Below are 227,704 nucleotides of genomic sequence, written 5' to 3'. Positions count from 1 at the left end.
AGATGTCTCCCTGCAAGATTTCCACCCTGCTAAGTGTCTCACAAAGGGTGAGAAAATGTTGGACACACACAGGGAACACGATTGCTTACAGCCTGTGGGAGAGTCAGAACTGTTCTTGCTCAAGCCTGGATTTGTTGCTGCAGGAGACTTTGTATTATCTGGTCTTTGATATCTGATAGCTCGAGAGTTTTGTAACAAAAACCCCTTCAGTGCTAGGTTCTCCTGTCTGTATTGATGGCCCACTTTTCAATGCCACAGCACATAATCAGTGTGGCTGGGATGACCCTGTTTGCATCCAGGCAGGAGGCTACAGGCAACCACTGCTGTGGCTCAGCTGTGCCTCCTTGCTTATGCAAGTGATCATCCCATGGGCATCCCTGAGACTACCCCAGCCTCAGGGAAAGCGATGTGGGATCCTGCACCCCCCATCTAACTGAGCATTCTACTGCCTTTTCTCTCCATGGAATAAATCAGAGGGCTCTCTGTCCTGTCTGGGGGTTCTAAAATATGTTTTGAATAGCTTAATAACTTCCCCTGGTTCCTCTCTCCTGGATGATCATTAACATATGCAATCTCTTTGGCTGAATTTGGAGTGTTCCTCCTGCAGGGCAGAGGGGCCCAGAGCTGGCCTCCTTCTCAGTCCCCCTAAATAATTTTGCATTGCAGACCAGCACAGAGGTCTGTGTGAAGCAGCTCTGATGGTTCCTCTCTTCTTTAGAAAGGTCCCTTAAATAAACCTGCTTTTTCAGCTTTCCAGATGCCCAGGAAAGTAGATGTAGGAAGAGGAGGGGTTGAGAGAGGAGAAACAGCATTTGAGATTGTCTGGGAATATGACTGAGTAGTTTTCTCTCAGTAAATCCAGTGGTGTGACTACATATCCTGAGTCTGGGGAAGATAATGTTCCAAACCATTGGCAGAGCCAAGTGCAGCCACAGTACTTGCCACAGTCAGTACCTGGGTGCTTGCCAGGCTTTGAGGTTATTCACCCTGACATTATCCCTGTTTTACTGTCCCCATGTGGCAGCTGAGACACAAATCACTATGCAATGAAATTAGAGAGTGGGAAATTAAAAAAGGGTAAAAGGAGATTTGTTCTCGTGGCAAGTTAATTAAACTAGAGCCTACAGCCAAAGGCAGATGTTGTGGCAAAGTAGTGCTGAAAGGAATTGCTCAGAGTTCTCCTAATTGCAAATGTTAAAAGGGACATAAAACAGTGAGCTTTAGAGATAAAGTCCCTACCTAATTTATGATGACAGTGAGGAGTCATAACCTGGGGAAGAGATGATCTTCAGCCTCACCATGGCTCCTTCACTTGAAATGCTCAGCCCAGCCAGCTGGAGACAGAGGAGCACTTGCTGCATGGTCAGCTGTAGTCCATTCTTGATTTCTGCTACCTGCCAACAAGAATAAGAAATCACACCCAAGGAAAAAGCAGAGTCTCCAAAACCCTGAGCTAATCCCCCAGCCATTCAGTCAGCCTTTGGCAGAGCTTGTGAGAAATGATGGCAAACCCCCTCATGGGCTACCTGGCTACCTTTTTTGTGTGGATGCAGCCCCTTAGCTTGTTCTCCCACCTGTGTTCCCAAGCACCATCTTTCCCCTTTGTGGTGCAGTTAATCCTCCTGCCTGTGTGCCTGCCACTTGTAAAAGACTCTGCTGCCAAAGGAAGGAGGCACCAGCTGCAGCACTGAAAATGTTCAAGAGCAGAAACAAGGGGAGAGATTTGGAAAGTTCATGCTCAGAGATCTGTGTGTGCCAATGCCAAGCTGCAGCCTTATGGAGGAGTTTAATTAGGGATGGCAGCTTCCCCTGCTGAAGCTGTAATCCCAAACACATGTTGTCCCCACATGGGCTCAAAGCCAAGCTCTGACTCCTGACTAGAGCACCCCAGGGCAGATGGCCACACCGCTGGGATGGCAGATCCCTGCCCTACCTGTGCCATCAGTCTGGGTATCCTCTGGCCCAGGAGAGCTGCCAAAATACATGTTGGGCAGCACAAGATACCACCTGGAGGGTCTGCGTGTGGTTCCCAGTTTGGGTCCTAGAAAATGGATAAAGAAAAGCAAAACAGAAGAGCCAGAGGGCTAAAAGGGACAGAGTAGCCAATGAAACTCTCAGTAGCATTGTGCTATTGGGGTAAAGAAGAAAATGACATTTCTGCAGTCCTGTGTGTGCTCTGTGGTAGATTGAGGCTGCACAGGCTCTTTGCAGAAATACCACAGCCTCTGAAACAAATCCACCTTTGAAATGGGGATTTCTGACAGCATTCTATTAAAGAGCAGTGAAACTGCACAGGGAACTGAAACATGTCCAATTAGTGACCCACCAGTCCCCATAATTTATCCAAAATCTAAATCCCATCTGATTTTGATGGAGACAGACAGCTGAGACTTGGCTTTCCCAGTGCAGCTGAAAACAGACTTGACTTTGCTTGTACCCACACTGGCTCCTTTTGTCAGGCAAAGGCCCTGAGGCATTTGTTTGGGTCCTCTGCAGCTCTGCCCAGGTGAGCAGCAGGAGGTTTTTTCTGGTCTTTGAGCATCCATTATGTGACTGATTCCAGTCATTCATTAAGTGCAACAAATGAGTGGTGACAGTGGAGGCTGCACTACCCCATAATTCATCTCCCTTGCCTCTTGCTGAGGAGGTTTCCTGTTACACCAGGCAGAGCTGTCATCATCACTCTCCTTCCAGGCTCTCTCTCATTCTCAGCTGCCTTCAGACACAAATGTGTTCCAGTCCCAGAAGCTGTGAATGCCTTCTTTCCTCAATTGCCAAAAAATCTGCATGGTACACCTTGCCTATAGACCCCTGGGTTTAGCCAAGAGCTCAGCAGTGGTTACAATATTTGGAAGTGCTAAATATTTCTACCTGAGTCATAACTTGCAAGAAAGTCAATCTAGTTCCTCTGTAACCCATTGCTTTCAGAAAACTCTGAACTGCTTGTAAATGCCACAATAAGGAGCACTGACCACTTACCTAATAAAATTTGCTTTCTGAAGTATTTCTCAGCTCTATTACAATCATCCAGCTTCATGACAAGAAGTATCTCTGAGTGTGGATTTAATATTGGCAATCTTCTTTTGAATTGTATATTCATGGTGGGGAATCTCAGTTCTCCTTTGTGACTAATTACTGCTAGGGGATATCCTGATTAAATGATAATTGGTTTCTTTGTCCTAATGAAAATACACTTTCTAAGTGCATCTGATGCATTCACAAACATGCAAAATACTCAGTCCCCAATCCAGGTAGCTCTCATTTATTCAGGTTTCTAATTCTGAAGACAAATGGTTGGCACAGAGAGGGATGGCACAGAGAGGGAAGGCTGGCAGCAGAGCCCAGGAGCCCTGAGTCTGCTCTCCTCATCCTGGAGAACAATGTCAACACTGAGGAACCATGCTCCAGTGTTGCTCTAATTAGAGCAAACAAGCTACAATCAGATGCACTTTATTTGCACTATACAAATAAAACTATGACTAAAACACACCACAGAGCAAAAGCACACAGGGCACTGGTAATAGATGGCATAAAATAAAGCAAGCAATGATAAAAGCTGCTTGATAAACACATCAGCCTGGCCAAAGGCAACACATTTCAGAGGAAGATGTTTGTTTTCAGTAAAGCTGCAGCAATCTCTCCAGCTACCAAGTGAACTTTACAGAGGATTAGCAGTGCTGGAAAACTGAGTCCTCTTTTCACCCAGAGAAAAGCTGCTGCACAAGGGCATTACAAGGCCAGAATTGCCACTGATAAATCTTATTTCTGGGCACACTGACCTCTTGGTGGGGGTAGGAGGGGATGCCCCTCTTTGCTGAGGTCCCAGGCAGGCAGAGCTGGGCATGCTGAGAGGGGGAACGTCCCTGCCTGTGGGAGAGCTGAGACCGGGCACCCACCTGGGGAGGGCCTGGCACACATTCAGCTGCTGGCAGCTGATTTTAGCTACAATCAACTTTCAATTACCTACAGGGAGCTTAGATGTCCCTGACTTCCCCCAGCACTGCTGGCCATGGTCCAGTGCTGTGGAGGGTGATGCAGGGGATGAGCAGCTCTTGCCCTCCTTGATGTGCTGGCGGCTGCTGCTGCAGAGGAATCACCTTTGGCATTTCCCAAAGTTTGCTCAGCAGGTCTTGCCTACAGGTGCTGTCTCATCCCTGCTTTAGCTCTGCCTGGATATGGGAGCCATTCTCACCTGCCCCAGGGTCAGCTTTGGCAGAGGCCTCGTTGCTATTCTCAGCCTCCTCTGCTGATGCCACGCTCTACAGTTACACTTCACAAGCTGCCTTTGGAAAGAGCTGCCCTCCTTTGCAGTGCCAGCTAACTGCAGGGACCAGCAATCATCAATTTCACTGAAGAACCAGCAAATCAATGGCCTCTGGGAGAGATCCTGGAGCCCTGTGGTCTTCCTTCTACCAAGGCTGCAAGTGTAGCTGCTAATTTGTTGTTCTGTGCATGCCTATCCCAGTGGCTGCTCATTAAGTGAGACCCACCATCGTTACTGCTGATGGCAAGAAATGCTCAGACCCCCCACTGAACTGAGAGTCTCTAGGAATAAATGGGATGGGATAATTTTCATTATCTGCTTTTCAAACACCAAGAATTCAGTGACCAAAACCAGCAGGGGATGTGGATCAAGGAACTTGCATTTCCTAGCCAAGGGAAAGCATATCAAAATCAATTAACTGGGGCATGAAATAGTTGTGGCTCTCTCAAAGGAAAATACTGTTTAGCTTAATTGTTCTACAACTAGTGTTAATGAGTTATCATGACTCATATTTCTATTTACATCCCCAGGAATCAAAGTGGGCCAGAGTGTGCTACTGTATGCTTCTCAGGATAAAGCAGAAAAAAGGAAAATAAATGTACAGGAGCACTTGGATTTCTACCAGCTTTCATGTGGCACAGATTTCATACTGCTTCTCAATTTTTGGCCTCCTGACACCTCAGAGGTCAGAGCTTCTGGGGTGTCAGGAAAGCTCTGAGTGAACTTTCAGCTGCTGAAACAGGCCCTAGTCCTGATGCAGCAATATTTCTGAGCTTGCTCAAGTGCACCAGTCTGCTCTGCCTGTCTGGAGTCAAACATACACTTAACAAGTCTGTTGGCTCCTTAAACCTGACACCCAGCACATATTTCCTTCCCAGCTGTGCATTACACACCATTTATCAAGGTAACTGCAGCACCCAAAAGTGTGAGCATCAGCAGGAGAACAGACTGGCTGCAGCTCTTCAGATACTCGAGAGTACAGTTCCCAAGAGACCCCTTAATCACAGCTCCTTAAGGTCTCCTGTTTCATGGACATCGCTCTCATGATCCCACATTGCTGCCACTGCCAGCAGGTGACCAAAGCAGGCAGCCAAATCCAGAGCTGCCCTTGAGATCTGAGCACAGTGACAGAATTGCAGCCTTTATTCTGGATTTGGCTTTGATTTATCACACCTGCCAGTCCTAAAGGGGATCTGCATTCCTCAGGGGATCAGCACTTAACATCACATATCAAATCCACCGGGAAGGACAAAGGGACATCTCAGTCATGACCACCACAAAGTGTTGGGGCACTTACAGAGTTTTTCAAAAGGAATTTGGACAATTGATTTGGAAACCTGTCTGGAGAGGTTTCCTTTGGCTCCTCCCAGTGACAAACCTGGTATGAATTCACTGATCTGTGCAAAGCTGTGAGCCATGTTTGACTCTCAGATCAAACGTGATTTTTGTACATTTTTGATCCTCAGTGAACCAATGATCTGAGCCAGTAGCTCAGACTCACTCAGCTGGAGTCACAATATCTGAAGTCTCAGTCTGGATATGCATCCTGCAACTCTGCCCATCTTTTTTTCTTCATGTGACACAAACTGTTAATGGGGAGTGTTTAGAGAAGATGGAGCCAGACCCTTTAGAGAAGTGTACAGCAGAAGGATGAACGGTGATAGATTTGAAACAAAAAAAGAGGTTGTGGTTTTGATAGGAGGAAAGAAAGGATTATCATGAGTTTGATGAAGCAATTGAACAGAGAGGCCGTGGGATCTCCATCCTTGGAGATAATTCAAAATTCAGCTGAATGAGGCCCTAAGCATCCTGCTGCTGCTGGACTAGATTTGAGCAGAGGCCAGCAGCAGTCCCTTTCCATTCAGCCTAGCCTGTGACTCTGTTATGAAGCCTCTTAGCAGCACATGGAAAAAAATGTAGTCATTTTCACTTTTTTTTCTTTTTTTTTTTTTTTAATGGAGCAGTAGCAATTCTTGTGTTCCTGGTGAAGAACTGAGGGGGCAATATGGCATTTGATATGCCACCAAGGAGAAAGAGACATAAACCATAATATAAGCCTAGAGATCAAATCCTATCAGTAGCTGAGCACATGTATTGAGCTTAATGGAATTTGAGGCTGTCTGTCATTTTTTAATATCAGTTTTTAGGAAAGAGAACCAACATGAGATCCTCTTCACACTAATGTGCATGGCAAAATGTCCAGCAGGCTCAGTGAATGCCAGCAGGGGTGGATGCCTCAATTTTCAAGCTCAGCACATGCAGTGTGGTGGAGTCTGACAAAGATGTGTGCAAAGTCCTTCACCCCATCCCTTTTTGTAGCTAAAACCAGAAAGCCCAAAGGTGCACAAAGGTGGCATTTCCTGAAGGGAAGCTGAAATTGCATCCATTTCCCTTCACTTCTCTCCCTGGTGGCCTCAGCTGCTCTGGGTGGCTTTCTGACTTCCAGTAACTTTTGCAGCAAAACCTATTTTCACTCTGGGCTTCAAAACCTGCTCAAACTTTTCTTCTTCATGGAGAAAGACACAAACACCAGCTTGTCTCTCTTCTTTCAAGGAACATGCAGTGCCAGACATGAAGCATCAGATTCTGTATTCTCAATTGAGGCTAATTAGTGTAGTTAGAAAAGAAAATCCACTGGGTATTTGAAACAGAAATTGCCTGAACTGAGAATCAGAGCAGCATTCCATGAAGGAACTGGACTGCCTGATACAATCCCAGAAGTTCCCAGATGCTTCTTTGGACATCTCCTCCTTGGGTGAGGAGGAGAGCCCATTGAAAGCAGCTTCTTTAGCTTGCTTTACAAGCAGCAGAACTCTGATCTTTTAAGAACTTCCAAAAAAACCCCCACACTTGCAGAAAGCATGGTTCTGCCCTTCTGAGCCTGACCCCTGCCCTGATGCTCTTGTGAAAAACGCCAATCACTTGTTTTAAAATTTTAAAAGTTTAACAGTAATAAAATGGTTATAAAAATAGTAATACAAATTAGAGCAATAAGAATTTGGACAATCAGAGTTGGGATAATAAAAAAGTAAAGAATGATGAACGTTTGGATACTTTCCTCTTGAAAGCATGGCTCACTAACAAAGGATTAACTCTTGAAAGCAATAGCCTGTTGCATATTCAAATATCTCATACATGATTCAAAAATCCTTTTCAAACAAAGGGTGTTTTCTGGTTATTGTCAACTTCCCCCCCTTCATCTTGTAAATCATGGCCAGATTCCATGGAGTCTGCAAGGAGACTGGGTCTTCCCAATAAGGAGGCAATAATTCTTCTCTTTGAGATCTCAGTGTCTTGTTGCTGTTATGTCTGTGCAAAGAATTTCTTGATTATCTCCTCTCTTTCTTGAGCTCGTTAAAAAGTATCTTACATAGCATAGTTTCTATTTTAACATTATGTTATAACCTAAAACTATATTTAACAAACTACATAAGATAATTAATACAGCATAACTTTCTAACATAACACATATAATATTAATTTTAATATTTGCAAAAAAAGCCAATCATATAATACACATTTTTCACACTCTACCTGTGGATGCTGTGCTCTGTGGGTAATCAAAGCACCACTGGATGCATCAAAAGAAGAGCTCCTACTTCTCCAGCTGGTGAATCTTGTCCACAAAACTGAGTTCCAGTGCAGCATTCCTCCTATGGTAGATGCAGTGCTTTTGGGAGTAAGAAATTATCACCGCTGGCTTTTAGAACCAGGGGTTTTGGTGCTGGTCATATGAAGAGCAAGATGCTGCAGAGAAACAAAGCAGCAGATAAGGAAGAGGATAAATAGGAGGAGGGTGAAAAAGAACAGAAGAGAAACACAGAAAAAAGAGAAGCATGAAGGACCATGTAAGATCCAGAGCTCGGCTGCAGAGCAGCACTTCCCCACATCCTAGAAATAAATTTGAGTCTGGAGCTCAGGCTCTAGTACTTCCTTGAGTTCTGAGAAATCCTCAAGATCTGAGACCTACATTTATGGCTAGTGCCTCGTTTTACAGCAGGCCAAAACAAGCTCCACATCTCACTGCAACTTGACTGTGGAGAAAGATGCCTGTAAGACCAGTGTCCTGGATTGCCAAGCAAACTGTATTCTATTTGCCATCTTATTGAATGTCACTGCATGACTGGTGAGAACTACAGCATCCCATTGGGAGATGCTCCGCCCAGGGGGAGGAGCCAAGCATTCCTACCTGGATATAATCTGGAGATTCTGGAACACCAGCACAGCTTCTCCACTGCATTTCCCAGAGGAACTGCAGCTGCCTCTTCCACTGGATCCTCAGAGGAAGACTGCACTCATTTCTACAGGACCCCTTCTCCAGCAGAACCATACCTGACACTCCAGGAGGGCTGGAGTCACAATTCCAATGGCACTGCCACCAACACCCTGACCCACAGGGTGTCAGGTTGTGTTCTGACTCTGTCAGTGTTGCTTTGATTTACTGCATTGTTTAATTTTCTTTTTTTTTCTTCCCTAATAAAGAACTGTGATTCCTGCTCCTAGATCTTTGCCTGAGAGTCCCTTAATTTCAAATTTATGACAATTCAGAGGGAGGGGGTTTACATTTTCCATTTCAGGGGAGGCTCCTGCCTTCTTGAGCAGACACCTGTCTTTCCAAACCAAGACACTCAGACAGAAAGCTTTTGGCCTGGACACAATTCTTCTCTTCTACTCTCAGATATTCTTTGTTTTTTGTGACATGAAACTAAATTCCCTTGCTTAATGGTAAAGATCAAATGGATTTGTACTGAACAGAAGGGAGAGGTATTGCATAAGGACTTGTTCCTGTGTTCTTTGATTAGCCTGCCTATTAGCCTTTATCTCAGACTCTTGGAAACACCAGCTTTCTATCAAAAGGAAATGTCACTACTTTAACTAATATACATTTTTATTTCCTTTGCAAGAAGGTCTAATTAACTTTTCTTTTTTTTTTTCTCAGTTCAGCACAGCTTTAAAAAGAATATTTAATGTCAGGCATTAAAGTTTCCATATTGGCTTGCAAAGGAAATCTTGACTCACAGAGATTCTCATCAGGAGAAATAAAAGGCAGACTATACCTCCCTTTCCTGCCCTGCAGAAGAAAGGATTTGAACCTATTCCACAGGTGATTTTATAACTGAAGGGGGCTTTTTCCATCCAATCCTTCCTGAAAAAGTCTAAGTGATGGGAGAGCTGCCTCCAGCACCCACTACCTCCAGCATCCTCATGCTCTACTCAAAGAAATGCTGAATCTGCCAGGCCTGTGGCTTTCCCCTGTCCAAAGTCAGGAAAAGCTGCCAAATGCATGCAATCAATGTTTTACATTTCCCCCCAGCTAAATAATTCTCCAGCTTTGCAGATCAAGCAAAAGGCATTAAAATTGCATTGCAGTACTGAATGCCAGGCCCTCTGAAACAGAGGGCTTAAAATTATAACAAATCTGTTGAACACTTGTTTAATTTTGTGTCTCTGCTTAAACTCCTCGACTGCAGACTTCAAGTGTAAGCACATGCTTTGAGAAAAAGCAATTCCAGTATTTGCAGAATCAGGGCCCATCTGAGGCACTGTTCCTATTCCATAACAGTCCATGTAATCTCCTGATCTGAGCCACCTCCTGCCACCCCATGGGCAGCCTGATGGCTGATGCAAGACCTGTTTGAGAAACATTCTTCTTAACCACTATTAGGGTTATTATTAACATCACAATACCGTTTATAGGAAGGCACAGACCACCACATACCAGGAAAGTCAAAAGGATTTTTTTGAGGACTACATTCAACAGCAAGAGTTTGCCAGATGGGAATAGATCCCACTCACCTACTGATTATCTTGTCCACCTCCACCTTATTGAGGGAAAGGTCTGAGGTTGTGAGCTGAAAGAAGCTATAGCAATGCAAAGCACTACCAGGAGCCAGGCAGCGTAGCTGAATAGTCAAGTTTTTCTCAGAATGGGGGCACACAAATGTTAACAGGAATCCCCAAGGTCATATCCCTTTCCCAACCCTGCCTCAGTGTGAACTGGTACTGTGAAGTGTTAAGATTTCCATCTGAGTTAACTTTTTTTTTTTTAACACAGCAAACACTGCTTTTATCTAGGGGAATATCTGGTAATCTACTAAACCATTTTACTGCCTGTGCAGATCGTGGAAGGAACATTTGAATACAGTTAATTGCTAAAAATAGCCCCATTTGCAGCAGCAGAGGAGCTGGCAGTTCTTTCAAGCCACATTAAAAATACTGCCTGAGTGTGACTTCAGCAGACATGCTGCTGCCAGAGTGAGTGGGACTGCCTTGTCCCTGCTTGGGATTTCCTCCAACACATCACACAGCTCGTGGGTCCCAGGGTGAGCTACCAGGTCTAAAAACATGACTGCAGTGGCAGCCATGTACCTCATCATGCCTGTGGCTTCCTCTGTGCAGATCTGTATGTTTCCCACTTTCAGGATGTGAAAAATGAATATTTTATGATTGGCTTTTTGCAAATATTGAAATGAATATTATATGTGTTGTGTTAGAATCAGTGCCAGGCTGTGTTGGGACTCTGGAAGGGGTCACGAGTTTTCATTAGTATCTTGTTAAGCCTTCTGTCTGTATCCTTTAGTATAATATAATATAATATAATATAATATAATATAATATAATATAATATAATATAATATAATATAATATAATATAATATAATAGCCTTCTAAGAACATGGAGTCAGATTCATCATTCCTTCCTGCCCCAAAGAACCCTGGAAATACCACACCAGGGACCAAAGCCTCCCCTGTGACCCTGCACAAAGGATGAACTCCAGTGTTGTAGGCACATCACACCATGAAGATAAGCCTGGCCTAGCAACAGTATCTGCTTATTGAAATATTCTTGAAATATTCTTATTCCTTGCATTGTTTCCAGAAAATCCAATACAGCCTGCCTGGTAAACTTTCTCACATTAGTTGAAATGACATATTGATCACTAATTAAACCTAATGATGGTTGTTGCTGCTGGCTGAATGCAGCAGCTGCCCAGCCTGGGTGCTGCAGGAGCACAGACAATCCCTGCTCCTGCCTCAAGGACTGCTTCTCCTGATTTAATATGCAAAAATACCAGGATTCAAATATTAAAGCTCAGCAGATCAATTCGGTGGTGTTACACTGAGACTGTATAGCAGGTAAAAATCACCTCTGCCTCCCCATTGTTGCACAGTGGCTGCTCACACAGTCTCCCTTCCACACTCTGGCAGGGCAGCAGCCTTTCCTTTTCTGGTCATATCCCAGACACATGGCAGTGGTGCCAGGAATGTGACATTCCCATTGCTGCCACATGGATGCAAAACGTTTTGTAAAGGGGTTTGGGCTGACCAACTCCCTTAGCCCCCTTGAGCCAAGAGTACAGGCACATCTGTGGTGTTTGGGACTGAATAAAAGTGTCCCAACTCAGCTGGGGGCTGGCAGAGCTCAGGGGCACTGCCATGTGCTTCAGGGCACAGGCAGATGAGCTTTTTCCCAAAATAACACACATGCATCACTCATGCACACGTTGAGCAGCTCTCAGTGTTTCCCCTCAGCTGAGATTTGTTTTGTCCACGTTGCCAAAATTCCTTCTCCCTAAAAATACCCACCCTTTCCAAGCCCATCCCACGAGCTGTCCCGGGCACCAGGGCAGCCTGGCAGGGCGCAGCACCAGCAGAGCTCTACTCCTGCCACTCCAGCATTGCCTCTCTGCACACATCTGGGGGGGTTGAGGGTCAGGGTTTGCTTGCTGAACTCCACACTGCACCCTCACAAAGCATTTTTGTTAGTTAATGCAAAGAAATGTGACGATTAGAGAAGATTCCATTAATAAATTAACACATTCCGTCAAAGGATCCCAAAGCATTTCTGTCAACACACGCTTCACCCCCCCTCAGCTGAGCGAGGCAGAAACCAGCAGGATCTCCTTTGCAAAGAGGAAAACTGGAGCCAAGAGCCCCCTGCATGCCAGGGACAGAAGTCAGGACCCTCCAAGCTTCTGTCCCTTGCTCCAGCTCCTGGGCTCAGCTTCCTCCTGGTGACAAATCAGCTGCACCCGTGCTATGGGAGATGACAAAGTTATATAAGTAGGAAGGAGCAGGATTCTGGGTGTGGGGGAGAAAGATCTCCTGGGGAGAGGGGACATTTTGCATCAATCACTCCCTCCCCCACAGCCACCCACCAGCTGCAGGGATTTTTCAAAGCACTAAAGATGATACTGTTTGGTACATTTTAATCAGTTTCTTACCTCGTGGAATTATGGTAGAAGCGTTGCTTAAAAAAAAAATAAATAAATAAATGTAGAGGCACAGCAATTAGGGGCTCTGTAACCTGCAAAGGGGCTTTGTAACCTGCAATGGAGCAACACTTGTGTGCAGCCTGGCCACTTCAGACACCTGGTGCTGCCTGATACCTCATCTCACCCTGCTAGACAATAGCTGAGTCAAGCACTGGGGCTGCACTTGAAGAGTGCAAAGTAAATCAGAAAAGCCTGGGAAAGAGCCCTGGCAAGGAGAGATGGGGTGCTGAAATACACACTTTGCTAAAAGAAGGGAGGGAAACCAAACTCTGCCCAAGAAGGAAGAGAGCATGCTGGAAATGGGCAATAGGAATGGTGTTCTGATCCCAGTTTGACACTCTAGAAAAACCCTTGGTGCTAAAGGTCAATTTGTCTCCTTTAAAAGAACACTGGAGATCTTTATCCCTGTCCTCATTTCCCTCTCAAACCTTCAAATAGTTGTTCTGAGCCACAAACATGGAGAAAAGGGAAGGTGCTGAGGCAGCTCTCTGGGCCAGAAGGGAGCAGCACGCAGGGACTGCTGCTGTCACAGTGGCCATGGTCAATTCTGCACAAAACAGCAGCCTTTGTGCTACTGCTCCCCTTTGTTTGTGTTAGAGTTGTGCCTGAAAAGCCCTAGAAGGGAGAACACCAAGGGAGTAGAAGAGAAGCTGAAATCACAGAGGGAAGTCTGGCCTGCTGCAGCAATCCCTTCTGGGCCATAAATCTATCATCTCTAATTTTAACAAAATGCCTGAATCTGACAGGCATGAAACACAATATCATCCAGGCTAGCTGTGGAGACACAAAAATGCATTTCATTTCTCTCATTCCTTGGACAACCATAAGAATAAAAGAAATACCCAAACAGGCATCCAGACCCTCCACCCTGTCTCAGATCACCTGAGCCTGGACACTTTTGCTGCAGCCTCCTCAACTCCCTGCTCAGTCCATCAGGATGCAGAGCTGCTGTTTAGGGATGCTAAACATCTAAAAAAATCTGCAGAAGTTGTAAATCTGCAGAAGTTCACTCCTCACCGTCTGGAGAAGTGCACATTATTTCTCTATGAAATTCATCCCCTAAGCCAGGTGCCTTGTGAAGGGCACCTTAGCTACAGTGCTGTGCAAATTGGTGCTTATTTTACCCCCTTGTCTCCATGCTGGCCCACAGGAATGGTACAATGCCCAGGGAGAGCTCCTACAAGCTGGAGCACACACTCCTTAAACAGCAGAGTGAACACTGTAGGGTCAGATAAACCTTGGGAACAAGGATGCTGTGGGGAGGGCAAACCAAGCATGTGCAGGGTGCTCACCATAAAAAACACTGCCAGGGAAAGGTGCTTTGGAAAACACTGCCAGGGAAAGGTGCTTTGGAAAATACATGCTTGGTGTAAGGGTCTCCATGGGATTCATCCCATCCAAGACATCCAACTGAGGTATTTCAGGTGAAGACTGACATCACCAGGCTCCTCCTCTTGTCATTGAAAGGCTCAACTTAGCCCTGAGAGCAATTTTGTCCATGTGTGTCACAGACATGTTTTATGAAAAATCCTTTAGTTAGGATCTTTTCTCCTGAGAAGCTGAGAGGTCTCAAAAACAAAATGTAAGCAATGGTTATCTGCTGCTGTGGAATGCAACAGGTGGATCTTTGATTGGTCTCTTGTGGTTGTTTCTAATTAATGGCCATCAAAGTCCAGCTGTCTTAGACTGTGCCAGTCAGTCACAAGCCTTTATCATTCTTTTTCTATTCTTAGCCAGCCTTCTGATGAAATCCTTTCTTCTATTCTTTTAGTATAGTTTTAATATAATATATATCATAAAATAATAAATCAAGCCTTCTGAAACATGGAGTCAGATCCTGGTCTCTTCCCTCATCCTGGGACCCCTGTGAACACCAGCACTATGGTGGGACCACCTCAGGGTACCTCAAAGTTCTGCTTGCCCACCTGAGCTGCTGTAGCATGGCTGGTTGATGCCCACAACCCCTTGTGGGCAGTGGTGTGAGCAAGAGAGGAGGGATCTCACCCTGACCCTCACCTCTCTGGGAGCCAGAACCAGGTCTGTGTAACTCTTCAGGCTCTCATGCTGTGCCTCAGTGGGACCCATGGGGCTGAGCCCACCCTGCAGGCTCAGCTGGGGACCTGCAGCAAGCACCAACCTGATGCCAGGCTCTGGCCCCAACACAAGTCCAAGCTTCCAGCATCTCCTCCCCTTTGCCAAATATGCTGAGAGGGGAGGAAGCAGACTCAGCAACAGGCTCAGCCCATCTGCTCCTTGTGCTTTGGTGCTGCAAAATTAGAAAAACATCCTCCCAGCCCCTGCCAGCAGCACAGAGCAAAGGGGAGGCAGTGAGGGATGGAACACGTGGGTGCCAGCCCTGCTAATGCAGAGGGGAGGCTTCCTGACCCATGGAAGAGTCAGCCAGAAAGACACCAGAAAGTCTTCTCAGATTCCTCTGACAACACAAACACCGCAGCAAGAGGCAGGCACAGACCTCATGATTGAAGCTCTGTGACAGAACTGGTGGCTTGAGAGCAGCAGCTGACGGGAGTGGGAGCTGCAAGGACCAGTCCCTGCCTCTTGCGCCAGGACACAGGAATGGAGAGGAGCTTCTCTTCCTGCCATTCCCAGACAGAAATGTGCCATTAATAGGTCAGGAAACCTCTCCCAAGGAGCCCTCAGCAGCAGCATGTACCTCTCCTCCTGGCACAGGCACCTCTTGATCCCCCAGCCAGGTGTGGGGAGAGAAGCAAAGGTCCAAGTGCCCTGTTCCTCTGAGAGGCAGCAAAGAGAACATAGAAACAGTGCAGGAAAACCTCCCAGCCCATGCTAAGGCAGAGTGAGGAGCCAGGGCAGCAAGGAGGGAGCAGAGCTGTGCAGGAGAGGGGCTCCTGGGGCAGCTCCCTGCTGTCATCCCTGGGGCTGGACACAGCACAGGACTAATTTCATCCTCCTCCAGTGGCTGCTGGGGTTTGCCAGTGTGGGAGCTGGACTGCTCTGCCCTCTCAGCCATCACAGAGCAGCACAGCACTCCAGCCAGCAGCTCAGCTCTTCCGCCTTTACCCCCACATCTGCTCTGCTCCCCCACCCTGCCAGGGACTGAGCTGTTATTAATGGACTTGAAAATCCGCCAAGAAAATCTCCCAGCCCAGATTTTGCCTGCCCTTTGCCCTTTTGCTGATTAACTCCAAAAAGCCTTCTGAGAAACCTGCAGCTGCTGAAAGGCACATCTTGCACGGCAACATGAAATCTGTCTTTCCTTTTATACTTTTTTTTTTAGCAGCAATTGCTTGCTTTTAGTAAATGGAAGAGTAATCTAGAAAATGCTTGACACTTAGGCCCACTCTTCTTTAGCATATCAGTTTACACTGCACAGAAAGCTGTTATTAACTGATAATAATTCAGTTAACATCAAGTGCCTGAGATCTTGCAGTACAGTTGCCAGCAAATGGGCAAAAGCAAGTCTAATTTATCCATCTGGTGTAGGGAGCATAAAAGGGAAAGTTGCCTTTGGTACAAGACAGAGGAGGCTGCAAGCCAGACAGAAAAAAAGAAAGAAAATATCCTGACACTTCTGTCCAGCTGGAGAGACCTTTTGTGCTTGGGCTGCTTAGAAAATGGCTGAAAGGAACACATAACTTGGGAAAGGATGCTTAAAGGTCAAATAAAACTTAAGCATGACCAGGCATAGCCTAAAAAAAATCTTGAACCTTAAATCAGATTCTGATTAGCACTGGCTGAAGGCTGACATGAAGCTCTAACATGGGGATTCTCAAATGCCCGTGGCTCATCACCACTCCTGCACTAATCAATCTCTCCTTGATATGAAGCCAAGGCCAGGCCACTGGATATTTGGTATTCTGTTCCAAAGTATCCCCTGGATCAGAAGGAAGCCCTGGAGGCCCTTTAATTGCACTGCTAGTGCTGTGTGCTCTGTTTTATGGGCAGGCCTCACCTCCCTGCTCTGCCTGCACTTGGATTTTATTTCTTTTCCCCTTCCAGGCTTATGGGACCACAGAGTTTATAACACAGAGCTGTTCTGCTCCTGGCCAAAGCCAGCAGCACAGAAGGCAGCTGTAGGCTGCTCTGTCTTTAGGCTGTATTGATTAAGCTACAATCTGTGTGGAAAGGGGAAGAATATCATTTGGTGAAAGCACCTGAAGGGCTCCTGGAAGGCTCTGATGGGGTCAGAGCTCCAGCATTGCAGGGAAAAGCTGGAGCAGTGCTACCCTTCACTCTCTACAGGGCTAAGTTGAGCCTTTCAAGTGACAAGAGGAGGAGCCTGGTGATGTCAGTCTTCACCTGAAATACCTCAGTTGGATGTCTTGGATGTGCTGGATCCCCATGGAGACCCTTACACCAAGCATGTGTTTTCCAAAGCACCTTTCCCTGGCAGTGTTTTCCAAAGCACCTTTCCCTGGCAGTGTTTTCCAAAGCACCTTCTCCTGGCAGTGTTTTCCAAAGCACCTTTCCCTGGCAGTGCTTTCCAAGGCATCTTCTCCTGGCAGTGCTTTCCAAAGCACCTTTCCCTGGCAGTGTTTTCCAAGGCACCTTTCCCTGGCAGCGTTTTCCAAGGCACCTTCTCCTGGCAGCGTTTTCCAAGGCCTTTCCCTGGCAGTGTTTTCCATGGTGAGCACCCTGCACGTGCTTGGTTTGCCCTCCCCACAGCATCCTTGTTCCCAAGGTTTGTCTGAGCCTACAGTGTTCCCTCTGCCTGCTGCCCAAGGAGAGTGTCCCCTCAGCAGTGACATGTCAGCCTGGTGCCCAGATGATGAGCCCCCACATCAGGAGGCTGCTGGGGTAAAACAGGGGGGTGCTGGGTGAGGCAGTGGGGAAGACAGACAGACAGCAGCCAGCTCTCCCAGTCCTAATCCTCTTGTGTCCTGGATTGCAAGGCAACGTGTATTTTATTTGCCATCTCCTATCCTAGAGGTGGGGCAGGTATCTTCTGTTAATTGGACAGTTTTCCTTATCTCTTCCATAAACAAATCCTCCCTCCAGGGAGATATCTGCTGCCAAAGGGCCATTGAGTGTCCCTGCATGGCTGATAAAATTACATCATCTCATTGTGAGAATCTCCACCCAGGGGGAGGAGCCAAGCATTCCTACCTGGATATAATCTGGAGATTCTGGAACACCAGCACAGCTTCTCCACTGCATTTCCCAGAGGAACTGCAGCTGCCTCTTCCACTGGATCCTCAGAGGAAGACTACAACCTTTTCTACAGGATCCCTGCTCCAGCAGAACCATACCTGACACTCCAGGAGGGCTGGAGTAACAATTCCAATGGCACTGCCACCAACACCCTGACCCACAGGGTGTCAGGTTGTGTTCTGACTCTGTCAGTGTTATTGTTTTGGTTTTTTTACAATTTTCTTCCCTAATAAAGAACTGTGATTCCTGCTCCCATATTTTTGCCTGAGAGCCCCTTAATTTCAAATTTATAGCAATTCGGAGGGAGGGGGTTTACATTTTCCATTTCAGGGGAGGCTCCTGCCTTCTTTAGCAGACTCCTGTCTTTCCAAACCAAGACATCATGCTGTGAAGGTGCTCTTACAGGACAAATGTTTTGCATTTGCTGCCTCTCTATGTCTGACTCGCTTTTTCTTCCAATTTCCAGCAACCCTGGCTATTGTTCTACCCCAGAATGACCCCCTTTACCCCCACCAGAGGACAAATTTAGTGCATATTTCTTAAAACAGGAGACCTCCACCGAGGGCTGTCTGCTCAGCCCTGGCTGGGCTGGCCCCATCCCCACCCCTCAGGCACCTCCAGTGCTTGCTCCCCAGCAGCTGGGGCACCTCCTCAAAGCCACCACTGCCACTTACCATGGCCCAAGTGCCACTCCATTGCCTCAGATCCACCCAGATATCCATCTACATTCTCTAGGAAGGAGTCCACGTGAAATTCATCAGAGATTTTGCCATTCAAAAATCAACAACAGACAAGCCCAAACCAACAAACAAAATCCTCAATCTCCCATTTAGCCTTTTTTAGGGTCCCTTGCAGTGCAGCATCAGGCTGGAGCTTTGTCAGCCTGTTTCCTTTCACTAGCTGACAAAACGCCCCAAACCTCCCCGTACCTGAAAAGACCTGCCCTTGTAAATGATTTCCCACCACTTGTCAATAGATAGTGACAAATCTTCCTTCCCCCAGGGCTTCTCTCACAGCTGCCAGCTGCTCTTTTTCCTGGCTGAACACTGAATTTACCCACTTAGGTACTGCTGTTCACAGGTATGACAGGAATTCATCAAGTCCCACCAGGGCTGAAGGAGCCTCTGGGAATTCAGCTCCTGTTTCTCACCTCTTCCCTCTCTCTCATCCCTGTTAAGGAAAGCTTTCTTTGGCAGTGGCATGGAGAACATAACATTAAATCTGAGCCCAAGGGGATGAGGTGGGCAAGAGGAAAATGGGGGCCAGAACTGCCTTTGCTGGGGCCTGAGGCTCAAAGGTGGCACCACTGGAGAACTGCTAATAGAAGGGTCTGGACACACGGATTTTAGGCTAATGCTGCAATCAAGGGGATTTAATAATCCCCTTGATTATTAATATTTAATAATTTATCACAAGGGAAAGGAAAAGCCCTTTGAGGCTTCAGTTTCCATCTCCTCCACCTTTGTGCTTCCCAGGAGAATCAGTATTTGTGGTTTTTTAGTGCTCATTGCACTGGCCCTGTCTTCTTTTGCAGTGAGCTGGGAAGGTTTTCCTAGCTCCTTGCAGGTGGGGATGGTCATTTGTGGAGGGTGAAAAGATGTTTATAGTCTTTGATAAGGGATAAACCCCCTCCCCTAGACAGCAGTAACAGCACTCTCCTAATTGTCAAAGCAGCCATCTGATACCAGCTGGCTCTCCCAGGCACAAACCAGCCACCCTCTGCAAATGACTGAGCAAATAAAACAGTTTCATATGGTTGGTCCCCAGAGAGTGACAAATCTGCCCCTTTGTGCCATCACACAGCAGGAGGAGCTGGAAGCTCCAAACATGTAGGTGGCTTCCACCCATGCCAAGAGAGAAGGGGAAATGCCAGTCTGCCCCTGGAGTGATTAATCCTGCAAATGAACCAGCATTTGCTTCAAATGGGGATGAGTTTTCTTTAATTAACAATGATTTCCATTAAAGCTGATGGCTCAGATTAAATCTGAGAGCTCATTCACCAGCTCCCCTGTTTCTGTGGAAGGGACCAGGTGGAATGTTTGTGCCACTCTGAAGGACTGAAGAGGCCTCAAAGGGCTGGCACATGGAATAAAGGCTGCATAAATAGTTTCTACACAGATTTTTAGGTTCTTACCTAGCTAAAGTCTTCCTGTGAACCACACAGCAACTACTAAAATCATCCCAGGCAGCTGAGGTTTGAGAATCACAAAGCTGTCTAGCCTTTCAGTCTGGATCCAGCTCAGTGTTCTTGTAGTGCCCTCTCACATCACTGATGCAAGTGTGACAAAACACATCTGGCTCAAGGGGAGTGCTGTCATCCAGCCTTCTTTGGTCCCAAATCCTGTAACTGCTATGGATCCCAGGAGTAGCCATAAAACACAGAAAAGAATCAGAAGTGATTGGAGTTGCAGAGGAATTGAGGGGATGGAAGGAGGTGTGTATGCATGGGGGGAAAAAAAGCAGTAGGAATTGCAATAGGTAAAGAAAGACCCACCTTTGATTAGCAGGCACACTCCCAGGGAAGGGATTTGGAATGAATCTGGGCCACATCTTCACCCTTGATCTTGCAAAAGAGAAGGAGAATGAAGTTTGAATTGAAAGAAAAAAAAAAAAAAGCCACCACAAAAAACCCTACAGCAGCATTTGATCACACTTTGGATGCTTGGTGAAAATATTTCCTTCTGAATTATCAAAACAAGAGCACAGAGCAGCAAGAAATAATCCCAAAATGAAATGAGACTGAAGATTAGAGTGGTGTCTCTGGGAGGCAACGTTCTCATCTGGCCGAGCCACTGTAGCCCAGCTCACAGTGACAGAGTTTAACTAAGAGAAAGCCCTGTCAGGGCAGAACATCTTGTTTTGTTAGAAAATGTGGTCTTTACAAAGTATGAGGAAAAGAAAGCACAAGATTTGATGGAGTTTCAGATGTCTCATCTTACAGAAGGCTGGGCACAGTGAACAGGCTCCATCTCTGCTCTAGCATGTGCTCGTGGGGACAAATATCTGGGGCAGTAAATTGCTCTGATATCCTCCTGGATGTCTGTTTGTCACAGACATCTTTTATGAAAAATCCTTTCCTTAGGATTTTTCCTCCTGAGAAGCTGAGAGGCCTCAGGAACAAAATGTAAATATTGATTATCTGCTGCTGTGGAATGCAACAGGTGCATCTGTGATTGGCCCATGTTGGTTGTTTGTAATTAATGGCCAATCACAGCCCAGCTGGCTCAGACAGAGAGCTGAGCCACAAGCCTTTGTTATCATTCTTTGCTATTCTATTCTTAGCTGGCCTTCTGAGGAAACCTTTTCTTCTATTCTAGTTTTAATGTAATATATATGATAAAAGAATAAATCAAGCCTTCTGAAACATGGAGTCAGATCCTCATCTCTTCCCTCATCCTCAGACCCCTGTGAACACTGTCACATCTGTTTACTGCAGCATGTCTAGCAAACCAATATCTGACTGAAAAAGCATTGGATTCAAGGAAATCAGCAGGAATTAATGGGAAAAAGTCTGTATTTCTTGCCAAATAACACACAGACACACCAAAAAAAAGGACCAAACTTTACTTCAGCAGCCTGTTGCTGTGGTAGCTTTTCTGTCACTTTCTACTGACAAATTATATTCCAGTGTAAGACACAGAATAGTAAAGTTCTCTCAAATGCTTCGTGTAGCTAGGAGAGATGAGACAAAAGGAAGCTCTATTTTGATATCTGTCTCAGGCAACTGTCACCAATTAACTTAGTCCCTTCATGACTTAATTCCCTTATCCTCACAACTTCTCAGTGAGGGCAGACTGTGCTGCTCTCCATTCCATGGGCCCCCAAGGAGCCATGGCACAGAGAAACAAGGGGGGCTCTTGGCTTTTCCCATTCTAATTCTCACCAGGTTAAAGTCATGGCAAAGTAGTAGTCAGAACTCTAAAAAAAAACACAAAAAACCCCCTCAAAACCCCAAACAAACAAGCAAAAATCTCTTCATCCCTGTAAGGAAACAGGGTCCAGTCTGCATTCTACTGTAATAGCTCAGTGCTGAACTCCCCTGCTCTCCATGTCAGTGACTTTATGCTGGCTTGCTTAACCAAGCCAGGTCCAAGGTCAGGGTCATGTGTGAACCCAAACATAGAATTTCAAGCCTGCTTTAGTTTCTTTGAACTGGCTGCTCTATTTCAGTGTTTCAGAAAAGAGCTGGCCCTCTCAGTTCTGGCAGGAAAGGAAATAGTTTCCAAAAGTTCCCTCCCTTTATGTAAATAAGCTGCAGCTGCCGCAGCTGATGGAAGCAGCATGATTGCAACTCTATTTAATTTCAGTACATGTAATACATGTCCCTGTTGGTTATTCAGAGTATACATAGTGCTCTATGCACCTGGCAGAGTAAGAGCAGGATCTATGATTATTAGTCCCCAGATATGTGCTTAGTTCAGTCATTTCCCCAATTCTATTACCTGGGTAATTTGCTTGAATGAGGAGGTGAATGGCTTTGGCTTTGTTCATTCATTCTTCATTCACTTCTTGGTGTTCAAGCAAATTAAATCCTTGGTATATGCTTGCACAGGCACAGTATGTTTTTAATTAACTCATCCAAGTGAATCAGACCCAGGCCAAATACATTAATTTCATAATCAACAAAATGGAGCAGAAGTGTTCAGTGTTCAGTGCTGGTGAGGCCACACCAGAACACTGGGCTCAGTTTTGGACCCTTCACTACAAGAAAGCCATTGAGACACTGGAGCATGTCCAGGGAAGGGCAACAAAGCTGATGAAAGAGAACAAGTCTTAAGAGGAGTGTCTGAAGGAGCTGAGGATGTTTAGCCTGGAGAAAAGGGGGCTCAGGGAACACCTTATCACTCGGCACAGCTGCCTGGAAGGAGGCTGCAACCAGGTGGGGTCAGTCTCTTCTCTCAGGAAACAAGGGACAGATGAGTGGACATGGCCTCAAATTGTGCCAGGGGAGGTTTAGATTGGATATTAAGAGAAAAATGTTCACAGGAAGCATTGAAAGAGGCTACCCAGAGAAGCAGTGGAGATCACCATGTTCACCACCATGCCATTTTCTCAAGTGCCATAGCCACTTCTTTAGAAGTGTTCAAAAAACATGTGGCTATGGCACTTGAGAAAATGGTTTGGTGGTGAACATGATGGTGGTGCTGGGTTAACAGTTGGGACTTGATGATCCTTGAGGTCTTTTCCAACCTTTACAATTCTGTGATTCTGCCCTTTGGCCACCATGTTCTGTTAATTCTGGCCCTCTGAAATTCAGAGCTGACAAATCACCTGGTGATCAAGAATCATACTAGGAGAATATTCACACACATAATATATACAAATAATAAAGAAATTAATAAAATCAATAAATCAATCATAGGCAGGAAGAAAAATCTAGTCTTATGTAGAAGGTGAGATTTGCCTGAAGAAACCAATTGTATGATGACACCAAACTACATAAAGAAATCTTTCCTGATTTGTACAGCTTTTACCTCAACTTCCCAGAAGTTAATAAATCTTTCCAGAAATATGTGTTACCACTGCATTCAAGTGCAGTTTGCATTATTTATTTTAATTATATATCCAATTAAAAAAAAAAGTAAATGAATGCCTCATTTCACTTGCTCACAGAGCACCTATGAAGAGGGTGAACATTTCCATATTTATGTCTCCTTTTTCTCCAGTCAGCAAGAGAACTCAAGTCCCATTGGCAGTCACACATAACAGTTGCTTTAATTAGTTTCTCCCCTATTAGAATAATACCCCTTTCCCTAAGAATTGTCCAGCTCATTCAGAAAAGGCCATTTTGCTTGTGACAACCTCATGCAAACAATTTCAGCTTCCACAGCATCATTTCTCCCTCACTCCTGGGAAAAGGTCAGGGTAGGAAATATAACAGGGAAACTGTTCCCAGCACATTCCCACTGCTGGGCCTCTGAGTTTCATAGTCCCTGCTAAGTGACTTCTCCTGTGCTGAGTAATTGTTTGGAGATGTCACTACAACCACGATCCACACTTAAGGCATGGCTTGCTGCAGACATGATTTATTCTTCCAGAATCACCTTGTTATTATTGCAATTAAATTGTTCCTTCCCCACAAACACAGTGGTAGTTGAAGATTTTCTTTGAGCGTTTCTGCAGGCAATCTTAGCATGACAAAAGGACATTCATTCAAGAGCTGCATGTTTCCATCAGACTTTAATCTCCTGAAAACAAAATTTCAAAGCATATTTCCAGCAGAGCTCTCTTTAACCAGGGAGCTGCTAGGGGAAATAAAAGGCCTTCACAGGTAAGTCAGGAGTTACTCACAGGACCTGACATTCACTTCTGTTACAGCAAAGCGTTTGACTCTCTGAGTCATATAAAATATTTTTGATTAGAAAAAGAAATTAAGGAAAAAAAAACCCAAAAAAACCAACAAACTCCAAAAGCAAAATAAAGTAAAATCCAAAGAGAATCCCATGGGGAACTGAAATCATAGTCTCTCTCACAACTGGTCTCAGCTCAGAGCTAGCCTTGCTCCATTCCTTTTCCTGGCCTGTTGCCACTGCAGATCAGTGAAAATCTCTCCCTCCTCTTCCATGGTGCTGGTCTCTGCCAGCTCTGCTACCTGAACTCAATTTCTCTGTGGCCAAATAAATGCCAGAGCCAGTAGAGGAAAGCCACAGAACTATGCAGGGGTTGAGGGGAGAACATTCCCTTCCCTGCCTGGCAGCTGTTGGATCATTGATGGGAAGCTGCACCCCAAAGTGCCCTCCACTTGTTCCCAACCTTCTCTCTCTCTCTCCAGGGCCCTACTCAACCACCTTAGCCAGGAAATGGGCTCAGCTGACTCCAAGCATCTCCCCAGCTGAAAAAACCAGTTACCTGCAGAGGTCCTTAATGATGCTCTTCCAAGTCCATCTCCCTGTGTTCCTCACATGCTCAGCCCTAATAATGAATTTATGCCCTTGTACCTCATGACATTTTCTCTTTTCTTCTTGTTAATATTAAAAGGCCACTTGTTCATGGACATTTCCTCACATGATGATGAGCATATTCCAGTGTCTGAAAGAAATAATGAAGTGTTTCCACAGCAAGTTCTGCTGCAGGAGCAGCCAACACCCTGAGCTACCTGCCAGGCTCCTCACCCAGAGGCCAGGCACCCATCCCTTGTTCCAGGGACACCCACAGCCTGCCAGGGGCTGCACTGCCTGGCTCCTCTCTGGAAACCCAGGGCACTGGGAATATTTCTCTGTCTGCTCTGGGGTGCCCTGACCCCCAGGGCAGCACTGACTTTGACCCTCACTCATGGAGAAAGTTTCCTAAACTCCAGAATAGACCAGAATCCACAGAAATGTGAAATAGGTTCTAGAGAGCAGTGTAGGTGTATCACTTGGTGAGAAATTTAAGTTTTGGGGTTTTTAGTATGTTGTGGATGGGAGCAAGATGGAGGGCACAGGGTGTCATCCTGGGTTTCTTCTTCATGCTTCTTCTTCCTTCTTCTTCATGGGTTTGGGTGGCATTTTGTAATTGGGCAGAAAAGTTCCCATTGTGGGCTCTTTGGGATCAGTTATTGGGTTGAAAAGGAAAATAATCTAGGTGTCAGTTCTTAATTGGATAGTTCAGCTTTAAAAGACCTTGTAACAAGAGATTGTTGGCCATTTTGTGCCTTCTAATGAACTCATGGTTGTGAGACTGTTTTACTGATAATAAACAATAAACACCTGAGCCTGAACATGAACTGCTGTCTCCAGTGCCTTCAATCCAGACCCAGAGAAACCCACAACTGGTACCCCCACACTGCTCCTTTTCTTGGGAAAGGAGAATTTCCCAGCAATGTCTATTGGTTCTCTGTGATGGTTATGGGATGTAGCTGGAGTAAGAACAACACTTGTTGCAGAGCTGCTGTGATAGGGACCTTTCTATCTGATTTCCCTACTTGAGTAAATGGAGTAACAAAGGAGTCCTAACCTTTTCCAGCAGGACAAAGGTTCACCAAGGCTCCAGGGTCACAGCCAGCTCCTTGCTGCTTTCTGAATGTGTGAGCTCTTCCTTGGAAGTCTGACACAGCCCTGTAAAACAGAGGAATTGGTGTTATACTATTGTATTTTCTGGGTTCCCCGTTGTTGGGAGGAAAGATGAATCTGACTCCATGTTCTTAGAAGGCTAATTTATTATTTTATGTTACTATGTTATATTAAAGAATACTATACTAAACTATACTAAAGAATAGAGAAAGGATACTTAGAGAAGGCTTCACAAGATAATAATGAAAAACTCCTGACTCCTTTCAGAGTCCCGACACAGCCTGACTGTGATTGGTCATTAAGTTAGAACAACTCACATCTTGGATAAACAATCTCCAACCACATTCCAAAGCAGCAAAACACAGGAGAAGCAAATGAGATAATATTGTTTTCCCTTTTTCTCTGAGTTTTTCAACTTCCCAGGAGAAGAATCCTGGGCTGGGGGATTTTTTAGAAAATATGACAGTGACACTATACTTCCATAGCACAAGAGGATAACTAATGTTTATGAGGTGCTTTGAGACTAAACATGATAGATGTGTAAATTTTGTTATTTTAATAGACCTTCCTATAGTACTTCACATTGCTATTTACTGGCATTATTTTTCCTAGGCTATTTTCAGCATCATTTCCCATACATAACTTGAATTTATTCTCCCTTTGCCTATTTAAATTATTCCTACAGAAAAGGCTGAGAGCTTAATAAGAAATTTGAATGGTACCTGTGTATTTTATCTCAGGTGGCAGATCTGACACCTCTAAATTAGTGCAGTGCTTTGTATTACATTCTGCTAGTGAGAGCTGGGAGGTCTTGTCAGAGCTCATAAACCAAACAAGGTGGATCCTTGAATGGAAACCTCAGAAGAACACCCACATGCCACGTGAAGTCACATTTCACCTTCTGAATCATCAGTTTTGCCCCTGAGTCATTTCTACAGCAGGGGTTCAGCTAGGTGGCTGAGGTTTTTTGCTGAGGAGAATTATTATAGTTACATATTGTTTTTAGAGTTTTAATTTTTATCTTTTTTAGAGTTTTATTTTTTTATATATTTTTTAAGAGTTATTATAGTTACTACCATTCAAAATGCATTCAGAGGGAGTCCTTACCATTAAATAGCTCAGAATTATTACCCCACAAAGAACAAAACTATGTATATAGGGATTTTTCACAGGTAGCAGGCAGTACTTTATCTTAGAACAACCTGCCAGCAATTTCACTTGGATTCAGTAGTTTTGTCCTTTTGTCTGCCTGCAGCAATGCCAAACCCACAAGGTTTTATTTTTTTTCCCAGGCACTTGGGAATAACCACTATTACAGGAGAACCAATTGCTGACCCATGCAGCATTCTCCTGGAATTTCTGGACACAGCCCTGACTCTGGCCCCACAGGAGTGTGAGCTCTGGAAGCAGCTGAGCCCTGCAGAACACTCTGAGCTCCTTTTGAGAGCAATTAAAGACCAGGAGAAGGAGCCTCCAGAAAGAAACCCACACTTGCACGCCCAAAGGGGTGCTGATGCATCCAGTGCTCAGGCTCTGCACACACTCCTGCCATTTCCAGGGTTTGATGAAATGAAGGCTTTCTGAAAATGGGCTGACTCCCTGCTCTCAGCACAGAGAAGTGCTTGAGCTGCCAAATTCCAGCACGTACAATTTCATGTCTGGGTCTCAAAAATGCCCACGTTTATATATATATTATATATATATATATAACATATTTTATTATATTTATAGTATATTTATTAGCTTAAATCCTAGTTGTCTAGCCCTAGTTGCATTTGTTGCTCTGTAAAATCAATGCAAAATTCAGCCACAAATATTGATTTTTTTACTGCTTTAGAACAAAAAACAGCTGCCTTCTCCAAGTGTTTCTATAAGTCCTAAGAGACATGATCTCTCTGGTCCATTCAATGGGAAGAGTTATATATTCCTGTAAAGAGCCATTCATAATTTATTTTTAATTTGTAAGTATGGCACAGTTTTGTCTAGAGATCTTGCTTCTGCAGCTCACATAATTTAATATTTCAGGAAGATTAGGATAAAAAATGGCTTGTAGAAACTCTATGACAGCTTCATTACTTAGTTCTCTTTCTAACCATGAAAGTTAACCCAGGCTTTTTGTTTCCCTCCTATAGGCACAATGGCTTTTCTGTTTTGGTTTGGTTTTGATTCCATTAGGGATCTTCCCTTGTTGACTTGTGACTTCCCTCAGTGACAGCTACGTGACCTTTTTGACACATGAGAATGTATCAGCCTAGATGTAAAATGTAAAATATTTCTTCAGTAAAAATCGGTGATCAAAACCAAGCTGGGAACAGTGACTGCTTATTTATCACATTTCCCCTGAAGAGCCTCAAAGTGTTATCAGTGAAAAGCCTGAGAAAGCTGTGTTGTCAAAAAACTTGTGAGACTGAGAAAACATAATTGCTTTGTTATGTAAGAGAGCTTTGTTGTAGCTCCTGTTGCCTTGCTGTCTAACAGAGACAATGCTTGTGGTTTCAGCTTCTCAGCTCAGCTTTGGCACTAGGGATTGTTCACCAAAACATTTTTATTTACTTTTGTACCCATCTGACTTGAATGGTGTTGTCAGATGAATGCTTGATATCACACTAAGGGGTTTAAAAGTAACAAGAGATCCCCACAGTAAACAGTGACCACCTGCATGCACACACAAACATGACAGAAAATGAGAACTACCCACTTCCAGCAGGTCAGGAGCACAAAAATCAGGAGTCTGTCACGAGCAGTTATTGCCAGAAGAAGCTGGGAGCAGGGATAGCAGCTTTTTCATCCACATGATCACATCCAATCAATGCCCCTTACAGCAAAACATGGGAATGGCATAAAGGAAATTTAGATATAACTTGTAGGTTTATGCCAAAATTAGATCCATACTGACCTGAACTGTTTGGGAACTGTTACTAGCCTGCATCAAGTCTATGTACTTAGAATGAGGCACCCAAATCTCAATGGTTCCCAAGAGATTAATAGGATAATAACAATGTTTTGACTTCTAAAGATCTGTTGGTCCCAAGCTGAGAACAAGAAGTTGCCAGCCCACATCTCTCCATGAGTCTGGAACAGAAAAATAACAAGGATGATGGCTCACCATCTGTTCAGCAGCTGATATGGAGAGGTTGCAGGATCTCAGCCCAGTTCTTAGCAGAGGTCCATGGGCAGCATCCCTGCCCACCGAGGGGGTGCTCACCCCTGTGCACTCAGCTGTGAGGAGAAGCAGCACAACACCAGCCCTGCCTACACACTGCTGCTGCACAGGCACATCCAAGATCCTCTTTGGGGTGGCAAATTCCATTTCAAGCTGCCTGAACCCCCCTGTCCTGCTGCCACAAGGAAGAGCATGGCAGTGGTTTGGATCAAGCTGCACACAGCAGATTGCTCCAGGCTCCCACTGATGTGTGTCACACCCCTTCAATTATCCCCACGACAAGGCACCAACAGGGAAAGCTCTCTAATATATTATTCCCATTCTAACAACCTATTAACACCACAGTTGAGAGTTTTTCTGCTGGATACATTCTCTCACTCCAGTTACATGTTCCTTTGCTGCATCTGTAAGCTGTAACAAATTTTGAAACGTTTCAATTTCACTTTAGAAAGCGCACCTGCAAATCTTAGATCACACAGGGGTCTGCATTCAGAGCTTCACCAGTCTGCTGTCTACAGCAAATTGAAAAAAAGGCTGTTAATTTAAAACTGCACCACAGGATATGCCTTCCAGATGAGTTACTTCATATTTGAATGAGCACTTGCTTGTCTCACCTACAAGGTTTTGATTGTCACTAATCTTGCTAGATGTAGAGTCCTGGATCAAACTCCAGCACAGACTTTGTGCAGTCAAAAAGGCTTTACAGGAAAGCTGTGTGCTCACAAACACAGATACTTTTCCCTGGACTAATTTAATGGGCAGATGAAGCTCCCAGCTTCAGTCTTCCAGCCTTGCAGAGGTCCCTGGGGAATCTGCTCCTGTTCTTGCTGGAAAGATTGGGATGGGAGCTGGCTTTACCCTCCCTTGTCACATATTACAGCCAGCCCAGAGGTGTGTGCAGTGGGGAAATGGCTCATCTTTGGCTGGTGAGGGAACAGGGGAGAGCCAAGGGATGGGGAGGGAAAAATAGAAAAATGCTATATTATTCTCTACTATATTACACTGGATCTAAACTGAAACTGAGCAAGAACTCAACAAAATCTCGTGTCTGTCTCCTGACCCACCATCAGGACACAGCTGGCAGAGACTGGGCAAGAAAACAAAACACTCACACCAGAATGCAAGCACCAAACCCCTTCAGGTAAAACAATCTTCCACAATGCATTCCACTGGTGCACAAACACAGGAGCAGCAAATGAGATAAGAATTGGTTTGATCATTCTCTTCCCTGCTTCTCTCAGGTTCAGAGAATGCGAATCCCACAAGCCATCACCTTGCCAAGCAGGCAGTTCTGAGTCTGTTCTGAACTTGGGTAGCTGTCCTTGTGAGGTGCCTGTCATTCATTACTGATTTCCTTTCAAAGCAATAATGAAGATGGAACTTTGGATGTTTTTCCTCAAAAAAAAAAAATCCACAAAGATCTTGCAAAAGTTGTCATCAAGATTGAAACTACCAGTGTTCAAGTGGCAGCTTTTTAATTGTACAGGACTATTCTAGGAATAAAAGGATCTACCAGTATTGTTCAACCATTGTAGACATACTCCTCTGTGGTTTGATACCCTCATGCAGCTCTCAGAGGAAGACAAACTCTCCACTTTCCTGTTTCTGAACAGAGAGACTGTTCAAATATGACCAGGAAACTGTGGAAAGAGATAAGATGGAGAATGAATGGGAACCACTGCTGTCCTTGAGTTACACAAACTGGCTGGGGAACACAAGCAGCTCCTCTTCTTTGAGCACCCCATGGGCATCACTAACAACAGACATCCTTTTGTAGACAGGATTTACAGAAATCTACCCTTTTCTTTCCCTCAGATACAAAATTGGATTCTGTTAGTATTGGAAAATGCACTGAGCAAAGCTGGAAGTTCATGGCTGGAGCTGGGAGCTCATGGCTGGAGACACAACCTGAAGAATCACTGTTGATTTTCTGTGCTCTCATGCTCACCCCCAGGCATCATTTCTTGGCCACTCCCCAGGGACAGGATGCTGAGCCAGATGGACCTTTACTCTGAGCAATGTGGCCTTTCTGATGTTCCCATGTGAAGTATGACAAACTGGTACTTACAGAAAGCAGTAAATTTTTTAATTTACTGCTGACAAAAACAGCAGTTCAATATCCATTATCTCCACCCTTGAAAGTCCTGGTACATGCTACTTGTTTTGTAATGAAAACCATACTCAATAAAAGCAAAAATACTCAGGCTATTCACTAGCTCCTTCATCAGATGTTGCTTCTACATGTTCTGATTCTCTAAGTTTTGACATTAAAACCACAAGGAAAGGTAAACTGATATTGCAATGAAGAGCCACCAGAAGAACAATTCCTGCAAACGTCTGAAAAGTTTGGAGAACAGCCTGGTCTGTTGAAAAGGATGAAAGTTTGACAAGAAAGTCTCACAGATATGTATGCTTGGCAGAAAGACTTTTGAATGTAGAGTCTGATGAAGGAATAGAGATGGAAGCAAGTTTTGATATAGCAGAAAAGAACTGCTGAGCCAGTCTTAATGGATAACCAAGAAGGCAAAGGGTGTGTTAGTTAGAAGGGGTTTGTATGGCTTAGAGCAAAGGATAAACCCACCTCAAACAAGAAGATGTTTTTACCAAGCAGAAAGAGAGCACAGGCAAACAAGGCAGCAAATGCTGCAAGTAGAAAAAAGGTCTCAGAATTTTCCACTGCAAGAAAACTGAAAAACAACTTCCAGCTTAAACTGTAATGTACTAACTTTTAGTGATTGGAGAATAGTAACATGAATATGGTAATTACAGTAGTTATGGTAGGCTATAGATAAAAGTTAAGGTATAGATTGGTTCCACTGTATGAAGATGCTCAACAAAGAAAAGTCTATAATGCATTGTAACCTAAACTCAGGGTCTCCAGGCCTGCCTGCAGCTGGAGCTGACAGCTGTAGGCACAGGCTCTGTCACCCACCACCCTGGGCTGCTGTAACCTCTTGGATGGAATAAACTGCATTTTGGAGAGCCCCTGGAGTCCCACATCCCTCATTCAGGCTCTTACACTGGTCAGCTGCTTTCCTTGCACATTTTACAATCTTATTGGGAGCATGGAGAGTTTGTCTTCCTCTGAGAACTGCATGAGGGCGTCAAACCACAGAGGAGTATGTCTACAATGGTTGAACAATACTGGTAGATCCTTTTATTCCTAGAATAGTCCTGTACAATTAAAAAGCTGCCACTTGAACACTGGTAGTTTCAATCTTGATGACAACTTTCGCAAGATCTTTGTGGATCTTTTAAGTTACTTTTTTTGAGGAAAAACATCCAAAGTTCCATCTTCATTATTGCTTTGAAAGGAAATCAGTAATGAATGACAGGCACCTCACAAGGACAGCTACCCAAGTTCAGAACAGACTCAGAATTGCCTGCTTGGCAAGGTGATGGCTTGTGGGATTCACATTCTCTGAACCTGAGAGAAGCAGGGAAGAGAATGATCAAACCAATTCTTATCTCATTTGCTGCTCCTGTGTTTGTGCACCAGTGGAATGCATTGTGGAAGATTGTTTTACCTGAAGGGGTTTGGTGCTTGCATTCTGGTGTGAGTGTTTTGTTTTCTTGCCCAGTCTCTGCCAGCTGTGTCCTGATGGTGGGTCAGGAGACAGTCATGAGATTTTGTTGAGTTCTTGCTCAGTTTCATTTCAGATCCAGTGTAATATAGTATAGAATAATATAGTATAATAAAGTAATTAATTAGCCTTCTGAATCAATGGAGTCAGATGCACCATTCTTCCCAGACATTGGGGTCACCTGCTTTTCCAATAATGGCTCACAGCACAGGATATACAGGGCAGACAGCAGCCTGTCCACTTGAAGGAACACTAAAATTGTGTCCTCCCTCTCATCTCTGGGTTCATGGATTTCATAAGCAGGTGGGACAACATTAAATTACAGCTCCAGCACTGACATTTGCTAGAAGTGAGCACAGAGGCTGTGGGGCACTGAGCTCCCACTGGTGGCTGTGACCAAATGGATCTTCTGTGGTGACACTGAGAGCAAGCCCAGAAGCAAGTTTGGTTTCTAAGTCACAGCAGTGATTATTGGGTGTCAAAACCTTGGGGCTGGCCCTCAGCTCCATGCAATGCACCAGTGCTCTGCCCTTTCAGCTGAAAATGCATCACTGAAATCACATTTATTGCACTGAATGATTCAATAGCTGCTGGTCCCTTGGCCTCAGATCAGCTGGTGAGAAATCCAGGCTGGAACTCCCTGAGTGAGCTCCTGGAGCTGTGTGTTGGGAATGCTCAAAGAACACCTAATCTGAGGGATAAATGACTAATTTGTTTGTGTTTGTGTATATAGATCCTTCAAGGAGAACTGGTTGCATGACTTTTGATTGAAATGTCTCCTTACATTTGATGTTTTACAACTTGGGCGCTTTTCAGTGACATGGACCCATCCTTCCTATGTTGGCCAAGTCTGGATTAGTTTTGAAGGCTCATCCAAAATGGAAGGCTATTAAAATATATATATTTAGCCCAAATTACTGGACCCTTCTTTTGCCTCTGAAAAGTTCTTGCACATGCCTCTGACCTCTTAAAAATAATACTGGATTTACTGCAGTAGGAGCAAACCCATCATTAGCTCCAAAGAGAATAACATTTCATTGTCCAAGTAACAGGTACCGTTTTATAATACTGCAGTTTTGCTTTCCTTAACAAAGATGCAGGTACTAAATTATTGAATTCAGCTCTGCTTTTTTTCACCTAAACACAGATACTCCTCAAGTATTTCCTCAGGACTGTGCAGTAGAGTTAATTCATGAAAAACAGAATGTAAAACTTCTCACAGGGTTGCAACCTGGAGGAAGCTTTTGTAAAGATACTTTTAGAAAAGCATTTGATTTTCTAACTCCAAAATATAAGCTAATAGTGATCATTTTAAAAATTAAAACCCAGTTGATAATGTTAAAAATTAACTATTGCCACACTTTTCCAAAACAATTCTTGATAACATGAAAATGCCACAAGGCAGTTTTCATTTTGAAGCTGCTCAATTTCTTCTTTCTTCCTTGCTTTAAAAACACTAATTTTTCAGTTTTATTCTGCTTCTGTGTAAGGTCCTCCCCACAGAAAGCCACATCATTTCCCAAGTTTACCCAGATGAAGATTTAAGCAGAGCTTTTTTTTTTTCCCCTTCCATTAGGAGAGCAAACCTGATCCTGCAAAAACAAGCATAATCCTCTCTGCATTACTACTAACTGCACTTTAGAGTCCTTGTAAAACCACTTTCTCCCAGCCAGGCAGTCCCATTAGAAACAGCTGTGGGTCATGCAAGTACTGCCAGAGAGATCAATTAATCTTCTCTTGTAAAATTTCTCAGAAGACAATCACAACCCCCAACTGAAAAATAAAAAAAAATTAGCACTTTTGGTTTTGGGGACTGAGCCAATTAATATTTAAAAAGCAGATGGGTCTCAGCTTGGTCCTTTTAATGTAAATTGGATGTACTCTGTTGAGCAAATGCCTAATTACTTTGGGGGTGTTTGCTTAGAAATGGCATTTAGTTTAAACACTGATTCAGTATCTGTACTTTTAAGGGTCAAGTGGAGCTGCTGAATTTGAAAGAGAAGGAAATTCAAGTTCTTCAGTTGGTCATTTAGAAAAGGTGGAGCTCTGAGTAAGACCAGAGCAGTAAATAAAACTCAGGGACGTGGCAGAGACAGCACAGCTTGTGCACTGATGCAAACAAAGAGGCACCTGATGTGCCAAGGATTGCTCACATTTCTGAGTCATATTAGAATGGGACCTGCTGGGAGATGTCTGTAAGGACAAGGTGAAGAGCATTTCACAGAATCAGTAGGGTTGGAAAACTTCTGAGGCTGAGTCCAGCCTATGACCAAACACCCCCTGGTCAGCTCGAACATGGCTCTGACTCCTTTTGTTAAAGGCTGCAGGGACAGTGGCTGCACCCCCTGTGCTGCTGAGGAAATCCTCTCCTGAACCCTGTGAAGTTCACTTGGTGCCATTAATTACTGAATGAATTCAGTAAATAATGAATCTGCCCTAGAGGAGGCTCCTGGATGGAGAGGTCACTCTCAGGTTCAGCCTTTAGGGGCACATAGCCACGATCCAGAGTTCCAGCTCAATCTCAAACCTAGTTTAGATCACAGTGGGCAAAACCCTTCAATGGTTTCAGAGCATCCAAGTGAGAAAACCAAACCCCTGAGAGTGAAGCAGAAGTGGTCAATACACAGAGGCCTTGCACACAGACCCTGGTGTTCCTTGCAGTGAGCCTCCTTTACACTGTCCAGGGATTTCTGGCTGACTCCAGGTCTCAGAACACCACTTTATGTGAAAAGAAACGGGAGGATAATTTCCATACCGATACCAATACCAGCTGCAAGTCAGTTTTCACCCTCCCTGAGACCAACCTCACTGAGAGATTCAGTGATGATGCTGCAGCTCCCCTTTGCTCATGACAAAGCTGTGGAAATCACTGGCCTCACCTTCTCCACACTGCCTGAGCAATACAACAAACACAAAATGTTTTGACAGAATCTCTTCTGGACTCTGGAAACAGAGTTTGCTGGAAACACCTTAAAAAGCAAGTGGGAATTCTGAGTTTACAGAAGGGATTCTTACTCAGTTTATCTGTTCTAGGTGCTTTTGTAAATCTTATCTTTCCTAATGAAGCAGCAAGCACAGAGGAATGAGCTGGGTTTTGTTCTGTCTCTGGCACAGGTAGCAGAACTGTCAGCTCAGCACTGTCTGTAGATTTTCCCTTGCTTGGCTGATGTGAGAGACAGAACACATTTCTCAGGCAGAGGATGAGTCTCTGGGTCAGATTCTCTGCTGCAATGCAGACTCAGGGATTTCAAAGCCAATGTTATGGCACAGCCATGCTTCAAAAGTAATGGTGAGCTTCTATAATCTTCCTACTCAATGTTTTTCAGAGTAAGTCCTCAATTTTTCAATCTTAAAAGACAAATGCCAGGGCTATGGAGCCAAATTTCTCACTAATGTAGTTTGAAGCAGCATCAGTTTATGTATATTACAGGAGCTCAACCTCTTTTTAAAGAATCCTGCTGATTTTTAGCTATTATTTTCTTTTAGGCTTCTTACAGAATTCTCTTTAGTTAGCATTTAAACAGAATTTCCTGCTCTCTGGAGGAAACCCCAGCCTGACAAAAGGCTGTCAGGATTCCTACCTAGCACCTTTCAGTCTGGGAATCAAGCTGGCTGCATTTTGGAAGTAGTTACTGATTTTATTAAAGAAGCTTATGGAGCCCTAGCAGGTCTGCCAGTTGACTACATGCTTTCAGACATTTTTGACAAATACAGTTTGATTTTTAGTTCCTTTACCGGATAGTTCCATTATCTCCCTTGAAACATCAGCTTCTCACCACTCACAGATCACTACTGATGACAGATGAGGAGCTTTTCTTTTGCAGGTTCATACCCAGACATCCCTTCTCTCCTTTCCAGTACATTCATTTTTGTTAATTTCTCCTTTGAACCCTGATGGGCAAATGGCACCAGCTCTGTTTTGCTCTCTCTCTCTCTCTCTCACTGCCTGATTCACAGCACAGTCAGACATGGCAGCAGTGCAACACAGGACAATTTACATCCAATATTGGAACAGGAGATATTTTACAATATTTTACAGCCTAAAGAGAGCTGTAAAAGACCTCTCACCTGTAGCTATTACACAGATCAATTTACACAGGAACGCATCCTGAAGCCAAGCACAGAACAGCCTAAATTAGAGATGCCAAGGGCCAGGTCCCAATTCAGTGCACCCTCAGTTCCATCCAGAACCAGTGGTAGCTGCAGATATGCTGTAGATGCATAAGTCTCCCTCAAGAGAAATCAGATGTGGAAGACAGTCTCTCAGGCTGCCAGCAATGAAGAATTTCCCCTTACAAAATAATACCAGTCACCTTAAAAACTTACATTTTGGGGATATTTTGGAAGGAGAGTGAAGGCAGATGCACCTTCTGCAGTCATAAGTAAATGCCAACATGTTGAACAGGAGATCTGATGTTTGTCATAGTGCTCAGAGCTGATTCTGGATCAGTTTTGAAGAGAATTCAGGGTCTGTGTTTGCAGAGAAGCTGAGGCTGAGCTATAACAGCCAGTACCAGGATAAACAGCTGAGACTATAACTCTGACTTTCAGTTCTGATTTTGCCTTATGGAATACTTTGCATGTCATCATTCCCTCTGCCATTAACAGCCACAAAGAGAGGGTTTACAGCAAAAGAGAGAATACTTTTTCCTTTTCTATTTTATGTGTTAATGTGGCATTAAAAAAGGAAAAAAAAAACAAGGAAAGATGTAAAGGTAAGAAAGAAATAATACTGCCATTCTGAAGACACTTGAACTCAGCATCAACCTGTCAGCTATGAAAAATAGGGTCTCTGGAAGCTGCCATTATGCTGCCACCACCACCTGTAATGCTTCATAATGGATTTAACACAATGCCTCTCCAGGCATAAAGAAGCAAACTGCACCATTCCTGACAAAAAAAAAAAAAAAGTATTGATATTTTTTCACAAGGTTAAGCAGAACATTGGTATTCATGTCCCATTCTCCTTTCTCCATCTCTCCCTTCCCATGATGACTTAGGGTATTGTATATACAGAAAGCCCACTGTTTACACTAAGGAAAAAAACACAGCCTACCTGCTAAGATAGCAAACATACCACATATCTCAGAAGAGCAATAATGTGGGAAATGACTGATCATGTGTGATTCAGTCTTGTGTTCCAATATGCATATTGGCATCACCACAGTCATCCCTGCAGTGAGCACAGCACAGAGGATCACAGATTTAGCTGCAAAACACAGTGTTCACACTGAACACCTCAGGCCCAAGAAATACACTGGGACAGACCCTCAGAAAACAGCTCTGCAAGAGTTTATAATGAAAAGGGAAAATCTGAGTGGCAGATGCACCAAAGCTCAGCATCGGCCTGGGCTCTTGCAGTCTCCCAAGCTCTGGTGCAGCAGCAGGATGGGCTGGGAGGAGCTCCTCAGGTCACCCTGCTCTGCTGCAGGCACGTTCTGGGGGCAGGCAAAGGCAGCAGAGCTGTGAAAAGTGCATATCCTATGGCTCTACACAGATAGTGACTCTATTTATTTTGTTGTATTGATTAGTAGTGCTGTATGAACATTTTAATGATATCATAAATGTAGTTTTGTAGTTAAAAGGTAACTTTTGTAGTCAAAATAGGAACTGTCTAAGTGGGATATTTTTAAAGAAAGGAATGAGGTACTCACACCAGATAGCAGCCACAGGACACCTAAATCTTTCAGAGAAAAGGAATTTATTGTTCTCTTATCAGAAGAAATGAACTTCTTCCTGCCTGGCTAAGGATTGAAGGTGCTTTAGGATTAGGAGGAAGAAGTTGACACTGACCAGACAGAATCCTGTGTTTGAATGGAATTTATGCATCCTGTATGAGGTGTATGAATATGCAACAGGCTGTTGCTTTTAAGGGTTAATCCTCTGTTAACGTGGGTCCTTTTTTGGGGTAATGCTGCCCAGAAAGAGGTACCCAGACTGTCCATAACTCTTTGTTTTTATTGTCTCATATTGTCCTAATCCAAATTGTCCAAATTTTTATTACTCTAATTAGATTACTATTTTTATAACCATTTTATTACTATTAAACTTTAAAAATTTTAAAAACAAGTGACTGGCATTTTTCACAACAGGGAAGCCAGGCACGTTCTGGGGGCAGGCAAAGGCAGCAGGAGAACTGCCCAGCTCAGCTGTCACTGTCACATTTTCTGAAAAATCCTCTTTGCCCAGGATTTTTCTCCTGGGAAGCTGAGAAGCCTCAGAGAAAAATGAAAACAATAATTATCTCATTTGCTTCTCCTGTGTTTTGCTGCTTTGGAATGTGGTTTGGAGACTGTTTATCCAACAGGTGAATTGTTTTTACTTAATGAGCAAGCACAGCCAGCTGTGTTGGGACTTTGGAAGAGAGAGTCACAGGTTTTTAAGTAGTATCTTGTTAAGCCTTCTGTAAGTATCCTTTCTCTATTCCTTAGTGTAGTTTTAGTATAGCATTCTATAATTCTAATATAATATAATTATAATAAAACATAATATAATCAAAATATAATATAATTAAAATATATTAAAATATAACATGATATAATTAAAATATAATATAATAATGATATAATTAAAATATAATAAAATAATAAAATATATTAATAAAATATAATGAAATAAAATTAATAAAATAAAAATTAAAAATAAAAGAAAAAATGAAATAAAAATAAAATAAAATTTTAAAAAATTATAAAAATAAAAATTTTAAAATAACTTTAAAATAAAAATAATAAGAATTAAAAAACAAATAATTAAATAATAAATTAGTTTTTATTAATTAATTTCAATTAAAATTAATTTATTTTAATTAAATAAAATTTAATTTTAAAAATTAAAAATTAAAATTAAATAATAAACTAAAATAAAATTTAAAAATAAAATAAAATAAAATTGTAAAAAAGAAAATAAAAATAAGAATAAAAAAGAAAAAATTAAATAGTAAAAATAAAATAAAATAAATAAAATACAACACAGCACAATATAGCACAACACCATATAATATAATAAAATAATAAATTAGCCTTCTAAGAACATGGAGTCAGATTCTGAATTTCTCCTTGGTCCTGGGGCCCCAGCAAACACCACACTCAGCCATTCAGTAATGCCACCTGCCCATGCCAGAAGCCCCTGTGGGGAGCATTAAGGGGAAGGGATAGAAATGAAGCCCAAGACTGCACACACCATGCTTTGGGAGAGCCTGGGACACCTTTTCCCCACTGCCACCCCATTGCTGCTAAGAGAACAAGCTGCTCACTGGTGGCTGGGTGCCAGGTAAGCTGCCTTTCACCCTTTCTCCCCCAGGGTGATCCAGTTCATCTCTTACTTCCTCCCCTCCTTTCCCCATCCCCTGAAGTGCTGAAGTTCTGCTCTTCTCCTCTGCCAGAGGGGACTGCACACCCCCAACAAGCAGTGCCATACCCTGCTGGGCTTGCTGTTGCTAAGAGACTGAGAGAGATCCTACCCACTCCAATTCCCCTACAAATCCCAATATTCCTCCTGTTGCTACTCTCCAGCCCTACTGAGATACCATTGGTGCAACCTTGCTATCCAACAGACCCATATGGGTTTTATGGGATGTTCTCTGCCACTGACTACTGAGAAAGTCACAAAATGTGATACAACAGTAGATAACATGGAATTAGCACAGATACAGGTGAAATCTACTCTTGTGGAAAACCACCGAGGCCACAGGAGGTCAGAGATCTTGTCTGGATCTAAAAGATCAAGACAGGTTCACAAAAATATCCTTGGAAAGCCAAGCTAAAGTAGGCCATTAGAGGTTCCAGCACAGCACTGGGCTGCTCTACTGCATAAAGTCCCTCCAAATGCTACTAATTATGATTTTATTTCAGTGTTCAGATCGATTTTCCCCCTCCCCCCGAGAATGCAGGGGAGTTTACTCTGACAACACTTCTGGCAGGAGTCTCTCTCAAGCTTTCAGAAAGGCTGGCAAACACCAAATAACAACACATCTTATTGACAAGGGAAAAACATGGAGTAAGTTTTTAAAACTCTGCTGAAGTATTGTTGTGTTGCTAGGCTGACAGAATTATCAAATCCCTTCAGTCCCTGACAGCAGTGACAGACTTCTGCAGACTCACAACAGTCCACAATTTCAAGGGCTGTTTGCTGCCTGTGTCTGTCAGGCACCTGCAACTTGAGGGATTCTTAATTCTCCATTAAATTGGAGACACTGATGAGTATGCATGGGGAGAGTTCAACCATCACACCAAAACCATGGAAATACGCCAGTGGGTGATGTCATGATACCTTTGTACAGAAATCACTCAGGTTGGAAAGCTTCCCCAGATGAACAGGAGGCATAAGGACAACAGATTATGGAGATAGAGAGAAGACTATCTCAATACCTCAAAAAAAAATTAAAATTCAAGGTTTGAACAGGCCGAAGAGCTCCAGATTAATTTTACAGAGAGACTAGAGCTTGGGGTACAGCAGCAAACAACTTCAGAACTACCCATGGGAATGCTGTTAATTAATAAAAGGGGAGCAAAGAGACTTGGGACAGACAGACATCAAACAGGTCACCCTAAGAAATGTCTAGATAGCAAACTAGCCATCTGCTTGTGTCTTTGTCAACAGGGCTGAAAAGCCTTACCCACTCTCAGATCACCTCTCTTCATACATGTATTTTTGCAAAGTGATCAAATCTTCTGCTGATCTTCCCATGGAGGAATGTTTTCCACACTGAAATAATTTGAAAGCAGTTCTAAGGATTTCTGGTATTAAATAAATTTGTTTTGGAAATAAAAACAAACCTCAAAGTTTACGTGAGGGTCTTAGTTGTTGGTTTCCCTGGGTCTGGATTGAAAGCACTTGAGACAGTAATTTGTGTTCAGACTCAAGTGTTTGTTATTTATTATCAGTAAAACAGTCTCATTACTGTGAGTTTGGCAGCTTTTCATTAGAAGGCACAAAACGGCCAACAATCTCTTGTTACAAGGTCTTTTAAGACTAAACTGTCCAATTAAGAACTGACACCTAGATTATTTCCTTTTCAACCCAATAACTGATCCCAAAGAGCCCACAATGGGAACTTTTCTGCCCAATTACAAAATGCCACCCAAACCCATGAAGAAGGAGGAAGAAGAAGCATGAAGAAGAAACCCAGGATGACACCTGTGCCCTCCATCTTGCTTCCATCCACAATATACTAAAAACCCCAAAACCTAAATTCCTCACCCAAGTGATACACCCACACTGCTCTCTAGAATCTATTTCACACTTTTGTGGATTCCAGTCTATCTTGAAGTCTGGGAAACTTTCTCCATGAGTGAGGGTCAAAGTCAGTGCTGCCCTGGGGGTCAGGGCACCCCAGAGCAGACAGAGAAATAGTCCCAGTGCCCTGGGTTTCCCCAGTTTACAATAACAAGTATTCCTTTTCTGTGTGCTGCAAGGCAGTTTGGGATCAAAATCCCATGCAGAAACCTCCAAAGAGAGACAAAAATCAGAAGTGTACAGGAAGCAAAGTGGAGGCTGACAGAACTACTGCTCCCTCTGACAAGGGAGAATTACAGATGGCTGAGAACGTGGCATGTTTGAGGGCACAGCTCTTCTGCAGAGTAGAAAGGTAAATTATACACAGAAGAAGCAGACATGGACAAAACAAGTTTTCTGTGCAATGTTTATAAGGAATGGGGAATGTGGAGAAGATGCCAAGAACAGCCATACATTTTTGGGAAGAAAGCAGAAATAGTCAGAAATTGAGATAATGCCAGAAATAGTTATAAAATTTTTTAGAATGTCACAAGGCTGACAAAACATCAGGGCCAGGTGGGATCTGTCTCAGAAAATCAAGCCATTAGCCAAAAAAAAAAAAAAAAAGAAAAAGGGGGGAAAAAACCAAACCAAAAATACAAAAAAACCACAGCAGCATAGGAATCAAAGGAGTGAGGTCCATCATGCTTCACCCCTGCCACTTTCACATGGACAGCTGAGTGAAATAAGCCCTGCCTGAGCTCAGTAAAAGCTGTGCTGAATGTGCCACAGCAAGGCTGAAATCCAGAAGATACAGCATCTTACAGGGAAAAATTCCACAGAGTTCCAGCCCTTGGCAAGGTGTCCATCTCAAAAGACAGCAAACACCTTTGGGGAAAGCTGCTGTCCACAGCACTTGGTGTTGCTGCTGAGTACCAGGGATGTGGGCATTCTTTTTGGGGGTGAGAGTGTTAAAAAAAACAACCAGAGAGACCAGAAGTGACCAGGACCTGGTGGGATGGGGAGGTGCTGGTGCATATTGAGGTCTGTGAGGGATCCAAAAACCAGGAAAAACCCCACAGCTTCATCTGGGGGTGGACACAGAACAGAGGTGCTCATTCAGGTCACATAGGAACAACTCAGGAAATGATGACTTTACCAACAATCATGACTAAATGGAGAACCATACTTTAATCTGTTGAACATGGATTTTCCAGTTTTGCTGGACATTTGAAATGCTCTCTTGGAAATCTAACAGAGAAGTCTGTTCAATGCAGAAGCACACTGGGGCAAAGTTTCCCAAGCAACCAGAGCAAGGGTTTCCCAAGAGGAACATGCCCTGGCCTTGCAGGTAAGGCACTAGACTGCCTAGGCTGGGATCATGTAATTGAATCTCTCAGTCTCTGACATGGCTGGACACTTCCCTACAGCCATATCAATAATAAGCATTCCAGCTGCCTCAGCCAGCATTCCTATAGAGCCCAGGAGAATCAGACAGGGAAGATTTTTGCCCAGTACAGATTTCCTCAGCCAAGAGCCCTAGGCCTCCACTAGCACAGAAAATCACTACTGAAAACTGCAATCTCCCTGAAAGAAGGTGGTTCAGATTGAATTAAGCACTTTTATTCAAAGGTAGAAAACTGCAGGCTGTCCTCAAGCCTTTGAAAACCAAAAGCAGCCATGGTAGTCCTCCCCTGAGCTCACCACAGTCCTCTATCCAGCATCTATCTAGCTGCTACCCCTTTTTGCCTAAGAAATCCAGAAACAGAATAATTTCCACCATAACCACCCCTTCCAGGGTTTTGGGAATACTTCCTACCCAGTCCCCATTGCACTTGACTCATCTCTTTAAATCAATGTACCAGGTACAGGCTTCCTGTGGGAGAGAATAACTCAAGGTCTGCAAATGCAACATTAATCCCATTCTAGATTAAAAGGAATTTAAGCAGGTGCTCTTCCACACCAAAAAGCAATTTAAAGTAATCTTCCAGCTCTGGCAGGAGAAATAAAAAAGAAGTAGATGGACCACAGGAAGAAAATAAATATAGCTTAGCAGGCAGTGGTTTAGACTGATAGCACCAGAAGTCTTTTGCAGGTGGATGAATTGCTAAAACAAATGAGCCAGCCTTCCTTCCCACATGTCCTTCCTTGAGTCCACTTACAGCAGGACTTTCAGCCCCCATGCACACTGCTAATGTCAGCTCCCAGTGCCTGAGCAGCAGCTTCTGTCATCACTGCCTTCCTGGTTATGACAACCTTCACTTCTACACTCACAGCCCTTGCCAACATCAGTTGGGTGCATTAAGCTTCGAGTGAAGATTTGCAATTTCTCCTTTTGCTGAACAAGCTTAAAAATACAATTTTTCTCCTATTTTAATTCCTAATAGCTACAGAACATTGCCACAATCTGTTGTATGTCAGTGCAGCATTTGCAAAACGAGTGAGCACAGTCTCAGAAAATTAAGTCCCCTACTTGCTCACAAGGAGGAGAAAGAATTGGCAGCAGAGGAAGTTCATGTTGCAGTGAATACTTGACAGTGCATATCTAAAACTTCCCCCTCTTGAATATAACAAGAGGCCTCCCCTTTGGATCACTGGATGCCCTCTGAGTCCAATCCCCACTGGAAAGCATGGAGTCCAGTGGGTGATACCATAAAAACCCTGGAAATTCTGACACATCACTGACCATCAGTGATCTCAAGAAAGCATTCCTCAGGTGTGGAAACCCAGAACACTGGGAATATTTCTCTGTCTGCTCTGGGGTGCCCTGACCCCCAGGGCAGCACTGACTTTGACCCTCACTCATGGAGAAAGTTTCCCAGACTTCAAGATAGACTGGAATCCACAAAAGTGTGAAATAGATTCTAGAGAGCAGTGTAGGTGTATCACTTGGGTGAGGAATTTAGGTTTTGGGGTTTTTAGTATGTTGTGGATGGAAGAAGATGGAGGGCACAGGGTGTCATCCTGGGTTTCTTCTTCATGAGTTTGGGTGGCATTTTGTAATTGGGCAGAAAAGTCACATTGCTGGCTTCCAGGGATCAGTTGTTGGGTTAAAAGGGAAAATAATCTAGGTGTCAGTTCTTAATTGGACAGTTTAGTCTTAAAAGACCTTGTAACAAGAGATTGTTGGCCATTTTGTGCCTTGCTACTGAAAAGCTGCTGAGCTCATGGTTGTGAGAATTTTGCTGATAAGAAATAATAAACACCTGAGTCAGAACATGAACTACCATCTCCAGTGCCTTCAATCCAGACCCAGAGAAACCAATTCTCAGGCAAAACCCTTTATCTGTTCTCAGCAAGTCTGCTTGAAACCATTAAACCCCTGCTGAAGGTATCTACACCTTAGAACAGGCCCAAGATCTACTGCTGTCCCACCAAGGGCTGGACAAAACCTCCAGCATGGAGCAGAGCCCAGGTAGCTGTGCTCAAGAGAACACAAAACATCTCCTATCCCATGTCTAACATTCCCCATCCTGCTGGAAACCCCTGGGCTATCCAGCAGTGCTTACAGCTCACACCTCATCTGATGTGGCCTGTGGCACAAGAGCTGCTGATTTCCATCCAGCTGAGGCTGTAAAGTTGTGGGCAACTGCAGCAGAAAGACAAAGGCTGAATGAGTCACTCTTTGGATCTTTAACTAATTTTTATTATTGGTCCCTCCAGATAAGAGGCAGAACACTACAAGAGAACTCTTTTCCCACTGTTCCTGTGTTGGTAAATTTGATTCCTCACAGCTGTCAAATAGATGGGTACCTTTCCCCAGGATTAAAATTTATTTGTGCTGGTAAACCAGCCTCTGTCACCACCACGTTTCAAGCAAATCCCAAAAAAAAGGGGAGCAGCATATGCTTTTCTGTTTCTCAGCTTTCTGAAAGGGCTGCCTCACAATACATAGCATTTATGAACCTGCCTGCACCAGCTTTTATTGAGAAGTAAAAAGTACTATGTAAGAGGCAAAGAATTTGATCTAAGGAGCAATTTCATTTAAGGCAGAGCGTGACAGCTTTGCAGTAGTTCACCTGATAGACTGCTGTGCTTCCCAAGCCACAGAACATCATTTGCCTCCCTCAGACTTAATCTGAGAGAAACAGACTGTGTGCAAAAAGCTCCCATCTCATCTCACACTCCTACTAAAAAACATGTCCAAGAATGACCTTAAAGGGGGCCAATCCAAGTGTAAAATGAAGGGAATCTCATCTGTCCAAACACTGCTTTAAGTTGTAACTCAGACATCCTAGAGCCACTAAATCCACTCAGAAATCCATTCCCACTTTACCTTTCAGCATTGTTTAATCTTCCAGGCGCCTGAATTTAAAGGTTCTTCATTACACAGACAAATTATTTCCCTGTCACATAATTTCAGTTGCCTCCTGCTGCTCATTAGTGCTCCTCTATGAAAAGTGGTATTTCTCTATCACCTGCAGCTCTGCTGTGATTTACTTCAGGCTTTTGAATCCTTCCTATGTCCTTCAGAGTAGCCCTGACCAGAGCACGATGGTAACAGCACTCAGCTTTTAAATTATAGTCCCTGGCAAAACACACTCACTCAGAAACCAAACGCACAGATGCTTGGTTCTGCTTTGCACAAAGTGTTCTAAACCATTAGATGCTTGTCCTCCAAAGAGGAAAAAGCAGAAAGGATGCCAAAGGGATGAAGATACCTCATTTTTCCTACAGATTTCACCTAAACTTAACCATAGAAACAAATGCTCAGCTTAAGCAGACTTGATCATTCCTGGAAGATTGAAGAATCTGCCTCTCCACCAGCTGCAAGGCAGAACTTCCATAGCTGTGTAAGAAAATTGGATTTTTTTGGGTGAGGCTAAAAGTTCTTGAAGGAAAAAGGTCTCCTCTTGGCCTTCAGCAGCAATTTGGCTGTGTTGGAATAAGGCTGGTACCAGAAGGACAAGGCTGAAAGGGAAAATGGATCAGCACATGGAGACACTGGTTTTGGCAAGGAGATTCCCCTCAGCAGAAAAGGAGTGGGGGGAAAAGGAGACTGTATTTTGTGAGGTGTAGGAATAAATGTGGAAAACACAAACCTCCTAAGCCAGAAAGCCTTGGGCATTTCCAAGCACTGTAACTGATCTACTGAACCATGGTATGAGAAGACTGAATAATCCCAAGTACTAAATGTCGCAAGAGCTGACACCTAGAAACTTTGTACTGCCCACACTTACAAAAAGCAAGCACCCAGGAGCATCCCATAATGCCTGGGATCAATAATTAGTTCATGCTGGGGAGGATTGCTGTAATCAAAGAGCAGAATGGAAGTGCACAGAATGCTAAATCAGTACCAAAGTGTTATGCTATGTTGCAAGGTAGAAAGATTCACAGAGAAAGGTGCTGTACAAGGGGGTAATGAGGTTACATCAAGGAAAAGAAGAAAAGGGAACTTGTAAATAGTATAAGAGAGAGTCCATAAGGTCAAATGGGAATAGAGACATTATTAAAAAATAATCTGCAGCGAAACAAATAGCCAGTGCCACAAGATCAGCCCCTGTGACACTGCAGCTGGTGCTTACAGTGTTCCTGATGTGTTCATAGCCTTCCTCATGTTCTCCATTATTGTATTTGCTGGGACCCTCATGGCAGGGAGGAAAGATGAATCTGACTCCATGTTCTCAGAAGGTTAATTTATTATTTTATGATACTATATTATACTAAAGAATACTAAACTAAACTATACTAAAGACTACAGAGAGGATACTTACAGAAGGCTAAAAAGATAATAATGAAAACTCGTGACTCTTTCCAGAGTCCCAACACAGCTTGGCCCCAATTGGCCAAAGAGTCAAAACAACTCACACCAGAATCCAGTGAAACAATCACCTGTGGGTAAACAATCTCCAAACACCTTCCACATGAGCACAACACCGGAGAAGCAAATGATATAATTATTGCTTTCCTTTCAGGCTTCTCAGTTTCCCAGGAGAAAAATCCTGGGCGAATGGATTTTTCAGAAAATGTGAATGCCACACTCCGTAAGTATGTTTGCTCCAATGACAGAAGGGAAACAAGGGAAAAAATACAGGTAGCATAGAATTAATAGAGCAAGGGCCTCCTTTCCTTTCTTATAGTTTTTTGTGAGTGTTTGAAAATAAATTAAGATCTGCCTCTAAGTTTTGCAATTTTTGTCCATCCCCACCCAAAAGACTTAATGACAGGGAAGAACAAACGAAAGATTAAGACAAAGAACATTATTTCAGTGGCAGAAAATGATCAGGATTACAACAGGATACAATTCAGAGCAAAGGACTTCCACTGGACAAGCAGTTGGTGCCAGTGGACAAGCAGGGTACAAATTGATTCTAGTCAGGTTGCTTTCTTTATCTTACATGATGCAGCTGCCTGACACTATTGATGGTTTCAGTAAAGGCTAACATCTTTGTTAACTTGTAACAGTCACAGGTAAATCCCAGAATAAACCTCTGAATCTTTAAAGATTATTCTAGAGGTGCTGCCAAATCATCTGCACAAATGAAGATTAAACATTAAACTTAAGTCATATGAGTTTAAACTGAACTGCAGGCAGACACAAATCCAAAGCTGTGGTGCAATAATAAAGAGATTGAGCTCCAGATTTTCATTAATATCTCACGTTTCCTGGAAAACTCTGAATGCAGGAAGACAAACCAGAGACTGGGGTGTCTGCTCTATTTTCAGGGCAAGCATGAATGGCTCAGAAGGGGGCAAGGGAATGTTTGTGCTTGCAGTATTGCTTTGGGCCTGTCCACAGTGTTTCTCTAGTGCCTCTAGTTCCTCTCTCCTCACCTCCCTTGTCATTGGTGTGATAAGTACAGATTTTCCAGTCTATTTTCCCAGTTTCTCTGTTGGGAGAATTCACTTACTGGGGATTTTCTCTCTCTGAACACCACAGCTCATACTGGGTGAATTTAGGCGATGTTACAGAGCCTGGCACAGACACATGAGGCAACATGGAACAGTCCAAAGCTGTTTGGAGGGAGAACAACTGCATGAGCACTGAGCTGAAAAGAAAGAAAAGCAGCTACAGGCATTAAAACATGAAGACTCTTGTGATGAGATCCTTGTGTTTCCCAGAAATTACTGCAATTCATTTTGCACAGGCTGTAAGGACAAAGGGATGCTTTAATTGAAGCTGGAAAGGAAGGCAGGAGCCAGGAGATTGGTCCTGGAGTCCTAAGCACTTCTTGGTGATCCTGGTACCATCACATGTTTTCAAGACATAGCAGGACACAGCTTTTAATATGCCAATATTAAAAGTCTTAAGCTAATAGAAATTTATGGAAACTAAAAATTCCTGTTGTTTTGGCTCCCATGGAACAGAAGTATAATTAATAAATATGAAGCTACTATTGTTCCCCATGGAATCAATGCAGGATTTCCACCAGACTAGACACAAACCCTTTTTTTTTAACTAGTGGGAAGTCTTGTGTGTGCAGGATATACTCAGGCACTATGTCAGCAACAAGTGTAGTTCTCATTTGCACCAGGAAAAGCTCACTGAGTCACAAACACAGCCTCATGACTGTCTGACATTTGTCAGAGGGAAGCAATTTATGAGGTCTCAGGTTCATGACAGTCTCAAGACTCTGCTCTGACATAGGCCACAAGTGGCACTTGAGTGAGTGACTCCTCTGCTCAGAGCTGCATTTGTCTCTGTGAGGACACAGGGCTGTGCCAGCCCCAATTTCAGCTGCTGCAATGGATTTTCTAGTGGCAGACAACTCAAACCTCCTGCACTTGAATGAAATTAATTGATCTTTTCTGCTAGGAGGGTGCTGCACTCCTTGAGCCAAGCTCTGCTTTAAGTCACAGCCTGTGGAGCCGTGCTGGATTTACTCTGGTGCTCTGGAGTGCAGACTGCAGGGCTCCTCCTGGCCCCCAGGGATTGTGAGTGAGCAGCAGCTCTGCTTGGCTCCTTATTGTCTCTGTTAATAACACTTCTAATGATTTGTGTTTGCATCTATTTTTGTATCTCTTAACATACTTGTAAGGTACTCAAGGCTGCCTTGGAAAGAACCCAAGCTCAGGGTTGTGGGGTGTATTTAAAACAGACGAACCCCTGGTTGCTGTAGGTATGTCTTTGCTGTTCATTCAGCTTGCAGGAGTGTTTTTTCCCTCCTTTTCCAAAGTCAGAGGCAGCCTGTGGTGTGCCCAGTTCTCAGAGCCCTGTGACAGAGAAGCACCATCCATTCCTTTTGCAGAATCTCCAATTCTCCACAAGAGCATCGCCAATACCAGGGCAAGCAGGGAAAGAAGAAAAGATCATTCTACAGCTGCAGGGTAAACTAAAACAACTATCTGATCCTAAGTTCCCTTTAGCCTGACAACACTGCCCCCATTGTTGAGTGTACAACTCAAAATGTGCCTACCTGCAAAATGTTTGAGATGCAGCTTATTTAGACTCTGTGGGAAACAAAGGGAAAAATTCCCATCATAAAATTTCCTGTGACAGCTCCTTGAAAATCAGCTAGTGACCATAACAAATCCCTTCTCCTGGGATATTACTCTCCTCTGACTGGGTGTTTGGTGGCCATGAGCCACTCTGGAGCCCCTGAGGCCTGATGGGTGTGGAATTCTCAGGACACTGGCCAAAGCCCCAGCACCCACTCGCCACAGCAGCATCCCCATGCAGTGTAACTCAGCACAAAGCCTTGGCAGCCAGGCCACCACCATCCACCAGAAAGAGCAGCCCAAGCCTGCTCAGCACTGAGGCAAGGCTGAATCACACACAGCTTCTCTGTCCATGCCTACTTATCAAGGAACACACAACTAGAAAACAACTACACTCGACTCTTTGCCACACTGGAGGGAGTCAGAGGCCAGGCTCCTCTGGTTTTAAGGGCTACAAGAATGTGGAAGGCCCAGCCATCTGCAGGATGGCCTTGCTGCCACCTGGGCCAGCACCACCTACTCTTCCACCAGACACCCAGGAGATTCAGCTGTCTCAGCTTCCTTTGGGACTACCCTTGACACAGCAGCACTGCTTGTCTTCAGCTTTAGTGCATCCTGCAGCACTTCTCCAGAGAGAAATCTGGGGACCGTGTGCTCCCAACCCTGTGTGGCAGCATACTGGGGCTATACTGGTGTGCCAGGGGAGTTCCATGGTCTGAAACACCCCTTGGAATTCAGGTTGGGTTTGTCTTTTTTTTTTTTTTTTAAACAATTTTTTGTCTCAACTGCAGAAAAATAATGTTATATATATAAATTCATAGCAGTTCTGTGAGCTGTTTTCATGCTGAGAAGCAAAATGAACATTTTAAAAGATCAGATCTGAGGAAATCTGGGTATTCTTAGCATGCACAAATATCACCGCTTTTTATAAACTGTAACCTTATTTTCATTAAAAAAAAAATTTTAAAAATCAGCCCTGGGCCACATTTCCTTGCTCAGGTCCCAGCACACCTTTCCATGGGTTCCTGCCTTCCCTGGTTGAAGCTCTCCAGCACAGCCCTGTCTCCTGGGCCAGAGGGAAGACCTAAAATGTAACAGCACACAGCTCGAGGGTGCTCAGCACGGGATGCTCAGCCTGGCTGCCACCCAGCGCCCAGGGAGCCTCAGCAGAATAATGCTGCCACCAACTCCCTTGTTTAGGAAAGCCTGGGAATATCACAACTTGTTACACCCTTAAAACCCTCGGGAGGCAGTCATAACTTCTGCCTGAGGCACCCAAGAGCTTCCAGCAGTGCAAAATGAACGCTGCAGCTCAGCCTGGGAGCGGTGGCATTTGAACAGTGGGGAGAGGAAGCCCCACATGCTGCCAGCCAGTCTTGGAAAAGTTAATGAACCAGCTCACATTTGTCACAGGCTCTGAGATATTCCAGGGAAATGTTCCATGAAAGCCAGCTTCTGACAAAATATTGTTTTAATTAATCCCCATCTTTGATTTTTTATTTGGGCTGCTCTCACAATGGCCCTTTGCTGGCTTTCACTGGAGGTTATGTGGGCTCACACCCACACACAATTCCCAGGATCTATGGAGAATTATATCACTGCAAGTTATTGATTGTGTTCCAGCTTGGATTCTGCTGTGTACAGGCTCTAATTAATCCATATTCATACCATAAGGATTTCTCATCTGACTGTGATTTGATCAACCAGCAGAGAAATACAGAGTTCATATCAGTTACATTGGATCTTTTCAAGAGAAAGTGCAGCTCTCCAATAGCTTTGTGTCTAGGCTGTCATGAACTTTTTAGATGGAAATAAATGTCACCATTAAAAAAAAAAAAATCAAACAAAATAAAAAATCCAAAACAAAACACCCAAACCAACCAAAAAAAACCCCCAACAAACCCCAAAAAACCCTCCCCAAAAAGCCAGATTAGTTAATGTATTTCAGAAACATGTCTAAACTTTGTGCTTAATCAAAAAAAAGTCCGAAGATTTTTTTTTGGATGAAATGCACTCAGAAGACAAGCCAAAAGATAAGCAAAGAAAATAAAGAGATAAGATAAGCAATGAAAACCTGTTGTTAAAGATGAGAGAATTTACATGGCTTGTCTATGTTTTTGTGGTTTCAAGCCCAGTTAGTAGAAAAATAAAATGATGTAACTAGGAGGAGTCTGCATTTCCCACATTTAGTTTACCCAACCTTTTAGTTGTGCTAATTCGTACTTTAATCAATTAGATTGTTGAAAAAGGCATTTGTCAGGTGGCATAAATAAAGTAGTTCAAGGTTTCTCTTGGAATATAATTCCATGCAGGAATTATATTAAATTCCTTGCAGGAATTTTTTGGGCAAAACTACAGCTTTAAAATACACAGTAAGACACAGACTATCCTCTGTCTCATGGAAAGACCCTGTGTATGTGTCACACTTACATTCCATATCAGGATTAATGCCTTTAATATTTTCCCCGTTTTCTCTGCTGAATCCCATCTACAGGGACAATTACTGTGGTTTTTGGGTTTTTATTAACCTAGACACGCTCAAGTTTTGCTCCCATTTCACCCACTCAATTCTGTGCTGCACAATAATCACCAGCCCTACAAAGCCGTGTTTTGTCTCTTGGCTCCGAGGAATGAAGCCACATTTCCACACCAAGCTGCCATTAGCTCTCCGGGGCCACAGTTTTTCTTTGCCTTCCAATTCCCGTGGCTCCCCTCCCTCTTCCTCCTCACCGCAGCGATTTTCAAACGCTACACGCGTGTGGGTTTAATTTACACCTTTTCTTACACCTTCTCTTTTTAAGGGCGCACAGGGTATGCTCTTCCACCGCTCCTGCGCTCCCTCGTATGGAGTTCTCTCCCTGTTCCGGGGAAAGAACGGGACAGCGCCTCGCCCCTCTCTGGCTGCCCAGGCGGGACGGGGCGAGGGGCGCACGGCTCCGAGCCGGGCTGGGGAAGAGCTCCGGGATCCAGGGCTGCCCAGGGGCTCGGGATAAGCCGGGATCCAGGGAAACGACTGCCGACGGGCTCGGGATAAACCGGGATGAGGGCGGGATGCAGGGAAACACTACGGGCAGCGGCTGCCCAGGGGCCCGGCATATACCGGGATGCGGGTGGGATGCAGGGAAGCGCTCCGGGCAGCGGCTGCCGAGGGGCTCGGGATAAACCGGGATGAGGGCGGGATGCAGGGAAGCGCTCCGGGCAGCAGCTACCGAGGGGCTCGGGATGAGGTGGGATGCAGGGAAGCGGCTGCCGAGGGGCTCGGGGTAAGGCGGGATGCAGGGAAGCGCTCCAGCAGCGGCGCGGCTGCCGAGGGGCCATAAGGAATAAACCGGGATACGGCGGGATGCGAGCGGGATGCGGCGCCGCGAGGGGCGGGCGGAGGGCGGGGAGGGGTCGGCGCGGGGGGCGCGCCCGGCGGGGCCGCGCCTGGCGGCGGGAGCGCGCTCGGCGGCGGGAGCTGCGATCCCATCGGGGCACGGCCGCGCCGGCCATGGAGCCCTCGCCCAAGGACGGCGAGAGCGCGGCGGCCGCCGAGCCCGGCCGGGGCGGAACGGCCCCGTCCAGCGGCGTGGTGGTGCAGGTCCGGGAGAAGAAGGGCCCCCTGCGCGCCGCCATCCCCTACATGCCCTTCCCCGTGGCCGTCATCTGCCTCTTCCTCAACACCTTCGTGCCGGGGCTGGGTAAGGATGTGCTGGAGGCACCGAGGGAGGACGGCCGGGCTCGGGGTCTCTCTCTGCCCACCTGCGGCTGCTTCGCCCCGGCGGGGCCGCTCGGGCTGCCGGAGGTGCCCGCGGCCGCAACTTTCCCTTTTCCCGACGGCACCGCGGGAGGGATGGAGGGACGGAGGGAGGGAGGGAGGGAGGCAGGAGCCCCTGCGCCAAGTTTCGCGTCGGGGGCCGGGGCAGCGCCCTGCGGGGTCCCCAGGGATCCCCAGCGGGCAAATCGCGTTTCCCTCGGGGCGAGCAGGGCTGGGGCAGCCCGGGGTCCCCGGCGGTCCCCGGCCCCGGGACAGACCGGACACATCCCCCGCGCCCGCCGGGCGGTGCCGAAGGGATGCAGCCGCTTGGGCTCTCGCGAACTGGGATTGTGGTCGGAGGACCAAAGCTCACGGTGGCCACATCGCTCGCTAGCTAGAGATGAGCTTTCGGAGCCCCCCGTGCCGGGTTTTCTAAGGAGAGCCCTAGAAAATGTTAGAACCATTGTCCAGAGGAGCTGGAGATTCACAGTTCCTCAGCGTAAAGTCTCTGGTGTGCTCAGGTCCCCAAGATGTGGCTGCATCCTTTCTGTATTTCCTTTTCCTACGCTCGAATTAGGAATTGCTTGTTGCAAGAGGAGCTTAGAGTTTGAACACTACAAAAGCCCCTGGAACACAAGGCTAAACACAAACATTCCAGCTGAAAGCAAAATAACCACAATAATAAAAAAATCAAAACCAAACCAAATAATCCATGACTCATTAACCCATACCTCAGGTCTCTCATGGTCCATTTCTGGCTGTTATTTCTGCTACTGTGGCCACCACAGAAGCCTTCCTTATGATACAGGGGTATCCTTCACCTAGCCCTGCTTTTAAAGAGCTACTGCCTGCCTTTAATTGCTTCATGTGCTTCAGGTGGCTTCATTCTTTAACAAATCTGAAACTCTTAAAGTTCTGATTAAAGTACTACCCATGTGTGGGTGGGATAGTGTGTGCCACATGTAGAAGCCATTGCTATTCCAGCGTGCTTGCTCTGAAACCTGTGGATGTATTCCAGAGGAAAACTTGCACCTTTTGCAACACCTCTGAGTTTTCCTGTGGAAGGACTTGTGGAAGGTGTGTGTGCTTCCAGATGCAATCCAGTGCACTCAGGTGCGTTGTTTGCACAGCCCTTGTGTGCAGCCACCTGAAGAACCTTGAGTGATGAATCAAAGACAATCTCTGGAGCTGAGTTCTCTCATGGGGCTTTAGGTTTCCTGGGGCTCAGTTTCCCACTTTGGAGAGACAAGTTCAAAACCCGAGTTTTCAAAGCGAGTGTTGTTTTCTGCTGGCATTGAAGACACCACATCTTCACTGTGGACATACAGAAAAAAAAGCCTGACTTAACCACCCCTTTTTCCTTATCCAAATTATCTGACACTTCACAAAGCACACTAGAAAACCCTCTGTCCTTCATCCCAGAAGGACAGATTCCCATGAGACATCCTTATGTTGAAATTGGCTTGAAGTGTGGTTCTCTGCTGGAGTTCTCCTCTGGATGCTGCTGGGGGTAGCCAGAGTTGTGCCTTCCTTCATGCAGGAGGTGTCTAGGAAGGAAGGGGAGCAGATAGCCCTCCCTTCCTGGAGGTGAGTGTTCAGGGCTCACAGTCCATGCTAGTTAAAAGCTTTGGAGTTGAATCTGGACTGTGCAGCTGTGTTGGTTATGTAACCACTGACAGGCTGGACCAGCACGAAATGGTTTTTAATTTTATTTTTAATTCTATTTGGGTTTTTTTTAAAAAAAACTCCTCCTTTTTGGTGGGGGTTTTTTAAAATTTGTTTGCCCTTTGCTGCAGTGATTTCAGCGGTACGGTCTGGCCGGCTGTGCTGCTGTTTCTCCTGGTACTCTGTTGCAAAAGTAGCAAACCAAACAAGCTACAGATGAAAAGGAATCCTTCCCTGTGGCATCCCCACAGCATGGTGAAATGCAGTGTTTTGGAGATGCATCCCAAGCTCAGTATGCAAAGCATGGCATTTCGTTTGTACATAAATTAACCATTCTGTTAATGAAGCTGCTAATACCACGTGCATTTTGACAGAAAACTCAGTCTGAGATGACACACCTGACTAGAATACAGCTATTTACAATCTCAGCCAAATCCTGTCATGTATCACATAGCCCACACAGGAGGGGAAACAGGAGGATCACGAATCTACTGACAGGAATGTTCAAGGTAAAAAGAGATTTTCTGTCATTGTTGTGCTTCAGCCATCTCAACGAGCTGAGCAACGATTGTAAAACAGATAAGATTTGCAATGGTGTGAAGTGTTCACATCAAGGATGGCAGCCTGTTCCCTGCAAAGTAAATGGCAAAATTCCCATCAGTTCTTGTAGTCCAGATTTATAACATGTTAAAGTGATGTTTCACAGGCTCGCCAAGTGTATTTCTTCCTGCTTAGCTGGAGAGTGTGACTGTGTTTAGGTGTTAATGGAAGTCCTCTATTTCTCAGTCCCTAAATTCATCTCTCATCTTATTGCATGTAGTTGTCATTTGAGTGTAGACTCTGCAGTGCAATTGCAAAGAAGGGTCAGAGACCACCAGAGTAGACAAGAAAATGGGCAACATTGAATAAATCAAGATTTCCACTGCTTGGAGACTGGTGCATTTGAGGTTTTCATTAGTGCCCCGTGCCTCAGAGTAGTGATATCCAAATAGAAATTGTACTCTGATGCAGGCTTCCAAATCTTTGGGCAGTCTCTCACCATCTGAAAGCCTCTTTTTTCTAAGTTAAATTATCTTTCCTCTGTTATGCAAGTCACCTTTGACGGTGACATCGGAAAATTTTAAATATCTGTTTTATTTTTCCTTTGTGCTATTTATGTTTTGCAGTACTACTCTATTTGGACACTAGAAGTAACACTTTCTCTTTGTTTACAGTCAGTTTATTATCTTCACTTGGTTACTTTTCAGAGTTTTATGTAATAACCCAGAACTGCAGGTTTTAAGGTGCATTGTAAACTGGGTTTGAACTACTCATTCCACACATGCTACAAAAGATGTTGTTCATAGGAATTTTTTCATACATACGGGATATGTTGACTTTTCTCTTGCCAAAAATTAAAATTCAGACCAAATACAGTGTAAAAAATCTTGATTAGCCCATCTACTTGTAATCCATCTTGCTGAATAGCCTTGAAATCACACATTCCTTCCAGTCGCTTTGATGTGCCACTTAGAAATGTTCTGGATCACTTTCCTATTGTATTTGTAGGGAAGCCCCAATGAAGGCAGGAATGATGAGGAGGACTCTATGTTCTCAGAAGGTTAATTTATTATTTTATGATACTATATTATACTAAAGAATACTATACTAAACTATACTAAAGAATACAGAAAAGATACTTACTGAATGCTAAAAAGATAATAATGAAAACTCGTGACTCTTTCCAGAGTCCTGACACAGCTTGGCCCCAATTGGCCAAAGAGTCAAAAGAACTCACACCAGAATCCAATGAAACAATCACCTGTGGGTAAACAATCTCCAAACACATTCCACATGTGAGCACAACACAGGAGAAGCCAATGAGATAAGAATTGTTTTCCTTTTCTCTGAGGCTTTTCAGCTTCCCAGGAGAAAAATCCTGGGTGAAGGGATTTTTTTCAGAGAACGTGAATGCCACAGGGAATGTTCTGGATCAGTTTCCCATGGCCCATAGTGCAGTCTTTCTCATCTGTGCCTAACAGGGCTGTAGGGCTGAGCTGCAATGAAGGTGTCCCAAGCTCAGGCTCATAAAAAGAGTGGGTAGGGAGAAGAGGGAGGAGTCAGCAGGTGCTGTGGCAAAAGCCATTGTGCCTTGACTGCAGCCCTGCCACAGGCATTGCAACCTCTGCTCTGGTTTGGATTTCTGGAGCAGGCTCTGAGGCATCAAAGCATGCAGTGATGAGCTCTGGAGGATGGGAGATGCAGCTGTCAGCAGAGCTGAGGGTGCCCAGTGGTGCCATTCCCACAGGATTGGGCGCTGTGTCCCTGCAGCCCGTCCGCGCCATCCCGCAGATGGGAGAAGGGCTGGCCGTGCCCTTTAGCTGGCAGACTGTGTTCTCCTGGAGCTGAGTGTGCCAGTCAGCGTGGGAGGAGATCTGGCTCCTTGTCATCATTCCCAGAGCTGATCCATGGGAATCTTGCCCTCCTTCCTCTCTGCTCTTCCTTCTCTCGACATCACGTGTGTGGGAGGGGGTAAACGAAGGGGGGGAACTTGAGGAAAATGTGAGAAATGAGGGAAACGATCTGAAAGTCTGAGGTATTCTCCAAGATTAATCCCTCCTGTCAGGAAGGGGGTGGACTTTTGGATCCCAGCCTGTGTGATATGTGAATAACTATTTTTATGCAGGGAGTAATTGAAATACGCAGCATAAAATGATGTTGGTGCAGGATAGGAGAGCAGCCACTCATGTTCCATGAAGTAGCCCGTGGAGGAGTTCAGGAGTGCCAGCCTCTCACAGCAGCTACAGAAAGAAGGGGTGATTCCCAGCCCACTCAGCTTTTTGCTTCCAGGGCTCCACAGTGCAGCTCTCCTGTTCCTGGGTGTGTCAGCTCCATATCACGAGTCTTCTGCCATCTGTTTATTCGCTCCTGATAAAGTTCAAGCACTGCACCTTCAGCTGTGGGAATGTGGCTTTGCCATTGGATTCACAGAAGCCAAGCATCTTCTCATCAGAGACCAAGGCTCTCCTGAGCAGAATGAGCTCTCCAAAGAGCTGAATAGAAGTACAAAACACAACACTCGAGAAAGGCGATGGGATAAGTTCTGCATAAAATTACCAGTACTCATTTTATTTTTGTGGTTGGAATGGTAAATAGATGCCTCAAGCAAACATCCATTGCCTTCATTATTGAAAGAAAGAATTTCAAGGAAAAACCACATTTTCTTATCCATGGTAGAGCAAACAGTGCAATAAAGAAATTTGGGGATTTCAGACATATAAAATCTCAAACTCCCTTTGGTATTTATGATCCTTTTAATTTTCGTTTTCTTTTAAACATACAAACCAAAGTATCTGTGTGATTTACAAGCTCATTTGTGGAAAACAAAGATTTTCTCGAGTGTTTGTGTGAATTTGTGCTTGTGAACTTTAGTGCTGCAGTTTTTTAGCTAACATTGCCTTTCAGCCTGAGATGCTGGTAGTGTGCACAAACAAGCTGTTTGTTCATGGGAGCATAATTAAACAAAGCAAACCTATTGCCAGTAGAATTCACTCTGTCAGGTTTTGTATTTTGCACTGAAATGGTCAAGAAGTTCTTTATGGTGATTTGTGCTTGTGCAAGGTGGGAAATGAGACCTGCAATAAAATGTGTGCACCCAGGTTTTACTGCTCCATTACTGGTACCAGTGGTATCAGCTGTAGATTATCCTCACAGTGTGGTAAAATTCAGCACAAAAACAGCTGAATCTGAGGTTTCTGCACCTGCAGGTCTTTGTTCTTTTCTGTATGTAGAAGGCCATTAAATTCCTCTTTTATTTTCTTTTATTTTTACTACAGAGGTTTAAGTGAGAAATATAATAGTATCATATAACTTACCTGGCAGATGGTGTTGAACAGTCATTCCACAATCTTACCACCACTGGATAGTCTGGAATATTTTTGTTCCATGAAGTGTCTGGACCACTTAGAATGACAATCAATCCTGGAAACCTCAGAGAGGTTCACAGGTAATTAGTGATCTGAAGAAATGCCAAAGTGTTTCAACTTTGTAGCTGCTTGGTTGAGACAGCTCCACCTAGTGTAACTGATCAGAAAAAAAGGGAAAAAAGGTATTTTATCTGCTGAAGGACCTGATGTGACCATTCAGTTTAATCCAGTGTTGAACAGCACACTTTGCTGTATTTTAAGCAGAAAGCTGCAGCGCCTTGTTCATGCCCACAGCCTCAAGTCACACTCCAAATATTTAGAATTGTTTCTGTCCTTTGGTTAGTTTTTGCTCTTCCCTTGCCACAGTTGGTAGAAGTCAGCTGTTGAGCTGCACTTGCATTCAAAATGACTTTTTGGTTCATTTTGCTGTCAAGCTGTGCACTCACCCAGTGCTGCAGCCTTGGAATTGGTGTCCGTGCCAGACCAGCTAAAATGCAAACAAGTTTCTCTGCCTCCCTCGTGCCTTCTGTTTCCACCAAAATAGAAGACAAAAGAAATGGCCAGGGACGTTTTTGTTCAGTGGTTTTTGTTGAAGCAGCTCAGTGGAGATATTAATTTCTTAATGAACACATAAGGAAGGAGGCAGGGTTTGCTCAGCATATTGTAATCTTGTTTGTCATTTAATGCAGTTTGGACAGATGTACTTGAAGATTAAGAGTGAAGGTGGGAGCAGACAGCTGAGAAGAGCTGTTAAATGGCCAAGTAAAACAGCTGAATTTTAAGGTGGATTCAAGGCTGTTCCAAACAAAGGGTATGATGCAGAGAGAAACAGAGAATCAAGTGCAGAGGAGAAAAGTACATGTGCAGAGGTTCAGTGAAAAGGCAAAAGAACTGAAACTTCTTGCAGCAAGGGAGAAAATGAGTGAAAGGATTTGAAGATTAAAGTAACTTGGATGAGGAGAGTGCTTTTGATAGGTGAATTTTTCCCAGTCTGGGTAGCAGGAAGGAAGTGAATTTCCTCCTGCTCTGAAACAGTGGATGTTGGAGAGATTTACAAAGCCTGATAAAGCACCATTGCCTGCAGCAGCTCCCTGCCATTTAATCTCTCCACCATGAAAAGAACTTTGAGAGCTTCTGAACTGTTCAGGATCACAAGGAGAGGAGCAGGAAGCAGAAACCAGGTTCTTCAGGCTCTTCCCTACCCATGAAACTGTGTGCAGGAGCCTGAACACAAATATACCTGCAGTGTCTGGCACAAAAGCAAATTTTAGAACCTTTGCCCAGTTTTGAATTTTCTGGAGAAACAGTGATTGGATGGCAAAGGAATTCTAAGATTGTCCTAAGGTTTGTAATGAGATAAAGTCAGTCTGACATATGACATCCTTTCTCCTGTCTTAGGACTTGTCTTCATTGCAGAGATTTGAAGTGACACAGTGGCAGCCCCACAGTGGATGAGCACAAACTTGGTTGTGGCACTGTGCAAAGATGCTGCAAAGACAGCTGTGCAAAGACAAAACAGAATAGATTATTTCATTTGGAATGAAATAATCATCATTAATAATTGTTATTGATGTTATTAATAGCAATTATCACCTTGTCCAGCTGCCTGCCCAGGTCAGGGCTGATTAACATTAACATCAATATTAATATTAATATTAATATTAATATTAATATTAATATTAATATTAATATTAATATTAATATTAATATTAATATTAATATTATTAAGGCCATTGTCCAAATGGCTTTTAAACACTGACAGGCTTAGGGCCTAGCCTCACACAAAAAAGAAAAGTTTGTGTCATTGACCTTGCTTTAGAGACTACAGGAAGGTGAAACCTGAGTTTTCCTGGTTCTGCTGAAGATAAGGAGTTTTTTTTCATTAAGGGAAGAAGTTAATCCCTATTCCACTTCCCAGGGATTTTGAGCATTTATGTTATCTAGTGAAGCCCAAAGTGAAAATACTGTAAGAACTTGAGAAAAAAAATCACATGCCATTCTATCTAGTTATATTTCATTTGTTGATTTCTGATATTATAAACTTCATTCTGTGGAGAGTCATGTAAAAAATAAATGGAACTCAAATATTTGATTTAAAAAACTCATTTCCACAGTTTGTTCTCTCTCCATCTCACCACTTAGAAGCTGCTCTCAACCCTCTTTCCTTCAGCAATGCAGACCTTGTAATAAAGGCAGTTCAAACTCAGTGTTTCCATTCCAAAGGAGTTACAGACCAAACAATTTCTCTCTAACTACTTGACAGCTCCTCTAAAGGCCCAGCAATGCAACCCTGACTCACACAATATTTGGTGTTTCCTTCGAACCTATTCCCCTGAGGCTCTTGATTAGATGAGAATCTTTGCTTTCAGGAAAAGAAAAAAATGTAATTCTTATGGCTGTGAAGCAGGATTTGAAGATAATGATCCTGTCTCAAAAGAAAAAAAAAAAAAAAAGGAGATTGTGGGAAGAAAGAATGAATTGCCTTTTTTTTTCAATTCTCAGTTTTGGAGAATCTGAGTCATGATTTTTCAGCACTGGAAAATGGCAATATTACTGAGCTTTTAAATTTTAAAAAGAGGATACATTACTAACTAATTTACAGTTCTGCCATATTAGACAAAACCATGGACATCCATGTCTTTGAGCACAGCATCATGAAATATAAATCCTTAAATATAAATTAGGTAGCTGATGAAAACTGATGGGCAATAGACCAACTCAAATTAAAAATCCCAATATAAACATGCCCAAAGGATATGCCTGGAGTGGATCATGGTCAAATCTTGTTAGAGGAAATGATGACTACAATCAATAGAGGAACTCTTGGAAGCATAATCACATTGTCTGCAGGGGTTCATCCTGTACTACATTTCCAACTTCAGAAATAATGCTTATAATATATGTGTAATGCTTGTACAAGGAATTGTGCAGGGGACCAAGGGCATCTTTGGGAATGTGAATTTAAACATGACAGATCATTAGATCATCATCCAGCCTCTCACCAGGCTGTTGTTTGTCTGTGCTGAACTCTCAGCTGGCCACAAGCATTGGTGAATATCCACACAAAACTTTAAAATGCTTTGAAATTGGGGGTAATCATTTTGTTTCAGTTAAAACACAAACAAGTTTGTAAAGAATGCAAAAAAAAGAGCTAAATGGTCAAATTAATGTCATGATTGTGTTGGGGAAAAAATTCAATTGGACCAAATAAGACTGCTGCTTTAAAAAAGTGTTTGTACATTTTTACTGTTTTGTAGACTAAGAAATAGATTATAATGTGCCACAAGTTCATTATGTTAAAAAATTCAGTAATTTCACAAAGTATGAATCATGATGTTTTTGTGAAAATATTTTACCTGAAATAAGCGAAATGATCACATTAGTAGGACACTGTCCATCAAAAATAGCTTTGCTGCTTTAAGTTTAAAATTTGTATTTATTTGCATGCATATCTACTACATATGGCACTATGGTGAAATGAGATCATGGCATTAAAGGAGTCTCCTGCAGGCAGAAACCCATTTGTTGTATCTCTTTAAGAGCATTCATGAAAGAATGGATTTTAGACTTCATAAATTGGTTTTGTTAATCTGCTATTTTTAAAATACTTGCAAGACCTCTTCTGTTGCCATGACAATTTGATTTCCATAAACATGATATTTTGGATGTGACTGTCCAACAGTGTGTTTGCTGTGCTGTGTGGGGAAAGGAGATGGCAACTTGGCACCACAGAAATTACAATGCACAGAGGCCCACAGAGTCAGACCTCTCACTGAGAGTGGTCAGGACAAGTTCATTATAGTAAGAAAACATATCAGGTCATTAAAAAATATCAAAAATATCAAGCATATATTTATCAAGTTAAAATATCAAGGATCAAGTTATATGTATTTATATTCCCTGTAAATTAGAAAATTTTTTTCGTATCTTCTTGTGAACACTTTTTTGGAGTGAGGAAACTTCAAGTTTCCACTGAAAATTGGTTCCAAGAATGTGAAGACTTAATTCTGGCTAAAAGTATAGCTGGACCTTTGTGGATCTACACACACAAAGCAGCTGTAAGGACACACAGCTCTCATTGCCCTGCAACACACTCTGGAATTGCTGTCTTAGTGGAAGGGGTTCCCAGAGGATTTAGGATGGTGAGAAAGGAGTGGTCATCATTTCAGACTTTTGTGAGGTGTAGGCAGAGGAAAATCCCTCCCTGGCTGAGAGATCAGCATGATTTCCCCATGTTCTCCTTCTGTCTTTTTGAAATTATTGCAACAAATCAGACCCCTTTCAAAACTCATTCGCAGCAGATGAGTTACTCAGTAATCCACTGAAAGATTTGGAATGTTTTTCCCAGTGTAGTTAGCCAATTGGATGAGTGTGGATTCTCTGGATTGGGCCATTAAATTACCTCTCTTGATCTATTTAATTGTCAAAGCATTGCCAAATCTTCCTGTCTGTAGTGCAAATCTGATAATGCTTTTTCTGCTGCATGTCTTTCTGCTTTGGCTCTGCATCCAACAAGCTGATCAATGCCAGGGAAGGCTTAGCGAGTTTTTTACAGAACAAGAACTAAACTTTTTTAAAAACAATATTTTAGACTCAGCATCACGGGATTTTTTTCCCCTCCTACTGAAATTTCATTGTGGCTGCAGAAAGCTGGTGGGAAATTTCACTGTGGCTGCAGGGAGCATGGTTTTACATGAAAAAAGCTGGTTTCTTGTCTCATGTGAAATAGCAAAAAGAGCACAGGGACTACAATCATAGTCAGTTGAGAGTGTAAAAACCATCTCTTGTTTTCTCTTTTACAAGTCAGAATGTAATCTTATACACTGACTTGCATCTGAGTACTCATTTCACTCAGTCCCCCACACATCCCACAGAAACAATGTGGAAGTGGTGTCCTGACGCCCCTTTGGAGCCGACTCCCTGAGGTGATCTAGCTTGGTTCTTGTTTTCTTGGTCAGAAAGAAAACGTGGGGAGCAGATTTGAGTGCCTGGAGAGCCGACCCCTTCCATGGCACATCCCACAGAGCATCCGTGTGTCTTTCCGCCCCCACTGCAGAGCTGGGGACAGCTGCACACACCCAGGGCAGAGCTTGAACCAAGCCAGGGGTGTGGAGAGCAGCATGGGGGCACTCTGGGCTCAGCCAGCCCATTCTGACCCAAATAAATGACCAGCCCATCCCAACCCAAATAACACAACAATGAGCGAGAGCTCATTTCCACCCAAGCTAAGCCTCAGCATTTCCACTCTGGATGGGAAATTCAAGGCAGTGCAGCTGAAAGTAGGATCTGTCTCCTTGTGCTGTGTGCAGCTGACACTTAGAAGAAGCCTGTGGTGGAGCTGGGGATGGATTTTAGACTGAGCATATGTTCCTGGGAACCACTCTTGCTCAGTAATTACACAGGGAGCCCTTCTTCTCCTGAGGCTGTGGTGATTAAATTATAATAGTCCACCCTTAGCTGTACCAACACAAAGAATAAAAGATTTCTGTTCTGTGTATTAACTAAACCATGTTATTTTTGCTGCAATACATGTGTGTCTGTGTTCTGGTCTCATATCAGTGCTTTCAATCCCCCAGATGTTCTTTCAGTGCTCGTTTATTCATTTGGTGCCCAGGCAGAACTGCACAGGGAGGGTGTCCCCTCCCCAGGTGCTCTGCAGATTCCAGGTCACACTGCTTGGAACACCATGAACCAGTGCAGAACAGGTACTAAATGTTCCCACTGCAAGCTCAGCTCCTTTGTCAGAACTGAGAACCCACAATTTACAGAGCAACGTGGTGTTGAGCCTTAGAACTATTTTGTCTCACCTCTGCTCACCTCTTTGGCTCGAGTAACATTGAGCTAGAAGTTGTTCATGAGGTTGCTCCTGGGAATAAGTATTATTTACTGTAAAGAAGCATTGCAGAGCTGAGCTCTTTGCCCTTTCAGCCAGGGAAGACTCTTCCCAAGTTGCAGTACCAAGCTGGACACTCACTAAGAATTGTATTTCCCAAATTAGCCAGCAGCCAAAGCTAAAAATCTGGTTCATGCTGCATCATAAAACTTAATGTGCTTTCTCCCTTACAAATGTGGGTTTGTTTTAAATATTTATGACAATCCATCACACACTAGTAAATGTTCTTCAGTACATTTTGTAAGAGGAATGATACCTAAATGATACCTAGCTTACTCCAGTGACTGTGATTTAAGTCTTTCCTGAGACGTTCACAATTTACTGGTGTGAGAAGTGCCAAGCAGCTAGTCAAGCAGTGTTTTCACAAAATCATAGTATCATTTAGGCTGAAAAAGACCTTTAAGTTCATCAAGTCCAATCATTAACCCATCACAGCCAGCCCTAAACAACAAGTGCCACATACACACAGCATCATTATTTCAGCAGCACTGTGAGGTGTAGACTACACTCAAGCCCTATAATGATCCAGAAGGGAATGTTATGATATGAAGGAAAAGTGTATTTCATACACTTAATACTATCTGTAATCTGAGTGTTGAATTCAGGGCAAATATCCAGATTGTCCAGGAAATTGGTGGCAAAATTGCTGAGAGAATCTACACAGATTTCTTGCAATTCAGCACCTCAAATAGTGCAGCCACACTTTAGTTCCATTAATCTCTTCCAGGAAAACTGTTATTAATGAACTACTTCCATCACTCTTGGACTTGGTGTTCATTGAGAAGAGAGGTGTGTTGTCTGTGACATGCAATAATGAAAGCACAGTGAATAGGCAGGGTGGACAAAGCAGTTTTTAGTTTGGATGTGCTGGTTACTCCCTCCCATGTTTCTATGATCTGCTTTATGCCTGTGAGAGCCACAAACTCTCTTGCACACACACGAGGAGCTTCAGCCTGTTTTAGTCAGTATATGGCAAAAGAAAACCCACAACAAAATCCAAAGCCAGGCAAGCACAGATGAGCACAAGTGCTCTTGCAAGAGCACTGATTTATACTGTGCTTTGTAGTTTAGTATTAACCAATATTTGCAGTAAGTAGGCTCTGTATTCCTTCCACAATTGTGCACAAAATGGGGCCTTACTGTGATCCTTTAAATGATACTATTTTAAAATATATTATTTATGCAACTATGTAGGTGACCATGGCACTGTACAGACAATGGAAAAAGAAAAGGTCCTCTTCCAGAAGATGGTGTGATAGGAATGTAACCTCAAGAGTCAGATCCAAGTTAAAAGAAGTCCTAATAAAAACACACAATACAGTGTAATGAAAAGAAAAACATTTTCTTGAGTTGTATGTTTAAAGACAGAGTTTTAAAGGCACAGTTGGGACTTGTTTCTTAGCAACAGGGCTCATCTGAGCCCTGCAAACACTGTCATGTTGGAAAAAGATACCCTCCAGAAGAAAAGCAATATGAAAAGAGCTAGAAACATCAAATTTAGATGTCTTCCTGCTGTTGCAAGAGCATTTCATCAGCATTGCAAAGCCTTCAGGCAGCAACAAGGTCATTTTGATAAACTGTAATGATCAGAACAAAGAACTCCTCTTTACTTCTCTTCATCAACAGGGATGAGCAGTAAAAATATTATTTAAAAATAGGTGCATTGGTATTACCATAAAGCAGAGTTTAGGTTCTGCCATCCTCCTGTAGCCATAGTAACAGGGCTGTTTTCTGCACTGAGGGCACAGGAGTCCTGCAGAACAAACTCCTGGCCCTGTTGTGCCTCACTCTGTCAGCACCAGCAGTTTCAGAGGAAGATCTGTAGTGCACAGAGTAAAATCCTACTGGCCTGTAGGAAGAGCTCCTCCCAAAGGTGCTGATAAGCTGGCTGATACACCAGAGCAGGAGAATTTTTATTAGTAAAATTTAATCAAAACAGATTAATGGCAAAGGTATTTATTGGGCAGATGAGATGGGGTTCATGTAACCTGTGCACCTACCTGAGCTGGTTGCCTTGATAAAGTGAGAGGAGGAATGAGGCACTACCAGCATGTGACTCATCTCCTTAAACTAGGTTAAGTCAATCACACCCTCTGGGGGCCTCCATCTCTTTTTATTTATTTATTTATTTGCCTCCAGAGGGTAAGTGGCTCAGATCAAGACACCTCCCTTGCAGATATCAGAAGTTAGGTCAGATGAAAGCTACCCATTATCTGGTTTGCAAAATCAGGCATTTGCTTCAATAGTTTCAAAACACTTCAGGCATTGCCCACACATCTTTCTGGATCTCATCTCATCCTCACAAGAACTGAAGTAGTTCTGACCTCAATGCTGTCTCCTAATGCATACACATCTGCTGTGTCTCATGGAATTGCTGCATTTTTGAAACTCAGACTTTCTCTCTTTCTTATGAGCGCTCAACACAAACCCCTGCAATTTCTCTAATTTCCATCATGACAGAGTGCAGCTCGTTGGCAGCTCTTTCCCAAAGTGTGTCATATTGAGAGGGAGGGGGATACATCTGTGAGAACATCCCAGAGAGATGTGCATGGAGAATCCATGCTGGAACAGGAACTCCTGGCAGGAATGGAGCTTGTGGAGAGCTCCTGCTGGGGCAGATTTCCCCCAAAGTTTGTGCTAGGGCACAATTTCCCCCAATTGTGGAACAACTGGCTGAACCAGAACAGGGGGAAAGCATCAAAAGGGAAGAGTGGCAGAGAGGAACTTTATGAACTGACCACAAATCCTCCCAGTCACTCCCCCATCCATCCTGCACTGTTCAGAGTGGGGCAGAGGAAGAGAAATCAGGAATGAAAGAGTGAAGTGAAAGGTGAAGAAGAACTCTACCTGGGAGCGGAGAGAAAATTAAGGGACAAGGGTCATGTTTTGTTTCTCACTATCCAAACTTTAATTGGCAATAAATTGGTTTTCCCCAAGTGCAGTCTGTTTCACCTTTGACAATAATTGCTGAGTGATCCTGCTGTCCTTTATCTTGACCCACAAACTTTTTTAGTCTTATTTTCCCCCTCTGCCCTTTGGAAGGGAAGGGGAGTGAGAGAGTGGCTGGGTGGGTGTGTGGCAGCCAGCCATGGGCAGCTCACCACAGCACATCACCAGTTTCTGTCCTGCTCTGTCACCATCATATTTTCTGGAAAAATCCCTTAGCCAGGATTCTTCTCCTGGGAAGCTGAGAGGCCTCAGAGAAAAATGAAAACTAATTATCTGATTTGCTTCTCCTGGGTTTTGCTGCTTTGGAATGTGGTTTGGACATTGTTTACCAACAGGTGATTGTTTCATTGGTTTCTGCTGTGAATTGTTTTGACTTATTGGCCAATTGGGTCCAAGCTGTGTTGGACTCTGGAACGAGTCTTTAGTTTAGCATTTAGTATCTTTTAGCCTTCTGTAAGTATCCTTTCTGTATTCTTTAGTATAGTTTTAGCATAGCATTCTTTAATATAATATAGATCATAAAATAATAAATTTGCCTTCTGAGAACATGGAGTCAGATTCATCATTCTTTCCTTCCAATGATGGGGGTCTCAGAAAATACCACACTGCTCTCCTTGGCATTCCTCCTTAGCCCAGCCTGCAAATCCTGAGCAAGGCTTTGCTGACCCTGGAACACCTTGAGCATGTGTTCTCTCAGCACTGCTCATGGTGATGTTTAGATCCCTTCCTTGGGGAATGTGCTGGGTGCTCACAGTGTTTCTTTCCTTCATGCATTATCTAAGGGATGGAAAACATGAGAGAGGTCCTTGCATGCTCTGTATCAGTAGCATTGAGAGCTGCTCACTTTACCAGTGGGGCTCTCAGGTGATCCCAGGGGACTCTTGAGAATTGCTACTGCCTCTCCTCACATCAGCCCAGCCAGCCAGGATGGTGCCTGGCTCTAATCCCTGGGTGGGATGACTGATGTAGAAACGTTTCCCTTCTCACTCTTCTGACTCCTGGGACACTGACATATCCATCAGATACTTGATTGTGGCAATTCTACAAACAGTGTTTTGTCCCTTGATCTTGGCTGGAGATGACAGCACCTCACATCAAGAAAAAGCAGAGAAAACCATCTACCAAAAACTCAGTGCAAAGCCAAGGTTAAAGCCAAGTTTAAGTTTAGGACAGCTCTGGAAGGACTTTGCACTGAACCTGCTGTGACAGAGATAAGGGCTCCCTTCTGTTGACTCTGATACAGGTTTATTGCCTATCCTAAGAGACTGATTGCATGGCCACTGTTCCTCTTCAGCCTATGAAGTTCTAATAGAGCTGCACAGCATAAACACCTGACAGGACACTATTGGATCAGTTCTGCTCTCCTCAAGTCATAAAAATCCTTATGAGATGTCATTAGCATTGCTAAAGCAGGAAGAAATATGACAGGATGGGAAAGATTTCAGATGAACATTCTTTAAGTCCTGTAACACTTATTTTCTGGTCCATATTTGTAATCCTAATCCATATATTTCATTATAGCCAAAACCCATGGAGGGCAGCAAGGCTTAACTAGGAAGCAAGATTTTGATTGAGCAACCTGAAGGCTCTTTCACTATGGCCTGAGGCATGATTTAGCCTGGAACTCCTTGATTTCAGTAGGAATTTGGTGCCAAAGTGTTTTCAAAGGTCCATGCTCTAGTTTCTCTGCCTTCCTTCTATTCTTCAACAGAAGGAAGGGAACATTGCCATGTGTAATTACACAGACATACACTGGGGTATCATTAATACTTATGAGATGCTAAAATAAAGGGAACTAGGTGAAGTGCTGCTCTTGGTCAGTATGGACATTATGAGAGAAGAGACAGTATGTTTAAAACAGAATAAGTAGAAAAATAGATGCAGTTACTTGCATATGTTAAAAAACATTTTGAAGGATTATAAATAGTTTAGGGCCAGACATTTGAGAAGGGTAAGAATGTTATGTTTGTGTTCTCTCCCTGCTGAACAGTTTGGCTCAGCTGTTAATTTCCACTAACAGGAAAATAAAAAGCACTTTTCTGATAGACTTGTATTGCCTTATTGCCAGATCCAGAAATGGGATGTTTCCCATGGATCCCATGGATGGTGCACACTGTGCCTGCCTTGTATGATTTGTGACTTGTCTGGGAATGATGAGGCTGAACTTCCCCACAGCTCCACACAGGTTCTGCCTTGTGCAGCCAGCCAACATGTCAGCAAGTGCACCTGCACCTTCTCCAGGTACTCCTTTCTTCCTCGGGGTAGTCTAAGATTCAGGGAATTATCGTAACTGCAGGGCCACAGACGAAGGCAGGAATGATGAGGAGCACTCCATCTTATCAGAGGGCTAGTTTATTACTTTATGATACTATATTATATTAAAGAATACTATACTAAAACTATACTAGAGAATACAGAAAGGATACTTACTGAATGCTAAAAAGATAATAATGAAAACTCGTGACTCTTTCCAGAGTCCCAACACAGCTTGGCCCCAATCGGCCAAAGAGTCAAAACAACTCACACCAGAATCCAATGAAACAATCACCTGTGGGTAAACAATCTCCAAACACATTCCACATGAGCACAACACAGGAGAAGCAAATGAGACAAGAATTGTTTTCCTTTTCTCTGAGGCTTTTCAGCTTCCCAGGCGAAAAACCCTGGGCAAAGGAGTTTTTTCAGAGAATGTGAATGCCGCAGGGAATTTCCTACCCCACCAGTGGTACTTGCACCTCTGTATTGTTCTTTTCTTTGATCTTTCTTCGGTGTTTTTATCAATATTAGTTCAAAGAGTACCAAGGGGAATTAATCACAATTTTCACTCCATCCAGTCCTCTTCCCACCCCAAATCTGGCCGTGCTTTCTGTCAGATGCCATGGTTGAGGAGAGTACAGAGCAAATAGCAAAGGTGAATGCAAAGATTTCTAAAAGGCCCTTTAGTTCTAAAAAGAACTAAAAAGTTCTAGTTTCTTGCAGGGGAGCACAGGAGGAGTTTCCAGGGTAGCACAGAAGCCTTGAGCTCCCTGTGGTTTCATGAACAACACATTTAGGCTGATCTATTCCACCTACACCCCAGACCCACCCATGACCATAATTTTGCCCAGTCACAAGTGTTGCCGACATCTTTTATGGAAAATCCTAAGGAATCCTGAGAGGCCTCAGCAACAAAACGTAAACAGTGGTTATCTGCTGCTGTGGAATGCAACAGGTAGATCTTTGATTGGCCCATGTTGGATGTTTGTAATTAATGGCCAATCACAGCCCACCTGGCTCAGACAGAGAGCCGAGCCACAAACCTTTGTAATCATTCTTTCCTATTCCATTCTTAGCCTTCTGAGGAAACCTTTTCTTCTATTCTTTTAGTATAGTTTTAATGTAATATATGTCATAAAATAATAAATCAAGCCTTCTGAGGCATGGAGTCAGATCCTTGTCTCTTCCCTCATCCTCAGACCCCTGTGAACACCATCACACACAAGCACCCAGTGCTTTTACCATGTGCTGAAGTTCCTGTTCTACATGAGGAACATTTTCTGGGTGAGAACTAATGGGGTCTGCACAAACCTTAGCAACTTCTCATTCAGGAGCCTGATCTGTGCATTTTGAACTTCAGCTTCCCTTCTCCCCTGTGAACCAGCTTGTCACAGATTTCCCTACAAGGAGCTGCTGTAGGGCAGTGGTTCCATTTGTAGTGCACAGTGTAAGGATCACTAAGGATGTCAGATCCTACAGTAAACCCTTCTGCTCAGAGTGTTGCAGTGTGTTAATCCCTTCCCCGTGTCTGAGATGGAGAGATGTGGTTTGCTGTGCATGACTGATGTCCCAGAGTGCTGCTGCTGCTGTTCCAATCCATCTCCAAGAAAAGGAGTAAGATGCAGCTGCTCTGTGATGTGGTCTGAGTGCATCAGTGTCTTTGGATTTTTCATGGGACAGACACTTTTCTCTGAAAAATACTAATTGTAAAATTTAAGATAATTTTTCATGAGTGCATCTGGTTAAACAAATGCTCCTTTGAATGACAATAACAGGCCTCTGCTATCAGTTTGTTCTGTGTAGCACAGCTAAAAATACATGCTTATTTTTTTTCAGTGCAGACAAGGCACAATAAAAGATGGCAGAATAGCTCTGATGTGTCAGATTGCTGCTTTTCTACAGTACTGTACTAGAAATCTCATTTTGTAAAATGTGAGAGAAGAAAAAGTGCTACGCTTTTAATCACTAAAATTAAAAGAAAAATGAATTATTTTAGCTAGAAATGTGGGGTAATTTAATGCTTAAGTGTAGGAAGTTATAATGTCTCTAGAAATACACTTCAGACACCTGTAGGGATTAGCAGAGAAGAGTAAGGAATCCCTAAGTAGGAGGAGAACATCAAGGTGTAGCAGCGCATCAGGGGTCTGTGCTTTCAGAGCACACAGGAGCCCATGCTTTGAGGAGTGGTGTGGGAAGGAGCACTAGGACTGAATTTTGGGCAGGAGAAAGTTTTGCTGCCTCTCTTTTTGGTGCTCAGAACTGCAGGTACCTACACGTGCAAGAAAAACATATATATAAAAATAAAAATAAAATGGCACAGCAATGGTTTAACTGATGCAGCCTTTCTAGATTCCTAATACAGATTGGGACATGGGGTAACTACAGAAATAAATTGTCACAGCAAGTTACCTTGTGTCACACAGGACCTAGAACAAATCCCTAATTCAAGGTAGGGCATTTGTGTTGCAGGATGTCTGTAAATGAAAACAGTGACAGGTTTTCACCAGCTCTGAAAGCCAAGCTTTAGAGTGAAAAGCATTTGTTGTGGCATCTGAAATGGAACTCTGGCTGGAGAGTAGGTGAATAGAAGGAAGGAAAAAAATTAGTCTTATGAGAAAGAGGAAAATGAAATAGAAGTTGGAGAAAAGTGACTGCATGGGGAAAGGAGAAGGAGGAATTAAATACATAATTATCCTCCTTTTCTATTTCCTTGCAAGCCAGTCTGTTGAAAAGGTGGTTGGTGGTGTCATCAGTAAGAAACATTCACTGTGCAAAGAAATTGAGTTTGACTTTGCCATCTTCATTAAGAGGAGAGGATGTCCAAGCAGAGAGACTGTGATGTTTGTGAGGGTGCCCAGGATGAGGTGAGAGATGAGAATCTGATTCCAAGTTCTCAGAAGGTTGATTTGTTATTTTATGATATTATACTAAAGAATGCTATACTAAAACTATACCATAGAAAGAGAAAGGATACATCAGAAGGCTCCACAAGAATGAATAATAAAAACCCATGACTGACTTCTCAGAGTCCAACACTGCTGATGGTGATTGGTCATTAATTAAAAACAATTCACATGGAACCAAACATTCACCTGTTAGTAAACAATGTCCAAGCCACATTTCAAAGCAGCCAAACACAGGAGCAGCAATCAGATAATTATTGTTCTCATTCCTCTCTGAGGCTTCTCAGCTTCCCAGGAGAAAATCCTGGGCAAAGAGGATTTTTCAGAAAATATCATGGTGACAAGAGACCACAAGGAGTGGGCAGGATATGGGAGAAGTGTCCTAAAGAAATGCAGGAGTTGAGTTACTGGCAAAGAAATAGAGATGGCACACAAAGGCTTGTGTGCAGGTGAAGTTTAAAGAGGGCAGGATATGGAGGGAGCAGAGAATGGGGAAGAGAATTGCAGAGGCTGAGTCAGTGCCTCTGTGACATGGGAAGAGAAGGATGGCAGCAGAGAGTGAGAGATGCTGAGGACATGGTGGGAGACAGAAGGGAGGCAGAAGGCAAGATGCCAGAGCCCTGGTGCAGGCCAGAGCTAGGAACAGAAACGTGGAGCACAGGTCCTGACACTCCTCCACACTCTCTGCAGACCTTGGTGAGAACTGTTCCAGCAGAGGGGACAGAAACCTCAGTTGTGAGAGAAGGGAAATGTAGGAAATGTTCCAAGATAAAGCAAGGGAAGAAGGAAGTTGGTTAGGGGAGCTGGAGTGACAAGTGAAGCTGCATGACTGACACAACTCTGCTGAGGTAGGAGACTTGTAAGAAACCTTTTCTACAGTGGGGTAGAGTGCAGACCTCCCCTTAGCTTCAGCTGTGCAGTGCCATAAACTGAATTCATGTTGTAGTGTGAATGCTGATACAGTGAGTCCAGCTGGGATAATGAGCTTAAACACAGCTGCCATTAAAGCTGCAGAGTCCCAGGAGCTGGATAATGAATCTCACAGCTGTACAGCTGCTGGGCACAAGGCAAGCCCAAAGAACCTGCCATGATCACCAGGAGCCAGCTGGGGAGCAAGGAGAGCAACACCATCTGCTGAGCAGAGCCTGCTCCTCACACAGCTCAACAGACTGGCTAAAAAGTTAGGAGAGAACATGTGTGCACATAGAATCAATTTTTTACAATTTCTAATTCTGCTTTAGGAGGTATCCATGCTATCCATGTTTGAATTTATCAACCTCACACTGAGCAGCAGGTGGATGCTGTTTGCCATGGCCTGTGGCTATTATTTAAAAGTCCTGTCTTTCTGCAGTTTGCACTTCAGAATTGCTGCCAAGATCAGGTTAGCCCTGGTGAGCCAAATTAATCCCTGGTGTAACTCTGACAGTCAGTGGATTCGTGTCAGGGATGAATCTGGGTCCAATACAGAAGTATTTTTTGGCAGAAGGAAAAGTAAAACAACAGAGAAATTAATAAAGCTTAGATGGATGGTCCCTCAGCTGTGCCTGGCCTTCTTGAAAGTGTTTTCTTTCTATGCCCACTCCTTCTTTACAAGGAAATGCAATCCTCTGGTTCAGAGGCCTGAACTGGGGGAGCTATGCAAGGTGCAAAAGGCAGTCCTTGGTGAGTGGGAGGGGATGAAGCTTTTTGAGCTGCTCCAGGAAGCCACAGTACCCAGTCCCCAAGAAAATATGGGAGGAGGAGCTTTAGGGATAGTCAGGAACTGCAGAAAGAGCTCTTTGGCCCAGGGAGAGTCCTGTGGGGTGCAAACACTGCTTACCACTTGAAGCCCGGCCCTGGCTGGCACTCAAGTGGCAAATGTGAATTCCCTTTCCTCAGCAGGACTGGTACTCCCCAAAAAATCAGCCTTGCTTAGGAAACACAATGGAAAACTGACCCTGGTGAATTCCAGTTAGCCAAACTGGGGGATGTACAGAAGCAGAGAAACAGCATCTTTGTTCAGACTGAGAAGTCTTGCATTGCAATGTCAGTGTCAGGTGTTGTGGTTGGTCTGCTGCCCCCAGTGTGACTTCTGGAAAGGACATTTAAAGGTCTGAATCTCAGCTGCACCTTTTGACAGGCATAGGAGTGCTGAACCATGTTACCATTGTGCCCAACCTCATTGTAACCTGTTCCAGGTCAGAATTTAAAAAAAAATAAAAATAAAAAGAAGAGGTGGGATGTAACCATGTTAATTTCAAGTTTCTCTGTATAACCCTTTTTCCTGGTACATCTCACTCCATATAAATCTCCTCTAGCCTCCAGCAAATGAGGTCCTCAAGTCATTGTACATAGAGGTATTACTTTTTGTATTTTACTCCAAATCATTCTGTGCTCTATTGTGATGTTGGAAGCTCAGTTCTTTGTGACATCTACAAAAAAAATACACATTCATTTTTACCTACTGCTGACCAGCAGCTAGTTGGCAGATATTGGAAAGTATTTGGTAAAGGGAAAGTCAGTCCTTGGACACAAATAGGTGTAAATCAAGTGCTATTTGCTGCAAACTGGGAACACAAGACCTCCAAGTGAGGGGAGGAACAGGGAATTCAAATGAAAAGACCACATATAAAAACCTCACAAGCACATTTACAGGGCTGTGCCTCTGCAGGCCTTGCTGGACACATCCAGATGGCCAAGAAGCATTAAGTGTTTGTGGATAACCTGGCATTTGAACACAAGTACTCATCTGAGTTTGTGACCTGCTCAGCTCAGCTCTGGCATTTCCTTTAGCTTTGCTCTCAGACAGAAGAGGACTAGTCCCTGCAGAAATGATGATTTTATCCAAGTAAATATTTCTTCTCAAGAAGGCCAGTACTTCTGCAGAAAGCAGTATTTGCATCTCCCCACAGAGGCTGCCTGAGCTGTTTGACAGGAGCATGCACAGCTTGAGGTTCACCTGTTTTGGTGTTATCAGCAACTCACAAGCAAGTTTTCTGATTGCTCTGAGAGTAATTGCACTTGACATTTTAGAACCAGAGCAGCTTTTCAAAAATAAATTGAGAAATCAAGAGGCCTGTGTTCAAGGGCTGTCAGACATGTGGTGGCAGGAGGACACAGCTCTGGGGGAAAAACCAGGGAGATCAGCCAAGCTTTGTGTGGAGTAGTTAAAGTTACTGAAATACCATGGAATAGCTGGGACTGGAAGAGGCTTCTGGGGGTCACTTAGTTCTTCCTCCAAGTGGGTTAAAGCAGAGCAGGTTGCTCAGGTTCTCCTCCACAGCATCACAGGACACCTGCTGCTGCTGCTGACACATGCACCACCCTCCATAATATCCACATTTTCTCCATCCTAATCAGAAATCTTCCTTTTAGAAAACTGTTCTATCTGGGCTGGATTCTTTTGTCTTGGCTGGTGCTCATATCCACAGAATCTGTGGAGTCAGGGGTCACTCCAGCTTGCACTATTTATGGAGCCCGGGCTGGGGTGATGTCAGGCACAAGGTACCATAGCTCATTTCCATGCTGCCAGAAGAGATTTGCTTTTGTTGGCCTGCATGGGGCTTTTCCAAGGGGAGCCAAAATGGCTGAGGAAGACTCCAGAGCTTGGTCCACAGGAGAATTACAGCACCCTCACCAAGGAGGCCATGGGTTGCTGCAGCTCAGCTCTGAGTGGGTCCTTGTCCTCCTCACCCCACAATGTTCTTCTGCAGATCCCATCAGGTTCAGAGATGATCATTGCCATCATGCTGGTCAGGGATGGTAATTCCAGTTAAAAGGGATGGAAAAGCTGCAGGTATTGTTGAAAATGCTCCCTAATGGTTTTGCTGAATAGGATAAAACATCTTGATATTCTCAGCCAAGTAAATGACCATGAAATGAGATTTTTGTTTGTAAAGTATCTGAATCATCTGAAGGTACCAAAGCCAAACTTAGAGTGTAAAGCACCATCTCCTAAATATATTGGATGCTATGTACATCAGCAAAACAGCAATGGCTTTAGTAGGTATAGTGCTTTACCTTTCATCTGAGAGTAGTGGTTTTATGAAAAGTACATCAGCAAAACAGCAATGGCTTCAGTAGGTAAAGTGCTTTACCTTTCATCTAAGAGTAGTGGTTTTATGAAAAGTGTCCTTTAAAAGCAAGACTTGGTCACTATTTGACTAATGGCAGCACTGAACAGAACAACAAGGATATAGCCCCATCAGGCTAGACAGTGAATTTCCTGACAGACTCTCTAAATTAACACCTTAATAATGTTACTTTGGCATTATAAGAATCAAGTTATAGCATCAGAATTACTTAGCAAGCAGCTGTAAATCCAGGATGGAGTCCTGGTCTCACAAATCATATTCCAGACTCCTGGGTACAGCACCACACCACTTAGCTACAGAGTGCAATTCTCTTATGTCCTGTTTGTCCCTGCTTGAGACACTTTGGCTCATAAAGTGTGTGCACTGAGTTTTCTGGATTAAGAAAAAAAGATGAAGGGATGTTTTTGTTATCTCCTGTACATTTATCACTGCAAATCTCTGAACATTTATGTCAGTTTTGTTTTACATTCCTCTAGTCCTTAAAAGATAGCTTGTACTTTGAGGTGATTTTGGAGGCTGATGCAATTTATTACATTGCCATTTCAGCTACCTTGTTCAGTAGAATAACCCCTAATTGCTCTGCATCCCCATCTAACTTTCTAAAAAGATTAATTCTGTCTTGTGTCTTGCTAGTCCCTAATTAACATGATTTGTCTTCACAGTTAAGGGCTCCAGGGTATCACAGCAAGCTCAGAGTCACTGCTCAGTGAATCTTGCAAGTAGTTAATCCATCCTTCCACGAGCAGAGCAGGTCCTCCTCGGGAGCTTCAAAGGGCTAAATTCATCTCAAGGCATTGATGAGAGAGACAGAGGAGGCAGAGCAGCTGCAGAGCTCACCTGGAGCTGTGGCTGCAGGGCTGGATCAGCCAGCAGGGCTGGGGGCAGAGAGCCTGCCCTGCCCCTGGCCTGCTGCTGTCCTTGTGCTCCATGAGAGCTCTCTGAGATGGCTGCTGATGGCACTTGATGAACCTGAGGAGGGCAGAGGCAGGGAGAGGAGTGAGCCTTTGGTGTGGCTGCACCCAGCAGCCTTAAACTCATGTGGGAGCTGCAGGATCCTGCCTGCCCTCCTCCTGCTCTGTGCCTGACAAGAAAGAGCTTCCTGTGGCACAGACAATTAAGAATAAACTTCAGTTCATCACTGTATAATTGGCAAGACCCTGTATGAAAGCTCATAAAAATCCAGACGCTTTTCCTCATTTTGCTTCTGCTGTTACACAGTGTGGTATTTGCTGGGTCCCCAGGATGAAGGAGGAGTTGAGAATCTGACTCCATGTTCTTAGAAGGCTAATTTATTATTTTATGGTATTATATTATATTAAAGAATTCTATACTAAAGAATACTAAACTATACTAAAGAATAGAGAAAGGATACAGACAGAAGGTTACAAAGAACGATCATGAAAACTTGTGACTGCTTCCAGAGTCCCAACACAGCTGGACTGTGATTGGTCATTAAGTCAAAACAGTTCACATGAAACCAATCAAACATGCACCTGTTGGAGAAACAATCTCCAAACCACATTCCAAAGCAGCAAAACACAGGAGAAGCAATCAGATAATTATTGTTTTCATTCTTCTCTGAGGCTTCTCAGCTCCCCAGGAGAAGAAATCCTGGCAAAGGGATTTTTCAGAAGATGTGACAGTGACAACACAGCTTTTACTTCCAGCGTCCTTTAGAAACTGGAGGGATCAGAAAGCCAGAAAGCTTTTCTTGCAAGAGGTTTCATGGCCTCTCTGAAATGAGGAGGGGCTCTCCCCAGACATTCTGCTGTTGAAGCTTCCAGCTTTTTGGGTGAAAAGCCAGAATCAAATTATTTCTGTATCAACAGCACAAAACAGAATGGCTTGAGGTTTGTTTCTGGATGTACACCAAGGAAACAGAAAATCAATTTCTGTGAATAGGAGCAGAGACTTAAGGGGAGTCTTAAGAATAAGAGATGGTTTAGTGGATGATTATTTCTGGCTCCTTGGGTCTTCTCTCATGTAAGTCCCAGGCTCCTGCAGTGGGTGGGTGCAGAGCAGCCTGGGACTAGGAGAGCCATGGCAGAGCATCCACACGGCTGCTCCCAGCAGGAGAAGGGGACACAAGGTGGGATAAGTACCTGGTTTATTGCAGACAATATAAATACAGAAAGTTCTGCATGGCAGCAGACAGAGAGAAACCAGCAGCAGAGCTGATTCCATAAAAAAAAAAGAGCTTTTAAATTGCTGATAAAGTTACAGAGCAGCAGGAATGACTCCACTTGGGTCAGATGAGCTCTCCACAAACCTCCCTGTGCTGTAAACAGCAGTCATGCCTTTTGTTCTCCTTTATGTTTGTTATAATTGGAAGCCAGTTGCATTATTTCTCTCAATGCTGGCATGCTTAATAAGGATGTAAATTAATTAAAAATCTTCCCTCCATTCCATTAGTAAAGAAAAAAAGCAAGCACTGAGCAGGAGCAAGGCTGCAGTGCCTCAGCTGTTTTCACAACGTGAAACCAGTGGCAGCTCCTTCAGCCTCCCTGGCTCTTCATTCCCTGTCTGACATGCAGATGGGCTGTCATCCACTTCTGAGGGACTTTGATGAGCTTATCTCCAGCATTTCATATTCCATAGCTGTAGGTGGTAGGCATTACTCTTTACAGCTTTCCCATTCCCTATGTCTATTTCCTGTCCATGTAGCAACACTCCCCCCCCCCACTTCTGGGACACCACATATTCTCCACAGTGGCTCACACTGTTGTAAAGCATGATGCAAAATGCCATTGGTGGTTCTGGGACCACATCATTTATCCAGAAGGAGGGAAAAAAAAATAAAAAATCTGAGAATCAAGCAGGTGCAACTTGCAAAGATAATTCAGCAAGTCCTGGTAGAATTCTGAGGTTTGCTCCACCACTCTAGATTATCTGGGGCCTTGCATTTGCTGTTCAGCAGAAATTCTCCAGTCTCAAATACAAGTCAACAGAATTAAACCATAGGACTGGACTGGAAAACTTCACCCAAGGATTATGGAATGTCTGGCAGTGGAACAAGCTGTACTTCAATCTCACTATTTATGGGTGGCTGCTTTTAAGTGTTCAAAACATTGCAGTGCTGCAGAGTAAAAATAATTTGGATCAGTCCATGTATAATTAAAGCTTTAGTAAGTCACTTCACCTTCATGCAGCCCCCCCCCCCACCATGTAATTTAAGATTTTGCTGTGTATTTTTAGACTTGGAAGTCTGTGAAAGCTTGTTGCAGTCAAGTTTTGAAGTTTTAGTTAAAAAACCCTTGTGTTTCGGAAGAGTTAACTTCTTCTAGAGCATTAAATACGAGAAAAATCTCATTTTTGATGCAAAGGCACTGCTGTCTTACTTGCACGTGGGCTGCCTTCTGTAGAAGCTACACAAACACTGTCAAGTGTGCTCTGACCACATGACATAAAGCTCCTGATAACAAACAGATGCAGAGCTCAGTGCTGGAGCTACATCCAGGTGCTGGGAAAGCTGGGATCAGCCATGGACACACGGTGCTTTGGGATGTGCTGGTCATTTTCTACATGTGTAGGGAAAGCAGAGAGCTCACCCCATACACAGCCTGCCTTCTGCAGGCTCAGGACTTGGAACAAACCCTGTGGAGACAAGGATTGCCAGCTCTCCCTTGTCACTGTATATTTTTGTCCACACTGAGGCCAAGAGGAATGGAGGGAGCCAAAAATTCCCTCTGGATGTCCTTCGGATATGGAAGGGGAAAATAAAAACAATGTGCTGGCAAAAGCTAAACAAAACATTTTTAATAGCAGGCCACGGAGGAAAAATTCATGAGCTGCTCTCCATGGCAACATCTAGGTTCTGTCACGTTTGCTGCCTCCACTCTCTTCTCCTTCCCTTTCTCCTCTCCCTCTCCTACCCTTGGGTTCCTGCTGTCTCTGCCCACACAGCTGTCCAGGGGACCTGGCATTTGCACCAAGGTGTCATCCATGTCCCCTCCTGGCAGATCTCAATCTGTGGGATTCAGATTGTTAATTTTGAGGGACCAAGTGTGGCATTCACATCTTCTGAAAAAATCCCTTTGCCCAGGATTTTTCTCCTGGGAAGCTGAGAAGCCTCAGAGAAAAAGAAAAACAATTCTTAATTCATTTGCTTCTCCTGTGTTGTGCTCATGTGGAATGTGTTTGGAGATTGTTTACCCACAGGTGATTATTTCATTGGATTCTGGTGTGAATTGTTTTGACTCTTTGGCCAATCAGGGCAAAGCTGTGTCAGGACTCTGGAAAGAGTCACGAGTTTCCATTATTATTACCTCTTTAGCATTCAGTAAGTATCTTTTCTGTATTCTTTAGTATAGTATAGTATTCTTTAATATAATATAGTATCATAAAGTAATAAATTAGCCTTCTGAGAACATGGAGTCAGATACATCATTCTCTCCCCTTGTTGGGGTTGCCTGCATCTACAATAAGCCTCCACTCCCAAAATGACTCTTTACACCTCTAACTAGAGTATAAAAACAAGTTCATGACACTGGGGGCCAAGGATGCCTTGACTAATAGATATCATATTCAATTTATACCAAGGCAAGGAGTGCAGTCCTTATAACCATTCCTGTGCAGCTTCTTCTGACTCACACCAGCAAGAGCTTGCACATCTCATGAATTTTCAGCACATCCACAACATCTGCCTCACAAACCTGCCAGCACTGTTTAATGACAGCTAATAATCATTTTACTTAAGAAAACTGAAAGCCGCGCAGCAGACGTGTCCCCACACAGAGCGCTCCCCTGACACAATACAGGCACAGCTCATCCCCACAAAGCACACACTCATTAATTACATCTCCCTGTGATGATCCAACAGCCCTGCTCCCACAGACACCTCCAGTTCTGTTCCCATCTTTGCCTGTACTTGCCTCCAGCTGTGTGCTTCCTGCAGCTTTGCTCCAGCTCCTGAGTCGTGACATGGCCCTGGTTTTTCTCTCTGGGAGCAGGAAAGGAGGCACCATAACACTGCCTTATTTACTCCCAGAACTACAGGGGAATGTCTTCAATGATTTTGAGGAAGAAATGCTCCCTACCCACTCCAGGCTTTTCTAGGGTAGGGAATCATCACCATCATCATCTCCACCTGCGGCCCCTGATTGCAGTAATTTGGGTTTCTGCTGTTCCTCCACCTGTACCAGCTCATCAGATGTGATTTCCTTGCATCAGAGATGCTTTCTTCTGGGAAGTCTCAGTACCTGGCAGTCAGTGGGAAGCCCACTAAGCTGTCTGCATGCTCAAGTTACTTGCACTTCCACTGTGGTCATCAGTGTCCCCTCTTCCTCTGGCTCCAACCAGGCTCCCACTTCTGATGTTCCTGAGAAGGTGCCATCACAGCTGGTCCTCCACATGGAATGTGCCAAGCTCTGTCTGACTAAAGCCCTTGCAAGAGTGCCCAGGATGGTCTTTCTTGTAAAAACAGGAGAGGAAAAACTCTTCTGCAGCTTAAGGCATTCCATAACACATTCCCTTCTGCACTCAGGGATAACACAGAGGAGACTGCTCAGGACAGGCCATGGTCTTGACCTCATCCCTTCTCCACCCTGGGTGAGTGACTCAAACAACAGGAAACCAGGGGATCCATTTCCAGGGCGTGAGGTTTTGCTCTGAAAGAGAAAAGCCCAAGCTAGCCCTCTCATACTATTTTTCTGTGGGCTGTGAGGCCAGGAACTAGCAGGTGATGCTCTTGGGAAGGCTGTGGCTGCCAAGATACCAGCAGACATCAGAGAGGAGACTTCATCCTGCATGACAATGGACCAGAAAGGAAAGAAAGGGCCAAACCCCCTCCTTTGCTCCTTCATTTAATTGTGTTGTTCTGCAGATAACACATCCCCTTTGTGTTCAATGGGTTAAACTGCTGGAAACAAGCAGCAGGCTGGTGTAGTCTAAAAATACCCCAATTGTGCTGACAGCCAAAGCAAGCAGAGGCTCCCAGAGGCTCTTTTTCTGTCCCAGCACCATGTGGGTCCCCCAGCTGGCTGACACTGCCCCAAGTGAGATGAGTTTGAAGAGCAGGATCAGTGTCACAGCCCCTCACAGCCTTGCTGCACAGGGTGCCTGCACCCTCTGCCTCCCAGCTGCTCCAGAAGAGCAATCCTCATCTCCCACCCAGCCCTCTGCCCTTGGTACTTGCTGTGTACAGTTCAGCCAGGTGACTGCAAGGGGCTGAACAAACAGACTCATTAAAAACAGTCCAGGACAACTCCATCACCTCCCCTGTGTCCACAAAGAGGCTGTATTAATTAATGATTTAGAATAATCCCAGATTTCATTGCAGTTTGGGTGTTTTTTTTTCCATTGGGAAGATGGAAGAAATGCTTGCTATCATTTACTTATCTTATACTGGCACAACTGCATGGGTGTTCAGTTTATATCTGCTCGTGGAGTTACTGGTTTGTGATTGCTGGCTGCACTCACAACCTGAGACCCTTTTGGACTGCTGATTTATTTGGCCAACATCACCCCAGCAGCTGGCATTCCAGGTTTAGGATTTCCAGGCTGTAGGGATTCAAGTGTTTGAATGGTCAGGGAGGGAAATGGTTCAGTGCCCCAGCTCTGAGGCAGATACAGCTTGCTTGCCTTCCTCCTCCTCCTCTCCACCTCTCCCTTTCCAGATGCAAACAATTCTATATCTGGCAGTGTGTAACCAGGAAGGAGAAAACATCTTCTTTGGCAAAAGCATTTAAGACTCTTACTCCTGCTTCACATTCTCAATGTGTGGAGTAGAGGGAAAATGCCTCCATCCCATGCCTGCTGGCACAGCCAAAGTCTTGTGTTCAAAAATGCCAGCAAGCTCCCAAAGATTGGCTCATCATAAGTAATAAAGAAAATGGACTGACACTGGAAAAATGAATTGGCTCCTGTGAGTAGGAAGGTGGCCTGAAGAGGAATCAGAAGTCAAGGTTCAGGAGATTTTAATCCCAGTTTCTGTATCTATTCCCAGTCCAGAGGAGGACACTTAAATGCTTTGTTAGCTTTATTCCTTTCTGAATGGGACTAGACTTTAGCTTAGTCACTGTGGTATTTAGGGCATTAATTGGCTAATTCAGCACCTTGCTCTAAATATCTTAAAAGCTTCACTGGAAGGATTTGAAGCTGTAGTTTAAGAATTATTGCTCATTTTTGACCTTTCTTTGTAACACATGTTGGAAGAGTTAAAGGTTAGGCAAGAGGGGAAGATTTTCATTTTTAAAAGAGACGGGCATTTCCATTTGGCAAGATTTTGCATCCTGATGGGAAAACATAAACACCCAGCCTCTGATGTTGCCTCAATCCATATTTAATCTCAGAGACTGCTGTGGTGTAATTTTGAAGACAACACTTGCAGGAAGCAGGAGGGAAATATTCCAGGCTTCCTTCTGCTTTGATAAACTATAAAGGAAAAAAAAAAGGTGGGTGAAGCAGGGCAGAGATGTCACATAATCCCACACAGGGGACAAAAGAGACGTGGAAGACAATGCCACAGAGCAAGAGACAGCTACGGGGATACTCACACAACATCCTTTGGGACTATAATGACTTTCCCTTTCCTCTCTGCAGACCCTTTTGTTTCTGTGGATTTGGGGATGAAACCCTGCCCGAGGAAGCCCAAGGGTGGTTCTCATGCTGCCCTTGTCCCTGGCAGTGATGCTGTGCTGTAGGGCTGTGTTCCCCCTGCCCCAGCAGCACCCCTCAGTCCCCTCCATGCCTGCTCCATGCCCAGCTCTGGCAGAGGCCACAGGGAGGGGGTGAAATAAGAAATCGGATCCAGCCAATGGCAGGAAGACAAGCAGGGTTTTAGGAGCTGGTGGAGTGTTAGGGAAACACTGGAATTGAAGCTTGCAGAGGGTGTCAGGATTAAAAATAGGCTGTAGCCAGCCTTCCCCAGCATTTTGGCATCTCAGCTGCCTGTTATCCTTGTGACCCACTAAGGAAGAGGCAGCAAAGAAAGAGATTCTCTCTTCCACCTCCCCGGCAGTGCAGGATAAAATGGTATTTTGCTTCTAACCAGATGGTTCTGCTCTCTTGGTCTGATAAGATTTACTACAAGGGTGCAAACTGAGTGTTTTGTCCCTGTTTTCAGTCCAACCAAGGGCCTCCCACCTTCCCTGAGTTCAACAAGGCACTCGTGCACTGAAGATGTGCTCATTCATTCACATCCTACGGGCTGTTTGCAGGTTTCCATCCTTTAAGTGGAGGAAAAGGCACTTTTTGTAGAAACTATCATTTTAATTCAAGATACTGATGAAAGAAGGCACTTCACAGAACTGTGTTATCCAATACAATCAACATTGCACCTTGGTACTTACCTTAGCAATGCTGTATTTGTTTCAGAAAAACCCAAGGACAATTCATAACTCTAAGAGGTGTTGAAATCCATACTTCGAAAAGGTGCCTGAACCCCCTGGCCAACAGCTCATATTTTAGAGGAGCCAGGAACTGCTTCTTCTGCTCCTTACCCATAGTGTGTATTTCTTTGTGTTGGTTGTGGGACAGACAAGGTTTCCCTGAGCTGTGAGTGTCAGCCAACCATGAGCACAACATAGCAGCTAAAAGTAAAAAATCTGCCTTGTCCAAGAGTAGAAATTTAGGAAGAATCTTTGTGAAAGGCTGATGAGGTGTAGGTTTTTGGCTTTTTTCTCCAGCTTTAATTTTCATACATGAACAAGATCCTTCATCTGAAACATTTTGGGAAGTTTGGAGTGTGGTTGCGAGGTTTGCAAGTTGGTCTCAAGCCGAGCCAAGGGCTGCCACACCAGGTCCCCTGGCTCCAGCACTTTAAGAAGTTTAGCTACTTCTGCTTGGTTAAAACATGCCCTCAGGTAGCAGCCTGTGACTGGGTGTGCAAAAATTGTGCAAAAATGCAGTGCCACTCATTTTTTTTGTGTGTGTGTCTGCCGGAGCCAGCCTGAGCAGGGCAGGGGGGTGAAGGGTTCCTGCTGCCCACATCTGTGACAGTGTTCACAGGGGCCTTAGGATGAGGGAAGAGATGGATCTGACTCCATGTTTCAGAAGGCTTGATTAATTATTTTATGATATATATTATATTAAAACTATACTAAATGAATAGAAGAAAGGATTTCATCAGAAGGCTAGCTAAGAATAGAAAAGCAAGAATGATAACAAAAGCTTGTGTCTCAGACAGAGAGTCCAAGCCAGCTGGGCTGTGATTGGCCATTAATTAGAAACAACCACATGAGACCAATCATGGATCCACCTGTTGCATTCCACAGTAGCAGGTAACCATTGTTTACATTTTGTTCCTGAGGCCTCTCAGCTTCTCAGGAGAAAAAATCCTAAGGAAAGGACTTTTCAGAAAATATCATGGCTACACACATCTCCTGTCTGGGTGGTTCTAGGGGTGAGAGGCTGGGGGAACATGTCTCTCCTCCCTGTGCCAGTGCAGGGTTAGAGCCCCCCAGCAGCCCCAGCCCCTGGGGACAGCTTTCCCACTCCCACTCTCATTTGAGTCTGCATTTTGTTCACTCCCCTGCCCTTAAAAAAATACAAATTTGTTCTTTGTTATTGTGAAGTGCAAAAATGGAAAATTTAGAAAGCCCTGGGAAATGGGAGAAGTGGGCAGGGCCCTGCTACAGCATCAGCTGGTTTGATTTGTCTTTTGCCGTATTCATTTCAGTATTTGCTAAAAGCCAACTATAAAATACCCATTTTTCACGCAACGCCTTGCAGTCAGACATCAATAATTTCTCTTTGTTGGGGGAGATGATGATTTTGCTACACCCAAGGAGTGTTTTTTCCACCCTGCTCTCCAAGCACGGAAAGCGAGGCGCTCTGAGGGGAGGGCGGCAATGTGAGGGCAGGAGGTGCAGCCTGGCTCTCTCTCAGGGGTTCTGCCTGGCTCTCAGGGGTGCTGCCTCTGCCTGGCTCTCTCTCAGGGCTGCTGTGCTGCTGTGTGTCCCCAGGCACGTTCGTGTCGGCCTTCACCGTGCTCTGCGGGGCCCGCACCGACCTCCCCGACCGGCACCGGTGCTGCGTCTTCTGGCTCAACATCGCCGCCGCCCTCATCCAGATCCTCACGGCCATCGTCATGGTGGGCTGGATCATGAGCATATTCTGGGGCATGGACATGGTCATCCTGGCAAGTAAGTGCAGTGGGCTCACCCTCCTGACCGCTCCTCTCCATGGCAATGGTGCTGTGTCCCAGACAATGGCCCCGGGAGCTGCTGGGCTGCACTGTAGGGAGGAAGAGCCACGGGATGGGCTCTGCAAGTCCATGAGAAATGCAGTTACCCTGGACTTTGCATGGCAGAGAAGTTGCTGGGAGGCAGTGGGAATGGGCCCTGTGACATAGCTGGGAGAGTCTCCCATCCCACCACATGGGTCGGGAAGTTCCCTGTATGAAATGAAACGTGCAGGAAGGGGGAACACTGTGAACTCTGCTGTCTGGAGCCCCTTCTGCCCTGGTCACATCCATTTGAATAAGAAAGCTCTTTCTCCCTTGTGACTCTGGCTGCAAATCTGTGGTTACTGAGACCTTCTTGCTAGGCCAGTTCTGCTCCCAGGGCTAGCTGTCCCCAGAAAAGCCCTGGGGACTCTCCTGGATCCTCCTCTTCCTCCCCAGGATACATTTACCCATTGTTTTGGAGTATTTTTTCATGTTTCAGACCAAGTTCTTAGGCTGAGCCAGAAGTGTTTTGCTGCTCCTAGAATGACATCCCATACACCCTTTGAGTTGACTAAAACATTAGTCTAGGGAAAGAAGAATCCTTTTTCAAATGTTCATAATTGAAGCCACCAGTTAGTAGATATGACCAATCCAGAACACAGGCTCTGTAACTTTCATTTGGTAGAGGCTTTCGCTGGTGTAAAAGTTGTATATTCTCCTGTATCCTGGTGCAGAGGATGGAGGCAACAACCTCATCTCACCTCCAAAGCCAGAAGCAGCACAGAGCTCAGGGTGCTGGTGCCATCTGCAAGACCCCACTCCCTTTCCAGAGGCTGATGGGCAAGCCCTCAAACCAAACAGGTCTGAGACCTTTCAGGCTGACAGGACAGGCAGCTCCCAAAGCAAGCCCTTCTCCCAGAGACCATTTTATGGGCAGCTTTTGCCTTTTGCTTTGAAGATGCTCCACTTTGTCATCTCTGCTGATGACATCTGTGGCTGCATGACAGAGGGGGAGAGAGGATCTCAGGAAGTTGCCAGAAACCTTCCCAAAGACAAAATGGATGAAACTGGAATTAAAAAAAAAAAAGGCAGGAAACCAGTGCACATTTTCAGTTGCCAAACCCAGGGGTTAAATCCTCTCACCAAACCACCTGTTAATTTCTGAGCCAGCTTCAGTTAAGGCAGTCCCCATGCAGAGCAAACGATGGATATTAAAAACCTGAACATGTGCAAAACAAAAGCTTTTCTCAGGATGAAGGCAGTACTGCACTTTGCTTTACCCTGCAAACCACCTGCCACGTTTCCTCCCAGATGTACCTGCAGAGCAGGTCATTTCTGAGGCTAAATTGTGAATTGGTGTACGTGTGAGGTGTCTTCAAGAACCTGCCAGATTTGTGTGTAGCGCCATAAGTTTGCAACCATCAACTCTTGTGTTCTTCCTCTGTGGGGCAGCCCCCATGTGTGGGTTGCTGTCTGGCAGGACTCCACTCTGCAGGTGTGGGGAGAGCCAGGGAAACATCTGTCCTGACAAAGAACCACCACTGAATCTGTATCTTGCTTTGCTCCAAAGCCCTGCTCTCCAGTTAGAGGGGTTGGTGCTTAGGAGGGTCTTACTGGAAGGGTCTTCTCCAGTTTCGCTGTTGGAGAAAACCAAACAGCTTGGAAGTATCTCCAAAACACTCCTTCCCACACCTGGCTGGATTCCACCAGTTTGGGAGGCAGAGGATGGATAAGCAGCATGTGGTGGCAATGCTCAGGTCAAGAGGTGCCCAAGCACAGCAGCAGTATTTCATCCCTCTGGTGGCAGTAGAGAATGGCAAGAGGAGTCAACATGTCTTATGTTTTACCAGCAGCAGCCCTTGGCAGTTTCTTGCCATCTCATTAAATAGCTGCTTTTAAGTTTACTTACCATGCAGAGAAAGTAGTGGCTAAATGCAGCAGCTCTGGGTTGATGGAGAAGAAAAGAAAAACCTTAATTGAAACAAAGAATGAAGTGACTGGTTGCTCTTACCTGTATCAAACAGCCCTGTCAGTCCCAAAGTGGTTGATTCTTGTTATCATATTTGAAAGAAAAAATAATAACTTAAGAAGGAAACCATGTTTCTAATGCAAGGAATAAGACATTTAATTTAAGAACACTGCCAGTTTGCTTTGGTTGGGTTTTGTTTGCATGCAAACCATTGGATGCACTGAACAGAAACTGTACACCACTGCAACTTGAATCTGGGTGCAGATGGGAAACAGTTAAAAAAGTGTGAAACCACTGTCCACCTCAAGTCCCCTTGCCTTGAAATGACTGATCCCAGCTGTCCCTGTGAGGGTGCCAGGCTATTTGGATGGGCTAGAGGCAGGACACAGCAGGTCCTGTCTAAGCTGGTGAGGGCTAGCAGTGAGGAGGAGGGTGGGAAGCAGCTGAGGGCCAGGAACTCTGCTCAGGCTTTCCCTAAGGGATGGAGCAATTTCACCTGGATGCCTGTCCCTGCCTCTCTGTTAGCTGGTAGAGACTTGGGAGGGAGTTAGAACTACAGAATCATAAAATCACTGAGGTTGGAAAAAAACTCCAAAATCATTGAGTCCAAGTCTTAAGCCATCACCATCATGTCCACCACTGAGCCATGTTCCCCAAGTGCCACATCCACCTGTCTTTTGAACAGGAGACTCCTTCCAGCTTTTCATCTTCTAGTGCTATTTCCCAGGCATGGAAAGGGGGAGTCTGCTCTGAGGATAATGGCATACTGTCCTTAATGACGGAAAAAGGAGAAGAATTATAGTCCAATCAGGTATGCTTCAGTTCCTGGAAGAAGTAATCAAGTAAGTGACTCGCACGCATTTAGAAAATAAAAACCACCCCCACAAAGTCACCGTGGGTCTGTCCAGAGTGAGCTGTGTCAGACTGGCTGGATTCCCTCGGATGGCAGAGGAATTAATTTTGTGTGAGGTGGCAGCAGCCAGCCATCCCTCCTAACCTTCAGATGCTGACCCCGTCTCACACAGCATTCCTACCAGCAGGCCAGGGGGACGTGGCCGGCGTGAAAATGCACTTGAGGACTTTCCTCTAAATGGATTTTCCTAACCTGGGAAGAGATAAAGAGAGGTGTGTTGAAAAGTCCCTCCTGAATGCAGCTCTGCTCAGTATTTCCATTTGTGGCTTGAGGATGGGCTGGAGAAGAGGCTCCCCCCCAGCCACACACCTGGTAGGCACAGCAAGGGCAGTGCCCGGATCCAAAGAAATGGCCTGGAAACAAAGTGCTACTCAGTGGGGACAAGCCCAGGACTCTACAGAAGGACTAATCAACTGCATAAATACACACTAGGGAACAACTTGTTTTTCAGGGAAGGACGTGGTGGCTGCAGTGAGTCACAAGCAGCACAGGGGGAACATTGCTGCAGAGGGAATGAACACCACACAGGCAGGGGGGAGCAGGGCTTGTAGGGCTTTCGCTGATCCCGTTACCTTTCTCTGCATGCGTAAAGCTGTGGTGAGGCTTGTGGCCAGCTTTGGAGGCTGTACTTCAAGTGGAAAACCTGGAGAGTCCAGAGAACTGTAAGACAGTAGGCATGCTGATGATCAAGGTGTTCAGTGGGCTAGTAAATGTGAGAGGGCAGCAGTTCAGCCTAAGACAGACTTGAATAACACCAGGAAGGAGCTGTGTGGAAATTAGAGCACGTTTTTCCTCCAGTAGGGTCAAAATGCTGCATAGGTTGCATGGCAGGATCTGCTCTCTCTGTCCCTGGAAGACTCCAAGAGTGGGTAGACCCATGTCTGTCAAGGACAACAGCAAGAGACTGACTGACCTGGGGGTCCTGTCCAACCCTCATCTCCTCTAGGGTGCCCTTTATCAGGATAATATCCCAGAAGGAAGATAAATGGAATGCAGTTTTGCTGTCACACTTAATTACTTTTGGCAGCACCACAGCACAGGGCACTTTCTCTGCTAATTTAAAAGAACTGCCAGCTGGCCCCACTGGACACCAGAGATATCTTCTTTAAGCAGCCAGATAGCTTTGGGAACTGTCCTCTGCTGTACCTGCTCTCTGAAGGCAAAGGTAGAACTAGGGAGCACTTAATTCTTCTGCCAAAAAAGGGCTGGGCAGCCCTGCTGCAGTGTGCTTTCCTGGAGCCCCTCACCAGCTCTGCGGGGACAATGCACAGAGCTGAAGCAAACCACAGCTAACGAGCTGGCCAAAGCCAACTGCAAAACAAGTCTCCTAAGGCTTTCCAGGCACAACTCCCTTGGCTACAGGCACACCTTGTCCCCAGCCCACACCTTCATCAGCCCACTGTGCAGAATGAACTCTCCAGGAAGTCCCTGCCTGCTCAGAACCGAGTATAAAAGGCTGCGTGGCATTTCTTCACAGAAACACTGGAGAAATAACATAGTAATGCCACACTGATGTGGCACGGGGACATAAGTCAGGGACTGTTTGTCCAGGCATTGTTTTTCCTCTGCTGGATGCAGCCAAGAAGCCAAGGCTGGTTTCTGAAGGAAGCCCTCCCTCAGCTCTCAGCTCTGAATGAACGATGTGCTTGGCTGCACAATTGCTTCAGGTTCACTGGATGGAGACTTCGGCTGACTCTCAGGGCTGATTGCCAGCCAGCAGTGAGAACTCACCTGTAATCATGCTATCCTCATCACTCCTTTGCTAATTACTCTGTTCAGACCCTGCCAGAAGCAGCAGCAGATGCTTGCACAGTCGCTGTATGCTCAGGCTCCAAGGGAAAGCATCACTGAGCCTCTCTGCTCTGCAGGGCCCCTGCTGGGGCAGGTAACACTGCTCTCCTGGCAAGGAAAGGGGAGCAGGAGGCCCAAACCAACCAGTAACCCTTCATGAGATGAAGAAAATACAAGGACATGTTGCCTGCTTGGACTTCCTACACTTAAAAAAAAAAAAAATCTAAAAAGAGCTGTCCCCCAAACTAGGCCTGAGGGGAGTAGTTAAAATACCCCTTTTTGCAGTTTCTTACCAAATGCAGAGGTGGGAGAAGTTCTTAAAACATTGTAGGAATGTTAAATAGCCCCAGTGTTTGCAGCACCCAGACAGGCTGAGGCATGCTGTGAGCTACCTGTGGGCACAAGCAAACTGAGCAGGGAAGCTGCCAAAAACTCTTCAGATGTAGTTTTCCCAACTCTGGGACTGTGAATGGTACGGCATGAGCCCTTTGGTACACTGTGATGTCTTGTTTGATGCCTTCCTTCAGTGGCTCCCCTTCAGTCAAAGCCATGAAATGCCAATGGCACAGAGGAGAGAGTTTCTGGAGCATTGCTCAGAGGTGTTAGCCCATCCAGTCTGTTCTGCCTGCAGCTGGAAAAGCAGATAAGGATTCCCCAGTCTTCTTTAAACAAGAGTCCCAAATGAAATGATGCGCTTCAAGTACAAGGATTTAAAGAAATGTTTAGCCCTGGTGTGAATGTCTGAGGGTAGAGCAGCTGTTCTCTGTTTACTCTGCAGCCTCAGTTTGTTCATTCTCTTCTGGTTGTCCATGTGTTTCAGATATATCGTCTACAGTTACATTTCTCCCTCTCTCTTTCTTTCATGTTCCTTTGCCTCCTTTTGTTCACCATCAAAGTCTCACAAGGTAAGTTTGTTTCTGTTCTTCCTCCTCCTCCTCCTCACGCTCTGAGTCAGTTTCCCACGGAGAGCAGCGAGCCTCGGTCGGGGCAGGACACCTGGAATTCACTTTGGCCAGGGCTGCCCACTCCCAGCCCAAGTGCAGCCTTTACATATGTGCGTCCACTGTGTCTGTGTCTGTCCTGTGGCTGCACAGCCCCAGGGATGCTGGGAATCCTCACACAGCATTGAACTGCCCCTGGGGATAGCCCAAGGGTGCCCTTGGAGCAGAGCAGGAGCCTGTTTCAGCATGGAGAGCATCCTGAAGCCACCCTCTGCATGAACCCAGTCCCAGAAGGACAGCCTGTGCACAGACTGGGTTCCTTTTGCCTCAATCTTACATGCAGAGCTTTACAGGAGAAGTGCAATTTCAAGTAAACTTGATTAAACCAGTGACTTTGTGCACAGGCCCATTTAATCCTGAACCCAGAGCTGTCTGTTCTACAGAATTGCACCTCAGTGGTATTGCAGGCATATTAATTTAAAGCTGCTTCATACAGAACAGTTAGTCCTATGCAAGAAATGCAATAACTATTTTCACATATAAACTATTTGATAAGTTAAGGCTGAAGTATTGTAATAAACAAGTTTAGCATAGGACAGGTCATTTTTTTTGGCTTATGGTCATGTAAAGAGACAGGCTTGGCCACTGTCACTTCCTTCCACCCAGTTTCAACAGTGACAGCCAGACTGAAAGGATTTCTCAATCTTAATTTCCTTATATCTCAATAAAAAGCATGGCTGTACAAGTTACTCTTACTTTAGCTAAAGATTTAAGGCAGGCCCCACCTTTCTGGTCCATAGGGTTGGTTGTTTGGTTTTTTTAACTCCACTCCCTAAACAAATTAAACCAATGCCATAGACAAGCTCAAATTACAAATTTCCAGCCAGCTCACCTTGCCTTCAGAACTGACTCACACTTAAAACATAAATGCATGTGAAATCATCATTTTGCCCCCTAGAAAAGGCTGTTTGAAAGAGATGAGAGTCTTTCTGTTCAGCTGCACACAATAGGCAGAAATTCAGTTAAGTGTCATTATTCTGTCCCTCGTGCTTGTTTAGCAGCAGGAGGTCCAGGCTGCCAAACCTGGGCGAATGTGTGGGTTTTTTCCAAAGTACAGCAAAGTTCATTCCCTGGAGTCAATTCTTAGTTCAGCAAAAAGTCCATTAAAGATAGGGGTTCTGGCACCTGCTGGTATTTTATGATCAGTTTTTGTAAGGGACTTAAAAAAGCCTAACATAAGGGTTAGAAAGAATATTACAAAGCATAAATGGAAAAGTGTTTGAAAAGTTAAACATTCTTCTGAGATATAAAATTTCAGACTTCTTTGAAATTCAAAATATAGAAATGACAGGTTACTTAAGCTAAGAAAAAAAAAACCATCCAGATTTAGAAAAGTTTTTTAGTTGAAAGATACTCACTGTGGCGGGCACTGCAAGTAAGGGCAGTTGGCTTCTTTAATCAGGAGATTTTTTTGCATTGATAAAGTCAGAATAACAAGCTTCTCTTGAAAGGGAAGTGGGGAAAGCTTCTGGTGCAGTATTGCAACTGTTTAGGAAAGCATTAAAAAAATCCAGTATTTTTCTCATCATCCTGTACCAGCACAGGAGCTGCAGGTGCTCTGCTATTGCCCTTCCCTGCCCTAGCCCTGCCAGGGGATGAAACTGTCCCCTCTGGGATTTGCAGCCTGCAAATGCGTGTGCACTACAGTGAATAATCTGGGGCCCCAGGAGCCCAAGGAGCTGTGACAAGCAGCAGGACAGGCTGCTTGAGCCCTTGGAACATCCCTGTGGCTGCAAAACAAGGGCTTTGCTGTCTTGGTTGGGAAGTGCATCAAACCTCATGGCCACAGGAAGAGGGAAGGGTGTGAAGGAACAGGGATCCTGGCAGTTTCCTTGGTTTTGCTGCTGAAAAGATTGGTTTCCTCCAGGCTCACTGGATGGCTGCTGTGCCCTAACAAGAACACCTGTAATTCTGCTGGGCTGGAGCAAAGCAAGTGCAGAACTAAGCAGTGAGAATATCATTAGAGGCATCCCAAGATCTGTGTTTGACACTTCAGCCTGTGAGTCAAGGCATTCCCCTTCTCCTCCAAGAGGTGTTTGCTCACCTGTGCAAACTGCAGCACAAATTGGTTGCTGCTGGGGAGTGCTGTCAGCAAAAGCCAGCAGGGGAACACAAAGATGGATAGAGGAATGTTGGGAAGGATGAAAGTTTGACAAGAAAGTCTCACAGATATGTATGCTTAGCAGAAAGATTTTTGAATGTAGAATCTGAAGAAGGAATAGAGATAGAAGCAAGTTTTGATATAGCAGAAAAGAATTGCTGAGCCAGTCTTACTGGATAACCAAGAAGGCAAAGGGTGTGTTAGTTAGAAGGGGTTTTTACGACTTAGAGCAAAGGATGAACCCACCTCAAACAAGAAGATGTTTTTACCAAGCAGAAAGAGAGCACAGGCAAACAAGGCAGCAAATGCTGCAAGTAGAAAAAAGGCCTCCGAATTTTCCACTGCAAGAAAGCTGAAAAACAACTTCTAGCTTAAACTATAATGTACTAACTTTTAGTGATTGGAGAACAGTAACATGAATATGGTAATTACAGTAGTTATGGTAGGCTATAGATAAAAGTTAAGGTATAGATTGGTTCTACTGTATTAAGATGCTCAGCAAAGAAAAGTATAGAATGCATTGTAACCCAAACTCAGGGTCTCCAGGCCTGCCTGCAGCTGGAGCTGACAGCTGTAGGGACAGGCTCTGTCACCCACCACCCTGGGCTGCTTGAACCTCTTGGATGGAATAAACTGCATTTTGGAGAGCCCCTGGAGTCCCACATCCCTCATTTAGACTCTTACAGAGGAAACCAACCTCCTCCTACCTGGCAGTGCTCTGCGAGGATGAGGCTCAAACTCAAGTAGATCCCAAGGAGAGATGAGTGTGGGATGCACAACCTACCAGGGCAGTGCTTGGGAGCAGCTGTGTCTCTGGAGCAGGATACAAGCACATCCATTTCCCCTGCACTACAGGAAAACACACTCCATAAAAACTTCAGGTTATTAGGCTGGAATTGTTGACCACTGGTACCTGCTGTGCTCTTACAATCCCTTTAAGCAGAGGTGCCAGAGCAGCAGGGCTGGCTGCCAGCACCCACATGGCTGTGCCCAGGAAGGAGCAGCACCAGGCAGCTCTTGGCTAAAGCAGGGCAGGGGGCTGCCCTGGGCAGCCTGGCCACAAGGGACAATGTGGCACCCCCCCTGTTCTCCCATGGGGTTTTCGCCACTCCCGGTAAACCAGGCTCATGACTTGCTTGAGCCTCACCAAAGGTCCTCATTTGGAATTAATTCTTGCTGTTATAGAGTGCGACATGGCGCAAAGCACCAAGACTCCATCAGAAAGGTGTATAAGAGAGATTCATTACAGCAACATGTTGCTTTTATAGTTTTTCAAGATATTTACATTTACTTAACATTCACTGCCCACTGGTCATAAGAAACAAAGTTCTCAGTAGGTGAACAAGGAGCCATGTCATTCTGTGGGCCAGCTAATGTCCATATCTTTTAACTTTCTCTCCTTCATCACGTTGTCATGGGGATAGCCTTGGTGTCTTCCTCGAGAGAGATACAGGGCTTTCCTTATCTTTAGGAAGCCTTCACTGGCTCACAAGAACAGCACAAAACACCTTTCCTACAAACTCTAATCATGTTCCCTTCCCCTCCCTCCTCACAGGCTACAAGGAGCAGGGGATCCCACAGCAGCTCTAGTGGCTGGGACAAGTGTGGTCAGAGAAACGCGGCGAGAGATTTCCTTTGGCAGCCGTGGGCCACGGACCTTTTCATTACCCTTTGTCTCTCTTCTTGTCCCTTTGTTTTGTCTCCCTGTGTCTGCCCGTGCCCGTCCAGCGGAGCGGAGATGCAGAGCAGCCGGCGCAGATTTGCACTGATGCCCCCGAGCAGCCGAGATGAGGCGAGCACGGCTTGGCTTGGACTGGTCCCAGCCCACCAGGAGGACGAGGGTGCCAGGACAAGGACACACCCTTGGCAAAGATGGCACCTGGGTGGGCAGCTGAACCAAGTGAGGGAGAGATCCCTCTGCTCCCAGGGGGAGGTCTCTGAAGATGTTTTGCCTCCTTTTTGTGCTTGCTGGTTGTGAACATCAAATGCCAAGGAGCTGTTCATAGATACACGTACAGGATGTAAAAGCAAACCAGTGGTACTTCCTTCCTGCCCCGAGAGTCCATCCGTGACTGCTGTGCAGCAGTGGAGGGTCCAACCCAGCCCCCTCTGCTGCCTGTGTATGTAAGATGTTCACTGAAGCTCTGTCCCTGCAGATGTCTTGAGAAACGTGCTTGCTGTAAATCCTATTGTACCGCTGACATGACCGGGGCCATCCCCTGCTTCCACCCGCTGCCACCATGCAAGGATCAGAGCTGCCACCAGCCCAGGGGACACTTTTCCCAGCACAGGACTGGTGTCCTGCAGCACCTCGCCTCTAGGGCAGCAAGTACTGCCAAAAGCCTCTCGTACAAAACAATACTGGGGGAGCCAAAGAACCTTTCCTGCCCCTGGAAGGGACTTGCTGGCAGTGTCTCCATGCTTTGGAAATGGATCCCCTGAGAGCACGACGAGTGCTTCTGGCTGAAGGAGCATCCCAGCTCTGCTTGCCCAGGTAAGTATCCAAAACTCCAGGATCTCCACTTGGTACTAGACAGGTGCTTGGGAGCTGTTTTGGTTGGAAGGCCCATGGCCAAAAGGGGTGGGGCTGTGATTTCATGGTTTCATTTCTCAGCTGGAGAAAACCAACCAAGTAGGTCAGTGGTGAAAAGCCAAGAGCCATTTGGGACCTGAACTAAAGCCAGGGGATGAGCTCCTCAAGAGTAGCACTGCCACAGCGATGGCCAAAAGGATTTATGCTCACCATATTCAACAATTTCAAGTGTCTTTGTCCATTTCTACCAAAGGGACTGGTTCAGGGAGTGGCCTGTGCTGTGCACCTGCAGCTGTGCTGTGGCTTGCTGGGATGTACAGGTGTTACAGAACTGAGCTTCAGCATCTCCTGTGAGACAGACCATCTCTGCTTCTCCATTTCCCACCTGGGAAAAAAAGGAGTAAATAGGATCCTAACCAGCAGCAAATGGGGAATCTGTAGCACATCTGGAAAACACCTTCACCAGCTTCTGCTGTCGTCAGTGAGAACTCTTTTTTTGAGGTCTATAACTGGCCCTGAAGCCACCCAAGCCACTTGCCTGCTCAGATGCAGCATGTGCAATGCCAAAGAGCAAAAAAGCAATGGTTACCCCTCACCTTTGCCAAACCAGAATGGCTGAGTCAAGTGCAAACACCAAACACTGCCTAAGTTAGTTGTGCTGTGGTGTCAGGATGGGTGTGCAGGAGCCCCTGCAGACAGGGATAACAGGCCATGGATAAAAGGAACCAGGAAAAGCCTTTGGAATAGGAGCAGCAAGTGTGGCTTAAGAACAACATCTTCTGGTGCCTGTGAAGTTGGGTTCACTTTTAGAAGGTGGATTTATATGTGTAGTGGACAGGCAGCACAAGAAGCCTCAGGCTGGGGAGGAATAAACAAGCTGATATTTTCACTGGCCCTAAAGTGCCAAAAGTCCCACCTCCTGTGGCATCAGATGTCAGTCAGATCAGCAGCAGATGCCCCATCCCAGAGACCTAGCACCTGCACAAAAGGTCCCCTGGGAACAAAAAGGGACAGAACAAGCTCCTCATCAGCATCACCAGGGCTTTGCTGACTTTCTGGGCCACACTTGGTGCTGTCTGTCTCTGCTCTAGTGAGGATGAGAGAATTGGATTGGCTGGGAAAGGATTGAATGGAAATGCTGCCCTCCCTGGGATGGCTGCAGGTCTCTGAGAGCATCACTTTGGTTAGCTCTGGGTGCTGCCTGCATTTATTGCATGAAGGAGTCTGAGCAATGCACAGATGAGGTGTGGGATTTATATTTTACTTTCAGGCTTTGCTCTGTAAAATTTCTTCTTATCTTTCACCTTCTTACTGAATTGTTGAAGCCAAGAAAACACTCAATGCACCACTTCAGAGGCTCTGAAATCTGCCAAATGTCACCCAGGACAAAAAGCCTTATTTTTGCCTATTGTGGTGATTTGATTAATTGATTTTAATTAGAAGCAGACAGTTTCCCACTCTCAGCTTTAGGACAGGAGCCACTTTATAGATTGGCCTTGCTACCAGGCAGCAAACATCAAATTGCATTTTCCCCAAGGCTGTCCCTGTGGTAGTAATAAAAATGATAAATCCCTCTGCTTTTTCCAATAGCCCTGAACAAAACTGGCACTGCCAAGCTCCCCCCAGCCCAGGTGTAAGCAGCAGCCTGCTCTCAGGCAATGGTGAATATTGTATTTGCAGGGAATGCCCCGACAAAGGCAGGAATGATGCATCTGACATGTTCTCAGAAGGCTAATTTATCACTTTATGATACTATATTATATTAAAGAATACTATACTATACTAAAGAATACAGAAAGGATACTACAGAAGGCTAAAAAGATAATAATGAAAACTCATGACTCTTTCCAGAGTCCCGACACAGCTTGGCCCCAATTGGCCAAAGAGTCAAAACAACTCACACCAGAATCCAATGAAACAATCATCTGTGGGTAAACAATCTCCAAACACATTCCACATGAGCACAACACAGGAGAAGCAAATGACATAAGAATTGTTTTCCTTTCTCTGAGGCCTCTCAGCTTCCCAGAGAAAAATCCCGGGCAAAGGGATTTTTTCAGAGAATGTGAATGCCACAGGTGAGCTCCTCACCTTGGCTTCAGGTGTCCCCATGGCAAGCAGTGGGAGCTCAGAGACTGAGCCCAGGGCAGGGCTGTGCTCACCAGGGGGTTCTGCTTTTCCCATCTTTAGTACCACACTCTCCACTATGACTTGGTTTTCCTCCTCTCACAAAAGGTCACAGTTCTGTGGGCAGCTGGCAGCATCTGGAGAGGCCTGTCTGGTGCCCACTGACAAGAAGAGCCACACTGTGAAGACACAGCTACGAGTGAAAATCTGGAGCTTTCCCCTAACAACAATTACTTTTTTTTCTCTTTAGGGTAAAATTAACCACCCAGCGTTTTCACACCTCCTTCCAAAGCACTGCAGAGGGGACAACACCTCCACCTCCTGTGGGAGCTGTGACCAGCTGCAAACCAGCACAGCCCGAGGGCACAGCCAGAGCCCCTCCTCTGGTCCGAAGTGCATGGCCCCCAGCTACCCCAGCACCATCAGCTGCTTTGTAAATGTAGATGTTTGACATGCAAGTTTTACAGCTAAAGAGCGATCGTGGGTAATGAAGAATAAATGCAGTTGCTCCACCCCCATCTGCCAGCAACACGGAATTTTTCTGCTGCTCCTTTCTGATTATGAAAAAAACAGGTTTCTCAAAAAAAAAAAAACCAAAAAACAAAAAACCAACAACCAAAACAAAAAAAAGGGCTTTAATGAAACAGCTTCTTGTACTTGAACACAGCTGGGCTGAACAACTGATTTACTACTAATTGGAAAGCAGTTCCAGGCAGGAACCAATTTCCCCAAGTTCATTGGTGTTGCCAAATCCATATTTACCATGGAAAAGGTGCTTTGGCAGGTGACCCCCACCCTCCCAGCCTTTTGCCTGGCTGGCCATCCTTGCTGCAGGGGTTTGGGGTTGCTCACAGCTGGGAAGGTCAGTAGGGCCTTGTGCTGGGAGCAGCTCTGGCACACACAGCCATGGGGTCAGGAGAGTCAGATGGGAGAGGGGACTCCATCTGTGCCACACTCCTGCTGCCCAAGACACAAAGCTGCATGTCCCTCCCTGTGTGCATTGACTGGCACACATTTTATTAGAGACCTTCCAGAGGTGGTGGAAATTGCCCTTAAATCTTGCTGTGAGTGTTGTGCTGAGCTCTGTGGGCAAGATGAAGCTCACAGTCCCAGTATTCTCCACAGGGCTGTTTTATTCCTTGCCTCCTGCTTGTTCTGGGCTGACCCTGCAGTTCACACACATGCATCCACTCCAGCCAGGATGCATTTCATTGCTACCCAGCCCAAACTGCATCCACTGCAAGACACCACCAAGAGTTCCTTGATATCTAAACCCCAGGTACAAGGAGACCCTGGCTAGATCTGACATTCCTCTCCAGGTAAAAGCAATGTCTTCTCCCACATGCTTGCCAACCACAGTGTGGCAACACAGCCCTGTATTTTCCAGCTGACTTTGCTGCATGCTCACACACACAATGCACTTTGAAGCAGTGCTACAATTTATTTCCCAAACTGGCACTCAGCATTCCCATCCACCTGTGGGAGCAGCATGGTGCAAAACCCCAGGTCACAGTGGCACCATCTGAAGCAGGGTTCATTACAGTGAAGCCCACCAGAGCTCATGCTAACCACAACCTATCCTTCCTCCTCTTGTCATCTGTATAAATACCTAAGCCAGGCTAAAAGTCAAGTCCTGCTTCTCTTGCACCCACCCAAGTGGCCAGAGGGAAGCAACAACACCCTGTCCCCACTGCTGGAAGGGTGGAGCGGGAAGTGAAGGTTTTGTTCAGGCTCTAAGAATGGCAAAGGCCAGAGCAGCTCAATCCATCTTCCAGCTCTGAGAATGCTTTCAACAGGCAGGTGGAAGAGAATGGCACATTTTGGCTTGGGATCAAAACAGGGGCTCACCTGTGCCAGCACTGCTGGAGGTGATGGCAGTGGTCCCCCAGACACCCAGCAAGTGATCCCACGCTGCCCCACAGCCCTCCTCCACCCACCACACCCTGGCACAGGCACTGCTCCCAAGGCTGGGAAGGGGATTGCTGGCTCAAGGCTGTGTGCTCTGTGGTTTTGGCCATGCATGGGTAGCTCAGATTTTCCACCTTAGGAAGGAGGGAGCAGGGGCATGCCCACCTGTGCTGTTTGCACCTTGCTTGTGAGCCCACCTTTCCTTTTGGTACTGGAGGCCAAACTGAGGGGTTGCAGAGGACCATTTGTATGCCTGTTTATATCACTGAGTATTGGATTGTGACTTCTTGTGTTTTGATACTGTGGATATTTTTTTTTAAAGTTAAATATATTCTATTGCTGGACAGCTGGAATGAAATGCAGAGTCTTTGTGTCACCTGGAGAAACCCCATCATCCCTGATTCCAAATGGGTTCTTGTTCTCCTCCCACCAGTGAGATGATGGAGAACATCCAGCAGACACCAGCCCACACCCACAGCCCCTGAGGAGAGGGGGCAGGGCTTCCTTAAGGAATTCACAACCAGAACCTTCCAGAGGAGTAGAAGGCTGGTGAGGAGCCTCACCTGAACCTCTGGAACAGAGACAAGGGAGGGGGAAATGCCACCTGTTCTGCCCTGTGCACATGCCTACCAACAATCCTTCCTGACAGGCTTTTGCTCACAATTTGAACATTTTAATGTGACTCCAGGTGCATTATTCCTGAACCTCATAAGAGAACAGCCCATGTGCTGTCAGGGGCTTGGCCACAGACACCTGAGCAGAGCTGAGCAGGTGGCAGAGCCTTCCCATGAGAGGCAGCTTCTTAGAACACCTGCACACTTCAGCCATCCATCCACACTCCATGCTCCTCCTGTGATATACAATTCCACAAAACACCACTGCTCTGCTCCCTCCCCAAAGCCACTGTGGGTAGGGAAACTCATGGGACATCCCAACTGGATCAGGGGGCCAAACTCAGTGTTGGTGCAAGACCAGCAAGAGGGGTCTTCTCACACCCCCTGGCTTTGAGGGCTCTGGGAGGTGAGGCAGAAGCTCCTTCCCCTTGCTGTGTGTTTCTATCCAGCCCTCAGCAGGGGAAGCACTTTGGGATGAACACTGACATAGAGTAGTGTGATACTATAAATACACCCATGCAGACACACCAGCACGTGGCAAACACACTGGAGAGAGCTGGGATGATTATCTCAAAGAGATTTCTTTAGCACCCTGCTAATGGAACCATTTCAGAAGGGGAGGAAGAAGATCAGCAATAAACCACACAAAAGCAAAGCCAAAAACTGGAGCTTGGTGGAGACAGATGAGACACAGGGAAAACCCCCATGCCACATTCCTGGGCACCCAGCTCTTCCCAAGGGAGGCCCACAGCCAGCACACAGCTCACCCTGACTTCAGGGCCGAGCTAGCTCAGCCCCAACACAAGAGCAGAGCCAGCCCAGGTGCCCTCAGAGCACAGCACAGCCCTTGCTCTGTGCAGCACACAGTGCTGGCTCCAAGGAAAATCCCTTTCCAGCAACCACCACGCAACAGGGGCAATACCTTCCCTCTCCACTTGCAGCCTCCCCAGACCAGCTCACCTCCTTAGAACTGCCATACACCTCTGGGGTACATCCAGTCCTGCAGCAGCTCTTGCTGGGAGCCCCCCAGGGCTGCAGCCACAGCACCAACACCACTCCCAACACCTGACCTCCTGCAGGACCCAGAGAAATCAGTGTAAGCAGGTGGGCTTTGCATGAGGCCATCTGGGAGAGTCTGGGCTACTGGCAGCTGTTACACTGGTGGGGCAAAGGCAGCTTGTGCAGGAGGGCTGGGGTCAGTCCTGGCTTGCAGCTCAGCCCAAAAGGGAACCAGGGTCTGCTCACCAGCAGCTCTCACTGCTGGCCATGCAGAGACATGGAAATACACCACCTGGATATTGGATCATTTAGAGATACACATTTAGAAAAACATAATTTCAACTGTATTCTGCTCAAACTAGCCTGAGCAACCTTTAAAAAAAATGTTTGTGCAGAGGATGGTTACTGCAAGGTATGCATGTACTATCCCTAAACCTCAAAGTCATGCAGTACAAATACACATTCAGATCCACATGCAGCTATGAGAAGGTAGCACCTGATCCTAGGAGGTAATATTATAATTACAGGCTATTTCAGAGCTTGTTTCCACAGGAAAACTGCAGCCCTGTGGAAGAGGACGTGAGCTGCAAGGCTGGCAGGAGTGTATGCTCATGTCTGGGGCACACCAAGCATTGCACTGCCAGAGATGTGAAGGGAAGTTTTGGGTTTTTAAGGGACAGGCCTTGGCTTCAGGCCAGCCAGATGAATGCCAAATCCCAGCCTTAAATTCTGCTTATTCAAAGGCCCACATGCTGCTGGGTGGGCAGCACAGGGATTAGGAGCCACTGTCCCTGCAGAGACAGTGTGTGAGTGCCCCGGCACTCTCAGAATGCTGCAACCTGCCCTGCTGGAACCAGGCAGCCAGTGCCACTGCCTGTCCCACCAAAAACACCCACTGTGACTGCCTGTCCCACCAGAGCAGCCACTGCCACTGCCTGTCCCACGTGTGCCAAAGGATACAATGGGTTCAAAGGATAGGATGGGCACCAATCTGCCCTGGGGATGCTCCCTGGGCAGCAGCACTCTGGGCTGCACCATGCTGGCTCACAAGTGCTCAAGAGACATCCTCTGATCCCTAATGATCCCCCTGTGTGAACAATGCCAATCACTTGGTTTTAATTTTTTTAACAATAATTTAGTAATTAAAATTTTTTAATTTAATAGTAATAAAATGGTTATAGAAATAGCAATATAATTAGAGGAATAAAAATTTGGACAATTTGGATTCGGACAATATGAGACAATAAAAACAAAGTTACGTACAGTCTGGGTACCTCTTTCTGGGCAAAATAAGCCCAAAAAAGGACCCACATTAACGAAGGATTAACCCTTAAAAGCAACAGCCTGTTGCATATTCATACACCTCATACAGGATGCATAAATTCCATTCAAACAAAGGATTCGGCCAGGTCAGCGTCAACTTCTTCCTTCTAATCCCAAGGTGCCTTCGATCCTTAGCCAGGCAGGAAGAAGTTCGTTTCTTCTGAGAAGAGAACAATAAATTTTTTTCTCTGAAAGATTTAGGTGTCCTGTGGCTGCCATCTGGTGCGAGTACCTCATTCCTTTCTTTAAAAAATATCCTGCTTACATAGTTCCTATTTTGACTACAAAAGTTACCTTTTAACTACAAAACTACATTTATGATATTATTAAAATGTTAATGCAGCACTACTAATCAATACAACAAAAATCCACGTAGTAAATATCTGCATAGAGCCATATAATATGCACTTTTCACACCCTGTAACCCAGAGGGCCTGCGAGCCTTCCTGCAGAGCCATTTCCCATGGGAAAAGCCGCTGGGCACATGCAGAACGTGGCAGTTGCATCAGGGCACAATTGCAGCACCTGCCTGGGGCTGGTGAATGGTGGGAGGGAGCACGTGGCACCCCTCAGAGCCCACCCACGGGCCCTGCCATCTCCCCTCGCTGTTTTGGAGGCATAAAAAGAGATGAAACGTGAATTTAGCACCAGAAAAAGATACCACGCTGCCAGTGGGAAATGGTTTTTTTTAGCCACAGATCTTTTGCAAAGGGGGAAATATATCTGTAGCATCTCTATCTTGCTACTACAGACTCCTGCTGCTTATTCTTCTCACATTCCCTTCTCTGAGCCAACCCCACTGCTACAAGAGAGCAGATCTCTGTGTGTGTGTGTCCCTGCAGAAGTCCTGGGGTTCCTGCCACAGAAAGCAGCATGTAAACCACCTTGGAGCAAAAGCCCCTTCTGACACAGAGGTCAGTCACTAGAAATTAAAGTATTTCATTTTATTTCCTGGCTCTGGTCAGGTGTTTGAGTAAATAATTTTGTGCCTCTATTTCTTTTCGCGCTCCTTCGTCCTGGTGGTTTCAAATCTTAGGTTTCTACACTAGGGAAGGTGTGTTTGGACACCCTGGCACCAGGCAACGTGGACAGGGGGCAGCTGGCCCCAGGTCTCGCATTGTTAATACACACCAAATGAATGGTAGGAGGCACAAAGTCACAAAAAACCAGCCCCAAGCAGGCAGTGCAAGAGTGCCAGAAGTGGGATGAGCTGCTGGGGTGCCAAAATTTCCCAGTTTCCTCCAGGGCTGTCCCAGATTGGAATCACTCAGCAGCCTCCTCCATGGGCTTTCTCTTCTAAGTGGCACCAGCAGCAGCTCTCCTATGCTCTCTGGCTGTTCAGGGTGGAAGCACAGTTCCATCCTGGAGAGCAGCAGGAACTGCTGAGACAGCTGGACAGAGAACACCTGACTGTATAAAAGCAACAACAGCCCCCAGAGGCAGCAAATCCCTTTGGCAATGTTCCTTCACACAGGGCACCAAATGTGGTGGTGTTCACAGGGGTCCCAAGGCAAGGGAAGAGATGAGAATCTGACTCCATGTTTCAGAAGGCTGATTTATTATTTTATGATATATATTATGTTAAAACTATACTAAAAGAATAGAAGAAAGGATTTCATCAAAAGGCTAGCAAGGAATAGAAAGGAATGATAATGAACTCTTGTGACTGACCAGAGAGTCCGAGCCAGCTGGACTGTGATTGGCCATTAATTAAAAACAACCACATGAGACCAATCAAAGATGCACCTGTTGCATTCCACAGCAGCAGATAATTATTGTTTACATGTCATTTCTGAGGCCTCTCAGCTTCTCAGGAGAAAAGATCCTAGCACAAAAAGACTTTTCATAAAATATGTCCATGACAAATCCCCATATAAAGCCTTCCTTGCTGGAGGCATCACTCATGGTGGGTCAGGCACTGGGGGTGCAGGATGTGGCAGAGCTGTGTCCACAGCCCCACTCTGGGGGTGAAGTGTGGCCCTGGGCATAGCAGGTCATGACTGGGACCCCAGGACTGCAGGAGCATAGTGGGACCACTTCCATGGACTTCTAAACTGCATGGCAAAAGACAAACCAAACCAGCTGATGCTATAGCAGGGCCCTGCCCACCTCTCCCGTTCCCAAGGGGTTTCTAAATTTTTCATTCTTACACTTCACAATAACAAAGAACAAATTTGTATTTTTTTAAGGGCAGTGGAGCGAACAAAATGCAGACTCAAATGAGAGTGGGAATAGGAAAGCTGTCCCCAGGGGCTGGGGCTGCTGGGGGGTTCCAACCCTGCACTGGCACAGGGAGGAGAGACATGTTTCCCCAGCCTCTCACCCCTAGAACCACCCAGACAGGAGATGTGGGCACCATGAACCCTTCATCCCCTGCCCTGCTCAGGCTGGCTCCAGGATAGAGCCTGTGAAAAATGTGTATTTTATGATTAGCTTTTTGCAAATATTAAAATGAATATTATATGTGTTATGCTAGAAAGTAATGCTGTATTAATTTTCTCAAGTAGTGTGTTAAATATAGTTTTAGGGTTATAGCATAATGTTAAAATAGAAACTATGCTATGTAAGATACTCTTTTTAAAGGGAGGACTTGCACTGAGATAGCAGCCACAGGACACCTCAATCTTTCAGAGGAAAAGAATTATCAGAAGAATAATTCTCTCTATCAGAAGAAACAAACTTCTTCCCATTAGGATTCAGAGAAAGAAGCTGACACTGACCAGACCGAATCCTGTGTTTGAATGGAATTTATGCATCATGGATGAGGTGTATGAATATGCAACAGGCTGCTGTTTTACGGGTTAATCCTCTGTTAACGGGTGTCCTTTTTCGGGCTGATTTTGCCCAGAAAGAGGCACCCAGACTGTCCATAACTCTTTGTTTTTATTGTCTCATATTGTCCGAATCCAAATTTTTATTACTCTAATTATATTACTATTTTTATAACCGCTTTATTACTACTAAACTTTTAAAATTTTAAAAACAAGCGATGGGCGTTTTTCACACTCTCACCCCTAAAACCACCCACAAAGGAGATGCGGGCAACATGAACCCTTCACCCCCTGCCCTGCTCAGGCTGGCTCCGGGATGGAGCCGCCGCTAGAAAGCGCAGGGTTTATTAATTTTAACCACCTCCCCAGCTCGTAGTGCGAAACCCAAACCCCAAAAGCGCCAGAGGTGGAGAAAAAGCCTCAAAGCAACGGCGCTGGGGGCGCACACCGTGAGGCGCGGGGCCCTTCCCGCCGTGAGGCGAGGCCTGCCCGCCGCCGAGGGCACAGCGCCGCCTCCCGGCCCGCGGGGGAAGCGCCATGAGGAGCCCGCGTCCACCCCACATTTGTTGTCTTATATGTTACTATATATCAACAGTTCTTTTATCATTATGGTACAAGGGTTCTATATCCTCAGAGCTTCATACCTCCTCGATGTTTCTCCTAGGCAGCTCCTCTAGGCACTGACTGTTCCTGGTCCTTGCAGCAGCCATCTGACTCCAGTTCTCACCAATCCACTCTTTTATGCCACTAGTTCCTATTGGCTACAGGTGTTGCCTGTTATCATCTGGCCTGCTCCTAATCTTTAGTAATAGGGTCCAGCTGCAACTCTTTGGGGGATAAGATTACATTCTGGATTACCCATACTGTGTCCTCCTACAGGCAGGAGGACATGGGGGTCCTGGGGCTCTTGCCAGGCTTCAGGCTGGGGGCTGAAGGATTTTACCCCATGCTAGGGGTAAAATCCCTCCTGAGACCCCCAAAACCTCACCAGCTTGTGTTGGGATCAAGACTGAGCACACTGATCCCTGTCAACCACCACACCAAGTCCTGCATTTTCTCAGGCTGCAATGCCCAGCTGGCCCCCAGCACCCCCGGATTTATGGGAGGCTCATTCTGTCAAGTAGTGCCCCATCAGACAAGACTGAAGGAAAGGAGCTGCCCCTCCCTACCTGCAGCCTGAACAGATGACCTTACAGCCCCTGGCACTGCTGAAGGTGCTCTGTTCTGGAAGGGTAGAGACCTCAGCAAGGTGTAAAGCTTTCTTTGTTGCAATAATGTAAATCCTGGCCCCTCTTCTCTATATTGGGTTTATGAATCAATTAGTTTATTGATGCATAAGGTGGCAGGGAGCTGTGGGCTTTGCTTTGGGGGTGCAGTAAAGCCAGGCAGGGAGGCCAAGTCAGGCTCTTGCTGTGCCATGTGCTGCTATGTGCCATGGCCCATCCCAATCCTCTGATAAACCCTAGGATCAGCAGCACTCAACCACAAGGGGCTTCTTCTCCTGACTTACTCCCTTTTCCTCTTGAGAGGAATAGGAGGAATGTGTCTTTACAGACCATGAAAATCTGCTTGTAGATAGGGCCAGAGACTTACAGATAGGGGAGGAATGGGAGAAACTAGAAAATGTTGCCAATTGACGCAGAATGCTGCAAAACCAAGGCCATGTTAAATTCCTGAACTTGGAGAAGAAGAAGAACAAAGACTGAATGGAATGATGAATGTTACTTTGTTATAGATACAAAAAAGGAGGGATGTGCATATTAGAGGGGGACATGCAGTAGGGAAGTCTGTACCTTCCAAGTGCCTAAGCCAATTGGGAAAGGAAGAGGGTGTTGTGACCAGGAAATTAGGATAAAAAGGAAGCTGCATCCTCCAACAGTTTGATAGACCCCAGGGGAAATGCCCCATGGCCATTCCCTTTACTCAAATAAAGTTACAGGACTCCTCTGTCTCCTTTCTGGACATAAGCCTCTGGCACTGTGAATTTTTCTGCACACTCTCCACCACAATGTCATGGTGTTTCCTCAACTCTCAAGAGAGGTTTTCACAGAACAGGGCCTTTACTCTCTGTTTCTGCATTTTAGGGTGCAGCTGGGTAAGTTTTGGAGGTTTTTGTTTTCCTCTGAAGCTAGGAAGAGGAGTCACAGACCAGAGAGACCCCAAAAACTGGACCTATAAGTAAATCATGAGCTGTCAGTTCTGCTGGAGTGAGCTCAGCAGCCAGACAGGAAACTTGTTTGCTTTCCCACAGCCCAGGAGAGACCGCTGGTGCACAGGCAGCAGCCTCACATCCAGTGTCCTGCCAGCCCTGCCTCAGACCAAGAGGTTTCTAGTCTCCAAATTCCACACTGCAGGGTTTCTCCTGCAGTTTCTTTTGGAGGATCCGTGGTGAGCCAGGTCTGGTCCCCAGGCTGGGCTGCTCCTGAGGGTCAGGGCACTAAATCTGGCTTTAGTCACATCTGTGCTAGAACAGCTCCTGCTGTCCTGTGCTTGCACAACCAGCCAGGAGGGAATGGAGCTGCCTTCAGGCTCTACAGCCTGATTCCTTCTTCCCTGCAGAAACAACCTGGGGTTTTTTGTGGTCCAAACCCTCTGGCCCTGCCCACAGTGCAGCTGAGAGGGAGAGGAGCCGGGGGAGTGTTTGGCTGTGCCAAGCAGCTCTGATTCTCCTGGGTGCTTTGGGATTCTCCAGAGCAGGAATCACAGGGTGGTACTCAGAAACCACTCAGTGGGAGCCAAACACGTTCCAAAAAAAATTGGAGCTGCCTTCAGTGGCCTTCCCTGCAGAAGGGGGATGGAGGAATTCAGGCCTCTCTGGGAAGCAGCTCCCACTGAGCCTGGGCCTCCCACAGCCCCAGTTCTGCTCTCCTCCTGCCCTGTTCCCTGCAGAGCCAGTTCCTGTTTGTCAGGATCTGTTCCCAGCACAGGGTCCTTCCCTACTCTTGCTTTTATGCAGCACTGCTGGAGCCTGATTCCCCCCCAGCCATGGACATGAAAGGCTGTTCCAAGGCTGCCACAAGCTGCACAGGGCAGACACTGACTGCACACCAGGGGAATGCTTCTCATATGCCTTTATTTGCAATGTTACAGGACTTTTTTACAGGCACTGTGCATTGGTGTTCCAGACCGGTTTGGAATTTTTCTTCTGTATTACCCAATGACCAAGAGGTGTGGTGGGAGCAGGGAAAATCCCTCACAGCAACCATTCCAGCCTCCAGGAAAGCATAAGACATCTGAGAGCAACAATCTGCTTCTTCTGAAGCCACAAAGCGAGGGATCTGGTTTATAAACAGGCTTAAAAAATAACGTACATATATAAGAGCAGCTCGAAGCTAAAGTACAGCAGTAAGTGGTACATAGCTACATAGCATATCTGTTCACACCCTTTCTCCAAAGTTGGAAAAGGCATGGCTTAAAAACTAAAAAAACACAGTTTAAAAAAAAATATTCCATGCATTACATTTTAGTGTTTTGTGCAATTAAAATGGGATGAAAATAAATATAACTTAAAAAAAAAAAAACCAACCTTTTCCATGACACTAATGGAACAGAGGCAAAGTCTATAAGGCACTTCCACATGGGCTAGTCTAGAAAGCCTGGCAAGGAGCTAAAACAGTGCAACCATTTACAATGGCATCTGATAAGCACAAGACACCTGTCTGGTGAGCTATGAACTGAGAAAAACCTTAGGAAACTTCAGTCCTTGGGGAAGAGGCTTGGCTGCAGATGCCTTAGTGGCCAACTCCTCCTTATTGCTGCAAGGGAGGTCTCCTCCTTGGGTGCTGGACCCATCAAACTATGGCAGAGGGGCTCTGGAGCCCTGCTCCTGGGGAGTGAGAGGGGACAGTGGGTTTGGGGATGGATGGATGGAGCAGGGGAGTGAGGGATCCATGGCTGCCAAGCTCCTGCACCACCCCCTGTGCTGCAGGTTCCTCGAGGCGGGGGCTGCCGCAGACTCCCCTCCCCGCCAGCCTCTCCAGGGATGACCTTTGGTGCAGCAGCCCTGCCACTGCTCGCTTCAAATGTTCCAGGAAGTTAAAAAATAGCCTCCACCCTAAACAGGGAACTGGGTGTTTTCACAGGAGCAGGAGCACAGGGGCCCTCACATGGCCCCAGCAGCACAGCCACAGGCAGCTCTGTGGAAAAAGGGGGAGGCACAGGGATGTCTGATCCCAGCTTTGCTTTGCCAAAGGTGTCTAAGCTGGGTGCTGCCTTGCTGCTGTGAGCCTTCACCTGATGCAGATGGAAATTATGGACATGCTCCAGGCAGGAGGGTCGCCCTGGGCTAGGTGTGAGCATTGGTGGCGCTACACGTGTGCTCAGCTGCTGACAAAAAAGACTGATCGACCTGGATGGCCACTTTAGGTCTCATAGTAGTCCTTTATGAGCTATTTTTCTCAGCTAGGGAGGATTGGAGACCCCAGCTAAGGCAGGCTGGAAGCATTTCCTAGCGGGGGAGCTGAGGCTCTAGAGAGGAGCCCAAAGTTTTGCTCACCAGGGCACTCAGCATGGGTAATGTGGGTGGGAAGCACCTGGCCATGGCAAATACCTGTGCCTGACTACATGGCTCTGCAGCAGGAGGGAAGCCCTGGCCCTCCAGTGCCACTCAAAAATAACAGCAACCTCTACAAGATGTCTTGAACACAAATTAAACCCCAAATCTGCCCTTCTAGCAGCTCTCTGAAGGACTTGGCACAGCCAGCTCCCTGGGCTGAAAGGTGCTGGCAGAGACAACCAAAGGGCTCCCACTACAGTGTCCTTCACCATCTCCACACCTCGCTCACACTCTCTGACTGCCAGAGGGTCCCGGGCATGGTCACTGAGTGTTTTCAGGATGATCCCGGTGAAGGAAGAGGCTCCTTCCTCCACCAGCCCCCTTAACATCAGGCTGAGCAAGAGACAAAAGCACGACAGGCGAAGCATGCCCTTGCCCCGGGCCACCTGCTCCCACTGACTCTGCAAAGCCAAGGTTTCAAGTTCAGCTTTTGTTCTGGCAGGTTAGCTCTCTATTTACAGGAGGTGGGGGAGGAAACAACCAAGACAACCTAAAAAAAACCACAACAAAAACACATTAAATAGGGAGAGTATAGCTTTCAAACAGGGAGGGCGAGGGCTGGAAAGTGTCTTGTAGTGCAGTTCAGAAGAGTCAGTCGGGGGCAGGCTGGGGGGTAGTGGCAGAGTTGGATGCGCAGCTTTAATGCAAGTCTTCGCTCTGGGACAACTCTGTCAGGATCTGAATGAGGTTGTCCAGCCCCCAGAGGTAGCCATCCTCTCTGTTCCCTTCCACCCAGGGCACGTTGTGCTGGAGAACTTGTCCCTCTGGCAGTGGGGTGGTTTTCCCAAAGTCAATCATCCAGACTTTGGCTTGTTCCTGCTTGTCGTGAATGAAGAGGAGAGAGCTCCCAATTACCTGTGGAGAGGTGAGACCAATTAGTGGTGCACCTGTTGCTCATTTTCAGCCCTCTTTGGGGCTTTTAGACACCTTGCCTCAGTCAGGCTGCATTTCCAAGAGATGCTGCTGCAATTTTGCATGAGGAAAAGCAAGCTCTGTGTGCCACCGGTTGTGTTTGCACATGCAAATGGGACACTTGGACAAGCTGATTTACTCATACAAATCCCAGGTCTTGGCAGAAGGAGAGGATCAGAAAAACATGGGCATGAAAGATAAAGATGTCACTTTGGAAAATGGGCTAAGGTCCCTTAGCAAGGAATGAGATGAACTGTCTCAACCTTCAGATGGGGATTTTTTTCTTTGTGATCAGCCTGTGCTCTTCGCACTCACCAATCCTGCAGACACCCCTGCAGGGATGGGGACACTCCAAGTACAAGTAACTTGCAACCTGCTGTCTCCTGCTTCAAACACCATTGAACTACACCCAGACTGCCCCTAGAATATCCTCCTGGCACTCACAGCACTCTGGGGATGCAAAGTATAGAGCTGCATGGATTTCCTTTTCTCTGAGTTCACTTGGCTGCATCGGCTTTGAATGGCTCCTTCATATCCATCCTGAACAACCTTGGGGGAAATCCTGCAGCAAGCAGTGGCCTGGGCAAGACCAGGGAAGCCAAGAGGTGCATTTGGGCTCTGACAGCAAAAGTCTCAAGGCCTGTTGCAGTGGGATGAGACCCCACAAGCCCAATGGTCACCACACACAAAGCAGAGAGATGCTCAGCAGCTCAGCATGCTGACCCACCCTGGCTCACAGTCCCAGCCAGGCTGACAGCCAGCAGCAGCTCTGCTGTGGCTTCCCAGTGCTTAGGAAATGTGTATTAGTATCAAGCCAGTCACCATCATGCTCTTCTGCTTAATCTCTTCTTCCAGTCAGAAGATTTTAGCGGGGGCTTATACAGAAAAGCACCAATGGGTGGATTTCAGAGCTGTTCCAAATGAAAACTGCTTTCCAAATTCTGATATGAGTGAATTGGTGAATTACAGACTCACCTGCCCCTATGTCACAAATAGGGACCTTGGTGACCAGAGTGCAAGGGCTGTAGCAGAGGTGATGCAGAGCACTGAGAGCCATGAGTGCCCCTTACGGTGTGTAGCTACATGGAAGAGAACCCAGCTGGTGTCAGCCCTCCAGACCAGCAGCACTAGATGTTACTGGGGACTCCCACATCCCTGCTATCAGCAGGGCTTAGCCTGAGGTTTGCCTTTAGACAAGGGTTTTGAACAGGATGCACGTAGTGTTTGCAAAAACTGTTATGAATTTACATTTTTCAGGAGACTTTTTCCTCCAGTGTGTTGGGAAAGCGTCCAAGGTCCAGAGATGCGTATTATTTCCAAGAAATGCTTATCTTTAGCTCTCCTCCTGCTAACCTCTGTCTTGGCCAGGACAAAGCATTCTAAATTTAAGGAAAAGCCTTTTGCTGACATTCCTCATTTGTGTGTCCTGGACTGCTCAATCCCCCTGCAGCTCCTTGGAGGAGCCCTGCTCAGCAAGGGCCTCATGGAGGGACACAGAGCTTGGCAGACCTTCTGCTGTGCTTCATCTCAAAGTGGGATGGAAAGTCAAAGCTGCTGCTTTTTAATTTTTAAGGAGTGGAAACTCCTTTCAAACCCTCTTTGAAAGGCTGCTTTGTTTCTGTGTTTTCAAATGAAACCCTGGCACTCAGTTTCAGGGAGAATTTTGTTTCCTGTGTTGAACTGCCCTGAAACCCTCAGTTTTGACATTTCCCTTCCAACTGCCTTCCAGGCACTGCCACCAGGAGGCATGGCCTCATCTGCCTTTGGCTCCTGGCAGGACTCTCCGTGTCTGGCTGGGGCTGAGGTGCCTCTGGATGAGGGACAGTGGGCTCTTGGAGCTGTGGCTCCTGAGCCCTAGGATTCAAAGGTTCCTATGAGGCTCTTTATTCCTACACTACACATGACAAGGACAAGTACTCTCGTGTTTTGTTAAGTAAATGTAACAGCAAAATTATTGCATTAAATTGTGGAGCATTTCAGTTCCTGAAATGGCCAAAAAAGATAGTGTTCCCTCCTTGTTTTCCCATCAGCACTGAGTCTTCACTATAGAAAATGTTGGTATCGTGGGCACTCATTTCTGTATGAAATTCCTTTGAAAGGCAGAGTTCGTACTGTGGTGCCCCAACCAGCTCAGGAAAGGCATTTTTGGGGTATCTGCAATTTATGGCTGTGTTGAAGCCTTGTTTGATCATGTGGAGCAACTGTCAGCCAAATGATACCTGACATGCATTCAAATAGACATTTCTCCTGAGAAAACCCCTGTGATTTTACACTAGGGAATCTTCCCTGTCATAAACAGCCTGAGTTCCTCCTAGATCACTTTTAATCTGTTTGAACATTGGCTTTCAGTGGATTTGAGCCCATGTCAGATGCACAAACATTGTATGCTATCATCTATATTTGCACTTAAGTATTACATACACACATGAAAATACAGATATAAGATTAAACCAGCCCCTGACTTTGACTTCTCTCCTTGGACAAGCTAGGATTAAACAGTTTGCCTCTCCAGGCAGATCTATATAAACAGCAGAATTACCTCATGGCACTTGAAGAACGGGGATGTCTCCAGGGTAGCGCGGATACCCTTCAACCGGTTAAGGTAACTGTTCTGGAATTACAAAAAAAAACCCAAATCCAAGGCATTAGTGTTGCAGGAAACCTACATAAAAAACACTGCATTGGGGCAGACAGGAAAGTCACCCCCATGCCCAGCATCCTCCCACAGACCTTTCATTCTGGAGAGTTTTTTATGATCCACTTTTCCTTTTGGTTTCTACAGCACCCTGAGCTCCTGTGGCTTTCAAAACTTAGTGAAAGCATCTGCTTTTGCTGAACTGGTGCTTTCTGCATCCATGGTGGGAACACCTAGTTCAGCAGCTGCTACTTCTTCCTCTCCCCTGCACTCCCTTCATAGATCAACTCTTCACTTCATCTGTCTTTTTAGCACTCAGGCAGTCACACATCACGAGACCCTTCTGCAACTCTGTTATCAGCACTTTTGCAAAGCCGGTCCCGTGGGCAGAAGGGCTTTCACCATGGCCAGCACATGGGTCAAGAACCACAAGCCTGTTTGAGCATCCCTGCCAATTGCTGAAGGCACTAAACATTCTCAGGGGGCTCCACTGATTTTGGGGTTTATATAGAAGAATCAAGCACAGAAACACACACACAGCAAGTATCTGAGCACTGTAAAACACTTGCAAGGGGAGAGGTGGGATTGCTGTACAAAAATGCACTGGCCAAGAAACCCCACTCAGAGCCATGGCATGATGTGTGCTCCAAGTTTTTTGGGGTTAAAATGCAGCCAGGCAACTTCATCTTCAGATCCAGGAAAATCCCTGGGTAACTCTTGTGAAAGCAAGCATGCCAGTTTGAAGGAGACAGTGCCAAGGGCCACTCCAGCTGGAGCCTTGCACTTGGAAACTTTATACAGTGCAGCTTAAAATGGGAGTGCTTTGTCAAATTGGTTATTTGACACAGTTAGTGTAAATTGTTTACACCCAGATCTCTCATTCTCCTGGCAACTTAGGGAAGCTTGGAAAACGCTGCCTGTGGCTTGCCCATGTGAAGTGTGCCTGGCACAGGATCACCCTGCTGCAAGAAGGGCACAGGCAGCCCCCCATGCAGGATGGGAGCCCCCAGTACTCATACTGGGGTACAGAGAGGGCTTGGGGTGACCACCAGCCCAGGGGTGAGGGACAGAGCATGGCTGTGACTCCTCAGTGGGTTTTGGGAGCCAATCCTGGAGATCCTCAGCGGACTCAGACTCAGACTAGGGTCAAGCAGCGCTGCTACAGCCAAGTCCCCTCCCAGTTCTCCACTGCACCAGGATAGTGTTTCTCTTCAACATTTCTCATGCTTTTTAAGAGACATTGCTCAGGCTTCAGCCCTGCAGGCCAGGGACCTGATGAGCTGAGGCCAGGCTCCATGGAAATGCCCTCTCCAGGCAATACCCCCAACATCCCCCACTCACCAAAACATTCCTGTTTCCTCTGGTGAACTCGCTGAAGGCCTCCATGACTTGTTCCTTTGTCCGTGTCTTCTTGAAGTCCCGGTTCACAGTGCCGTCCTCTTTCTTGAAAAGAAGGGACAGGGCTGAGTTGGATGGGGAGGGAGTTGGGGCAGGAGCAGTGTCTCTGCAGCCATGCATGTTGCCAAGCAGGATGTGACCAGCGTTTTTGGCAGCTGAAGGATCTGTCTGTGGAGCAGGGGTGAGCAGAGGCAGCAGGTCTCTGCTTGCACATCCCAAGTTATCCCACAGCCCCAGCGCATTGATCTCCAATGCAAACAGAACTCCCCATCATCAAACACTTGCCCAAAGTCACTGGCAATGTGGACAAACTCTCCTCACAGACTCACAAACTCTCCAGGTGCTTGCTGCTAACAGAGGCTGGAGACCACCTGTATCTGGTGTTTCTGTGCCCAAATGGTTTCCCATGGCTGCTGTGGCTGAGAATGGCACTGACACCAGCCCTGGACTGTCTCCCTGGCTTGGGGAGGACAGCAGAGCATGATCATAATGGGACAAAACTGAGCGTGGATGGGAAAAACATCTCAGGAGCAGGAGCAAAACTGCTCTGTGAGAAATCCTCCTTAAGGACCATTGCAGCAAGGAGCAAGCCCATGGCTATCTGGCCTCACTGGACCTTAGATAGTCCAGGGATCACAAACCCTTCAAGGCAGCAGCCTGGCACTGAGATGCAGTGAGCAGCCTTGTGCTCTCCTCTGCCTTTTCCCGAGGCACATCCATCCTTGGCCTGCCAAGGCATGGCTTGCCCACTGCAGGGACAACACTCAGCCCTGGCCCAGAGGCTCCTGTCTGAACCTCTGGGCAGCTTTGTAGGTCCCTCTCCATTTCCCTGGTCCTTCTGGGGCTCTGACTTTTACATCAACTCATTTCATTGTCCAGAGGGGCCCTGGGACAGGCAGGCAGATCTCACTTCCTGGATACAGGGGCTATTCTAAACCACACTTGCTCGTGCTCACAGCTCCATTGCAGGGCTCCATCCCACTGCTCCAGACAGCTCATTTGCACACAATACAGCAAAGGGACAGAGGCCAAAAGACATCCTATGGGCTGGGGAAGATGAAGGATGAAGAAGCAGAGCAGAGTCTGGGGGAGGAAGAAGGCACAATGAAATCACCTGCTCTGGAGGTTTCAGACCCATCCAGGGAAGTGGCCCAGCACAGGGCGATGTACATCCCCCTGGAGAGGTGGCTTGCTGTGGGCATGGTGGCCAGTCCAACATGGGGGAAGGTCAAGTGCCCAAGGCAAGCCTGCCACCAAACCAGCACCTGAAGTGCAGTTTGGGATGAATCACCCAGCACACTTCAGCTTCCAGCTTGTGTTTTGTGTAAGCATTAACAAAGGTGGTAACAAAAGCAACATAGAAAAGAAAAACTCCAGGAAAAGCTTTGTTTGTACCAATTGCTGACTTCACCCAGCTTCAAATCACCCTGGACTCAGCCTGACCATTGTGCTGCCACAGGGTCCAAAAGCAATGCTCAGGGCTGGCAGAGTGTGTATTGGCAGGGGTCAGGGACAACCTTTTTGCTGGAGACTGTGCTGCAGAGCTGGGATCTCTGCTCTCAGCTGTGACCTTGCTGAGGATGCTCTGGTGGCACGTGTGTGGCGTTTGGGGGAAGGGCACTTTGCTGCTGTATGTCCCTCCTGGGAGCCCCTGACGTGGCAGCTCAGAAATGAACCCACCCTCTCCCAGGGGGATGATCAATATCAACCTGGAGAAGGGCCACAGCACTAATTCCACGTGTAAAGAGCACAACTTTCCACAAAGCATCCAAGAAAGGAGATGGACTTCTAAGTGCTCCTAAAAATAAACACAAATCACAGATGGCCTTTCCGATAAGGCAATCTCAGCTTCAGGAAGGCCAAGCAGCCTATCCCTAGTGCTGCTCCCGCCTCCTGCAGCTTCCTTGCCCAGCCAGAGGTTGCTGCCACCATGCTTGACAGCTGCCATGACACTCACAGGTATCTGAGCCCCCAGGGGCTGCCTTCCACGCAGGAGCAATGTGAGGGGGGCTGATAAGGGCTATCACAACCTCCACCCCAGCAGCGATTCCAGCTCGCGCTGGCGTCACTGGGGCAGGGCTCAGGTCAGCCAGATCTCTGCACACTTAGGGGGAGGCTTTCCTGGCTGGTTTTGGGACCCTGCAAACATTCCAGCCCTGTGGAATGCCATCCCACAGTGGCCTTGCTGCAGGCAGTGGTGAGTAAGGCTCAGAGCAGGGCAGCAGCTCGGGAGTGTCACTTCCTTCAACTGGGCCACCAGGGATCACTTGTGATACTTTCAGCATGGAAATTTTATTAATAGCTACTGTTTCCAACAGGTTCAAGCTATTCCAGAAAGTCAAATGAAAGTCATTATCTCCTTTTGCAAAGGAAAATTTCCATTTTAAAGAGGAAGAACTGGATCTTCAAGGCCACCTGGGAAAGGGAGAACTCACTCAGGAAAGGGTTGCTATCCTCATGCCATGCCCTGAGCTGCCTGTTTGCCTTACCTGACTGTGCTATCCAAAAAGTTTCCACTGCTCCTCTCCTTCCTTCCTATATCCCCTTCCCACATGTCCAGGGTCAAATCCTGTCCTTCCCTTGCACTTCTCAGAGCTCTCCTCTGGCAGCCCCCATCCATGAGCGAGGGACAGGGCAGATTCACCACTGCTCTCCCCAGGGAAGCATCCACAGCAAGAAATAAAACAAGGGAAGACACCAATGGCACCTTCCCTAACACAGAAACTCAATCCCAGAAACAGGGATAACAGCAGGGATACAGCAGAGCATGACCAGCCCTGTTGGAAAAAAAGCCAGCTGTGAAACAGCATGAACTGCTAATGCTTTAGCTTAGGGGAAAATAACCCAGAAGCTGAGGGATTTAAGGAGAATTACAGTAATTAGAGCCTTGATCAAATTAGTCAGCCCCCTAGCAGCAGCAGGAATACTGCTGGAAGCCAGAATTTCTCAACATTTTTCAATTAAAGGGCTGCTTCACCTCTTTGAAAAAAAAATCTACTGCTCAGATCAGGCAGCAACTTGTTTATGGTCAGCTAAACAGAGGTACAAATCTCATAACTCCTTTATGGCTTTTACTTCCCTTCACAGGGTTTTTTGGCCTCCCTGGGGATATGATTTGTTTGGGGTTTGTTTTGGGGTTTTTTTTTTACATTTTTTAATTTCAAGTGCTTCATATATAGCCTGCCCCCTAAACATGCCCAGACTGGGAAGCACCACTGGAAGCCAAGGATACATCATGCTGGACTATAAATAGATATTTCTGCTTACAGCAAGAAAGCAGGGGAAGAACCAGTGCATGGGAGTTTTAGTCCCAACTGGAAATGCTACCAAGGAAGTCTAAAAAATCTGTTGTGAGGGCTTTATTGGGGACCAGCTTCATTTGTTTTAATTCTGTCATTTTGACACTGCTATCTTCAGGCAGGAGGTTTGGCTAGAGAAACCCAGACAGGCACTCTGGGAGAATTCTGCTCAACTTGGAGAGGAGAAAAATAATCAGTGATCAAGAGACAGAAACTCCTCCAATCAAGACACATGCAGATATGAACCACTGTTTCCACTAAGAGCAAGTGGCTGCTCTGAGCTACTGCCTGGGCCCTCAGCAGCTACCCAAGCCTGAATTACTGCAAACACAACTTGACAGAGCTCCCCGTGGCTGCCAAGCCAACACCATGCCCAGGCATGCAATGAAACCCTTGGCTCAAGTGTGATATTAGCTTTAATTCACACTGGCTGGCTAGCAAAAGCCATAGGCCACTGCTGGTGCTCATGCAAGCAGTATCACTAATACTCTATGCTTACAGACCTAACTGTTCAAGTGCCATCCCAACATCTTTCTCACCTCCCTGGAGAAAATCTCCTGGGCTGGCTCACCTGCTGGGGACACAGAAGCATCCCAGCTGGCGTCTCCAGAAATGTGAGTGGTGCTCTGAGCAGGAGCAGTCAGCAGCTTACACGTGCATGCAGGTGCTGGCAGAAAGTGCAGCTGTGTGTGCTTGTCCCATTTCATGGGGTTCAGCTGCTGAATCTTCCTGGACAGGCTGGTAAACACACCCTCCTTACTGACTGTGGCTGAGCTCACAGCTCCAACCACAGATGGGCACACGTTCAAGCTGGGATTTGGATTAATGGCTCAGCCCAGTGGCAGAGCAGAATTGAAAGCAAACAACTAATTTGAGTCTTCGAGTTGGAGGATGGCACTTTGTATTTTGCAGGGAGGGAGAAATCAACCAAGTAGCTGATGTAATGAGATTATGTCTAAAACCATCCTCAGGATGATGCCCTGAGCTCAGCTGCATTCTCAGAGGAGCAGCAGTGCCCTGGGTGAGGTGCCTGTGAGGTGCTTTGGCTGCAGGGGCTGGGGATGTCCAGATGTGAGCTGCTCTCACATGTATGAGACTGCATGTATGTATGCATGATAAGACTGCATGTATGTAGAGAAAGACATCACAGTGCCCTGAAACAACTTCCCTTCCTGCTCCCCTTGAAACTCTCCCCAAATTTTCTGCTACAGATGTTTTCCTATTTCGATCAAACCTCAAATTTACCACTGTTTACCTTGTCCTTTTGGATCATTAAAAAGAGAAAGCACCTAAATTTCTTTATTTTTAATATATTTCTGGGTAATAGCTGTAAACTTTGCCATGATCCCAACTGAAGAGCTTATCTTAGCCCAAATTCAAAGAGCAGTAGGAGCCTTGACCCAGATTCAGGAAAGCATGTGGTTAAGCACATCCTTACACTCAGGAGAGCACTTCATGATGGGAATAAAGGCAGCCAATGACTGATGCTCATTTACACCTTTCTTGAACCGATTTCTTTTAATTTATTAATTAATTTAATTTGCTCTGTGTGTGTACCTCTGTGAGTTTGGCTAGTGAGCTGTTCCCCTGCTCTGCACACTGGCCAGACTCACCTTGATGCCCTCGATCCTGAAGCCCAGCGTGGCGGTGGAGCTGATGGTCTCCCTCCACTGCATGTAGCGGGGCTTGGTCACGGCACGCAGCACGTTCTCCTCCTCAGTGGGGGCGTCAGGGTCCACCTCAATCATCTTCTGGTACATGTCCTTCCTCAGGCTCGGCTTCTTCCGGGCCTTTATCAGCTCCTCCTCCAGGTACGTTCTGCAGGGAGCGAGGGGGTGTGTGAGCAGGGCACCACATGAGGTGCCATACACCCACAGACAGCCCTCAGCCCAGAAATCAGGCTGATCCAGGATAGCTGATCCCTAAGGAGTAGTGCAGCATAGGAAATGATGGAGCAAGCCTCATTGTGGCTGAATTGATCCTGATTTAATTATCACTCCATCATCCAGACCTGATATCTCTTCAGCTCATCAAGGAACCATAACCAGTCTGGCAATAACAAGGGAAGTTATTTCTCTTGCTGCTGCCACCCCAGCAGCCTCCTCGTGCCATCCCTTGCCCTGAGCTTACCCCAAAGTTCAGGAAACCTGAGCTAAACATGACTTTCAAGATATGCCCAAACTGTGCACATGCTCTGGGAGCCAGCTGAATTGAAGACAAGAAGGACATTACTGTGTCCCATCCTTCAGCATCAGCTGCTGCTGCTCCCTTTGAGGATCAGCCAAAGCTGCTCCTGTGCCTCTCCTGTGCTTTTGCCTTCCCTCACTCTGTGAACCACGAGGGCTCTGCCTCACCAGATGCTAAATTTGGTGTTTTTCTGGGGATGATTTTGCCCAGCATAGGTCTGCTTAAAGTGGACTTCCTAGCAAAAGCTTTCTCTTCAAGATGAAGCACAGGAAGGGATGCAACCTTGGCCAGGTGCTTACCACCACCCCAGGTCCACAGGGTGCAGCCAGGATGGGGGAATGGGGGAAGGAAGATGGAAGGTGCAGAGGAGTGTGCCAAGACCTTGGTTTTATCCATACTTTAGAGAAGCACCCCTCTGTGCCAGAGCACAGTGGCGGAAAAGTTCTGCACTCTGGCAGATGCATAAAACCATTATCTACAAAGTAATACTTCCTACAGCAATAATAAACCACCACGGAATTCCTCTTGCAGCTCCCAAATCAACCCTGGCTCAGCCTGAAAAGTGTCCAGGCCCTCCTCAAACAGCCCACCAAGCTGGGTGAGATGTCCCAGCAAAACAACACAGGAATGACCCTATCTGTCACTGTTCTACACCTTCCACTAGCCATGGCCAGTTCTGCAGAGGGACAGTGCCCTGTCCCCATGTCTCTTGTGCCAAAATCCCAGCACGGAGTGTGTGATTCACCTCCAGAACCAAGCAAAACAAGCTGGGAGGGTGCTGAGTGGATTATGTGGGACAGTGCTCCTGTGTCCCACAAGGCAAACTGGTGCCTTTGCTTAGGGCAGACATCCCCAGGCCACCAGCCCCCTTGAAAAATACTGCAGGTAAAAGCAATGAAAGTCCTTTCCTTGACTGAGACCACCAAATTCATGATGTTGGTGCAGATGGAATAAAACAGCAGAATAAAGCAGCAGCATGCTTAGAAGTGCTGCTCACACGGCTCAGAGGGCTAGAATGTCTTCTTTTGAGAATGACAGATCATCAATGTCTGTGGCCTGGTCCTCCCCATTGCCTCAGGCTTGTGCCATCACCAAGGCTTAAGAAAGACAAAGTTTTGTTTAGGAGCGACTGGAACAGGCTGCCACATCCCAAAGCCAGGTTGGCATGAAAAAAACAAATCTTTATCTGCCTGGCAGCAAGCTGCTGGCTCAGAGGACAGGTTTAATACCCCTGAGGTTTAGATTATTTGCTCAGCCATGGGGATGCCCCATTCCACAGCATTAACTCCATTCATCCTCTCTCACCAGCTCCTCCCATGGCACCATCTTATTTCAGGATAACGATGCCCAGCACATTTGCCCCCTTGCCTGAGCTCCCAAACCCCAGGTGCATAAATCACCTGACATGTGATCTGTGCATGGGAAGCTTTTTCCCTCCCAGAGACAGCCACAGGGGCACCTGGGCAGCACGTCCAGCAGCTCTTCTCCTGGTGGCTGCTGTCTGGGTCCAGAGTGAGCCCTGTTTCCTTCCCAGAGCAGCATGTGTGTGCCAGCCAGGGCCACATGGCTGCGCCGGGCCCTCTGCCCTTCCCTCCACCCCTCCCCTGGAAAGTATTCCCCGCCTCTTCCCTGCCGGCAGCCCGGCACGCCAGTTCGAGTTTCACATCGGGATTCAGGAGGGGAAAAAAAGATTCCTCCCTCCTACAGAAACCATCAGCTTTTCCAGCAGCGCGTCTCCACCATGTCTGGGCTGCGCCTTTGCCAGCAAGGGGGGTCTCAGCCCTTCCTGCCACCAGACTGCAGCACACCCAAGGCTGAGGGGTGGCCTGAGGCTGTCCCAAAACTGGCAGCCACCTGGGGCCACCAGCCTGCTCCCATCTGCTCTGGGACACCCTCGTCAGCTGTGGCACGGCTCACTCAACAACTGCTGCTGGCCAAGTGGCTGTAGCCTGGGATCCTGGTGGATCTGGAGAGATGGTTCTCAAGGAGGACACGGGTAATGTTGCTCATCTGCTAGGAAATATTTCAAGGGCTTTGCGTGAAAGGCACTGAGCTACTCAGCACACGCATTTTATCCCTCCAGTGGGCATCAGAGCAAAGGCTGAGCAGAGGGAAAATTTCTCGCTCACTGAAATTGTGCCTTTCAAAGAGTCTTTACTTCATCCCTCTGGCACCCTGGGCAGGATCTCCTACACCCCATGCCTTGGCTCTGTCCTCATGTGGCAGAGAGAACCTCCCTCTGTTCACAGAACAGCTACTGTGCCATTCCTGTGTACCCAAACCCAAGCAGAGTGCTGTCCCCTCCACCATACCAAACCTTTCCCAGCATGCAGGACAGTCAACAAGCAGAGAAGGAAGGAGCCTGGTGTATCCTTTCCATGCCCAGTTTTCCCCCTGGCTCTATCATGGTATTGGCCAAGCTTTACTTGCAGACAGATGAGCCTGGTATTCTTAATTGTGTGTTTCAGGCAGTTTTACCTAGGACATGCATTTACCTTTGAATACCCCATCTTAAACTCAGAAAACCTCCTCCATGCCACTCACCTGACCCCCATTTTGCAGTCCATAACACAGGGGGAGTCAAACTCAGCCAGCAGATCTTCCATCTGGTTGTATCTCTCCCCATCTTTGACCACATCTCCGTGGTAGGCAGGGACATAGGGCTTCAGGACATCGTTCATGAGGCGGTCAAGGCACCGCTGCTCCGATTCACAGTGCTTCTTCAGGATCCTGCCATTGGCCGCCGCCTTGAAACTACCTGAGGGGCACAAGGGACAATGTGACACTTGCTTTGGGTAGCAGGGGGACAGGAAGGGCAGCCCAACACCTTGGGAGCAGCTCCATTTACACCTCACCCAAGGAGTCCCTACAGGCAGGGACTGAAAAGCTCAGGTTGCCAGAGGTTTATGAGCAGCACTGTCACACCCCAAGAAGGCAGAGACCCCTCCTGCAGCACCCACCATGTTTGCTTCACATCTTCTGTGCACTTTCCTCCAGGCTCACATCTTTGTGTCTATGCTCATGTGTGGGGCACCTTTGTGCTGGGCAGCATCACCTGCTTGGCAATGGGTCAGGAGCTGGGCCTGGCTCTCACCCAAAGCACCCAGGAAAAAGCAGCAATAATTCCTGCTGGCCCTGGAGACTGAAAGCTCAGAGCACCTTCACACTACCCTCACTAGCATTTAGATTAAGTCACTCTCCTGGGCTAGAGACTGGGAGCTGCAAGCTGTGACACTCATGCAGCAGCCTGAAGCAATTGAGGCCAACAAAGCTCATTAAGCTGGCATAATGAAGGGCCCTGCCCCCACTCTGTGCCTCCCAATGCTCTGTACCTGCATGTCCCGCTAGCTGGATCCAAGGGTACTTCTTCTTGAAAGACATCACAAACGGGGACCAGTGCACCATATTCTTGATCTTCCTCCATGACTTGCTCTGAGGGGAAAAAAAATCATGAAGGTGAATGCAATGTTTTAAGCTTTTACTGTCTAAAAAGTCACTTCAGGCAGCACGCAGCTGTTCTGGACAGGGAAAGAGGCACCAGAGCCAGCGCAGGATGGAAGCAAACAGAAAATCTGCTCTTTTCCCATTGTGCTGTGCCAAGCCTCTGGGCCTCAACTCTACATTCAAAAATCACGAGTAACTTCACTGAAGTGGATGGTGTTACAGCGTTGTTCCAGTTGGCTGCTGCTGCTGCAGAGCGCCCAGCCATCCGCACTGCCTCGTCCCTGCTGCTCCCTGCATCCCTCTGTGGAGCAGCAGGGACATTAACCCATCCCTGGGCACTGCACCACAGGGACACTGACCCAACCCTGGGCACTGCAGGGACATTACCCCATCCCTGGGCACCGCATTAGATCGCAGCAGATGGAGAGGGAAGGCAACCCAGGACTGCCATCCAGCCACAAAACCGAGCTGCAGGTCCTGAGGGGAACAAGAGCACAGGCACACAGAGGCTCCCTGCCTGGCTTTTGTTCCCCCTGAAAGGCAGCTGCTGTGTCCATTAAGCTGGCAGCCCACGTGTGCTGATCCGCCCGCTCTGGCCCATCCGTAACTACAGTTCAGAGAACAATTCCCTGCTGACACGTTGTGTTTCTCACCAGATAGATTGCTCAAAACTATTTACATGGCTCTAACGAAGGCTGCACTGGACGGCACAAACGGCTCCTTCCTGCGAGTTTTTCCCTGGATTGTTCTAGGGAACACACCACCAGCAAAAGGCAGGGGATGACCTCTTATCTTGGCCCCAGAAGGTGACGGCACAAACAAATTATGTGAACGATATACAAGGGCAACAATGGAAAAATGCCTTCTTGCAGGAGCTGGGACAAACAGTGTAGTCCTTGGCTGCTCCAAGCTCCTGGGTTCAGCTGGAAGCCAGCAGATAAATTATCCTCATTTGCTCCGCTGTGAAGGCATGGGAGGGAGCCTTCCAGAAAGCCCAAGTAATCTCTTCCTCGTGTTTGGAGAACTGGCCCCTGTTCCAGTAATGCTTCACAGACAGGCAGGGAAGAGCCAGCAGCCCCAACTTGCAGTTTGGATGCTTGCTGGGGGTGAACTCACAGCACAGGAATCCGTGCTGGGAACTGCTGACATGTTTAAATGGCGAGCAGCAAGAAGCCAGACAGAGATGTTCGTGTCTAAAGCGTGGAAATTACACCAGGGTTATCCCGTGCACCAGCCCACCAGGGAGCAGGGAGATGCAGGGTGGGCAGCACAGGAGTGGGAGAGGGGAAGAATCAAGGTCTTTCCCCACCTCACAGCCTGGGAGGAGCAGGGCAGCCCTTCCCTGGAAGGCTGCCCGTGGCCGGGAGCGTCCCAGCACAGCCTGGCACTGGGACAGCCTTGCAGGAGTTTGGCAGCAGCTGCCCAAGCACGGGGTGACACCGGGCATCCCCTTCTCCAGGGCTCCTCCACGCCGAGGGCTTGCTTGCTTTGGCAGGGGGGTCGGGCAGTTCCCTACCTGACATGAGGATGAATGTTTTTATTTCCACACAGAGTGCCAGAACTTGTGTGTTTTAGCTGTTCTTTGTTCTCCTTCTGGCAGAGAGCGAAGGGGAAGCGGGGGGGTGTCCCCTCCTTTTGTTTTTAAAATAGTAACATCAAGTCCTGGCTGATGTCATGAAAAAAGGGGGAAGAGAAAGTCTCCGGGGGAGTTTGGACTCTAAAGGAGTGTGACCCACCTCCTCTAAAAGAAGGAGTCCTCCCCTCACTTGCAGCACAGCATCGTAAGTCACTCAGTCCCAGGAAACATGCCAAGGCAATGTGCCTTCCCAAGCCAAGATTTTGGTTGATGGTGGTTAGAGCTTTACAGTTAAAACCTTGAGGTACTTCAAGGTACAGGCAGAATGGAGGCAAACAGTCCCCAAAGCAGGGCAAGCCACTCTGGCTTCCCCCTGCCAGGGCTTTCCCAGCAGTGATGCTCTCCATTCCAGCACTGCTCCCAGGGTAGGATAATGACCCTGAGTCCCCTGGAGACACAAAACTCAACAAAAACAACCCTTCTGCTGATCTGAACGGGTCAGAGAGCCAGTCACTCAGCACAGCCACCCGAGGAACAGGTAGCACGTCCTCACCCCCTCTCTGCCAGAGGGAAATGTTTTCACCCAGGCCTCACCTGGTTTCAGGCACACCTTTAGTCAGGTATTTCCAACCCAAGTTTTAAGGACATGTGTAACAACTTCTTTTATGGTGAAGCTTGAAGCAAGCTTCATCCATTTCAAGCCACTCCCAACCTGCTGGAAATTGACTGCAAGGTCAGTTGTCACTGCTGCAGGGGTGACCCACAATTCTGATTCACAGAGCCTCTTTCTCCCTGCTTCTCACAGGGGCAACCTAATAGGGGAGAAGAGGGACTGTTGTCCCTCTGATTCCTTCAGGAGCCACTGGATTTTTGTTTAACACCTGAGCCCCCTCCCAATGAAATAAGAAGAAGTTTGCTTCACCAAAAGAATGTTGCTGTGTTGTGTCAGTGCTCAAAAGGCTCAATTTTGCAAGGTGCAGGTCCCCTACTAAACCAGCAGCTGCATGACTCCATCTGATCTCTGGGACAGGCAGCAGAGGGGATCCCAGAGGAGCAACACTGGCCAATGCCCCCAGGGATCCTGCCACTCCCTTTGCCTGAAGATAGCAAAATTCTCCCTAGGTAGAGTGTTGCTCCAGAAAGTCAGCCTTTGTACTTTCCCTTGAGCCCCAAGAGAGATGGGAGGTGGCTTTTAACCATCTGCAGGGTGGTTCACCATATCCTTCACCCTGGCAAAAGGTCTCTGTTTATTCAGAAACTGATGTGCAATCAGAGATCTCAAAGCCCAGGGTTTGGGATCCTGGCCATGCCAACCCTCATGTCAGGCTCTGCAGCCAGCCATGGAAAACCAGAGCCACAAGGTTCACACCACTCCAGTCTCACTCCACAGCCACATGCAGGAAACAGCCCCTCCACTGCCTCCTGCCCTGCCTGGTGCTATTAATAGACAAATTGAGTATTAAGGCTATTTACAGTAAAGAAATCTTCTTTAACACTGTGTCAGCCTGTTGGGAACTATAAGGTAGTCACCTCCGGGCTCTGTAGTAGTCTGGAACTTTTGGTTTACATTCCAAGGAGTTATTTGCTCACACATCCAGGAGCACAGGCACAGCTGTAGGTGCATGAAGGTGTGGTAACTCCCTGGACTCAAAGGATTTTTCACCATACTGAAAGAAACAGCTCTGCAGGTGGCATTACCAAGTGATGCAGCTGAAGGGCAGATCCGTGCTCTTCTCATTTGCCTGCAAGGAGCTGAACCTGCAGGTGGTCATTTCAAAAGGTGAGCACATTTCCAAGCCTTTTGCATGAGCAAAGCCTGCACCTGATGTGGCACCCGGGCTTCCAGCTCTCCCCCAAACCCAGCCCTTTGCCTCCCAGAAAACTCAGGAAGCTGTGTGGACTGACTGCACTCTTGCACAGGCAGCAAGAGCATGGAGCCTGTATAAGCAGGGAATGTGCACGAGGTTGCTGATGCAATTCGACACTTTTTATTTAAAACCTGGTTCAGCATCAGCAAATGCCAACTGATTAGCTGTTAAGTAAATTATTTAGTGACTCTGGAAATATATTTAGCAAGGAATGGCACTGTTTTCCTTAATAGTCTGCCACATGGAAAAGAGGCTCAACAAGTGCAAAACCAACTCTAAAAAATAACTTCTCAAGGTTTCTGCAGCACTCTGCTTCTGCCTCTGCCCTCTTGCAGCTTTTGTTTACTGCACAGAGCAGTATCCCAAGCCAGGAGTGGGATACAGGCCAGAGGAGTTAATCCCTCCCAGTGAGCACCCACAATTGGTCAGGGGGAGAGGAGTGCTGGCAAAACAATTTTATCGGCTGTATGTTTAACTTTACTTATCTGAAGCTTAAAGCAAACTCTAGGCTTTCCCCATCTGTCAATAGAGGTTCGTATGGAAAGAACAACACAGGAGAATTTAGCGCCAGTGCAGAAGGTCAGAGGATATATCGTGTTTAATTAGATTAAACAAAAAGTGACTGATGAGCTCAGTGGCTGCTGTACATTTTCTCTATTGCATATTTATTCCTTTAATGTCTGCTCAAAGGAGACGTGCCTTTCTCAGACTGCCTGTGGCCTCCCTTTCCCAGCATGGACACTGGTGGAATTTGACTGGTGTTATTCCCCATGCATGGAGCCAGCAGGGTGCTCTTCCCTTTCCATGCATTCAGCCAGAGAGATAGGCAGTAACTGATTTAATTTGCGAAATTATGCTTTCCTATGGTTTTATGGGACCAAATGCTCCTGGAAATAGTAGGAGCTGGACCTGTATTTTAGTGCTTTTTATTAACATGGTTAGAGGCAAGATTACACAGCTGGGCCAGGGGATGGAAAAGAGTGGGAGCAGCATTAAATTAATGATTTTCCCAATTGTGAAAAGAGCTTCAGCTCCTTTCTCCCAGAAAAATAATGAAATATCCTAGGATCAGAAGAGATGCAGGACAACTATGAGGAGACAGTAATGTCACCAATGCCCACTGCTTCCCCAAGTTTCACTAAGGTTGCTGCAGTCCAGGGACTTGGATAAGTGAGACCCTGGCTTCCACATTTTCTAGGAAGTGACATGAAGCTTTGCTGTTGCAGGCTCCAAGATGTTTCATTCACAGCTAGGAGGGTCAGGTGGCCAGAGCCTTTCTGATTTAAAAAACCAAGGCAGCAAGGGCTGAGAAGGGCAAACTTTGCTCCACAGAGCCCTCCTCTTTAATAACTAAATGAGTGGAGGGAACTTTTGCCTGCAAAGTTCCCTCCGTGCCAGCCCGCTCCACAGCCATGCACATCCAGCCAAGGAAAAAGAGGCCATTTAGTTTTCCATGTTTAAAAGAATGAATGTGTTTTCTTTTGCTCTTTAAAAAGTAGTTAAGGTTTCCCTAGTGATGATTGTTTCCCTTGACTGGGAAAAACCTTGTCACTGCAGCCTTGGTCGGGAGGCCAGCTTTGTTCATTGTGCTGGAGGCCAGGCGTGCAGGGCAGAGCTGGCAGGTACCATGGAATGAATGCCTCCTCCTCCTCCTGCTGTGTCCTGCCTTGGGGGTGACCAAAATGCAGCATACACAGTGAAAAACCTGTGATGTGATGGTGCAGGGCTGGGTGTCTGCTTGGCTTTGCCATCTCTCAGCCCCTGGCTGCCTCTGTCCTTCAGGCTGTGACCACTGTCCCTGATGCTGGCAGCAATGACAGCCCATATTCTGAATTGTCTTCCTCCTACACAAACCCCTCTCATCCTTGCTGATGCTTCTGTACTGCACAGCAGATAAATAGCCTTGTTTTGGCCAGAGGAGCAGCTGGCAATGTAAGAGAGGGGCTTTGGATCAGTGGGCATTTCTTGATTTAGTCACAAAAGGCGTAACACAAAAGTTTCAGCAGCTCCCCAAAACCTGGCAGAAGCAATGCCAGTTCCATGTCCCACAGCTTCCACTGCACAAAGATAAAGTGAGGCCAAACATCAGGCTTCACTGAAGTTAATACAAGGAAATACATTGTGATGACTGACAGGCATTTCTGGTTGCCTAGAAATTCTAGTGTAAAGCCCCAAGTCTTATTAGATAAATTATTTTGATGACTGTGGTATAGACGCTCCTGTTGGGGTGTAGTTACTTCTGTTGGGGTGTACCAGCTTCTGCTACTCTCCAAGGTCTCCATCTCATTTAGAGTGAGAAAAAATCCTAACACATGCACTCTTTTACTTCAACCATTTTGTTTTTCAGAATTGTCTTGTTTTAGCCAGGAATGATTTTGCCTTTCACAAGAGAGAAACCACTCCCCTCTGGTTTTGTGAGGAATGCCCTTTTCTCCAGTGGGATCAGGGAGTTGTCCCACCAAGACCAAAGATCTGGGGTAGAGGGTCACAGAGATAAAGCTACTGCTTCTCTGCTGTCTGCAGAGATCAGCATGTGTGATAGAGGAGCCTCAGTAAAAAACACATGAAAGCCAGGAACATCTGTTCAGATCATGGAAAAAATATTCCAGCGTATTGGAAAAAAACAGGAGCCTGTTGCAGTCTCCCTCTTCCTGCTTGTGATGGAGGCAAGGAGAATCAGAAAGAGCAGAGGCAGATGAGTGAGCAGCAGCCCTCCAGCCTGACCTCCCTGCTGACAATGGAAGGAAGCAGAGGGGCTGGGAGCCGGGAGCACAGCAGTCCCCCACTGCCTGGAAGGACATCTGGAACCTCCTCACCACCCACAAACCCTGAGCAGAGTGGAGCAGCAGCCACGTCAACACCACACTCGGGGGAAATGGCTACAGAGAGGACAGTGCTGTTAGACCTCTCTGGCCAGTTTGGCAAAGAAGGGAAGAAGACAAAAAAGCCTAAGTGAGAGTGAAAGCAAAGCCTGCATTGGAGCCTCAGAGCTACTGTTGTCTCCATGAGGCATTTCTTCTGGTGGAGAGCCTTCACTGAAGCAAAGCTGAACACCTAATGCAGATCAGCCACAATTGACCCTCCCATAAAGCCAGTGGAATTATTAATTGCCAGCATCAGATATGTTCAGCCTGCTTTCCTGAGTGGGAACTGATCCAGATCTCTGCAAATGTATTTGTTACTCATTATGTACACACCAGTAAGATTTGTTAAGCAATTTTCAGCTTGGAAAAGGTGAGTGATTCAGAAACAGCTAATCACATTTGGTGGACTGCTACTTAAGCTGTACAGTGCTTCTTCCCCAGAAAGCAGCAAGCCTTTAAAAGTCAGCAGACTATAAAAATCCTTGCTGGTAGCCAAAAGTGGGCCTTGGTGAACTGATTTGTGAGAAGAGCCCCAGAGCAGTGCAGCTCATTGGGGCACAGAGCTGCAGGCAGCCAGATCAGGTTTCCAGCTGAGAAACGGGATGTGCTGCCCAGAGATCTGACCCTGCACCCCTCTATCAGGGAACTTGTCATCAGCTTTGATGGAAACTGCTCTGTTTCCATCTGGAGACTTGTGTTTGATCCCTTTCCCAGTTCCACGGTATTCACCACCATCTTTCTAGTTCCAAACATCGTCTCAGCTTCTCAGCTCCTGCAGCAGCACAGCACATGCTGGGGACATGGGCTCCTGTGCCTGTGCTGGCTCTAGCACTTCTCACTCTCAATGCTTCTGGCAGGGAAGGATTCCTGCAGCCTTCCCAACCCTGCCACTGTGAATCCCAAACTGCTTCTAGCTGCCACATGCTGAGACCAGGAGCTGTGCCCTTCTTGACAGCAAACAACTGCATTGAACTCTGGTTACTTGATTTGAAGTCCAGCTCAGCTCCCTACAGACCAGAGATGCAGTTTAGGATACAGAAGAGACTCAGGTCTTAAAAGTCACAACAGAGTGTCCCAGAGGGCAGTGGTTTGGTAAGGCACAGCCTTCCTGCAATAAAAAACCTGAATACAAAACCTGTGCTTGTACATGTCAGGGATCTGGGATGGGAGCTATAAACTTTGCCATATGCTCCCAAGGGATGAGCCAAACCCTGGAGTCCTTTGGGAAAGGGGGGGTGTCAGCACAGGGCATGTTGGGAACACAGGTAGTCAGGCCAGCAGGAGATCATAAAAGTGCCAGTTATCTCCAATCTGGCTGATTTAGATTGGTAGAGTTAATCATAGGACAGAAGTTGCCAAACACTCTGAACTACCTTCAATTTGAAGGTAAGTTTTTAGAGATTTAAACCAGGATGACACATTTACAGCCTGCCTGGAGGCACCTGGGTCAGAGACACCAAACACAGGAGTAACCTCAATGACTGGAACAAAGCAACACTTTGTTCTTAATACCTGGGGTTTTTTTGAGACTGATTTCTTTCTGTCAGCTTCAGGAATGACTGAAATGCCCAGAGCTCATGTCCCCAGAGAAGGGGGGGTGGACAGGGATCTCCTCCCCGCAGAAGGCTCAGAGCAGGCACACGCTATGGTGTGATGATATCACATCACTCATCCTTTCATTCTGGCACTACCTAGCAGGGTGGACACGGGCCAGGCAGGGCTGCCACTGACTCCCAGTGCCGCTGTAGCCATGTGAAGCATTTCCTCTGGCATAGCACAGAGGGCATTGATACGGATGCTGTACATGCAACACCCTGGCAGCATAATGCCCATAAGCACTGATGATAAGCAAGCAAGGTTAGCCAAGCCAAGTCATGCCATGCCAATGAAGCAATCTGCAGGAGAAGCTGGGTGAGAAAGGCCTGGCTTGCAGACTTGAGTTTTGCTGTTGCTGAAACCCCCAGACTGGTTCACACTGGTTTTGGACACAGAAAACGTGTCCATTGTTGTTCCCTGGCCCTGTCCACTCATGGAGTTAGATCCCTGCTCTTCTGCTGTTTCACCATAACTGCACTTCATTTTGTGGAGTGTGTGCATGAGAAACACATCTCTCCCATGAGCACTTCCAAGGGAAATGTTCACATACTTTTGGAGTGCCTTCTGTGAAGTGGGAAGGCAGAGCTGGAAGGGAAGAAAAGAAAGGGCCAAGCTCTGGCTGTGGAAATTTGTTTAGAATAGAGAATTTTTAAAATTAGTCATTAGTGCTGAACATGCTCACATTTACTGGGTATAGGAAGTGTAAAAAAGGTGATTTAGAAGAGCAGTTATAAGTTTCACAAACATGACTAAACTCTAAAGCTAAATGTTCAACAGGCGTGACCTTTTAATTCCCCTTTAAATCAGTTTAGCACTTTCATTTGTGTTTGGAGTCCCTCGTGTTTAGATAGCACTTTGGTGATTTAAAGTACTATTTAGGAGTGTTATTGTCTCTCCTGCTTTGGAGCTGGGACCATGAATCCCCTGCTAAGTGGCTGGAGGAGTTTCTGCTTGCACAGGACCTGCTGGAAGCACCAGCCTGCCTCGGCCGTGGCTCCCCAGCACTCCCACACATCACCATGGCATGGTCCCCTTCTCCTAGGCAGCTCCTAAACATAATCAGCAACCAGCAGAAGCTCCTCCAGGAATGGGAGTGCAGTTTGAGCCTCCTTGGTCTCAGATCCTTACAGAAGGAGCATGGTAGAAACACGATGGCTTTGGGAAACCTCTTTGCCCAGAGAGAGGCATTGCAAGCAGCCAGGAAGCCACAGGCACACGCCACGCAGCACCCTCCTCACAGCTGCAGACCTGCTGTGTATGCCCCACACAGTGCCCAAAGCATCTCCCCACGAGACTTAGCACAGCATCTCAGAGGGTTTGGTCTCTAAAGAGCACTAAGAGCTATTAAAAAAGTGGCCTAAACCTGAAGGCAAAGCGAGATTTGTTACAGGCACTGAGCACGCACAGAGCAGTCTCCCCATGTGCTGCAGGTAAGGGCAGCTCAGCTCAGCTTTTCAGCTCTGCATTACTCCTGGAGGAACCAGGGCTTGTGGGCATACATGAGACTTCTCTCCCTCAGAATGAGAGAGACACAAGCTCGTTCACCATGGTGAGCTCTGCTTCTGAGCCCACCCTGTGGGTGCCCTGAGACTTCCTCCCCCACCAGCTTTCCAGCCACACTGCCCTGAATGGATATGGGAAGCACAAACCATGCACTTTAGGAGCAGCTGCTTGTGGGAACTCCTTCCTCACCGGACACATCAACCACAGGCTGTGCTGGAGCCAGAGGCTCCCAAGAGCATGGCAAGACCAAGCCAATTACAGGGCTTCACACATGGACCATCTCATCAGCTGCTCATTCCCAATTCCCCACACAGCAGAATCGGGCTGAGAACAGGGACTCTATCCACATTTACTTCAGCTAGATTACCCTATTCCCTATCCACACAGATCCAGCCCCAGCTGCACTCATGCTCTGCCAGGCAGGGAGCTCCTCACTGCCACACCCAGGAGCAGGCTCACCCAGCCTGGCGGGGACAGAGGGTGGCACTGGCTCGGCAGAGCCAGGGCACCGGCTGTGAGCAGCCATGTGGGACCCTGGAGACCAGGATGGAGGGAGGAATTCTTATTAACAGCACATCTCAGCTGCCCCCCAGCCCACTGCAGCAGAAGGGCTGGCAGCAAGCAGACCTCACACAGAACCACCAGTCATTTTATCCTCGGCTTCATTTTCGGAGTCAGAGCCTTACACGCACCCCTTCACCATTTTAGTTATGAGTCATGGAAAAATGTCAGCTGCAGCTCCACAGCTCCACTCCTGCAGGGCCAGGTACCTACCTGTGCTCCCAAAGCCAACGTCCTGGCACGCCTGCCTGCTGGGAGGGCATCCGAGGGGCCGGCTGGGCAGCGCTGTGCCAGGGGAAGGCCGGCACGGCGCTGGGGGAAGAAGCTGTCACAGCAGCAGGCAAGGAGGTTTCATCCTCCACCGCTCCTTCCACGCTGCCTCTGAGACTGGTGAGCAGAGCTGGTGAGCCCTGCTGCACCCAGGCACTCCCCTGAGCCCTTAGGGAAGGGAATGGGATCCTCAGACACACAGAGGGTTACCCAACCCTACATCCTGGTGCGGCACGCAGCGCTGGATCTTCCAACCCAACCCTGCGCTGACACGCAGGGGTGGGGCGGGGGAAGAAAAAGAGGATTTCAGCTGTTAACTTCTAAGAAACTGAGGAAAAGCTTATCACTCCTGTGTGACTGGCCTCAGTCTCCTCAAAGCTGGTACATGCCATGCTGCAAAGGTGTCAGCTGGGGGAACACCGAGTTTTGGTGGAAAGGGGACTGCAGGGGCCAGCAAAGAAATTTGCTGCTTTGGTGCATGTTCACAGCTTTACACAGGGTGCTGGGGAGGAAAAGGTTTCTCTAACTCAAAAGGGAAATGTTCATCTGAAACAGGAAAATGGAACTTTCTTTTGAGCATTAATAGCAGAAAATCACCTCTGCAATGGCTGTGTGTTGAATCCCTGCAGCAGGGAAAGGATGCTTGGGGAAAAACACTCTGTCCCTGCCAAGTCAGCTCACTCAGGACCCCAGGAAAGCCCTGGGGGCTGCTGCTGGCCCAGGCACAAATGGGGACATGCTGAGGTTTTGGGGGGGAACACTGCTCAGTCAGGGTAATAGCAGAGTTGGTGAGTGCCCTGCGTGGGAGTCCCAGATGTGGGGAGAGAGGGTCTAAGTTCTACAGCAATGCTGACAACACGCTGACCACAAACAGCATCACCCAAGGATCACCCAGGCAATTCAGGTAAAGACAGATCCAGAGATCTGATTGCTTTTTTGGGGGAAAAAAAAAAAAAAGTGAAATTGCTTCTAAACTAAATATTTCTCTTGAAAGAGGCTATTTTAAGGCGGGTGGAGTGTGACATCCTTTAAAGAAGTAGAGATCGTGGGTTTCATACTAAAACTCAGTCTTTCTTCGAACAGCATGTTATGGTTGAAGAGAATTGTAGTGAATTTTCTGGTCCAAAAAAGGAGACAAAGATGAAGGGTAGTTATCTCCAGCCCTAAAATAGTGAGGGCACTTGCAATACAATGAACAGAGGCAATACAATGAACACATTATAAACATGGGTGTAGCACAGGCAGAATTTAGCTCATTGTGTCCTAGAGTTTCTAAATATATTTTGGCTTGGGGAAAGAGCAAGGGAGAAGAGAAATGAACATAGGGAAGACGCCCAGTCTTCTGAACAACTGGGTTTTCCATCAAGGCACGAGCCCACGATCTCTGAGGCTGCATCTGTGGGTAGGAGCCGACTGCTGAACTCCTCCTGCTGCAGGCAACTATGTTTAGCTTCTCTTAGAAGGTGAAGGAAGCAGAATAGGAAGAAAAAAACTTAGTCATCTTCTCCCCTCAGACATTTTGCTGTTCATTTACTTCAGCAGCACATGAAGCACTTAGTCACTCCATCCCCGATGGGCTTTTTTTCTATTTTTATTTTTCCAAATCAAAACAAAAGGAGAAAAAGGAGCTTCCTTCCCAAAGAAGCAGCTAGTGGAGGAGGCTAGTGAAGCAGCTAGTGGGAGTGTGAGCAGCGAGTGACCAGGACTTCACCCCACAGCTCAGTGGCTGCTGCAGACACCCAGGCGAGTGTTTGCATGCAGGAGGAGAGAGGGCAGGAGCTGCCACTTCCTCTCGCTCAGCGACAGCTCAATGAGCTGCTCCAGCAAGCCAAGGTGCCAAGCATCCTCTGGAGCTGAGATCTGCTTCGTGTACAGGCACTTGGCACCTGCCCTCACAGTAAAATCAGTGTTCTAACACACCACTCATGCTCCAGGTGTTTTCCAGCAGCAAGGACTATCTTACAACCTAAGGCACATATCCAGCTTGGATGTCCTCCATTCTCCAACTCAGAAATACAGTGTCAGAGCAGCACTTCCTTTGGGGTTGATTTTAGTAAGCCAGCCACCACAGCTCCTGCATTACAGTCCTTAAGGACAGAAACTTTTGTCCAAAATGGCTTTGTCCAACGGTGTTGTAGAACACCGGAAAACTGCTGCCCTTCCTGACTTCTCTCATCCTCAGGAGAGCCCTTGACACTGTCCCTTCCCCCAGTGAGCCTTTTGACTGTGAAATGCAGGCACCAACACCAAGGTGCACACTGGTGCTGAGATGCAGCCTCAGAAGGGAGAGCTGGAACAAAAAAAAGGGAGAGCAAGGAACAAAGTGTCTCTGAATGCAAGCACAATCTAGAGCTGGGCATTTGGTTTCTCTCCTGTGCACAGTATCCTGAAGGGTCCGAGGACAGGAAGGCAACCCCCAAAACTCCCATCATTTCTCCCCCATCAGAAGCAAACCCACTGGCATGGCAGTAACCCAGTGCTTTACTACTGACTCAGGATGGGGTTTTTGGAGGGCTCAGAAGGCACCCAGATGGCTTACAGCTTCCTGTTGCTTCAGCTTTACAATAAAGCAACATAAATAGATCTTCATTCTTTGTTGACATTTGATGCTGTACAGCAAAACAGGCATTGTTAACCTAAAAATAGGAAACGCTGTGGCAGCTTTGAAGAAATTCAGCGTTTTTCCTGTACTGATGCAAAGGCAGTGGCCGAGTGCCAGATGCCTCTGTCCTGCTTTGAAGCACGACGAAATTCTTCGCGGTGCTCGTAAATCAGCGCTTTGTTAGCACCGGGCAAGCTCCAGTGACACCAGCAAACCCTGGTATTTCCTCCTTCTGCCTCGTAAGGGAGGGGGGGATGCTCGACGCTGCATTTCATCCCCGCTGGAGATGGACAGCCCCGCGCGCCTATTGCCGAGCGCGGCACAGGCGGACGTTGCCACGGCAGCCGCTGACGCACAGCCGGGCCCCACTTCTACATTTTTCCATTACACAGTGTTGAAGCTTGCAGAGCAGGAGGTAGTGAGTGAGCCACTTTCCTGAGTGAGGCACTGAGAGACCAGCGAGGTGGCAGGGCTCTGCAGGGCAAGCCCTGTGCTACTTACAGCGCGTTTAAAAGGAGGAGAGCGCGATGCGGCCAAAAGCTGCCCTGTTCGGAACAAATGAGTGCACGTTTTCAGAGCTGGCTTGAAAAAAGGGCACACCTAGCACTACACCTCTCAGAGGGTTGGTATAGAAAAGTCAAGGCTCCAAGCAGAGTGAGGTGTGGGTGGAGAACCAAAAATTCCTGGTGGCTTTCCTTGTGGAGCACAGGGGGAGGATGGGCTGACACAGTCCTCACTCCTGGGCATGCTGGGATCAGGGCAGCGTGGCTGTACCAGCACAGGCACTGCTGCCAGTCCCTTCACTGGGTCCCACCCACAGGGGTGCCTCTTTCACTGCTCTGCCATCATCCCCAGAGTGATTTAAGGGGGCTGAGCCAGCCCTGCTCACTCTTGGGAAGGGCCCCTGCCTTGCAGCACGGATGGGGAGCAGCAGCACAGCCTACCCAGCCACAAGAGCAGCTCTTGCCACACACAGGGTGTCTCAGCTCCCTGCTTTGGTGGCTCTCAGGGTCAGGTCTCTCCAGATGTTCCTCTTAGTTCATGGACTGATTTTAACCCTCCTCTCCCCCAGCTGGGTGGCCAACAACCACAGGGATGGTCCTTTAATCAGCAGCTCGGGGCAGCAGGCTGCCCAGCTTCTGCACAAAGCCAGAGCTGCGTAACATCTCTGGTCACAGCTTATCTACCTCCCACGCAGCTGGAAGCTGCAGGCCACGCTTGTGAGGTATTAAATGCCACCAAACACAACAACTTATGCAGTTTTTAACCACCTCAGAGCCTCAGAGATAGGCAACTGGTGAACATCAAGCCATTTTTGGGCATACCTATTTCAAGTACAACTCAAACGTTTTGGGGGATGGAGTACACTTGCTGGAAGTTCAGCTAACTGTTATGGTGCAATTTCATCATGACAATTCAGGATCAACACTCTAGGGTCACTCTTTCCTCCTTGGTTCAGACATTCTCCTGTGTTCACAAATCTCTTTGTCCTTCCCTGGTGTGGGCAGAAGTAGCAATCTCTGCATTCCTTGCAGGGATCTCCTGCCCTACAGGGTTAATTCCCCCAACCACTCTGGGGCACTGTGCAGGTACTGGGAGGCTGCAGCTGCCTCACAAATCCACTTCTCTTAGCAGTGTGCTGGCTCACAGTGTGGCAATCCCACCTGTGGAGTCAGGGACAAGCAGAAATGTGTAAAACTAAAGTATTAGTTCAGTAGTACTGGCATGGGAAACATCCCCTGTCTGAAGGAAAAAAAAAGAAGGGAAAAAACCCTGTGTGTTTCCAAGCTCTTGAATTGCTCCTGATGTTGATTAGGATTGCTCCTGATGTTGATTAGGGATAGAAGGAAGCTACAGACAGGCAGTCTCACCTACAGGGTGATCACTAGAAATTCCCCATATCTCTCTTGCAGATTTTCTATATGAAAAACAAGTCCAGCTCTCTACAGAGAAGAACTGAGACCTTCACAGTCTCAGAACAAAGGGTGCCATGATCAACTCGAAATCAGAAGTTACCTTTTGGAGCTTGCTGCTGTTTGGAGCCACTGTTTGGCTTGTGGAGAACAAAACCTTATTTTTTTCTCCTAAGTCACAACTCTGTGCAACAGCCTATAGCTGCCAGGGCCTCTCAGGGATGTAACTGGTCTTACAGGATCCCTGGCCTTACATGGAATGAGGAGGAGAGATTTGCAGAAAATGAGCTGTACTGCTTTGCAAATGTACTATCCCTGGCACATGGCAATCTCCTAATAAAAGCAGTATTTGCATTTTTTGCATAAAACCAATTTGGATTCACTGTTCCTTCACCTGCGCAGCACCAAGACTCCCTGCATGAAAAACAAGTCAGGAAGCTACTGATGAAAAAGTGGCATTTGTGGTGCTAGCACTTCAGGAACTACTGAAAATGTTTCATGTGCTCCCTCTCAGAGCAGACAAAGTGTTTCAAACCATGGCCACCACAAGACATTTGAGTCCCACTCGTCACTGGGGGAGGCTCACACCTCCTCACCACCGTACACTGGGGTACTGCATGCCTAGGGTGGCACAGCTACCTAGGGACATGTCCCAGGACACCACCAGGGAGAAGGATCTATTTCTCCTGAGCTGGCATCTGTGAAATGTCCAAGGAAACTGCTGCCAGCACTCTTCCTGCACATGGGCCCTGGGCCAAGGGCAGGATTGCCACCCTAGGGTTCGGTATCGACCCTGTGCCAGCATTGCACAGCTCTGCACAGGAGCTGTGCAAATGTTGTGGCTAAATCCTCTCTGTTCCTAATCCCAAATGTAATTGTCTATGCAAAGCTGGTGCACCCAGGGAGTGACTGCCTGGGCCCCCTGCCTCAGCCTGCTCACCCCGCTCACCCCTGCACAGGGGCAAGGCAGGGACCCCCAACACCCATGCTCCAGCTCATGAGGGTAGATGTAAAAATCTCACAAGACCTAAATATGTCAGTGCTGCTGTCCAGGCAGCAGTGGATGCAGAAGAAGAATAAAAAAATCCATAAGTAAAAGTATTTAGTCTTGGCTAACACTTGCCTATGGAGGCAGCAGCACAGGTTTGTCCCTCTTACGCAGTCACCAGCACAAGCAGAGGGAAGGTGTCCCATTTTACTTAGATTATAAACAGCTGTAAGCTTTTTAGGGCATTACAGTTAGTGGTTCTGTAATGGAAAAGTTTATATGCTGGAAACAGTGTCTTGTTAATGAGCTAAGGTATTTATAGTATTTTTAATAGCCACAGGGTGTTTGAGATATTAACAAAAAACGTGTTGATGAGGTGACTATTTGTGACACCCACTGATGTGCCAGACAAGAACAAAGTATTCTCAAGTCAATGACTGGCACATCCCAGAGAGTGGCTAGATGAGAGGAGGGTAGAATAGAAGATTTTTGTTTTCTGTATAGAGAGGTAGTTAAAAAAAGGATCATTGAAGGCATTTGGAAAGTTTTAGCTGTGGCAAGCAACTAACAGAGACTCTTTTGGAAGATGCAGGTCCCATTAAGATGTAGTTAATTTGAGTTTAAGCAGCTCCAAAGGAAAGGAGCAGAAACACTCACAGAACTGAGGATCTGGACAAAATCAGGAGGGGAGCTGCAGCTGTGTTTCAGCTGCACAGCAATGAGTGCTGGGATCTGGGACTGGCAGCAGAGCTCACTGTGAGGGCTCTTGGTTTCAGTGGAAAGTTTCAGATGCAGGGGGATGGGTAATGTTCAGGTGGGGCACCATCCTTCGCCCCACAGCACCGCTGCTTCCTTGGATGAGAAAGGGGACAATATAAAAAATTACCCACTCCAAGAGTCTGGTCTCAAGGGCTGGATTTTGTGAGTCAGTCCCAGTCTTGTTGAGCCTCCCAGTCCCATTGGAAACTATGAAAGAAACCCACCCTCTCTCCAGACAAGCCTGTCCTTTGTGCACTGGAGATCCTGTTCCATGGGGCCCTTCACAACTCCTGTGCTGCTCTGGGCCACAATGGGAAGGCTGTGATTTGGGGAAACCACCCTGCCCTAGCTGGGCACAGGAGAGCAGCTCCTGAATTGAAGGCATGTGGTAAATTCACCCTGGATGAGTTTCCCTTTACAGAGCCTTGTTTGAGCAACTTTCTGGAGCCAACTTTTAAAGCCTGCAACTTTTTAAAGCACCCATGAGCATTGCCTGGCTGTAATTTAACCTTGTGATAATTTCAACCCATGCAAATGAAAGCCATAGGAGCAACTTGTGCCTTTCAGCCCTGCGAGAGAGCAGCCACGCCAGCCAAGCATCCCATGTCAGCTGAGCATCCCATGTCAGCTGAGCATCCCATGTTCAGGAGCCATTAACACCAGAGTCAGGGCAAGGAGGACATAACGAAATGGGATATAAAGCCTGAACTCAGGGCTGGAGCTTTGCCCCTTGGGTAGCTGCATGCTTTGAGAAAGCTGAGAGCTGTACACAGAGATTAAGTTGATATCAGAGCTGTGATTACTCAGATTAAGATGGCATTTCAAACCCATGCACCATGCACGATGCTGCATCATCTGGGCATATGCAGCCAAAGATATTTTCCTTCCTGACCCATTCCCATCCCACATACACAGTGCTTGCTTCTCCCCCTCCTCATTTTCTGCTGGACAGACAAAAGAAACTCGACCAGCACCTCACTGTGGCCATCTCTTGCCATGGAGAGAGCCAAGGAAGAGCCAGATGCTCCTGGAGCCCCATGCCCCAGGGCAGCCCTACACAGTCAGGGTGGCATACTGATGCTGTGCCTGGCAGCCAGCTCCATCCCTGGCCCACCAGCAGCCAGAATTCACTGTACTATCACTTTGGCACACTCCTTCCTTCCTTGGCAAGACAGGCCAGGACTAAACTTTTCCATTGAGACGGATAAACAAAGACTTTGCTTTTCCCCCTGTAACAAAGTTTAGCCCAGGAAGTCACATGAGTGCAGCTGCATCCAGCATGTATATCCAAAATGGCTCGAGCTGCTGGCAGAGTATGGATGTACAAAACCTGATACAGGACAAAGCTCTGCCCTAGAAATGCCCTTCCACCAATGTGTGGAATTGCAGCAGAAACATCCTGTCCTTCCGCACGAAGGCCAAATCTGACCCTTGGCCAGAGTGGATTCCCCTGCCTCACACCATGTGTCAGAGAGGACACATTGTCACTGAGACTGTCAGAGCCAGCTCTGTGTCCTGGCTCTCCCCCTAACTCCCCACAGCTCCCAAAGCCTCCCCCTGAACTGCTGTCATGCATTGTCCCAGTGCACAAACGGCACCCTTGGCAGGACACTGAAATGCAGGTACAGGAATTCTGCTGCTGGAGGAGCCGGGCTGCCCCAGCCAGCCTGGGGACAGAGGCTGGAAAACTACCCTGACAAATATCTGTGCTCTGGAGGATGGAGAAACTATGAACAGTTTGCCTTAGGGGCAGCAAAAACACAGGGATTTGCTGATGGTCATTTTCTGCTATTAGAGCAATAAATCCATTCAACTGTCAGCCAAAACGCCAGGGGAAAAGAATGTGAGCGTAGGGAAAACAGGCAAAAAAAAAGTGCTATTAGTTGAAAATATTTCATATTTTCCTGCAACTTTTAGAGGCAGTTCTGAGCCCAGCACCAATCAGTCAGAAAACCTGCTACCCCTGAATACCCCTGAACCCATGCCAGGCCACCCCTGTGGCTATTATGCTTCCCCTGGACTCCCTCACCCTGCACAGAGGTTCACAAACTCCAAAACACTGGGAATTTCATCTGAAGCCCCTGCAGAAGATAGCAAAAGCACACTGTGCCCTTTCCCCTTCCCAGGAAGGAAGGCAGGCTAGGAGGTTCAAGGGCAGTGTTGACAGTCTGAGGAATTGGAGTTGTCCCAAGCCTGCATTTTTCTTGCTGAAAAATCATTTCTATTGATGTCATTTTACTGCATCCCCCCTTGCGCCCCTCCTCTTACCTCTTTTCCCTCTTTGGTGAACTTTTCTGGATGTTTTCTGATGGAGGACATTGTCCTAGTAACCTCAAACTGACTGGTGGGGAAAATGCAAGGCAAACAGGCCAGGTGAGCAGATGTGTGGTGGCTCAGCCTATCTTAAACCTGAATCCCTGCTGCTGCCTCCAAAGGTGCCTTCAGCATGGGCTGCTGACTACAGACAGGATCCAACATCTCGTGATCCTTTTGCTGCTCAGCTGGACATTTCCAGCCCCTACACTGGGGCTGCCCATCTGCAGGCAAGAAGCTCTGCCCCGTCTTGTTCCCAGTAAAAGCACAGACACGGAGGTGTTTGGCTGGAAAACTGTTAGTAACCCCATTTCCCAGGAATCTGGGGGCTGTTGCCTCAGCTGGAATCCCCTGCCTCGTGTTGCAATATGCCATGGCTGCCTGGTGGGAGCCAGTGACAGCCAATTCCAGCATTCCCACTCAACGGCTTGATCCCCACGGAAATGAGCTGTCAGGCCTGCACAACTGGGATGACAGCTTCCAGTTGTGCTGTGGTCTCAGCTTGCAGCCCATTCCCAGTGGATGGGCAGGATCCTCAGCCCAGGTACTTTGCCCTGTTGTGTTCTGCTCCTTCAAGCTGATTTTGGCAGCTGTGAACGGAGCAGGTCGCTCAGTGGGTCAGTGCTTGCTCTCAGTGACCAGGAAAGATGGATCAGCACAGAGCAGGGCTAGCCAACTGCTCCTTCATGCCAAGCACTCCCAGCTCATGCTCAGAGACACAGAGGTGCCACACTGAAGCGCTGACAGACCAGCAGAGTATCACTAAAAGGGCAGTGGCCCCTCTCCCTGCGGATGAGAGAGACTTTCCAGGACCAGCAGGATGTCCCTGACTGGGGCTGAGCAGAAGCTCAGCTGCAGCAGTGAGGCTGAGAGGCAGGAGGAAGGCAGGAGCAGGGGCCTTGGAACTGGTGTCCAGAACATGGGGTTGCTGTGGGACAGACAGTCTCACAGTAACAGGACAGTTCCTGGAGCACAGGGCTCACCCCAGGGCTCACCTTCAAGAAGATGATGCGGACCCAAATGTTTTGCAGGACAGATCGATGATGAGTTTCTTGGCATGGGACTGGGTTGGACTACCATGATCCATCACCACTTTCTGAATTGAAGGCCAGGCTGTGCTATCTGACCACATTCATACTGGGGCAGGGTGGAAACTGATGACCCAGCTGAGGGGGAAGGAGGAATCAGCTCGACGCGCTGCGATTTCCGCTCAGCCCTGTTGATTCCTGCACTCACTGAAGTGGCTCTGCTTGTTGATGTAACAGGGACTGACTCAGTGGGAATAAACCCCGAGGGAAAGGTCCTTCTGAAATATTTGTTCCTATTATTTATTCTGTGGCTTAATCAGACGTCTCTACAGAGAAATCAGCAATAACCTCGCCTTGTAATTTACTGAAAATGAGGTCACTGGCCCTGATTCACTTACAAGGGGCTTCCTAAGAACAAAAATGCTACAACAGAAGAAGTGAGCCCACATCTTCCACATCCCAGGACTGCTAGCACCTAAAGCACATGTTTTGAACACCTGAGTCTGAAAACACCTTTGTTTTCTTGTCCTGGGATACACCTTCCCCAATTGTGTATGGCAAACAGGGAGATATGAGAACGTGCATTTTTGCTACAGCTGCATGAAAAGCCAGGTGCTGATGAATTGCATATCCATGTTCTGTCAAACACAAAGCTCTGACAAGGAAATGACAAGATTTGGCTTCATCCTTCCACTTTGATGCAAAGCTTCATTTGAACTTCAAGCTTATCTTTGCAATGTTGAGCATGAACATCTGCAATTTCTATGGGATCTAGAGGAAATCTCACAAGAGAAATCTAGCAGACAGCCATTTAGCATAACCACATTTCTAAACTGCAGGGCGACCATATTAAATTAGGTTCCTTTCAACACACACAGAGAAGAAGAACAGGAAAGGCAGAGGCCCCAACAGCTCTAGTCTGAGACTCATGTTTCATGCAAGTGACATTATTCCAAAACATAAGCAGTAGGTAAAAAGCCTACCCCTAGACTGATTCAACTCTACCACTACTTTAAAAAAGCAGTACAAAATAACCCACCCTCAAATTGGTCATGAGCCAGTAGAAGTCACTGGTTTGCTTGGAAAGTCCTTGTCTGGCACCCCCAGTGCCTCAGTGCCACCCAGCCAGTTACTGACTGCAGGCTTGTTGTGCCCAGGGTCTGGCAATAAAGAATGTTTTCAATGGTTGGGATGGCAGCTGAGATACTAGCAGATAAATGCACAAAAAATAAAGTTACAGCTTCCCAGAGGAGCAGCTCTTTAATGTCATTCCCACCTGATGAGTTTCTCCTATTACACAGCTTCCTTGAGGTTTGTCTTAGATTTTTTGATAAGTGTGTATAACCTTTGATAAGTGTGTAAACTGGGAGTTTACACACTGAGGAATTGTCAGCCTTGAGAAGAGTAATACATGAGCATTAAAGACTTTGAATCAGCTTTTTCAGATGCACACAAGTACTTCTCTCCACAGTTCCTCGAACAAAGTGAGTAGCTCCACAAGTTTAGGTATCTACACAGTGCCTTCATGCTGCTACAATGGCACTGTGTACATTCCTAAACTCATTGAGGGTCCACAGCCTCACAAACAAGGCTGTGGGGACCTACAGGAACCCAAACCTCCTCCCCTGCCCCTAGGTGTAGGGAGGGGCACAGGCATAAGACTGTGAGCCTGCCACAAGTGCTGCAGCGCATGTGGAAGGAGGCAATCCTGATTTGCCAGGTGCCTGCTGATCCCTGCCACCTCCCTCTGCCCCATTTTGCCCTGGCAGGATTCCTTCAGAGCTGAGACAGCTGCTCCAGCTGGCACAGAGACTCAGGACCTAAGGGGTGGAGATGTGCAGGGCCACTCATCCAACGAAACCCAGAGGTGGATTTTCCATCTGTGTTTCTGGGTGGTGCCCCACAAGAAACAGGGAAGGTGTTGCAAAGTCATTTTAACCTGGTAAGCCTTGCCCCTACCTGATCTCATTAATCAATTCCTCTCAGACAGAGGCAGTAATTTCAATGGTATGCAGCCAAACTCCCTCCTCCTCCTCCACTCCTCGAGTGATCCAAAAGTGCTTTACATACCACAGCACCTGTGCCCGGATCAACAGGCAGAGCATCTGCCTTCTGCTCTCCACTCTCCTCCACCAGTAAATCCTGTATTTCACACCCTACACACTCACACTTGTAGGTCCAAGCAGCAAACCTTTCCATTTTAGCTTGATTCATCCTTTCTGCATCATTTCTCCCCAGATTTGCCCATTCAAGCTGAGGCCCCTTGTGCAACAGGACTCAGAGCTGCATCTCCAGCAGCAGCCCCTCCATTTCACAGGCTGTGGCAGCTGTCCCTGCCAGCAGGTTACTCTGTGTCTTCCAAGGAAATGTGGCAAGCACTTAATCCCTTTGTTTTCCTATTACTTCTGAAGATTGCACCAAGCATTTGTCACCCCCAGATCTCCCTGATGATGTGGGACATTCATTTCTTCATCCCCATGGGATGCAGTTCCACGGATTCTGGAGGGGTGGGCAGGGAGAACACAGCCCTTCCCAGACAGCAGCGGCATCAGCTTGTGAAACACATGCCAGGTTTCTGATGGGCTGCCCTGCACAGCAGACACTGAGAGCTTGGGAATTGAGTGGTGACTGAGAGGAGCCAAATTCCCCTTGTCACTGCCAGGGCTTGTGGGGGTGGCCATGGCATGCCAAACAGGTACCAGGAAAGCACAAGCAACAAAGAGACTGTGTGAGGCTCTTTTCCCTCATCCCTCACAGAGTGGTGAGGGATGAGGGAAAAGGGTGGGATGTGAGGAAGAGGAAGAGGGAAAGCAGAGTAACCCTTGCCTGCTGGGCTGCAGAGCTGAGCACTGCCCTGCTTCTTCCCCACCACTTAACCCCAAAAATCCTCGCACTGCCAAAACAGCTTCTTACAACACTGCTTCAGTCAATCTCAGCTGGCCTTGAGAACAAAAAATCTCTGCAGCTGAAGCCAGTAAAATCTAAGTTGTGGGGTGGTGGGGCTGTGGGACACCATTCTGAAGATGGAAGTGGGTAAGGCAAAAAGAACCCCAAATCTAAACTCTAATAGCATTTCATAGAGACACCACAGCTGGCATTCAGAGACTGCTCATATATTCCCTGTTGTGATGGAAGGCCTTTTATCATAAGTCAAATCAAGTAACTTACTTTTCCTCCTCATTCATTAAAACATTCCCTGCACCACCTATAGCCAGGGGCCTGACACAAAACACTGCACTGCCACAGGAATAAGCATTCTCAAGTCCCTCATTTCCAGAGACTGTAGGCACCAGACCTATGTCCTCCCCCATCACCCTGCTATGCAGCCACTTCATCCACACCAACCTCCCCCGTTCCCATCTCTCTGCCACAGAAAATCAAACTTTCCAAGCACCTGTCCCTCCTCCCTGTGTGCCCCCAGAGCCCTACCTGGGACAGGAATTCCCACAGCAGCCCATCATCGCTGGCTTGCCGCGGGCAGCCCTGCATGGCAATCCCACGGGAAAGGCTCCCCCACACACACTGAGAGCTCCAGGAGAGGAGTGCCCAAAGCACTAAGTGCTCTCCTGCCTCATGTTTCTCTCCTGAGGCTCTGACGACAGGTCTCTGCTGCACCCAGGAGCCTTTATAATTCCCACATGGTGATTCCTTGAGCTGGAGGCACTTTTCCCAGAGGTTTCCCGGATCTCCTGAGCAAGGCTGTTGCTATAAATCAGTTGGATTGCTTAGTCACCCCTGTTTGTCCAGTCGGTGCCAAGGCAGACCTGCTCTTTCACAGCATGTACTGTACTGCAAGGAGCCAGTTCCTGTAAATTAGATGCACCACTGCAAACTGAATCGCATATTGTTTTCTGCTGGCCTGGAAGAAACATACTTTACAGCCATAAATAAGAGAGAGAACAAAAAAGAGTCACAGAGTCATGTTAAAGGCTGCCTGACAGAGGGCCATGTGTGCCTGGGAGACTGTGGTGTGACTCCAAGGGCTGAGTGGTGGGAAAGGGGAGCTCTCAGAAGTGCTCTGTGCTCCAGCATGAGAGGAACGGCAGATTTGTCTTTACAAATAAGCTTTGGGTCTGCTGGTAGATGAAACCAGCACTGGGAGATAAAAGAAACAATGGGAAGGATTCCACTGATTGATGAATGGAAAAAGATATTTGCTTTTACAAATAAACTTTAAGTTTGCTGATAATGAAATTAGACATTGAATGATGAAAGAAACAATGGGGAAGAAAAAACCCTAAATTCCATAAGAATTAAAAATTAAAAGGGAGGGTTATATATTAGAGGGAAATATCTTTGGTATCAGGTGTTCTGGGAAGTCTGTACCTCTCAAGGACCTCAGCCAATGGGGAAAGGGAGAAGGGAAATGTGGCCGGGAAATTGGGATAAAAAGGGAGGCTGTGTCCTCCAAAAATTTGAAAGAACCCAGGGGAATCCCCCATGGCCTCTCCCTTTATTCAAATAAAGTAAAAAAAACTCCTCTGTCTCCTTTTTGGACATAAACCTCGGGTGTTTGTGGATTAATTTTCCTGACAAGCAGGCACTGGATGTGCTCACTGAAGCCAGAGTTTTTTCCCTGAGGGCCACTGAAGTGTGGAGGGCCAGGACCCTTCCCGCAGTGTTTATGAGCATGAAGCACTGTCTGAACCAAAAGCTGCACTTCAGCTTCAGCCTTGCCAGCCTCAAAATGGGCTACAAACCAGGGGTACCCAGGTAAGTGGGTGCTTAAGGCTGACCTCTCTGCCAGGCCTTCCTCATTTCTAAAACTGGGCACTCAGGGATGCCTGTGACATGATTATTCCCACCTAGATGTGAGCCCTGGAAGCAAGAGAATATTTGCTGTCCCCAGCCAGGGGGCTGCACCCCACAACTCCCAACAAAGAGCTCCCATGCCTGTCCCTGGCACAGCCACAAATGTGCTCACAAAACCAAGGGCAGAAAGCCTGGTGGGTGACATTTCAACAAAAGTACAGAGAGGCCCAAATCAGCTGGCAGAAGCTGCTGGAAAGCTCCACTTTCATTGCCCCTCACTCTGTTCCTCCACAGGGGCTCCCAAAAAGGAGGGGAGCTTCTCCAGTGCTTGCAGTCACTGTGGGGCCATACCCACTTCTTCACTTACCTGGACAAAAAAAAAAACTGTGTCCAGCTCTTTTCTGTTGGAAAGGTTTGTATATCAATTTTATTGATTATAAAATCCAACTTTTGACTTGTGTGGTGTATTAAATACAAAAGATTTAAAAATCTGGAAAGGCTGTGACAGAGGAGGAGATATAATCAGGAAAGCCTGTGTAGTAATGCTGAGATAATGCTTAAAGTAAACAGGAATCAGGGCCTATTTGTGGTACATCCTGTGCAATAAAAGAGATTAAAAGATGATGCACGTTACTACCAAGACCTTATAGTATAATGTGCAACTTCTAATAAAACTTTATGCATTTCAGAGGCAGATTGTCTAAATCCTGAGAGAGGCAAGTCACTGGTGATGGCTGCAGGCAGAAGTGACTGACAAAAGCAGCCAAATTGCTTCCACCAAAGGAGTTTCATAAAAAGGTTGCAGAGTCCTCAGGAGCCTGCCCAGAAAGTCAATGCTGCCAGTCTCCCTCTGGATTTGGTGCCTGGATTTAATGGCATTCATTTGCCAGGAAAATAGGGCAGTGAGAGTAATTAAGGAAAAACAGAAAAGGGAAAAGCACAACAAGAATTAGTACAATGCTCAGGGAAAAAAATCCAGCTCCAGGGAAGAAATGCTAGGGCCCTGGTACTAGCAACCACACTCAGCAGCCAAGACCCAGCACATTTGTCCCTGGGGCAATTTCTTTTTCTTTGGCATCCTGATGGAGTAGGGGCACTGGAAGGCTGGGATGCCCATCCCTCCTGGTGACAGGCCAGCAGGTGAAGCTGGGCCAGATCAGATTCATGCTGTGGTTCTGCTTAGCAGAGCCCCAGCAGGGCCCAAAGGTCACAGCCAGACTGCCACAGGACCAGGGACAAGGCTATGGAAATTCAGACCTGCCATATCCTCCAAAGGATGAAGCTGTTCCCACCCCAGGCTGTTCCCACCTCAATGCACAGCACATTTGTAGACACCTGGCTTCTCCTACCCAGATGCTTGATGAAAACCTGATGAAAACCTCATCAGGTTGTAATGCCAGCTTCAGGAACAAAGTGTCCAGAAAACCCAGGCAGAGAGTTCTTGCTGATAACAGAGAAGACCAAGGGCAGATGCTCACAGTGCAGGATGTCCCTTGCTAAGGGAGGTGCTGTAGGTCCAGCCTAGCAGCCTGAACTTCCCCAGAGAGATTCCTGCAACAGAGCATCCCTGTGGGCCCAGCATGCCATCCCTCCCCAGGCTGTGGTGGGACATGAAGCAGGAGTGGGCACTGTTCTGAAGTGAGGTGATAGTGCAGGACAAACTGCCTCACTCCAGGGTTTGCAACAATCCAGATCTTCTCTGGATCTGGATTTTTCTTCCTGAGCATTGTACTAATTCTTGTTGTGCTTTTCCCTTTTCTGTTTTTCCTTTAATTACTGTCATTGCCCTATTTTCCTGGCAAATGAATGCCATTAAATCCAGGCACCAAATTCAGAGGGAGACTGGCAGCACTGACTTTCTGGGCAGGCCTCTGCTTGTGAGCACCCCTCTTAATGAGAAGGCTCTTTGGGACAGGTTTTATTGGTGAGAGTCACAGAGGGGCCTTGGTTTTAAAGATTCACCAGCTCTTTCTCATTCCCCACATAAACAGCATGTTTCTATTCTGACTTCTATTATTACAGCAACTAGGGATGTTTGTGATTTCTGTGAAACTTAAAGTAAAAGCTACCTTAATATTGGACAAAATCATGAAGGACTTCTTTTTAATAGTCTTTTTATTGAAAAAACTCAAATTTCACTGAGAGCATTGCTTTCCAGTAAGAATGGAGGCAAAATTGAAAGAAGTTTTGGAGTTAGTCCACAGGGTGTAAATACAACTGAGGCACTTGTCAGTGCATGGGTGGAAGCACTCACATCCCAGAGCAGGAGCAGAGAGGGAGGATGTCACTTCTGGTCAGTGAGATCCAAGAGCTCCTGTCCCCATCCACACCCTGCACCACAGCACAAGGACATGTAAACCCCTCCTCAAATCGTGTTCTTCTCCCCAGACAAAAAGCTCACATCTGTAGCTCTGAAGGTCCAAGCACTGGCAGTGACAGTGGCTACTCCATGTGCAGATGTGCTGCCTGTGGTGTGTGCATGTGTGCTGTGGCATCTGTGTTGGCAAGTTATTCCTGTCATCCCTGTGGCCAGAGCACACTGAGCAGGTGCACGGCAAAAGCAACACCATGCCAAGAAACACCGTAGCAGAACAGGAGGTCTCTGGGTGTGTATCCCTGGGTTCTGGGTGTGTATCCCTGAGTGTGCACCCTGGTGCCCCTGCTCCTCCTCAAGCCACTCACAAGTACCCTCCCAAGGTCTCTTCCACCTGGCATGTCACTTACTGCACCTCAGGCCAGCTGAAAGGGTTTGCAAGAGAAGTGCAATCTGAAGAGGAAACCCATAAGGCCTCGTTTGAGGGTAGAAAAGAGAGATGTTTTTATCAGTGCTAACCTGCTCACCTTGGCAACCTGCCACCAGCAGAAGGAAACACACTGCTTCTCTCTTCTTTTAGGAGAGGTTAAGGGCTCCCCTCAGCATGAGGCTGTGTACATCTCTGTGGTCATGCACCCCTGTAGGATCTGCTTTTATGTCTGACCTCACCTGTCTAGCCCTTCAGCAGTTACTTTGGGAGGTGGCCTGTGAAAAAGACCCACACAAACCAAATTGTGGATTATTAACATTCAGAGAGCTAATCATTGAAAGGAGTTGTTGACAGAAAGGGATGAAACTCCCACAGGATTAGATATGCTGTGCTTTGCCTAACCCAGCAGCACACAGCCAGGCACTGCAGGCAATCTCTGTTGTCCTGTGCTGCCTGTGTGCAGGCACTGGAGCCTGGCTGGCAGCTGGCAGAGCTCCCAGCTTGATGGCATGGTAAAAAGAGCCAGTCTCACCACTTGGAGGAGAAAAACCCAGTGCAGCAGGAGTGGGGAATTTCTGTGGGAATTCTGCCACAGACTGAAACTGCAAGGCTGTCAGCTGGCAGAGTCAGAGGGTCCACATGTAGGAAGATGTTTTGCTGGACCAAGGAAGAAAAAGACAACCACCACAGAGAAGAGGCAGAGAAGAGCTCAAGAACTGGAAGAGCATCCCTTCCCATGGGGCCATGCAGCCTAATGTCACACAACACATTGCAGCATCCAACAGAACTGCCTGGACTACCCAGATCCACAAAACAAGGTAAGGAACAGCAGTGAGCACAGAGGAAGCAGGGGCTGCAGTCCCAGTAAAGCCTTCCCCTGGTAAATAATGATGCATGTTGGTCCCCCAGATGCCTTGGGACTGCAAGCTGGCTGCTCTCTCCAGCCCATCAGCTCCTTGTTGTGGTGCTGGTGCAGCACTTTCTCCCTTCACAGTGTCTCATGCACCAATCACCCAGATGTACCTGCAAATCCTGCTTTTTCCAGGCCCACCACACGAACTACACAGGCTGTGGATGGGAAGCTGGGGAACAACTCCAACATTTAAACTGCACAGCTCCTGTATGAGGGAATATGAAGGACCAGCTACTGCCTGAAAACCCTGCTGATGTGCCTCAAATCCCAAACAACATCCTTTTTCTCACTCCTGAGACCTTCCTGGCACTCAGGTCCAGCTGAATTTCATAAGGACACCCACCCAGCAATCCCTGGGTCTGCTGGTGATGCTCCAGCAGAGTTTCCTTCCTGGCACAGAGCAGGATTGAATTCCCTGTGCTGAAAGGACAAACACAACCATACACAAACCCCTTGTGGGCCAGAGCTGCCCACTCTCTAAGCAGTGCTCATGTAGCATGCAGAAAGCTGGAGGAGCCCTATGGGCCTAAACACTTCACTCTTTGCTTAAACAAATATAACCTAAAACCACCTCCTGAAGAAAGGGTACCTTCTTCCCCTCCCTAGCTGAAAAATTCAGCAGCATGCCTTAACCCAAGTATCTTACTGCCTCCTTTTTCCACATTTCTCTTTATTTTCTGTTACAATAACGCATCTCAAGCAGCACTACCCCTCAGACTAAAGCTGCAGGAAAAGGGTGGGGCTCTGTAACAGAGCTCAGACTGTGTGTAACCTTTTGAGGTGGCAGCCAGATCCTCAGCTGGTGTAAAAGTGAGAGCTGGGCTGAAGCTGAGGCAGCTTGGAGACTTCACAGCAGGGGAAGATGTTGCCTACCAAGTCCATCAGTTCAAGATGCTCAGGGACACCCTGCTGATGTCACCCTCCCAGGAACAGCCAATTGGGATCACTGCAAGCTTTGCATGGCATATGCTGGGAGTTCACACCAACTTTGGGGAAAAAAACACGCCCTTTTGGGTCCTGCTCCTGAGGTGCCTGAGACTGACACTGGGCTAGTGCAGTTCTGTGTGATGGACCTGGGGCTCATCATTTGTGATGTGAGGTCTAAGGAGCTACAAAACCTAAGGCTTTCACTGTCTCAGGTGCTGCATTTAATAGGAAACTGGGCAAATGCTGTCACTGAGAGTTCCAGCTATAAGGGCAGCAGAGCCTCCATGGCCCAGATCACAGCAAGTGCATTCCAGGTGTTTGCTCCCATCTGTGCTCCTGTCTCACAGGAAGATGAACCCACTTGACGAGCTGCCCTCTCATTCAGAGCACAGCCTTACACCACCTCAGAAAGCTGTGGGCCTTTGCCAAGGGCCAGGCAGTGCCTCTGCAGCCCTCTCTCCATCACAGACAGCCCCACCCATGGAGGCTGCAGGGCAAAAATTCCATCTTGTTCCTTCCAGTGTCCAGCTCATGGTCCCTGCTGGAATCCCACATGTGGCTGCCCATCCAAAGCTGCAAGCAGATGGCTGGGCTGCTCCCCAGCCCTTTCTCCCCTTGGCACAGGTGGGCTCAGAGCATCCCACAGCAGGGAGTTCCCCAGAGTGGCTCTGCATGGCACCCACTAATTTCTTCTCCAAGTCTGTGTGCACATCCTCACAATTCCATCTCACAAAGTGTATGTTGATTTACCAGGCAGGGTAGAGTAGAAAGCAATGAATGGAAGAGTTTTTGCAATGATCCTAAGATATTCCACTCGAAACTCATTAGTTTGCAGGCTAAATAATTCCATATATAAACTTTGTTGATCTCCTTACTCGGTTTTCTTCACCAAGACCTTTTCACTTTCAGCCTGAGGGGTGACAGAGGAAGGCAAGAAGCAATGTTTCGCACAGGCTTCTAAACAAAATAATCTGGAAATTATTACAGTAATGTGAAACTGGCTTACTGGGTTTCTACTGATCCCCTCTGAACAGGTTTAAAGAATTACTGGGGTGAGACAACATGTTTCAACAGCGAACATGAATGTGGAAATAGAAATGTGCTGCTCCTCTGGGCATTACCAGCAAGTGATCTCAAGGCACACACCTACTCTTAGAAACCTTTGTGTTCTGAGACCCCAGGACACAAAAGAAAATGAAAGCATGGAGAAGGGGGGAGGGAGCTTTTACAAAATTAATTGCACAAAAATAAGACTTTCTAACCCACCTGCTGCCTAGGAGTGAACACTGCACCTTGCTAGAATTGGTTCTAACAAATACGTGTCTTTTCTTGACTTGTAAGATTAAGAGCTTCCCTGGAAAACCACTCAAGGGGCATAAATATTGAGAATATGTGACCTGGGGATCCAAGCTGCTCTAAGTGCTTTTGCAGGCAGAGGAAATGCGCAGCATGAGAATGAGCAGCCTCCAGTAAAGGACTAAGGGAAACAGGAGCTCAATTACGACTAATCAGACCCAAGCACTAAAAGCATTTGCCCAACATCACCCTCATTAAATTAAAACTCTCTTCTCTTCCACAGTGGAGACTGTTAAATGAGCTCAGGCCATAGCAGAGACCCACAAACTCCATGAGCATGCTGCCACTTCTTGGTGCAGAGAGAGACATTCCCAGCTTTTCCTACAAACAACCTTGAGCTGCTCAGTCAAACTGTGCCATCCTCTTGTTGCCCAGCCTTTGGGGACATTTTCTGCCATTTTCTGCATGTAAATTGCACAGAGAGTTTGAAAGATGAGCCAGGGGACCTGCAGACCTAATTTTGGAGATGAGGACATGCACAGGGACTGGAACAAGGAAGGAGAGCAGGGCTCCAGGGAGCTGGCTGGGGCAGCCAGAGGATGCCTCCAACACAGACAGGCTCCAGATCCATCCCTGAGGGATCCCATTAAATGACTGCATCTGCCTGGGCTTCTCTTGGCACATCCCAAGAGTGTTCACACAGAGATGTGGTTGTTCTTTTCCAGCCAGTCCTCTCATCACCAGGGGAAAGAAGTTGGGTCTCCTTCAGAACAGCTGGCAAGGTGGCATGGGGCAAATGGCACCACTGGGGATGGGGACTGTTCTTCCCTGTCACACTGGTGCCTCCCTGTGTGAGTTAAAGCAAAGTAACCCCCACACCTGTGGCAGAGGCAGCCAGGAGAGCTGAGACACAACCAGGCAAGTCCCACAGTGCAGCTGAGAGTGCTGGGGTCAGCAGCAGCACTCCCTGAAAATGCAGCACACATCTCGCTGCTCTTCCTTGAGGCTCTCAGGAACGATTTGAAATAAAAACTGCAGACACCTGAGGAACTACAGCCTGCTCCAGCACCACAGCTCCATTTTTCAGTGTCTGAGGTGCAGAGGACTTTTGCACAGAAGATGTGAGACACGAACATTGCAGCCAGGTTTGTGCTGGTGCCCACACGTGCACAAGCCCTGAAACTGGGCACACACCTCCTGCATGCACATGCATGGAGGAGACATGAAAGAACCCAGCTAGATACCATGAGATTGTTTGTACTCATTTACTGTAACATTTTGTCCTCTGGACTGAAATTCATCTCACCTATTTTTAGACATGTTCAATGTAGATGACTGCATCTATCCTAGTTAACTCCTTTTACAGTCACAGGGCAGCCCAGCCTCAGCTCCTCTCATGCTGTGCAGACAGGTCACATACACTGTGTTCTGCAGGGGCCTGTTTCTCCCCACAAAGGGAGGCTGGCTCAGATCTAGCTATCTGCCACAAATCCCATCCCAGCCATCCATCATTAAGTACTTTTAAAGTCTTGTTATCCAAGCTCTCCTCTCTTCCCCCTGCCTTTCCATGTCAGCCTTGCACAACGCTTGCATGCTTTCTCCCACTACTTTTTCACAATACAACTTCTCACATTATTTCCCCCTCCACTTTGCTCCTTTTCCATCTCCTGATGAGATTCTGCACTCAGTTTCTCCCAAACTTCCCATTCTGCCTCCACCCCATAGCACCCTCCTCTCCTCCTGCTCTTTGGCCATCACCCAGCACCCGACACAGCTGGACACAACTCCAAATAAAAGCGGCTCCATCAACCTCTGCCCTCATCCTAATGGGACACTGCTCCACAATAATCCATGCTCCATCATCACCTCCACCTAAAGGCAGCCCTCATCACCCCCAAAACTCAGTATTTTTTGCTGGGGCAAAGCAAATAAGTCCATTTCAAGGTAACCTTAGTGTTGTTAAGAACAGCAACGAGCGGCAATAGGCAGGCAAGTCCCTGCAGAGCCGTGTCACCTCTGCCACCCCTGCACCCCACCTTGGAGCACCCACACAGTTCCCCTCGCCCCCACAGCCACCACCGCACGTCCCCACGTGTCCCCACTCACGCCAGGGGCTCACCCCACACAGCTCCACGCCGCCATCCCAGCCGTGCCCGGCCTCGCTCTGCGCGCACTGCGACGCCCCAAGGACGCGTGGGATTTACACGTGCCTAGAGCAGATTCCCAGATGGCTTCACAGCTTCCCTTGTATTCTCTTTAGTCTTCCTGGCCCCCGTGGTCATTTCCCTTTTCCACCTGCCTTTCCCCTTCCTGCCTGCCTTATCTCTCTCTCTCCTGGCCCTGCTCTCCCACGCCGCACATTCCCGCCCCATCCCGCTGGGCACCCCTTGCTCCTGCACTCACGGCATGGTCTCCTCTCTGCAGCTCGCCCCGGCCTCTGCCTGGCTGCCACGGGAGTGTTGCAAGAGGAGGACAGCTGAAAAGACAATCAGCGAAAAAGCAGGGAGGGTCTGAGGCTCAGCTTGACAGAATCCTGGAGAAAATAGTGTCAGAAAGGAATCGTGCTCTAGTTCCAGCTGGAGCATGTGACGGGACCGAAAACCCTTTGTATGCCTCTGTGAGATCAACTAAAGGCAAAAAAAAGTGATGGCAGAGGAGAGGTGAAATGTAGGACATCACAGGTGACCTGTGATGGCAGAGGAGAGGTGAAATGTAGGACTAAGGGAAGGAAAGAGAAAAAAGAAAAAAAGTAAACAGGAAAAAACAGGTAGATTCTTAGAGCCATTTCACATGGGTTTTTTTTGAAAGTTGCACTTCCTTTGAATTATCTGTGCTGGAGATATTTTCAACCCAGCTCCACTTCCCTTGAAAGATTCATTTGGCATGCATTCAGTTCTCAGCTGAACTTGCAAAACATGAAAGAAGCTCCAAGCGTCATTAAAATGTAGGATCAGCCTCAATTCTGAGATTGACAATTGTACATCTTCCTCCTTGACTGCAAAATGTTGTCTCTTAACCTCTCCCTTGCTCCTCACCTACTCTGACCTCTGCATGCCCAACTCCCAATAAATGCAAGTTTACTTTTCCTCCAAATAGCATGGTAGACATCTCAAAATTACATAGGATCTTGATCAAATTATCTCCTAACTCATCTGGAATCTGATCCAAGGACACCAAGGGAAAGCTTTCTGCTTCACCCCTGGGTGCACATTATGTACATCATCAAAACGAAATGTTCTGTTTGCTTACAGAAAGAGCAGTAGTAACTTAAGTCCCCTTGGCATGAACAAGAGCCCTGACCTAGGAAGAGAAGCTGCAGTAATTTCAAAATTGTTGACTGCACTTTCACAGAGTGTACTCAAACCGCTTTTTCCATTGATCTGACTGACGACCCTGGTTACTCAAACAGCTCCTCAGCCTACTTCCTGTTCTGCTGGAGAGCTCAGCAGCCCTGCTAAGAAACAGAGGGAAAAAAACTCCAAAATCTAACTTTATTCTTATGTCATTACAAATAGCTGTGGCGGATGGTTCCTATTTTTGCTCCAAAAATGTATTTATAACTTTACTGCCATCAGAGGGCACAGCAATGTGACCTCTCCTGCTCCCTGGGATGCCAGCTCAGCACAGCTGGTGAGCTGAGCCCATGCACCACTGCCAACAGGTCCACATCTCTGAGCACAGGGGAAACTCAGTCTTTGTGCCACATTTTGTTGCTGGTCTCCCCTTGCTGTGATTTCAGATGCCTTGAAGGAGCCAGATGGGAGGGGGATTTTGCAACGCAGGCAGCTCTCCATGGTCTAGCCATGAATACAAACAATACACTTAACCCAGCCATCTGTGGTTGGTGTTATTCTTACTCTGGGTCACATTTATCCATTGTGCAAGCCCACCAGACTCAATAGAGATACAACAGAATTGATTTGGCTCAATCTGATTCCAGTCTTGCAGCTAAACTGAAGTTCTAGAGTGCTGAACCTTCTCCATAAAGGTGACAGGGAAGTGTAGTTCAAATTCGCCGACCCTGGTTCCTGCAGTAGCAAAAGAAGACAGCAAGGGACCAGCAGACAGCAGCAAATAAAGTCTTTCCAGTGAGATCAGCTGGAGCTGCCACTGCAAAATCTGCCACAGAACCTGCACCTGGAGCTTCCCGTGCTTTTCCAAAAACCACAGGGTATTTTTTTAGATTAGTGGTGAAATCTGTGGCTTATCATCACCCAATACGAAAATTAAAGTGTCTTAGGGGTTTTAAAGGGATTAGCATGTATTTTCTAAAGTATTCTGTCTTTGGAGAATTTATTCCCCAAAGTTCTTACACTCTCTGAGACATTAAGTGCCATCACATTGTTAGTGTTTCCCGTGCCAGAGCTGGTTTCTCAAATCCCCACTAGCTTCAATAAACACTGACACCAAGTAATAACATTCAGCATGTGTGTTGCAATGTGTGCTACGTTACAGCTGGCCACGCTGTCTAAAACTGACTTGCAATTTCATTCCCAAGCAAGGAACTTCATTGCGCCAGTACATGGAAAATGTTGCTGTTATGCAAACCTCTGTTTTCTGACAATAGCCAGTAAAGCCACTTCCCTCCCTCAATTTTATATCCTGGAAATATTCTAATTCTGTTTGTTACGCCATCAGGAGTTCTAGCTAGCTTTCCAAAGGCATCCGCTCTCCAGAAGACCAGCTGCAGGTTGTAGGCAGCCTTCAGAACTGCCCTCTTGGTGTGATTTCACTGCAGTGCTCCCTGCAGATGGAGCACCTGGGAACAGCCCACCAGCTGGAATGCCACACACACAATCATATTTCAGTTCGAATAAACAAACTGAAAGCTTTCCATAGGTGTCCTGGCCTTTGCTCTGAGGATTAATTCCCTTTAAACATGTAATAGCTCTAAGGGCATGCTAAAAAGAGTATTCTTGCTTTCCTCCCCATGGAGGAGCAAGGACACATTCCTGTCAGCTGGAAGGGGGAAAAATGAACACTGCAGCATCTTAATTCAAGGGCAAACTGGGGAACATGTCAGCATATCTGATGAGAGTAAATTGAAATCCAAACACCACTAGAGCTGCTAGAGAATGCTTGGCATCACTTCACACAGCACCTCTGCACCATTCAATGACAAGGTGGTTTGGGATGGTTCAGCAACCCTGCCTGGTATTTTCTGGGACCTATCACAGCCTAAGATTCCTTGCTGACGGATGTATACAACCTTCCACACACTGTCCAAATGCAGTTGCTCACTCCGAAAGTCGCTGCCTCCTCTAACATAATCAAAGCTGTACTCCCATCTCCTGGCAGCTGCTTGTGTCAAAAACCTGTGAATCACTTCTACAAGTAGAAAAAGTAATTAGCTCTCAAATTGTGTTTTATATGAACTATCAGCAGGGAAGGAGTGTGAGCCCTCTTGTGCAGTTTGTACAGTCCTCGCTCTTCAGTGACCGCCTGTATCTCCTCCTGCACCCCTGCCTCTGCATTCAGCTGGGAGAGAGAGGACTTTGGGTTTTGGTGGGGATGCAGGAGTCAAACACCACCTGCCCTCCCAGGCCTCACGACAGGCATACAAACAGGAAGGCAGATTTTGCTTTAGTTGTGTATGGGCTTTTTGTTTCAGCTGGGGCGGGGAGGGAGCGCTGGCATTCTCCGATTGTTCCAGGCAGGCAGAATCGGCTTACACGTTCTGCCCTCCTGGCCTTTCTTTCCATTCAGCCCTACTCTCAACCCAGGGAAGCAGCTCTTTCAACAGGCCCTTTGCCCACTCCTGCAGCTCTGACATGAGCTCTGCCTTGTTCTCACAGCCCCCAGCTCCTGCATCATCAGGTAGCTGAGATTCTTGAGTTTTCAGGTTTTTTTAAAAAGTACATTTCTCGGCTTCTGCCTCACAGAGAACAGATTGAAAAATTGTCCTGAGTGCGACTTAATAGGCATGGAAACCAGGAAAACAATCAAACAAGACCAGCACTTCAAAAAACCTTGAAACTTTTGGTAGTTTTTAAGGTAATCCTCATTGTTTTCTGGGAGAGCTTGAGTTGGCAGTGTTTGAACAGTAAATGATCGAGGGAATTGCATCGCTGATGCACTCATTGGCCTTGACTCCTCATCCTGCTACAGGCACTGATCCCTGCCCTCTCCACTGCTGGGGGACCCTGAGCCACCACAGAAAGTATCAGAGCTATCCCAGCAGGGAGCACAGCCTGCTCTGATGCTCAGCCACTGCCAGCCCTCTCCTCTATCACAAAAATATCCGTATCCTGTCCACATTATGAGATCCATCTTCCAGTAACGCTCATATTACAGCAGGGCAGAAAAATGCTTAAAAATCTGCCCACTTCAGGTGAAACTCAGGATTTTCCCATGAATGGAAAAGATCTTTCCTATAGCCCCTGCCCCAAAGGGGCTGATGTTAAGAAGTTTGCCATCCCACACTGTAGCATCTATGCTCTCCCTCTTTTGTGCCCAAACCCTCCCAAGGCACAGAGAGGAAGGGCTCAGGTAAATCTCAGGCAAGGAGGCTCCACTCAGTCACCAAGGGATGAGGAAATGGCACAATGTGTCTCAGCCAGGCAGAAAACACAGCAGGGAACAGTAAACTCAGCTATGGCTCATGGTACAGCAAACATGTGTGCTCCTTCCCCTCTGCCTGGGGAACTCTGTGGCACAGCACGTTTTGGCTACAGCAAAGTGATTACCAGCTATTTGCTCATTTTCCTTTAATGAATCACTTGAATGAGACCAGTGTGAGTGTCAGGGGAGTGAAAGTCTGTCATTCAGCTGTCTGCAAACTCTGGCTTCTCTGAAGATTTCTAGATCAGATCTCAGGGCCTCAGGAGTTTGGGTTATTTTTCTAAATGAGGTTCAACACTGCATCTTCTGGGGAAGATGCCAGTTATCTACAAAACCTACAGCTCTTATTAATTTGATACCACAGGTTTCAGTCTGAATCACAGCAATGTGTGGTTGACCTCAGAATAAACTAAAGTACTTGCTCCATGGCATTAGACTTAAGGATTGGCCAGTGTGGGAGCTGGATTTATTTTTTAACACCAGAGCTCAACCAAAAAACTAGGGGAGAGGAAATGTTCAGGTTGGGCTGGACACAGCTAAGATCATGGGGCTGCGAAAGGAAAACTCCACAATGTCTCATCTGGAGCCAAAGCAAAAGGAGGTGTTTCATTTTGGGTTATGAAAGTCCTAAAAAACCTTTTCTCTTCTCTTCTTTCAATGTGTTTTAGTGGTGAGGTCAAGTTTTAAGTGAAAAATGCCCTTTTGAATCAAATCTACATTTCAAATACTTGCAAAACATAAACAAACCATCCCCAAAATGAAACAGTTCATTCTGAAAGTGTCAGAATGACATGCACTGCTATTTTTAACATCCCTCCTTCTTCCCCCACCTCTGTATTTTTTTTTCTAGGCCAGAACTATTCAGAAAATGTGTTTGAATTTGTGAATCATTTTGACTCCCCCTCTCCCCTGACATTTGCTGGAAAATCTATTCTCTGCCAAAAAACTGTTCTTCCAGATCCAGCCAGCTCCTACAATCTCCTGTCCTGCCAGGGTTTTTCTGGCTCTGAGGCTCTGACTGCCCTGGGGACACAGAAGAGGAAGAGGAGGCCAGGAGGGCAAACCCCAGCCTCTGTCCAGGCAGTGATGGGCTCTGAAAAAGCTCTGAGCCACTCTCTCTTGAGGCAGAACAGGGAGCTGGGCTCCAACAGAGGCCACCACACAGAAGGAGTACCTCATCAGGCTGTGGCTTCCAGGTATGAGGAGAGTGCTTAGAGTTTTGGTTCTCTTGGAAAAATCCTGCATTCAAAGCCAGGCCCCTGAAGGTGAAGTGGATGTACCACAGAGGCTTGGAGCTGTCTCCTGTCAAGGTGACAGAAAATTTAGATTTGGATTCAGTCAAGACATGAAAGCTCTGAGGCTTGCAATGCAATGTAGAGGCTTGATTCTTTGTAGCCTGGCGATTCACAGAACAATTTATGCCTTTGCAGTGCAAGTGTAAATGTTACTGCTCCCATTTGTGCATGTTTTGCTACTACCCTGAAACTTTTAGTAAGTGGAAAACTTGGATCTCTTTCAGTCCTCACATCCAACCTATCGGTAGGTCTTGCAGATTTTTTTCAGGATAGCATCCCTAAAAGAGTCTTTCCACCCTATCCACCCAAACAAAATTCACTTTTTGGGCTCATCACATCATATCCCCACTTCTCATCTCAACAGCCTTTGCTCTGCAAAGATCCATCAAACTCACTGCTGAAAGATTGCTTTTTTGAATCTGTCATTTGGCCCTTCTGTGGCTCTCAGCCTCCCTACCTTGATTCCTTCTCCTGAGGAGCATCTCTGAGCTCCTTGGCTTTTCTTTCAACACTGTGATTTATTCTATTCCCATCACTTCTTATTTCAGCACTGAAAGGTCAACTCCTGCATATGCTCAAGCATGAGATCAGCCTATATTAAACAGGCTCCTCTGAGCTTTCTCCCTTCTGGGAAGGGTTCCCATCCACAGGAACAAACCTGGAATCTGGAACTGCCTCCTGAGCTGCTCAAATGCTCAAAAACCAAATACCAGAGTTGGTTGGGATGTATGACATGGGGAGGACAATAACAGACTAGGTGGCATCGTGCTACCTCTGCTTTTCCCTCTCATTACCAGCCCAGCCTCTGGTCAATGTTTTGGTCACTTGTGACCACCTGGACTCCTCTGCTGCTTCCCTTGGCTCAGAAAAGCCAATCCAGCAACACAGGGCAACATGAGGAAATAGAGACCTGAGGAGAGAGGCCAAGTCTTTTCTCCTCAAGATGAGACATAGATGAGGGGCTGCTAATGGAGGAGCTGAGCTACAGTCCTGGCTTCAGACCATTTGTTTTAACCTGCTGAGCAAGGTGGCTTCCACGAGAGCCAGACAACACCAATTGCTCCCTCCTCTGAGAGCCTGGTTCAATTTGGAGCTGCTTTTCTAAAAGCTCATCTTGAATATGAACTTTACACAATTTTTTGTCGGTGACTGTACATCTTGCTCAAAAGCTGTGACACGCACTGTTTGTGTGTGAAAGTGGGAATGTGACATCCAGCTTCTGTTTGCTTTGCAAAAAGATCAAGGTTAGTTCCCACTCCACTAAAAGCACGGAAGGGAAACACAGGATTTGTCAAGCAGAGATAAACTGAATTGAGAACATTTTATACACAAATTCCTAGGAGAAGGTTAAAACAATGGAGCTGGGAGAGTACACTTGTCAAGGCTTTTTCAAACAATCCTTTTTCCCATATTCTTTTAAAATACAACAGTAATTCAGGTGGATAGAGATAAGCCACCGTTTTAAAATCTCTTTCCTTTGTTTCCTTTCTGGCAGCCCTGGTCTCCACCCCAGCAAGACATTCCTCCCAGGAACCCCAGGGTGGAGGGCTGTCAGCTCTAAGTAAATATGGCTCCAAGGAGAGATAATAACTTACACCCTCTTTCTGAAGCTGCTCTGGCAATTACAATTCCAAGTGCCTCCTACTCCTGTGACCACATGCCTTGCTTTCAAGGTCTATCTATTAATGGCAGCCCAAGACTATTTACAGTTTAGGGGTCCCTGGCAAGGTGAGATGCTGGGACTGAAAGGTCAATGCAGGAATGCTCATCTCTTCTCCTCCCACTTGGAGGCACTGCCCATCCCTTCTTTGCACACCAGCTGTTATCCCACACTCCATCTGCAACAGCACCTAGAGGTGGGAATACCACCCTGGGGTGGCTCATGGTCATTTGGTGTGGGTTCCCAGGGCAGTACAAGGTATGAGGTGATGCTGAACTGGCCTCAGTGCAGCTAAGATGATGCTGTACAGGCATGGATTTCAAAAAAAAAAAAAAAAAAAAAGAATTTGGCTCCATTTCAGAGTTCAAAGAAATATTTGAGCCTATGGGCACTGATTCAGGCTCATCTCTAATTATGTCCCAAGTTCAGCCTTTAAAACCCGTTCTTTAGTCCTCAGTAAGGGTCACTTAGCAGTTGTTATTACAGTTTCTTGCCAATCTGTTGTTGGATTTTCCACTTGACATTATTAAGGGATTAAGTTGTTTGTCTCATCATCTTTTATCTGTCCTGTTCAGTTTCCTAAAAACAGACTTTAGCCAGACCAGAAAAGATATGAGGAAAAAAAAAAGCCCAGCATTTTCAAGACATAACCATGGTTTTGGATTTGCCATTATTATTGTTTAAATTTATTACTTTGGATCTGTAAACTTTGCTGACTCCTTTAATCTGGAATGTATTAAAGAAAGCATTAGGCATTACAACAAGTCATTGGATTACACTGCACCGATTCAGCTACAGCTGGGGAAGAAATATATAACAGGAGATCCCGTGGAGTTATACATTTCAGACTGAGCTCATCAATTGCCATAGAGAAGACAAAAACAAATGTTGCTGAGCCTGGAAAGAATGTTGCTAAAATTGGAGAAGCATTTAATGTGAGTAGCCTAGGGGTGCAATAACTTTGCCTGTAATTTAACAAAACCCACCCACATAAAACATACCAAGAGAGATTATAGATTGGACTCTCTCATCTGCAGTCTGCCAAGAAAGCAAACCTGACTTTTTTCCCCTTCCTGCAGATGCAGGTTTAAACGGTCCCTGCAGAGTGTTAAATATATATTACCCATAATAGCAACCATATTACATTTGGACACGCTGCTAATTCTCCAGCTGGCTGCTCTGTACCTTGCCTGCAGTGGGAGGATACCCCTGGATAACTAATGGAGCTTGCAGCTGCCAGCAAAGCAAGTCCTATGGTCCACATGGTGAGAAGGAGGCTGCTCACCTCCTCCTTCCTCCCACCTCTTCTTGGAGCCTTGGTCTCCCCTCTTTTGAGAGGTACCCCTGGGCTTGTACTTAAGTCCCCCTTTAATGAAAATGTTTTGAACGCATTTAACTCAATGGGGTAAAAACTAATCCTACGCCTTCCTTCCCAAAATGCAGGTTTGCAACCAACAAGGCTCAGTGGTGAGCTGAAGGCCAGCCTTGGCTCCTACCCTTCTCCTGAGTGGCAGGGATCAGAAATTGTTGAGCAAGAAATGAGAGAAAAGCACCCAACCCTGAAATGCAGCTTCCAAAAAGCCTCCCTGCAGAACTTTCCATTTACAAACCTCCTGTCTCCAAAGGCTCTGAAGCACTGTACCTGTGAACCCTCCCCAGAGGGACTGCACCTCTGGTTCATTAATTCAGCTTAAGGTTGGATTTACCACAAGATGTAACTGGATACATGCAGGAGTGAGCACAGCAAAGAAAAACGATCAAGGGCCAAACCTGCAGCACACTCCTGCTGGCTTCAGCGGAGCTACAACAGCTTTTATCAGCGTTTTATCTGACCCTAACAAAAGGAGCAAATTGTTTAGCAAAGGAAGAGGGTTCTTTGATTCTATCTTGCTGCAGATGAATTGCCCAAGCAAGGGCAAAGGGACAGGAAGCGAAGGGGGAGGAGAAGGAGCTGATGCTGAAGGTAGGTGCTGCCATTGCTTAGCCCTTGCTAAACAGCCCCTTCTGCAAATGCTGATGGGGTGGGAGGAAAGAGTTGTGTCATGTCCTTATCATAGCCATTCGACCAAAATGTTGTGCTGGTCACTCCTGGTGTAGATATACTGGTCCTCATTGTGGCTGCAGGGAGCTTTGTGACAGCAAAGACTGCGCGCCCCATGAGTCCTCCCTCTGCTTTGCACAGTACAGGAACCCTATTGTCCAAAATGCCAAGTACAAGATTTAAAGTCAAGGATGAAACCCTGGGAAAAACTCACATCAGTTCAGCGAGGTCCACGCCACAGCAGCCCCAGGTGCCAACACCTCTGCAAATCAAGTGTGTGAAGCAAACAGTGAAGAGACAACCTGATTCTGTCCTTAGAATCTAACTCATTAAAATGTCTGCAGGCATGTCCCTCCTGAGCACATCTCTGTCTTTCACAGAGACGAGGGATGCTTTACTATTACTTAAAACCACAACAGTGCAGAATGCTAATGAAGTTCCTGTTGTGTAGCACTGATCAGATACTACACTGTACTGCTTACAAGAAGTAGTTGTAAGTGCTAAGCACTTGCTGTTTTACCCCCTAATTTCTCCTTCCAAAAGCAATCCTTGTGTTTTGACCAGCAACAAATCTTACATCTAAAAGAAGAATTGAATTCCTTCTACTGGCTTGTCCCTTTTCCCATGTCATTAATGAAAAGAACTTTCTTTACTACAAAAAAAAAAAAAAAAAAAAAGAAAATCACCTCTTTCTTTTCATGGCTGAAATGTATGAAAAGGCTGAAATAAATATTGAGAGAGGGAAGAGTCTAACATGGGTTTTAGTAGCCTGCAGCAGCTCCTGACTCCAGTATTACCCATCTCTGGGAAATTAAGGTCAGAAACCACTCTGTAAATGCATCCATGGCTGACAGCAGCGATGAGGATCTCCACAGGCACACAGCTGTGACAGCAGCTCTGGGCTGAGCTGTGCCTGGGAAAGAAGGAGCTGCAGCCTGCATTTTCCAAAGGCTTCCACCAATTCCCAGTGCATTCACAGTGCATGCACCCAGACTGAAACTTGCAGCTGGAGACCCACAACTTCTGAATGTACCTGCACCAATTCATGCTGAAAGGCACTGCTGGATGAGCATCCTGTTGCAGAGCAAGTTGAATTTTGCTGCCCAAACACTGATTTAAAAGCCAATCACAGGCACTTGCTTGTGAGGCTGGTAGACCTCATACTGAATCAGCTTTCTGAACTACTTGGAGCCGTTGTGCAGGCTATGCATGACCTGGGCTTTTATGTGTAGGAAAAAAAATGAAATTCCAATAAATTTTATAGAAGACATTCAGAAACAGATTCCTCTGTCTTAAAGCAAACTCTTGGGCTGGTTGTCAAAATCCCATTAGAGTGAGAGAGAAGAAAGCTACATTAGGAGAACCTTAGGATGCCTGAGGAGACACCCAGCAAGGCTAAGCAAAATGAATGCCATAAAAGGGCCATTTCAAGTGACACAGCAAGTGTAGGAGCCAGCAATCCCCAAAAAGTCCCATTTAAGAAAAGGGATTAGCTGCAAAGTTACTCAGTGATTTGAAAATGTTAACATTTAGTTTTCACTGTCTGTTAAATGTTAACATATCTTTCTTAGAAAGCTTGGCTGGGATTCATTGGAAGAAAGCAGGTCAAATTTACTGCACAAATTTACCTACTGGTATAAACAAAATAATCTCCAACCATTACAGAAGACTAATCTTAGCTGAAGCAACATTTAGTGTCATCCATAGATGCCGTTATTTCTGTAGTGAGCTAGAACAGAATTACATGTAAAGAAAATATTAGCTCAGCAGTGGCTTTCAGCCATCACATGGCACATGAGAACTCAGTGCTGCACTAATGTTTTCTTCACATGCAAATCTGTCCTAACACATTACAGAAATAATATGGAAAACATGAGACAGGTGCTGACTACAGTTTGGGTTTTGTCATTGCAAGCCTCTAAAAAGATGAAGACAAAACTCTGAAGTTTCCACTGATCCATGAAATTCGCTCTGTGGACGTTCAGTTTTCCATCCAAAGGATCCAAACACGCAAGCTCCTGACATCCTGCAATTCCCACCAGAAGAGGAGGAAATCTGGCTCTTTCCAGAGCTGGGGACCCTAAGGATGATGGGCCTAATGTTTGTGCTTCCTGCACCTCAGAAGTATGGGGGGAGGTTTATTTTGCTACTTTCATGGATGCTTTCAGCATGAAGTTTTTTTTGAGAAACAAAATATGCAAGAGACAGCAGCTGTGCTAGCAAGTGAGTCCCTCTATGAAAAGGATCTGCTATGTGCCATGTAATTCCTGCCCTGTCAATCATGGAGAATGTGCACAGAGAAGAAACCCTTCCCAATGAGCTTAAAAGTGCTGATGAAAACAGACTTGAAGTAGCACCATATGTCTCTCGTTGGGTTATGGCAGCATCTTCACTTGGCCTCCGTGGGTGGGAGCCCATAAAAAAGCTTCTTATTCCCTGAGAAGGTGACGTGAGTAGGTAGAGGAGTAGCTATGGAATAGGGAGTGGTGCTTTGTGAAGTCCCTGGAGCGCACAGCCTCCATCCACAAAGAGCCTGAAGCTCTGCCCAGCCCTGTGAGCACCGGGGTGTCCCCATCCCATCCTGGCAGGCAGAACACGCCGTGCTGCCAGGCCTGCTGAGCCTGCTGCTCTGAAAGGGGAAACACACAGGTGCCCACCTCATTCCCCTCTCCCCCTGGTCTTCCTGCAGCGAGGAGACTCCATCCTTTGGCAGCTTACCAGGTGTGCTAAGCATCTTCCCTGTCAATGATGTGCACTGCTAAAAGAACAGTCGCTCTTCTGAGTAAGCCAGCAGGGCCCTAACACACCAAGCATTATATTGATAGTAAATCAGAGATACCACTCACTAGCTCATAAGCTTAGGAGCTTTTAAGACAAACACAGTGGGAGTAAGGAGTAAAACACATAAACACACTTGGCATAAAGATATATATTCACAGGGCTTGCATGTATCACCACAGCCATGTGGTCATGGTTTCTGTAACAGGGAGACTTCCTGATCACAGCGACAGCTTGGAAAGGGAATGAAAGCATATTTAATTTGATTGATTTTTATAGGAACAAATCAGGACTCCTGTTGTCAGCTTATGCCTTGGAACATCTCAAAGAGAAATAAGCAAAGGTCCCAGAGGCCCTTGGCTGACACTAGCCCTATCTAAACTTGGCTCCTTTCAGGACTGCATTAACAGCCATTGTGAGTCAAACAAATAAATCAATTAAAAGAATGCCTGTCATCAGCACTGCCGTTAGCTTTTTCCAAAAGTCCTTGCCATTTCGCACAGGTTAATGGAAGTCTCTTATTCTGAGAAATCTATTCAGCCTGCCGAAAGGAGCAGAAGTTTCACAGAGTACCAAGTCCCTTGATTACTATTCTGCTGTACATCCTTGTGTTTCCACAGCAGCTGTGGGAAAGCCAGGAAGAGGAACACTGCAGTGTCTTGCACTGTTTTTCCAGGAAGGGGTTCCTTTCCCCCCCAACATGTAATTTTTCTATAGTACGTGCTTACTTGCACAGTTCCTGCCTTTGCCCCCACTTGTCTGTTGCTTTGTCTCCAGTTTTGGAGAAGCTGACAAACTAGGGAATTTAGGTCAATGACAAGGACTCACTAATGACCAGCTTTGGAATATCTTTTGCTTAAGGGGCGCAGCCAGTTTCCAAGAGTGGGACAAGTCTCCTGCTGCAGAGTACATCCTGGTTATCAGCTCTTCCTTGGGAAGAGCCAACAGAGCCCCCAAAATGGCAAAGCTGGTACTCTGCTATTTTTCCAGTCGAGAAGCCAGTGGGAGTCACAGCTAGAAGGTATCTTGTTTTAGGTGTGAAATCTCCTCAAGAGACTGGGCTGCCATTTCAGGCTACCTGCGCCACTCAGAACCTGGGACAAAGGAGCACCTTCTCCCTTCCCTACACACCCCAACCTATGTGATCAGCCAGGAGGGGAGAAATTCTCCCCATCAGCATGAGACAGCAAGGGAGGCAGGTGCCTTCCAGCAGTCTCTGCATCCTCCTGCCTCAGGTGGTTGGTGAGCAGAGGCCTCAGGTCATCTCCTTCCCCAAACTGCCCGTGCTGGTCACAGGGGGTGTGCACAGAGTGCTCCCCTGTGGCATTTCCAAACCACAGTGTCCCATCCCAAGGTGCTGCCCGGACAGCCCGTCCCTCCCACACAGCCCCAGAAGTGCAATCGCTCGAGTGTCTCTGAAACCATCAACAAACAAGCGTGGGGTTTCTCCGGCAGCAGCCCACAGCCCGGGGAAAGCCACAGCTGCAGAAGCCCTTACAGGGAAGTTTACTCAGACCTTAAGTGGATTTGCAATTAAACAGCAAAACGTCACCGTGCTCTTACTGTCACTGCACTTCACACGTCTGCAACCACCGTGGCAGGGTCACTGTCCCCTGGTGCTATCCAGGGACAGGGACAGGGACAGCACTGAGCAAACTGTTTCAACAAACAGACACAGAGCCCGTTTCACTCAAGAGAGCTGCTCTGGGTCACAGCGTCCAAAACTGTGGCCACAATACCTCCTTCCCTTGCACTTGGCAACATGATTTTCTTACTGGCCAATTTTCAGGCCTGAACACAAAGAAAGTTTCCTACCTGCAGGACAAATGGAGGACGAGTCCATGCCAGCCGGAGGGATGTGCCTGTTTCCCCGGGATGTCAGGAGGAACTACAATAGGCCGCCGGACATCCCTAACAGATTTGCTAAACCAGACAGCCTCCAAAAAGGAAGGGCAGGAGCAGGCCTGCTGTTTATCAAATCTGTAAACATTCTATGTGAGATGTGCAGCACAGACTGTATCTGCAGCAGGAACTGCTTTCCTGCCGCTCCTCATTACCTCTCCTGCAGGTACAAGAGCCTCCCCTGTGCCAGCAGTGCCCAGTGCAGACAGGCAGGGCTCTCTGCCTGCCCTACGTTCATCTACTCAACCCACGGGCACCCAGAGGCACCTTGGTTTCTCTGGGCTGAGATCTCCCAGGATTTGACTAAAAGCATGAGTTGTGGAGAGAGCTTCTCACACATTCTCCCTCATTACACAACTCATTTCCAGACTGTGTGCGTTGTTGAAAGGAAACAGTGAGTTCATGAAAACAAATGAGTGTGCAACCTGACACTGCTTCAGTAGCTGCCTTCTGCTGTCATTATGGATTTACAAGATACTGCCAACCAGTACACAAAGCTGGGTGTTATTTATACAAAATCAGTTTTGAATTACTGGGCATTTGCACATGATCCTGCTGAGAAATTGACTATAACCTGCCAAAGTCAGTGATCAGCCCTGCATGGGACCTGTGGAGCCCAGTGGAAAGTATCATTGTAAATTAGCCTTGCTGCCCCTGCTGAGACTCCAGCACTGAAACACAAAATCAAGTGCACCTCCTTAGGCTGCCTGACACATTTTGGACCACATCTTCATCTCGTTTAGCCTGAGTAGTCCCATGGAGCCCAGCAGTTACTCTGATCTTAGACCTGATCTGAGCTCGCTCTCATCCAGAGCTTTTAGCAATACAAATGAGCCTTGCCTGTTCACTGCTGAGCCACTGCCGGCCTGGCTGAGCTCACTGGAGGCCACGGGAGGTTGTGCAGAGTCAGCCTGAGGCTCCAGGAAGCTTTCCACAGGAGCATCAGGGATACTTCTGCCCATCAATGAACTGTTTTCAGCAGCAAATCAGTGGGATCTGGCACTAGGAACAGTCATTAGCGCAGAGAATAGAGCAGAGATTACTACAGCTCATGCACATAAAACCAGCAGAATTTAATCAGCAGAGGGATTGTAGCAGCTCCCAAAGGGAACAAGCTGATTCATCAGCTGAGAGCCCCAAAATACAAAACTGTCTGCAAACACGATGAACTACAGGCTCATAACTTTCTTAACTGCTTTTACTCAGCTGCTGCTCCATCTTGAGCAGAACCAAGCCTGGTTCTTGGAATAGGACAAAAGGAGTACAAAATAAAAGATACTTATTTCAGTCTGCTGAGTGTTTTACAAACCATAGTCTCAGTTCTTCCAAGTTTGATGCCTTCACTTAGATGTTTCCCTGCACTAGTTTTCCTTGTGTCATTGCATTTAGCAGGAGTTTCACTACCATGTGTCTACAGGAAATTAAACATAGTGAAATACATCATTGAAAGTTCATGAGCCTTTGTTAAATTAAACTAAGGAGCCACTGTGTTGTCCAGTATGTTTCAAGGTTTGTCAGTGGGATGCTCCAGTGCTGGGCTCAAATCAATGGAATGTCTCAGAGCTGGATGAGAGCAGAGACCATGTGCTGGTTGGAGAACCTCGTGATGGGTGCCCTGCACTGGGTTAAAGTGGTTCAAAGCCCTCTAGACAACTGGTGTGACAGCTCAGAGCAAAGCAGGCTCTGTGTGATGCACTCACACATGCAATGAACTCCTCTAGTGACACAACAAATCCCATGACTGTCTCATGCCTTTGGAGAATGCCTCAGAGCTCTCCTCTCTGAGGAGACCTTTCTTCTCTAAGAGTCACACAAATCAACTAAGGCGATGATTTCTCTTGCCTTAAGCCTCACAACCAGCTCCACAACAAAGATCCTGAAACAAAATGAACTTAATATAAATACCTAATAAAAATACGCTTACCTAAAATATAAGATACCCCACAAGCAAGAAGTATTATTCAAAAGGGGAATTACCAGAAATTCTAGAGCATTTTGCTTCTGTGTGAAAGACACAGAGACATTGTGGTGATGGGCATCACTGTAAACCTGAACAGACAGTTGGCCCACACAGTTTCAACTCCAGGGAGGAAACAAATTCTCCCTCAGGCTCATGTAAACCATGGGAAACCTCCAGCACCCAGGGAAGCTGGGCTGAGGAAAAACTGAGGCTCGTAACCACATGTCAGCAGAAGGCTGCAGTCCATGGATGTATTTTAAGCATGCTGGCAGGCAGCTTTGCAGCACCAGGGAAGCTCTGCAAGGACTGTGCACAATGAAACAGGTACCACTACTCTCTCGTGAGAGGATTTTCCGGCTAGGAACCCCTCTTCCAAGTCTGAAAGCTTTTTGTGTGAGGGAAAGCGAGCACCACTGAGCAAGTGTAAAGTTTCTCTGCAGAACTCTGCTGCAACAGACCTGTGCCCTGCTGCTGCAGCCATGCCTTGGAGGAGGGATGCCACCACCCTTCAGCCCACCTCCCCAGGGCTGCTGCAAGACTCACCACTCGGGGTTTCTGCTGGTCCAGGGTCTGCAGGAAGGCGGGGGTCTGGTCCAGGGTGCGCTCGGGGTCACTGGAGATGTCCTCCTCGGACTCCTCCCAGGACGAGGAGAAGCCAGTGGAAGATGCAGAGGACGATGAGAGCTTCCGGACGGGCAGGCTGCCAGGGGGCACGGCGCCCGCCTCCTCCTCCGGGCCCCCCAGGTCTGTGACAATGACGGCAGGGATGCTCCCACCGATGGCCGGGTGCTGGCCCTTCAGTCCTGTGGGAACCACCACCACCTCCTCCGGCCGTGCTGCAGGCCCGGACTGCTCCAGGGGGCTGCTGCTCTCTGCCAGCTCCACCGTCATCCCTGACCTCCTGGGGGGCTCTGCAGTGCTCAGACAAAGCTGCCCCCCACCAGCATCGGGGGCCTCGCTCTCTCCGAGGGCTCGGGGCCGGGGTCCAGTCCCGAGTGCCACCGCCGGTGCCGTGGGGCTGGCCGGACGGGGCCGGCCCAGCCGGGGGCTGCGGGGCGGCTGGGCAGCAGAGCTGTGCGCCTGGATGTGTGCCTCGAAGAGCCCCACTTTCTGGTTCACCTGCACGTTGTGCAGCTCCCGCTGGAGCTGCCGTGCCATGGGAGGCCCTGGCTGTCCCTCCTCGCCCCGGCTGCCCCGCCGTCCCACGGGGCTGCCCGGCTGCCTCAGGGGCTCCTCAGGCAGGGGGAAGAGGAAAGCGGGGCCACAGCGCGGGGAGCGGGGCGGCACCGGGGCCGGGCTGAAGACGGGGAGCGAGCGGCAGCTGCCGGGCGTCTCCGGACCCCTGGGCAGCACTTGTCCGGGAGGAGGCGGCGTCTTGCTCCCGCCGCTTGTCACCTCGCTGTTGCTATTCATCATCACCAAGCTATTGAGCGCATAGCAGTACACGGCCATAGTAGTCAGCCGGGGAGCACAGGGGGGCCGTCGCCACTGCCGCCTCGGCGCTCAGGCTCTGCGGGGCCGCCCGGGTTCTCTGCACGACGGGAGCACCAGCATCGCCAGCAGGAGAACGGGGAGCTGGGCTGGCCCTGCTAGCCCGCAGCTCCATAAAACGGGACAGCTGAGGAGAGAGAAGCAGTGAGAGTAGTTCTGTGCCCTCCCTCAGCTCACCATGCAGCTGGGCACACAGCGTGCCAGACTCTTCCCTTCCTGCGCGCCCCTCCCACCTGCCCAGTGTGCCACCCGTGGGGACACAGGCCAGCCATCCGAAAGATCTGAGGGAAAGGGAAGTCAGGTTTGCGGCTGTTTCCCCTCTTCCCTGCCTTCCCTGCCCCCTCTCCAGGTTGCCTGTCGACACGGCTGCAGCAGCAGTGTCCGAGAGGACACACAGCCAGCAGCCATTCCCACAACAGAATAAGAGAATTACAGTGAACTGGTGTGAACTGAAAGTTGGCAGCTTTCAAGTGCTCACCCCAAAACCTGGCATTTTCTAAAGGAAGATAAAAAACTCCAAACAACTTATATTTGCCACCCTACAGTCTGTCATCTATAGCAAGACCAAGTCTCAGGAATGGATTTATGTTATGTGATACATGGGACGACTCCCTGCTTGCACTGTTGTGTATGGTACAGGGTCACATCTCCAGTTAGTCCTTTAAGTTCCCATGTGCAACAACACGGCTTTGCACATCTTCATGAATGTCCTGGCTAAATCTGCCTTCCCTGTGCACATCTGCTGTCCGGGACAATGCAGGCTGCAAATGCCTCCAAGTCACAGCCTGGAACCCCACATGCAGAGATGTGCAGTGCTGTTTGTTGTGGCGAGTGTGTGACTGTGTACACACGTGAGAGAGGCTCTGCTTTCGGAGGTGGCTCTCTGTTCCCCTGTGCATGTCAGTGTGCTTTCTGTCATCTCCTGTTTGCTCCATGTGCCCTGGAGTCGCAGTCCCCATCCCATGCCGGGGCATGGGCGCTCCTGAGATCTGCACAAACACACTGCCCACATGAGAGTACAAACTTGTTTACACACAGTGCGCTAACTCTGGCTATGGGTGTACACGCCTCTGGAAGCACTCGTGTGCGATGCTATCAGCGGTATCCCTGTGAGGCTCCTGGCAGGTAAATGCCCTCAAGTCCAAGCGCAGTCCCAGCTGACGGTGTGACCAAAGGGCTTCCCATCCCTCCACGCACTGCGTGCAGGCAATACGAGGCTCAGCAGAGCCCAGGCAGCGCGGACAGCCACTTTTTGCAGGGATCCCCGGCACAGCTCCCAGCATTCGGACTCGGCTGCCCAAGCGAGCACCGGCACAAGGTGCTCGGCCACACTTCGGCTGTGGGACAGCCCAGGGCAGCACCCTGCCCCTCTGCGCGCCCCCAGCTCGCCCCTTCCTCCCCGCGGGGTCCGGCTGGCCCCCGCACGGCGCCCGCCGCTGCTGCCGGACATCCCCCGGCGGAGGGGCGGCCGTGACCCCCCTGCCTTTCCCCTTCGCCGCTGCTTACCTGGGCTCGGGATCCGCGCCCGCCCTCAGTGCGCGCCGCCCGGCAGCGCCCGCCGGCGGCCGCGGGGCGCTGCCGAAACCATCGCCGCGGGGCTGCCGGGACTCCCGCTCCCTCCGCGGCCCCGAGCGCCTCTCCTCGCCCCGGGGCGGGCCGGCCGCGCCGGGCTCTGCCCCTCCGCGCCGCGGCGGCCGAGGCTGCGCGGGCGGCTCCGCGCTCCGAGCGGCTCCGGGCAGCCCCGCGCCGCGGCCCCGGCGCCCGCTCCCGGTGCGGCTGGAAAGGCGGAGAGAGCAGGAGCAGGAGCAGGAGGAGGAGGAGGAGGAGGAGAGGGAGAGGAGCGGCGAGGAGGAGGAGGAGAGCGGAGGGAGGGGGGTAGGAGAGCAGGAAGGAAGTTGTGAGTCTGTCTGGGGTTGAACTCAGCGGAACAAGTTTTTTTTTTTTCTCTTGTCGCTCGGCTCGGGCTGGAGGGAAATACTGAAAAAAAAAAGTTTCCATTGTTAACTAAGAAAAAAAAAAAACAAACAACACCGTCGCCGTGCTTTGGTGGCTGGGCTGTGGGTTCAAGGCACACGAGGCATTTTCCACCCGCGGCCGCGGCGTGCGGTGCGGGCTCGGCAGAGCCCCCGGCCAGCCCCGGCACCGCTCGGGGGGGCATCCCCGGCTCGCCTCCGCATCCCGGCCCCAGCGCTGCCGGCCACCAGAGCCCTCCCCGGGCACAGCGGTCAAGGCAAAGGGTGGTGCCGGCAGCGCCAGCAGCGCGCAGCCTGAGGCCACCCACCTCCCCACGCAGCCGGCTCGAAGGCACGGACTGACACAGCCATTTCCCCCGGCATCCCCCTTCCCCAGGCAGCAGGGCTCAGTCCTGCTGCTTCTCTGCGTGTTGGTCATCTCATTCACACGACCCCGAGGCTGGCACAAAGCCCTCCCTCTGCCAGGTTGCGTGGCTGTGGGTGAGCACAACCCAAGGGAGGTAGGATGATCCCCACATCTCTCTAGAGAGACTTTGACTTGCTGTGATGTTGCCCCCGGTTTAGGCAGGGCTGCAGTGTCCTCGTTCAGGACACTGCCCATCCTTTTTGATTCACAGCACTTTCTCAGCTCCTGCAGCCCCCAGGCTTGGGTCCTGCTTGGCAGGAGCAGCAGGCTCTTGGCTGTGATACAGCCCGAGTTCTGTATCAAGATAACCCATTGGAAATAGTTGTCTGTACGTCAGCACTTTAGGAGAGAGAGCAGGCTCTCCGATTCACTCTCAAAGCGGTAGTCAAGGTCAAACCGAGATGGCAGTTTTGGGGTTGATCTGGACTGGCCAAAGGAAAAAAAAAAAAAAGAGAAAAAGAAAAAAGAACAGCAATTTGCCTCTGCTAGGATTTCACAGCTAGGAATTTCCCCTAGAGAGGGAAATTGATGTCACAGCAGATCAGCTTTTCTGTAATTAAGACATAACCTCTAGAGCATAAACGGGGGCAGAGAGGTCTCCGAATTGGCAGAAGGTGTGGACTACCAATCCCACAGGCAGGCAGACAGAGACACCCAAAATGAGCTTATGTTTGTTTTTCCAGTAAGAGAAACGCTATTTTGAATTCAGGGCAGGAAAAGAAATTTATAGACTCTTTCCACTCCAGTTAGTTTCCTCACAGTCTGTGCTTAGTTGGGAACTAGTCTTTGTGAAATAAAGTATGAGATCAATCTCTCTGAGAAAAGTGACCCTGCTCAGTATAATGGCACTATCCATGGCATAAGCTTACCCCTGTGTGCAAATATCTGCAGATTCTGGTCATCTGTTGCTCATATTCCCTCGTGTCTGCATACACACATCAAAAAGTAGGAGCATTTGAATGAAAGAATAAATCCAGGAATACAGGCTGGTAAACAGGTAAGTTCCTTTTAAAAACAGCTGCATTATGCTATACTGACAGCATCTGCAAATACTTGGAGGCATTACTGCACATCTGTGTGTGGATTTTGACCATTCTTTGGGGTTGTTGAAGAATATTTACACCACTGTAACCACAACGTGTGCTTGAAGTCCCACCCTTTCTTTAAGTCCCACAAATTCAAATACAATCAAAAATTCATCCTCTCAGAAGAGACAAAGGAGTGGTGAATTCACTATGGCACATTTACAGATACAAAACTCTCTCAAGGGAGACCTGGCCTTAAAACATGGCAGCAATTTTGTCAAGTAACAGAGCTAGAGCTGTTCTGTGGGCATTATATACAATGACAAGTTCTGTTTATAAAGGAAGGGGCTAATAAAAGTGCAAAAAGGAAAAGAATGTCCAGGGATAAGTCTTTGAGTGTTCAGAACCAGTAGGTACATGAGGGAAATAATTGTTTCCAGACAGGAGCCAGGCAGCAGTCCACATTGTGTAGTGAAGAAAGAGCAGACAGCTTTCAGCACACTTGTTTCCAATCAAGAGGAAACCAAGTGTTTGAGGTCAGCCTAAATGGAAAACACAACCCATACAGGTTGCTGGTCCAATCCAGGGACAAGGATGGAAGCAAGAGAAGAGAAAAGTTGCTTTCACAGACACAGACCCTGGGCGCTAGTACTGCTGTAGTTACTTGATGTTGCTGAGGAGCCTCCTCTGTGGCTTTGGCAGCGCTGCCTTAGGTGCTGTACAAAGAGAACAAAAAGATCGTTCCACTCTGACTCTCTCAGTGCACATTCTTCAAGTAAAACTCCAGTGCTGGGTGCTAAAAGATCTTGCTTCTCCTTAAGCTATGTTCTTAATTTAAATTTATGCTTCCTGCTTCCAAAGAAAATCATTACAGTGCTTAAGGATACTGAAACAGGCTGGGTTAGGGCAAAGAGTTGATCCAGCCAACTTTTGTCTTGTCCTCATTCAAGGGAGTGGAGCCATTAAAATGAACAGGATCTTCCACTTAGGAGGGGCACATATCCACTGCAGAATGTATTTAGCCTGAAATAAAGCGAGGACAGACACTTAGAGAAGGGCATGGAGCTGTCCTAACTGTGTAACATCTCCCACTGACACACTGGCTAAGAGGCATTTAGGGAAAGAAATACCACAGCTGTCAAAGTTAGTGGCCTCCAGCACCTCTGTGTACTCGAAGGGAGACACGTTAATTACCATGTTTCATGGAAAATTAGTTGTCCTCAATGTGCCCCATGAGCAGCATGGGTGGCTCAGCTGTGCTGGGGCTGCTGATCACTGCAGGGTGCTGGCTTTTTCTAGGAGTGATGGGGCAGGCCTGCCAAGGGGCATCCAGTGGGAGGAACAGGGGATCAGTACAGTGCTGGTGACCCTCTCAAGCACAGCTAGAGCTGCCATTTGCTATTTTATACACTCTCTTCCCATGGGGTTGAGGTCCTGGTCAGCATGTACTGAATTGAAGAAGAACCTCTTCCCAGTCCAAACTAAAGTAACAGGCAAAAAAAAAAAAAAAAAAAAAACAAATCCAAAACACCTACTGAAACAAGATCCTGTGCTGCAGAAATACCTCCTTCTGTGGAGAAGGGAAAATACTTGCATGGTCATTGTAATCACTTGAATCCTTGAAGACACATAATTAATATGGTGTAGGCTGCATTATAAAGCTAGATGGACCACAACCGATCCAGTTGTAAAAACAAAACAGAAAAAATCATAACAATTTAATAAAAAAACAACTACAATCCTCAAGTACCCTCCTCAATCCATTCTTTCTTTATTATAAGATTCATTTTAAAAATTATTACTCCCTGTCATGTTTTGGACTGTTTGGGCAAGACAGCCTTCCCTGTGTTTCAAAGATGAGTTGTCTAGACTGTCACTGTTCATCCCATCCAGCATCAGGACCATCAGCACCCTTGCAGTGGAAGTCAGTGTCTGACAGCATTTCCTCACCAGTGAGTTGAATCTTGGGCTTATGCAAAATATAGAAATTAATGGATAAATGCAGGGTAATTCTACAGTCAACAGACTGACTTTGTGTTCAAGCCAGCATGACAGAGAATAAATCTGGCTAACATTTTACAAGAAAAAGACCCACAGAAGACACAAGTGAAAACAGGGCACTGAATTATGTGCTGAGAATTGTCTCTGTTCAAGTAGGTGGCTGTCACAGGCACGGCACACATCTGCCCTGTCTGGGCTGGCAGAGGAAACAGTGAATGTCACTGAGAAAAGGCCTCTGGATGCTTATCTTGCACCCTTTGCCTTCCTTCAGTGGTAAAACAGGTCAGAGAGAAGCTGGTTTTCCCAGCTCTCAGTGCCCTCTGAGCTGGGTTATCCAGTCACCTCCTCCCTTCCCGCTATCCCACAAGAACACACACAATGGCAGAATTAACTGGTTAATATTCCCTGTGCCAGCTCCTGTTCAGGGAACAAGAACACAGGGCTCTGCAAAGACACCTGTGGCAAGTCGCTGTGATTTAGGGCACTCTTTGTACTGCACCTACATCTGCCTGAGCTTGCATGTCCTCCCAGAGCACAAAGGAACCAGTTCTGTTCCCTGGGAGCCTCCTCCACGCATTCCTGGCTGAGCCTCGCCCTGTGCTGCAGCAAGACTGAGACTACAGCTCGGCACAGCCAGGAAAGGCAGCCAAAGATCTCGGTGATCCGTTCCAGGCTCTGCCCCTGCTGTGCCCTGGGGCTGAGCAATGAGGACACTGTCCACCTGCAGCGCAGGCAGGATGGACTGAGACATCCTGTGTCTTCTGGGGACTTGGTGTCTGTGACCTGCCTGAAGGCTGATGCACATCTGGGGGCCTTGAGGGAAGGGATACGTACATACCACGTGCCCATGCCTGTGAAAAACGCGTATTTTATGATTGGCTTTTCACAAATATTGAAATGAATATTGTATGTGTTGTGTTAGAAAGTTATGCTGTATTAATTCTCTTAAGTACTGTGTTAAATATAGTTTAGGGTTATAACATAACGTTAAAATAGAAATTATGCTATGTAAGATACTTTTTTTTCTAAAGAAAGGATTTGCACTGAGATAGCAGCCACAGGACACCTCAATCTTTCAGAGATGGAGAATTTATTGCTCCATTATCAGGAGAAACAAATTTCTTCCTACCTCGCTCAGGCAGGAAAACGCCATTAGGATTAAGAGGAAGAAGTTGATGACCAGACAGAATCCTGTATTTGAATGGAATTTATGCATCATGTATGAGGTGTATGAATATGCAATAGGCTATGGCTTTTAAGGGTTAATCCTCTGTTAACGTGGGTCCTTTTTTGGGCTTATGCTGCCCAGAAAGAGGTACACAGACTGTCCTTAACTCTTTGTTTCTATTGTCTCATATTGTCCGAATCCAAATTGTCCAAATTATTATTACTCTAATCGAATTACTATTTTTATAACCATTTTATTACTATTAAACTTTTAAGATTTTAGAAACAAGTGATTGGTGTTTTTCACAATGCCCAGCACACATATGCAGAGCTGTAGTGCTGAGCTAAGAACATCAGTTTGCCTCACAGGCTTCAGGATTTGCAGCTGGACTTTGGAGAACTGTTACAGAGCTCAAGAGATTGAGATGTATGGATGGAAAATATTATGCATAGTGCATTAGTCTAACAAGGAGTTATGTACACACAGTATAGGCAAGAATGTTTAGGAACTCTTGAACAAGCACAGGATATGACATTTCCTCTTGATGCAATGCACATATGGCTGTGGTACCTTTCCCTCAGCTGGTAAACTCCCCAGGGTGAGGATGTGAAGGTCTGATGTGAAAGTTTGGTTTTACGTCTGGGTATGGCCAGCAGTTTCAGTGCCACCCTTCCTGTTTTTCTGGATTCCAGGGAAGAGCCCAGCTTTGCAGCTGGTGTGTGCCACAGCTGTGGTCCTCTGGGCCGCAGCAGGGCTCTGCATGGGCACTTTGGCTCACAGTTGCTATTTGTAGATAATAGGAGTATAAACATGTGCATGTTTGGGGGCTAACTCATGATTCGGCATCAATGTGTGAAAAATGCATGTATTTGATGATTGGCTTTTCGCAAATATTAAAATGAATATTATATGTGTTTTGTTAGAAAGTAATGCTGTATTAATTCTCTTAAGTACTGTGTTAAATATAGTTTTAGGTTATAAAAAATGTTAAAATAGAAACGATGCTATGTAGGATTTTTTTTTTAAAGAGAGGACTCGCAGCGAGATAGCAGCCACAGGACACCTGAATCTTTCAGAGAAGAAGAATTGATTGCCCTCTTTTCAGAAGAAACCAACTTCTTCCTGCCTCGAAGGCGCTGTTAGGATTCAGAGGAAGGAGTTGACAATGACCAGACAGAATCCTGTGTTTGAATGGAATTTATGCATCATGTATGAGGTGTATGAATATGCAACAGGCTGCTGCTTTTAAGGGTTAATCCTCTGTTAACGTGGGTCCTTTTTCAGGCTCGTGCTGCCCAGAAAGAGGTACCTAGACTGTCTGTAACTCTTTGTATTTATTGTCTCATATTGTCCTAATTCAATTTGTCCAAATTATTATTACTCTAATTGTATTACTATTTTTATAACCATCCGATTACTATTAAACTTTTAAAATTTTAAAAACAAATTATTGTCTTTTTTCACACAAATGTTTTCTCTTTTTTTTTGCACAGACCAAACTACAGGCAGTAGAAGCACATCAAATAGGTATTGTTGAGTTTTACTGATATTCACTAAAACCATAAAGGAGAATCCTTCCCTGTTGGGGCTTGAGGCTACTAAAAGTTGTACCCAGGTCTGTTGCTGAGGGAATAAAACAATTAGAACTCAAATACCACTTTGTTATCTGAAGATAAATTTTCTATTCATGGGTCAAAGTTATTCCACTAGACTGTGACCACACAGCCATAATTGTGCAGCTTTGCATTTATTTGAGATAGCTACAATCCCAGCAGGAAAAAGACAGGCTGTTTTCCAAGTGAGCAGTGTGTGTCACATAGACTTTTTTGGAATCAGTAGTATATGAAGGGGCTGTGAGATTCCACTGCACCTTTTAGGGATGAGATGAGCATGGAATCACAAGAAATGCTGTCCAAGTTTCCACTCTGCAATGAGTGATAGCTGTGTTTTGAAGAACTAGGAGAGAGAAGGCACTGAAGAAGACATGATTAATAATTTTAAAGTTCATGCTGAGCTGTAGCCATTTAATTTTAAATAAAACAATTTGGTTTTCTCCAGGAACCTATTTTTGCTTGCAGTATAACTATTTTAAGGATTTACCATAATATTGCTATGATGGACAGATGCTTATCTTTGTTCCTATGCCTTTGAAAGGAAAAAAAGCTGAACTTTGAAGGAGTGCAGCACAGTTAAATAAACTAGCAGGTCTGGGTCGATTCTTCCTAACTTTAAATATCTAAAGCAATAGAGTTATGAAAATATTCCTAAACGATGTTGCCAGACAGAAGAGTATTATCTGTGCTGTTTTCTGTATGCAGCACTGTTCATTGCTATGCAACAAATCACAGAGGTCAGCAGACCCTGACTCTGCAAAGCAGCTGTGTTATAGCAGTCACCGGAAAACACCAGTCCTTGCACATAAAATTGCTTCAAGCAAGAACATCTTTCCCAGAAAGACTGAGATCTGCATGTGGGATCATGCTTTTCCTCTGAACAGCTGGAGGTAAGTAAAGCCTTTATGGAAAGCATATCCATGTCCACCTAGAATATCTTCAGAACTGTCACAAGTTCCTATGCATACATCCATACACACAAATATGCCCAGGCATAATAAGGGGGCACTTTAATAGCACCAAGAGCAGCTTCTCCAGCTGCAACTAGCACTAGTCAGAGCCTTATCTCCCTGCTGCCCCCAGCTCTGGAGATAACCACTCTTGGAGCACTCTGGAGACATCCACTCCTGGAGCTGTGAGTGCTCTCTGAGCTGCCTCCCCAGCTCTGGATTTGAGCAGAGAATTGAGCAATGCTGCACAGTCTCCTTTGCTGTGCTCCCACCCCCTCTGGCTGCTCTGCCCAGGACAGACTCCCCCTTGTGCTGCCCTTCCTCCTCCCTCAGGTATTTCCAGGTTGCTCCGGGATTGGCAGAGTTATTTAGTGCTGAGAGGGCACTTGTCTGAGATTTTTAAGTCACCACTGCAGAGTTTCAGGTCACTGGCATTTCCCACTCCACTGCCATGAGCTCTCTAATACCAGGCAACACTACAGCTTGAGTTTTCACCTCTGTGTAACTAAACTGAAGAATTTAAACCCTCAGGCATGTTTAGATGCCTGAGTTTGAACACAGATGTCAGGAGGTGGGATATTCCCTCACACCACCATGAAGTTTCCCACTCTTCACAATTCTCTGTGCTCCAAGGGAGGTGTTCCCAATCCTTCTTTTCCTTTGCAAAATGTGAAAGATATTTCATGGTCTGGCTGCTTGAAATGAGGACACTAAAGACACACTACAGCTGGGGAAGATGAAGGACTGGCCCAGAGGGGAGATATTAACCATCCATTTCCTATCTTGCTGAATGGGGGCTGATGAGCTAGACCACAGCATTAATGGCTCCTAAATGTTATGTATTTTCTCCCCACTTCCTTCTGGATGGGGACTGATACCACAGAGCTCCAGCTGGCTGCTCTTTTCTTCCCAGGACAATTCAAGCATTTGCTTAAGTAATTTAATGAGATGCAAAAGCAAGTGGAGAAGAGGAGAGATGTGGAGCCTGCAGGTCCTCAGCAGAAATGCTGTGTTTACTTCCCACTTGTTCTTCACTCCTTTTCCATCCTTTGCTCTCCTTTCTGGGCACACCTATAGGGACTGTAGCCCTTGGTGTCTGAACCAGATTCTCCCACAGTCCTTGACAGCAGCATTCCAGACTGGATTAGGTAGGGCTCCAGGCTGGCCTGAGCCAGGCAGAGCTGGCAGAAGATGGAGCTGCAGAGGAGCATGGCAGAGTGGCTCAACTCCTTCCTGGTGGGGAGCTCCCACAGCTCCCTCCAGCTGGGGCTGCACCCACACTCTGCCCACTCTGCCCATGGCTTCCGCTGGTGCAGAACAGCAGGACTTGGCTGCTGAGTGGGACAGAGACACCCTGCCTGGACAGAAAGAGCATGGACATGGGAGAACCAGGAGAGCTGGTGAGGCTCTGCTGGCTCCAGTGCCAGCTTTGCCCTCAGAGATGGTGGCTCCTTTGATGTCTCTTTGCCCTCTGTGGAGACACAGCCTGCACCCCCAGCTGGAGGCACTGGAAAAGCTGGCCGCTGTCGTGGTCTTCTCTCCACTGGGAACAGACTGAAACTGTTTTTCTTCATGGCTGTTTTATGAGGAGCGGGAAGAGAGCACCCGGACAGAGCACTGGGATTAACTTTACGAATGTGTCTCCCTTTGACAAAATGTTTGAGCTTTGCCAGTTCCTTTACGTTCTCTCCCACTGGCTGAGGGCAGCCTTGTCCTGAATAGGAAAAGGGGAACAGTGCAAGAGCACAGATGTCTGACATCTTCCTGTCTTCTGGCTCAGAGCAAGGGAGATTAATGAAAGCTGCCAGAGAAATGCCTTGGAATAACCCTTTCTGGTTGGAGACACAGTATCCTGGAAACACCCATCATTTGGCAGAGACACTCACTTCATTCCTTAGCTACACAGGCAAATTTCTTTAACTCTTCTCAAGATCATTTCTGGACTGGATTGCAAGTGTTTTATGTTAAAACAAAAACAAACAAACAAAAATGCAACAGAAAAAACCCCAACCGGTTTGTTTCTTTCTGTTTTACATACGTGGCATTTCCTAAAAGGAACAAAATGTTGAAACAATGAAATATTTTTCTTTTTTACAGCCCTATCTTTCATTAAGAGACAGTTTGCCTAACATCTCTTCTTCCCTGTTAAGATGATAGATGGGGCTGAACAAGACTTACAGGATCCAGTAGGGTGCCATTTGCGTCACCAGCAACAGTGGTCATCAGGGAATGATCTACCATTTCAATTGCTTCAAGGAGAGATGGAGAGGAAAATGGAGCAGGCTAAGATTATTTATTACAGTGGATGGAACAGACTTTGAAGTCAGACAAATGGAAATTTGGATTATTTGCAGGAACAGATCCTATGTGAGGCTGTTGAGTTAGGCAAGGCTCCGGTTTTGGAGGAAACATCACATGAGCGTACTCAGACTTGAAAGCTCCAAGAAGGACAGCTGGAGGCTGCCTTAGCAATCTAGAAAGTGGTGTATCAGTGAATCAGAGAATGGAGTTCATCAGCACTGCCCTGCTCAACAAGCTCTCCCCTGGGTGTCATTCCATTATAGTTGCTGGGGGGACACTGAAAGGGACTTCAGAATAACAGGTGAAACTCTGGTCTTCTACAAACCAGCTTCCATTTTGCTGCAGCAAGCTTTCCTTTGCACACTCGAGACCACCAGAGAGGAGGAGATGAACTCTAACAACTACCAAAAAGCCAGCCATCAGATTTACTGCCTAAACAGTGATCTCACCTGCAGAGATTTTTACACTTCCCCACTCCTAACCTGAAAGCCCTGAAGTACCTGCACTGTCACATTTCTATTTTCCCCCAGGGAAATCAACCTGAATGGAAAGTGATAAGTATACACAAGTTCTGTGAACTCTTAGGATCACTTCTGAAAGCTGAGCTAAGGAGAATGAGAGACAAAATGCCCATGCTACTGGAAGTGGTAAGTGCCCTAGGAAGCCTCCCTGAAATTCTTGACACACACCAGCAACTTTTTCTCTGCTCATCCTCAGTGAAACTTCTCAATTGTCAGTGGTTTAATGTTCCCTCCATGCCATTTTCTCATCTCCAGTCCATCAGGCTCATGGACAGTTCTGCTTATGGAGAAACCTGTAGTAATTCCATGGAAGCAAAAAGACTGAATCTGATAGGAGTGCAATCAGAGCATGAGGATTCAGTAGCAAATTTTACAGGGAAAGAGAGAACTGAGGGTTGGGGCTGTTCTAAAATAAATTGTTTGACCAAACACTTGGTAAGTTCTTTCCTCCTCGTTCCTTTCTGAGCACAGTTATTTTTCCCAGATTCACACTCTTTCATGTCCAAGCTAATTTCTTTCACAAGATTCATCAGCAGCTGGAGGCAGGTGATATCATAGACTTTGACATTAGATTGTCAACAAATATTACATTTCTCTCTCTTTTTTTTAACTAAACAGCTGCAGTGATGGCTGTGCTGGTTGGTGGCCAGCTGAGTCTCTTCACAGAAATGTAACACCCCTTGCCTCAGTTTTCCCATATTCCCAACTTGTTTGCTCTCTGATGGAAAAACTTGGCTTCGTGGCAAGACACTCAGTAGCACCTCCAGTTGCAATGCATCCAAGAAAAATATACTGCAAGGACCAGGGGAATCTTTATAGCTCTGACAAAAGAAGGGTTTGTCCTTTTTCCTTTGGAGGAAAAATAGTGCTGGGGCAGCTTCTGTGTCCTAAGGTAATTGAACAAATAGATTTTCATTTCAATTGGAAGATGGATTGAAGGAGGTCGGAGTCCCTGAGATGCAAGCTGTCAATATGAACACACATTTCAATTGCTTGTACAAGGAAATAAAATGTGTCCAAGCTTTTGGACATCCAGAAAAAGGACGGTGATCCTTGCAGGAAGAGTGCAGGACAATTTTCTGCTGATGAAATTTGCCTGGCAGTTGTTAAGAGATGTCATCTACCAGGTTTACCAGAGATAGATAATGCCTGAAGTCAGTTCTGCACTTCATTCTCTGTTAAAAATCTGATTAATGACACTCATCTTTTTCTCCCTCCCAAAATATACAGATATACTCTTAATGCTTAAATGGTTCTCAGATTCTTTTTTCCTCAAGCTTGGGGTGAATGGTACCATTTGCCTGGTACAATAAGTTGTAAAAAGGGAAGATTGGGCCTTGAGTTACCTAAAAACTTCAGGGGCTTTATCAAGTTCTGTCTCAAACAAAGTACTAGTTTAAAAAGCCCACACCTGGTCTAACCTGCCCTCAGTGATAAATTCTGTCTTTGGGAAGGTAGTCTTGGAAGTAATTTTCATTTTCAAAGTGTGCATAACACACTTGTGAGCACAAATATTGATGAGTTTTGGTTGATTTAGTTTAATTGAGACATTAGCTGTATTGCAGGTAAATGGACCTGGAATAGCTGCTAGAGCGCTCAGTTTTCCAAATCATTACAGAAGGATGAGATTACAGTCAAATATTTTATGTTAATATGCTTAAGTACTTAAAATTATGGAAGCTTTTTCATCAATAAGTGCAAAATTATTGCAGCAATTCTGACCATCAGCAGGGTTTGAAAGCCTTTAATTAATTTTGCTTACATTTGAAATAATCAGAACTATTTCAGAATAGTAAACTAGATCAATCCCTGGGAAGACTCACATAGAAGGGATTACATCCCACCTGAAATAAGTTTTGGCTCTGTCACTTAGATAATCCATTAAAAATCCCCAAAAGGCAAACAATTGTAATTGGAAACACAAATTATAGTCTGCATATGTTACTCTGTTATGTCCAAAGAAAAATACCTGCTGATTTGAATAGGCTACAGATCAGGTCTTATACTGTACACCTAAATTAGAAATTCATCTGTCTCTGGGAGAGAAACTTATCAAGTTCTCTCTTCCAGAACTCAGTTCAAAATCCCTTCTGTTTCTGAGGAAGTAACGTTTTCCACATTTCCTATTTTCACTTGTACTATTCAAAGACCGAAAGCAAGGATTTACATACAAGATGCTAAATAATCTGCTGAATTCAAATCAGTTTCCACTGGGTAGATATAATTTTTTCCACCCACATTTAAGTTAAGCACACTGGACCAGCCTTTCTTTTAACATCTGATGCTGTGTAAACAGGATGAGTGAACAGGTAACTCCCTGCAGATGGAAGAGCTCTGAGCATTTGGCAGTGAGCATTTGGCACAAGTCAGAAAACAGAGGGCAACAGCAGTGGCAGTGATGTCCAGCACAGTGCAGGGAAGCAGCAGCAGAGAAAGCAGTAAGGCCAAGCCAGGACCACCCTGGGACTGCACTGATGGCCTTGGCTCTTGTATTTAGAGAGGAGGACAGAGGTAAATAGCTAAAAATAGCTAAAGCCTTTTTCCTCATTCCTGTTTTCTCATGGTTACGTTTGCATGATGAACTTCAGTGAAGCCCACACACTGGGTAGGTTTCTTGTACTTGTCCTGTTCCTTGACACAGTTTCTGTCTGAGCTCTTGCTGTAGTAATTTATCTGCAGCTGCCTCAGCTCAGCATGGCCCTGCCAATTCTCAGCCTGCATGGAGAGCCTTTGTTATCCATCATATCCTCTCCTCTAAGAGCCAAAATGAGAGATGTGGGACTCCAGGGGCTCTCCAAAATGCAGTTTATTCCATCCAAGAGGTTCCAGCAGCCCAGGGTGGTGGGTGACAGAGCCTGTGCCTACAGCTGTCAGCTCCAGCTGCAGGCAGGCCTGGAGATCCTGAGTTGAGGTTACAATGCATTATAGACTTTTCTTTGTTGAGCATCTTGATACAGTAGAACCAATCTATACCTTAACTTTTATCTATAGCCTATCATAACCACTATAATTACCATATTCATGTTACTGTTCTCTAGTCACTAAAAGTTAGTACATTACAGTTTAAGCTAGAAGTTGTTTTTCAGTTTTCTTGCAGTGGAAAATTCTGAGACCTTTTTTCTACTTGCAACATTTGCTGCCTTGTTTGCCTGTGCTCTCTTTCTGCTTGGTAAAAACATCTTCTTGTTTGAGGTGGGTTTATCCTTTGCTCTAAGCCATACAAACCCCTTCTAACTAACACACCCTTTGCGTTCTTGGTTATCCAGTAAGAATGGCTCAGCAATTCTTTTCTGCTATATAAAAACTTGCTTTAATTTCTATTCCTTCTTCAGATTCTACATTTAAAAATCTTTCTGCCAAGCATACATATCTGTGAGACTTTCTTGTCAAACTTTCATCCTTCCCAACACTCTCCCTGCAGGTGAACAGCAAAGCCCAGACAATTTGCTCTGTGTGTCTGTCTGGGCAGGCTTTCCATGGTGCTCAGGCAGCTCAAGGAGACCCTTCTCACTCTACCTAAACTTCCATTAGCCCCAGCTTCTATCAGCTCTGCCCATAATATTCCAGTACTTCTTGGGCTCACATTCATTGTTCTTACACTGCTGTCAGTGTTTCATAAAACTCATGGAGTCAGACCCAAATGCTGAAGGGAAGAGAATCACTGACTCCTACAGGCATTGAATCAAATTTTTCCTTTAATGAAAGACATGCAGTCTTGCAGAGAGGGTTGAATCTAAAAGCTTGGTGGAGCATCATTGGTTTTGCTGTTTGGGTTCCTGAAGGGTAAATATCAAATAAAAGCATATTAAAACCAACCCAAGAAAGGGCTGGAATGAGTAGCTCGTATCTATTTCATTTCGAAAATGTACCTAAGCAACCTTTTATGGCTATGGAGCAGCCACTGAGACACTGCTGAAAGTGAAGAGCATCACCTCAGTACCTGAAGCAGTGCTAATGAAACCACAGAGCTGGGTTATTCTGCAGAAGAAATGGAGAGACATAGAAAACAGGTTTCTGTTTTCTTTTAGCATTTCTTTTAGCTGGAGAACTCACAGGTAAATAGAGGAGGCCAGGAGGTGTCACATGAAGAAGGGGAAGCCATGCCTAGAGGAGAAGCAGCCCCACAAGCACAGCAGTGGGGCAGTGACTGCAGCCCCAGCCCTGCTGCTCAAAGCTCTGCCTGGACAGTGAAGCAGGAGCTTCACCTCAAGAACAACAAGTGTACAAACATTTCTGCATAGGTGAAAGGTGCCCAGCTGAAAAGATTCAAGTTTGGGGCACTGCTACTCCTAACACTTTCCCTCTTCCCCCTGGGAGACCAACTCCCAGAGGCAATTGGATGCAGCACTGACCTTTCAGGACTTATGAAATGCAAACACAGCTTTATTTACTTCCTGACCCTTGGCTCAAAAACATCTGCAGCTTTACAAATGAAAAGCAACCACTGTGATTTAGCAACTTCTTCTGCCTCTGCTTCATTTTGCCAAGAGACAGAGGCCATGCTGTGATAGGAGCATGGGTGTTGTGGTGACATTTGGGAACCATCAGCTGGGCTCCCCAGGCAGTTGGCACCACCGCTTTTCATTTTGCATCTTGTCTAGCAGGACAAAGCCTGGCTGCTCAGGTAAAGGGCCACAGCTGGAGATTTTAGTCAAATCAAGAAAATACATTGAAAATGAAGCCTTCTTCCTCAGAAACATCTCGAGTTTCTGTTCCAGACAAGACAGTTGAATTAGCAGTCTGAGCTTCTCTTGTCCCTCCAGTATGTGACAGAAAAGCTGCTGCTGCTGCTGCTTCTTTTGCACCTCTACTAGAAGAAAAAGCTGATCAAGTTTTGCCAGATCAACCCCGGGCCATTGTTGGAAGCAATTGGTTCCAGTCAATTTGGTGGGGTGATGCTGGAAACTGCAAAGTGGTTGCTGCAGGATTCCTCAAAAAGAAAGGACTTCAGCAAATATTTGAAACTGAGTCCATGCAAATTTAATTTGTCAACCTAATCTTCATTAATTCAGCAAAATGGAAAGGGATTCTCCAGTATCTGCCTCATGTGACAAACTTCAAGCACTAGCAGCAGCAGGTTGTACTTTTGGCAAGGTAAATCAGTTCCTTTGCACATGAAGGAACTCTCTGGATGCCTGCTATATATACATATACAGGTACATATACAGTAAGCCTTCACAAGGTAGCAGTAGAGGATGGTAGGGAATGTCCTGATTTTGTTTCTCAGGATATTCTCAGAAAACCTTGACAGAGTATTTCTTAGCAGCAGAAATACTGAAAAAATAGGTTCTGATTACTTTAAACCCAGGAAGTGGAAAGATAATGTCATGATATTTTGCTTTTTTTGTACTTGATCCATATCTTACTCTACCAAAAATTTTTATTTTCTTGTGGCATCTGCTGAATGCTGACTAGATAGATGTTAGCATCATGTTAGTACCTACAAATTCATTCCAAATTGAAGTGGCTGAAAACAACTAATATTTGGGTTTCTACATCAATTTTGATGCTTTGGAAAATTCTATACTTCTCCCAAATGACAGAAGCACAAAGAGGGTTATGACTTAACAGAACGGTGTTGTAACATTTTATTCAGCCTCAACTTTAGATTCAAAATGCCCCTATGAGGCCTTTTTAATCTCCACCTTTGTCTTTTTTGAAATCAAATTCTTAGTTATCATAGCTTTGTGTTTCTTGGTTTGGAAATGATGACAACTAACTTTTCTCCTCTGCATTTTTTGGTACTCTTCTATAATGTCCCCTATTTCAAGAGAGATGACATCACCTGTGTAAAAAACGTTGTGTAAAAAAAAGTTGTGTAAAAAACAGCACCTGATGCACTCTCACCAGACCCAGGTTTGAAGGAAGGCTGCCTGAGGAGAAGTCCAGACATGCAGCCTGTGGTAGGAGCAGCTTCTGCAGAGGAGAATGATCCCTCATCACCATGAATCCACAGACAGACTCTGGTTGGTGTCCAACTCCATCTGATACTTCACCACACCATAATGACTCTTTCCTAGTTGGCTTGTCCTGTCTCTGCACTCTCTGTACCCCAAGGGGCTGCTTTCAGGGAGATGAACTGGTTTGTCCCAGCCCAGGGAAGGAAGCCAAAGGCCCCAGGCAGAAGTGGTATGCTCAGCAAAACCCAGAAAAAGGGCAGCATGTGGCTAATGCAGAAGCTGCACCAGCAGCAAAGGCCATTCTTATAACACACATCACTTATATTTCCTGGTGAGTCAGCCCTCCTTCCTCCCCTCAGGTCAGACCAAGGGAGAGTGCAAGGAACGGGTTTGGGGTTTTCCTGTCCATCCTGCATTCTGTGGGGATGTAATGACAGCATTGCAGCTGGCAAAGCTGCACAGCTCTCCTACAGGAGTCACACACCATCCTTCCTGTCCCCGTGGTGAGTGGATATGCTTTTATGGCACACTGGAAATGACACAGTCAGTGCTCAGTGACTGCTGAATGCTCAACAGTGGCATCAGTCAGGGACTCTGGGATTTGCCAGAACAAGTGCTGCTCAGGAAGCAATTCCCTTTCCACTCCTTCCCTCCCTTTGTTCCCCTTAACCCTTCTTCTTGCTTTTCTCCCCACCTTTCCTTCTCTCCTCTCCGTCCTCTTTCTCTCCCTCCTTTTGGAGAACAGCTCATGCTGTTGTTTATCACCACATAGCATTGCTGGCCATGAGGAAACTTTGGAAACCAAGGAAAACAGAGACCTTGTGACAAAACTCAAGGGAACAATGGCTTCAAGGGCACTCAGCTCTTGGCAGCACGAGCACCATGCTGAGCTCAGCATCTGGCAGGATGAACCCTGGATTAGGATGACAAGATAAAGCACAGAAGAGCATTAGGAAAGATGAAGAAAGATGCATTGCTTTCTGGAATGACATGGGCAATGCAACCCTGCAGGCATTTTGTTTAGAATTCTATGTTGCACCATGATCCATATGCAAAAGTTTGATGTGTTTTCTCAGAACATCTGGCATAAACTGCACTGCAGACTTCTGAAAAAGTCTTAGTTTTGAAGGCAGCAGAATTAAAAGTTTCTGTGTTGTTGATTCTTTGTCCCATCTGCTATTCATTCTTCTTTCTTTCTTTCTTTCTTTCTTTCTTTCTTTCTTTCTTTCTTTCTTTCTTTCTTTCTTTCTTTCTTTCTTTCTTTCTTTCTTTCTTTCTTTCTTTCTTTCTTTCTTTCTTTCTTTCTTTCTTTCTTTCTTTCTTTCTTTCTTTCTTTCTTTCTTTCTCTCTCTCTCTCTCTCTCTCTCTCTCTCTTCTCTCTTTCTCTCTTTCTCTCTTTCTCTCTTTTTCTCTTTCTTTCTTTCTTTTCTTTCTTTCTTTCTTTCTTTCTTTCTTTCTTTCTTTCTTTCTTTCTTTCTTTCTTTCTTTCTTTCTTTCTTTCTTTCTTTCTCTATTTCTTTCTCCCTTCCTCCCTTCCTCTTTTCTTTTCTTTTCTTTTCTTTTCTTTTCTTTTCTTTTCTTTTCTTTTCTTTTCTTTTCTTTTCTTTTCTTTTCTTTTCTTTTCTTTTCTTTTCTTTTCTTTTCTTTTCTTTTCTTTTCTTTTCTTTTCTTTTCTTTTCTTTTCTTTTCTTTTCTTTTCCCTCCTCTCCTCTCCTCTCCTCTCCTCTCCTCTCCTCTCCTCTCCTCTCCTCTCCTCTCCTCTCCTCTCCTCTCCTCTCCTCTTCTCTTCTCTTCTCTTTCTCTTTTCTTTCCCTTTTTAGCTCTTCACTCTCTGGCAGTGAGGATTGGTCAGCTCACACAGTGGTTAGTCAATTTAACATTTGCAGACACTAGAGGAGGTGTTTGTGTTCATTGCTGTGTATGTTTGAGTAGCTGTTCTTTATGATTCAATTTTTCTTCCATGAGTCAACTTATGCTTGTTTCAGACTTCACAAGAGCTATTTTACAGCAAAAAGCCTCCCATCACTCTAAGTCCTTCAGTAAAGGTACACAGGAGGCTGCTATCATTTGCATGCTGTTTCCACTCTTTAGAGATTTCAATGGGAGAGTATATCCTATTTATAGAAATCAATTGAATAGTTCAAATAAACCACAAACAGTAATATGAGATGCTGACACCTGAGGCACATGTTTTGAGTGATTAGCTGTCCATCAGCTTTGCAGTATAGAGTGGCTGAACCAAAAATTATGTTGTTAACATAGAAAAGAACTATTCCAGCATGTCAGAAATGTATTGACTTTACAACATTAGACAGAGTTCCTCCCTTTGACTAAATCTGGTGGATGTAAAACAGCTTTGAGAAGATGCTTCTGTGAGAAATGAGAGATGTGGGTCGCATCCTTTCAGATGTGGGTTTTACACTGCCTACATGATGGCTTGTGTTTGCAGAAGAGGTGGCCACCACCATCAGATACTTTATAATGTTAACCTACTATTTAACTTTTCTTTTTTTCACTGTAAGAAGGAAGTAATTCATTTTGGGTTGAGTAAAGTATGTTCCACAAACCAGAGAAACTCTTTACAGTTTTTCTTGTGAATGCAAGTACAACCCATATATCTCTGCTATGGATCACCTCAAACCAATTTCAGTCCAACTGATTTATTTGGCTCAGCAACCCAACTCAAAATTTATTAAAATTAGCCTATGAGTCAGAACCTCATAAACATAAGTGAAAAGCATGTGTATATAACATGCAGGAATCTCTCTGCCCAAGAGTTTACTCTCCAAATCAGGTGTCAGAAAGGTTCTTATCTCTATGAATATTTAGTAAGTCTGTGCAGGAATTGGGAAGCCAGCCTGGACTATGAGTATTCTAAATCAGGGCCCAAGCCAGAAGCTGTTCTTTCCTTGCTGCTCAAATTTCCAGCTTACACTTCCTTCCTACAGCTACCAAAGGTGCTCTGGTTCTGGTGGTTCAAGGCTCTCAGAAGGGCCAATTCCCTCAGTGTGCACAAGGTAATTTTTCAGAAGTCATTAGACATATTAGCTCAGCACTGGGGTTAGAGTCAAACAGAGGTTCTGTGTTCAGACAGAACCTCTACAGCAGGAACAATTCATCTTTTCAAGGTCTAGGAGCACTCCTCTGCCATCACCTACCGAGTGCCTCTGCTGTGGCACTGGCTGTTTTAACTGCAGCTTGGGATCTGAGGGCTAGACTTGATTCAGCACTCACAAGGAATCTTCCCTGAATAAGCAGAGTAGGTGTTGAGTTTATAAGAAGTGTCACAGTGGCTGTCTGAGACAAGAAATTTCTTTAAGAGGTGAAATGTTTTAACGGGTTTCTAATATAGCTGCGCTGGGCGGAAAAAGTAAATGAATGTGAAGTTGTTATGGAACCTCCTGTGTACATGTTGCAATAAACAGGGGTGTGAAAAGCTCTGAGAAAGACACAGGAGACAGAAATGCAGATGAGGGAGGAAAGCAGAGGTGGGTGAGAAATGATCTAAGCGTTGGCATTGAGTGCAGTACAGTGGGCATTGCTCAGCTCCATGCACAGCACAGCACTTGGCTACCCCTTCCCTCCCTGCCTTGAGGGGCTGCCTCGGGGGACTCCTCACTGGTGGGATTATCCTCTTTTCCATGCAGATGGGAAAACCAAGGCTGGGAAGGGTCAAGACCAACATTTTAAAAATTGATTTTCTGTGGCTTGATTTCTGCATGTTTAAAAGGAAACCAGTCTTGTTTCCTTAATGAAAGCCATGGCTTTCATGAACCTCATGACCTTCATGAACCTCATGACTTGCACAAGTGTGGACTATTGTCTGCTCAGCACATATCAAAACAAGGTCCAAGGTGTCTCAGATTCAGCATTTGAGATGGTACATGGGACACGTTGGTCTCTTAAATGCTACTGTAGCTCATGCAGAAAGTTACCACAATTAATTTCCTTTTCTAATATAGTGAAGGAATCTTCTTTTAAAATAATATATCTGTTTTGGATGTTACTTACCACAGCTTTTGTATTCACATTGTAATACAAGGTGTCCTCAAATAACATGGAGATATCTACGGACTTGCATTTGCTTTTTCCTGACATTTGTATGAGTAAACTCATCTGACTTCACAGGGTAGATGAGGAAACTGCATCTTCCCTGCATGCCATGAAGAACTGTAATTTTTTCTTTTTGGATGGGGGTATTGCAGCTCTCCTGACAGCACTACACCCACCCTCTGTCTTGCTGAGTTTGACACTGCCTTCAGTGACAGCAAAGATGCTGGAGTTGAGCTGCTTGGTGACTATCAGGCAACGTGGCCACAGAGTGGTGGCATTCTTTTAGCAAGGATTTCCAGCGTGGAAAAGCTCCTGACTGAACAAAGAGGAAACCAAGTTGACTGCTTGACACAAGTCTAGATTTTCTCAGGGCAACTTTGCAGTTGGAAATGTCAGGGAATTCAGACTGCATCAGTGAGCACCAATCCAAATTCTAGAGCCACACCTCCCTTTGCTCAGGTGCTCACTTTGGCTCTACCACAGTGCATTCTCTTTTCTGCTATTTTCCCAGCTTCCATATATTAGGCCCACATTGTTTCTATCTGTGCAAGTATCCAGTTCCTCATATGGCTTTGGGACAAAAACAGTACACCTCCACAGATACCACAGACATTTTGGAAAACCTGTAGCTTGCATTCAAATGAATCTTTGTTATTTTTTATTGATTTGCAATGTCCTCTCCTCTGTAACTATCCACTGAATAATGAATTTTGGACAAGCTAACTTCACCTTGACATTGTCAGATCTCTGTGATGTTCTTTCATTTCTCTCTCCTTGACTATGCTATGTAATTCTGTGAGCTGTTAAATGGCAGCTGTACATATACATACATATAATGATCTCCAGCTCTACACAGGCTTTAGGAGACAAACACAGACAGGAGCAGATAAAAAAGTTTATCCCACCTTTATCCCACCCCAACAATCAGCTCTGGCTGCTTGTGAAAGCTGCAGCATGACTGTGTTTCATGAAGACAGTTTTTAACCAAGGATGAGTGTCTCCCATACTGCCTGCAAAGTTTTGTTGCCCTGGAAACAGGTATTATTGTTATGTGGAAACATCTGTGAGATGTATGGGAACACCAAGGTGATTTGGATGAAATATGGCAATGGAATGGCAATAAAGGTGTGCTTAAGTGTGCTTACAAAAAGTTACAGATGAGAGGTATTGTTCATCAGCAAAGTACAGTACCATGCAGAATTTTAAAACAATTCACTTCTGAAGTTCTTCTTTAAGCAAATTGATGCTTGTCAGATGTAGAAAAGAGGAGGGAAGTTATAAAGATGAGGAGGTAATAGTTACTGTTATTTCCTTAATTGGAGATCTATGCTTGAATGCCTTTGATATATAAAATAAATACTTTTTTCTTCAATTTACAGTTTCATTGTACAAGAAGGAAAAAAAATGCCTCAAGGTTTTGAAAAGCCACACTAGCTAAACTGTGGTTTAGCTGTAGCTTTACCTTTCACCTGCTTTATTTGATCAGTAGAAAATCCCTGTATAAATTCTCTTATTTAATTTATCTTAATATGTTAAAACCTCTTCAGTTACTGAATAACTGAGAATGAAACCAGCTTGATCCAGTTTAACTAGGCCCATTCAAAACCTAATTTAGGGCTTGATTAAATGGTGCTAATGTAAAGTTAAATAAACTAAGTGCCAGTAAAAGCTATTTTAGGAATTGCCACTCCTGCTGAAGGGTAAGGAGTTTAAAACAAACTCATTTAATTTACTTTAAAAGTTACTAAGATAAACTATACTAAGTGCTTCTGTGCAGAAAAACTTGCAGAGCTATGACAATGGACTCTGGAAAACTGCTGCTTAACACGAGTAATGAGTAAAGCACAGAAACAGAAAGCAACTAAACCTTGCACCTTTTATCAACAAAAATCAAAACACAACACTTTCCCCCCTTCCCCTTAGGGCAGCCAGGGAAAAATACAATTCTGCCTGCATTTTCTCAGTTTTCTTGCCATTGCTGCCACAGTTGTGCAGTGGGAACACTGGTCATGGAACAGCTGTGCCAGCAGAAGCAAGCTGGGCTCAGACCGAGGTGGAATCCAGCAAATAACGCGGCTTCAAATCAATCCTTCTTGGAGCGTCAGGAGTTTCGCAGCACAGATACATTCTCCAGCGAGGGCTACGTGAGCAGAAAATGTATTTTATTACCCTAAAAATTCCCTGAAAGGCTCATTTATCCCAGAGTGTCCCGGGGCTGGAGCTGCGGCTGTCGGAGCTCATGGCACTCCCGAGGAGAGCGATGTAGGCGGCAGAGCTCTGTCCCCTAGCGGGGACAGCGAGACGCTCCTTCCAGTGAAACAGGGATGGATTCATTTGAGTTTGAATGTATAACTCACGCTCCTCACTCATGTCCCACTCATGACATGAGTGGGAAAAACGCCAATCAACGCTTGTTTTTAAAATTTTAAAAGTTTAATAGTAATAAAATGGTTATAAAAGTAGTAATACAATTAGAGAAATAATAATTTGGACAAAATGGAATTAGGACAATCTGAGACAATAAAGACAAAGAGTTATGGACAGTCCGGGTACCTTTTTCTGGGCAGCAGGAGCCCGAAAAAGGACCCACGTTAACAGAGGATTAACCAACAGCCTGTTGCATATTCATACACCTCATACACACTTTACTTTAATCAATGAAAGCATTTCTTATATTATGGACATAAAACTTCCCTGTCTTGTTGACCTGAAATTTCCCTGTGTGTTATCCCAGTGGTCACAGACCCCTGGTTTAATTCATCTGAGCTTTCACAAACACTGTCTGTGTGAGGAGCCATGTGCTCTGGTGCATTGGGACATTTGCCATCCAATTCCTCTGCTCAGGGAAAATGAGAGATGGGTGCACTCCCTCACCTCCATCCCTTTTGTCTCAGCTTGCATGGGCTTAGGGACGATGGCTGCCAGGGAGGGTCCAGGCTGGCCAGGAAGCTGCAGAAGCACAATGAATTCACAGCTGGCACAGCTGTGCTGCAGATGGAAAGCTGTGGATGCCCCATCCCTGAAAATGTTGAAGGCCAGCTTGGATGGGGCTGTGAGCAGCCTGATCTAGTGGAATTTGTCCCTGCCCATGGCAGGGGGTTTAAGTAGGTGGTCCTTGAGGTCCTTTCCATACAAACCTCATTTCCACAGCTGAGCTGTGGTGCTTGGGATGCCCACCTGCCCAGAAGCCTGCTTGGGGTACTCCAAGAGAGCAGGGGGTGCTGCTGTGCTGCCCACATGGTGTCCTGCAGTGGACACAGCTTGTGCTGGGCAGCCTCAGTCTCTGGGTAAAACTGCAACTTGTGCCAGTGTCCCAGCGCTGGCTCTTGGAGCTGAGAGCCTGTGCCCAGCCCATGCTGTGGCACCCTGAGTCTGGTAAAAACACAGCTGGACAGGGCTTGGAAAGAGCACCTCTTATGGAAACCAGGATACTGTGATTTACTGAGTAGGCTACTCATAGAAAGCTTTAAATCGAAATTGAAATTTTACATTTTCCTTCCAGAGTTTAAAGTTTCCATCCAGAGAAGTCCCCATTTCTTCTTTCTACCCACTATGTCTGCTAGCTGCAGCAGTTGCCTCTTCACTGCAAGCTTGAGCTGAGCTTTGCATTTTCATCAACAGCAGCACTGGTGTGTGGTGACAGTGCTTTCTACTTCACATGCAGCAGGCTTGTGGCTCAGGGAGGGATTCAACCCACAGAATTGGTGCTGGTTTCCTCAGTGCCTGAAATGCCAGGAAGGAGGAAGTTTCTGAAGTACCCCAGGCCTGCAAGGCTCTTAAGACAAGCTGATCTTCACCAATCAGTGGTCAGATATCAGTGGGATCGTGGGACAAACTTGGGGGCAATTGCTTCATTTAGAAAAGCAGAGTTGTTGAATTTTTCTAAACCTTTGTGTGTTCATGAGTGATGTACAGTTTGTTTGTCAGACTGCCTTTGTATCTTCATTAAAAGAGATCCAAAGTCAATTTTACCTGTTGCCATTTATTGCAAAGGGCCAGCATGCTTTTGTTTCCCCACTCAGTTTGCCAAGACCTGGTCATGGTGCTTTTCCCCCCAGGTGGAGGGAGACACAGACCATGATTTTTCCAATTCTATAAAGGGAAAGCTCCATCTGTCTAGAAGTAAGTTTTGTACAGTCTAATGTTAAGCCTTTAATTGGATTTTGTTTACTTGTAATCATGCTTTAAACACATTTCTTGTCCTTTACCAAAACCAGTGTCTTCACTGATCTCTGTATTCATATTTTCAGTGAAGGAAATAGGTGTGATGGTTTGGCTTTCCATTGTAGGTGTCAGACCTGTCCTATCAAGGGCCTGGGACTTTCTCAGTTCTCTGAACTTTCAAAGGAAGGCAAAGGAGTTTGAGATCAGAATGAATTGTGATCCAAATTGCTGTTTTGCTTTGCTCCTTTTCTCTAAGCAGTAGCTCAGAGGAAATGAGTTAATGCCAGAAAAGTGCCACTGCAAAAAAGAGCAAAGTAGAAGAATGTTTGGATGTCAATAAGCTGCATGTCTCCTATAAATCCTGAGATCCCATGGCGTTACACATTTTCCTGTGTGATGCAAACAGAGAATAGGGAGTGGGAATATTTAATTACCATTAATTGATATGGATAGTTCTGTTCCTTGCTTTGTGCACACCTTGCACAGGTAGAAAGGAGTGAAAGCAGGGGGTGTGTGGGCAACATGAGAGACAGCGTTGTGTACAAAGTGTATAGCTGTTCCAGAGACAAGCAGATGAGAAGGAATTTCTTTCCAGGTGCCTTGGATCATTTGCCAGTGACACAAAACACATCCTCTGCAGGGTGTCTTGTCCCTTAAGAAGTGAGAAAGGCTGAGTTTCACCCTCTGCCCACCCCGTGGATAAAACAATAGGTGTAATGAGGGGATGAACACCGTTAGCCTTCTGTCTCCAGCAGCTGCTTTTGGAAAGGTTCCAGTGCCACTTGTAGCCCTCTGGCAAGTCACAGAAAGGTCAGAAAAGCAGGTGTCCATCTCCTCACTTTGTCTCTCAATGCTATGGCTGCTCTGATCTATTTACTGATAATTTACTGGTAAAAGTGGAGACTGTTTTCTGGTCTAACACAATTATGTTTAAGGGCTGCCTCTGTGACCAGTTAAAGCCACAGAAATTGATTTCAGCAACAGGTTTCTGTTTTTCAATTACTCAGGAACAGATGATCCTTTTCCACCTTGAAAACAGACAGTTCTGGACAGGGAATTGCCTTCTGGCTGACTCTAGAGGTGAAGCATGTTTTTCATGGCCTGTTTTGTCTGGGATAGAAGGATCTGGGGACATAACCACCTTTTGCAGTGGAAATGATCATGGCTGTGCAAAAATTACCAGCCTACAAGCAGTGGCAATAAAATCTGCTGTGGCAGATCATTCTTACTCTTGCTTCTGTTTCTCTGTAGCTTTTGTGGATCTGCCTTGACTCCTCGTGTCTGAGCTGACAGCTTACTTTGGCTTTTGGGTATGATGGGGCTGGGAGAGTAGAACCCAGTGCTTTTTAGTGTTCATCCTGTGCCTGGCATGCAGAAGACTCAAATTTCTTTATGTACTGATTGAATATTGGGGATGTGATTTTACTTTTCTCTGCAGAAGACCAAGGTCTTGTGCATTCCCAGGAATGACAGCCTCACAGTTAGATGGGATCATGGAATAGAGGTCCCAAGGTTGTTCAGGAAAGTGGATGTCCTAATGGATCAGTGCTGCAAACCTCATTTTGCTGGGTCTTTTGCCTGAACTCAGCCAGAGCACAGAGGAAAGGCCCCCCTGCCATGCCTCCCTTTCCTGGCTAGAGACCCTTGTGGTGTTTGTGAGGTTCCTCGGATGAGGGAAGAGATGAATCTGACCCCATGTTCTCAGAAGGCTGATCTATTATTATATTATATTACATTACATTACAATACATTACATTACAATACATTACATTACATTACATTACATCATGCTATACTAAAACTATACTAAAGAATAGAGAAGGATACAGACAGAAGGCTCAACAAGAATGATAATGAAAAACTCGTGACTGACTCCTCAGAGTCCAACACAGCTGGACTGTGGTCATTAATTAAAAACAATTCACGTGGAACCAATCAAACCTGTTGGTAAACACTCTCCAGCCACATTCCAAAGCAGGAAAAGAGGGAGAAGCAAATGAGATAATATTGGTTTTTTCTCTGAGGCTTCTCATCTTCCCAGGAGAAGAAATACTGGCAAAGGGACTTTTTAGAAAATATGACAGTGACAGACCCTCTCTGTGGAAAGCCCACACATTTTGTTACTATGCAAGATGCCAAACAGCCTTTCACATTCCTTGGCCAACTGAATTCTGGGGTCATCTACTGGGGAGTGCAAACCTGCTTTTACTTCAACTGCCTGGTGCCATTGTTTGTGTCCCACCACTTTGTTTGATGTGAAGAGAATGAAGCAAAATCCCACACAACAAGCTGCAACCCAGAACTGAGTGGGAATTAGAGAATTAAAGGCCTTGACAAGTGGCTTTGGAAAGGGTCTACATCCTAGACGGTGTGAAAGCCTCAGGCCTGGCCTGGCTGGGCTTAGGGCTGGCTGCCCTTGGGAAGGGAATGGGAGGGGATGGAGCTGGGCTGGGGTTTTGCAGCCATGGGAACGAGAGAAGCATGGGGAGCGTGTCACAAAGGGGCAGCCCCAGGCTGGGCTGGTGCAGGCTGTGGCTGACACGGCCCCAGCGGCAGCAGCCGCCTCTGGCTCTGCCTCTCTGTGCCGAGCGCTGGCGACTGGAGTCACCCTTAGGCCTTGTCTAAGGCTGGGCCCAAGCTCCCGGCGCTGCCTACACTGAGCGTGTTCCAGACTCAAACCCTGACACTTCTGCCAGGCAGCAGCACGGGTTCAACCATGGATTTCACCAGAAAAGGAAAGACCACGGAAGGAAAAGGTGAACATAGAAAGGAGCAGAAATGCTGGAGCCAAATGGAAAAAAATCCCCCCAGACTTCAGGGAAAACTGGTCCATGGTGGTCAGCGCTGGCTCTGAGTCAGAGTAGGTGCCTGACAGCTACAGATGATCCTGCAAGGACACCCATGGCATCACAACACTGTCTCATTAGTTTTTGCTGCTTTCTCCTTTTTGACAGTGGCCAAATGACTCCTTCTGTCAGCCAGGACAGGGACAGTGGCCACAGCTGACCCCAAACTGGACATGGTCATGAGATGCAAACCCTGTTGCTTTCTTTGCCTTCAATGTTGAGTCTCACTACAGATAAATTTCCCATTCTTCCTCTGCTTGCTGATCAGGTCCAACCCTGAGGATGGTATTATGGTGCTATAGAAACACCAATAAGGCCTGCCTGGTGGCTGAGAGGTCTTTGTGGTTTTCAGAAATAGCAGTCACAGCTGTGTGGGTATTTCCTGCAGATTCACACAAGGCCAGCCTCAAGAAGGAATCTTTTTTCTCCTCTCACCATTGGAGCCTTCCATCTTTCCCTTCAGACTTGCTAACTCAATACAGCTCAGAGGAATTAAACACAGCCTAGTTCCAGGAAAAATAAAACCAAAGAAATTGTCTCAAAAATTAAAAAAACCCTTGAGTGTCTCACCCATTAGGTGTGTTGAGGAAAAGGTGGGAGTTCCCCTAACTCACTTCTTGCCTTGTGAGCATGGCTCAGCCTCACACAGAGGTGAGGTGGGAGCTGGGCCGCTCTCTGTTGGGAGGAAGGGTCTTGTGGCAGCCCAGAGAGGCTGTGCACATTGGCAGGGAACAGCTGTGCCCTGCATGTGCCCCTGCAAGGAGCTGTGCTGCTGCCAGTGCCCCTGGAGCTGCAGGGCTGCTGAGCTGTGGGGCAGGCAGAGGAGCAGGAGGGTGCCTGTGCAGCTGAGCCATTCCTGGAGAGCACAGGGCTCTGGGCTCCCTGCTGTCCCAGGGCAGCCCTGAGGCCAGGCTGTGCCTGTGCTAGCTCCATGGAAGTGGCTCAGGGTTTCCCCCTGGCCTGATTCAAGTTGCTGCCATTCAGAGCATGTTTCCCTGTGCAGCTGTTTAGAAACTTCCAGGGAATCTGTCCCATGAAATACAGAACTTCAGGTGCTTTAGGTGTGCGTTGCAGGCTCTGATACATTTTGTGTCCCCACTTTGCAGGCCTGACTGGCTCCCCTCTTGCCAAGAGGGTTTCCCTGGCAAATCCCTCCATGCTCCTTCCTTCCAAGCCATTGCCTCCAATCCAGAAGAGCTCTCTTGCAACCCTGGCAAGCAAGATATTGAGCAGACAGCAAGAGATTGGCAAAAATGTACCCAGTTATGATGAGGACAGTAGAAAAACCCAGGAGCAGAGTTCAGAGAGAAAAGGACGTAAGGTAAGGAGACCAAGCTAAGTCCAGTGTGGTGAATGTTCAGTTTATGTGCAATAGGAAGAGCTCTGAGACCTTTTCCTGTGCTGTGAGCCCAGGGCCATCTTTCAGAATGACTCTGTGGGCACTTCAGAGATGGAGATCAGCACTGGCTGTGAGGCACCTCAGGGGCAGGGAGAGAACAGTGATCTAAACCCACTGCTATGCCATCCTAAAGGCCAGTGGAGGCACTGGCACCCCAGAACACCTTGATGTCAAACATGTGGATGGCAGCTGGAAATGGAGCCACATTTCCAGGGAAGTGAGTGAGAAGGCAGGGAGTGCTTGGAAATGTGGGACATGGTCTCTCCCTCAGCACTTCCCTTTGCATTCCCCATCCTTTCCCAATCAGCTCCATCAGTTTGACTTGTTTATTCCTGCCAGGTGCCAGTTGAGGGCACATCTCAATGTCTTGAGGCATGAATGGGGGCAAGGCTGGATGCTTGATCTGAGCACTGGGTTTTATTCCTTCCTGACCTCCTTGCGTTATTCCAGCGCTGGGGAAATGAAGAAGGGGTCATTTGGAAAATCTTTGATCCCCGTAATTTGAGCTCCAATCTGTAGAAATTTACCAAAAGAAGTTGGACATTCAGAGGATAAAAAGAGAAAAAAAATGCTTTGGAAGGATTTTTCCTTGCTAGTGAGTGAGTTTCTACTTTAAAGCAATCCAAAACTGCCACCATCCCAGCAGAAGATGGAGGCCAAGAAGAAGAAGGAGGAGAAAGGCTGGACATGGCCAGATTCCTCCATCTTGCCTCCTGAAGCCCCATGCTAAAAACTTCAACAATCTATTTTTCACCCCGTGATAAATTCACTATCATCCTACTTAAACTTTCATGGCTTGTCAATCCTCCTACAAGGTTGGTCATTTTTTCCATGGGTCAAGATCAAAGGCACAGGGGTCTTGGGCTCTGTGCCAAGGTCTCTGAGCCCCCTGGGCAGGTTCTGGAGCCCTCCGGGGCAGCCAGAGGAATTTCCTGGGTTCCCACAGGTGAGCCCCAGGCAGGGCTCAGCCCTTGGGCATGGTCAGCACAAAAGTGTTGCTGAAGATCACCATGGGCTGAGGGGAGCCTTGTGCTGCCAGCTCCTCTGTCCATGGGCAGGGTGGGAAGGGCGGGTTGGGCATGGCCAAGATTCAGTGACCGCCCACAGGAAAAATCTCAGCCTTGTTCTCTGAATTTTCAGGAAGGAAAAAACCCTGCCTGTAGGTATGTAGGGGGATAGACTAGAAGAAAATAAAGATAGAGTAGAAAGTAATCTCAGCCCTAAGGAGTTGCAGCTGGGCCAATGATCAAAGATTGGGAGCAGGCCTGACATTACCAGGCCACGGCTGTAAGCAGTGAGAAGAAGATGCTCTAAAAGAGTGGCTGGGTGAGAAGGGCACTGGAGTCAGTTGGCTGCTTTGTGAGAAGAAAGAGGCAGTGCTCTGAGGAGCTGCCCATGCACAACAGCAGGAAGGTCTGGAACTTTTGTGATAAGGAGACAGCAGTATGGAACCCCTGCAATGAGATGGCAGCACAGGTCAGCTTTGGCTTTGGAGCTCCTCCTGGGGCAACTCAGGGAATTACTGGGATGGATTCAGGTCCAGAGCAAGCAGGGTTGATGCCAGCTTGCCTATTGCTGCAGTGTTTCGTGGGCAGATGTTAAAAAGGGCAATCACTTGTTTTTCAAATTTTTAAAAGTGTAATAGTAATCAAATGGTTATAAAAATAGTAATACAATTAGAGTAATAATAATTTGGACAAATTGAATTAGGACAATCTGAGACAATAGAGACAAAGAGTTAGGGACGGTCCGGGTACCTTTTTCTGGGCAGCAGGAGCCCGAAAAAGGACCCACGTTAACAGAGGATTAACCCTTAAAAGCAGCAGCCTGTTGCATATTCCTACACTTCATCCATGATGCATAAATTCCATTCAAACACGGGATTCTGTCTGGTCAGTGTCAACTTCTTCCTCTGAATCCTAACAGCGCCTTCGAGGCAGGAAGAAGTTGGTTTCTTCTGATAAGAGGGCAATCAATTCTTCTTCTCTGAAAGATTGAGGTGTCCTGTGGCTGCTATCTAGCTGCAAGTCCTTTCTTTTTAAAAAAAGAACCCTACGTGGCATCGTTTCTATTTTAACATTTATTATAACCTGCAACTATATTGAACACAGTACTTAAGAGAATTAATACAGCATTACTTTCTAACACAACATATATAATATTCATTTTAATCTTTGCAAAAAGCCACTCATAAAATACATGCATTTTTCACAGCAGAGTAGGCAGATAAGACGTCCTAAAAAGGAACAATTGGCCCAGCTGCCACCATCAGCGCTGAGAGCTTTGGCTGTCCTGCTCTCCCTGCCCCACTCGTGCTGTGTGGGCTCCTTGCTGCTCCTTCCCCCAGGCCCTTGGGAGGGAGGGACAGCTGAGGTTGCTGGCTGGCTCACGTGTCCTGGCGGGTGTTTTTATTATTTTTTTTTTTATTTTTCAAATTTTGTTTTTATTTTTTTCATTTCTGTATTTTATTTTTGGAATTATTTACGTTTCCTTAAGGGTTTTTAGGGTTTCTTTACCGGGGCTCTACGCCGTTTGCGGAGGCTGCACGCCAAATGCTCAGCCGCACGCCTACTGCGCAGGCGCAAGCCGATTTCGCAGGCTGTACGCCAAATGCTCATTCGTACGCCGACTGCGCAGGCGCAAGCCGTTTGCGCAGGCTCTACGCCGTTTGCGCAGGCTTTACGCCGATTGCGCAGGCTGTACGCCGAATGCTCAGCCGCTCGCCGACTGCGCAGGCACGCGCCGATCGCGCTGCCTCTACGCTAAAGGCTCAGCCGCACGCCGACTGCGCAGGCGCAAGCCGATTTCGCAGGCTGTACGCCAAGTGCTCAGCCGCACGCCTACTGCGCAGGCGCGCGCCGTTTGCGCAGGCTCTACGCCGGTATCTTAGGCCCTACGGCAAATGCTCAGCCGGACGCCGACTGCGCAGGCCCACGCCGATTGCGGAGGCTGTACGCCGACTGTGCAGGCTCTACGCCGATCGCGCTGGCTGCACGCCAAATGCTCAGCCGGACGCCGACTGCGCAGGCGCAAGCCGATTTCGCAGGCTGTACGCCAAGTGCTCAGCCGCACGCCTACTGCGCAGGCGCGCGCCGTTTGCGCAGGTTCTACGCCGTTTGCGCAGGCTTTACGCCGATTGCCTAGGCTCTACGGCAAATGCTCAGCCGCTCGCCTGCTGCTCAGGCGCGCGCCGTTTGCGCAGGCTCTACGCCGGTATCTTAGGCCCTACGGCAAATGCTCAGCCAGACGCCGACTGCGCAGGCCCACGCCGATTGCGGAGGCTGTACGCCGACTGTGCAGGCTCTACGCCGATCGCGCTGGCTGCACGCCAAATGCTCAGCCGCACGCCGACTGCGCAGGCGCACGCCGTTTGCGCAGGTTCTACGCCGTTTGCGCAGCCTCTACGCCGATTGAGCAGGCTGCACGCCGATTGCGAAGGCTCTATTCCAAATGCTCAGCCGCACGCCGACTGTGCGGGCTCTACGCCGTTTGCGCAGGCTCTACGCCGATTGCGCCGAACTTGGAACAATTTCCAGCACCTAAAGGCCTCCAGAAGAGCTGCAGAGGGACTTTTTACAGGCACGTGCAATTGTAGGACAAGGGGGAATGACTTTAAACTGACAAAGGAATGTTTTCAATTGGATAGTAGGCAGAAATTCTTCACTGTCAGGGTGCTGATGCTCTGGAGCATCTTGCTCAGGGAAGTCTGACCTTGGTCCCTGGTGTTCTTGCCTTCTTCTAGCCATTCAGTGGTGGCTGGGAGCTGGGATTAACTTCTTAAAACAATGGAAAAAACTTGAATCTATGAATTTGATGCGTATTGAATATTGGCCTTTAAAGCCTGCTTCTTTTTTCTTTTTTTTTTTTAATAATAATATGTAGAGCCTCTTTGTCTGGTATTGACTTCCATCCTTCCATTCCTGGGACATCCATGCCAGAGGAGGTGACCCTTTGTCAAACACCTGTCCTTTTAGGGTCAGGTGTTCTTAGGAGCTCAAGATTAGACTTAATTTACTGCAGACTGCTCAGACCTTGCTGGGAGGTGGCAAGAGATCAGCCAAGAGTATCAGAATGATCCCCTCTGGCCTATTTGTATTTCTGTACAAGCAGTGATGGTCTTTCCTCTAAGCGCCTCTTGGCTTCAGGTGGGGCTTGAAAAAACAGAAATCTCCCAGACATCCAAGTGAATGAAATGAATAATGGATTGAAGAAGTAAAATTGCTTGACATAGGGTCAAGTGAGACAGTGTGGCACGTCCTGCTGGATGGGAGGGAGGGAGGGAGGCAGCGGGGGTGCTCTGACACTCCTGCCCAGGCAATGCCTGGCCACAAAAACTGCTCCGGTATTCCTGAAAGGCTCTGAAGTGTGTCCTGTCCACAGCTCATGTCCTCCATGCCCAGTTAATCACAAGGTCCAAGGTTGTGTGGGGATGAGCTACAGGTCTGAGTTGTGCCCATTTCTGTTTTGTTTCTGTCAATGAAGTCCCTTTAGTTTTGTGCATGCCAGAGGAAGCAATTGAGGTGCAGCAGGTCTCTCTGGCAGGAGCCAGGGGATGGTTTTGGCTCTTGCAAAGATGAATCTGTTCCCTTTAGGTGCCAATCCTTCCATCTAAACTGGAAGGATAACAATAGAAAAAAAATGCTTTGGAAGGATTTTTCCTTGCTAGTGAGTGAGTTTCTACTTTAAAGCAATCCAAAAGTGCCACCATCCCAGCAGAAGATGGAGGCCAAGAAGAAGAAAGAGAAAGGCTGGACATGGCCAGATTCCTCCATCTTGCCTCCTGAAGCCCCATGCTATAAACTTCAACAATCTATTTTTCACCCCGTGATAAATTCACCATCATCCTACTTAAACTTTCATGGCTTGTCAATCCTCCTACAAGGTTGGTCATTTTTTCCATGGGTCAAGATCAAAGGCACAGGGGTCTTGGGCTCTGTGCCAAGGTCTCTGAGCCCCCTGGGCAGGTTCTGGAGCCCTCCGGGGCAGCCAGAGGAATTTCCTGGGTTCCCACAGGTGAGCCCCAGGCAGGGCTCAGCCCTTGGGCATGGTCAGCACAAAAGTGTTGCTGAAGATCACCATGGGCTGAGGGGAGCCTTGTGCTGCCAGCTCCTCTGTCCATGGGCAGGGTGGGAAGGGCGGGTTGGGCATGGCCAAGATTCAGTGACCGCCCACAGGAAAAATCTCAGCCTTGTTGTTCTCTGAATTTTCAGGAAGGAAAAAACCCTGCCTGTAGGTATGTAGGGGGATAGAATAGAAGAAAATAAAGATAGAGTAGAAAGTAATCTCAGCCCTAAGGAGTTGTAGCTGGGCCAATGATCAAAGATTGGGAGCAGGCCTGACATTACCAGGCCACGGCTGTAAGCAGTGAGAAGAAGTTGCTCTAAAAGAGTGGCTGGGGTGGCTGGGTGAGAAGGGCACTGGAGTCAGTTGGCTGCTTTGTGAGAAGAAAGAGGCAGTGCTCTGAGGAGCTGCCCATGCACAACAGCAGGAAGGTCTGGAACTTTTGTGATAAGGAGACAGCAGTATGGAACCCCTGCAATGAGATGGCAGCACAGGTCAGCTTTGGCTTTGGAGCTCCTCCTGGGGCAACTCAGGGAATTACTGGGATGGATTCAGGTCCAGAGCAAGCAGGGTTGATGCCAGCTTGCCTATTGCTGCAGTGTTTCGTGGGCAGATGTTAAAAAGGGCAATCACTTGTTTTTCAAATTTTTAAAAGTGTAATAGTAATCAAATGGTTATAAAAATAGTAATACAATTAGAGTAATAATAATTTGGACAAATTGAATTAGGACAATCTGAGACAATAGAGACAAAGAGTTAGGGACAGTCCGGGTACCTTTTTCTGGGCAGCAGGAGCCCGAAAAAGGACCCACGTTAACAGAGGATTAACCCTTAAAAGCAGCAGCCTGTTGCATATTCCTACACTTCATCCATGATGCATAAATTCCATTCAAACACGGGATTCTGTCTGGTCAGTGTCAACTTCTTCCTCTGAATCCTAACAGCGCCTTCGAGGCAGGAAGAAGTTGGTTTCTTCTGATAAGAGGGCAATCAATTCTTCTTCTCTGAAAGATTGAGGTGTCCTGTGGCTGCTATCTAGCTGCAAGTCCTTTCTTTTTAAAAAAAGAACCCTACGTGGCATCGTTTCTATTTTAACATTTATTATAACCTGCAACTATATTGAACACAGTACTTAAGAGAATTAATACAGCATTACTTTCTAACACAACATATATAATATTCATTTTAATCTTTGCAAAAAGCCACTCATAAAATACATGCATTTTTCACAGCAGAGTAGGCAGATAAGACGTCCTAAAAAGGAACAATTGGCCCAGCTGCCACCATCAGCGCTGAGAGCTTTGGCTGTCCTGCTCTCCCTGCCCCACTCGTGCTGTGTGGGCTCCTTGCTGCTCCTTCCCCCAGGCCCTTGGGAGGGAGGGACAGCTGAGGTTGCTGGCTGGCTCACGTGTCCTGGCGGGTGTTTTTATTATTTTTTTTGTTTATTTTTCAAATTTTGTTTTTATTTTTTTCATTTCTGTATTTTATTTTTGGAATTATTTACGTTTCCTTAAGGGTTTTTAGGGTTTCTTTACCGGGGCTCTACGCCGTTTGCGGAGGCTGCACGCCAAATGCTCAGCCGCACGCCTACTGCGCAGGCGCAAGCCGATTTCGCAGGCTGTACGCCAAATGCTCATTCGTACGCCGACTGCGCAGGCGCAAGCCGTTTGCGCAGGCTCTACGCCGTTTGCGCAGGCTTTACGCCGATTGCGCAGGCTGTACGCCGAATGCTCAGCCGCTCGCCGACTGCGCAGGCACGCGCCGATCGCGCTGCCTCTACGCTAAAGGCTCAGCCGCACGCCGACTGCGCAGGCGCAAGCCGATTTCGCAGGCTGTACGCCAAGTGCTCAGCCGCACGCCTACTGCGCAGGCGCGCGCCGTTTGCGCAGGCTCTACGCCGGTATCTTAGGCCCTACGGCAAATGCTCAGCCGGACGCCGACTGCGCAGGCCCACGCCGATTGCGGAGGCTGTACGCCGACTGTGCAGGCTCTACGCCGATCGCGCTGGCTGCACGCCAAATGCTCAGCCGGACGCCGACTGCGCAGGCGCAAGCCGATTTCGCAGGCTGTACGCCAAGTGCTCAGCCGCACGCCTACTGCGCAGGCGCGCGCCGTTTGCGCAGGTTCTACGCCGTTTGCGCAGCCTTTACGCCGATTGCGTAGGCTCTACGGCAAATGCTCAGCCGCTCGCCTGCTGCTCAGGCGCGCGCCGTTTGCGCAGGCTCTACGCCGGTATCTTAGGCCCTACGGCAAATGCTCAGCCGGACGCCGACTGCGCAGGCCCACGCCGATTGCGGAGGCTGTACGCCGACTGTGCAGGCTCTACGCCGATCGCGCTGGCTGCACGCCAAATGCTCAGCCGGACGCCGACTGCGCAGGCGCAAGCCGATTTCGCAGGCTGTACGCCAAGTGCTCAGCCGCACGCCTACTGCGCAGGCGCGCGCCGTTTGCGCAGGTTCTACGCCGTTTGCGCAGCCTTTACGCCGATTGCGTAGGCTCTACGGCAAATGCTCAGCCGCTCGCCTGCTGCTCAGGCGCGCGCCGTTTGCGCAGGCTCTACGCCGGTATCTTAGGCCCTACGGCAAATGCTCAGCCGGACGCCGACTGCGCAGGCCCACGCCGATTGCGGAGGCTGTACGCCGACTGTGCAGGCTCTACGCCGATCGCGCTGGCTGCACGCCAAATGCTCAGCCGCACGCCGACTGCGCAGGCGCACGCCGTTTGCGCAGGTTCTACGCCGTTTGCGCAGCCTCTACGCCGATTGAGCAGGCTGCACGCCGATTGCGAAGGCTCTATTCCAAATGCTCAGCCGCACGCCGACTGTGCGGGCTCTACGCCGTTTGCGCAGGCTCTACGCCGATTGCGCCGAACTTGGAACAATTTCCAGCACCTAAAGGGCTCCAGAAGAGCTGCAGAGGGACTTTTTACAGGCACGTGCAATTGTAGGACAAGGGGGAATGACTTTAAACTGACAAAGGAATGTTTTCAATTGGATAGTAGGCAGAAATTCTTCACTGTCAGGGTGCTGATGCTCTGGAGCATCTTGCTCAGGGAAGTCTGACCTTGGTCCCTGGTGTTCTTGCCTTCTTCTAGCCATTCAGTGGTGGCTGGGAGCTGGGATTAACTTCTTAAAACAATGGAAAAAACTTGAATCTATGAATTTGATGCGTATTGAATATTGGCCTTTAAAGCCTGCTTCTTTTTTCTTTTTCTTTTTTTTTTTTAAATGATAATATGTAGAGCCTCTTTGTCTGGTATTGACTTCCATCCTTCCATTCCTGGGACATCCATGCCAGAGGAGGTGACCCTTTGTCAAACACCTGTCCTTTTAGGGTCAGGTGTTCTTAGGAGCTCAAGATTAGACTTAATTTACTGCAGACTGCTCAGACCTTGCTGGGAGGTGGCAAGAGATCAGCCAAGAGTATCAGAATGATCCCCTCTGGCCTATTTGTATTTCTGTACAAGCAGTGATGGTCTTTCCTCTAAGCGCCTCTTGGCTTCAGGTGGGGCTGGAAAAAACAGAAATCTCCCAGACATCCAAGTGAATGAAATGAATAATGGATTGAAGAAGTAAAATTGCTTGACATAGGGTCAAGTGAGACAGCGTGGCACGTCCTGCTGGATGGGAGGGAGGGAGGGAGGCAGCGGGGGTGCTCTGACACTCCTGCCCAGGCAATGCCTGGCCACAAAAACTGCTCCGGTATTCCTGAAAGGCTCTGAAGTGTGTCCTGTCCACAGCTCATGTCCTCCATGCCCAGTTAATCACAAGGTCCAAGGTTGTGTGGGGATGAGCTACAGGTCTGAGTTGTGCCCATTTCTGTTTTGTTTCTGTCAATGAAGTCCCTTTAGTTTTGTGCATGCCAGAGGAAGCAATTGAGGTGCAGCAGGTCTCTCTGGCAGGAGCCAGGGGATGGTTTTGGCTCTTGCAAAGATGAATCTGTTCCCTTTAGGTGCCAATCCTTCCATCTAAACTGGAAGGATAACAATAGAAAAAAAAAATGCTTTGGAAGGATTTTTCCTTGCTAGTGAGTGAGTTTCTACTTTAAAGCAATCCAAAAGTGCCACCATCCCAGCAGAAGATGGAGGCCAAGAAGAAGAAAGAGAAAGGCTGGACATGGCCAGATTCCTCCATCTTGCCTCCTGAAGCCCCATGCTAAAAACTTCAACAATCTATTTTTCACCCCGTGATAAATTCACTATCATCCTACTTAAACTTTCATGGCTTGTCAATCCTCCTACAAGGTTGGTCATTTTTTCCATGGGTCAAGATCAAAGGCACAGGGGTCTTGGGCTCTGTGCCAAGGTCTCTGAGCCCCCTGGGCAGGTTCTGGAGCCCTCCGGGGCAGCCAGAGGAATTTCCTGGGTTCCCACAGGTGAGCCCCAGGCAGGGCTCAGCCCTTGGGCATGGTCAGCACAAAAGTGTTGCTGAAGATCACCATGGGCTGAGGGGAGCCTTGTGCTGCCAGCTCCTCTGTCCATGGGCAGGGTGGGAAGGGCGGGTTGGGCATGGCCAAGATTCAGTGACCGCCCACAGGAAAAATCTCAGCCTTGTTGTTCTCTGAATTTTCAGGAAGGAAAAAACCCTGCCTGTAGGTATGTAGGGGGATAGAATAGAAGAAAATAAAGATAGAGTAGAAAGTAATCTCAGCCCTAAGGAGTTGCAGCTGGGCCAATGATCAAAGATTGGGAGCAGGCCTGACATTACCAGGCCACGGCTGTAAGCAGTGAGAAGAAGATGCTCTAAAAGAGTGGCTGGGGTGGCTGGGTGAGAAGGGCACTGGAGTCAGTTGGCTGCTTTGTGAGAAGAAAGAGGCAGTGCTCTGAGGAGCTGCCCATGCACAACAGCAGGAAGGTCTGGAACTTTTGTGATAAGGAGACAGCAGTATGGAACCCCTGCAATGAGATGGCAGCACAGGTCAGCTTTGGCTTTGGAGCTCCTCCTGGGGCAACTCAGGGAATTACTGGGATGGATTCAGGTCCAGAGCAAGCAGGGTTGATGCCAGCTTGCCTATTGCTGCAGTGTTTCGTGGGCAGATGTTAAAAAGGGCAATCACTTGTTTTTCAAATTTTTAAAAGTGTAATAGTAATCAAATGGTTATAAAAATAGTAATACAATTAGAGTAATAATAATTTGGACAAATTGAATTAGGACAATCTGAGACAATAGAGACAAAGAGTTAGGGACAGTCCGGGTACCTTTTTCTGGGCAGCAGGAGCCCGAAAAAGGACCCACGTGAACAGAGGATTAACCCTTAAAAGCAGCAGCCTGTTGCATATTCCTACACTTCATCCATGATGCATAAATTCCATTCAAACACGGGATTCTGTCTGGTCAGTGTCAACTTCTTCCTCTGAATCCTAACAGCGCCTTCGAGGCAGGAAGAAGTTGGTTTCTTCTGATAAGAGGGCAAGCAATTCTTCTTCTCTGAAAGATTGAGGTGTCCTGTGGCTGCTATCTAGCTGCAAGTCCTTTCTTTTTAAAAAAAAGAACCCTACGTGGCATCGTTTCTATTTTAACATTTATTATAACCTGCAACTATATTGAACACAGTACTTAAGAGAATTAATACAGCATTACTTTCTAACACAACATATATAATATTCATTTTAATCTTTGCAAAAAGCCACTCATAAAATACATGCATTTTTCACAGCAGAGTAGGCAGATAAGACGTCCTAAAAAGGAACACTTGGCCCAGCTGCCACCATCAGCGCTGAGAGCTTTGGCTGTCCTGCTCTCCCTGCCCCACTGGTGCTGTGGGGGCTCCTTGATGCTCCTTCCCCCAGGCCCTTGGGAGGGAGGGACAGCTGAGGTTGCTGGCTGGCTCACGTGTCCTGGCGGGTGGTTTTTTGTTGGTTTTTTTTTGTTTATTTTTCAAATTTTGTTTTTATTTTTTTCATTTCTGTATTTTATTTTTGGAATTATTTACGTTTCCTTAAGGGTTTTTAGGGTTTCTTTACCGGGGCTCTACGCCGTTTGCGGAGGCTGCACGCCAAATGCTCAGCCTCACGCCGACTGCGCAGGCGCAAGCCGATTTCGCAGGCTGTACGCCAAGTGCTCAGCCGCACGCCTACTGCGCAGGCGCGCGCCGTTTGCGCAGGTTCTACGCCGTTTGCGCAGGCTTTACGCCGATTGCGTAGGCTCTACGGCAAATGCTCAGCCGCTCGCCTGCTGCTCAGGCGCGCGCCGTTTGCGCAGGCTCTACGCCGGTATCTTAGGCCCTACGGCAAATGCTCAGCCAGACGCCGACTGCGCAGGCCCACGCCGATTGCGGAGGCTGTACGCCGACTGTGCAGGCTCTACGCCGATCGCGCTGGCTGCACGCCAAATGCTCAGCCGCACGCCGACTGCGCAGGCGCACGCCGTTTGCGCAGGTTCTACGCCGTTTGCGCAGCCTCTACGCCGATTGAGCAGGCTGCACGCCGATTGCGAAGGCTCTATTCCAAATGCTCAGCCGCACGCCGACTGTGCGGGCTCTACGCCGTTTGCGCAGGCTCTACGCCGATTGCGCCGAACTTGGAACAATTTCCAGCACCTAAAGGCCTCCAGAAGAGCTGCAGAGGGACTTTTTACAGGCACGTGCAATTGTAGGACAAGGGGGAATGACTTTAAACTGACAAAGGAATGTTTTCAATTGGATAGTAGGCAGAAATTCTTCACTGTCAGGGTGCTGATGCTCTGGAGCATCTTGCTCAGGGAAGTCTGACCTTGGTCCCTGGTGTTCTTGCCTTCTTCTAGCCATTCAGTGGTGGCTGGGAGCTGGGATTAACTTCTTAAAACAATGGAAAAAACTTGAATCTATGAATTTGATGCGTATTGAATATTGGCCTTTAAAGCCTGCTTCTTTTTTCTTTTTTTTTTTTAATAATAATATGTAGAGCCTCTTTGTCTGGTATTGACTTCCATCCTTCCATTCCTGGGACATCCATGCCAGAGGAGGTGACCCTTTGTCAAACACCTGTCCTTTTAGGGTCAGGTGTTCTTAGGAGCTCAAGATTAGACTTAATTTACTGCAGACTGCTCAGACCTTGCTGGGAGGTGGCAAGAGATCAGCCAAGAGTATCAGAATGATCCCCTCTGGCCTATTTGTATTTCTGTACAAGCAGTGATGGTCTTTCCTCTAAGCGCCTCTTGGCTTCAGGTGGGGCTTGAAAAAACAGAAATCTCCCAGACATCCAAGTGAATGAAATGAATAATGGATTGAAGAAGTAAAATTGCTTGACATAGGGTCAAGTGAGACAGTGTGGCACGTCCTGCTGGATGGGAGGGAGGGAGGGAGGCAGCGGGGGTGCTCTGACACTCCTGCCCAGGCAATGCCTGGCCACAAAAACTGCTCCGGTATTCCTGAAAGGCTCTGAAGTGTGTCCTGTCCACAGCTCATGTCCTCCATGCCCAGTTAATCACAAGGTCCAAGGTTGTGTGGGGATGAGCTACAGGTCTGAGTTGTGCCCATTTCTGTTTTGTTTCTGTCAATGAAGTCCCTTTAGTTTTGTGCATGCCAGAGGAAGCAATTGAGGTGCAGCAGGTCTCTCTGGCAGGAGCCAGGGGATGGTTTTGGCTCTTGCAAAGATGAATCTGTTCCCTTTAGGTGCCAATCCTTCCATCTAAACTGGAAGGATAACAATAGAAAAAAAATGCTTTGGAAGGATTTTTCCTTGCTAGTGAGTGAGTTTCTACTTTAAAGCAATCCAAAAGTGCCACCATCCCAGCAGAAGATGGAGGCCAAGAAGAAGAAAGAGAAAGGCTGGACATGGCCAGATTCCTCCATCTTGCCTCCTGAAGCCCCATGCTATAAACTTCAACAATCTATTTTTCACCCCGTGATAAATTCACCATCATCCTACTTAAACTTTCATGGCTTGTCAATCCTCCTACAAGGTTGGTCATTTTTTCCATGGGTCAAGATCAAAGGCACAGGGGTCTTGGGCTCTGTGCCAAGGTCTCTGAGCCCCCTGGGCAGGTTCTGGAGCCCTCCGGGGCAGCCAGAGGAATTTCCTGGGTTCCCACAGGTGAGCCCCAGGCAGGGCTCAGCCCTTGGGCATGGTCAGCACAAAAGTGTTGCTGAAGATCACCATGGGCTGAGGGGAGCCTTGTGCTGCCAGCTCCTCTGTCCATGGGCAGGGTGGGAAGGGCGGGTTGGGCATGGCCAAGATTCAGTGACCGCCCACAGGAAAAATCTCAGCCTTGTTGTTCTCTGAATTTTCAGGAAGGAAAAAACCCTGCCTGTAGGTATGTAGGGGGATAGAATAGAAGAAAATAAAGATAGAGTAGAAAGTAATCTCAGCCCTAAGGAGTTGTAGCTGGGCCAATGATCAAAGATTGGGAGCAGGCCTGACATTACCAGGCCACGGCTGTAAGCAGTGAGAAGAAGTTGCTCTAAAAGAGTGGCTGGGGTGGCTGGGTGAGAAGGGCACTGGAGTCAGTTGGCTGCTTTGTGAGAAGAAAGAGGCAGTGCTCTGAGGAGCTGCCCATGCACAACAGCAGGAAGGTCTGGAACTTTTGTGATAAGGAGACAGCAGTATGGAACCCCTGCAATGAGATGGCAGCACAGGTCAGCTTTGGCTTTGGAGCTCCTCCTGGGGCAACTCAGGGAATTACTGGGATGGATTCAGGTCCAGAGCAAGCAGGGTTGATGCCAGCTTGCCTATTGCTGCAGTGTTTCGTGGGCAGATGTTAAAAAGGGCAATCACTTGTTTTTCAAATTTTTAAAAGTGTAATAGTAATCAAATGGTTATAAAAATAGTAATACAATTAGAGTAATAATAATTTGGACAAATTGAATTAGGACAATCTGAGACAATAGAGACAAAGAGTTAGGGACAGTCCGGGTACCTTTTTCTGGGCAGCAGGAGCCCGAAAAAGGACCCACGTTAACAGAGGATTAACCCTTAAAAGCAGCAGCCTGTTGCATATTCCTACACTTCATCCATGATGCATAAATTCCATTCAAACACGGGATTCTGTCTGGTCAGTGTCAACTTCTTCCTCTGAATCCTAACAGCGCCTTCGAGGCAGGAAGAAGTTGGTTTCTTCTGATAAGAGGGCAATCAATTCTTCTTCTCTGAAAGATTGAGGTGTCCTGTGGCTGCTATCTAGCTGCAAGTCCTTTCTTTTTAAAAAAAGAACCCTACGTGGCATCGTTTCTATTTTAACATTTATTATAACCTGCAACTATATTGAACACAGTACTTAAGAGAATTAATACAGCATTACTTTCTAACACAACATATATAATATTCATTTTAATCTTTGCAAAAAGCCACTCATAAAATACATGCATTTTTCACAGCAGAGTAGGCAGATAAGACGTCCTAAAAAGGAACAATTGGCCCAGCTGCCACCATCAGCGCTGAGAGCTTTGGCTGTCCTGCTCTCCCTGCCCCACTCGTGCTGTGTGGGCTCCTTGCTGCTCCTTCCCCCAGGCCCTTGGGAGGGAGGGACAGCTGAGGTTGCTGGCTGGCTCACGTGTCCTGGCGGGTGTTTTTATTATTTTTTTTGTTTATTTTTCAAATTTTGTTTTTATTTTTTTCATTTCTGTATTTTATTTTTGGAATTATTTACGTTTCCTTAAGGGTTTTTAGGGTTTCTTTACCGGGGCTCTACGCCGTTTGCGGAGGCTGCACGCCAAATGCTCAGCCGCACGCCTACTGCGCAGGCGCAAGCCGATTTCGCAGGCTGTACGCCAAATGCTCATTCGTACGCCGACTGCGCAGGCGCAAGCCGTTTGCGCAGGCTCTACGCCGTTTGCGCAGGCTTTACGCCGATTGCGCAGGCTGTACGCCGAATGCTCAGCCGCTCGCCGACTGCGCAGGCACGCGCCGATCGCGCTGCCTCTACGCTAAAGGCTCAGCCGCACGCCGACTGCGCAGGCGCAAGCCGATTTCGCAGGCTGTACGCCAAGTGCTCAGCCGCACGCCTACTGCGCAGGCGCGCGCCGTTTGCGCAGGCTCTACGCCGGTATCTTAGGCCCTACGGCAAATGCTCAGCCGGACGCCGACTGCGCAGGCCCACGCCGATTGCGGAGGCTGTACGCCGACTGTGCAGGCTCTACGCCGATCGCGCTGGCTGCACGCCAAATGCTCAGCCGGACGCCGACTGCGCAGGCGCAAGCCGATTTCGCAGGCTGTACGCCAAGTGCTCAGCCGCACGCCTACTGCGCAGGCGCGCGCCGTTTGCGCAGGTTCTACGCCGTTTGCGCAGCCTTTACGCCGATTGCGTAGGCTCTACGGCAAATGCTCAGCCGCTCGCCTGCTGCTCAGGCGCGCGCCGTTTGCGCAGGCTCTACGCCGGTATCTTAGGCCCTACGGCAAATGCTCAGCCGGACGCCGACTGCGCAGGCCCACGCCGATTGCGGAGGCTGTACGCCGACTGTGCAGGCTCTACGCCGATCGCGCTGGCTGCACGCCAAATGCTCAGCCGGACGCCGACTGCGCAGGCGCAAGCCGATTTCGCAGGCTGTACGCCAAGTGCTCAGCCGCACGCCTACTGCGCAGGCGCGCGCCGTTTGCGCAGGTTCTACGCCGTTTGCGCAGCCTTTACGCCGATTGCGTAGGCTCTACGGCAAATGCTCAGCCGCTCGCCTGCTGCTCAGGCGCGCGCCGTTTGCGCAGGCTCTACGCCGGTATCTTAGGCCCTACGGCAAATGCTCAGCCGGACGCCGACTGCGCAGGCCCACGCCGATTGCGGAGGCTGTACGCCGACTGTGCAGGCTCTACGCCGATCGCGCTGGCTGCACGCCAAATGCTCAGCCGGACGCCGACTGCGCAGGCGCAAGCCGATTTCGCAGGCTGTACGCCAAGTGCTCAGCCGCACGCCTACTGCGCAGGCGCGCGCCGTTTGCGCAGGTTCTACGCCGTTTGCGCAGGCTTTACGCCGATTGCCTAGGCTCTACGGCAAATGCTCAGCCGCTCGCCTGCTGCTCAGGCGCGCGCCGTTTGCGCAGGCTCTACGCCGGTATCTTAGGCCCTACGGCAAATGCTCAGCCAGACGCCGACTGCGCAGGCCCACGCCGATTGCGGAGGCTGTACGCCGACTGTGCAGGCTCTACGCCGATCGCGCTGGCTGCACGCCAAATGCTCAGCCGCACGCCGACTGCGCAGGCGCACGCCGTTTGCGCAGGTTCTACGCCGTTTGCGCAGCCTCTACGCCGATTGAGCAGGCTGCACGCCGATTGCGAAGGCTCTATTCCAAATGCTCAGCCGCACGCCGACTGTGCGGGCTCTACGCCGTTTGCGCAGGCTCTACGCCGATTGCGCCGAACTTGGAACAATTTCCAGCACCTAAAGGCCTCCAGAAGAGCTGCAGAGGGACTTTTTACAGGCACGTGCAATTGTAGGACAAGGGGGAATGACTTTAAACTGACAAAGGAATGTTTTCAATTGGATAGTAGGCAGAAATTCTTCACTGTCAGGGTGCTGATGCTCTGGAGCATCTTGCTCAGGGAAGTCTGACCTTGGTCCCTGGTGTTCTTGCCTTCTTCTAGCCATTCAGTGGTGGCTGGGAGCTGGGATTAACTTCTTAAAACAATGGAAAAAACTTGAATCTATGAATTTGATGCGTATTGAATATTGGCCTTTAAAGCCTGCTTCTTTTTTCTTTTTTTTTTTTAATAATAATATGTAGAGCCTCTTTGTCTGGTATTGACTTCCATCCTTCCATTCCTGGGACATCCATGCCAGAGGAGGTGACCCTTTGTCAAACACCTGTCCTTTTAGGGTCAGGTGTTCTTAGGAGCTCAAGATTAGACTTAATTTACTGCAGACTGCTCAGACCTTGCTGGGAGGTGGCAAGAGATCAGCCAAGAGTATCAGAATGATCCCCTCTGGCCTATTTGTATTTCTGTACAAGCAGTGATGGTCTTTCCTCTAAGCGCCTCTTGGCTTCAGGTGGGGCTTGAAAAAACAGAAATCTCCCAGACATCCAAGTGAATGAAATGAATAATGGATTGAAGAAGTAAAATTGCTTGACATAGGGTCAAGTGAGACAGTGTGGCACGTCCTGCTGGATGGGAGGGAGGGAGGGAGGCAGCGGGGGTGCTCTGACACTCCTGCCCAGGCAATGCCTGGCCACAAAAACTGCTCCGGTATTCCTGAAAGGCTCTGAAGTGTGTCCTGTCCACAGCTCATGTCCTCCATGCCCAGTTAATCACAAGGTCCAAGGTTGTGTGGGGATGAGCTACAGGTCTGAGTTGTGCCCATTTCTGTTTTGTTTCTGTCAATGAAGTCCCTTTAGTTTTGTGCATGCCAGAGGAAGCAATTGAGGTGCAGCAGGTCTCTCTGGCAGGAGCCAGGGGATGGTTTTGGCTCTTGCAAAGATGAATCTGTTCCCTTTAGGTGCCAATCCTTCCATCTAAACTGGAAGGATAACAATAGAAAAAAAATGCTTTGGAAGGATTTTTCCTTGCTAGTGAGTGAGTTTCTACTTTAAAGCAATCCAAAAGTGCCACCATCCCAGCAGAAGATGGAGGCCAAGAAGAAGAAAGAGAAAGGCTGGACATGGCCAGATTCCTCCATCTTGCCTCCTGAAGCCCCATGCTATAAACTTCAACAATCTATTTTTCACCCCGTGATAAATTCACCATCATCCTACTTAAACTTTCATGGCTTGTCAATCCTCCTACAAGGTTGGTCATTTTTTCCATGGGTCAAGATCAAAGGCACAGGGGTCTTGGGCTCTGTGCCAAGGTCTCTGAGCCCCCTGGGCAGGTTCTGGAGCCCTCCGGGGCAGCCAGAGGAATTTCCTGGGTTCCCACAGGTGAGCCCCAGGCAGGGCTCAGCCCTTGGGCATGGTCAGCACAAAAGTGTTGCTGAAGATCACCATGGGCTGAGGGGAGCCTTGTGCTGCCAGCTCCTCTGTCCATGGGCAGGGTGGGAAGGGCGGGTTGGGCATGGCCAAGATTCAGTGACCGCCCACAGGAAAAATCTCAGCCTTGTTGTTCTCTGAATTTTCAGGAAGGAAAAAACCCTGCCTGTAGGTATGTAGGGGGATAGAATAGAAGAAAATAAAGATAGAGTAGAAAGTAATCTCAGCCCTAAGGAGTTGTAGCTGGGCCAATGATCAAAGATTGGGAGCAGGCCTGACATTACCAGGCCACGGCTGTAAGCAGTGAGAAGAAGTTGCTCTAAAAGAGTGGCTGGGGTGGCTGGGTGAGAAGGGCACTGGAGTCAGTTGGCTGCTTTGTGAGAAGAAAGAGGCAGTGCTCTGAGGAGCTGCCCATGCACAACAGCAGGAAGGTCTGGAACTTTTGTGATAAGGAGACAGCAGTATGGAACCCCTGCAATGAGATGGCAGCACAGGTCAGCTTTGGCTTTGGAGCTCCTCCTGGGGCAACTCAGGGAATTACTGGGATGGATTCAGGTCCAGAGCAAGCAGGGTTGATGCCAGCTTGCCTATTGCTGCAGTGTTTCGTGGGCAGATGTTAAAAAGGGCAATCACTTGTTTTTCAAATTTTTAAAAGTGTAATAGTAATCAAATGGTTATAAAAATAGTAATACAATTAGAGTAATAATAATTTGGACAAATTGAATTAGGACAATCTGAGACAATAGAGACAAAGAGTTAGGGACAGTCCGGGTACCTTTTTCTGGGCAGCAGGAGCCCGAAAAAGGACCCACGTTAACAGAGGATTAACCCTTAAAAGCAGCAGCCTGTTGCATATTCCTACACTTCATCCATGATGCATAAATTCCATTCAAACACGGGATTCTGTCTGGTCAGTGTCAACTTCTTCCTCTGAATCCTAACAGCGCCTTCGAGGCAGGAAGAAGTTGGTTTCTTCTGATAAGAGGGCAATCAATTCTTCTTCTCTGAAAGATTGAGGTGTCCTGTGGCTGCTATCTAGCTGCAAGTCCTTTCTTTTTAAAAAAAGAACCCTACGTGGCATCGTTTCTATTTTAACATTTATTATAACCTGCAACTATATTGAACACAGTACTTAAGAGAATTAATACAGCATTACTTTCTAACACAACATATATAATATTCATTTTAATCTTTGCAAAAAGCCACTCATAAAATACATGCATTTTTCACAGCAGAGTAGGCAGATAAGACGTCCTAAAAAGGAACAATTGGCCCAGCTGCCACCATCAGCGCTGAGAGCTTTGGCTGTCCTGCTCTCCCTGCCCCACTCGTGCTGTGTGGGCTCCTTGCTGCTCCTTCCCCCAGGCCCTTGGGAGGGAGGGACAGCTGAGGTTGCTGGCTGGCTCACGTGTCCTGGCGGGTGTTTTTATTATTTTTTTTGTTTATTTTTCAAATTTTGTTTTTATTTTTTTCATTTCTGTATTTTATTTTTGGAATTATTTACGTTTCCTTAAGGGTTTTTAGGGTTTCTTTACCGGGGCTCTACGCCGTTTGCGGAGGCTGCACGCCAAATGCTCAGCCGCACGCCTACTGCGCAGGCGCAAGCCGATTTCGCAGGCTGTACGCCAAATGCTCATTCGTACGCCGACTGCGCAGGCGCAAGCCGTTTGCGCAGGCTCTACGCCGTTTGCGCAGGCTTTACGCCGATTGCGCAGGCTGTACGCCGAATGCTCAGCCGCTCGCCGACTGCGCAGGCACGCGCCGATCGCGCTGCCTCTACGCTAAAGGCTCAGCCGCACGCCGACTGCGCAGGCGCAAGCCGATTTCGCAGGCTGTACGCCAAGTGCTCAGCCGCACGCCTACTGCGCAGGCGCGCGCCGTTTGCGCAGGCTCTACGCCGGTATCTTAGGCCCTACGGCAAATGCTCAGCCGGACGCCGACTGCGCAGGCCCACGCCGATTGCGGAGGCTGTACGCCGACTGTGCAGGCTCTACGCCGATCGCGCTGGCTGCACGCCAAATGCTCAGCCGGACGCCGACTGCGCAGGCGCAAGCCGATTTCGCAGGCTGTACGCCAAGTGCTCAGCCGCACGCCTACTGCGCAGGCGCGCGCCGTTTGCGCAGGTTCTACGCCGTTTGCGCAGCCTTTACGCCGATTGCGTAGGCTCTACGGCAAATGCTCAGCCGCTCGCCTGCTGCTCAGGCGCGCGCCGTTTGCGCAGGCTCTACGCCGGTATCTTAGGCCCTACGGCAAATGCTCAGCCGGACGCCGACTGCGCAGGCCCACGCCGATTGCGGAGGCTGTACGCCGACTGTGCAGGCTCTACGCCGATCGCGCTGGCTGCACGCCAAATGCTCAGCCGGACGCCGACTGCGCAGGCGCAAGCCGATTTCGCAGGCTGTACGCCAAGTGCTCAGCCGCACGCCTACTGCGCAGGCGCGCGCCGTTTGCGCAGGTTCTACGCCGTTTGCGCAGCCTTTACGCCGATTGCGTAGGCTCTACGGCAAATGCTCAGCCGCTCGCCTGCTGCTCAGGCGCGCGCCGTTTGCGCAGGCTCTACGCCGGTATCTTAGGCCCTACGGCAAATGCTCAGCCGGACGCCGACTGCGCAGGCCCACGCCGATTGCGGAGGCTGTACGCCGACTGTGCAGGCTCTACGCCGATCGCGCTGGCTGCACGCCAAATGCTCAGCCGGACGCCGACTGCGCAGGCGCAAGCCGATTTCGCAGGCTGTACGCCAAGTGCTCAGCCGCACGCCTACTGCGCAGGCGCGCGCCGTTTGCGCAGGTTCTACGCCGTTTGCGCAGCCTTTACGCCGATTGCGTAGGCTCTACGGCAAATGCTCAGCCGCTCGCCTGCTGCTCAGGCGCGCGCCGTTTGCGCAGGCTCTACGCCGGTATCTTAGGCCCTACGGCAAATGCTCAGCCGGACGCCGACTGCGCAGGCCCACGCCGATTGCGGAGGCTGTACGCCGACTGTGCAGGCTCTACGCCGATCGCGCTGGCTGCACGCCAAATGCTCAGCCGCACGCCGACTGCGCAGGCGCACGCCGTTTGCGCAGGTTCTACGCCGTTTGCGCAGCCTCTACGCCGATTGAGCAGGCTGCACGCCGATTGCGAAGGCTCTATTCCAAATGCTCAGCCGCACGCCGACTGTGCGGGCTCTACGCCGTTTGCGCAGGCTCTACGCCGATTGCGCCGAACTTGGAACAATTTCCAGCACCTAAAGGGCTCCAGAAGAGCTGCAGAGGGACTTTTTACAGGCACGTGCAATTGTAGGACAAGGGGGAATGACTTTAAACTGACAAAGGAATGTTTTCAATTGGATAGTAGGCAGAAATTCTTCACTGTCAGGGTGCTGATGCTCTGGAGCATCTTGCTCAGGGAAGTCTGA

General features: G+C 47.0%; 2 protein-coding genes across 3 annotated transcripts; one reads left to right on the top strand and one right to left on the bottom strand.

Moving 5' to 3' along the window:
• The first annotated feature begins 53,441 nt into the window (after window positions 1-53,441).
• Window positions 53,442-102,176, top strand: STUM (stum, mechanosensory transduction mediator homolog). Of its 2 annotated transcripts, none has more exons than XM_066546201.1 (4): window positions 53,442-53,682; window positions 87,285-87,464; window positions 96,991-97,756; window positions 100,173-102,176. In XM_066546201.1, the coding sequence occupies exons 1-3, from the start codon at window positions 53,493-53,495 to the stop codon at window positions 97,029-97,031; spliced, it is 411 nt and encodes a 136-aa protein (XP_066402298.1). In that variant the 5' UTR covers window positions 53,442-53,492; the 3' UTR covers window positions 97,032-97,756; window positions 100,173-102,176. The 2 variants fall into 2 exon arrangements, with proteins under 2 accessions (XP_066402298.1, XP_066402299.1); XM_066546202.1 differs by having other exon boundaries at window positions 96,818-97,756.
• An 8,417-nt stretch (window positions 102,177-110,593) lies between these two features.
• On the bottom strand, window positions 110,594-177,721 carry ITPKB (inositol-trisphosphate 3-kinase B). The gene is made up of 8 exons (XM_066546200.1): window positions 177,635-177,721; window positions 175,181-176,255; window positions 125,856-125,955; window positions 125,068-125,281; window positions 121,950-122,154; window positions 116,981-117,082; window positions 115,544-115,615; window positions 110,594-112,947 (listed from the first exon to the last, which is right to left on the bottom strand). The coding sequence occupies exons 2-8, from the start codon at window positions 176,087-176,089 to the stop codon at window positions 112,732-112,734; spliced, it is 1,818 nt and encodes a 605-aa protein (XP_066402297.1). The 5' UTR covers window positions 176,090-176,255; window positions 177,635-177,721; the 3' UTR covers window positions 110,594-112,731.
• Window positions 177,722-227,704: the final 49,983 nt, after the last annotated feature.

The sequence above is a fragment of the Molothrus aeneus genome, chromosome 3, assembly GCF_037042795.1.
Source record: "Molothrus aeneus isolate 106 chromosome 3, BPBGC_Maene_1.0, whole genome shotgun sequence".
NCBI lineage: Eukaryota > Metazoa > Chordata > Aves > Passeriformes > Icteridae > Molothrus > Molothrus aeneus.
Note: the sequence above shows the minus strand (reverse complement) of the source record. Positions and strands in the feature narration are given on the sequence as shown.

Excerpts from the sequence above, each read along its gene's own strand:
- STUM (XM_066546201.1), top strand. The coding sequence starts at position 53,493 with ATGGAGCCCTCGCCCAAGGACGGCGAGAGCGCGGCGGCCGCCGAGCCC. Across the intron at positions 53,683-87,284 it reads CACCTTCGTGCCGGGGCTGG|GCACGTTCGTGTCGGCCTTC; the intron begins GTAAGGATGTGC and ends GTGTGTCCCCAG. Across the intron at positions 87,465-96,990 it reads GGACATGGTCATCCTGGCAA|CGGAGCGGAGATGCAGAGCA; the intron begins GTAAGTGCAGTG and ends GTGCCCGTCCAG.
- ITPKB (XM_066546200.1), bottom strand. The coding sequence starts at position 176,089 with ATGGCCGTGTACTGCTATGCGCTCAATAGCTTGGTGATGATGAATAGC. Across the intron at positions 125,282-125,855 it reads CCAGCTAGCGGGACATGCAG|GTAGTTTCAAGGCGGCGGCC; the intron begins GTACAGAGCATT and ends TGTGCCCCTCAG. Across the intron at positions 115,616-116,980 it reads GAGGAAACAGGAATGTTTTG|AACAGTTACCTTAACCGGTT; the intron begins GTGAGTGGGGGA and ends TTGTAATTCCAG.